The following is a 288,358-nucleotide window of genomic DNA, read 5'->3' as shown; positions in this document are numbered from 1 at the left end:
TTCAGGTTTGTTCAAAATAAAGGAGTCATCTCTTACAATAGCTCTGTCAAATCTTTAAAAGTACACAATTAAATCACCAATAGAAGACTTTTTTGCTGAATTTTATTTACAGAAATTCTTAGTTAGTACAGTCTCAAGTATTTGCTTTGTACTCGTTCATGAGGCACTTTTATTTACACCAAATAACTTTTTTTCTTAACTATACTATAGACGATTCTGTGCATATCAGAGTTGCCTGCCCACGTTAAAGTAAACAGGAAATAATATTGTCAAGGCTGCAAAGAATATCAATACCGAAATACAGAAATTAAGAATTTACTGTAAATTTTGTTTATGCATCAAACATGTCTTGTGGTTTTGTCATGAAAGTATCTACAATTGTTTGGTTTGGAAAGCAGCTTAGTCCCTTTGAGCAGGATATATATAATGATATTTTGTTACCCAGTGGCCTGCAAAACTTAGGCCATGTTTATACATAGCAGGGTATTCAGAGAAACAAATATTTCCCCCCCTCCATTTTCAAAAAAGTTGTCATTTACATCAACCCGCATACATGCGCCGTTGAGCGCCATTATAACTATGCCAAACCTTTTATATGGGCGGCAGTGTAGGGAGAAGGATAAAGCCATGCAAGCCAATCAGAATCCTCAGAATCAACAACAACGAATAACACGAGCGACTTCCTGTTCCTTTCAAAACAACTAATATGGCGCGAGGTTCTTTCGTGTGGACAGACAGCGGTGCGGTGTTTCTTCCAGTTGACACGACAACACATAACCGGAGTTTTCCAAATTCTCCACTTTCCCCGGAGCTTTTAGAAATAATCGTTCGTGTAAATGAGAGGCCAAACCTCATGGAAATATCTACGTTTTCCCTTCGTGTAAACGGGGCCTTTGCCAAACCAAACTAAACTGTCAATGCAATCTGTACACATCCTTATATAATATATGTAACGTACACTAATATAATAACATTGAAGCTAGAATTGCACATATTGTATTGAAACGTTTTACACTTTGCCTGAGCCTAAGGCCGGCTTTTGTAATCCTAATACAGTGATCACATGCTTCCTGAAAACTGACTTTTTACTAGTGCAGTGGAAAGCAGAGGAGGAAAAGTAGAAAATGATGGGATCAATACAGGTGTTGAAGGTGCTGAGCAGCAAGGTGTAGTACCTCCATTTTGGGCTCTCACCTTGGATATAACCCATCACATGAGAGAAGTTGTATGGAAACACACAAATGAGGAAGACAGCCAGAGTCCCCATGGCCATGCCGATGGCCTTCTGCTTCTGCATGCGGGATATCCTGGGGCGGCTGTACAGGATCAGAATGCAGCGCAAGTAGCAGTAAACACAAATTAGAAGAGGTATGAGGCAAAGCACGATGAAAAACTCCAAACGTAATGGGAGGAGGATCTGCAACTGCTTGTCAGTAAAGTTCTCGTAGCAGACTTTGGAGTCATTGCTGGACAGGGACGGGTGGTGTTGGGTGATGAAAGTAATGCTGCAGTGTGCTGTTGAGATCAGCCATATTACAGCACTGATAATGATCGCGTACACGGGTTTGAGCAGCAGATGGTAGGTGATGGGGTAAGCTACACCAATGTAGCGCACCACACTGACTGCCATCAGCAGCAAGGAGCTGGTGTAGATTGTGGAGAAGAAGGTGAAGGAGGTGATGGAGCACATGAAGCTGGGTAATTGCCATTCCATGCCTGAAGCTGCCTCGTGCATCTTGAGAGGAAGAACGATCAAGAAGAGCAGATCGGAGACGGTCAGGTTGAGAAGCAGGATGTCTGTTGGAAGTGGCTTGGAGTGGATCTTAACGCTGAAGGCGTAGAGAGACAGCAGGTTGGCTGGCAGGCCGATGAGGAAGGTAATGATGTAAACTGAGAGAATGACCTCGCTCTTCACTGGTGGCTCCATTATGGCCCTAAACCAAAGGAAGTAAACAAACACCAGTCAAAATGTAAAAAGTAAGAGAGACAGGTTGTTAAAATAATTATTTTCAAATTTGATGCTCAGAAAGCCTTTTCCAAAGAGAACTGAAGCCATTATCTATGCTCTCTTCAATACCAACAGATTCCTTTAACAAAACCAGTAATTTTACCTTGCAGAACATAGAACTTGCTGATTGACCATTGCCTCAATCGGTGAGTTTGGCTGTGTTTTTGCATAAATTTGATGTTTTAAAGAGATTTAAAGGTCTGGTGACTGTGCTGACGTGGTTTTACTAGACCTCAGTGCAACATTTGACACAGTAGATCATAACATCCTACTTGACCATCTCCAGTTTGGAGTGGGTGTTAGTGCCACTGCCCTAATCTGGATCACATCCTCACACAGCAATGGATGTTTCTCTGTTAACACAGCCAACCTTTCTCCCCTTAAGCTCTCTCCTGTGGGGTACCACAGGGTTCTATCCTAGGTCCCATTCTGTTCTCCATTGACATGCTTCCCCTTGGTCAAATCATCCAAAAGTACAACATCGCTGTCCACTGCTATGCAGATGATACTCAGCTCTATCTCTCCCAGAAACCTAATGACCAACGCAACCTAAATCATCTTATGGATTGCCTTAAGGACATTAAATGGTGGATGGCACAAAACTTCTTACAGCTGAATGAAACGAAGTTGTAGGCTCTCTTGTTTTGCCCCCCTAACTCCACTAAATCCATCTCCAACAGCTGAGGAAATACTCTTGTCAAACCCCATGTCAAAAATCTTGGTGTGATTTTCAATTCCTCTTTTACAAATTTGACAGACATGTAAATGCAAATGTTAAAGCCTGTGGAATAGTATCTCTCTCTCCATTAGATCTGCCCCCTCTATTGAAACTTATTCATTAGTGTTTCCTGATAGGGTTTGACATGTGACTGCTGAGACTGCGTTGTTTTAATGTTTGCTGACTAGTGTTTCTACTGTCACTCTAAATTTCCTGTGTTTGTACTGTCTTGATCATGATTATACACTTTTGTACAGCACTTTGGTCAACATGAGTGGTTTTGAAATGTGCTTTAGAAAAAAAGTTGACTTCACTAGTTTGGATGCACCAAAGTCACACAATACCACAAATAAACTGATTGAGACAGCGGTAGACCAGCAACTCCAGTGTTCTGCAAGGTTTAATTACTGTTTTTGTCGATGGAGTCTGGTGGCTTAAAAGAAAGCAGAGATGGATATAATGGGTTCCGCTCCCTGTTGGAAAAGGCTGCTGTTGCAAATATTCTAAATATAGTGTGCACTTAAACTAATATATATGTATATATATATTTCAGGTGGCTAAAAAAAGTTGTACTGCCACAACTTCAGCCTGCCTCTCCAAACTGAGGGCATCTCATAGAACTCCACTAAAAGTCCTAGTCACATAAATATGAAGCTCATTGTGGCCCCACCACCAAAGACACAACTGGATCCTGAATTAATCCCAAAGGGATTGAGAGCTATTATCTGACAGCTAATACTGTAGGTCAGGGGTCTCAAACTCAAATTACCCGGGGGCCGCTGTAGGCATTATCAAATGACCAAAAAAGACACAAAATGACCAAAAAAAGACACAAAATGGCCAAAAAAGACACAAAATTACTAAAGAAATACACAAAATTACCAAAAAAATACACAGAATTACCAAAAAAGACACACAACTATTTAAAAAAAAGACACAAAATGACCCAAAAAGACACAAAATGACCCAAAAAAAGACACAAAATTACTAAAAAAGACACACAATTACCAAAAAAGTGTTTGATTATATATATAAGCATATTTACTTACCTTAAAGTAGAACTTTTCAAAATGTTAACGCTTTAAAAAATCATTTAAAATGAAAGCTCCGTGCTGTTTACCCTGCCAACCTTTTCTGAACGACAACCAGTTTATAACCTGTTAGTTTCAAGATGAGCTGATATTAAAGTGTTGTAAGCAGGAAACAGTGAGTCATATTAATGCGTTCCATGTTCAGGTCCAACCTCTCATTTGCTGCTGGTATCCTGGGTTTTTTTTTTTTAATCTTCAGATGGGTCTAAATACAGTAATGAAGAGTTTCATTTTTTACAACACATCTACCACAAATCCTGTTTGTTTTTTATTGAATTTGCATGTCATGTAAATTTCAGATAAAGTTCAACAGGCCTGCCATAGAAACTCTGTAGCCATGCAGGTCAGCCTGGCGCCTTCCATCCAAGATGACTTTTACTCCTACATATGTTAGTTTTGATGTGTGTCACTCTGTGTAAACTTCCTGTGCAAGCTCCTTGGTGACTGTTGTCCAACATACTAGGCTGGGAGTTTCTTTCAGGTTTGTTCAAAATAAAGGAGTCATCTCTTACAACAGCTCTGTCAATCTTTAAAAGTACACAATTAAATCACCAATAGAAGACTTTTTTGCTGAATTTTATTTACAGAGATTCTTAGTTAGTACAGTCTCAAGTCTTAGCTTTGTACTCGTTCATGAGGCACTTTTATTTACACCAAATAACTTTTTTTCTTAACTATACAATAGACGATTCTGTGCATATCAGAGTTGTCTGCCCACGTTAAAGTAAACAGGAAATAATATTGTCAAGGCTGCAAAGAATATCAATACCGAAATACAGAAATTAAGAATTTACTGTAAATTTTGTTTATGCATCAAACATGTCTTGTAGTTTTGTCATGAAAGTATCTACAATTGTTTGGTTTGGAAAGCAGCTTAGTCCCTTTGAGCAGGATATATATAATGATATTTTGTTACCCAGTGGCCTGCAAAACTTAGGCCACATTTATACATAGCAGGGTATTTAGAGAAACGAATATTTCCCCCCCTCCATTTTCAAAAAAGTTGTCATTTACATCAACCCGCATAAATATGCCGTCCAGCGCCATTATAACTATGCCAAACCTATTATATGGGCGGCAGTGTAGGGAGAAGGATAAAGCCATGCAAGCCAATCAGAATCCTCAGAATCAACAACAACGAATAACACGAGCGACTTCCTGTTCCTTTCAAAACAACTAATATGGCGCGAGATTCTTTCGTGTGGACAGACAGCGGTGCATAGAATGAGCGTGAGAAACTAAAACCCCGTTTGTTTCTTCCAGTTGACACGACAACACATAACCGGAGTTTTCCAAATTCTCCACTTTGCCCGGAGTTTTTAGAAATAATCGTTTTCTGTGATAAAAACGGGGATTTTGTGTAAATGAGAGGCCAAACCTCATGGAAATATCTGTGTTTTCCCAAAACTAAACCAAACTAAACTGTCAAGGCAATCTGTACACATCCTGATATAATGTCCATAACATACAGTCGTATAATAACATTGAAGACATAATTGCACATATTGTATTGAAAGCACATGTTACACTCAGCCAGAGCTTGTGGCTGGCCTTTGTAATGCTGAAACAGTGATCACATGCTTCCTGAAAACTGACTTTTTACTAGTGCAGCGGAAAGCAGAGGAGGAAAAGTAGAAGATGATGGGATCAATACAGGTGTTGAAGGTGCTGAGCAGCAAGGTGTAGTACCTCCATTTTGGACTCTCACCTTGGATATAACCCATCACATGAGAGAAGTTATATGGAAACACACAAATGAGGAAGACAGCCAGAGTCCCCATGGCCATGCCGATGGCCTTCTGCTTCTGCATGCGGGATATCCTGGGGCGGCTGTACAGGATCAGAATGCAGCGCAAGTAGCAGTAAACACAAATTAGAAGAGGTATGAGGCAAAGCACGATGAAAAACTCCAAACGTAATGGGAGGAGGATCTGCAACTGCTTGTCAGTAAAGTTCTCGTAGCAGACGTTGGAGTCATTGCTGGACAGGGACGGGTGGTGTTGGGTGATGAAAGTAATGCTGCAGTGTGCTGTTGAGATCAGCCATATTACAGCACTGACAATGATCGCGTACACAGGTTTGAGCAGCTGATGATAGGTGACGGGGTAAGCTACACCAATGTAGCGCACCACACTGACTGCCATCAGCAGCAAGGAGCTGGTGTAGATTGTGGAGAAGAAGGTGAAGGAGGTGATGGAGCACATGAAGCCGGGTAAATGCCATTCCATGCCTGAAGCTGCCTCGTGCATCTTGAGAGGAAGAACGATCAAGAAGAGCAGGTCGGAGACGGTCAGGTTGAGGAGCAGGATGTCTGTTGGAAGTGGCTTGGAGTGGATCTTAACGCTGAAGGCGTAGAGAGACAGCAGGTTGGCTGGCAGGCCGATGAGGAAGGTAATGATGTAAACTGAGAGAATGACCTCGCTCTTCACTGGTGGCTCCATTATGGCCCTAAACCAAAGGAAGTAAACAAACACCAGTCAAAATGTAAAAACTAAGAGAGACAGGTTGTTAAAATAATAATTTACAAATTTGATGCTCAGAAAGCCTTTTCCAAAGAGAACTGAAGCCATTATCTATGCTCTCTTCAATACCAACAGACTCCTTTAACAAAACCAGTAATTTTACCTTGCAGAACATAGAACTTGCTGATTGACCATTGCCTCAATCGGTTAGTTAGTAAGTAAACAAACACCAGTCAAAATGTATCAAGTAACAAGTGGTTGAAACAATACATTTCAAATTCTATAACACTGACAATAGTGATTAATCAATTTCATGCATGATGTGGTCCAAATAGGAAAAACTCAGCTTGTTTCTGACACACAATGAAAGAATTAGGGAATACGTACGCCCCCGACTCCTTTAATAAAAACCTCCCAGAATATAGACTTTTTTTTTTCTTTTAAAACTTTTTTTTCAATGGTGTCTGGTGGCTTTCAGGAAAGCATAGATAACATATTTTCTTATGTTGCTGAGGTTATTTCCATTGTTTGTGTGTTTTTTGTACGTTTTGGACAGGTTGATGGCAAATTTCGTTTCACTACCCTGTGCAATGACAATTTCATGCATGATGTGGTCCAAATAGGAAAAACTCAGCTTGTTTCTGACACACAATGAATGAATTAGGGAGTATGTACGCCACCAGACTCCTTTGATAAAAACAGTAATTTTACCTCCCAGAACATAGAAGTTGCTTATTGACTGTTGCCTCAATCAGTTAGTCTGGCTGTGACAGTGTTTTAAAGGGTTAGTTTGGATTCATCAGAGTCACACAATAACACAAATACATTAACTGATTGAGGCTGTCGTAAAAGTAAAATACTGTCAATACTTGTCAATGGTGTCTGGTGGCTTTCAGGAAAGCATAGATAACATATATTCTTATGTTGCTGAGTTTTTTTCATTGTTTTTTCCTCCTTTCCTCTCCTCACGTTGTGCTGTATTTCTTTCTCTTGATCTCTGTCTTCCTGTCCTGTCCACCTCTATATTATTGTTTGTGTGTATTTTATACATTTTGGACGGGTTGATTTCTAAACATGGTCTAAGCTCACAAATTATTGTACAGATGCTGGTACCAAGAGTGAGAACTGAGTTAGGTCAGAAAGCTTTTAGTTACGCCCCTTTATCATGGAACAATCTGCAAAAAGGATTGAAATTGTCTGAGTTGATCACAATTTGTGAATTTAAATCAATTCTAAAGGATAAAGAAATAATTTCCCTTAGTCAGTGTGACTGCTTGAGGCTCCTCCACTGATGTTGTGATGGCTGTATTTGTATTTAATTGTTTATTATAACTGTGTTTAAATGTTGTAACTTGTCACTTTTTATGCTGCTTTCTTGGCCAGGTCTCTCTTGGAAAAGAGATTTTTTAATCTCTTTTTACCTTGTTAAATATCTCTTCCTCTCTGTCTTCCTGTCCTGTTCACCTCTGTCATATTGTTTGTGTGTTTTTTATACGTTTTGGACGGGTTGATGGCAAATTTGGTTGCACTACCCTGTGCAATGACAATAAAGGCTTCTGATTCTGATAACAAAACAGGTCCAGGTCTCGTTTTTGTCATGTGGCTAAAATAGTTTTACTGCTAGCCCCAACCACAGCAGGACATTGTTTAGCTTCCGTATCGGTACTGCTGCCTTCTTGTACAAACTGTGGGCGTGCCAACTATGTTAAACACTGGATAAACACGTCACACAAGCCCACTTCAATACATTTCAACAACTTTGACTTTTTATCTTATAATTTCAACTTTTTATCTCATAATTTTGACTTTTTATCTCGTAATTTGACTTTTTATTCTATAATTTTTTTTATCTCAAAATTATGACCTTGTAGCTCATAATTTCAACTTTTTATCATAATTATGACTTTTTATTTAATTTTTCAACTTTTTTATCTCAAAATTATGACCTTGTAGCTTATAATTTTGACTTTTTTATCTCATCCCATAATTTCCCTTTTTATCTAATAATTTCGACATAAATCTCATAATTATGACTTTAATCTCAAAATGTTAATATTACAAAAGACCAATTTTAAAAAGTATATTTAATATGGAAATGTTGGCCTCTGAAAATCTCAAAGTCCATCTTAAAACGACTCTTTATGTCAAAATTCTGACTTTTTATCTTATAATTTCAACTTTTTATCTCATAATTCTGACTTTTTATCTCGTAATTTGACTTTTTATCTGACAATTATGACTTTTTTATCTCGACATTATGACCTTTTATCATAATTTCCACTTTTTGTTTTTTCCTCCTTTCCTCCCCTCATGTTGTGCTGTATTTCTTTCTCTTCCTCTCTGTCTTCCTGTCCTGTCCACCTCTGTCATATTGTTTGTGTGTTTTTTATACGTTTTGGACGGGTTGATGGCAAATTTCATTGCACTACCCTGTGCAATGACAATAAAGGCTTCTGATTCTGATAACAAAACAGGTCCAGGTCTCGTTTTTGTCATGTGGCTAAAATAGTTTTACTGCTAGCCCCAACCACAGCAGGACATTGTTTAGCTTCCGTATCGGTACTGCTGCCTTCTTGTACAAACTGTGGGCGTGCCAACTATGTTAAACACTGGATAAGCACGTCACACAAGCCCACTTCAATACATTTCAACTATCCCTTTAACCTCCCAGTCACATAAAGCACATGGCAGCCCCACTACCAAAACACAACTGATATCTGAATTATTTCCTAAAGTGATAGAGCGTTATTATCTGACAGCTAATTCTGCAGGTTATAGTCACGAGTCACTTGCAGGTCAGCAATTTTTCAATGTCTGGAAACCAGCTTTTTTCTCTCAGCAACTTTCTGGATCACTTGAAAGTTTTTTTCATAACTCCGATCACAGAACAACTTCAAAACAAAGAAGGCATAGTCAACCCACGAGCTAAAGCTTAACAGAAACACTCTGCAATGTTTGATTAGACAAATAAGCATATTTACTTACCTACAAGTAGAAGTTCCCGACAAATGTAAATGCTTTAAAAAGTAAATAAAAAAGAACTAAAGCTCCGTGCTGTTTACCCCGCAGAGCCTTTCCCTCAAAGACAACCACTTTATAACTAGTGAGTTCAAAGATGAGCTGATATAAAATGTTGTAAGCAGGAAACAGCGAGTCATATTCAGCCCCAGTGTGACACGCTGCTCTACCCATTCCATACTGAGACATTAACACAAACAGATGGGTTAATATTTACTAAAATGCAAAACTAAAGCTCTTGTTGACTTTCATGTTGGGCCCATTAATAAAGGACCTCCTCCCACTAGATCTCTGCAGGAATAAACTATGACATGATAATGAGGTTAGGGTTTCATCAAGCAATGAGCCTGCATTTGTTCAAAGTTACGCCTACACCAAAAGCTCAGTGACCGAGGCATCATGTCGGATAAGTAAATTATTCCTCCACATGGACGTTTTAGTTCATCTGAGTTCAGGTCCAGAGTGGCACCAGGAGTAGTAGTATAGCTGTCGCACCCAGCAGTTTCTGTTGCTTGGGAACAGCTTTTATATATTATTTCCTTCCTGTCACTGTATTTACATTAGCTTTGGTTATCACTGCAGCAGGAAATAAACACGGACCCCTTTATGTTTAAAACTGTCACTGTGTGCATAAGTTCTTTTGCAAAAGCAAATGAATAATAGGTTCACACAACGATGCAGTTATCTACTGCACTTAGCATACTTTGTGAGACAGATTCTCATGAAGCCAGTCTAAGTTATGTCTGTGAAGATTATAAGGACATACTTTATTAAACTAAATATATTTCACTTTTATATGGAAGAACACTATAACCATAATGAGGCACAATTCATTGTTTTGTGCTAAAATAATATTTTAAACATATTTTTGACTCACAAATGAATTACCGTAATTCGTCCAGATAAAAATGTCATGTTTCCCCCACACTTATATACAATAAATATTTAATAAACTTTATAAAATAAATATACATTTGTTTAAAAATGTATAATTTAACTGAATATATATATCAAATATCATGTTTTTTTAACAATGTATAAAGAACAAAATCTGAATGAAAATTGATGAGAAAAAATTGTTAAATGTTACCGAAATTATAGAATTGTTTGCATTAAAATATGTGTATATTTTAATAAAATACATTGGTAACACTTTACAATAACCATCATTTATAGATTGTAAATAACCATTTATAAATGGTAAACAGATCATTTCAGATCATCATCATTTATAAACCGTATATAGGCCATTTAGAATGGTAAATAGAAAATGTATTAATGTTGAACTATAATTTATAAATGCCAAATAGATGGTATATTAATGTAAGTTGATAGTTACTTTACCATAAACAAACAATTACATTATAATTATTAGTTTATTAATAGTTTTGCACTCATTTGAACATTTTTAACACCATATTAAGTATGTTGATGATTACAAAATTATTCTTATACCTTTAAGAAATTGTTTGAAAACATTTAAAGATTAAAATATGTATAGAATTTTGTAATTGGTTAATAATTGGTTTATAAACCATCTATAAACATTACTTAGATGGTTATTGTAAAGTGTTACCGATACATTTTGGTGATACCAGCTACCCTCGACCATATTTAAGTGGTTGCCAGAAGAAAAAAAAGAAAAAAAAAACCCTTTCATTGTTTTTTATATCAATTTAAAAATGTGTTACGGTAAGGAATTTTGCTCGCAGTGTCTCTAAAAATGTCAGAAAATACCTTAAAATGTTTTAAATAGATGATAAATTCATATTAAACAGTGACTTTTGAGTGTATTTGTTATAAGGGTCAAATAAAATATGTATTCAATGCTCTTGGATTTTTACTGTGAGCTGTACCGTGTTGATGAGAATCAGCCAGAAGCAGATCTTCCTCTGATCAGCAGTTTAGATAGACGTCTGCGTGGCAATCCATGCTCTGTGGGAAGTTAAACAAAAGTATTATTTTAATTTTCCTCAGTGTTCGAGAGACAAAAGCAACAGCAGAGAAAATTATTCATATGCGTGACTTGAAAATGACTCTCAGTTAAAACAAAGCTGGACTGTGAATCTATTTTTATTTTTTATTTTAAGATCTACGCCAGTTCTGAATGTAATGTGTAAAGTGTTTTTACATGTTTAATATTTACAGGTGCATCTCAATAAATTTGAATATCATAGACAAGTTTATTTATGTCAGTAGTTCAATTCAAAAAGTGGAAACTACACATTATATAGATCCATTACACACACAATGAAACATTTCATGTCTTAATTTAATTATTTTTCTCTAATTATAATATTTTGCCTTTTTTTATCTCAAAATGATGATCTTTTATCTCATAATTTCAACTTTTTATCATAATTATGACTTTTTATCTAATTTTTCAACTTTTTTATCTCAAAATTATGACCTTTTATCTTATAATTTCCACTTTTTATCTCATAATTTCGACTTAAATCTCATAATTATGACTATTATCTCAAAATTTTAAAAGACCAATTTTAAAAAGTACGTTTAATATGGAAATGTTGGCCTCTGAACAGTATTTCAATCTTAAAATGACTGTTTATGTCAAAATGATGACTTTTTATCTTATAATTTCAACTTTTTATCTCAAAATTATGACCTTGTATCTTATAATTTCGACTTTTTTCATCTCATAATTTCCTATTTTTATCTCATAATTTCGACTTGAATCTCATAATTATGACTTTTATCTCATAATTTCCAATTTTTATCTCATAATTTCGACTTAAATGTCATAATTATGACTTTTATCTCATAATTTCCAATTTTTATCTCATAATTTCGACTTAAATCTCATAATTATGACTTTTATCTCATAATTTCCAGTTTTTATCTCATAATTTCAATTTAAATCTCATAATTATGACTTTTATCTCAAAATTTCAATATTACAAAAGACCAATTTTAAAAAGTATTTTTAATATGTAAATGTTGGCCTCTGAAAAGTATGTCATCTATATGACTCAATACTTGGTTGGGACTATTTGACTTGAACTATTGAAAATTGACTTTTCCATCATATTCTAATGTATTGAGATGCTCCTGTAATAGAAGTGATAAATGTCTGTTGTGAACCACTGAATACTCTTTTCATTAGTCACACTGATTGCACCTTTACCTGCGGCTGCATTCCCACTTCTACTGGGGGGGCTGTCGCCATGTTGTGGCGGCGTGGAGCGACGGGGGGTCTGATCATTTCTTCCAGAAAATCATTGTCATAAACACAGGACAGCCTGTCCTCCTCAGGGTCACAATCAGACCTGCATGATTGTTCATCCTCATCTTGTGATCTGATAGTCAGAGAGAGAGAGAAAGACGGTTAGATGATCAAAATATCCTTTAATTCAGCCACGTCATCATCTCGACATCTATATAGATTTTCTTTGACTTTGTTTATGTTTGAGGTCTTAACCCTCTATGGTACGTATTATGATGTCAGTTAGGAAAAAATGTTTGGAGGGGTTTGTTTAGTCTATTTTTAAGACAAAAATGTCTTAAAAAATAGACTAAACAAACATAATCTGAAAAAAAAAGATGCATGTGTGGAAATTATAAGCAAATAAGACATGTAAAGTTCACTATAATAGTAGACTATGGCCTACAGGGTATAATGATGGCCTGAACTTTACTTTACTGCAACCAACATCAAATATATCTTTATATTGTTAAGACAATATAACGTATTGTTATACGTTATATTGTAAAGATATAAACAAAATTATGATGGTATGCTTTTGAACATTATATAAATACATAAACACACACTACCAATATCTCATGCTGCCATGCTGATTCCATAATGGTTCATTTTTCATTTGCCTCAAGGCAACACAGCAATTTTCCATAATGGTACGTTGTTGCCTCCGGGCAACAGTTGCATTTTAAAAAGTTTTCATTATTTAATTAGAAAATAAATTGCATGAAACTATCGCTAATTAAGGTTAATTCACCTATTTGTAGGAATATTTTTTTCCAGATGGAAAAGGGCCACATAATGACGCTTGGGTGCTTTTTTATGGCGCAAAATGACAAAGCTGTTTACTTTGGAAAAGTCTGCAAAAAAGGGTTTCAATATGGCCGCCTGGAGGTCATGTGACAAGTTAAAGCATTGCTATTGGTTCCCTATACTCTTCCCTCTTTTTTAAAGCATTGCATCACTCAAAAAGATGCATTGTAGAAATTTGAAAGGCTAAAAATGGGGCAACACCGTTACCATAGAGGGTTAAAAGAGGCACATTTCCTCACTACATACTCAATATCATATTATATATAAAGACAACTATTATGTTAAGAATAAAGTTGCTATTTACCTTTGATGATTGATGTATCTTTGTTCTTGTGGGACATCACCTAATAAACTTTGTGGCCTTAAAAAATGTTTCCATTAAAATTATATATTATAGTATTACGACTACTACTACTAACAATAATAATAATAATAATAATAATAATAACAACAGTTATTGTTATTATTATTAGTAGTATTATTTGTAATAATAACAACAACATTATTATTATAAGAATTAATATTAAATTATAATAATTAATTATATTAATATCATAATAATGAGTGTTATTATATAATTATTATAAATACTAAAATAATAATAATAATAATAATAGTTTTTATTATTATTATTATTATTATTACTGTAAAAGATAGACAATAGTATCAATAAAATTAATAAAAAGTTAAAGAAAATAATAACATAAAAGAAGGAAACTAATTAGGGAAAAATAGTACATATATTATACACATATACAGTATGTAAACACCATATGAACTTTGTGGCCTTAAAAATGTTTCCATTACAATTTGAAATAAATCATTGTCAACTAAATTCCAGTTCCATACCTTAAAGGGATGTCAACGTTGCACACAAAGCCTTGAGGCAGTCTGTAGGTAATGTAATAACAAGAATAAAAATAATTAAAAAATAGATTATTTATAGTAGTACAGTCATTATGGGTGACAGAGTTTGAAGCTGACCAACCTGGATCTAGAATATTTTCTGTAGATGAACGTGGCACATCCACACAGCAAACCGAGGACCGTTGAAGCTGACAACCACACATATAGAGAGGCTGTAAAGGGAAAATAGCTTAATTAGTTAATAGGATACACATCCACAAATACACACTAATAGTAACTGTAACTTACATGTTTTTGACAGGATGACAGAGAGGCGTTTGGTGTTGCTGCCCAGGGAGTTTTCGGCTGTACAAGATATGTTAGACTGGCTTTCAGCTGGGCCGCTCATTTCCCCGGAGACTGCATTCTTCTTATAAGTGGAAAAAAGGCTGAAAGAGGACGGAAGAGTATAATTTCCATCAATGGCCCAGTGGATGAAGGCATTAGGGGACGCCTCTGCCCGACAGACACACTTCAGGAGTCCATTTGTCTGGTGGCAGGAGGACTCGGGTCGGATGACTGGGGCATCTAGAAAAATGGAAACAAAAATGTTATTTAAAAAGTATTCAAATTGCCCTGACATTTTGGATGTACTGCATGATTTTCAGAAGCCAAAGTTACATTTTCATCAAGCTTTTTTACTGCTGAAAATGTATATTTTAGATATGTTTCTATTAAATATTTTGACATTTCCCGTCTGGAACATTAATTTTAGACAATATGGTAATGTAGTAAAATTTTTAAAAATGGAGGCAACATGATGAAGTGCCCTCGAGGACACCCTTCAGAGGAAGAAGATGTGATAAAGGGTCTTTAAGGGAGTTAGAGTGAATAATTCTATTATTATTAACTCAAATAAAATTTCCTAATTTTATTTCCCTACATTGAGATCAGGCTTAATATTTATGACCTTGTATGGTATCTCTTTTTTAATCAGTCACTAGAGACACTGCTTGTCTTGAAATCCCTGTCCTAAAAAAATAAAACATTTTTACTCATGACGACTGAAAAGATAAGAAGATGACGTGGAAAAAAAAAGACACCAAATGATCAAGAAAAGATGTAAAATGACCAAAAAAGAACAAAAATAATAAGAGAAATGACCCAAAAAAGACACAAAACAATCTAAAAAGAAGTGAAATTACAAAAAAAAAAAAGATGAAAAAAGCTAGAAAATGTACCAAAAAAAATACTAGACCATTGTTTTCTTCGACTTCCTGTTCATTTTAATGCTTGGTACAACTAAAGGTACATTTGTTTGGACAAATAATATGATAACAACAAAACTTAGCTCAAAAGAGTTTAATTTAAGAGCTGATATCTAGACATTTTCCATGGTTTTCTTGATTATAACCAAAATGTCTATCAAGAAAACCATGGAAAATGTCTCTTAAATTAAACTAATCAGCTATTTCTGTTGTTATCATTATATTTGTACAAACAAATGTACCTTTAGTTGTTTCAGGCATTAAAATGAACAATAACATGTAGAAAACAGGGGTGGTTTAATATTTTTTTCCGTGACTGTTTATGTTTATGTTATTTATGTATATTTTTGTTAATGACCATCCTAACTGGTGACTTTCAACCGACTGTGTCACTGGTTTACTCGTTAGCTGACCGTTGGCTAAAAGAGCACTTAACCTTTTTGTGTTTAAAACGGCCGAATAGCTAATGAAAAAGGATGAAAAAAGCTAGAAAATGAACAAAAAATACTAGACCATTGTATTCTTCACCTTCCTGTTCATTTTAATGCCTGGCACATCATTTGTTTGGACAAATATGATGATAACAACAAAAAATAGCTCAAAAGAGTTTAATTTAAGAGCTGATATCTAGCCATTTTCCATGGTTTTCTTGATAATTATCCAAAATCATTATCAAGAAAACCATGGAAAATGTCTCTTAAATTAGAAATGGAAAATCAGCTCTTAAATTAAACTCTTATCAGCTATTTCTGTTTTTATCATTATATTTGCACAAACAAATGTACCAGGCATTAAAATGATGAATAAAATGTAGAAAACAGGGGTGGTTTAATATTTTTTTCCGTGACTGTATATGTTTAAAAAATGACGTTTGTTTTGTGCGTAAGGTTCTACTTTATGGGCGGGACGTTGGCGCGGCGGGAGGGCGGAAGGTTACACTACAATTAACTTCGTTGCTTCAGTCGCTACAGTCCGTTACCATGCCGACGGGCTACAGGTGAGTAACGGCGATTCCTCTTCCTCTTGGCTAAAAGAGCACTTAACCTTTTTGTGTTTAAAACTGTCGAATAGGTAATGAAAATGGATGAAAAAAGCTAGAAAATGAACAAAAAATTACTAGACCATTGTTTTCTTCACCTTCCTGTTCATTTTAATACCTGGCACAACATTTGTTTGGACAAATATGATGATAACAACAAAAATAGCTCGAAAGAGTTTAATTTAAGAGCTGATATCTAGCCATTTTCCATGGTTTTCTTGATAATTATCCAAAATCATTATCAAGAAAACCATGGAAAGTGGCTCTTAAATTAGAAATGGAAAATCAGCTCTTAAATTAAACTCTTATGAGTTATATTTGTCCAAACAAATGTACCTTTAGTTGTTTCAGGCATTAATAAAATGAACAATAAAATGAAGAAAACAAGGGTGGTCTAAAAAATTTTCCATGACTGTACAAACAATGAATTTGTTTTGTGCATAAGGTTCTACTTGGGCGGGACGTTGGCGCGGCGGAAAGTTACACAATGAACTTCGTTCGTCTCTTCAATTGCTACCGTTACCATGCCGACGGGCTACAAGCTGGTAACGGCGTTTCCTCTTCGCTCCTGATTTTTGGACTAGCTAAACCAAACAAGGTCCCTCCTGTCGTCCTCCCGGGTCAAATTGACCCAATCTGTTTTGACTATTCCTTCTTTCCTCCCTCCTCCTGCCTTCCTCTCTTCTTTCCTCCTTCCTTCCTTCTTTCCTTCCTCCTCTATCCTCCTTTCTTTCTTTCCTTCCTTTCCTCCCTCCTTCCCTTCTTTCCTCCTTCCACTATCTCCTTTACTTTCTCTCTTCTTTCCTTCCTCCTGATTTCCTCTCCTTTCCTCCTTCCTTCCTTCTTTCATCCCTCCCGCCTCCATTCCTTCCTCTATCCTCCTTTCCCCCCCCCTTTCCTTCCCTTCTTTCTTTCTTTCTTTCCTTCCTCCTTCCTTTCTGCCCTCTTTCCTTCCTGCCTCCCTCCTTCTTTATTTTTTCCTTTCTTTCTTCTCCTCCCCTTTCTTTCCTCCATCCTCCTTCCTTTCTCTCTCCTTTCCATTCTTTCTCCTTTTCCTCCTCTCTTCTTTCCTTCCTCCATCCTTATTTCTTTCCTTCCTTCTTTCCTCCATCCTTTTTTACTTCCCTTTGCGTCCTTCCCTCTTCTTCCTTCCTTGACCTGAGGACAACAGGAGGGTTAAAGTTTTATTTTGCTTTTTGTTCAGACAAAACTGTGTTACCGGTTACCCTTCGTCATTACTAAGCCATCTTAACTGGTGACTTTCAGCCAACTGCGTCACTGGTTTACTAGTAGGCTGACCATTGGCTAAAAGAGCACTTAACCTTTTGGTGTTTAAAACAGCTGAATAGCTAATTTACATGATCAATGTATGTTAAGACGAACCCCAAAAACCATAGACTATTTTTTTCATTGTAATAAAAAGTTAAACAAAGAGAGAAGCTATGTTTTTTCTGCCCGTTTTCAACAGTTGGCTGAAACTCGCAAGTTAACAGGGCCACCAGTTAACGTTACACTGTATATTATAAAAAAAAAAAAAAACGTTGCTTTAACGGTGAAAATCCGGTAGCTGTGGTTGCCAGAACTTTACCGTAATAAACACGGTAGAACTTTTAAAAATATTACAGTAAAAAGATATTGGCACTGTTGATTTCACGTTTAAGATTGCCAATTTATACTATTTTTTCCCATATAAATAAAAAGTTTTTCAATCAAAAGAAACGCTGTTCTGCCATATAATTGACAAGAAATACTTTATAAATGCCGCATAAATGAAAAGATTTTACCATTAAATATAACAGTATATTTTTGCTGGAGATATGGTGTTTAGTACATTTAACAGTTAGAAATAGTATTTTTTTAAAAGGTAAATGCAAAAATTACAGTGGTGGCTTGTATATATATAACAGTATATTTTTGTTTTTAAACACGGTGCCAGTGTATTTTACAGTGGAGTAATGTATAAAAAAAAAAAAAAAAAAAAACAACTGTAAAAAATACTGTTTTGGCTGATATATACATTTACGGTGTTTAATTGTTACTGAAACTGATTTAACCCATTTTTCATTGTACTGTCTTTTACTGTCGTGGTTTAGCAGTTTTTCACCGTAAAATCTACAGACATTTTTTGTACCACCTGTTAACGTTACACTGTATGACCAGGCGACCTCTAACAACCTTAAATTTTCTAGGGATGTTACTTCACTCCAAGACCTTGTTTAATGTATCTACATTTTTAACCAGTATTTTTTACTCATAAGTTCTTGTTTTTATGTTTTGCCAACAATGGAAAAGTCTGTGGTTGGGTACTCACAGACATGGGGTCTCTTGCTGTCTAGTTAGTGTTGGTGCTTTATTTTTGTTGTATATCGGAGATACTCAGCCTGTTTTTTTTTGACGGGGGTCACTTTTACAAAATGACAGTAGGCCAGGGGACAATTAATAACCCCCCTACCCCACCCCAAAACATTAATACTATTTATTAGATAAAATGTATACAAATTTAAAGGCCCATTATTGGTCTGATTGAGCTATTAACTTGCTAAATCAAGTAGTAGTATAAAGTATTTTGGTTTTATTTGAAAATGTTTATACAGCATTACACTTAGGAACCTCTTCCATCATGCAGACACGGAAATGTTGAAATTATTTATTACCAATTAAACCATAAACATAAACTGCTCGAACAAGGAACAGGATTAAGAGCATATTTAACCCGGACCTCCCATGGGAGTTTTAAAATACACAAGTTTGATGTGTGTTTATACGCTTTGGAAACATAATTACACTTATTTATACTTATTCACATTTATTGAGAATTCTTAAATGTTCAGCAGGCCACCCAGCCATAAGTTGAGTATCGCTGTTGTTTATTGTCTTTTGGTGTCAGTGCTTTTGATCGCCTAGCTATCAAGTTATTCCTGTTGTGTCAGCGCTATCTCAATTTAATAGCTTTTAATGCAATTAAGTAATTTTTTTTAGCAGATGTAGTTGCACAATTGTCATGCATATTTAGATGTCAATATATATAATTTTTTTAGGCTTTTTCTGTATGTTGGCATACACATTGAGATTTTCATCTGCAGTTGGAGTTTTGGATTACTTTGCAACTGCATCAATTACGAAAAATTGTGTGCTACAATTTAAAGCTCCCCCCAGAACACCTACTAAATGCGCCTTGTGTTGGGGTGAATGGATGAATAAAAAAAAGACATTTTTTATTCATCATTATGCATTATTTAATATATATTTCCCCGAACTTCAGCTTGACATATGCCGCTACTGCAAATTTATGTGTTGGTGTTGTTGTTCAGTAGCCAGTAGAGCAACTCCTTGGTGTGAATGTTTAGGACTGTATTCCTGAATAAATTAAGATTATTGTGTCAGTAAATTTTAGAGCAATAGAGGAAGTATAATGCAAACTCTTTTACACTGAACATCCAGATCCAACCAGTTCGACTTCCCTGTGCCAATGTCATTGGTAGCGATGCAGGAGAAAGAAGTATCTCGTGAGATGTTGTTGAAGAGCTTTTTTCTTGAATTTGAAGTTATTTCTTCGTTCTGACCCATCGGTCTTTTGAGCCATATGTACTTGTTTGGTTGTGGGTTACAGTTAGCAGCACAATCCAAGATGATGCTGCCACCCTCCATTACCGGTTCCTTTTCCACTCTCAGGGTCACATACACTGGTCCATCTGTAGACACAGGAGATTATAATATACAATTAATATAGTAAGACCTGGCAAGTAAATGTACTTCTGTCATTTACTGTATTTTGAATAGATACCACTGTATAACTTACATAAAATGTTGAGTGTTGTTTTTTGACTTTCTGTGGTGAAGGTTCTGAACCGTGCAGTGCACCCAATTTCGCTGTTATGCATTTCATACGTTGCGAGTCCATGAAGTGCCTGTGTGTACAACCACTGGCCCTGTCCTGCGTCCTTGCTGAAACTCCTGGTTGTGAAGTTTTTTAGAAATGGACTTTTGTTCCAGTGAAGTGATGGAGGTGAGAAAGGGCAGGAGTACTTTACGCTGCAGTTAGCCTGAAAAAAATCCCCGTCCACTATTTGCTTCTGAATGAAGACCATAGGGGCTTTTCTCTCTGGAAATCAGTGAAAATACAAACTTTTTCTTTCTAGATTTACAACTGTGTAAATGAGATGTACTACATTTTAGAAACATCATATGTGAATTTTGATACAATGATGGGTAAGGTACAGATAAACAGTAACTGTGTTGCTTTCAGGTGTAGTCAGCAGCTTTAAAATGTGGAATTCATGTTCAAATTTAGCTGACCCAAGACGGCAATATGTCAAACGCTCTTCTTAACATACTTTAGCTGCAGTTGTTAGGTGTGGTGAACTATGGTGCAGTGGTGTTTCCTGGATGCTGTCATAAATTGTTTAGTGAATGCAAATTGTGAAATTTTAAAAGCGTGCATTCAGGCTTGAATTTACTAAATTAGCATTTTACTTACCAACAATGATAGTGACAGTCTGCTGATGGAATTTCTGATTTGTTGTAGAGTCTGGGTTGATCCAAACATAAATGCGTAGGTTGTTATCTTCGACCTTCATGTTATTAATCATCAGGGTGCAGTTGCCCTTGGCAGCTTCACCCAGTACTGAAGTGCGTCCTTTGAACTGGTTTTCCACTCTAGTTGGGTTGTGCTGATCATACACAATGGGATAATGTATGTTATGATATTGATACCATACGACCCGAGAATGATGTTGTGTTTGACATGGCACCACAACACAGCTCCCCTCCACTGCAGAAATTGTTGTGGGTAGAGTGATGGTCCAGCTTTGCAGCTGCTGGAGCGCTGAGAGGGAGGAGGATGGAAGGGTGAGAGGTGTAGTATAGAAGACAATGCTAGTTGTGGTTTGTGTGTTTTGTGATGCTATTTTTTGTTAATGAATGAGAAAATAAAATACGTGACACACTACTGGAAATTCCTTCGTGCAGAGAGATGCTGCTGTGAGAGCCGGTTAACCACAAAAGCTGAGTTCGCTGCAGCATTTCGAGTCATTACTATTTAAAAGTTGCATCGAAAAACTTCTCAGAAACAAAGCTAAAAATTTTTGCTGTAGCATATTATGTTGAAGGATTACCAGGATATATCACTAAACATCTCATTTTTTCTCATATGCTACACTACATTGCACCAGTTTGGTGCATGTGTGGTTAAATATTTTTACATTATCAGAAAAGCCCCCCTGACAGTACAGCATAGGTTTTTTCATTTTATTTTTTTTAACATTTTCCCATTCTAGGCCAAACTTTTAGTATTATTCGGCATGGTATCGGATTGTGTTATCTATTTTTGTTATCCCAGCAACATAAACATAAATACAAATGGATAAAACATTACCAGTAAACAAGCTTAGCAGTCTAAGCAGATGAGCAGTCCCCATGAAGAAAGTAGTCGCTGTACACCACTCAGTAAGTCACCTTCTGACCTCTTAATTTCTGAAACACAGCAGCTCTAACAACGTTACTTAATCACATTATCATGATTTTGTGTTGCTTAATATCTGCACATTACAAGAAAAAACAAGAAAACCGAGCAGATGTTTACTGTTGAGTCATACATTGATCATAGATTATTTAGTGCCTATGCCACTGCAAATCATGTAGGAGTCATTTTTTAGCACTGAAAGGCCTGGCACACCTGCAGGTTGAATCAAAGTACAGTACAGGCCAAAAGTTTGGACACACCTTCTCTTTCAATGCGTTTCCTTTATTTTCATGACTATTTACATTGTAGATTCATCAAAACTATTAATGAACACATGTGGAATTATTTACTTAACAAAAAAGTGTGAAATAACTGAAAACATGTCTTATATTCTAGTAAGCAAAGGGTGGTTACTTTGAGGAATCTAAAATACAAGACATGTTTTCAGTTATTTCACACTTTTTTTGTTAAGTACATAATTCCATATGTGTTCATTCATAGTTTTGATGCCTTCAGTGAGAATCTACAATGTAAATAGTCATGAAAATAAAGAAAACGCATTGAATGAGAAGGTGTGTGTCCAAACTTTTGGCCTGTACTTTATAAAAATTGTTTACTTGATTTACAGTTAATACCAAACACAGACTATTATTCTGTAACATTAGTTTAGAAAGTAAGTGCTGCAAATTGAAAAATAGTCTCCAAATTCATGTCTTTCTTTGGATGATATGGACAAGAGCGCTTACCTTGCCAGATGAGCTGCTACATCATGTGTCTGTAATGGCCCACTGATGTGTTACTGCACTGAAGTCCCACCTTTTTACCACCACCTAATCCCCTCTACACCCCCTCTGTTCTATTCAGTCTCAAACAGGAAACTTGCTGAGTTCATTTAAAGCAGTCAGTCTGAACCACGAGAAAGCCTGAAAAAGAGTCTGTCTTTGCTGTTTCTAAAATCTGGCATACTAAACAATCCACTACTTGTTGTACAGTTCATATTTAAAACACTGAGGCAAGGAAATATGCATTAAAACATATATTGAATACAAAATTGCAGATTGATTAAAACATTCAGACTGAAAGAATAGATGCATCCAAATGAAGTTTGACCGTTACTTTTGCAACAACAGCAGAAATCCCAAACATATTGTCTATTTGCTTCTCTTCATGTTTATTTATTTATTTACAGCCAGTTTACTTTGAACAAAAAGTAAATGTTAAAAATAATACAATAAACACACTATGCTACAATGTCCAATAAATGTTAAACAGCAGGGCCTCTCTCTAACCCTTTACACCAGCAAACATCAATTTACAAGTAAAATATTAATGCTAATGTACAGTATTTTATATTGTTATGTAAATTAAATATCACAATAATCATAGCTTACAAATAAGAAAACATACTGGGAAGATATTCAGAATCTTTTTTCAAAACTTATCACAGAAATATAGACCAGATCACCATGAAAACAACAGTGATTTCCAGGTAGAAAACTGGTGGTTGATTTACATTTACATTAAAGATATTTACAGCATTTCCCTGACAACAGGAGTGATACCATCACATTTAATTAGTCATCCCCCTTCTGGCTGAGAGAGACCTAAGCTAGTTAACCACAGACAATCAACAAAAGCTACTATTTCACCTTTTATAATCAGGTCAGGGTTATCATACTAACTGTATAAAGAGCGAATATTGCGACCTTAAAGAAAAGGAGCACTGGAGGCTAAGGCCAAAGCGCTTAACTTGAAGTAAAGTTACCGACCCAAGCAGAGGTTGTGTTACACTTTTCTAATCATATATTTTCATTTTTGGATATAATTAATAATACATAATAACATATTTATTAGCTTTTAATTTCCTTCAAAAATAAAATAAACAACAACCTTCTAGGGGGTTTCACAGTACACACAGTACACGGGTATTTACAAAGCCAGACAAACTTTGTGACTGGTTCTACAGAGCTGTGCTCTATTGGTGATTAGGACTCTTATCTTTGAATTTAACCTGGGCATATGCACTTTCCTCTGCCATCTCCACATTCCTAGGCACCACTTTGTCATATACATTTCCCATCTCCAGTGCAGTGCTCATAAAGCTTTTGCACATGCCTCCCACTGCGTAACTCTCCTCCTCCAGATAGGAGCTACCAGGACGATTCATGTTCACAGAGTCTTCTCCCTTCTTATTGCTCTTGCTTTTCCAAATCACAGAGGAGTAAATCACATCACTGCCTTCCTCACCCTTCTTTTCTGAGCTTTTATTGGTTTCTTCTGCATTGTTCGGTCCAGAGCTTGGCAAGTCTGTACTGTTTGGCTCAGGGACGGCTGCATGTTGGTCAGCTTCTGCCTGTCTCAGATCATTGGTGTTGACATAAATGTCCTCTTGTGTTGTGTTGGGTACCTATACATTTAGAAAGAAAACATCAGTGGTACAGACACTCTGCTCATACAGTTTAATTAGATAAAGTAAAAAATTCCCTGGCTTTAATTCAAAGTACCTCATTTTCTTCTCCACTTGTTAGAAGTTGGGTCATAGGAAGTGTGCTGGTGTCACCTGTGCACTGATTCTTCGCAAGGTTACGTTGAGTCCTTTGAGCCCTGGAAAATACAGTAGAACATTTAACGTATATGTGTATATTTGATCCATCTTTATTTTTTATTAATTTATTAATCAACAAGATGGAGATGTTGATCGCAGAGAATGTGAAAAACCAAACAGAAGCAGCTCAAATTTAATGTTAGGGCATCACACTTAACACATGCGCCGCCACGATTAAATTAACCTGATCGTCGGCGATATTTCCATTTTAAAATGCGTCTCTCCTGCATATCTAATGAAGCACTTTCTACACCAGTAGTCCACCAACCACCAGGGGGCGGGGCCGTTTTTCTCCCCTGAAATAAAGCCTGGTTGCTGATTGGATAGAATGTGACGTCGCCACAACAACATGCGCCATTTGTAAACGCCGGCGACGCAGTGTTGCCAACTCAGCAACTTTGTTGCTATATTTAGACACTTTTCAGACCTCCTTAGCGACTATTTTTCAAAAAGCGACTGGCGACAAATCCAGAGGCTTTTTCTGGTGTTACTGGAGACTCCTTCTTACTATTCCTAACAAGCTGCGGGGGCCGGCGGCTTGTTAAGAAAAGTAAGAACGAGTCGAAGTGTCACAGTCCCACTGCAGCAGTCTTTCCCAGCTGCAGAGCCGGAGGGGATATTAACCCCTTAGCTTCAAGTCTGCAAATTGCTAATAGGCTAACAGTTAGCTCTGTAGCAGTACATTGTGTATGTGCTGCTGCTGCTGCAGGAGGTGTTCACTTAGCGAGTTTGTTTACAACAAGCACTGGACATTATGGACTGCACACATTAAAAACTGTTCCTATTGTTTGTTTAAATGTAGTGCAATAAAAATACAGATGTTTTCCCTAACATGATGAATAATCGTGATTACAATATTGATCAAAATAATCGTGATTATCATTTTGGCCATAACCGTGCAACCCTATCTAATGTGTTCATGAAATGCATTTAAAATCTGTAACTTTCATAACAAACCAACAAGGAAGGTAATGCAATGTAATGTACACCAAGTGGTGAGTGACAAGAACATTTTTTTTACACAACAGTGTTGGCAGTGGATTTACCAAATACAAAGGCAAACTTCATGTTATAGTCTGCATTGTTTTGTCTATATACAACAATTTATCAGTGTCAGGACCTGGTCCGACCGACTTAGCTTAATCTGTGATGTTAAATTTGCTCTCGTGGAACAGAAAACAATCAGAAACTGAATCGTGTCAGTAATTGCACTGAGAGTAAAAAAGGAGTCCAAGTAAAAGTTAGTGAAACAATAACTGTTATGTGTCATTTTCTGGTGTCTCTGTTAGCCTACCTGATAACAAACAGCAGAGCACATACTAATACTAGCAGAGCAGCAACTGTGGTGATGAAGACTGGAAACAGCAATGTGTGGCCTGAAACATGGTCTGAAACATACAAAGAACAATGTAAGATTAGAATACTGAACTAATTCAGACAAGACAATTTTTCTGGTAATTCTTTGGACATACTATATAAAGAATTCAGCATAGTGAGTTGTTACTTCAGGCCATATTACACACTAAAATGTAAACACACACTTATGCCACTTTGTTTTTCAAGCAAAAGTCATAGCCGTAAGTAAGTAATGTGTTTAAAAATAAATGAAGAAAGAAACATTTCAGTGGATTTATTTTTCTTCAGGAAATGTCTCTTTAAAATATGGTTTGAGTCATTTGAAAAGCAACACGGTAAATATGCTAGATAACAGGAAGTCGTGTGTTTAACACATCAAAAAGTTACACCAGATATTTCCAAACAGTCTCTCTCACACACAAATACACACTTGCACACAAATGTAAAATTTGGGTGTCAAATATCATAACTGCTTTCAAAAATGTGTAATTTCAAGTACATCTCTCTCATTCTCTCTCTCTCTCTCTCTCTCTCTCTCTCTTTGTCATTTATCGTAACTATATTTTTGTATGAGTGAGCGTCCCTATCCTACTAGCTCGCTGTGTTCCCCTAGCACATACCCACTTCAAGCCATCCAGTTCTTGAAAAAATGCAGAAATAGGTGGGACCACAAACCTCGCTACTAATTTTAGAAGGTGACATGAGCACTGATGGTAAAGCTGCAGTCAATAAAGAGAAGTAACATGTGGTAAACGCCTTAAACAAGACACCCTCGCCTTGTCTATCTGAAGCTAGAAACATCGTCATTTACAAAAACCTGCAACAGTATAGCGTTGTTAAAAATATACAATTTAGATGGATGATACAAATTCTGGGACTGAGGAAGACATTGAAAAAAACATTGAAAAAAAGCTGAATCTACTCCTGATTGGAGTAGATTCAACAGTGTTATAGTCATGTCTGGTCTCCACTACAGTATGTATATGGGTAGCTGAATAAATAAATAAAATACTGTACAATAAACTATTTAGAATCTTTCACCAGAATTTTAAGAAATCCTTCCAGTAAACAAATAACATTTACAATCAGTACACATAAGACAGACCTTGAGATTTTAGGCTGGCGACACAAAAACGTTGACTGGCAGATCCCAGAGAGTTGGAACTGAGGCAGAGCAAGTTGGAAAGATCCCTCTCCTGTGGTTGGTTCACAATAAGGATGCTCCTCAGACCTGTGTCATTTAGAGAGCTGATTCCAAACGTGTCAGACTGGTTGACAGGCAGCCCATCCAGATACCACTTCAAAGTGGGGGAAGGATTTCCCACAGTCCTGCAGGAACAGTTGAGCTGGGATGCAGCGTTGGTGCAGTTAGATGAGGGCAGGATTTGTGGAGCAACTGTGAAGCATTTAGAGAAAACAGATTTTAGAAGGTAAGAGTATAGTGAAGTTGCATTCAATCAAGTTTTGAAAGATTAATGACAAGATATATTGATATAATTGTTGAAAAGCTGAGTGAAAACCATAATGATGCAAAGAAAAAATTGCTGTTTTCTCGTATTGTGTCCCATAACCAAAGGAATTAATTGTTTGTCGCCAATTAAACCCAGGGTTCGTTTTACCTGTAGAATAACTTTTAACATATGTATTTAATCAATGATGTATTATATAATTATATATCATTTTATGACATGTTGTCTCAATGAGCAGATCATATTTAGAGCTTTATGACAAACTCAATAAAGCAGATAAACTAACTTCAGCAATTACTTCATCACATATGCATTACTTTATGAAACATGAACATTTTAAATCATGTTTTAAACTTACATTGAACATCTATTTGACTGATGTTTGATTGTCCAGTTCCAATTTCATTTTCAGCTTTGCAGAAAAACGGACTGTCTCCTTTCGATACTTTAATGTTTACAACTTGTCTGGTCCCAATAAGAGTCTCCTGGCCTCCGTCAGCTCTGTACCAGGTGTAGTTCCTGACTGGTGGGTTTGCAGAACTATTACATGTCAGAGTCACATTTCTGCCCTCTGGAACTGGACCAGAGGGACTGACTGACACTGTGGTGTCTTTGGGTGAATCTGAATGAGTAATGAAACAAATATTATTGGTGTTACATTGAAGTTTAGACGAGCAAGAGAAGAATGCTTACAGCTGTTTTTGTTTACAATTTTTTTTTAAATTCCAATATGGAGGCTAAAATTGAAGGCTGATGATTTTAATCCTTTAAATTTAGGGGACAATACTAATTAATATGGATCATTTTCAGGAATGTGGCACAAAAAGGAGAGAAATAGTTTGCAGCTCTTCCATTCCCAATGGATTTGCTTCATGTTACCTTTCTATTTTGTCCCAGTAAAGCATCAGTGGGAAGCCTCATTTAACCACCATATAAATTGAATGTTACAAAGTTGACAGCAAACATCATCAGCCAGCTGTCCTGTTACATTTCTGCACATCCAGACTCCTACTGTAGTGGCTAACTGAATCTTCAGGAGCTACTTTAAACATAGAGCCTTCAGCCATCTTGTACCTCTTTACCTCCTCATGTTTAAGAGACCAGAGTGGCTTTAAATGTCCAAATAAACCATTTAATGACTTACTATTATCTTAATGCTCTGCATAAAGCTAGGCCTATCAGAGTATCTGGACATGAAAGTTTGATACATACACTGAACATTTATTGTTATCTTGTTGGATCGTCCAGCCCCAATATCATTTTCTGTCTTGCAGAAAAACAGACTGTCTCCTTTCGATACTTTGATGTTTACAACTTGTCTGGTCCCAATAAGAGTCTCCTGGCCTCCGTCAGCTCTGTACCAGGTGTAGTTCCTGACTGGTGGGTTTGCAGTACTATTACATGTCAGAGTCACATTTCTGCCCTCTGGAACTGGACCAGAGGGACTGACTGACACTGTGGTGTTTTTGGGTGAATCTGAATGAGTAATGAAACAAATATTATTGGTGTTACATTGAAGTGTAGACGAGGAAGAGAAGAATCCATACAGCCTTTTTTTTTCTCACAGTTGATTTTAAATTTTGTCTTTTTAACCCTAACCCTAATTATTTTAAAATTCCAATATGGAGGCTAAAATTGGCGGCTGATGATTTTAATCCTTTAAATTTAGGGGACAATACTAATTAATATGGATCATTTTCAGGAATGTGGCACAAAAAGGAGAGAAATAGTTTGCAGCTCTTCCATTCCCAATGGATTTGCTTCATGTTGCCTTTCTATTTTGTCCCAGTAAAGCATCAGTGGGAAGCCTCATTTAACCACCATATAAATTGAATGTTACAAAGTTGACAGCAAACATCATCAGCCAGCTGTCCTGTTACATTTCTGCACATCCAGACTCCTACTGTAGTGGCTAACTGAATCTTCATGTTTAAGAGACCAGAGTGGCTTTAAATGTCCAAATAAACCATTTAATGACTTACTATTATCTAAATCAGTGCTCTGCATAAAGCTAGGCCTATCAGAGTATCTGGACATGAAAGTTTGATACATACACTGAACATTTATTGTCATCTTGTTGGATCGTCCAGCCCCAATATCATTTTCTGTCTTGCAGAAAAAAAATCTGTTATCATTGGCTGCATTAATGGTTAAAACAGGTCCGCTCCTTAGGAAAGTCTCCTGGCCTCCGTCAGCTCTGTACCAGGTGTAGATCCTTACTGGTGGATTGGCAGAACTATTACATGTCAGAGTCACATTTCTGCCCTCTGGAACTGGACCAGAGGGACTGACTGACACTGTGGTGTCTTTGGGTGAATCTGAAAAATGATCAATAAATAACTTATTATTTATAGGTGTTACCTGATGGTGTTACCTTGATGTTACCTGATATTTGTATTGAAATAATGGCAGATATTGTAAATCAAATTAGAGAGCTGATGACATATTCTTGTAAAATGCATTCCACTGAGAATGTATTTTTTTTCTTTTGTTCCTCCCACTTAGAGGAAGTGAACACAGGTCTGCCTTACGCCAACTGACTTGGTTTATCATGGAACAGCCCATTGAAGGCTACAGACAACTTTTCATATTACTTGGAGAATTAAATATTAACGCAAGATCCTATAGTTTAACATTGCAGTTGGACAGGATGACCAGTTAACTAACAGCATTACAATACTGATTAAACATCATGGTGTCAGTAATGAACCGATATAGAAATCTAGAGGGGACAGTTCTACGCAAGTCGGTTGTAATTCAGGTGCGTATTTGCATCAAAGTTCCCAAAGTAACAGATTTGTCATTTTGACTGGAGCTGCAACTAAAGATTATTTTCTATTGTCAATGAATCTTTCAATTGCTTTCACAATAGTCGATAATTTAATTAGGAAAAGGCTTTCGAATAAATCTTTTCTATCGATAATCACAAACATTAACGATCAATTATCGATTTAAGCATTAATATTTCATATTAAAAATGTCCATGACTGAAAATACCTGCTGCAGAGATTACCCAATGCATGTATAGAGAAATTCCGTCATTTATGGCTAATTGAAGTGTGTGTGCAAAGCAGGCAACGTAAACCCAGCTGACTCTGGTCGGACTGTTGGCAGCTGTGATGTTGGCCGCGTTGCCTTCAAATCCCCGCTGCTCTACCGCTTCATTCATCTTCTCAGCGAGAAGGTCGGCTGTGTGCCTGCTTGGAAGGCTTTCAGTGAGCAGACCACTGATTTCATTTGCCAGTTGTTGCAAATATAGTGGCAGGTGATTGTGATATAGCTGTAAGCTGTTAATGCAGTCTAACAGTGGTTCTAGCAACACGGTCTGCTGTGGCTAACTCTGTTAGCAGCTCCTGCTTTCGCTCCTCTTATTGAGTTTCTTTGAGCCTGGCGATGGTACGCCGTGACGGAATATGATGAGCTGGCTCCAGTAAATTAATCACAGCTCGAAAACCTTTTCCATCAACGACACTTATGGGCATCATATCCGTTTGAATCATTCTGCAAATGCCTTCTGTGATTTTCTCTGCCCGGTGTGCGTCACAGCTCCTCTGGGCTAACGCTGAGCTAATGGTGGTTTGATAGTAGGATTCATTGTTAACCACGGTCGGATGAACGTTGTTTAAGTGGTACATCATTGGAGTTGTTGTTGTGTTGTACAATCCCTCTCACTTCCTCCACAAAACACTGAACAAGCTAAAGAGCAGCTTCAGCAACAGACTCATTCAACCTGCTGCTCCAAGGAACGACACAGAAAGTCATTCCTTCCTTCTGCAATAAGACTTTATAACTTATCTACCTCTGCCAGAATCAACATTACTGAAATGCACAAAATCTACGCACGACACATTGCTATGTTATTAATATTATTACTACTACTATTATTATTATTATTATTATTATTATAGATACTGTTGCTGCCATTATTACTATTATTACTATATACTGTGATATACTACTATTATTATTATTATACCAGCCTTATTATTATTATTACTATTATTATGTATTATATATCATATTATTTTATGTATTATATTATTTTTTTTATATTTATTTTATATTGTTACTATTTATTATTACATATTCTATTATATATTATATACTGTACTATTATTATTATTATTATTATAATATACTGTCTAGTCACTATAGCATCCGATGACAGATGTACTTACATGAAATATCAGCTGTTAAACTTGTGCTAACAGCTGACTCAGTGCTGCCATCTTGTTTGTTGTAGGTGGCCTTACAGTAGATCTTCTTCCCATGATGGAGGTGAGAAGCAGTGAAGGTCAGAACAGAGAGCTTGACTTTAGTTTTGTCCTGATTCTCCTGCAGTTTCTCCTGAGCGTCCCCCAGGCCGGGGGTCCAGGTCAGAGCTGGAGGATGAGACAGACAGGGAGCTGGAGCAGAGCACGTCAAACCCACAGAGGTTCCCTCCTTCACCTTCAGTGTGGACGCAGTCAGAGTCGGTGTGGGAGGAGCAGCTGGTAGAAAGGTACATATCAACCAGTCACTGAAGAAACATTCATCCTCATTCAATCTTTACACTATTTGGACAAATGAAGTAAATGCAGAATAATATTGAAGCAGGTCTACAATTGAAAATAATTATGTGTGAGGAAATATGTCTAAAAACCTACCTTTGACTTTAATATCTAATGTCTTTTCCTTAAAGCTATATCTCAGGATGTTGCATTCCAGTCTGAAGATATATAGTTTGCTGTCAGCAGGTTGCATGTTGTTCAGGGTTGTGGTGCAGTCTTTTTTTGTCACGTCTCCTGTCAGTTCTCCCTTTATTGTAGACGTTTGTGGATCTCCACTGTCAAACACAGTCTTTTCATTATCATACTGCTTCCACAATACCCTACATGATTCATCAAAGAGTGATTTAAAGTTGTCTGGTATATCAAAGGAGCAGGGGATGGTCACACAGGATCCACTCAGAACCTCTATAGTCGGCGGCACAAATAACGGAAATGTTTGACACAGGGCACCTGAAACACAAGAGACAAATATTTGATGAAGATTAAGTGAATAATACTTGAAGAAAAATATTTGCTCTCTTTTTTTTATTTTGTAGATGTTTAGATTAAAATATCAGATTTTTCACTCATCAAACTAAAATTCTAATAAAAAGTCATCAGAACACTTTGTAGCTCGCTGCATTCTTCATCTGCTGCAGCATGTATTATAGATACTGTTGTACTGTGGTGTGAATGCTTGACTAACATTGTGTAGGTTTGGTTTTAAATAGTTTTTATAGTCTTTGATCCAAATATGAATGAAGTTCAACGTACCGTGCAGCAGACAGACACTGAGAAGGAGAGTCAGGACTACAGCCATCTGTGTTTGTCAGGAGAGGCAGAAACTGTGGAGATGTCATTTTAAAGCAGCTTTTATTGAATGCAGGTTTAGATTGCAGATGGAGAAATGTTTCCTGGTTGTGTATTTCTTCAGAGTTTTAGTGTCTCATGAGGGCAGGGTGATGCAGCACATCCATTCATCATTTATTGAGGAAAAGAGGATAATTACTGCTTTTAAATCAATCACTTTAAAAAACCTAATTGAGCAGTTAAATTAATCAATCGTCATTTTGTAAAATAATTTTCTTTTGCAAATGTTCCTATTATGAAGCGTCAGTGATGCAGGTATTCAACAGAAGGCAGGGCTCCAGACTAACTCATTTTACGAGCAGCATTGTTGCTCCTAACTTCAAATTTTTAGGGACACAAGCAGAGAATTTAGGGGCACACCTTAAATCGACCTGCAACGCAATTATTCACATTTACCCCATTTTAACTATGTACTAATAAATGCTTCAATGATAAACTACTGCTTTCAGAAAATGACAAATATTTAATTTCATTTTTAGGTGACAAATAAATAAAAATGAAATGAATTTCATTTTACATTCAGGATGCTTTTAGAAAAGGACAAATGAAATGTAAACAAAAGGGATGTGTGACCTTCCTGTCATCATTAATAAAAATACATAACAAATACATAAAGTGTTTAACATGAGCTACATTCAGACTAGTCAATAACTTAAGAGATAACAACAGAACAAGTAAACTGTTCTCCTTGCCAATATTACTTTTATTACTTTTATATTTACTTTTTATTATCTTTAGAGAATCTGCTATGTAGCCAATGAATTGCACACATGCCATGTCGTTGTTATACGTAGGGTTCATCTTCACGCCGTTCTCCCTTAACAGTTCAATATGCCCCTTAAATTTTGTGAAAGGAAGTTCTTCCTTAGCATAAAAAATATGCAGTATCACATTTTGCTATTATTTCTGCCTCATCTGCAGACTGAACCGTTGGCTGTGTGTAGGGCCCTGGTACAGGAGCAGCCGTATTTAGAAAAAAACCCATAAATTATTCTATTGCCATCGTCAAGGAAGAGCTGTGACTTAAAGACCCAAAGACAGCGAGAGAGATTAGGGGACGAATGTCTCATGACAGACAGAGACACACACACTCTTTCCTCCTCATTTTTTAACATAATATAAATAATATAATTAGGGCCGGGACTTTAACACGTTAATTAAGATTAATTAATTACGCAAAAATGAATGCGTTAAAAAAATTGACGCATTTTAATCGCACTTATTTTTGCACCGCGGAACGTTTCTCACTGGATGAGAAGAAGAAGATTACTTTATTAATCCCACAATGGGGAAATTAAACATCTGTATTTAACCCATCCTTTTTACACACAAGTGAACACACCATGCAAGGAGCAGTGGGCAGCACATTACTGCGCCCGGGGAGCTGTGCAGGGGGGGTAAGGTGCCTTGCTCAAGGGCACTTCAGTCCTAGACCTGTCAGTACTGGGAGTTTCAGGAGGACCGATTATACTGGAGCACCAACTAGCGTTGATGAGTTGAGACAACAACAAACCACAGTGAACATGAAGGAAGAAGCTGATGAGACCTTTGGTTGGCCCGTGGATGATGGGACATTTAGTTACTAAAAACCAACGCATGGAAGCGTCCATAAGTTATAATAATAATCAGTGTTTCCAATGTTCTGAATGTACTTGAAAATATTGTGTTTTACTTAAAAAACCAAAGTATTCTAGTTTACAGAAGGTCTACCTACCTATAGGCTACCTGGATTTATGAAATGTACTATATTTCTAAATATGCTATTGCTACACTTAATGGCAAAAATGTCACTGGTGTGTTGGACTTGAACAAAAATAAACAATATTTTTGTTGCTTAAGCTTATGTATTCAGTCATTATTCAATGGTATACTAAAAATCCATGTGAAAAAAATTACTTCTCACTGTTCTCAGGTCAAATATTTATATGCGATTAAAATGCGATTCATTTTGATTAATTAACTACAAAGCCTCTAATTAATTCGATTAATTTTTTAAATCGAGTCCCGGCTCTAAATATAATATAAGATATAATATAAAAAAAACATGAAAAAAAAAACCTAGTGCCCCTAGTTGTAAAAAATAACTCGCACTGTCTCAAAAACTGAGCATGTGGCAGCAGTGTGGAGCCCTGGAAGGGTAACACTGGTTTAGTGTTTCTACTTGACTTGAATTGTTTGTCACACACTTCGTAACATTCAGTCTAACATCACCATAACATGCTTCTTCTTCTTTTCTATTTTCTTTACATAGATTATTAAATGATGACATTAAAAACAGGAAGCTGTGTGCTGAAGGCAAAAGTGTGTCTTTCATTAAAGTATTTTCTATGTATTTACAAAGCTGTAATTCTTTGAGGCAGCTAAGACAATAACAACATGCAAATGACAGCTTAACACTTTAAACATTTACAATTGTCATTTTTCCCCACAAAATCTCTTTTTCTTTTTAACTTTAAAATTATTTCTCGATTTATTGTCAAGTGACTTAATGATAATGTTATTACAATTTTGAATTATATTTCAAAGTAATTATGATGGTTTGTAATATAAAATGATAAAGACTTACATTTTCTGCAGGTCTTTTGAGCAGGTAGATGAAAGATGAACAAAGAAGTGAAGCTCCGTCAGAGTTGTGCTGCTTTTTAAACATTCTGCAACACTTAAAAATGAGGAAGTCACAAGTTCACATGGCTGATGTGAATGGCTGTAGTGGAAACAGCCTTTATGCTACAGTCCACGGAGTGACCTGAAGGTACCGCTGCAAGGTGCGCTCGCTCGTTATTCGTTTAGGCAGCTACATGAAACCTTAACTATGCGTTTGTCCCCTGGTGGTTGGTGGACTACTGGTGTAGAAAGTGCTTGATTGGATAAGCAGGAGAGCCGCATTTAAAAATGGAAATACCGCCGACGATCAGGTTGATTTAATCGTGGCGGCTGAAATCGTGATCACGATTAAAATTTGATTGATTGTGCAGCCTTAGTTGGTACAGTATTCTTTGTCTTTACCTTCCTTCGGAATAACAGACATGATGTCTTCTTTCCATGAAGGGGGGATCTTACCTGTCCTGAGACTATAGTTAACCCTATAAAGCCAAGTGTATCATATTTGATACACAAGTTTTTGAGACCTAAACATCATCAGTGTGATATTTTTTTCCTGAAAAACCTGACGTATAAACAAAAAAACTGAGCACCAAATTGCACAAAAATACAAGATATAGCAAAAATGATATGCAGATTCCACAGGTGGATCAGTCATTGCTGCGTGAAAACTTCATATCAGCAGATATATGATGTTGTGTTATATGGAAAAAAATATTTTGCATGTTTGAGGAAAATGTTAAAAAAAAAAGTGAAGTCTTAAAAGGTTAAAAATGTTGGGTTTTATATGTTTTTGTTAGTTCAAGAAAAACAAACTGTGAGCAACAAATTGCACAAAAAGAACTGATGTATCAAATATGATACAAATTAAAATCATATACGCCTATTGTTTTTAGAATTTTTTTTAAATGATCTGTCAGCAGGTTAAAAAAACACTCCAGTTTAAAAAAAAAAAGAATTTTCTGGCAATTATTTAATGGTTCAGGCTTTATAGGGTTAAATGACCCATGTAGTAGTGGAACTAACTCCTCTTTAAAGGTTTTATAGATTGTAGCCCCAAGTCCATCAGCCCCCAGAGATTTCCCAGATTTAGCCCGACTAATTGCCTTTTCTATTTCTTCTACTGTGATTACTGAAGTCAGCATTGAATTTTGATTTGAACCTATTGCTGGTAAATCCAATTTGTCCAAAAAATGTCTCATAAGCTGTTCTCCCACTGAGAGAGGCTGTGTACAGTTTATGGTAACAGTCCTCAAATACCTTTTCTATCTCTTCTACTTAAAGCTTGTTGTTTCTTAATGTGTCTAGCCAAGGATTTGGTGGCTTTAGATCTTAGTAGGTCTGTTTAACAAATCTTGCTTTCCCTTCCACCTCTTTCAATAAGATTTAATCTATTTTTTCCCTAATTTTTTTAATTTGGTTGAACATTTCCTTGTCATTTATCTGTTTATGGTGTTGTTCCAATTCTTTTAGTTTTTCTGTTTGTTCTGGTATTTTTCTAATCTGACTTTTCCTATGAATGTTGTGTGTGAAATCAGCCTCCCTCTCATTACTGCTTTAAGGCGTCCCATAGAATGGTTGGATCTACTTCACCATTATCATTTTCCTCTATGTATTGAATTATTTCTCCTTTCAATACATTAACTAGTCCCTTATCGTTTAGTATACCTTCATTCAGTCTCCACACTGTATTCTTCCTTTTATTGTCCAGATTAATCTTTAGGTAGATTTCACTATGATCCAATATATCAGTTACTCTAATCCTGCACTCCTTCACTCTGTATACATCTCCCTTGTTCATTAAAAAGTAATCTATTCTGGAGTAAACAGCATGTGGGGCTGAGTAATGGGTATAGTCCTTATCAAGTGGGAGGAGTTCTCTCCATACATCCAGTATATCCATTTCTAACATAGCTGTATTCATATACCTATTAATTTGTTTTCTGCTTCCCTTCTTACCTGTGGTATCCAACCTATCGTCCAGTACAACATTAAAGTCCCCGCATATCAACGTTCCTTCTGATTCCAGATTTATGAGACCAAATATCTTCTCATAGAAAGTTTTTCCACTTTCTAGGGCCGCATATATATTTAACAGTGTCACAAGTTGATTTTCTAATTTCCCTTTTATCATAATGTACTTTCCTTCCTTATCACCAATTTCTTCTATCAGTTCAAATGATATCTTGTTAGATATCAAAATCATTACACCCCTCTTATGAGTTTGTCCAAAAGAATGAATCCCTGTCGCCAAACTTTTTTAACTTTGTTTGTTCCTCTTGAGTCAAATGTGTCTCCTGTAGGAAGATAATCTGCATCTTCTATTTTCTAAATGTAGTTAAAGCTTTATCTAACTTTTTAACATTATTTAGGCCATTTATATTCAACGACACCACCAATAAATCATTATGTTGCATTGTTTGCATCCTTTGACATGGTTCTTACCACCTCCACTGTAATGTTAACACCCAACATTTCCCCAAGAACAGAACATGAACGGACATAAAAACTGAACTCCCCAGCAAACAGAGGCCTGGTTCTCCCTCGGCCCGGTCTCCCTGTTGGTGGGAGTGAGGGCTAACCTTCTGTAAACAAAGGGCCCCCCCTAGTGGATTGGGGTAGAATAGGCCTCCCCATGCTGCTAGATAAGTCCAACAGTCACTAATCTAGTCTCCTTGTCAATCCTTATATAGATACTAATTTATATAGATATTATTTAGAGACGTCATCAGTTTGTAGGAAGAGAGGGGTGATTTTAAAATTCCCCATTCCCCAGATTTAGAAAAATACAATAAAATAAAAAACTCATCTATGAATAAAATAATCTCCTCACAAATAACTTATTTACTATAAATACAATTGTAGACTTATGAAGCAGTTTCTTTAGGTTTTAGCGACTCACATGAGCACTGTTTAGAGTCTTAAAACTTAAAAACAAGAAATATTTATTCTGTTAGGTTTCCGGAGTCTTGTCCTCCGTCTAGGGTGGAAAATTTTGTAAATTTCTAAGTAAAATGCATCAATCTCGTGCACTTTGAGAGCTAAATGAGAGCAAACACCTCCCAGCCAGCCAATTAATGGGAACCCCTGGACTAACATATCTCCTCCTCATTCAAAATATATTGTTTGTTGTAAATAAAAACATGTACTACTCTTGATCAGCAGAGCTTTAATACCAGCAAAAGTGTAAAAAACAAAGGATGACCAAACAGCATAATTAATACCTCTCTGATTAAGTTTAAACACAAGTTCAGCATTAGAGGTTCATAGAGAGTATTTATAGAACTCTGATTCTAAAAAAGTTGAGAAGCTGTGTGAAACATAACAGAAAACAATTACATCAAAATCAGAATTCAGATTGTATATGAACAGATAAACAAAAGTTTATCTGTTTGAACATTGATTATATTTCATTTGTACAGTTTTCAATTGAATATGTCCCAAAGGATTAGCAATGTATCACATTCAGTAGAGAATAGATTAATAAACACACCATTAAGTGGCGATTGAAGACATTGCAGGAAAGATGAGAGTGAAAAAGCACTTTGCCTCAATATAAAACATCTCAGTAAGCCTGCAGGAAAGTCGTCTGATAATTATCAAGATCATCATCAGTGGAAGTTGACATTGTTATCTTGGAGTTTGGGCGATGACATCATACTCTGGAGATTCGTCTTTACGATCCAATGACATGTAAACTCTGTCCTGTTCTGTTGGCTTCACCTTCTTTCTGGCTTTCCTTTGTGGGGAAAAAAAAGAAAAGGCCATTTATAAATTACATCCAGTGTATTATTTGTACAAACAGCACAGCTTTAATAACAAAAAGTATAGTCCAGTGTTGTAACATACCAAAGGAAGGCCATGCAGACTGTCAACAAGACGTTGACACTGAGAGACACACCAGCAACAGCCAAGAGAAGGACTCCACCGTACGGCCCACCAGGTTGATCAGGACCTGTTGTAAAAAATAGCATCATACTCAATATATCAGATCTCTGTTCAAGTGTCACATTTATGCAACAGTGGCAAATTAACCTTTTTATGAGCTGCTAATCCTGATTAATGCTGCGGGACAGCTGCTTCTACTGTAATTCAGTCAGGACTCTTTTCAAGGTTTGAATCATGTGTTACAACACAACGTCCATTTGAGTTTGGTGGTCCAGCTGGTGATGCTCTGAACAACATGTGATGACACAGACCTGTTTCTGCTTCATGGAATTTGAGCGCTTCAGAGAAAATCAGGCTGAACCACATGTAAGAGATTAAAGTAAAGACAAAGATGATGTCATTTGTGCTGTTAACACACGGTGGCAACAAGTGGAAAAATAATTAATCTTAATCATATAACTTGTTTATAACCTTACTAAAAAAAGCAAAAATAATGCTTTAAAGAACATAAAAGGTTTTGAAACATGATACATACACTGAACATCTGTGTGACTGATGTTGGATCGTCCAGTTCCAAAACCGTTTTCAGCCTTGCAGAGAAACCGACTGTGGTCTTTAGATACTTTGATGTTTAGAACAGCTCCGGTCCCAATAAGAGTCTCCTGGCCTCCGTCAGCTCTGTACCAGGTGTAGTTCCTTACTGGTGGATTGGCAGAACTACTGCATGTCAGAGTCACATTTCTGCCCTCTGGAACTGGACCAGAGGGACTGACTGACACTGTGGTGTTTTTGGGTGAATCTGAATGAGTAATGAAACAAATATTATTGGAGTTACATTGTAGTGTAGACGAGCAAGAGAAGATTGTTTACAGTTTTTTTTTTTTTTAAACCCAAACCCTAATTATTTTAAAATTCCAATATGGGGGCTAAAATTGTCGGTTGATTATTTTAATCCTTTAAATTTAGGGGACAATACTAATTAATATGGATCATCTTCAGGAATGTGGCACAAAAAGGAGAGAAATAGTTTGCAGCTCTTCCATTCCCAATGGATTTGCTTTATGTTGCCTTTCTATTTTGTCCCAGTAAAGCATCAGTGGGAAGCCTCATTTAACCACCATATAAATTGAATGTTACAAAGTTGACAGCAAACATCATCAGCCAGCTGTCCTGTTACATTTCTGCACATCCAGACTCCTACTGTAGTGGCTAACTGAATCTTCAGGAGCTTCTTTAAACATAGAGCCCTTCAAAAGAAATAGTAATACAAGATCCTATAGTTTAACATTGCAGTTGGACAGGATGACCAGTTAACTAACAGCATTACAGTACTGATTAAACATCATGGTGTCAGTAATGAACCGATATAGAAATCTAGAGGGGACAGTTCTACGCAAGTCGCTTGTAATTCACGTGCGTATTTGCATCGAAGTTCCCAAAGTAACAGATTTGTCATTTTGACTGGAGCTGCAACTAAAGATTATTTTCTATTGTCAATGAATCTTTCAATTGCTTTACCAATAATTGATAATTAAATGCACATTTCAATTCCCCAGAGGCTGACGTTATGTCTTTTAATGAGCAGTTTTTTACCATTTCAGTTATTTTTCCATCAATCAACTCATCTAATGAATCATCTAATTGTTGTTGTCGTAATTTAAATAATTCAAGAAAACTAAAAGACAAGTGATCAATTGAATTATAATAGCCTTCATGAGTAAATTTCATCCGATGACAGATGTACTTACATGAAATATCAGCTGTTAAACTTGTGCTAACAGCTGACTCAGTGCTGCCATCTTGTTTGTTGTAGGTGGCCTTACAGTAGATCTTCTTCCCATGATGGAGGTGAGAAGCAGTGAAGGTCAGAACAGAGAGCTTGACTTTAGTTTTGTCCTGATTCTCCTGCAGTTTCTCCTGAGCGTCCCCCAGGCCGGGGGTCCAGGTCAGAGCTGGAGGATGAGACAGACAGGGAGCTGGAGCAGAGCACGTCAAACCCACAGAGGTTCCCTCCTTCACCTTCAGTGTGGACGCAGTCAGAGTCGGTGTGGGAGGAGCAGCTGGTAGAAAGGTACATATCAACCAGTCACTGAAGAAACATTCATCCTCATTCAATCTTTACACTATTTGGACAAATGCAATAAATGCAGAATAATACTGAAGCAGGTCTACAATTGAAAATAATAATATGTGAGGAAATAGGTCTAAAAACCTACCTTTGACAGAAATATTTACTGTGTTCTTAAAGTTATATCTTAGGGGATTGTTGCATTCCAGTCTGAAGAAATATAGTTTGCTGTCAGCAGGTTGCATGTTGTTCAGGGTTGTGTTGCAGTCTTTTTTTGTCACGTCTCCTGTCAGTTCTCCCTTTATTGTAGACGTTTGTGGATTTCCACTGTCAAACACAGTCTTTTCATTATCATACTGCTTCCACATTACCCTACATGTGCTATCTAAGAATGATTCAAATCTGTCCTCTATTTCAAAGGAGCAGGGGATGGTCACACAGGATCCACTCAGAACCTCTATAGTCGGCGGCACAAATGACTGAAATGTTTGACACAGGGCACCTGAAACACAAGAGACAAATATTTGATGAAGAAAAAGTGAATAATACTTTACAATAATGAGGATTTTCTTACTGTTTGGTTGCAGTGGAAAAATATTTGCTCTATTTTTTTTAATTATTTTGTAGATGTTTAGATTAGAATAACAGATTTTTCACTCATCAAATTAAAATTCTAATAAAAAGTCATCAGAACACTTTGTAGCTCACTGCATTCTTCATCTGCTGCAGCATGTATTATAGATACTGTTGTACTGTGGTGTGAATGCTTGACTAACATTGTGTAGGTTTGGTTTTAAATAGTTTTTATAGTCTTTGATCCAAATATGAATGAAGTTCAACGTACCGTGCAGCAGACAGACACTGAGAAGGAGAGTCAGGACTACAGCCATCTGTGTTTGTCAGGAGAGGCAGAAACTGTGGAGATGTCATTTTAAAGCAGGTTTTATTGAATGCAGGTTTAGATTGCAGATGGAGAAATGTTTCCTGGTTCTGTATTTCTTCAGAGTTTTAGTGTCTCATGAGGGCAGGGTGATGCAGCACATCCATTCATCATTTATTGAGGAAAAGAGGATTATTACTGCTTTTAAATCAAGTCCCTTGAACTGCTTTCAGGAAATGACAAATATTTCATTTTATTTTCAGGTCACAAATAAATAAAAATGAAATGAATTTCATTTTACATTCAGGATGCTTTTAGAAAAGGACAAATGAAATGTAAACAAAAGGGATGTGTGACCTTCCTGTCATCATTAATAAAAATACATAACAAATACATAAAGTGTTTAACATGAGCTACATTCAGACTAGTCAATAACTTAAGAGATAACAACAGAACAAGTAAACTGTTCTCCTTGCCATCAATGATTGGTACCTCGCATCTTTCATTTTCTGATGCGTCTCATTTTTTTTTGAGAATCTGTTGAATTGCACACATGCCATGTCGTTGTTATACGTAGGGTTCATCTTCGCGCCGTTCTCCCTTAACAGTTCAATATGCCCCTTAAATTTTGTGAAAGGAAGTTCTTCCTTAGCATAAAAAATATGCAGTATCACATTTTGCTATTATTTCTGCCTCATCTGCAGACTGAACCGTTGGCTGTGTGTAGGGCCCTGGTACAGGAGCAGCCGTATTTAGAAAAAAACCCATAAATTATTTTATTGCCATCGTCAAGGAAGAGCTGTGACTTAAAGACCCAAAGACAGCGAGAGAGATTAGGGGACGAATGTAGGTGACGTCTCATGACTAGGGATGATCGATCGGCAACTGATCGGATCGGCCCGATATGATAAAAAAACGATCGATAGAAAAATCAGATCAAAGGTTAAAATCACCGATCCGATTGTATTATACGTACATGTGCTTTACAAGTAAATGGTAAGTGGACCTGCACTTATATAGCGCTTTTCGAGTCGCTTTTCGACCACTCAAAGCGCTTTACACTACACACTACTGCATTCACCCTTTCACACACACATTCATTCACCGATGAACGCAGTATCGGGAGCAATTTGGGGTTTCTTGCTCAAGGATATGGTGTGATATACATTCCGGATCCAACGGTGGCGGTAATGCGCCGAAACGCTGCCGCTTTAAAACGAAGAAGAGTTGTGTTGTGATCATGCAGCCTGCATGCACCGACACACACCGACAACATGTCTGCCATATGGAACTTTTTCGAAGTGAGTTAGTCCGATGTCACACACGCTAGCGGCAATTTATGCAAGAAGCGTTTAGATATTTAGATTAATGTTTGTGTGAGAGTGTGTCATAATAATATGTTACACTATACCGTGTAACAATGTGCAGTAATGCCACCAATGTTCAGACTGGCATTTTGAGTTTGTTTAGCCTGTTAAATAGGCTCAATTTTTATTTTTATTTTATTTTATACGATATATGCAACAATACAGCCATTTAAATGGATAGTATCAATAAATGAGTGAACTTTCAACATGAAGCTCTTGCCTGTTCTTGATGCCCTATAGAGGCCATGTTGGCATATTGTTTTCCACAGAGCCACTGCTGCCATGAAGAAATATTCAAGTTACTGCTATGCAATAAATAAAGGTCAATCTAGGTAATCTAGTAGTATCTAGTAAATAAATGATTACAAGGTGAACATAAATGAAAGACTATAGGCCTGTGCATGAGTGGATGAATTGATGGGGGGAAAACGAGTAAAATATGAATATTAATATCGTCCCACGTGATCGATCGGTTCTTATCGGTAATCGGATTGGTGAGGCTTTAGGTGATCGGTGATCTGTATCGGTCCCAAAAAACCTGATCGGACCATCTCTACTCCTGACAGAGAGAGACACACAAACTCCATCCTCCTCATTTTTTAACATAATATAAATAATATAACATGAGATATAATATAAAAAATAACATGAAAAAAAAACCTAGTGCCCCTAGTTGTAAAAAATAACTCGCACTGTCTCAAAAACTGAGCATGTGGCAGCAGTGTGGAGCCCTGGAAGGGTAACACTGGTTTAGTGTTTCTACTTGACTTGAATTGTTTGTCACACACTTCGTAACATTCAGTCTAACATCACCATAACATGCTTCTTCTTCTTTTTTTTTTATTGACATAGATTATTAAATGATGACATTAAAAACAGGAAGCTGTGTGCTGAAGACCATAGTGTGTCTTTCATTAAAGTATTTTCTATGTATTTACAAAGCTGTAATTCTTTGAGGTAGCTAAGACAATAACAACATGCAAATGACAGCTTAACAGTTTAAACATTTACAATTGTAATTTTTCCCCACAAAATCTCTATTTCTTTTTAAATTTAAAATGATTTCTCGATTTATTGTCAAGTGACTAAATGATAATGTTATTACAATTTTGAATTATATTTCAAACCAATTATGATGGTTTGTTATATAAAAATGATAAAGACTTACATTTTCTGCAGGTCTTTTGAGCAGGTAGATGAAAGATGAACAGAGAAGTGAAGCTCCGTCAGAGTTGTGCTGCTTTTTAAACATTCTGCAACACTTAAAAATGAGGAAGTCACAAGTTCACATGGCTGTAACAGTGCAATGCACTTTTCATTAGAAATTGGTTGAGACAGTCTCACATCTTTCCTAATCAAAAGCTTACTTTGTCCATCACATATATTGTTTTTTGATTCAGTGTGGTGATGCACCAAACAATACTTCGGATTCTGACTGAATATCTAGATGGGGATTCTGTAATAATGGGGCCATTCCTATAAGTTTTGACCAGTTTTCATAAAAATAAAAAATAAAAATCAGTAAAGAAATTCAGTAAAATGTATATCTCGACATGTAAAATAATTGATCCCAGTCACTTCCACACAGTGAGGCGTACATCTTATTTATGTAATGCTGGTATGAGATGATAATTAGTTTCATCTGATAAATCCTGGGTCCTGTCAGTCCTGTTACGTAGTCTGGAAACCACAATGATGTCAGGTCTTCTGATTACAAGACAGCAAGTTATGTAATGTGAAGAGTCCAGAGATAGGAAGACTTTTAAAGTCGTGTTGTGTGAACTAGCTATCACTTCCACCTAAACATATTTCTTTTAGGAGTTCTAGTCCAGTGTAAGGAATATTTCAGTTTAGTTATCAAATAATCATTATCGCATTAATCTCATCCTTTTAATTTGTCTTGACATTATTCCTTTTTTATTCATTTATTTATTTTTTTACTTATTTTTTATTAAAGTTTTCTTGAACAATTGTAGCGGGTGGGTGTAACACATTTTCTAATCTCTTGGTTATTATGGAGATATAAATCTCATCATCCACAGTTGGTACTAGGGCTGCACGATTATGGGCAAAATGATAATCCCGATTATTTTGATCAATATTTGTTGTAAACAAACAGAGATGGCTAAGTGAACACCTCCTGCAGCAGCAGCACATACACACTGTATTGCTACAGAGCTAACTGTTAGCCTATTAGCAATTTGCACTCTGGACGCTAAGGGGTTAACATCCCCTCCAGCTCTGTAGCTGGGAGAGACTGCTGCAGGAGGACTGTGTCGCTTCGACTCGTTCTTACGCCCCCTGCGGCTCGTTAAGAAGAGCCGCCTGCCCCCGCGGCTCATTAAGAACTAGTCTCCAATAACACCAGAAAAAGTTGCTGGATTTGACGCCATTCTTTTGAAAAATAGTCTTTCAGGGTCTGAAAAGTCGCTAAATATGGCAACAAAGTTGCTCAGTTGACATCATTTGTAGGGAGTGCCATAAAGAGGTTACAGCCAGGGGTGGAAGCACGACAAATATTTTTCACCACCTTAAACAGTGCCACAAACTGCAATATGAGGAGTGTGTGAAACTGCGTGCTGCAGAAGCCCGCAGGTGCTATAACTGAAGTGGTGTCCTATCACATTGCGAAAGATGTGGTCCCTGTTGCTACTGTGGAACAAGTCGGATTCAAAAAGCTAATGAAAACTATGGACCCGAGATAGGAGCTTCCTAGTCGCAGCTACTTTGCACGAGAAACACTGCCACAAATGTACACTGAAGTCAGACAGAGACTTGCTGACCGGCTCGCTAACGTGACCCATTTTGCGTTGACCAGCGATATGTGGTCGAGCAGAACATGTGAGCCGCACATTAGCTGTCACAGTCCACTTCATTCAAGACTGGGAGATAAAAACAGCTTGTCTCCAAACAAGTTATTCCCCCCAGGATCACACCGGTGAGCATATAGCTGAGGCCCTACAGGACGCAATTGCAAGCTGCAAGAAAAGCATCTGGTTGCTATAACAACCGATAACGGGAGCAACATTGTCAAAGCGGTTGAGCTGAAGCTGAAGGAGTGGCTGAGGATGCAGTGCTTCGGTCAAAGATTACACTTGGCTATTGGTGAGTGCAGTGTTGTAAGGAAAATTCAGATATTTTACTTTAAACAAAAATATATTCAAATGTTATTTTTTTTCTTATTTTCCTGTGTGTCTTTTTATTGTATTTTATGCTGCTGTCTTGGCCAGGTCTCTGATGAAAAATGGATTGTTTAATAGAGGTTAAGTACATTTATAAAACACAAAACTTAAAGTGATAAAAGTGAAATCACTTACAATACAGATTACAGATACAGATGTATTTTTTATCTTACGATACAGATTGTATTGTAAGATAAAAAATATTGTGATATATATCGTATATCGATATTCAGCCTAAATATATCGAGATATGATTTTTGGTCCATATCGCCCAGCCCTACCCTCTCCCCTCGGGGAGAATTACACCCCAGCGGCGTTCAGCCAGGGACTCCTGCCCGGCACCTCTCACCTGGGTATCTCCAGGACAGGTGAGTCAGTGCAGGTGGTGAGCCCACAGGCTGGCAGATCCATGTTGGTATCAACCGTTTGATTTAGGGATGTGCATTTCAAGCAAAAGTACTATTCGATAATCATGGGGTACTAATTGATTAATATTTGAATATTCGATAATAAATGCCCGCTCACTCTGCGTGTCTCCATTCCAAGTTAGCCCCCCAGAGGGATTTACGAGACTCCGGAGGTGACGTATGGTTTTCAAACGTCGCTAACTGTACACAACCCCAGCAGCTGAAAGCAGCATGGCTAGTTATGCACAGCGTCTCCTCTCATCATAAACATAATGATTGTGAATTAATCGGCATCGCTAACTGTGCACAGTGTCCGGTGCTTGTTGTAAGCCAACAGAGATCGCTAAGTGAACACCTCCTGCACATACACACTGTACTGCTACAGAGCTAACTGTAGCAAGCTAACAAGCTTCACAATAAGACAAGCATGACATGCTTTTTTCCCCTCATCAGATAATCTCCTGACCCTCTACCAAAGGAGTCTTTATGAACCTTTCTTTTTTTTTTTTTTTTTTTAAATGTGTTTATTCATTTTTCCTTTTCAACACAGACAAGCAAACACAAAACTTCAACACAACAACGCTTAAGCAACAAACAGTGACTCAGTTACACACAAACAGTATTCATATTGACAAAGTACATAAATAAGAAAATAAAAGGAAATCCCATTATTATGACCTTCCAGGGAATCCCTGTAACAAAATGGAAGATACATCGTATTCCAAATAATTCAAATAAGGTTCCCAAACTTTATAAAATTGGTTTGAGTTTGAATGTAATGCACAAGTCAAGTATTCCAAAGGCACTAAATCAAACAGCACTTTATGCCATCCCCTAACATTTGGATCCTTATTGCTAATCCACTGCAACAAAATATTCTTTCTAGCTGCAAATGTAAGAATACAGAACAGTCTTGGATTTGTTAACCTTACACCTCTAGCAGGTAAGCCTAATATAAGAGACACTGGGCTCATCTCCAACTTTAACCCCAGTATATTTTCAATTTCTGTTAAGACATTAGACCAGTATTTCTGCAGCTTACAGCATGACCAAAGACAATGTGTTAGAGTGCCAATTTCAGTTTTACATTTAAGACACATTGGAGACAAACTATGGTCGAACTTATGTCTGCGATTAGGGGATATATGCATTCTATGCAAAATCTTAACCTGTATTGATTTAGCACGATTACAAACTGAGATTGATTTAGCATGGGTCCATATATTTTCCCACTCAACAGCATTGATTGTGACAGATAGTTCTTTTTCCCACTTTTCTCTAAGCTCTTGTAAAGCCCTGGATGGAACAGCACACATAGCTCCATAAAGTAGACTAATAGACATCTTATTAACTGTTCCAAACAACACCTTCTCAAGTGGAGATATGCCAGGGTTATCAATTAAGGTTGTGCTGTGTACTATATAATGTCTTATCTGTAAATATCGAAAAAAGTCACGCCTGGGGATTTTGTATTTCTCAATGATCTGTTCAAATGACATTAATGTATTATCAGTAAATAAATCTTTTAACATTATAATACCACAATTACCCCAGTGTCTAAAGCCAGCATCAAGTAGTCCTGGCTGGAAATCAGGATTATTCCGAATAGGAGTAAAAGCTGACGTCAGTTTTGACCTCCCCTCAAGTCTACGCAATAATCGCCATGCCTTAATTGTGTTGAGTGTGACAGGATTATCACAGCACAGTTTTATAGTTTTAAAATTCTTAATAAACAGCATGTCTCTTAATGGAAATTTTGAAAGGGAGGATTCAATATCTAGCCAGACAGAGGTCGTCTTATTTAAGATCCAATCATAAATGCATCGTAAATGAGCACACAACTGGTACCTTCTAAAATCAGGCAAATCTAACCCTCCCTCAGAGCTTGGTAACTGCAGAGTAGCCATTTTTAGCTTTGGTTTGCGTTTGCTCCATATAAAAGAGCTGAGCCAACCATTTAGTTTTTTCACAACCTTATTTGAAAATAGTATCGGAATCATTTGAACAGGGTAAAGTAATCTAGGCAATATGTTCATTTTAATCAAAGCTATACGTCCTAGCCAGGATATCGGTAGAGAATTCCAACGCTCTAAATCCTGCCTCACTTTCTCAAACAAGGGAACAAAGTTAACCTTATACATTTGCTTAAATTTAGAGGTGATGTGTACACCTAAGTAAATAAAGCCCGTCGGAGACCACCTAAAGGGGAAGAAGGGCAATGTTTTAGGTATTGAATTTAGACTCCCTAGCGGCATGGCCTCTGATTTTGTCAAATTGATTTTGTATCCAGAAAATTTGCTAAATAAGTCAATAACATTAAGTAACGCAGGTACTGAAGTCTCTGGATCCGAAACAAAAATTAAAACATCATCCGCATAAAGACTTATTTTATGGTGGACTCTGTCTATCTGCAAGCCTTGTATAGTAGGTGCTCTCCTAATGGCTTCTGCCAATGGTTCAATAACCATGGCAAATAAAAGAGGGGATAAAGGGCATCCCTGCCTGGTTCCTCTATGTACAGGAAAATTGTCTGATCTGAACCCATTAGCTAGGATGGCTGCTTGAGGTTTATTATACAGGACCTCGACCCACTTGATAAAATTATCCCCTACACCAAATTTATTTAAACAATAAAATAAGTATGTCCATTCGACTCGGTCAAAGGCCTTCTCTGCATCCAAAGAGATCACTAGACCATCAATTTGCCGATGTTGAAAAACCTGAAGGACATTGAGCAGCCGCCTAACATTATTACTTGAATTTCGTCCCTTTATGAAACCAGTTTGGTCCTCCTTTATAATTTTAGGTAAAAGACCTTCAAGGCGTGTGGCCAGGATTTTTGCCAAGATTTTCCGATCCACATTAAGAAGGGATATGGGCCTATAAGAGGCACAAGATTCTGGACATTTCCCCTTTTTCAAAATGAGTGATATATTTGCTTCTCTCAAAGTTTGGGGTAACTCATTATTTGAGAATGCATTATTAAACATATTAACTAAAGGTTCCACTAATAGTCCAGAGAATTCTTTGTAAAACTCACAACTGAACCCATCAGGCCCAGGAGCTTTCCCATTCTGCAGAGTTCTTATAGCATTAACCACCTCTTGTCCCGAAATAGGGGAATTAAGAATGAGTTTATATTCTGATGATATGGTGGGCAAACTGAGCTGGGCAAAAAATGTATCCATTAAAACAAACACATCCCTTGGCTGTTCAGAAATATACAGATTGTGGTAGAATGATTTAAATGTGTCATTAATAAGCTTGTTATCGTATACACGGTTGCCTTGGGCGTCACAAAGGGCTGCAACAGTCTGTGACTCCGCTCTCTTTTTTGTAAGATATGCCAAGTATTTCCCAGGTTTATCCCCATGTTCATAAAATTTTTGCCTGGTAAATCTAATCTTGACTTCCTCATCTTGTGTTAACAGGTTTTCTAAAGTTGCTCTAACTGCAAAAATTTCTTTCAAAATAGTGGGAGATGGAGATTTGATATAAGCATTTTCTTTAACCTTAAGCTCAACCATTAACAAATTTTGCTTTTCTCTTTTCTCTGTTAATATTGAGATGGAATGATATTATAAATAGCTGATGTTGATTTTTGAGTACTGACACATTTTTGAGTACTTCAAAAGTTCAAAAAGTTTCTCTTTTCCTCTTTTTACTGGCTGAAAAGGAAATGATTAACCCTCTAGCATAAACTTTAGCGGTTTCCCACAGAATGGCCGGACTATCTGTAGATTGGGTATTTATGGAAAGAAAGTATCTGAATTCAGTGGCAAAGTAAGTAATAAAAGCTTGATCATTCAAGATAGATGTGTTCAACCTCCAGTATTTCACTCCACTGTTTATACCCTTAAGGGAGAGATCTAAAACCACCTCGGCATGGTCAGAAATCAAAATACTGCCAATAGAGCAGGACAAAACTCTGTGCAAAGAAAGCCCTGACAAAAAGAAGTAGTCGATTCTACTGTGACAACCATGAGGTGCAGAAAAAAAAGTGTATGCTTTATCCGTCATGCGGGTTGTTCTCCAAACATCAACAAAACCAAGATCCTCACATATAGAACTGAGTGCTTTAGCTTGTGACGAGAGAGGCATAGCTTTAGGAGGCAGTCTATCAATAAGAGGGTTTAGTATGCAATTAAAATCTCCACCCACAATAGCAATATCTGACTGAATCTGGGAGAAATCTAGGAGCACTTTAGTTATAAAGTCAGAAGGATGTGCAGGTGGGTAGTACACATTCAGTATAGAAATAATTGTACCTTGTAAGACACCCTTGACAATAACATATCGACCATTTTGATCTTTGATACAGTCCAATATTGAAAACTGCAAATGTTTTCTCATCAAAATTGCCACTCCTCTACTTCTTGAGGTGAATGAGGAAAAAAACACTTGGTTAAAACCTTCCCTCTGCAATTTGAGGTGTTCTTCGTCACTCAAGTGGGTTTCTTGTAAGAGGGCAATATCAATGTGTCCCTTCTTCAAAAAGGTTAGTACTTTTCTTCTCTTAACAGGATTATGAACCCCTTTAATATTCCATGTACACAGACGTAGCTGATCTCTTACCATATTACCTAATTCGACCCTTTATACAGAAAAAATATACTGGAAACATGAAAATAAGAGCATATGAGATCACATGTGCGTTCACTGAGTCAAGAAAAACAACAAACATTAAATTAGTAAATGAACAAGAACTGCTGTACAGAAAAACACAGCAAAAACGCGAACGTCCAAGGGGGTTGTCCCTGCCAATTAACCCGCAGGGATTACAAACCTTCCTCCACGGCAAGACTAGAAAACTTGCCATCCAATCCTCACTCAAAACAGTGTCAGTTTAAACGACACCACACTCGGCAGCGATGAAGAAGATAGAAAAAAATACAAAAACAAAAAAAAAAAACATCCAAGCACACTCACAGTGGCTATCATTTGCTGCCCAATAAACTATAAAGTGCATACATAAATCGAACAGGAGCGTACCCATACCCCGTGTTGTTACTGTAACATGTCCCAGAGTCCGCTTCGTATATTGTCAACCTGACATACCTTAGCGTCCTCCTTCCAATGACTGAGCCAGTAAAACGGCGTCCTTCGGAGAGTCAAACCGTCTCTGCTTTCCATCCACCGTCACCCTCAAGATAGCCGGATAGAGCAAAGCATAGTCCAAGTTCAATTTCTTCAATCGGGATTTCGCGTCGTCAAATGCTTTACGTCTCCGAACCACTTCAGCCGAGTAATCATTGAAGAAGGAGACTTTGGGCTCTCCGGGTGCGGAGTCGTCCCGGTCGCGACCGCGAGATCCGAGCCGGCGCGCAGCATCCATCACCCGCTGTTTATCTCGGAAGTTGTGGAGCTTTAGTATCAGCGGTCTTGGACGTTGATTTGGACCGGGTTTCGGTGCCGAGGATCTGTGAGCCCGGTCAAGCTTCAGTCGGTCGTCTTTTGTTGTCATTTGGAGTTATTCGGGGATCCACTTCTCCAAAAACTTTACCGGATCAGGTCCTTCAGTGCCCTCAGGTAATCCAACCACACGCAAATTGCATCTGCGGCCTCGGTTGTCAAGATCATCGATATGCTCCAGCATGTTGCGCACTTGTTTTTCGAGATCCGTTATCCTAGCCTCTGAGGATGTAGCCGTGTTTTCAACATCAGCAATTCGCTCTTCAGCCTCTGCAACACGCGTAGCAATTGCTTGCAACTGCGAGGTCTGCTCTCTAATGGCCTCTAAGACCGTGGTAACTTTGGTGTCAATGACTTTAGTGAGGTTGTCCGTTATCTTATCCAAAGCTTGAATAAGACATGGCTCCATAACTCTTGCGTTAGCATCGGTTAGCTCACCGCCATCGTCAGGGCTCGAGGGAGAGCTGGCCTTCGCCGTTTTTTTCGTTGCTTTCTTCATACTGTCTGAGGTTTGCAGAAAATAAGTGTCCAGGCTCATGATAGGGTACCTCCTGATCAAAATTTCGTGTTTTTATCGCACAGACATATAAAATTCACACATAACCTGTTGAATGCCACCGGAGCTGACCTATCGTGATGCTCACTTTACGCCGCCATCTTGCGCTCCCTTTATGAACCTTTCTAATGATCTTCATGCCAAACAGTCCCAGAACGCCAGAAACCTGCAGAGTGTATCTGCGGCAACACACCAGCTAACAAGCTTCATAATAAGACAAAAGCTAGTTGCATTGGCCGGGCCTCCCGCGTGGCAGGCGAGAATTCTACCACTGAACCACCAATGCTCACTTGAGCTCCAGAAATACCTCTGGGCTCAGAATGCTGACTCAGCTGAAGGTCACTGAAGGTCACAGATGGTCTTTACTTCATGGCCTGGGGGGGGACTGAACCCCATGAACAACTCCTCGTTAGTATAGTGGTGAGTATCCCCGCCTGTCACGCGGGAGACCGGGGTTCAATTCCCCGACGGGGAGGAAACACACTTTATGTCTCCACTCACACACATTGACCTGAACACCAGGTGCTGCTGGAGGAGGAGCAGATAAAGAAACAGAGTGCTGAGAGTATCAGCAGTATAAAACGAAAGTCTTACCTGACAGGATGAGCACCTCAGTTGTCTGAGAATAACAGTTAGCTCTGTAGCAGTACAGTGTGTATGTGCTGCTGCTGCAGGAGGTGTTCACTTAGCGATCTCTGTTTGTTTACAACAAGCACCGGACACTCTGTGCACACACTAAAAACTGTTCCTATTGTTTCTTTAAAAGTAGTGCAATAAAAATACAGATGTTTTCCCTAACATGATGAATAATCGTGATTACAATATTGACCAAAATAATCGTGATTATCATTTTGGCCATAATCGTGAAGCTGTGTACACCCCCTCTGTTCTATTCAGTCCCAAACAGGAAACTTGCTGAGTTCATTTAAAGCAGTCAGTCTGAACTACTAGAAAGCCTGAAAAAGAGTCTGTCTTTGCTGTTTCTAAAACGCTGAGGCAGATAAATATGCATTCAAACATATATTGAATATAAAATTGCAGATTGATTGAAACATCCAGACTTCAAGAATAGATGCATCCCAATGAAGTTTGACTGTTACTTTTGCAACAATGACAGCAAGAAAACATATTCTCAATTGGCTTCTCTTCATGTCTATTTATTTATTTACTTACAGCCAGTTTAGTTTGAACAAAAACTAAATGTTAAAAAGATTACAAGAAACAAACTATGCTACAATGTCCAATAAATGTTAAACAGCAGTGCCTCTCTCTAACCCTTTACACCAGCAAACAATGTCAATATACAAGTAAAAAATAAATGCTAAAAATGAAATATCACAACAATCATAGCTTACAAATAAGAAAATATACTGGGAAGATATTCAGAATCTGTTTTAAAAATTTATCACAGAAATATAGACCGGGCACCACAAAAACAACAGTGATTTCCAGGTAGAAAACTGGTGGTTGATTTACATTTACATTAAAGATATTTACAGCATTTCCCTGACAACAGGAGTGATACCATCACATTTAATTAGTCATCCCCCTTCTGGCTGAGAGAGACCTAAGCTAGTTAGCCACAGACAATCAACAAAAGCTACTATTTCACCTTTTATAATCAGGTCAGGGTTATCATACTAACTGTATAAAGAACGAATATTGCGACCTTAAAGAAAAGGAACACTGGAGGCTAAGGACAAAGTGCTTAACTTGAATTAAACTTACCCACCCAAGTAGAGGTTGTGTTACACTTTCCTAACAATATATTTTTATTTTTGGATGTAATTAGTAAAACATAATAACATATTTATTAGCATTTAATTTCCTTCAAAAATAAAATAAACAACAACCTTCTAGGGGGTTTCATGAGTATTTACAAATCTTTGTGACTTCTACAGAGCTGTGATCTACTGGTGATTAGGACTCTTATCTTTGAATTTAACCTGGGCATATGCACTTTCCTCTGCCATCTCCACATTCCTAGGCTCCACTTTGTCATATATATTTCCCATCTCCAGTGCAGTGCTCATAAAGCTTTTGCACATGCCTCCCACTGCGTAACTCTCCTCCTCCAGATAGGAGCTACCAGGACGATTCATGTTCACAGAGTCTTCTCCCTTCACCTTGCTTTTGCTTTTCCAAATCACAGAGGAGTAAATCATATCACTGCCTTCCTCACCCTTCTTTTCTGAGCTTTTATTGGTTTCTTCTGCATTGTTCGGTCCAGAGCTTGGCAAGTCTGTACTGTTTGGCTCAGGGACGGCTGCATGTTGGTCAGCTTCTGCCTGTCTCAGCTCATTGGTGTTGACATAAATGTCCTCTTGTGTGGTGTTGGGTACCTATACATTTAGAAAGAAAACATCAGTGGTACAGACACTCTGCTCATACAGTTTAATTAGATAAAGTAGAAAATTGCCTGCTTTAATTCAAAGTACCTCATTTTCTTCTCCACTTGTTAGAAGTTGGGTCATAGGAAGTGTGCTGGTGTCACCTGTGCACTGATTCTTCGCAAGGTTATGTTGAGTCCTTTGAGCCCTGGAAAATACAGTAGAACATTTAACGTATATGTGTATATTGATCCATCTTTATTTATTATTTATTAATCAACAAGATGGAGATGTTGATCGCAGATAACGTTAAAAAACAAACAGAAGCAGCTCACATTAAATGTATTCATGAACCGATTTAAAACCGGTAACTTTCATAACAAACCAACAAGGATGTAATGTAATGTAATGTACACCAAGTGCTCAGTGACAAGAACATTTTTTACACAACAGTGTTGGCAGTGGATTTACCAAATACAAAGGCAAACTTCATGTTATAGTCTGCATTGTTTTGTCAACGCCCGCAACACTGCCGACGCCGCACCAAACCGCCTGTCCATCTCACACTCTGTTCTACCCTCACTCGTGAACAAGACCCCGAGATACTTGAACTCCTTCGCGAGAGGGAGTACCTCTCTCCCCACCCAGAGGGGGCAGTCCACTGTTTTCCGGCAGAGAACCATGGCCTCAGACTTGCTGACTCTCATTCCTACCGCTTCGCACTCGGCTGCAAACCGCCCCATTGAGTGCTGGAGGTCCCGGCTTGATGAGGCCAAAAGAACCACATCATCTGCAAAAAGCAGAGATGCAATTCTAAGGCCACCAAACCAGATCCCTTCTTCCCCCCGGCTGCGCCTTGAGATCCTGTCCATGAACGCCACAAACAGAATCGGAGACAAGGGGCAACCCTGGCAAGGCCAACACACACTGGGAACGTATTTGACGTTGAGCTGAGTATGCGGACGCAGCTCTCACTTTTGTTATTTTGGGACCGGATAGCTCGTAGCAACGAGCCCGGTACCCCATATTCCCGCAGTACCCCCCACAAGACTCCCTGAGGGACACGGTCATAAGCCTTTTCAAAGTCCACAAAATACATGTAGCCTGGATGAGCAAACTTCCATGACGTGTTCCAGGCTGTTCCTCCCAATCACCCCCCTCCAGGTACCATCATCGTTACCCACATGAGCGTTGAAGTCTCCCAGAAGAACTATAGAGTCTCCAGGTGGTACCCCTTCCAGGACACCACCCAGAGACTCCAAGAAGGCCGGGTACTCCGAACTGCTGTTCCATGCATAAGCACAGACAACAGTCAGAGACTGCAGTCGCAAGGAGGCGACCCTCTCGTTCTTCGGGGAGAACTCCAACACAGCGGTGCTCAGCTGGGGGCTTGTGAGTATCCCCACACCCGCCCCGCACCTCTCAACCTGGGAAACTCCAGAAAAGGAGAGAGTCCAGCCAGAAACTGAATCGTGTCAGTAATTGCACTGAGAGTAAAAAAAGGAGTCCAAGTAAAAGTTAGTAAAACAATAACTATTATGTGTCATTTTCTGGTGTCTCTGTTAGCCTACCTGATAACAAACAGCAGAGCACATACTAATACTAGCAGAGCAGCAACTGTGGTGATGAAGACTGGCAACAGCAATTCGTGGCCTGAAACATGGTCTGAAACATACAAAGAACAATGTAAGATTAGAATACTGAACTAATTCAGACAAGACATAATTCTTCTGGTAACTCTTTGGACATACTGTATAAAGAATTCAGCATGGTGAGTTGTTACTTCAGGCCATATTACACACTAAAATATAATGACACCTCTTTGTTTTTCAAGCAAAAGTCATAGCCATAAGTAGTGTGTATAAAAATAAATGAAAAAAGAAACATTTCAGTGATTTTATTTTTCTTCAGGAAATAATGTCTCTTTAAAATTTGTTTTGAGTCATTTTAAAAGCAACACGGTAAAAATGCTAGATAACAGGAAGTGGTGTGTTTAGCACATCAAAAAGTTACACCAGATATTTCCAAACAGTCTCTCTCACACACAAATACACACTTGCACACAAACGTAAAATTTGTTTTTTTTTTAGCTCCTCAAACAAGACACCCTTGACTTGTCTATCTGAAGCTACAAACATCGTCATTTCCAAAAACCTGCAACAGAATAGCGTTGTTAAAAATGTATAATTTAGATGGAGGAAATTCTGGGACTGAGGTAGACATTGAAAAAAAAATCATCCTGTTTGGAGATTTATTATAATGATTTAGTGACCATGTTTATGATTATTAGTGTGGCAGTCAAAATAGTTTTTCTGGGATTTCTTATTGAGTATTTGAAACAAAAAATTAGGCAATACTTAAACGTAAAATAGATAAATAGAAATAGATTCAACAGTGTTACAGTCATGTCTGGTCTCCACTACAGTATGTATATGTGTAGCTGAATAAATAAATAAAATACTGTACAATAAACAATTTAGAATCTTTCATCAGAATTTTAAGAAATCCTTCCAGTAAACAAATAACTTTTACAATCAGTACACATAAGACAGACCTTGAGATTTTAGGCTGGCGACACAAAAACGTTGACTGGCAGATCCCAGAGAGTTGGAACTGAGGCAGAGCAAGTTGGAAAGATCCCTCTCCTGTGGTTGGTTCACAATAAGGATGCTCCTCAGACCTGTGTCATTTAGAGAGCTGATTCCAAACGTGTCAGACTGGTTGACAGGCAGCCCATCCAGATACCACTTCAAAGTGGGGGAAGGATTTCCCACAGTCCTGCAGGAACAGTTGAGCTGGGATGCAGCGTTGGTGCAGTTAGATGAGGGCAGGATTTGTGGAGCAACTGTGAAGCATTTAGAGAAAACAGATTTTAGAAGGTTAGAGTCAAGTGAAGTTGCATTCAATCAAGTTTTCTAAAATTAATGACAAGATATATTGATATACCGTACTTTCCACACTATAAGGCGCACCGGAGTATAAGCCGCAGCAGCTAAATTGAATGATGTGTACATATATAAGCCGCAGGTGTTTTAATGTTTAATTACCATATGTAAGGGTTGGTGCACAGAGGGGATTGTCGGGAAAGAGATGGCTGCTTGAGGAAGCTTCTTTTACAGCCAGGTTGAATGTCTTTAACTTAAAAGCTGCATCATATGCATTTCTACGTTTGTTTTCCATAATGACGGTTTGTGCATGAAAACTTCCTTTGCACAAACTATCTCGCTCTCGTAATGTCGGTCTGTCTCTCGTACCACTCTCGGTTTCACTTTTACTTTTGCGCGCTACCTGTTTCACTCTTTTCCGGCGCCCTGCCAGATTGGCTCGGGGTCCTTCGTCTGCCGCTGATTACGGCACGGCGACTCCGACGAACTAAGTAGCTTTCGACACAAATACACACAGACAAGTGAAAAATAGCTTAAAAGTATCTGAAGGACCCCGAGCCGATCTGGTACGTACACCTGCCTCCAGCTTCTCCTGCTGGAGCCCGCCGCTCCTCGCGGACCGGTCATAGAGCCCAGAGAGTTAAAGTTGGTGGGCTGTAACCTGTAACATCCATAGATTTAGGAGGTCACCTAGTGGCCGTTAGCTGTAAAAATCCATAGATTAGCCGCACCGTTATATAAGCCGCAGAATCGAAAAATGGGGAAAAAGGCGCGGCTTATAGTCCGAAAATTACGGTAATTGTTGAAAAGCTGAGGGAAAACCATAATGATGCAAAGAAAAAATTGCTGTTTTCTCGTATTATGTCCCATTACCAAAGGAATTAATTGTTTGTCGCCAATTAAACCCAGGGTTCGTTTTACCTGTGGAATAACTTTTAGCATATGTATTTAATCAATGATGTATTATATAATTATATATAATTTTATGACATGTTGATGATTATTTTAAAAAAGATAACAAAGATCAAGGTAGTCATTCACATTGGACACCAAAGAACATGGTAGACTTAATATTATAAACACCTCTTAGAGTAATAAGTGTATTTGTTGATAAATGTCACGTTTCCTTTTCAAGAGGAGATTGATTAATAAGATGTCTAAATGATTGTATTAATGAGCAGATCATATTTAGAGCTTTATGACAAACTCAATAAAGCAGATAAACTAACTTCAGCAAATACTTCATCACATATGCGTTACTTTATGAAAATTTTAAGTCATGTTTTAAACTTACATTGAACATCTATTTGACTGATGTTGGATCGTCCAGTTCCAATTTCATTTTCAGCTTTGCAGAAAAACAGATTGTCTCCTTTCGATACTTTGATGTTTACAACTTGTCTGGTCCCAATAAGAGTCTCCTGGCCTCCGTCAGCTCTGTACCAGGTGTAGTTCCCCACTGGTGGGTTTGCAGAACTATTACATGTCAGAGTCACATTTCTGCCCTCTGGAACTGGACCAGAGGGACTGACTGACACTGTGGTGTTTTTGGGTGAATCTGAATGAGTAATGAAACAAATATTATTGGTGTTACATTGAAGTTTAGACGAGGAAGAGAAGAATGCTTACAACTTTTTTTTTCACAGTTCATTTTAAATTTTGTCTTTTTAACCCTAACCCTAATTATTTTAAAATTCTAATATGGAGGCTAACATTGGCGGTTGATGATTTTAATACTTTAAATTTAGGGGACAATACTAATTAATATGGATAATTTTCAGGAATGTGGCACAAAAAGGAGAGAAATAGTTTGCAGCTCTTCCATTCCCAATGGATTTGCTTTATGTTGCCTTTCTATTTTGTCCCAGTAAAGCATCAGTGGGAAGCCTCATTTAACCACCATATAAATTGAATGTTACAAAGTTGACAGCAAACATCATCAGCCAGCTGTCCTGTTACATTTCTGCACATCCAGACTCCTACTGTAGTGGCTAACTGAATCTTCAGGAGCTACTTTAAACATAGAGCCTTCAGCCATCTTGTACCTCTTTACCTCCTCATGTTTAAGAGACCAGAGTGGCTTTAAATGTCCTAATAAACCATTTAATGACTTACTATTATCTAAATCAGTGCTCTGCATAAAGCTAGGCCTATCAGAGTATCTGGACATGAAAGTTTGATACATACACTGAACATTTATTGTTATCTTGTTGGATTGTCCAGCCCCAATATCATTTTCTGTCTTGCAGAAAAAAAATCTGTTATCATTGGCTGCATTAATGGTTAAAACAGGTCCGCTCCTTAGGAAAGTCTCCTGGCCTCCGTCAATATACTTATTCAATTTATGGACATGCTGCATGAGCATCATTTTGAGATCAATTTGAGGGAAATAATCTTTATCCACTCCATTTAGTAGAGCTGTTGTCACTTTGCAGATTAATATTACTTGGAGAATTAAATATTAATGCAAGATCCTATAGTTTAACATTGCAGTTGGACAGGATGACCAGTTAACTAACAGCATTACAATACTGATTAAACATCATGGTGTCAGTAATGAACCGATATAGAAATCTAGAGGGGACAGTTCTACGCAAGTCGGTTGTAATTCAGGTGTGTATTTGCATCGAAGTTCCCAAAGTAACAGATTTGTCAAAAACAGATGTTCTGTTGTCAATGAATCTTTCAATTGCTTTTACAATAATTGATAATTAAATGAACATTTCAATTCCCCAGAGGCTGATGTTATGTCTTTTAATTAGCTATTTTTACCATTTCAGTTATTTTTCAATCAATCAACTCATCTAATAAATCGTCTAATTGTTGAGGTCATAACTGAAATAATTCAAGAAAACTAAAAGACAAGTGATCAATTGAATTATAATAGCCTTCATGAGTAAATTTCATCCGATGACAGATGTACTTACATGAAATATCAGCTGTTAAACTTGTGCTAACAGCTGACTCAGTGCTGCCATCTTGTTTGTTGTAGGTGGCCTTACAGTCGATCTTCTTCCCATGATGGAGGTGAGAAGCAGTGAAGGTCAGAACAGAGAGCTTGACTTTAGTTTTGTCCTGATTCTCCTGCAGTTTCTCCTGAGCGTCCCCCAGGCCGGGGGTCCAGGTCAGAGCTGGAGGATGAGACAGACAGGGAGCTGGAGCAGAGCACGTCAAACCCACAGAGGTTCCCTCCTTCACCTTCAGTGTGGACGCAGTCAGAGTCGGTGTGGGAGGAGCAGCTGGTAGAAAGGTACATATCAACCAGTCACTGAAGAAACATTCATCCTCATTCAATCTTTACACTATTTGGACAAATGCAATAAATGCAGAATAATATTGAAGCAGGTCTACAATTGAAAATAATAACATGTGAGGAAATATGTCTAAAAACCTACCTTTGACTTTAATATCTATTTTGATGTCCTTAAAGCTTATTCTCAGGCCATTGTTGCATTCCAGTCTGAAGATATATAGTTTGCTGTGAGCAGGTTGCATGTTGTTCAGGGTTGTGGTGCAGTCTTTTTTTGTCACGTCTCCTGTCAGTTCTCCCTTTATTGTAGACGTTTGTGGATCTCCACTGTCAAACACAGTCTTGTCATCAGTCTGCTTCCACAATATCCTACATGATCTATCTAAGAATGAGTCATATTTTCTCTCTATATCAAAGGAGCAGGGGATGGTCACACAGGATCCACTCAGAACCTCTATAGTCGGCGGCACAAATAACTGAAATGTTCGACACAGGGCACCTGAAACACAAGAGACAAATATTTGATGACGAAAAAGAAGAAAATACTTTACAATAATGAGGATTTTCTTACTGTTTGGTTGCATTGGAAAAAACTTTGCTCTATTTTTTTTAAATTATTTTGTAGATGTTTAGATTAAAATAACAGATTTTTCACTCATCAAACTAAAATTGTAATAAAAAGTCATCAGAACACTTTGTAGCTCGCTGCATTCTTCATCTGCTGCAGCATGTATTATAGATACTGTTGTACTGTGGTGTGAATGCTTGACTAACATTGTGTAGGTTTGGTTTTAAATAGTTTTTATAGTCTTTGATCCAAATATGAATGAAGTTCAACGTACCGTGCAGCAGACAGACACTGAGAAGGAGAGTCAGGACTACAGCCATCTGTGTTTGTCAGGAGAGGCAGAAACTGTGGAGATGTCATTTTAAAGCAGCTTTTATTGAATGCAGGTTTAGATTGCAGATGGAGAAATGTTTCCTGGTTGTGTATTTCTTCAGAGTTTTAGTGTCTCATGAGGGCAGGGTGATGCAGCACATCCATTCATCATTTATTGAGGAAAAGAGGATTATTACTGCTTTTAAATCAATCACTTTAAAAACTGTAATTGAACAGTTAACTGAATCAATACTCATTTTATTTATATTTTTCTTTTGCAAATGTTCCCTTTATGAAGCGTCGGTGATGCAGATATTCAACAGAAGGGTAACACTGGTTTAGTGTTTCTACTTGACTTGAATTGTTTGTCACACACTTCGTAACATTCAGTCTAACATCGCAACAACAAGCTTCTTCTTCTTTTTTATTTACATAGGTTATTAAATGATGACATTAAAAACAGGAAGCTGTGTGCTAAAGGCAAAAGTGTGTCTTTCATTAAAGTATTTTCTATGTATTTACAAAGCTGTAATTCTTTGAGGCAGCTAAGACAATAACAACATGCAAATGACAGCTTAACACTTTAAACATTTACAATTGTAATTTTTTTTATACAAAATGTCTATTTCCTTTTTAACTTTAAAATTATTTCCAAAGAAATTTTGCCAAGCGACTTCATGATAATGTAATTACAATTTTGAATTACATTTAATGATGTTATCATGATGTTTTGTTCTATAAAATGATAAAGACTTACATTTTCTGCAGGTCTTTGGAGCAGGTAGATGAAAGATGAACAGAGAAGTGAAGCTCCGTCAGAGTTGTGCTGCTTTTTAAACATTCTGCAACACTTAAAAATGAGGAAGTCTCAAGTTCCCATGGTGTAACAGTGAAATGACAGTCTCATATCAGTCTCACATCTTTTCTCATCACAAACTTACTTTGTCCATCACATTTATTGTTTTTTGATTCAGTGTAGTGATGCACCAAACAATACTTTAGATTCTGACTGAATATCTGGATGGGGATTCTGTAATAATGGGGCCATTCCTGTAAGTTTTGACCAGTTTTCATTAAAAAAGAACAATTCAGTGAATTTATATCTTGACATATAAAATAATTGATCCCAGTCACTTCCACACAGTGAGGCGTACATCTTATTTATTTATTGCTGGTATGAGATGATAATTAGTTTCCTCTGATAAGCCCTGGTGCCTGTCAGTCCTGTCACGCAGTGTGGAAACCACAATGATATCAGGTCTTCTGATTACTAGACAGCAAGTTGTGTAATATTAAGAGTCCAGAGATAGGAAGACTTTTAAAGTCGTGTTGTGTGAACTAGCTATCACTTCCTCCATTTCTCCTGTTATAATTACTACAGCCCCTCCAGAGCTTTAACACTTCCACCTAAACATATTTCTGTTAGGGGTTCTAGTGAAGTGTAAGGAATATTTCAGTTTAGTTATCAAATAATCATTATCACTTTAATCTCATCCTTTTAATTTGTCTTGACATGATTCCTTTTTTATTTATTAATTTTTTTTAAATTATTTTTTAAAGTTTTCTTGAACAATTGCAGTGGTTTTTTTTATTTATTTATTTTTTTAAGGTCAGATGTGCAGCGTAGAAGTATTCTTTGAAGTTTGGTAAAGCCAGACCTCCTTTATCTTTAGAGAGTTGAAGAGTTTTGATCCTGGTCCTGGTTTTCTTTCCTATCCATATAAACCTTGATATCCACTTATCCCATTCTATAAATTGTTTTAGTGGGATCATCACCGGTAGAGATTGAAAAAGATATAAAAACCTATGTAAAACATTCATTTTTATTATTTCTATCCTCAAGCTGAAATCTAAACTAACTAACTGACCACCCCTCCAAGTCTTTCCTAATGTCTTGATTTATTTTTGTGTAATTTGCATCATATAATTTATTTATTCCTTTTTTAACATTAACTCCCAAATATTTGATTGATTTCTCATTCCACTTGAGCTTGTATGTTTCCCTTATCTCCTGTGATGTAGAGTAATTTATTGATAAAAGTTGTGTTTTTGCTATATTGATTTTATATCCTGAGTAGTTTCCGTAGTTCTCTAATAGCTTCATTGTTTTCGGAAAACTTATAATGTCTAATAACTTATGAAGTCAACATTAAAGTCCCCCCCATATCAACGTTCCTTCTGATTCCAGATTTATGAGACCAAATATCTTCTCAAAGAAAGTTTTTCCACTTTCTGGAGCGGCATTTACATTTAACAGTGTCACAAGTTGATTTTCTAATTTACCTTTCATCATAATTAGCATTTTTTTTGATCAGTTCAATTTATATCTTGTTCGTTATCAAAATCATTACACCCCTCTTATGAATTTGTCCAAAAGAACTAGAGAATGAATTCCTGTCGCCAAACTTTTTAAACTTTGTTTGTTCCTCTTGAGTCAAATGTGTCTCCTGTAGGAAGATAATCTGCATCTTCTCTTTTCTAAATTTAGTTAAAGCTTTATCTAACTTTTTAACATTATTTAGGCCATTTACAGTTGAAACCAGAAGTTTACATACACTATATAAAAAGACACAAAATTATTTCTATTTGCTAAATGCCAGAATAATGAGAGAAGGATTTTTTAAGACAATTTTTTATTACTTGCTTCAAAGTCAGAAGTTTACATACACTAACATTATTATGCCTTGAAACTATTTGGGAAAGCCCAGATGATGATGTCATGTCTTTGGAAGCTTCTGATTATTCTGTTTATTGACAACATTAGAGTTAATTGGAGACACACCTGTGGATGTATTTTAAGGCACACCTGAAACACACTGCTTCTTTGTGTCAAGTCATGGGAAAGTCAAAAGAAATCAACCAAAATATCAGGAAGAGAATTGTGGACTTGCACAATTCTGGTTCATCCTTGGGTGCAATTTCCAGATGCCTGAAGGTTCCACATTCATCTGGTTAAATAATTATACCCAAGTATAAACACCATGGGAATGTCCAGCCATCATAGCGCTCAGGAAGGAGACGGACTCTGTGTCTTTCGTGGGTGATGGTGCAGTCGGAGACAGAGAAGTCACTGAAGCCCATGTATGAGGGACTAGCACACCGCTACAGCACTGCAGGCATAGAGAAGGCCCAATACCAGTGGGTAGACAGGTGAGTGATGATCAATATTTTTTTGCTTTTTGACACAAACAGCTCATAATCACAACTTATATTATTTTTTCACATTTTATGTTTCCAGTTTGATGAACGAAAACTCCCTTTGTATTCATAGTTAATAAGAATACTTTTTATTGGACTACACACACAAGACTGCCTTTTCTTTCAGGGATTGCTGTGCAGCATTTAAAGTTTCAGAATCTGCTCCAGGAGAGCATCTGAACTGGAATGCTTGGAAGACAACTGATGCCATTGTTGCTCAGGCCACCTCTGGTAGCCTGTTAAACACATGTGCATCAAGGTCACACTACAACATCAACATCAAGCTGGATTTGTTCCATTGTATGAGGCGGTTCCTCCGTGAGTGTGTGTCGGAGCACCATCCCCTGTACAGCTCCTTTGCGCAGTTCCTGTCTGCAGCCTTTTCCGTGGTGGATCAGGAAGACCTACAGAGGCTTAACGACGCCTGTGCCTTCTGTGGAATTCAGCCTGCAAACCCAACTAAAGTGCACATTCGTGAGCACTGCAGGACCAGAATTCCAGGGCCGGAGGAGCTCATCAAGAGAGTCGAGGGAGTTTTCCAGCACTTCCATCTTGCGGCTGACCCCAATGGTGCTCCTCTTTTTAAGCCCTCTATGCTGAAGGCATGGCGGATACAGCGGGTACACATCCTGCGAGGCTGCCTCAGTGATCCAGAGGTGGAAGGTGGGATCCTGTACAGGCACGGAGGAACACTCCAGCTCAACCATGTGCAGGGTGAAGGAGCTAAAGTTCCTGTGTGGATCCCTATCAGAGGCACATCTCAGCAGGAGGGCTACCATTTCCACCAAGCCCAGTGGGTCACAGGAACCCGTGTTTCAACAGAGCTGTTCCAAGCTCAGGGGATGACTGGTGTGGCTCGGTGGAATTACCAGCGTCTGGTGGACTTGAAACAGCCAGGTGTTCAACTCCTTTGATCCAGTGTTGATGGCAAAACTGAATGCAGTCTCTGAACGTGTTTTGGGTCACGTGAAGTATCCTGCGTTTCATTTCACAAGTGGAGACACCGGAGAGAAGTTTGGCCTGGAATATGTTGAGCCTGGTTGCCGCCCAGTACCTCTAGACTGGGATAAACATAGGAGCAAAACCGACTCTGCCCACGCCCAAAATCCACCTCCTCAGAGCAGCCCACTCACTGCCCAGTCTGAGCTTCTCCAGTCATCTTCCATGGCTCCACCCAAGCTGTTTCAGTTCCCTGCATGCCCTCCTGCAGATTTTGCTGCTCAAGATGTGACTGCACGTACAACTACCGAGCCTCCGACAAAGCCAGGTAAGCATATCACAGACAGACAAAGTAGTGGACAAAACGTCAGCATTAGTAGCAGTGCCTTTGTTTTAAAAATCAGAGCTGTGACAATATTAGGGCCTTAATTAATTTGTCAATGATCAGACTTTACATAAACTAACCATGCAAGTGTATAAATTGTTTTTTTTTCCTTCCAGGGGCCAGTAACACTTATTTCAGTCTGTCTTTTGTTGTTTCAGAAACCATACATCCACCTTGTTTGCCCCTAGCCTGGCTAACACCAGACCAAATCTCATTTGAGATTTGGTCTGGACACCTACAATGCTTTTCTCCGTAGAGGAGATGTGGTTTACGATCCTCCAGAGCCGTTTATTGGGCGCTTAGAATGTCTATCAAAGCGTCTGTAGGTAGCTCTTAGCCAATCAGATCAGTTATACCAGATGACGTAGTAGAGCAACAGAAATGGATGTTTGTTGTGTGTGTGTGTCAGTGAGAGAGTGTTGCTGCTTTGCTTCTCCAGTTCTCGCTTTCTGCAAGATTATTTATTTTCACGCTTTATTCCCCCTCATGTCATTCAGCCACACACATCCACTGATTTTATGGGCAATAAACAAGCTGCTGTGGGTCTCTCGGCGGCTCCGCTGTCCCCCGGCTCGGAGCGTGATCACCGGCGGTGACCGGCAGTCTCGCCGGATTGGCGCAACGAGCCGCCGAGACTGCCGGTGCGGCGCTAATAGTCCCGCTACCGGTGATCTCGCTCCGAGCCGGGGGACAGCGGAGCCGCCGAGAGACCTTTCGCCTTTCAACTTTCGCTCTAAACTATTTAAAACACCATCTACAGCTATAGAGAGTTTCGCGTCTGCAGCAGCCATGTTGGATCCGGAAAACTACAAGCTTCCAAGTGCCGAGTAGTACGCGTCATCGTCTCACCGTCCCTCCCCGCTCTGTGATTGGATCCCTAAAACAGGGCTAAGAAACTGCCGTGGTTTCCAGACCGTCTGGAGGTTCGAAATTAAATTCGAGCGCGCAAGGCAGTCTGGGTATACCCAGGCTAGTTTGCCCCTGCGGTCCTCACCAACTGCTGCTCATACTGGACCTGTGAAGACTGGTGGGAGGGTGTTTGTGTTGGACCACAAGCGCTGGCCAGCCCCTATGACCAAGGCTATTGACGGCTTACTTCACAAACACCGTGGACAGAAGGACATGCTCAAGCTTGTCGACCAGGACTATGCAGCTCTCGTTCACGACTCCTGCACAGACACAAACAGCATGCTCCACCCGACAACAAAATTGCATATTTCCCAGTATCTTAAGCACCTCTGCAAGATGCTCAACACCAGCTCATCTATCAATACCAGCCCGGAAAAACTGCAGGAGAGGCAGGAACTCTGGCACTCTCTTACAGAGGGCAGTGACACCACCAGTGTGCCAGTAGTTACCATGCCTCTGACAGTAGTCAACCCAGCTCCACCCGCCACACCTCTATCTCAAGATGCAATTGAAAAAATAGTTAAAAGCATCCCGGAGAAGCAGCAGCAACAGCAGCAACAGCAGCAGCAACAACAGCCAGTACAGAAGAAGAAACTGACCAAAACGTGTCTTTCCTGTGGCCAGCCGAAGTCAAGGTATGAGAATGATGGCTCTCCCATCCACTTCTTTTACCAGCAAGGCCCTGTCAGATACTTTTACTGCTCCACTAAGGTGTTTAAAACCCATGGTGCTGAAGGTCTGACAAATGCAAAAATGCCTTTCCAAGACTTTGTGGAAACAGATTTCTTCCAGTGGAAACTGGAGGCCACAAGGAAAAGGGTGGAGGAGAAAGGGCAGCAGAAGAGGAAAAGGACTGAGCCCCAGCCTACAGGTCGCAAGTGTCGATTTTGTAAAATGGAACTGAAGCAGGGCCCTTACAGTCCCCATGTCCACACTGGGTTTCCTGGATTAGCAGGAAAGTACATTTACTGCCCTAGCAAAGTATTCTCCCTTTACAAAGACCAGGGCGAGAAATGGAAAAGGAAATGACCTGGAAAGAGTTCCAGGAGTCAGCCTTTTATGAAGCTGAAAAACAGAGATGGGAGGCCGAAAAGGGAAAATAACTGACAGAATTGTTTGTACAGTGGCTTGCAAAAGTTTTCATACACCTTGGATGTTTCACCCTTTTGTTGCTTATACACATGAAATCATGGTCAATATAATTTGGCCTTTTTGATAAGAATTTGCAAAAAAAAAAAAAAGAATCTTTAATATCAAAGTGAAAGCAGATTTTTACAAAATAATGTCAATGTGTTAAAGCAAAAAAAGGTTGAAACATCCAAGGGGTATGAATAATTTTTATAGGCATTGTATGTAGTTTTTTATTTTTATGTTTTTATGTGCTGTGTATGTATGACCTTGCACTGTGGGCTCTGTCTGTTAATAAATAACACATTCCATTCCATTAAGGTCTACATGTCTCATTAATAAGTCAATAATGTGTAGTGAGCAGTAAAAGTTGTTAAATTAAATAGACAAGTTTTAAGTCATTACAATTGCAATCCAATTGTAATCGAGTAACAAAACTGTAATACAGTAGGTTAAAAGCCATGAGTAAGTCAAGCACTTGATATAACATGTCATGACATTTGCTTTAGTATTTTTGTCTCTTTACACTGCCTTTAAGTTAAGAACCTTTTAGGTTATTTTTAAGGTCCTAAATTACTTTAAAAATCTAAAACATTACTACTGCCATTCATTTTAAAGATAATTTGAACAAAGAATGAAGAAGAAATTGATTTCTGTTTAATAATGCATTACAAGTTTTGCCCCGAGTGGGTTTCGAACCTGCGTCTAGATAGTCGTCAAAATGGAAGAAAACTGTCCATGGTGCTGATCATCACTGAAGTCCACCTATACGCGACTGGCCCCTGCGTGACAGGCGGGGATACTCACCACTATACTAACGAGGAGTTGTTCATGAGAATGAATAAATACCATCTGTGACCTTCAGTGACCTTCTACACCACTTCTACTATTGGACAACAAGGACATGTTGATTCATTGCAAGGTTGACTTATGTATATGTGTTAAACCCACCCACTGCAATTGTTCAAGAAAACTTAAGTTTAAAAAAATAAATAAATAAAAAAGGAATCATGTCAAGACAAATTAAAAGGATGAGATTAATGCGATAATGATTATTAAACTAAACTAAACTAAACTAAACTGAAATATTCCTTACACTGGACTAGAACCCCTAAAAGAAATATGTTTAGGTGGAAGTGATAAAGCTCTGGAGGGGCTGTAGTAATTATAACAGGAGAAATGGAGGAAGTGATAGCTAGTTCACACAACACGACTTTAAAAGTCTTCCTATCTCTGGACTCTTGATATTACACAACTTGCTGTCTTGTAATCAGAAGACCTGATATCATTGTGGTTTCCACACTGCGTGACAGGACTGACAGGCACCAGGGCTTATCAGAGGAAACTAATTATCATCTCATACCAGCATTACATAAATAAGATGTACGCCTCACTGTGTGGAAGTGACTGGGATCAATTATTTTATATGTCAAGATATAAATTTACTGAATTGTTCTTTTTTAATGAAAACTGGTCAAAACTTACAGGAATGGCCCCATTATTACAGAATCCCCATCCAGATATTCAGTCAGAATCTAAAGTATTGTTTGGTGCATCACTACACTGAATCAAAAAACAATAAATGTGATGGACAAAGTAAGCTTTTGATTAGAAAAGATGTGAGACTGATATGAGACTGTCATTTCACTGTTACACCATGGGAACTTGTGACTTCCTCATTTTTAAGTGTTGCAGAATGTTTAAAAAGCAGCACAACTCTGACGGAGCTTCACTTCTCTGTTCATCTTTCATCTACCTGCTCCAAAGACCTGCAGAAAATGTGAGTCTTTATCATTTTATATAACAAACCATCATGATAACATCATTAAATGTAATTCAAAATTGTAATTACATTATCGTTAAGTCACTTGACAGTTTTTTTAGAAATTATTTTAAAGTTAAAAGGAAATAGACATTTTGTATAAAAAAATTACAATTGTAAATGTTTAAAGTGTTAAGCTGTCATTTGCATGTTGTTATTGTCTTAGCTGCCTCAAAGAATTACAGCTTTGTAAATACATAGAAAATACTTTAATGAAAGACACACTTTTGCCTTTAGCACACAGCTTCCTGTTTTTAATGTCATCATTTCAATAATTTATGTAGATAAAAAAGAAAAGAAGAAGAAGGTTGTTGTTGCGATGTTAGACTGAATGTTACGAAGTGTGTGACAAACAATTCAAGTCAAGTAGAAACACTAAACCAGTGTTACCCTTCTGTTGAATATCTCCATCACCGACGCTTCATAAAGGGAACATTTGCAAAAGAAAAATATAAATAAAATGAGTATTGATTCAGTTATCTGTTCAATTACAGTTTTTAAAGTGATTGATTTAAAAGCAGTAATAATCCTCTTTTCCTCAATAAATGATGAATGGATGTGCTGCATCACCCTGCCCTCATGAGACACTAAAACTCTGAAGAAATACAGAACCAGGAAACATTTCTCCATCTGCAATCTAAACCTGCATTCAATAAAAGCTGCTTTAAAATGACATCTCCACAGTTTCTGCCTCTCCTGACAAACACAGATGGCTGTAGTCCTGACTCTCCTTCTCAGTGTCTGTCTGCTGCACGGTACGTTGAACTTCATTCATATTTGGATCAAAGACTATAAAAACTATTTAAAACCAAACCTACACAATGTTAGTCAAGCATTCACACCACAGTACAACAGTATCTATAATACATGCTGCAGCAGATGAAGAATGCAGTGAGCTACAAAGTGTTCTGATGACTTTTTATTAGAATTTTAGTTTTATTTATTTTAATCTACAAAATTATGTAAAAAAAAAATAGAGCGAAGATTTTTCCAATGCAACCAAACGGTAAGAAAATCCTCATTATGGTAAAATATTATTCACTTTTTCTTCATCAAATATTTGTCTCTTGTGTTTCAGGTGCCCTGTGTCAAGCATTTCAGTCATTTGTGCCGCCGACTATAGAGGTTCTGAGTGGATCCTGTGTGACCATCCCCTGCTCCTTTGAAATACCGGACAAATTTAAATCACGCTTAGATAAATCATGTAGGGTATTGTGGAATCAGTATGATAATGACAAGACTGTGTTGTTTGACAGTGGAAATCCACAAACGTCTACAATAAAGGGAGAGCTGACAGGAGACGTGACAAAAAAAGACTGCACCACAACCCTGAACAACATGCAACCTGCTGACAGCAAAATATATTTCCTCAGACTACAATGCGACAACCTGAAATATAATTTTCACAAAGACAATGAGAGAGTATATATTTCAGTCAAAGGTAGGTTTTAAGGCCTATTTACTCGCACATCATGCATTTCCATTTTAGACCTGCTTTGATATTATTATGTTTTTATTGCATTTGTCCAAATAGTGTAAAGATTGAATGAGGATGAATGTTTCTTCAGTGACTGGTTGATATGTACCTTTCTACCAGCTGCTCCTCCCACACCGACTCTGACTGCGTCCACACTGAAGGTGAAGGAGGGAACCTCTGTGGGTTTGACGTGCTCTGCTCCAGCTCCCTGTCTGTCTCATCCTCCAGCTCTGACCTGGACCCCCGGCCTGGGGGACGCTCAGGAGAAACTGCAGGAGAATCAGGACAAAACTAAAGTCAAGCTCTCTGTTCTGACCTTCACTGCTTCTCACCTCCATCATGGGAAGAAGATCGACTGTAAGGCCACCTACAACAAACAAGATGGCAGCACTGAGTCAGCTGTTAGCACAAGTTTAACAGCTGATATTTCATGTGAGTACATCTGTCATCTGATGAAATTTACTCATGAAGGCTATTATAATTCAATTGATCACTTGTCTTTTAGTTTTCTTGAATTATTTCAGTTATGACCTCAACAATTAGACAATTTATTAGATGAGTTGATTGATTGATTGATTAACGTCAACCTCTGGGGAATTGAAATGTTCATTTAATTATCGATTATTGTTAAAGCATTTGAAATATTCATTGACAACAGAACATCTGTTTTTTACAAATCTGTTACTTTGGGAACTTTGATGCAAATACGCACCTGAATTACAACCGACTTGCGTAGAACTGTCCCCTCTAGATTTCTATATCAGTTCATTACTGACACCATGATGTTTAATCAGTATTGTAATGCTGTTAGTTAACTGGTCATCCTGTCCAACTGCAATGTTAAACTATAGGATCTTGCATTAATATTTAATTCTCCAAGTTATATGAATCTGCAAAGTGACAACAGCTCTACTAAATGGAGTGGATAAAGATTATTTCCCTCAAAATGATGCTTATGCAGCATGTCCATAAATTGAATTAGTATATGACACACTGACAACAGTTAAACAGGTTTTCTTTTGCCAACATCATATGGTTTACACGCCTCTTCATTCATGTTTGTGCATTTCCATCAGCAAATGAATTAACAGCCAACCGGTAATGTTGATCAGAGTGAAATTCCAGTAAGAGAGCTTGAAACTGAGGCTTTAGCAGCACTAATGTTAAAGTTGTCTGTAGCCTTCAATGGGCTGTTCCATGATAAACCAAGTCAGTTGGCGTAAGGCAGACCTGTGTTCACTTCGTCTAAGTGGAAAGAACAAAAGAAAAATTTAAATGATGGTTAAATGAGGCTTCCCACTGATGCTTTACTGGGACAAAATGGAAAGGCAACATAAAGCAAATCCATTGGGAATGGAAGAGCTGCAAACTATTTCTCTCCTTTTTGTGCCACATTCCTGAAAATGATCCATATTAATTAGTATTGCCCCATAAATATAAAGGATTAAAATCATCAGCCACCAATTTTAGCCTCCATATTGGAATAAAAAAAAAAAAAAAAACTGTTAACAAAAAAAGCTGTAAGCATTCTTCTCTTGCTCGTCTAAACTTCAATGTAACACCAATAATATTTGTTTCATTACTCATTCAGATTCACCCAAAAACACCAAAGTGTCAGTCAGTCCCTCTGGTCCAGTTCCAGAGGGCAGAAATGTGACTCTGACATGCAGTAGTTCTGCAAACCCACCAGTGGGGAACTACACCTGGTACAGAGCTGACGGAGGCCAGGAGACTCTTATTGGGACCAGACAAGTTGTAAACATTAAAGTATCGAAAGGAGACAGTCCGTTTTTCTGCAAAGCTGAAAACGAAATTGGAACTGGACGATCCAACATCAGTCAAATAGATGTTCAATGTAAGTTTAAAACATGATTAGAATTTTTCATATAGTCACGCATATGTGATAAAGTATTTGCTGAAGTTAGTTTGTTTTATTGAGTTTGTCATAAAGCTCTAAATATGATCTGCTCATTAATACAGTCAATATTAATTAGTATTGTCCCCTAAATGTAAAGGATTAAAATCATCAGCCGCCAATTTTAGCCTCCATATTGGAATAAAAAAATAACAAAAAAAACTGTAAACAAAAAAAGGCTGTAAGCATTCTTCTCTTGCTCGTCTAAACTTCAATGTAACACCAATAATATTTGTTTCATTACTCATTCAGATTCACCCAAAAACACCACAGTGTCAGTCAGTCCCTCTGGTCCAGTTCCAGAGGGCAGAAATGTGACTCTGACATGTAATAGTACTGCAAACCCACCAGTGGGGAACTACACCTGGTACAGAGCTGACGGAGGCCAGGAGACTCTTATTGGGACCAGACAAGTTGTAAACATTAAAGTATCGAAAGACGACCGTCTGTTTTTCTGCAAAGCTGAAAATGGTTTTGGAACTGGACGATCCAACATCAGTCAAATAGATGTTCAATGTAAGTTTAAAACGTGATTTAAATGTTTCATAAAGTAACGCATATGTGATAAAGTATTTGCTGAATTTAGTTTGTTTTATTGAATTTGTTATAAAGCTCTAAATATGATCTGCTCATTAATACGGTCCAGTTGTTTAGTGGAAGGATTTCTTGAAATTCTGTTGAACTTGAAATATTCTGAATTGCTTATTGTACAGTGTTTTATTTATTTATTCAGCAACCCATATACATACTGTAGTGGAGACCAGACATGACTGTAACACTGTTGAATCTATTTCTATCTATCTAATTTACAAGTATTGCCTAATTTTTTGTTTTAAATACTTAATAAGAAATCCCCTAAAAACTATTTTGACTGCCACACAAATAATCCAATCAGGATGATTTTTTTCAATGTCTACCTCAGTCCCAGAATTTGCATCCTCCATCTAAATTCTATATTTTTAACAACGCTATACTGTTGCTGATTTTTGTAAATGAGGATGTTCCTAGCTTCAGATAGACAAGGCGAGGGTGTCTTGTTTAAGGCGTTTACCACATGTTACTTCTCTTTATTGACTGCAGCTTTACTATCAGTGCTCATGTCACTTTCTTCTTAAATTAGCAGCGAGGTTTGTGGTCCAATCTATATCTGCATTTTTTCAAGAAGTGGATGGATTGAAGTGGGTATGTGTGAGGGGAACACAGCGAGCTAAAAAAAGCCAAATTTTACATTTGTGTGCAAGTGTGTATTTGTGTATGAGAGAGACTGTTTGGAAATATCTGGTGTAACTCTTTGATGTGCTAAACACACCACTTCCTGTGATCTAGCATATTTACCATGTTACCTTTAAAATGACTCAAACCAAAATTTAAAGAGACAAAAGGTGGTGTCATTATATTTTAGTGTGTAATATGGCCTAAAGTAACAACTCACCATGCTGAATTCTTTATATAGTATGTCCAAATAGTTACCAGAAGAATTATGTCTTGTCTGAATTAGTTCAGTATTCTAATCTTACATTGTTCTTTGTATGTTTCAGACCATGTTTCAGGCCACGAATTGCTGTTGCCAGTCTCCATCACCACAGTTGCTGCTCTGCTAGTATTTGTATGTGCTCTGCTGTTTGTTATCAGGTAGGCTAACAGAGACACCAGAAAATGACACATAACAGTTGTTGTTTTACTAACTTTTACTTGGACTCCTCTTTTTACTCTCAGTGCAATTACTGACACAATTCAGTTTCTGATTGTTTTGTGTTCCACAAGAGCAAATTTAACATCACAGATTAAGATAACCTGACCCCGGGCGGGTGTGGGGATACTCACAAGACCCCAGCTGAGCACCGCTGTGTTGGAGTTCTCCCCGAGGAACGAGAGGGTCGCCTCCTTGCGACTGCAGTCTCTGACTGTTGTCTGTGCTTATGCACCGAACAGCAGTTTGGAGTACCCGGCCTTCTTGGAGTCTCTGGGTGGTGTCCTGGAAGGGGTACCACCTGGGGACTCTATAGTTCTTCTGGGAGACTTCAACGCTCACGTGGGTAACTATGATGGTACCTAGAGGGGGGTGATAGGGAGGAACAGCCTGCCAGATCTAAACCCGAGTGGTGTTTTGTTATTGGACTTCTGTGCTAGTCACGGATTGTCCATAACAAACACCATGTTCGAACATAGAGTTGCTCAGAAGTGTACCTGGTATCAGAGCACTCTAGATCAAAGATCGATGATCGATTTCATTATCGTATCGTCAGATTTCCGGCAGCATGTTCTGGACACTTGGGTAAAGAGAGGAGCAGAGCTGTCAACTGATCACCACCTGGTGGTGAGTTGGATCAGGTGGCGGGGGAGGCTGCTGGACAGACCTGGCAAACACACCTCCGGAAGAATTTCCCCAGCATCCCGAGTGAGGCTGGGGACATGGAGTCCAAATGGGCTATGTTCAAAGCCTCAATTGTTGATGCAGCTGGTAGGAGCTGTGGCCTGAAGGCCGTTGGTGCCTGTCGTGGCGGCAACCCAAGAACCCGCTGGTGGACACCAGCGGTGAGGGAGGTCATCAGGCTGAAGAAGGAGGCCTTTCGGTTGGCTAGCTGAGGGGTCTCGGGAAACAGCAGACAGGTACCTTTTGACCAGAAGGGCTGCAGCTGCGGCAGTCGCTGAAGCAAAGACTTGGGTATGGGAGGAATTCGGGGAGATCATGGAGGAGGACTTTCAGTCGTCCTCAAAGAGGTTCTGGAAAACCGTCAGGCGACTCAGGAAGGGAAAGCAGGGCTTGGCCCAAGCTGTGCTCAGCAACGGGGGGGAAAGACCTGCTGACCCGACCTGGGGATGTCGTCAGATGGTGGAAAGAGCACTTTGAGGAACTCCTTAATCCAGCCAACACGTCCTCTGTTGAAGAGGCAGAGTCTGAAGACTCAGGGGAAGACTCATCAGTATCCCTGGCAGAGGTCGCCGAGGTAGTCAAAAAGCTACCCGGTGGCAAGGCACCAGGGTTAGATGACATTCGCCCTGAGATACCAAAGGCTCTGGACACTGTTCGGCTGTCATGGCTGACACGCCTCTACAGTGTCGCGTGGAGGTCTGGGACAGTGCCAGTGGAGTGGCAGACCAGGGTGGTGGTTCCCATTTTTAAAAAGGGGGACTGGAGGGTGTGTTCCAATTACCGTGGAATTACACTGCTCAGCCTCCCCGGGAAAGTCTACTCCAGGGTGCTGGAAAGGAGGCTCCGGCCGATTGTCGTCCGCCAGATCCAGGAGGAACAACGCGGCTTTCGTCCTGGTCGTGGAACAACGGACCAGCTCTTTACCCTTGGGAGACTTCTGGAGGGGTCATGGGAGTTTGCTCATCCAGTCTACATGTGTTGTGGGGGGTACTGCGGGAATATGGGGTACCGGACTCGTTGCTCCTTCCCAAGCGAAGGAGTTCAAGTATCTCGGGGTCTTGTTCATGAGTGCGGGAAGAAAGGAGTGTAAAAAATGTTCTTGTCACTCAGCACTTGGTGTATATTACATTACATTACATCCTTGTAGGTTTGTTATGAAAGTTACAGATTTTAAATCGGTTCATGAATACATTTAATTTGAGCTGCTTCTGTTTGTTTTTTAACGTTCTCTGCGATCACCATCTCCATCTTGTTGATTAATAAATAATAAATAAAGATGGATCAAATATACACATATACGTTCAATGTTCTACTGTATTTTCCAGGGCTCAAAGGACTCAACGTAACCTTGCGAAGAATCAGTGCACAGGTGACACCAGCACACTTCCTATGACCCAACTTCCAACAAGTGGAGAAGAAAATGAGGTACTTTGAATTAAAGCCAGGGAATTTTCTACTTTATGTAATAAAACTATATGAGCAGAGTGTCTGTACCACTGATGTTTTCTTTCTAAATGTATAGGTACCCAACACAACACAAGAGGACATTTATGTCAACACCAATGATCTGAGACAGGCAGAAGCTGACCAACATGCAGCCGTCCCTGAGCCAAACAGTACAGACTTGCCAAGCTCTGGACTGAACAATGCAGAAGAAACCAATAAAAGCTCAGAAAAGAAGGGTGAGGAAGGCAGTGATGTGATTTACTCCTCTGTGATTTGGAAAAGCAAGAGCAATAAGAAGGGAGAAGACTCTGTGAACATGAATCGTCCTGGTAGCTCCTATCTGGAGGAGGAGAGTTACGCAGTGGGAGGCATGTGCAAAAGCTTTATGAGCACTGCACTGGAGATGGGAAATATATATGACAAAGTGGAGCCTAGGAATGTGGAGATGGCAGAGGAAAGTGCATATGCCCAGGTTAAATTCAAAGATAAGAGTCCTAATCACCAATAGATCACAGCTCTGTAGAACCAGTCACAAAGATTTGTAAATACTCATGAAACCCCCTAGAAGGTTGTTGTTAATTTTATTTTTGAAGGAAATTAAATGCTAAAAAATATGTTATTATGTATTGTTAATTACATCCAAAAATGAAAATATATGGATAAGAAAATGTGTCACAACAACTACTTGGGTGGGTAACTTTACTTCAAGTTAAGCACTTTGGCCTTAGCCTCCAGTGCTCCTTTTCGTTAAGGTCGCAATATTCGTTCTTTTTCCAGTTAGTATGACAACCCTGAACTTATTATAAAAGGTAGCTTTTCTTGATTGTCTGTGGTTAACTAGCTTAGGTCTCTCTTAGCCAGAAGGGGGATGACTAATTAAATGTGATGGTATCACTCCTGTTGTCAGGGAAATTCTGAAAATATCTTTAATGTAAATGTAAATCAACCACCAGTTTTCTACCTGGAAATCACTGTTGTTTTCATGGTGATCTGGTCTATATTTCTGTGATAAGTTTTGAAAACAGATTTTGAACATCTTCCCAGTATGTTTTCTTATTTGTAAGCTATGATTATTGTGATATTTCATTTGCATAACAATATAAAATACTGTACATTAGCATTAATTTTTTACTTGTAAATTGATGTTTGCTGGTGTAAAGGGTTAGAGAGAGGCCCTGCTGTTTAACATTTATTGGACATTGTAGCATAATGTGTTTATTGTATTATTTTTAACATTCACTTTTTGTTCAAACTAAACTGGCTGTAAATAAATAAATAAACATGAAGAGAAGCGAATACAGGATATGTTTTCTTGCTGTTATTGTTGCAAAAGTAACAGTCAAACTTCATTTGGATGCATCTATTCTTGAAGTCTGGATGTTTCAATCAATCTGCAATTTTGTATTCAATATATGTTTTAATGCATATTTCCTTGCCTCAGTGTTTTAAATATGAACTGTACAACAAGTAGTGGATTATTTAGTATGCCAGATTTTAGAAACAGCAAAGACAGACTCTTTTTTAGGCTTTCTCGTGGTTCAGACTGACTGCTTTCAATGAACTCAGCAAGTTTCTTGTTTGGGACTGAATAGAACAGAGGGGGTGTACACAGCTTCACGATTATGGCCAAAATGATAATCACGATTATTTTGATCAATATTTTAATCACGATTATTCATCATGTTAGAGAAAACATCCGTATTTTTATTGCACTTCTTTCCGGCATCCGCAGGATATTGTAAACAAACCGGAATCGCTTACTGTGCAGAGAGTGTCCGCGGCTTGTTGTAAACAAGCGGAGGTCGCTATGTGAACACCTCCTGCTGCAGCACATACACACTGTACTGCTACAGAGCTAACTGTTAGCCTATTAGCACTGTGCTACTGTGCAGCACTGCTGCTGCTCTGTGGCACGTCACCATCGTCTCCTCCCACCTCGTTCCGTAAAACCAGACTGCACTATGAAAGGAGCCGTGAAACTATGAAAGGGGTTATTGTCAAATAATGAATCAAATAAATAAATAACACATGAATTAATTATTTATAAATTAAAATATGTGCACTACATAAAGCTAAACTTAAAATGTATAAAATGATAAAATGAATGGGTATAAAATGAATATAATAATAATAAATTAAATATTAATTCATTATCCTTCACCACTTATCACAATTCGGGTTACGGGGGGCTACACCCTGGACAGGATAAGAAAGCAGAATAATGTTTACTGTTTGATCCTATAGTTTAACATAGCAGCTGGACAGGATGACTTCTTAACTCACAAAATTACAGTACTGATTGTATATCAAGACGTGTAACCTTTTCAGTCATAAAGAAATTATTCAAGAAAAAGAAGAGACAAGATCAACTGAATTATAATAGCCTTAATGCACATGTGTCAATCTCAAGGTTCGAGTGCTTTATTGGTCTTTAAAAAAAGGTTGTCTTAAAATAGGCCTATGTTGCTTTAAACATACGTGCATTTACCATAAACTACATTCCCCACAATGCATGGCGGTTATGTTACCCGCGAAGTGACGGCAACCCGCCATTAGATCGTAGTGTCCACATCAGTGTTTAATTAATGCAACAAGTGAGATTGAGCAGGTTGAGAAATATCCACAAATGATCCCAAAATGTCCAGGAAGCGAAAGATTGAAGATGGGAAGGCGAATATATGTTTGTGCTTCAAGGAGAAAAACCGGTTTGTATTGTGTGTTATGAGGCATTTTGACACCAAACACTGAGCTAAGTATGCTAAAGCTAGCCCTCAAGAAAAACAACAAATTGTCAAAGAACAGCAGAATGTGTTCACAAAAGCCTCTCGACTGTGTCAAAAATGTTCTAAACAAAGTTAATGTCATAACTTGTGTTTTGATGATATTTTTCTTTTATTTATGTGAATAGTTTGATCGTTGATCAATGGAGTAATGTGGGTTTCTTAACCTGACAAATTTAAATAATTATTGTCATAGTAACAGAGCAACAAGCAAACACATTTTTTTCCATCTATGCAAATGCAGATGTAATATTTGTAACTTCAATAAGTAGTTATTTAACAATATGTTAAGGAGTAGTGACATTTATTATACATTATATTTGGTTACATTTATACTGTTTTACAGTTACATCTGACCCTTTGAGGGCAACCATTATGCTGATGTGGCCCTCGGTGAAAATGAGTTTGACACCCCTGATTTAGAGAGAAACGGTTTATAAAACATGATTGTTTGTAAAATAGTTGAAATCCACCCTTTTTTATATTTGACATTTCATTTAATTTTAACACCAGAGGTGCTGTTTGTAGAGCTACAGCGCCCTCTGCTGGCGGTGGACTGGAACTGCAGGACAGGTCAAAAAATATTTATAGTTTATGTATGAGAAAGAAGCAGTTTACAGGTGCATCTCATAAAATTAGAATACAATAAAAAAGTTTATTTATGTCTGTAATTCAATTAAAAAAGTAGAAATATCACATTATATAGATCCATTACACAAAGAATGAAACATTTCATGTCTTCATTTATTTAATTTATTCTAATTATGATTATGGCTTACAATTAATGAAGACCTACAATTCAGTGTCTCAAAAAAATTAATATTACAAAAGCAAAAACTTGAAATTGGCCTCTGAGAATTGTGTCCTTCTATATGACTCAATGCTGTGTTGACTTGAACTACTGGAAATGGACTTTTCATCCTATTCTAATGGATTCAGATGATCCTGTATAAAATATGATTGTTCATTAATTAGTTGAAATCCACCCAATTTTTTTAAGACATTCGATTTAATTGAAAAAAAATCAGTGTGTTTTGACTATATAGTAAAAAATAAAAGAGATGAAATACAGGTAGCTTAAAGTTCAAACCTTTTTAATATTTTTTTTAGTTCAGGAAAGGTCTGAAGGGTTCAGTTACAATAGAAAAGAAAAAGTAAAATAATAATAATAGTAAACATTTCTTTCCTTTTATGGCCCAGACTATAATTTGTAGTTTCAGTTGTTTAACTACAACTAAAAAATACATAATTTAACTACCTGAATCTACTAGTAACTGCTAAGGTTAGACTCTGTTTCAGTGTGAAAATGACCATAACATCATATTGTTTCCATGTAAATAACTTTGATGAAAATATTAAAACTGCTGCAAATTAAACAGAACCCATCTTAATCCAGCAGACGTTGGTCAGACGGAGACATTAGGCCTCACACAAGAACATTTTTACATTCTTATCTTAACTTTACATCACTTTTATTCAGGATTTTTAAACTCAAAGTAATGAAATATAGAAAACGTCCAAAGAGCTGAAGCGGACTCCTACAGCAGGTCTGAAGTGTGTTTGTGTCTGAACAACAAAATTTGATTCTTACTTTATTTGATTGTTAGCTGATGGCTGGACTGTGATTTTGTGTACAAAGACTGGTGTTATTCTATAAATCAGATCAGTGTCTGTGTTTTCCAGCATGTAAAATATAATCCTGTTTTATTACTTAGTGCACATGTGTCAATCTCAAGGCCCGCGGGACAGATGTTGCCCGCCACATCATTTTATGTGGCCCGCGAGTGCTTAATTGGTCTGAAAAAAGGTTGTCTTAAAATAGGCCTATGTTGCTTTAAACATACGTGCATTTACCATAAACTACATTCCCCACAATGCATGGCGGTTATGTTACCCGCGAAGTAACGGCAACCCGCCATTCGATGTAGTCTCCACATCAGTGTTTAATTAATGCAACAATTGAGATTGAGTGTAACATAGTTAATCAGGTAATTAGTGATTCCACTTGCCATCTTTAAATAACCACAGGTATTGAACGCAGCACCCCTGGGGTTTAGTATCGTGCACCCCGGGGGCAGCTGCATTCGGACCTTGTGGTGTAACGGTAAGGTTACGGGCTATGAGCTCCGTCTTTTTTCTTTAATATATTAATTTAATTTCACTTTATTTTAGTAGAAACTTAACGTGTCTTTTAATTTTATATTTTTCAGAGGGATGCACCTGTTTTATGTCGTCAGTTTTCAGAATAAATGGCTGGATGCCAACTAGATGTCCTGGTCTCAATAACTAACACAACGCAGAAAGAGCTACATGAGCAGATTGAGAAATATCCACAAATGATCCCAAAATGTCCAGGGAGCGAAAGATTGAAGATGGGAAGGCGAATATATGTTTGTGCTTCAAGGAGAAAAACCGGTTTGTATTGTGTGTTATGAGGCGGTGTCGGTCGTCAAATAGTACAATCTACGTCGGCATTTTGACACCAAACACAGAGCTAAGTATGCTAAAGTTAGCCCTCAAGAAAAACAACAAATTGTCAAAGAATTTAAAGGAAAACTGTGATCGCAACAGAATGTATTCACAAAAGCCACCAGCACAAACGATGCGGCAGTGAAAGCTAGCTTTATTGTGGCTGAAGAATTCGCCCGCGCTTCAAAGTTTTTTTTCAGAGGGTGCCTTTTGAAGCAGTGCATGCTGAAGGTGTGTGAGCAGGTCTGCCCCGACCAGATACAGACTTTTAAAAATGTCAGTTTGTCAAGAAACACGACCGAGTCAAGGAGCTAGCGGGAAACCTGTCAACACAGCTGGCCGAAGAGTCACGCAGTTACACAGCTTTTTCATTAGCTGTTGATGAAAGCACAGACAACACGGACACGGCACAGCTATCTATTTTTATTAGAGGCGTGAAGTCGGACCTCTCTGTCACCGAGGAGCTCTTGGATGTAGCTGCCATGAATAGGACGGGACAACGGGACGGGATATTTATGAAGCGGTGGAGAAGTCCGTAAGTAAAACTGGATTGCTCTGTGAAAAGTTGTGTGTTATGCTGACCCTCTCGACTGTGTCAAAATGTTTTTAACAAAGTTAATGTCATAACTTGTGTTTTGATAATATTTTTCTTCATTTACGTGAATAGTTTGATCGTTGATCAATGGAGTAATGTGGGTTTCTTAACCTGACAAATTGAAAGAAGTATTGTGATAGTAACAGAGCAACAAGCAAACACATTTTTTTTCATCTATGCAAATGCAGATGTAATATTTGTAACTTCAATAAGTAATAAATAGAGAAAGTTATTTAACAATATGTTACGGAGTAGTTACATTTATTATACTGTTTTACAGTTACATCTGGCCCTTTGAGGGCAACCATTATGCTGATGTGGCCCTCGGTGAAAATGAGTTGGACACCCCTGATTTAGTGACATGTTGTCTTTATTCTCAGCCAACTGAGGTCAGGAAATCACAAGAGATCAGCAGGTCCTCTGTTAGCTGCTCATCCTGTCAGGTAAGACTTTTGTTTTATACTGCTGATACTCTCAGCACTCTGTTTCTTTATCTGCTCCTCCTCCAGTAGCACCTGGTGTTCAGGTCAGTGTGTGCGAGTGGAGACATAAAGTGTGTTTCCTCCCCGTCGGGGAATTGAACCCCGGTCTCCCGCGTGACAGGCGGGGATACTCACCACTATACTAACGAGGAGTTGCTTGTGGGTCTGAGACGCCCCTGTTTTCAGTGTTCTGAGCCCAGAGGTATTTCTGGAGGTCATGTGAGCATTGGTGGTTCAGCGGTAGAATTCTCAACACGTGAGGGAGGCCCGGGTTCGATTCCCGGCTAATGCAGCAAGCTTTTGTCTTATTGTGAAGCTTGTTAGCTGGTGTGTTGCAGCAGATAGAGTCTGCAGGTTTCTGGCATTCTGGGAATCTGTGACCGAAGCACTGCATCCTCAGCCACTCGTTCAGCTTCAGCTCAACCGCTTTGACTTTGACAATGTTGCTTCCGTTGTCGGTTGTTATAGCAACCATATGCTTCTCTTGGAGTTCCCTACAAATAATGTTGTTTTGTTGCTCATCTGATCATTTAAAACCGAACCATCTCCATAATACCAAGCCGCTGGTTTTTCTTGTACTTACTAATTCCTCCTCTGCACACTTCGCAGACGTCGTTTCTTCCTTCATGTTTGTTTATGAGTGCCGGACTGTCTGTTCCAGCCCCTCCCCTCTCCCCTCTCTCTGCATGAAAGAGGAGGGTTGGAAACACAGGGAACAGTGCAGAGAGCTCCGGGTCACCAGCTTGCCTGGAGCAAGGATCACAACGCAAATTTGAACTATATCGATATATGCAATATGGTCCAATTCCATTTCACATTTAAAAATATACCGATATATCTTTTGTAACGATATGTTACCCAGGCCTAGGAGAGGGTCACTGCAACTATGGTTTATGGTTTATGGTGGGTTTTCTGAGCCTCTGTGTCTTTGTAAATATGTTTTGCATTTGTAGCGAGACTCAGATCTGCTCTGTCTTGTTCTGTCTCCACCTTCAGCAGCAGCTGATCATTCTGTAGGTCAGAGTGAGGGAGGAGGACGTGACTGAAGAGGTATTTCTGGAGGTCATGTGAGCATTGGTGGTTCAGTGGTAGAATTCTCGCCTGCCACGCGGGAGGCCCGGGTTCGATTCCCGGCCAATGCAACAGACTTTTGTCTGATCATAAAGCTTGTTTCTTGCGTTTGGTTGCAAAAGGCGACTGTGTTGGCTGGGTGTTCTCATACAGGCTCACCTGTCTGTTGGCTGTCTGTCACACTGAGTGACATGTTTTGAAGAGAAGCTGCTTTTTAAGATCAGTTGGGAAGCATCCTGAAAAGGTGCAGACTGGGGTTTCTGTAGTATTGCAGACTCAGGGTGGTACAGGAGGATATTTTGTACCAGAACCCCACAGGACAGTTGAGAAAGGGGGACGAGGCAGGGTTGCTGTTTATCACCAAGACTTTTGCATTGTTTGTTGAACCCATAGACTGTATATAAATAATGGACGTAGTGACCGTGACGTCACCCATTGGTTTGTGGACTGCCCGTTGGAAGCCCCGAGTTCAGCGTTATACTCATCGCCATCTTGCATCGCCATATTGTTTCCGATACGCGGAGTGAATGAAACTATTAGAGAACTATGGAAACTATTCAGGATATAAAATCAATGTAGCAAAAACACAGCTTTTATCAATGAATTACTCTCCATCACAGGAGATAAGGGAAACATACAAGCTCAAGTGGAATGAGAAATCAATCAAATATTTTATTATATATTTGGGAGTTAATGTTACAAAAGAAATAAATAAACTGTATGATGCAAATTACACAAAAATAAATCAAGACATTAGGAAAGACTTGGAGAGGTGGTCAGTTGTCTGTTTAGATTTCAGCTCGAGGATAGAAATAATAAAAATGAATGTTTTACATAGGTTTTTGTATCTTTTTCAATCTCTACCAGTGATGATCCCACTAAAACAATTTATAGAATGGGATAAGTGGATATCAAGGTTTATATGGGTAGGAAAGAAAACCAGGACCAGGTTCAAAACTCTTCAACTCTCTAAAGATAAAGGAGGTCTGGCTTTACCAAATTTCAAAGAATACTTCTACGCTGCACAACTGACCTTAAAAAAAAACAGGATACGAGATACCCAAATCTTGTAAGGTACTGTACTTGGGACATTTGACAGGTGATGTTGTACAAAAAGAGGATCAGTATCTAATTCAAATATTGTTATCAGCAAGTAAAAAGTCAATCACAAGGCTATGGTATAGGCCAACACTCCGGTCTGTTGAGCAGTGGGCGTGCATTGTAGAAGGTATTTATGTGATGGAGAGACTTACACACAAACTGAGACTTCAAGAGTCACAACTTGATGACAAATGGGAAAATGGACAAATTTCAGAAGACAGGAAGAGGACGCCACCACTTCTAATATTGGACAACAAGGACATGTTGATTCATTGCAAGGTTGACTTATGTATATGTGTTACACCCACCCACTGCAATTGTTCAAGAAAACTTTAATAAAAAACAAGTTAAAAAAAAGAAATAAATAAAAAAGGAATCATGTCAAGACAAATTAAAAGGATGAGATTAAAGTGATAATAATTATTTGATAACTAAACTGAAATATTCCTTACACTTGAAGAACCCCTAAAAGAAATATGTTTAGGTGGAAGTGATAAAGCTCTGGAGGGGCTGTAGTAATTATAACAGGAGAAATGGAGGAAGTGATAGCTAGTTCACACAACACGACTTTAAAAGTCTTCCTATCTCTGGACTCTTAATATTACACAACTTGCTGTCTTGTAATCAGAAGACCTGATATCATTGTGGTTTCCACACTGCGTGACAGGACTGACAGGCACCAGGGCTTATCAGAGGAAACTAATTATCATCTCATACCAGCAATACATAAATAAGATGTACGCCTCACTGTGTGGAAGTGACTGGGATCAATTATTTTATATGTCAAGATATAAATTTACTGAATTGTTCTTTTTTAATGAAAACTGGACAAAACTTACAGGAATGGCCCAGACTGATGTGAGACTGTCATTTCACTGTTACACCATGGGAACTTGTGACTTCCTCATTTTTAAGTGTTGCAGAATGTTTAAAAAGCAGCACAACTCTGACGGAGCTTCACTTCTCTGTTCATCTTTCATCTACCTGCTCCAAAGACCTGCAGAAAATGTAAGTCCTTATCATTTTATATAACAAAACATCATTAAATATAATTCAAAATTGTAATTACATTATCGTTCAGTTACTTGACAGTTTTTTTAGAAATAATTTTAAAGTTAAAAGGAAATAGAAATTTTGTATAAAAAAATTACAATTGTAAATGTTTAAAGTGTTAAGCTGTCATTTGCATGTTGTTATTGTCTTAGCTGCCTCAAAGAATTACAGCTTTGTAAATACATAGAAAATACTTTAATGAAAAACACACTTTTGCCTTTAGCACACAGCTTCCTGTTTTTAATGTCATCATTTAATAATCTATGTCAATAAAAAAAAAAGAGAATAAGCTTGTTGTGGCGATGTTAGACTGAATGTTACGAAGTGTGTGACAAACAATTCAAGTCAAGTAGAAACACTAAACCAGTGTTACCCTTCTGTTGAATATCTGCATCACCGACGCTTCATAAAAGGAACATTTGCAAAAGAAAAATATGAATAAAATGAGTATTGATTCAGTTAACTGTTCAATTACAGTTTTTAAAGTGATTGATTTAAAAGCAGTAATAATCCTCTTTTCCTCAATAAATGATGAATGGATGTGCTGCATCACCCTGCCCTCATGAGACACTAAAACTCTGAAGAAATACACAACCAGGAAACATTTCTCCATCTGCAATCTAAACCTGCATTCAATAAAACCTGCTTTAAAATGACATCTCCACAGTTTCTGCCTCTCCTGACAAACACAGATGGCTGTAGTCCTGACTCTCCTTCTCAGTGTCTGTCTGCTGCACGGTACGTTGAACTTCATTCATATTTGGATCAAAGACTATAAAAACTATTTAAAACCAAACCTACACAATGTTAGTCAAGCATTCACACCACAGTACAACAGTATCTATAATACATGCTGCAGCAGATGAAGAATGCAGCGAGCTACAAAGTGTTCTGATGACTTTTTATTAGAATTTTAGTTTGATGAGTGAAAGATCAGTTAATTTAATCGAAACATCTATAAAATAATAAAAAAAAAAATAGAGCAAAGATTTTCCCAATGCAACCAAACAGTAAGAAAATCGTCATTATTGTAAAGTATTTTCTTCTTTTTCGTCATCAAATATTTGTCTCTTGTGTTTCAGGTGCCCTGTGTCAAAGACTGCAGTCATTTGTGCCGCCGACTATAGAGGTTCTGAGTGGATCCTGTGTGACCATCCCCTGCTCCTTTAATATACCGGACGAATATGAATCAAGCTTAAATAGATCATGTAGGGTATTATGGAAGCAGGATGATAATAACAACATTGTGTTTGACAGTGGAACTCCACAAACGTCATCAATAAAGGGAGAACTGACAGGAGACGTGACAAAAAAAAACTGCACCACAACCCTGAACAACATGCAACCTGCTGACAGCAGACGATATTTCTTCAGACTGGAATGCAATGACCTGAAATCTAATTTTGCCAAAAATAATGAGAGAGTAAATATTTCAGTCAAAGGTAGGTTTTTAGACCTATTTACTCGCACATCATGCATTTCCATTTCAGATCTGCTTTGATATTATTCTGCATTTATTGCATTTGTCCAAATAGTGTAAAGATTGAATGAGGATGAATGTTTCTTTAGTGACTGGTTGATATGTACCTTTCTACCAGCTGCTCCTCCCACACCGACTCTGACTGCGTCCACACTGAAGGTGAAGGAGGGAACCTCTGTGGGTTTGACGTGCTCTGCTCCAGCTCCCTGTCTGTCTCATCCTCCAGCTCTGACCTGGACCCCCGGCCTGGGGGACGCTCAGGAGAAACTGCAGGAGAATCAGGACAAAACTAAAGTCAAGCTCTCTGTTCTGACCTTCACTGCTTCTCACCTCCATCATGGGAAGAAGATCTACTGTAAGGCCACCTACAACAAACAAGATGGCAGCACTGAGTCAGCTGTTAGCACAAGTTTAACAGCTGATATTTCATGTGAGTACATCTGTCATCAGATGAAATTTACTCATGAAGGCTATTATAATTCAATTGATCACTTGTCTTTTAGTTTTCTTGAATTATTTCAGTTACGACTAAAACAATTAGACGATTCATCCATGAGTTGATTGAAAAATAATACTTGATTTTTATCATTAAATATTCATCATAAGATAAAAAAATCGACAACAGCTCATTAAAAGACAACATCAGCCTCTGGGAAATTGAAATGTGCATTTAATTATCAATTATTGTAAAAGCAATTGAAAGATTCATTGACGATAGAAAATAATCTTTAGTTGCAACAAGCACCGGACACTCTATGCACACACTAAAAACTGTTCCCATTGTTTGTTTAAAAGTAGTGCAATAAAAATACAGATGTTTTCCCTAACATGATGAATAATCGTGATTACAATATTGATCAAAATAATTGCGATTATCATTTTGGCAATATTCGTGCAGCCCAATATCAGGTAACATCAAGGTAACACCATCAGGTAACACCTATAAATAATACAAGTTATTTATTGATCATTTTTCAGATTCACCCAGAGACACCACAGTGTCAGTCAGTCCCTCTGGTCCAGTTCCAGAGGGCAGAAATGTGACTCTGACATGCAGTAGTTCTGCAAACCCACCAGTCAGGAGCTATACCTGGTACAGAGCTGACGGAGGCCAGGAGACTCTTATTGGGACCAGACAAGTTGTAAACATCAAAGTATCTAAAGACGACAGTCAGTTTTTCTGCAAGGCTGAAAATGATATTGGAGCTGGGCGATCCAACATCAGTCACACAGATATTCAGTGTATGTATCATGTTTCAGAACTTTTGTTGTTTAGAGCATTTTTCTTTCAGTAAGTTAAGAAACAAGTTATATGATTAAGATTAATTAATTTTCCACTTGGTGCCACCGTGTGTTAACAGCACGAATGACATCATATTTGTCTTTACTTTAATCACTTACATGTGGTTCAGCCTGATTTTCTCTGAAGCGCTCAAATTCCATGAAGCAGAAACAGGTCTGTGTCATCACATGTTGTTCAGAGCATCACAAGCTGGACCACCAAACTCAAATGGACGTTGTGTTGTAACACATGATTCAAACCTTGAAAAGAGTCCTGACTGAATTACAGTATAAGCAGCTGTCCCGCAGCATTAATCAGGATTAGCAGCTCATAAAAAGGTTAATGAGCCACTGTTGCATAAATGTTACACTTGAACAGAGATCTGATATATTGAGTATGATGCTATTTTTTACAACAGGTCCTGATCAACCTGGTGGGCCGTACGGTGGAGTCCTTCTCTTGGCTGTTGCTGGTGTGTCTCTCAGTGTCAACGTCTTGTTGACAGTCTGCATGGCCTTCCTTTGGTATGTTACAACACTGGACTATACTTTTTGTTATTAAAGCTGTGCTGTTTGTAGAACTAATACACTGGATCTAATTTATAAATGGCCTTTTCTTTTTTCCCCACAAAGGAAAGCCAGAAAGAAGGTGAAGCCAACAGAACAGGACAGAGTTTACATGTCATTGGATCGTAAAGACGAATCTCCAGAGTATGATGTCATCGCCCAGACTCCAAGATAACAATGTCAACTTCCACTGATGATGATTTTGATAATTATCAGACGACTTTACTGCAGGCTTACTGAGATGTTTTATATTGAGGCAAAGTGCTTTTTCACTCTGATATTTCCTGCAACGTCTTTTTTTTTTTTTTTAAGATAGTTTTTTGGGCATTTTGTAGCTTTTATTGACAGAGATAGTGAGAGTGAAAGGGGGAGACAGAGGGGAAGACATGCGGGAAAGGGCTCCGAGCCGGATTCGAACTTGGGCCGCCCGCTTACGAGGACTGGGTCTCTGTGGTATGCGCTCTACCAGGTGTGCCACCGGGAACGACTTTCTGCAATGTCTTCAATCGCCACTTAATGGTGTGTTTATAAACCTATTCTCTACAGAATGTGGTACACTGCTAATCCTTTTGGGGCATATTCAATTGAAAACAAATCAATTGTACAAATGAAATATAATCAATGTTCAAATATACAATTTGAATTCTGATTTTGATGTAATCTGTTTTCTGTTATGTTTCACCCAGCGCCTCAACTTTTTTAGAATCAGAGTTCTATAAATACTCTCTAAGAACCTTGAATGCTGAACTTGTGCTTAAACTTAATCAGAGAGGTATTAATTATGCTGTTTGGTCATCCTTTGTTTTTTACACTTTTGCTGGTATTAAAGCTCTGCTGATCAAGAGTAGTACATGTTTTTATTTACAACAAACAATATATTTTGAATGATGAGGAGATATGTAAGTCCAGGGGTTCCCATTAATGACCTAGACTCTGGCAGCCCACCAGACTCTATTCTGTCCCACCAGACTCTAGTCTGTCCTGTCAGACTCTAGTCTGTCCCGCCAGACTCTAGTCTGTCCAACCAGACTCTAGTCTGTCCCGCCAGACTCTAGTCTGTCTCACCAGAATAGAGTCCGTCTCACCAGACTCTAGTCTGTCTCACCAGACTCGAGACTGTCCCGCCAGACTCTAGTCTGTCTCACCAGAATAGAGTCTGTCTCACCAGACTCTAGTCTGTCCCGCCAGACTCTAGTCTGCCTCACCAGAATAGAGTCTGTCTCACCAGACTCGAGTCTGTCCCACCAGACTCTAGTCTGTCTCACCAGAATAGAGTCTGTCCCGCCAGACTCTAGTCTGACTCACCAGACTCTAGTCTGTCCCACCAGAATCTCATGTGCTGCGCTAACATCACATTTCAAGTTTCTGAAAGTATTTTTTCACGATTCATAATATGAAGTTATATATAAAGCTAAAATATGTAATCATTAAGATCAGTGTATTTTATAGAATAGTGGCCTTAAAATGTGTGAGAGGATGACATCTGATGACGTCTCTAAATAATATCTATATAAATTAGTATCTATTTAAGGATTGACAAGGAAACTAGATTAGTGACTGTTGGACTTATCTAGCAGCATGGGGAGGCCTATTCTACCCCAATCCACTAGGGGGGGCCCTTTGTTTACAGAAGGTTAGCCCTCACTCCCACCAACAGGGAGACCGGGCCGAGGGAGAACCAGGCCTCTGTTTGCTGGGGAGTTCAGTTTTTATGTCCGTTCATGTTCTGTTCTTGGGGAAATGTTGGGTGTTAACATTACAGTGGAGGTGGTAAGAACCATGTCAAAGGATGCAAACAATGCAACATAATGATTTATTGGTGGTGTCGTTGAATATAAATGGCCTAAATAATGTTAAAAAGATAGATAAAGCTTTAACTAAATTTAGAAAATAGAAGATGCGGATTATCTTCCTACAGGAGACACATTTGACTCAAGAGGAACAAACAAAGTTTAAAAAGTTTGGCGACAGGGATTCATTCTTTTGGACAAACTCATAAGAGGGGTGTAATGATTTTTATATCTAACAAGATATCATTTGAACTGATAGAAGAAATTGGTGATAAGGAGGGAAGATACATTATGATGAAAGGGAAATTAGAAAATCAACTTGTGACACTGTATATGCGGCCCTAGAAAGTAGAAAAACTTTCTATGAGAAGATATTTGGTCTCATAAATCTGGAATCAGAAGGAACGTTGATATGCGGGGACTTTAATGTTGTACTGGACGATAGGTTGGATACCACAGGTAAGAAGGGAAGCAGAAAACAAATTAATAGGTATATGAATACAGCTATGTTAGAAATGGATATAGTGGATGTATGGAGAGAACTCCTCCCACTTGATAAGGACTATACCCATTACTCAGCCCCACATGCTGTTTACTCCAGAATAGATTACTTTTTAATGAACAAGGGAGATGTATGCAGAGTGAAGGAGTGCAGGATTAGAGTAACTGATATATTGGATCATAGTGAAATCTACCTAAAGATTAATCTGGACAATAAAAGGAAGAATACAGTGTGGAGACTGAATGAAGGTATACTAAACGATAAGGGACTAGTTAATGTATTGAAAGGAGGAATAATTCAATACATAGAGGGAAATGATAATGGTGAAGTAGATCCAACCATTCTATGGGACACCTTAAAAGCAGTAATGAGAGGGAGGCTGATTTCACACACAACATTCATAAGAAAAGTCAGATTGGAAAAATACCAGAACCAAACAGAAAAACTAAAAGAATTGGAACAACACCATAAACAGATAAATGACTCGGAAATGTTCAACCTAACTAAAGAAGTTAGGTAGCCTGGCTAACACCAGACAAATCTCAAATGAGATTTGGTCTGGGAACCAGCCGTTCATTTCTCCGTAGAGGAGGTGTGGTTTACGATCCTCCAGAGCCGTTTATTGGGCGCTTGGAATGTCTATCAAAAGCGTCTGTAGGTAGCTCTTAGCCAATCAGATCAGATATACCAGATGACGTAGTAGAGCAACAGAAATGGATGTTTGTTGTGTGTGTGTCTGTGAGAGAGTGTAGCTTGCTGCGTTGCTTCTCCAGTTCTCGCTTTCTGCAAGATTTATTTTCACGCTTTATTCACCCTCATGTCCTTCAGCCACACACATCCACTGATTTTATGGCCAATAAACAAGCTGCTGCGGGTCTCTCGGTGGCTCCGCTGTCCCCCGGCTTGTAGCGAGATCACTGCCGTTACGCTAGCGCCGGTGATTAGCGCCGCTAGCGGTGCTAATAGTCCCGCTACCAGTAATCTCGCTACGAGCCGGGGGACAGCGGAGCCGCCGAGATACCTTTCGCCTTTCAACTTTTGCTCTAAACTATTTAAAACACCATCTACAGCTAAAGAGAATTTCGTGTCTGCAGCAGCCATGTTGGATCCGTAAGAAAACTACAAGCTTCCAAGTGCCGAGTAGTACGTGTCATCGTCTTGCCGTCCCTCCCCGCTCTGTGATTGGATCCCTAAAACAGGGCTAAGAAAGCTCTCTGGTTTCCAGACCGCCTGGAGGTTCGAAATTGAATTTGAGCGCGCAAGGCAGTATGGGTATACCCAGGCTAGAAGTTAGGCAGAAAATAGATGAAATCTTATTGGAAGAGGTGGAAAGAAAAGAAATATTTGTTAAACAGACCTACTATGATCTAAAGCCACCAAATCCTTGGCTAGATGCATTAAGAAACTACAAGCTTTAAGTAATTTCCATAAAATAAGAGAACCAATAACCAATAAAACTCTTTATGAACCAGAAGAGATAGAAAAGCTATTTGAGAACTATTACCGCAAACTGTACACACGGCCTCCCTCAGTGGGAGAACAGCTTATGAGACATTTTTTGGATAAATTGGATTTACCAGCAATAGGTTAAAATCAAAATGCTGACTTCAACTGACTTCAGTAATCACAGTAGAAGAAATAGAAAAGACAATTAGTTGGGCTAAATCTGGGAAATCACCGGGCACTGATGGACTTGGGGCTAGAATCTATAAAACCTTTAAAGAGGAGTTAGTTCCACTACTACATGGGTCATTTAACTATAGTCTCAGGACAGGTAAGATCCCCCCTTCATGGAAAGAAGACATCATATCTGTTATTCCGAAGGAAGCTAAAGACAAAGAATACTGTACCAACTAAGGCTGCACAATTAATCAAATTTTAATCGTGATCACGATTTCAGCCGCCACGATTGAATTAACCTGATCGTCGGCAATATTTCCATTTTAAAATGCGGCTCTACTGCTTATCCAATCAAGCACTTTCTACACCAGTAGTCCACCAAACCACCAGGGGACAAACGCATAGTTAAGGTTTCATGTAGCTGTCTAAATAAATAATGTGCGAGTGCACCTTGCAGGGTGTTTCCACTACAGCCAAATACCCAGAATGAGGCGGGTCTCACTCGCTGAAACGCCCCTAATTTGAATACGAGCCGTCCTGAGCGGCTTTTGACAGGACTTTTTTTGGCCCTGTTGAAGGCCAGGGCCGTTTTTCTCCCCTGAAAAAAGCCTGGTTGCTGATTGGATAAGCAGGATGTGACGTGGTACTCGACGCCACAACAACACGCGCCATTTGTAAAAGCCGGCGAAGCAGTGTTGGCAACTTAGCAACTTTGTTGCTATATGTAGCAACTTTTTAGACCCCCTTAGACTATTTTTCAAAAGAATGGCGTCAAATCCAGCGACTTTTTCTGGTGTTATTGGAGACTCGTTCTTACTCTTCTTAATGAGCCACAGGTGCCGGTGGCTCTAATTAAGGAGCTGCGGAGTGCGGATGCAGGCGGCTCTTCTTAACGAGCCGCGGGTCCGGTGGCTCTAATTAATGAGCCGCGGATGCAGGCGGCTCTTCTTAACGAGCCACGGGGGCCGGGGACTCTTCTTAACGAGCTGCAGGGCCTCGGGGGCAGGTGGCTCTTCTTAATGAGCCGTGGGGCTGGGGAGGCAGGCGGCATTTCTTAACGAGCCGAAGGGCCGCGGGAGCTGGCAGCTCTTCTTAACGAGCCACGGGGCCGCGGAGGCTCTTCTTAACGAGCCGCGGAGGCAGGCAGCTCTTCTTAACGAGCCGCGCGGCCGCAGGGGCCATAAGAAGAGTCGAAGTGCCACAGTCTGCAAATTGCTAACAGTTAGCTCTGTAGCAGTACAGTGTGTATGTGCGGCTGCTGCAGGAGGTGTTCACTTAGCCATCTCTGTTTGTTTACAACAAATATTGATCAAAATAATCAGGATTATCATTTTGGCCATTATCGTGCCGCCCTAGTACCAACTATAGGCCAATATCGATACTGAATGTGAATTATAAGATTTATAGCTCCATAATAACCAAGAGATTAGAAAATGTATGCAGGACTTGATTGATGAAGATCAAACTGGATTTATTAAAGAAAGAAGAACACAAGATAACATAAGAAGGAGTTTACATATCATAGAACATATACAAAGTAAGGGACCAAGTGCAATTTTAGTAAGTATAGATGCAGAAAAAGCCTTTGATACTGACAAATTACAGAAAACATGACGAGGACGCCACCACTTCTACTATTGGACAACAAGGACATGTTGATTCATTGCAAGGTTGACTTATGTATATGTGTTAAACCCACCCACTGCAATTGTTCAAGAAGACTTTAATAAAAAATAAGAAATAAATACTGACAGGCACCAGGGCTTATCAGATGAAACTAATTATCATCTGATACCAGCATTACATAAATAAGATGTACGCCTCACTGTGTGGAAGTGACTGGGATCAATTATGTTATATGTCAAGATATAAATTTACTGAATTGTTCTTTTTTAATGAAAACTGGTCAAAACTTACAGGAATGGCCCCATTATTACAGAATCCCCATCCAGATATTCAGTCAGAATCTAAAGTATTGTTTGGTGCATCACTACACTGAATCAAAAACAATAAATGTGATGGACAAAGTAAGCTTGTGATGAGAAAAGATGTGAGACTGATGTGAGACTGTCATTTCACTGTTACCACAATGGGAACTTGTGACTTCCTCATTTTTAAGTGTTGCAGAATGTTTAAAAAGCAGCACAACTCTGACGGAGCTTCACTTCTCTGTTCATCTTTCATCTACCTGCTCCAAAGACCTGCAGAAAATGTAAGTCTTTATCATTTTATATAACAAAACATAATTCAAAATAGTTCAAAATTGTAATTACATTATCGTTAAGTTACTTGACAGTTTTTTTAGAAATCATTTTAAAGTTAAAAGGAAAGGAATTTTGTGGGAAAAAATTACAATTGTAAATGTTTAAACTATTAAGCTGTCATTTGCATGTTGTTATTGTCTTAGCTGCCTCAAAGAATTACAGCTTTGTAAATACATAGAAAATACTTTAATGAAAGACACACTATGGCCTTTAGCACACAGCTTCCTGTTTTTAATTTAATGATTTAATAATCTACATAAAAAAAAGAGAATAAGCTTGTTGTGGCAATGTTAGACTGAATGTTACGAAGTGTGTGACAAACAATTCAAGTCAAGTAGAAACACTAAACCAGTGTTACCCTTCTGTTGAATATCTGCATCACCGACGCTTCATAAAAGGAACATTTGCAAAAGAAAAATATAAATAAAATGAGTATTGATTCAGTTAACTGTTCAATTACAGTTTTTAAAGTGCTTGATTTAAAAGCAGTAATAATCCTCTTTTCCTCAATAAATGATGAATGGATGTGCTGCATCACCCTGCCCTCATGAGACACTAAAACTCTGAAGAAATACACAACCAGGAAACATTTCTCCATCTGCAATCTAAACCTGCATTCAATAAAACCTGCTTTAAAATGACATCTCCACAGTTTCTGCCTCTCCTGACAAACACAGATGGCTGTAGTCCTGACTCTCCTTCTCAGTGTCTGTCTGCTGCACGGTACGTTGAACTTCATTCATATTTGGATCAAAGACTATAAAAACTATTTAAAACCAAACCTACACAATGTTAGTCAAGCATTCACACCACAGTACAACAGTATCTATAATACATGCTGCAGCAGATGAAGAATGCAGTGAGCTACAAAGTGTTCTGATGACTTTTTATTAGAATTTTAGTTTGATGAGTGAAAAATATGTTATTTTAATCTAAACATCTACAAAATAAATTTTAAAAAAATAGAGCAAAGTTTTTTCCAATGCAACCAAACAGTAAGAAAATCCTCATTATTGTAAATTAGTTTCTTCTTTTTCTTCATCAAATATTTGTCTCTTGTGTTTCAGGTGCCCTGTGTCAAACATTTCAGTCATTTGTGCCGCCGACTATAGAGGTTCTGAGTGGATCCTGTGTGACCATCCCCTGCTCCTTTGATATACCGGACAACTTTAAATCACTCTTAGATAGATCATGTAGGATATTGTGGAAGCGGTATAATGAAAAGATTGTGTTTGACAGTGGAACTCCACAAACGTCTACAATAAAGGGAGAACTGACAGGAGACGTGACAAAAAAAGACTGCACCACAACCCTGAACAACATGCAACCTGCTGACAGCAAACGATATATCTTCAAACTGGAATGCAACAATGGCCTGAAATATAGTTTTCACAAATATAATGAGAGAGTAAATATTTCAGTCAAAGGTAGGTTTTAAGGCCTATTGACTTGCACATCATGCATTTCCATTTTAGATCTGCTTTGATATTATTCAGCATTTATTGCATTTGTCCAAATAGTCTAAAGATTGAATGAGGATGAATGTTTCTTCAGTGACCGGTTGATATGTACCTTTCTACCAGCTGCTCCTCCCACACCGACTCTGACTGCGTCCACACTGAAGGTGAAGGAGGGAACCTCTGTGGGTTTGACGTGCTCTGCTCCAGCTCCCTGTCTGTCTCATCCTCCAGCTCTGACCTGGACCCCCGGCCTGGGGGACGCTCAGGAGAAACTGCAGGAGAATCAGGACCAAACTAAAGTCAAGCTCTCTGTTCTGACCTTCACTGCTTCTCACCTCCATCATGGGAAGAAGATCTACTGTAAGGCCACCTACAACAAACAAGATGGCAGCACTGAGTCAGCTGTTAGCACAAGTTTAACAGCTGATATTTCATGTAAGTACATCTGTCATCGGATGAAATTTACTCATGAAGGCTATTATAATTCAATTCTTCTTGTCTTTTCTTTTTCTTGAATTATTTCAATTACAACTACAACAATCAGACGATACATCCATGAGTTGACGTGCATTTAATTATCAATTATTGTAAAAGCAATTGAAAGATTCATTGACAGTAGAAAATAATCTTTAGTTGCAGCTCCAGTCAAAATGATAAATCTGTTACTTTGGGAACTTCGATGCAAATACGCACCTGAATTACAAGCGACTTGCGTAGAACTGTCCCCTCTAGATTTCTATATCGGTTCATTACTGACACCATGATGTTTAATCAGTATTGTAATGCTGTTAGTTAACTGGTCATCCTGTCCAACTGCAATGTTAAACTATAGGATCTTGCATTAATATTTAATTCTCCAAGTAATATTAATCTGCAAAGTGACAACAGCTCTACTAAATGGAGTGGATGAAGATTATTTCCTTCAAATTTACCTCAAAATTACGCTTATGCAGCATGTCCATAAATTGAATAAGTATACTGACGGAGGCCAGGAGACTTTCCTAAGGAGCGGACCTGTTTTAACCATTAATGCAGCCAATGATGACAGATTTCTTTTCTGCAAGACAGAAAATGATATTGGGGCTGGACAATCCAACAAGATGACAATAAATGTTCAGTGTATGTATCAAACTTTCATGTCCAGATACTCTGATAGGCCTAGCTTTATGCAGAGCACTGATTTAAATAATAGTAAGTCATTAAATGGTTTATTTGGACATTTAAAGCCACTCTGGTCTCTTAAACATGAGGAGGTAAAGAGGTACAAGATGGCTGAAGGCTCTATGTTTAAAGTAGCTCCTGAGGATTCAGTTAGCCACTACAGTAGGAGTCTGGATGTGCAGAAATGTAACAGGACAGCTGGCTGATGATGTTTGCTGTCAACTTTGTAACATTCAATTTATATGGTGGTTAAATGAGGCTTCCCACTGATGCTTTACTGGGACAAAATAGAAAGGCAACATGAAGCAAGTCCATTGGGAATGGAAGAGCTGCAAACTATTTCTCTGCTTTTTGTGCCACATTCCTGAAAATGATCCATATTAATTAGTATTGCCCCATAAATTTAAAGGATTAAAATCATCAGCCGTCAATTTTAGCCTCCATATTGGAATTTTAAAATAATTAGGGTTAGGGTGAAAAAAAAAACTGGAAACAAAAAAAGCTGTAAGCATTCTTCTCTTGCTCGTCTACACTTCAATTTAACACCAATAATATTTGTTTCATTACTCATTCAGATTCACCCAAAGACACCACAGTGTCAGTCAGTCCCTCTGGTCCAGTTCCAGAGGGCAGAAATGTGACTCTGACATGCAGTAGTTCTGCAAACCCACCAGTCAGGAACTACACCTGGTACAGAGCTGACGGAGGCCAGGAGACTCTTATTGGGACCAGACAAGTTGTAAACATCAAAGTATCGAAAGGAGACAGTCTGTTTTTCTGCAAAGCTGAAAATGAAATTGGAACTGGACGATCCAACATCAGTCAAATAGATGTTCAATGTAAGTTTAAAACGTGTTTTAACATTTTCATGTTACATAAAGTAACGCATATGTGATGAAGTATTTGCTGAAGTTAGTTTATCTGCTTTATTGAGTTTGTCATAAAGCTCTAAATATGATCTGCTCATTAATACAATCATTTAGACATCTTATTAATCAATCTCCTCTTGAAAAGGAAACGTGACATTTTATCAACAAATACACTTATTACTCTAAGAGGTGTTTATAATATTAAGTCTACCATGTTCTTTGGTGTCCAATGTGAATGACTACCTTGATCTTTTTTTTTATCTTTTTAGAATTTTTTTATCTTTTCATTAATGATAGATATAATTTGTTTTTGGGGTTGTTGTTTTTTTTTTTTTTACAATTTATTGATTTTTTTTTACTGTTTCCACAGGCCATCAACACTATACAAGACATGTCATAAAATTATATATAATTATATAATACATCATTGATTAAATACATATGTTAAGAGTTATTCTACAGGTAAAACGAACCCTGGGTTTAATTGGCGACAAACAATTAATTCCTTTGGTAATGGGACACACTTGGAGAAAACAGCAATTTTTTCTTTGCATCATTATGGTTTTCACTCAGCTTTTCAACAATTATATCAATATATCTTGTCATTAATCTTTTAAAACTTGATTGAATGCAACTTCACTTGACTCTAACCTTCTAAAATCTGTTTTCTCTAAATGCTTCACAGTTGCTCCACAAATCCTGCCCTCATCTAACTGCACCAACGCTGCATCCCAGCTCAACTGTTCCTGCAGGACTGTGGGAAATCCTTCCCCCACTTTGAAGTGGTATCTGGATGGGCTGCCTGTCAACCAGTCTGACACGTTTGGAATCAGCTCTCTAAATGACACAGGTCTGAGGAGCATCCTTATTGTGAACCAACCACAGGAGAGGGATCTTTCCAACTTGCTCTGCCTCAGTTCCAACTCTCTGGGATCTGCCAGTCAACGTTTTTGTGTCGCCAGCCTAAAATCTCAAGGTCTGTCTTATGTGTACTGATTGTAAAAGTTATTTGTTTACTGGAAGGATTTCTTAAAATTCTGATGAAAGATTCAAAATTGTTTATTTTACAGTATTTTATTCATTTATTTAACTACACATATACATACTGTAGTGGAGACCAGACATGACTGTAACACTGTTGAATCTATTTCTATTTATCTATTTTACAAGTATTGCCTACATTTTTGTTAATAAGAAGTCCCCTAAAACTATTTTGACTTCCACACTAATAATCATAAACATGGTCACTAAATCATTTTAATAAATCTCCAATCAGGATGATTTTTTTTTCAATGTCTACCTCAGTCCCAGAATTTGTATCATCCATCTAAATTCTATATTTTTAACAACACTATACTGTTGCAGGTTTTTGTAAATGACGATGTTTCTAGCTTCAGACAGACAAGGCGAGGGTGTCTTGTTTAAGGCGTTTACCACATGTTACTTCTCTTTATTTACTGCAGCTTTACCATCAGTGCTCATGTCACCTTCTAAAATTAGTAGCAAGGTTTTTTTCAAGAAGTAGATGGCTTGAAGTGGGTATGTGTTGGTGGAACACAGCGAGCTAGTAGGATAGGGACGCTCACTCATACAAAAATAAAGTTACAGAGAGAGAGAGAGAGATACTGAAAATGACACATTTTTTTAAAACAGTTTTGATATTTGACAGACTACCCAAATTTTACATGTGTGTGCTTATGTTTTGCTATTTTTTTAGTAAGGTAATAAACAGGTTACATGATTAAGATTTTAATTTCGCAGTAAAATTACATTTTCCACTTGGTGCCACCGTGTGTTAACAGCACAAATGACATCATCTTTGTCTTTACTTTAATCACTTACATGTGGTTCAGCCTGATTTTCTCTGAAGCGCTCAAATTCCATGAAGCAGAAACAGGTCTGTGTCATCACATGTTGTTCAGAGCATCACAAGCTGGACCACCAAACTCAAATGGACGTTGTGTTGTAACACATGATTCAAACCTTGAAAAGAGTCCTGACTGAATTACAGTAGAAGCAGCTGTCCCGCAGCATTAATCAGGATTAGCAGCTCATAAAAAGGTTAATGAGCTACTGTTGCATAAATGTGACACTTGAACAGAGATCTGATATATTGAGTATGATGCTATTTTTTACAACAGGTCCTGATCAACCTGGTGGGCCGTACGGTGGAGTCCTTCTCTTGGCTGTTGCTGGTGTGTCTCTCAGTGTCAACGTCTTGTTGACAGTCTGCATGGCCTTCCTTTGGTATGTTACAACACTGGACTATACTTTTTGTTATTAAAGCTGTGCTGTTTGTAGAAATAATACACTGGATCTAATTTATAAATGGCCTTTTCTTTTTTCCCCACAAAGGAAAGCCAGAAAGAAGGTGAAGCCAACAGAACAGGACAGAGTTTACATGTCATTGGATCGTAAAGACGAATCTCCAGAGTATGATGTCATCGCCCAAACTCCAAGATAACAATGTCAACTTCCACTGATGATGATCTTGATAATTATCAGACGACTTTACTGCAGGCTTACTGAGATGTTTTATATTGAGGCAAAGTGCTTTTTCACTCTGATCTTTCCTGCAATGTCTTTTTTTTTTTTTTTTTTTTTTTAAAGATATTTTTTTGGGCATTTTGTAGCTTTTATTGACAGAGATAGTGAGAGTGAAAGGGGGAGACAGAGGGGAAGACATGCGGGAAAGGGCTCCGAGCCGGATTCGAACTTGGGCCGCCCGCTTACGAGGACTGGGTCTCTGTGGTATGCGCTCTACCAGGTGTGCCACCGGGAACGACTTTCTGCAATGTCTTCAATCGCCACTTAATGGTGTGTTTATAAACCTATTCTCTACAGACTGTGGTACACTGCTAATCCTTTTGGGGCATATTCAATTGAAAACAAATCAATTGTACAAATGAAATATAATCAATGTTCAAATATACAATCTGAATTCTGATTTTGATGTAATCTGTTTTCTGTTATGTTTCACACAGCGCCTCAACTTTTTTAGAATCAGAGTTCTATAAATACTCTCTATGAACCTCTAATGCTGAACTTGTGCTTAAACTTAATCAGAGAGGTATTAATTATGCTGTTTGGTCATCCTTTGTTTTTTACACTTTTGCTGGTATTAAAGCTCTGCTGATCAAGAGTAGTACATGTTTTTATTTACAACAAACAATATATTTTGAATGAGGAGGAGATATGTAAGTCCAGGGGTTCCCATTAATGACCTAGACTCTGGCAGCCCACCAGACTCTAGTCTGTCCCGCCAGACTCTAGTCATTCCCGCCAGACTCTAGTCTGTCCCGCCAGACTCTAGCCTGTCTCGCCAGACTCTAGTCTGTCCCGTCAGACTCTAGTCTGTCCCGCCAGACTCTAGTCTGTCCCGCCAGACTAGAGTCTGTCCCGCCAGAGTCTCATGTGCTGCGCTAATGTCACATTTCAAGTTTCTGAAAGTATTTTTTCACGATTATATATAAAGCTAAAATATGCAATCATTAAGATCAGTGTATTGGATAGAATAGTGGCCTTAAAATGTGTGAGAGGGTCCAAATTTGGGCTTTTATGGAAAAAAAAATTATCCCGGGGGGGCATGCCCCCAGACCCCCCTTGATGGAGGACAAGACTCCGGGAACCAAACAGAATAAATATCTCCTGTTTTTAAGTTTTAAGACTCTAAAAGGTGCTCGAGTGATTCATAAAAAACCTGAAGAAACTGCTTTATAAGTCTCCAATTTAATTTTTAGTAAATAAGTTATTTGTGAGATTTTTTTATTCATAGTTTACCATGAGTTTTTTATTTTATTTTAAAACCACCCCCCTCTTCCTATAAACGTATGACTTCTCTTAATATCTATATAAATTAGTATCTATATAAGGATTGACAAGGAGACTAGATTAGTGACTGTTGGACTTATCTAGCAGCATGGGGAGGCCTATTCTACCCCAATCCACTAGGGGGGGCCCTTTGTTTACAGAAGGTTAGCCCTCACTCCCACCAACAGGGAGACCGGGCCGAGGGAGAACCAGGCCTATGTTTGCTGGGGAGTTCAGTTTTTATGTCCGTTCATGTTCTGTTCTTGGGGAAATGTTGGGTGTTAACATTACAGTGGAGGTGGTAAGAACCATGTCAAAGGATGCAAACAATGCAACATAATGATTTATTGGTGGTGTCGTTGAATATAAATGGCCTAAATAATGTTAAAAAGTTAGGTATAGCTTTAACTAAATTTAGAAAATAGAAGATGCAGATTATCTTCCTACAGGAGACACATTTGACTCAAGAGGAACAAACAAAGTTAAAAAAGTTTGGCGACAGGAATTCATTCTTTAGTTCTTTTGGACAACTCATAAGAGGGGTGTAATGATTTTGATATCTAACAAGATATCATTTGAACTGATAGAAGAAATTGGTGATAAGGAAGGAAGATACAATATGATGAAAGGGAAATTAGAAAATCAACTTGTGACACTGTTAAATGTATATGCTGCTCCAGAAAGTGGAGAAAAAAAAACTTTCTATGAGAAGATATTTGGTCTCATAAATCTGGAATCAGAAGGAACGTTGATATGCGGGGACTTTAATGTTGTACTGGACGATAGGTTGGATACCACAGGTAAGAAGGGAAGCAGAAAACAAATTAATAGGTATATGAATACATCTATGTTAGAAATGGATATAGTGGATGTATGGAGAGAACTCCTCCCACTTGATAAGGACTATACCCATTACTCAGCCCCACATGCTGTTTACTCCAGAATAGATTACTTTTTAATGAACAAGGGAGATGTATACAGAGTGAAGGAGTGCAGGATTAGAGTAACTGATATATTGGATCATAGTGAAATCTACCTAAAGATTAATCTGGACAATAAAAGGAAGAATACAGTGTGGAGACTGAATGAAGGTATACAAAACGATAAAGGACTAGTTAATGTATTGAAAGGAGAAATAATTCAATACATAGAGGGAAATGATAATGGTAAAGTAGATCCAACCATTCTATGGGACGACTTAAAGCAGTAATGAAATGGAGGCTGATTTCACACACAACATTCATAAGAAAAGTCAGATTAGAAAAATACCAGAACCAAACAGAAAAACTAAAAGAATTGGAACAACACCATAAACAGATGAATGACTCGGAAATTTTAAACCTAATTAAAGAAGTTAGGTAGCCTGGCTAACACCAGACAAATCTCAAATGAGATTTGGTCTGGGAACCAGCCGTTCATTTCTCCGTAGAGGAGGTGTGGTTTACGATCCTCCAGAGCCGTTTATTGGGCGCTTAGAATGTCTATCAAAAGCGTCTGTAGGTAGCTCTTAGCCAATCAGATCAGATATACCAGATGACGTAGTAGAGCAACAGAAATGGATGTTTGTTGTGTGTGTGTCTGTGAGAGAGTGTTGCTGCTTTGCTTCTCCAGTTCTCGCTTTCTGCAAGATTATTTATTTTCACGCTTTATTCCCCCTCATGTCATTCAGCCACACACATCCACTGATTTTATGGGCAGTAAACAAGCTGCTGCGGGTCTCTGGCGGCTCCGCTGTCCCCCGGCTCGTAGCCAGATCACCGCCGTTATGCTAGCGCCGGTGATTAGCGGCGCTAATAGTCCCGCTACCGGTGATCTCGCTACGAGCCGGGGGACAGCGGAGCCGCAGAGAGACCTTTCGCCTTTCAACTTACGCTCTAAACTATTTAAAACACCATCTACAGCTAAAGAGAGTTTCGTGTCTGCAGCAGCCATGTTGGATCCGTAAGAAAACTACAAGCTTCCAAGTGCCGAGTAGTACACGTCATCGTCTTGCCGTCCCTCCCCGCTCTGTGATTGGATCCCTAAAACAGGGCTAAGAAAGCTCTCTGGTTTCCAGACCGCCTGGAGGTTCGAAATTAAATTTGAGCGCGCAAGGCAGTATGGGTATACCCAGGCTAGAAGTTAGGCAGAAAATAGATGAAATCTTATTGGAAGAGGTGGAAAGAAAAGAAATATTTGTTAAACAGACCTACTATGATCTAAAGCCACCAAATCCTTGGCTAGATGCATTAAGAAACTACAAGCTTTAAGTAATATACATAAAATAAGAGAACCAACAACCAATAAAACTCTTTATGAACCAGAAGAGATAGAAAAGGTATTTGAGAACTATTACCGCAAACTGTACACACGGCCTCCCTCAGTGGGAGAACAGCTTATGAGACATTTTTTGGATAAATTGGATTTACCAGCAATAGGTTAAAATCAAAATGCAATGCTGACTTCAGAGTAGAAGTAGAAGAAATGGAAAAGGCAATTAGTCGGGCTAAATCTGGGAAATCACCGGGCACTGATGGACTTGGGGCTACAATCTAGAAAACCTTTAAAGAGGATTTAGTTCCCCCTTCATGGAAAGAAGACACCATATCTGTTATTCCGAAGGAAGGTAAAGACAAAGAATACTGTACCAACTAAGGCTGCACAATTAATCAAATTTTTATCGTGATCACGATTTCAGCCGCCACGGTTGAATTAACCTGATCGTCGGCAATATTTCCATTTTAAAATGCGGCTCTCCTGCTTATGCAATCAAGCAATTTCTACACCAGTAGTCCACCAAACCACTAGGGGACAAACGCATAGTTAAGGTTTCATGTAACTGTCTAAATGAATAATGTGCGAGTGCACCTTGCAGGGTGTTTCCACTACAGCCAAATACCCAGAATGAGGCGGGTCTCACTCGCTGAAACGCCCCTAATTTGAATATGAGCCGCCCTGAGTGGCTTTTGACGGGACTTTTTTTGGCCCTGTCGAAGAACAGGGCCTTTTTTCTCCCCTGAAAAAAGCCTGGTTGCTGATTGGATAAGCAGGATGTGACGTGGTACTCGACGCCACAACAACACGCGCCATTTGTAAAAGCCGGCGAAGCAGTGTTAACAACTTTTTAGACCCCCTTAGACTATTTTTCAAAAGAATGGCGTCAAATCCAGCGACTTTTTCTGGTGTTATTGGAGACTCGTTCTTACTCTTCTTAATGAGCAACAGGGGCCGGTGGCTCTAATTAAGGAGCCGCGGAGTGCGGATGCAGGCGGCTCTTCTTAACGAGCCGCGGGGGCCGGTGGCTCTAATTAAGGAGCCGCGGAGTGCGGATGCAGGCGGCTCTTCTTAACGAGCCGCGGGGGGCGGCGACTCTTCTTAACGAGCTGCAGGGCCTCGGGGGCAGGTGGCTCTTCTTAATGAGCCGTGGGGCTGGGGAGGCAGGCGGCATTTCTTAACGAGCCGAAGGGCCGCGGGAGCTGGCAGCTCTTCTTAACGAGCCACGGGGCCGCAGGGGCCATAAGAAGAGTCGAAGCGCCACAGTCTGCAAATTGCTAACAGGCTAACAGTTAGCTCTGTAGCAGTACAGTGTGTATGTGCGGCTGCTGCAGGAGGTGTTCACTTAGCCATCTCTGTTTGTTTACAACAAATATTGATCAAAATTATCAGGATTATCATTTTGGCCATTATCGTGCCGCCCTAGTACCAACTATAGGCCAATATCGATACTGAATGTGAATTATAAGATTTATAGCTCCATAATAACCAAGAGATTAGAAAATGTATGCAGGACTTGATTGATGAAGATCAAACTGGATTTATTAAAGAAAGAAGAACACAAGATAACATAAGAAGGAGTTTACATATCATAGAACATATACAAAGTAAGGGAGAAAGTGCAATTTTAGTAAGTATAGATGCAGACAAAGCCTTTGATACTGACAAATTACAGAAAACATGACAAGGGCGCCACCACTTCTACTATTGGACAACAAGGACATGTTGATTCATTGCAAGGTTGACTTATGTATATGTGTTAAACCCACCCACTGCAATTGTTCAAGAAAACTTTAATAAAAAATAAGTTTTAAAAAAAGAAATAAATACTGACAGGCACCAGGGCTTATCAGAAGAAACTAATTATCTCATACCAGCATTACATAAATAAGATGTACGCCTCACTGTGTGTAAGTGACTGGGATCAATTATTTTACATGTCAAGATATAAATTTACTGAATTGTTCTTTTTTTAATGAAAACGGGTCAAAACTTACAGGAATGGCCCCATTATTACAGAATCCCCATCCAGATATTCAGTCAGAATCTAAAGTATTGTTTGGTGCATCACTACACTGAATCAAAAAACAATAAATGTGATGGACAAAGTAAGCTTGTGATGAGAAAAGATGTGAGACTGATATGAGACTGTCATTTCACTGTTACACCATGGGAACTTGTGATTTCCTCATTTTTAAGTGTTGCAGAATGTTTAAAAAGCAGCACAACTCTGACGGAGCTTCACTTCTCTGTTCATCTTTCATCTACCTGCTCCAAAGACCTGCAGAAAATGTAAGTCCTTATCATTTTATATAACAAAACATAATTAAAAATAATTAAAAATTGCAATTACATTATCGTTAAGTTACTTGACAGTTTTTTTAGAAATCATTTTAAAGTTAAAAGGAAATAGAAATTTTACAATTGTAAATGTTTAAACTATTAAGCTGTCATTTGCATGTTGTTATTGTCTTAGCTGCCTCAAAGAATTACAGCTTTGTAAATACATAGAAAATACTTTAATGAAAGACACACTTTTGCCTTTAGCACACAGCTTCCTGTTTTTAATTTAATCATTTAATAATCTACATTAAAAAAAAAAAGAAGAAGCATGTTGTTGCGATGTTAGACTGAATGTTACGAAGTGTGTGACAAACAATTCAAGTCAAGTAGAAACACTAAACCAGTGTTACCCTTCTGTTGAATATCTGCATCACCGACGCTTCATAAAAGGAACATTTGCAAAAGAAAAATATGAATAAAATGAGTATTGATTCATTTAACTGCTCAATTACAGTTTTTAAAGTGATTGATTTAAAAGCAGTAATAATCCTCTTTTCCTCAATAAATGATGAATGGATGTGCTGCATCACCCTGCCCTCATGAGACACTAAAACTCTGAAGAAATACACAACCAGGAAACATTTCTCCATCTGCAATCTAAACCTGCATTCAATAAAACCTGCTTTAAAATGACATCTCCACAGTTTCTGCCTCTCCTGACAAACACAGATGGCTGTAGTCCTGACTCTCCTTCTCAGTGTCTGTCTGCTGCACGGTACGTTGAACTTCATTCATATTTGGATCAAAGACTATAAAAACTATTTAAAACCAAACCTACACAATGTTAGTCAAGCATTCACACCACAGTACAACAGTATCTATAATACATGCTGCAGCAGATGAAGAATGCAGCGAGCTACAAAGTGTTCTGATGACTTTTTATTAGAATTTTAGTTTGATGAGTGAAAGATCAGTTAATTTAATCGAAACATCTATAAAATAATTTTTTTAAAATAGAGCAAAGATTTTCCCAATGCAACCAAACAGTAAGAAAATCGTCATTATTGTAAAGTATTTTCTTCTTTTTCTTCATCAAATATTTGTCTCTTGTGTTTCAGGTGCCCTGTGTCGAACATTTCAGGCATTTGTGCCGCAGACTATAGAGGTTCTGAGTGGATCCTGTGTGACCATCCCCTGCTCCTTTAATATACCGGACACATATAATTCACGCTTAGATAAATCATGTAGGGTATTGTGGAAGCAAGATGGCAATAACAACATTGTGTTTGACAGTGGATATCCACAAACGTCATCAATAAAGGGAGAACTGACAGGAGACGTGACAAAAAAAGACTGCACCACAACCCTGAACAACATGAAACCTGCTCACAGCAAACGATATTACTTCAGACTGGAATGCAATGGCCTGAAATCTAATTTTGCCAAAAATAATGAAAGAGTAAATATTTCAGTCAAAGGTAGGTTTTAAGGCCTATTTACTCGCACATCATGCATTTCCATTTCAGATCTGCTTTGATATTATTCTGCATTTATTGCATTTGTCCAAATAGTGTAAAGATTGAATGAGGATGAATGTTTCTTCAGTGACTGGTTGATATGTACCTTTCTACCAGCTGCTCCTCCCACACCGACTCTGACTGCGTCCACACTGAAGGTGAAGGAGGGAACCTCTGTGGGTTTGACGTGCTCTGCTCCAGCTCCCTGTCTGTCTCATCCTCCAGCTCTGACCTGGACCCCCGGCCTGGGGGACGCTCAGGAGAAACTGCAGGAGAATCAGGACAAAACTAAAGTCAAGCTCTCTGTTCTGACCTTCACTGCTTCTCACCTCCATCATGGGAAGAAGATCTACTGTAAGGCCACCTACAACAAACAAGATGGCAGCACAAGTTTAACAGCTGATATTTCATGTAAGTACATCTGTCATCGGATGAAATTTACTCATGAAGGCTATTATAATTCAATTGATCACTTGTCTTTTAGTTTTCTTGAATTATTAAATTACGGCTACAATTAGATGATTAATTAGATGAGTTGATTTAATTGAAAAATAACTGAAATGGTAAAATTTAAAAAATATATAGTATTTATTTATATATAGTTAATTTAAAAATAAACAAACTCAGCGAAAGTTACATTTGACTGAATAAAAAAATCCTATGCATAATACTAATACATGCCCATTAGCAAGATGCAAACATGATATGACCACTGGAAGAACAAGACATAGTTCTCATTAGCCTACTGTAATGAAAAAAAAAAAATCATAATAATAAATAATAATAATAATATAATTTATCTATATTGCACTTTTCAGGGTACTCAACAACGCATAAAGTAATTTAAGACATAAACAGTCATGATTTCTTATATCATCATCACAATCAATTATTATTATTATTATTATTATTAATAATAATAATAATAATAATAATAATAATAATAATAATATATTATTAATATTATTATTATTATTATCTCCAGATGGCCACAAATCTTTCTCTTCTTCTGTGAAAATATGTCGTCTAAAAACATATTCCTCATCCATAAATCCCGGTCGATTGGAAGTCCGGATCAGCAATAAATTCATCGGTGCTGTTTTCATCGGATCTCTTCCATCACTTCCTGCTGAGCTCCTCTGCTATAGTCGTCTTCCACCATGATTTATAAGTTCTGGATAAGTCCAATGTTGCATTGCGACACTCCCGCATGTATTCTGATCATGATTCTGATGCATTTCATTGGCCAAGAGACCGAAAATAGGTGGAAAAAATACAAATACTACAAAATGACATATCCGCTGTCCCGGCCTTAATGGTAGAGTGACGCAACAGCGCTCCCGGCTTTAATGGTAGAAATGCGATAATGCTTTCCCGGCTTAAATGGGTTAAAAGACATAACGTCAGCCTCTGGGGAATTGAAATGTGCATTTAATTATCAATTATTATTAAAACTATAGGATCTTGCATTAATATTTAATTCTCCAAGTAATATTAATCTGCAAAGTGACAACAGCTCTACTAAATGGAATTGGATGAAGAAGATTATTTACCTCAAATTGACCTCAAAATGATGCTTATGCAGCATGTCCATGAATTTAATAAGTATATTGACGGAGGCCGGGAGACTGTCCTGGGGAGCGGACCTGTTTTAACCATTAATGCAGCCAATGATGACAGATTTTTTTTCTGGAAGACAGAAAATGATATTGGGGCTGGACAATCCAACAGCTGGCTGATGATGTTTGCTTTAAAGGATTAAAATCACCAACCGCCAATTTTAGCCTCCATATTGAAATTTTAAAATAATTAGGGTTTGGGTAAAAAAAAAAAAAAAAACTGTAAACAAAAAAAGCTGTAAGCATTCTTCTCTTGCTCGTCTACACTTCAATGTAACACCAATAATATTTGTTTCATTACTCATTCAGATTCACCCAAAAACACCACAGTGTCAGTCAGTCCCTCTGGTCCAGTTCCAGAGGGCAGAAATGTGACTCTGACATGTAATAGTACTGCAAACCCACCAGTCAGGAACTACACCTGGTACAGAGCTGACGGAGGCCAGGAGACTCTTATTGGGACCAGACAAGTTGTAAACATTAAAGTATCGAAAGGAGACAGTCCGTTTTTCTGCAAAGCTGAAAACGAAATTGGAACTGGACGATCCAACATCAGTCAAATAGATGTTCAATGTAAGTTTAAAACGTGATTTAAATTTTTCATAGTCACGCATATGTGATAAACTATTTGCTGAAGTTAGTTTATCTGCTTTATTGAGTTTGTCATAAAGCTCTAAATATGATCTGCTCATTAATACAATCATTTAGACATCTTATTCATCAATCTCCTCTTGAAAAGGAAACGTGACATTTTATCAACAAATACACTTATTACTCTAAGAGGTGTTTATAATATTAAGTCTACCATGTTCTTTGGTGTCCAATGTGAATGACTACCTTGATCTTTGTTATCTTTTTTAATCATCATCAACATGTCACAAAATTATATATAATTATTTAATACATCATTGATTAAATACATATGTTAAAAGTTATTCTACGGGTAAAACGAACCCTGGGTTTAATTGGCGACAAACAATTAATTCCTTTGGTAATGGGACACACTTGGAGAAAACAGCCTTTTTTTCTTTGCATCATTATGGTTTTCACTCAGCTTTTCAACAATTATATCAATATATCTTTTCATTAATCTTTTAAAACTTGATTGAATGCAACTTCACTTGACTCTAACCTTCTAAAATCTGTTTTCTCTAAATGCTTCACAGTTGCTCCACAAATCCTGCCCTCATCTAACTGCACCAACGCTGCATCCCAGCTCAACTGTTCCTGCAGGACTGTGGGAAATCCTTCCCCCACTTTGAAGTGGTATCTGGATGGGCTGCCTGTCAACCAGTCTGACACGTTTGGAATCAGCTCTCTAAATGACACAGGTCTGAGGAGCATCCTTATTGTGAACCAACCACAGGAGAGGGATCTTTCCAACTTGCTCTGCCTCAGTTCCAACTCTCTGGGATCTGCCAGTCAACGTTTTTGTGTCGCCAGCCGAAAATCTCAAGGTCTGTCTTATGTGTACTGATTGTAAAAGTTATTTGTTTACTGGAAGGATTTCTTAAAATTCTGATGAAAGATTCTAAATTGTTTATTGTACAGTATTTTATTTATTTATTCAGCTACACATATACATAGTGTAGTGGAGACCAGACATGACTGTAACACTGTTGAATCTATTTCTATTTATCTATTTTACGTTTAAGTATTGCCTAATTTTTTGTTTCAAATACTCAATAAGAAATCCCAGAAAAACTATTTTGACTTCCACACTAATAATCATAAACATGGTCACTAAATCATTATCATAAATCTCCAATCAGGATGATTTTTTTTTCAATGTCTTCCTCAGTCCCAGAATTTGTATCATCCATCTAAATTGTATATTTTTAACAACACTATACTGTTGCAGGTTTTTGTAAATGACGATGTTTCTAGCTTCAGATAGACAAGGCGAGGGTGTCTTGTTTAAGGCGTTTACTACATGTTACTTCTCTTTATTGACTGCAGCTTATCAGTAACCATCAGTGCTCATGTCACCTTCTAAAATTAGTAGCGAGGTTTGTGGTCCCACCTATTTCTGCATTTTTTCAAGAAGAACTCACCATGCTGAATTCTTTATATAGTATGTCCAAAGAGTTTCCAGAAGAATTATGTCTTGTCTGAATTAGTTCAGTATTCTAATCTTACATTGTCTTTTGTATGTTTCAGGCCACACATTGCTGTTTCCAGTCTTCATCACCACAGTTGCTGCTCTGCTAGTATTAGTATGTGCTCTGCTGTTTGTTATCAGGTAGGCTAACAGAGACACCAGAAAATGACACATAACAGTTATTGTTTTACTAACTTTTACTTGGACTCCTTTTTTTACGCTCAGTGCAATAACTGACACGATTCAGTTTCAGTTTCAAATTTAACATCACAGATTAAGCTAAGTCGGTCGGACCAGGTCCTGACACTGATAAATTGTTGTGTATAGACAAAAAAATGCAGACTATAACATGAAGTTTGCCTTTGCATTTGGTAATCCACTGCCAAAAAATGTCCTTGTCACTCACCACTTGGTGTACATTACATTACATTACATCCTTGTTGGTTTGTTATGAAAGTTACAGATTTTAAATCAGTTCATGAATACATTTAATTTTATTTCCTGTTAGTTTTTTAAACCTTTTTGTGATCAGCATCTCCATCTTGTTGTTTAATAAATAAAAAATAAAGATGGATCAATATACATATATACGTTAAATGTTCTACTGTATTTTCCAGGGCTCAAAGGACTCAACATAACCTTGCGAAGAATCAGTGCACAGGTGACACCAGCACACTTCCTATGACCCAACTTCTAACAAGTGGAGAAGGAAATGAGGTAGTTTGAATTAAAGCCGGGGAATTCTCTACTTTATGTCATTAAACTGTATGAGCAGAGTGTCTGTACCACTGATGTTTTCTTTCTAAATGTATAGGTACCCAACACAACACAAGAGGACATTTATGTCAACACCAATGAGCTGAGACAAGAAGAAGCTGACCAACATGCAGCCGTCCCTGAGCCAAACAGTACAGACTTGCCAAGCTCTGGACCGAACAATGCAGAAGAAACCAATAAAAGCTCAGAAAAGAAGGGTGAGGAAGGCAGTGATGTGATTTACTCCTCTGTGATTAAATTAAAAGATAAGCGTCCTAATCACCAATAGATCACAGCTCTGTAGAAAAAGTCACAAAGTTTGTCTGGCTTTGTAAATACCCATGAAACCCCCTAGACCAGTGGTTCCCAACCTTTTTCTTGAGGGACTCACATTTTTACCATTATAAACTTTGGCGACCCCCCCATTGTCCATTGTTTCTATGAAGCCGAACTCAATGTGACTTTCATGGTACCCTCTCTTTTTCTTTTTGAGATATTCAGCATTTACATCTCCCTGACGCGTCGCCATTTTTCCATTAGCTCTGTGTTACTGTTGTTAGGTGAGGTTACCTTTAGGTGAGGTTACTGCTAGGTGAGGTTACCACTAGGTGAGGTTACCACTAGGTGAGGTTACCTTTAGGTGAGGTTACCACTAGGTGAGGTTACCTCTAGGTGAGATTACCTCTAGGTGAGGTTACCACTAGGTGAGATTACCTCTAGGTGAGGTTACCTTTAGGTGAGGTTACCACTAGGTGAGGTTACCACTAGGTGAGATTACCTCTAGGTGAGGTTACCACCAGGTGAGGTTACCACTAGGTGAGGTTACCACTAGGTGAGATTACCTCTAGGTGAGGTTACATCTAGGTGAGATTACCTCTAGGTGAGGTTACCACTAGGTGAGGTTACCACTAGGTGAGGTTACCTCTAGGTGAGATTACCTCTAGGTGAGGTTACCACTAGGTGAGGTTACCTCTAGGTGAGGTTACCTCTAGGTGAGATTACCTCTAGGTGAGATTACCTCTAGGTGAGGTTAACTCTAGGTGAGGTTACCACTAGGTGAGATTACCACTATGTGAGGTTACCACTAGGTGAGATTACCTCTAGGTGAGGTTACCACCAGGTGAGGTTACCACTAGGTGAGGTTACCACTAGGTGAGATTACCTCTAGGTGAGGTTACATCTAGGTGAGATTACCACTAGGTGAGGTTACCTCTAGGTGAGGTTACCGCTAGGTGAGGTTACCTGTGTATACTGCAGGAGGGATGTTACACATGTCCTTATTCTCGCGATATAGCCTTTATTTTTAAACTGTTCTATAGTGATTTTTCTATTTAAATAAATGAATAAACATTTCATGTAGCCCTTATTTAGTTGTTTTTGTTGTTTTCATGGTGATCTGGTCTGGTCTATATTTCTGTGATAAGTTTTGAAAACAGATTCTGAATATCTTCCCAGTATGTTTTTCTTATTTGTAAGCTATGATTATTGTGATATTTTCATTTGCATAACAATATAAAATACTGTACATTAGCATTAATTTTTTACGTGTAAATTGATGTTTGCTGGTGTAAAGGGTTAGAGAGAGGCCCTGCTGTTTAACATTTATTGGACATTGTAGCATAGTTTGTTTATTGTATTCTTTTTAACATTTACTATTTGTTCAAACTAAACTGGCTGTAAATAAATAAACATGAAGAGAAGCCAATAGAGAATATGTTTTCTTGCTTTTATTGTTGCAAAAGTAACAGTCAAACTTAATTTGAATGCATCTATTCTTGAAGTCTGAATGCTTTAATCAGCTGGGAAAGACTTCTGTAGGAGGACTGCGCTGCTTTGACTTGCTCTTAACGAGCCGCCGGCCCCGCGGCTCGTTAAGAAGAGTAAGAAGGAGTCTCCAATAACACCAGAAAAAGTCGCTGGATTTGTAGCCAGTCACTTTTTTTGAAAAATAGTCCCTAAGAGGGTCTGAAAAGTCGCTTAATATCTTTGTTGCTAAGTTGGCAACACTGCTTTGCCGGCTTTAACAAATGGCGCGTGTTGTTGTGGCGTCTAGAACTGCGTCACATCCTGCTTCATTTTCTATCCAATCAGCAACCAGTCTTTTTTCAGGGGAGAAAAACGTCCCAGCCCCCTGGTGGTTGAGAGCCCGCTTTTAATCTCTGATTAAGTTCAAACACAAGTTCAGCATTTGAGGTTTGTAGAGAGTATTTATAGAAGAAAAGTTGAGGTGCTGTGTGAAACAACAGAAAACAGATTACATCAAAATCAGAATTCAGATTGTATATGAACAGATAGGCTAAACAAAAGTTTATCTGTTTGAACATAAAATATATTTCATTTGTACATTTTTCAATTGAATATATGTCCCAAAGGATTAGCAATTTATCACATTCTATAGAGAATAGATTAATAAACACACCATTAAGTGGCGATTGAAGACATTGCAGGAAAGATCAGAGTGAAAAAGCACTTTGCCTCAATATAAAACATCTCAGTAAGCCTGCAGTAAAGTTGTCTGATAATTATCAAGATCATCATCAGTGGAAGTTGACATTGTTATCTTGGAGTTTGGGCAATGACATCATACTCTGGAGATCTGTCTTTACGATCCAATGACATGTAGATTATCTCCTGTTCTGTTGGCTTCACCTTCTTTCTGGCTTTCCTTTGTGGGGGTAAAAAAAGGCCATTTATAAATTAGATCCAGTGTATTATTTCTACAAACAGCACAGCTTTAATAACAAAAAGTATAGTCCAGTGTTGTAACATACCAAAGGAAGGCCATGCAGACTGTCAACAAGACGTTGACACTGAGAGACACACCAGCAACAGCCAAGAGAAGGACTCCACCGTACGGCCCACCAGGTTGATCAGGACCTGTTGGAAAAAATAGCATCATACTCAATATATCAGATCTCTGTTCAAGTGTCACATTTATGCAACAGTAGCTCATTAACCTTTTTATGAGCTGCTAATCCTGATTAATGCTGCGGGACAGCTGCTTATACTGTAATTCAGTCAGGACTCTTTTCAAGGTTTGAATCATGTGTTACAACACAACGTCCATTTGAGTTTGGTGGTCCAGCTGGTGATGCTCTGAACAACATGTGATGACACAGACCTGTTTCTGCTTCATGGAATTTGAGCGCTTCAGAGAAAATCAGGCTGAACCACATGTAAGAGATTAAAGTAAAGACAAAGATGATGTCATTTGTGCTGTTAACACACGGTGGCACCAAGTGGAAAATTAATTAATTAATCCTAATCATATAACTTGTTTATTAACTTACTGAAACAAAATCCTCTAAAGAACATACAACCAAAGAAACTAAGTAAATTCTAAGATAAACCCAACTAAAAATAAAATACAGCAACCCAAGAGCAAACAGAAAAGCAAAATCAAAGTATTAACTATACCAGAAACAAGTAGCCAGGTGAGTTCCTCAAAGTTAAAAAACGCACTGAGGTTGGATCGTCCAGCTCCTATGTCATTTTCGGCCTTGCAGAAAAACCGACTGTCGTCTTTCGATACAATAATGTTTAAAACAGCTCCGGTCCCAATAAGAGTCTCCTGGCCTCCGTCAGCTCTGTACCAGGTGTAGTTCCTGACTGGTGGGTTGGCAGAACTACTGCATGTCAGAGTCACACCTGGTTCTGGACCAAAGGGACTGATTGACACTGTGGTGTTTTTGGGGAAATCTAAAAAAAGAGCAATTAAACATTAATATTTTTTTTCATGGGTGTTCATGAAAACCAACAAATCTTTCCAAAGACTTCTAAATTTCTCAGGTAGTGCTGTTTTATCAATTGATAAATAGCACCATTCATAAGCCCCTTTCATATTGTGGCCCCCCAAATGTCCCGCTATATTGCCGGAAAGATCTGTGCCTGCTTTTCACCTTAGGGCGTCCATAGTGATCCCCGTAGGCGTGATGGGCATCGTGGAACGAGGTGGGAGGAGACGATAGTGACGTGCCACAGAGCAGCAACAGTGCTGCACAGAAGCACAGTGCTAATAGGCTAACAGTTAGCTCTGTAGCAGTACAGTATGCATGTGCTGCAGCAGTATGTGTTCACTTAGCGACCTCTGTTTGTTGACAACAAACACCGGACACTCAGTGAACAATTAGCGATGCTGGTGTAAGAACATGGGCTTTTAAAGCCTCCAACGCTCACCCGGGCTCTTTTTCCTAAACTTGGTCTTACAAAACACTCGGAACAAATGAATAAGGTTAACCATTTATTGAAAGAATAATAGCCAAATGCAATGCTCAGCGCTGGACTCTGCAATGTGATCTCGATGGCACCACAAGACAGAGTGATTACAAACTTCCTTAATTGTACATATATCTTCTTGGTTTGGGCCCACCCCGTACGGTTGCCACCCTTAACCGTGCATCTGGGGATTTGACATCTCCTTGACCTTTCAAAATGTATGTGTGTGTTTGTTGTCTGCTGAGGCCTTCACATCCTGTCTCCCCTCCTTATTCTGCTTCTCACCCCAGGTCTGAGCTGAACCCCTACACATACCTTTCCTGACCTTAAGTAACCCGGTCATAATTTAGAAACTCAGCCAATCCGAATATATTCTTTATTCCTACACTGGTTTGTTTACGATCAACCGCAGACACTGTGCACAGTTGAAGATGTTGGCCACCAGTTTTCTGCCTCTGTAGCCGCTTTCATAGGGCCGTTTCCTGCCGGGACATTTACGGCTCTGAAACGTCTCACCTGCACTATGAACGCGCCCAAAGCAGGATGCCGGGATCAAAGGATCACTCCAATTTTCCGCCTCCAGAGGCAGTAACAGAGGCGGAAAATTGGTGGGATTGTTGGAAGAGGGACCACTATGACTACTCCACTAACTGTGCATGGCGTCCGCCGGTTATTGTAAACAAACCGAGATCGCTTACTGTGCAGAGAGTGTCCGGGGCTTGTTGTAAACAAGCGGATGTCGCTATGTGAACATCTTCTGCTGCAGCACATACACACTGTACTGCTACAGAGCTAACTGTTAGCCTATTAGCACATACACACTATACTGCTACAGAGCTAACTGTTAGCCTATTAGCACATACACACTGTACTGCTACAGAGCTAACTGTTAGCCTATTAGCACATACACACTGTACTGCTACAGAGCTAACTGTTAGCCTATTAGCACATACACACTGTACTGCTACAGAGCTAACTGTTAGCCTATTAGCACATACACACTGTACTGCTACAGAGGTAACTGTTAGCCTATTAGCACATACACACTGTACTGCTACAGAGCTAACTGTTAGCCTATTAGCACTGTGCTACTGTGCAGCACTGCTGCTGCTCTGTGGCACGTCACCATCGTCTCCTCCCACCTCGCTCCGTAAAACCAGACTGCACTATGAAGGGACCCCAATATCACGCCTTCACAGGATCACTATAAACGCCCTAAGGCGAAAAGTTGTGAAACTATGAAAGGGGCTATTGTAATAATAATAAATAAGTAAAACATTCATTCATTATCCTTTACCACTTCTCGCAATTCGGGTTACGGGGGGCTACACCCTGGACAGGATAATAAAGCAGGATAATGTTTACTGTTTGATCCTATAGTTTAACATAGCAGCTGGACAGGATGACTTCTTAACCTACAAAATGACAATACTGATTGTCAAGATGTCTAACTTTTTCAGTCATCATGAAATTATTTAAGAAAAGACAAGATCAACTGAATTATAAAAGCCTTCATGAGTAAATTTCATCCGATGACAGATGTACTTACATGAAATATCAGCTGTTAAACTTGTGCTAACAGCTGACTCAGTGCTGCCATCTTGTTTGTTGTAGGTGGCCTTACAGTAGATCTTCTTCCCATGATGGAGGTGAGAAGCAGTGAAGGTCAGAACAGAGAGCTTGACTTTAGTTTTGTCCTGATTCTCCTGCAGTTTCTCCTGAGCGTCCCCCAGGCCGGGGGTCCAGGTCAGAGCTGGAGGATGAGACAGACAGGGAGCTGGAGCAGAGCACGTCAAACCCACAGAGGTTCCCTCCTTCACCTTCAGTGTGGACGCAGTCAGAGTCGGTGTGGGAGGAGCAGCTGGTAGAAAGGTACATATCAACCAGTCACTGAAGAAACATTCATCCTCATTCAATCTTTACACTATTTGGACAAATGCAATAAATGCTGAATAATATTGAAGCAGATCTATAATGGAAATGGGCAATTTGTAAATTAAACATACCTTTGACTGAAATAAAGAATGGCTGTAAAGTAAAACTATATTTTATGGTGTTGTTGCATTCCATTCCGAAGTAATATAGTTTGCTGTCAGCAAGTTTCATGTTGTTCAGGGTTGTGGTGCAGTCTTTTTTTGTCACGTCTCCTGTCAGTTCTCCATTTAATGTAGACGTTTGTGGATTTCCACTGTCAAACAGAATCTTGTTATTACCATACTGCTTCCACAATACCCTACATGATCTATCTAAGTGTGGTTTATATTCTTCCTCTATATCAAAGGAGCAGGGGATGGTCACACAGGATCCACTCAGAACCTCTATGGTCCGCGGTATAGATAACACAAACACTCCACAATGGGCACCTGAAACACAAGACAATTGGATATTCATTCAGTAAATACAATTTGTACTGTTTGGTTGTCCTTGCTGAAAACTAAGCAGCACTATTACTTTTACTTTTAATCCAAATATTATGACTGTAAAGCTCTGGTTTGTTTTTAACAGGTTTTTCTTTTCTAGATGTTTAAATAAAATAACACTTTTTCAACCACCACATTAAAGTTCTAAGAAAAAGGCAGCAGAACATTTTGCAGATAACTTCGTGCTTCATTTGCTGCAGCATGTACAGGTACATCTCAATAAATTAGAATATCATAGAAAATATTATTTACAGCAGTAATTCAATTCAAAAAGTGGAAATAACACATTATATAGATCCATTACACACACAATGAAACATTTCATGTCTTAGTTTATTTAATTTCTTCTATTTATAATGATTATGGCTTACATTTAATGAAGACCTAAAATTCAGTGTCTCAAAAAAATGTTTAATATTACAAAAGACCAATTTTAAAAAGTATGTTTAATATGGAAAAGAATGTCTATATGACTCAATACTTGGTTGGGGCTGTTTGACTTGAACTACTGGAAATGGACTTTTCATCATATTCTAATGTATTGAGATGCTCCTGTATTATAGAGATTGTTGTACTGTGGTGTGAATACCTGACTAGTGATACTGATAGTATGTGATTATAGTTTTTGATAGTTTTCACCGTCACTGACTCACCTTGCAGCAGGCAACCAAGGAGAGTCAGCACTGAAACCATCCTTGTTTTGTCAGGAGGAGCTGAAAATCTGAGATTACACATGGAACAATTCACATGTTTAGTGCATTTCATCCCTCATTAACTCTCAGTGCACATTGACTATAACTTCACAACTTTGCTGCTAATTTCCCCTCTACTCTGATTGCCACCAGCTGTCAGCACCGAGAACATCCACTTCGCATTAGCTTGTTGCACCTTAAAGTGTCGCATTAGCCAGTCGCACCTTATAAGGTCGCATTAGCTAGTCGCACCTTAAACGGTCGCATTAGCCGGTCGCACCTTAAACGGTGGCACCTTAAACGGTCACATTAGCCGGTGGCACCTTAAGCGGTCGCATTAGCCGGTGGCACCTTAAACGGTCGCATTAGCCAGTGGCACCTTCAACGGTCGCACCTTAAACGGTCGCATTTGCCGGTCGCACCTTAAACAGTCGCACCTTAAACGGTCGCATTAGCCAGTGGAACCATCCTTGTTTTGTCAGGAGGAGCTGAAAATCTGAGATTACACATGGAACAATTCACATGTTTAGTGCATTTCATCCCTCATTAACTCTCAGTGCACATTGACTATAACTTCACAACTTTGCTGCTAATTTCCCCTCTACTCTGATTGCCACCAGCTGTCAGCACCGAGAACATCCACTTCCACTCTCTCTACCTCTCTCACTACACCCACACTGCACACTGAGCCACTCCTGAAAGCAGCTTTGCTACTTAAGTATCGACTGATATTAGTCAGTATGTTTATATGACAATTGAAAAAAACTAATTATTGCCTTATTCTGACTATAACTGGACAACTGAAGTGCATGTAAACGTGTTAGTCCGACTGATGTTGGAGTTCTCCAACTGCAATTAGGACATCCAGATAATGCCATTGGAATAGGATTTTTGCCGGTGACAAGACAACACATGTGCACATGCTCCACCCCCACGCTGGTGTATGACCCCGGAACAAAAACATCCATGAAAGCTGGTTTAGCCGGTGGCACCTTAAACGGTCGCATTAGCCAGTCGCACCTTAAATGGTGGCATTAGCCGGTCGCACCTTAAATGGTGGCACCTTAAACGGTCGCATAAGCCGGTCGCACCTTAAACGGTCGCATTAGCCAGTCGCACCTTAAATGGTGGCACCTTAAACGGTCGCATTAGCCAGTCGCACCTTTAATGGTGCCACCTTAAACGGTCGCATTAGCCAGTCGCACCTTAAATGGTGGCATTAGCCGGTCGCACCTTAAATGGTGGCACCTTAAACGGTCGCACCTTAAATGGTGGCACCTTAAACGGTCGCATTAGCCGGTCGCACCTTAAACGGTCGCATTAGCCAGTCGCACCTTAAATGGTGGCACCTTAAACGGTCGCATTAGCCAGTCGCACCTTAAATGGTCGCATTACCCGGTGGCACCTTAAACGGTGGCACCTTAAATGGTCGCATTAGCCTGTGGCACCTTAAACGGTGGCACCTTAAATGGTCGCATTAGCCGGTGGCACGTTAAACGGTCGCATTAGCCGGTGGCACCTTAAACGGTTGCATTAGCCGGTGGCACCTTAAATGGTCGCATTAGCCGGTCGCACCTTAAACGGTGGCACCTTAAACGGTGGCACCTTAAACGGTCGCATTAGCCGGTGGCACCTTAAATGGTCGCATTAGCCTGTGGCACCTTAAACGGTCGCATTAGCTTGTTGCACCTTAAAGTGTCGCATTAGCCAGTCGCACCTTATAAGGTCGCATTAGCTAGTCGCACCTTAAACGGTCGCATTAGCCGGTCGCACCTTAAACGGTGGCACCTTAAACGGTCACATTAGCCGGTGGCACCTTAAGCGGTCGCATTAGCCGGTGGCACCTTAAACGGTCGCATTAGCCAGTGGCACCTTCAACGGTCGCACCTTAAACGGTCGCATTTGCCGGTCGCACCTTAAACAGTCGCACCTTAAACGGTCGCATTAGCCAGTGGAACCATCCTTGTTTTGTCAGGAGGAGCTGAAAATCTGAGATTACACATGGAACAATTCACATGTTTAGTGCATTTCATCCCTCATTAACTCTCAGTGCACATTGACTATAACTTCACAACTTTGCTGCTAATTTCCCCTCTACTCTGATTGCCACCAGCTGTCAGCACCGAGAACATCCACTTCCACTCTCTCTACCTCTCTCACTACACCCACACTGCACACTGAGCCACTCCTGAAAGCAGCTTTGCTACTTAAGTATCGACTGATATTAGTCAGTATGTTTATATGACAATTGAAAAAAACTAATTATTGCCTTATTCTGACTATAACTGGACAACTGAAGTGCATGTAAACGTGTTAGTCCGACTGATGTTGGAGTTCTCCAACTGCAATTAGGACATCCAGATAATGCCATTGGAATAGGATTTTTGCCGGTGACAAGACAACACATGTGCACATGCTCCACCCCCACGCTGGTGTATGACCCCGGAACAAAAACATCCATGAAAGCTGGTTTAGCCGGTGGCACCTTAAACGGTCGCATTAGCCAGTCGCACCTTAAATGGTGGCATTAGCCGGTCGCACCTTAAATGGTGGCACCTTAAACGGTCGCATAAGCCGGTCGCACCTTAAACGGTCGCATTAGCCAGTCGCACCTTAAATGGTGGCACCTTAAACGGTCGCATTAGCCAGTCGCACCTTTAATGGTGCCACCTTAAACGGTCGCATTAGCCAGTCGCACCTTAAATGGTGGCATTAGCCGGTCGCACCTTAAATGGTGGCACCTTAAACGGTCGCACCTTAAATGGTGGCACCTTAAACAGTCGCATTAGCCGGTCGCACCTTAAACGGTCGCATTAGCCAGTCGCACCTTAAATGGTGGCACCTTAAACGGTCGCATTAGCCAGTCGCACCTTAAATGGTCGCATTACCCGGTGGCACCTTAAACGGTGGCACCTTAAATGGTCGCATTAGCCTGTGGCACCTTAAACGGTGGCACCTTAAATGGTCGCATTAGCCGGTGGCACGTTAAACGGTCGCATTAGCCGGTGGCACCTTAAACGGTTGCATTAGCCGGTGGCACCTTAAATGGTCGCATTAGCCGGTCGCACCTTAAACGGTGGCACCTTAAACGGTGGCACCTTAAACGGTCGCATTAGCCGGTGGCACCTTAAATGGTCGCATTAGCCTGTGGCACCTTAAACGGTCGCATTAGCTTGTTGCACCTTAAAGTGTCGCATTAGCCAGTCGCACCTTATAAGGTCGCATTAGCTAGTCGCACCTTAAACGGTCGCATTAGCCGGTCGCACCTTAAACGGTGGCACCTTAAACGGTCACATTAGCCGGTGGCACCTTAAGCGGTCGCATTAGCCGGTGGCACCTTAAACGGTCGCATTAGCCAGTGGCACCTTCAACGGTCGCACCTTAAACGGTCGCATTTGCCGGTCGCACCTTAAACAGTCGCACCTTAAACGGTCGCATTAGCCAGTGGAACCTTCAACGGTCGCACCTTAAACGGTCGCATTAGCCTGTCGCACCTTAAAAGGTGGCACCTTAAACGGTCGCATTAGCCGGTCGCACCTTAAACGGTCGCATTAGCCGGTGGCACCTTAAACGGTCGCATTAGCCCACAAGGGTGGTCTACTATTTTTCGATTACTGTAGCTAGTAGTACATCCACCTTATCAGTAACACTACACCACTGGCCGTGCCCATAGCTGCACTCAGAAAACAAGATAAACTGTTATCCCGCAACACTATCCCGAATTATTTCAGAATACTCCAGCTAGCGTATTCAGGTTTCTCCTATAATAATAAGGGATTATCCCGGTGTCACAACTCAGAATATGGTGTTATTTTATATTCTTCAATAACCCAGTCAGAACCAGAAAGCTCATGTCCCTGTAATGCATTCAAAAGATTCCCCTAAAGCCACTAAAACGTCTCTGAATCCCAACAAAATTAAATAGTTTCAGGTGTTTCAGCTTTTATGACCACAGGGGGGTGCAGAACAGCTGTTATCATTCATCTGTAAAAAGAGGGATATTCATGCTACCTTTAAATCAAGTTTGAATAAAAAGCATAATAAAGCAAATTAACATCGTGAATCATTGCTACGTTAAATACATTTGTTCACCAGGCTTTTATTAAACGTTGGTGATAATCAACAGCATGATAATTCTGGTTTTGAGTTTCTACTTAGTGTGAAAAACAAATGAATGTTTGTCACATTCAGTTAATCATTGCTATAAACAAGCAAAATGAGAAGGTGAAATGAAGATGAAATTATGAAAAGCAGGTTATAATAGGCGAACATACAGTGTTATTATTATTTAGTTTAATATATTCACAAAGCTGTAATTAGTCTTATGGAATAAATACATTTAATAGTAACAATGTTAAAAGTTTTTCTTCTTTCCTTGGTTTCTTTCTTACTTAAAAAAAAAGTGTGTCCGACTAAAATCAAGTGACTTAATGTTAAGTTTTTCAAATATGATATTTAAAATGTTAATGCTTTCATATATTTCATATAAAAATGTATGTTGACTTACGTTCTCTTCAGTAGTTTCGAGCAGATGATGACATGAAATGATGAGGCGTGGTGCTTTTTCAAACAGCCTGCGAGATGAAAATGAGGAAGCCACTCAAGTGCACATGCGTGTGATGATGAAATATACTTTATTATCAGAAAATTATTTTTTTAACAGTACCTATTGGGTCCTGATTTACACAGTTACTAAAAAAAACAATATTATTGTCAAGCTTAATACTCAAATCTGACCAATTTAACCGAAATGTTGCAATTTTAAACTGACCTTAAATTTAGATTCTGAAGATGACAATTTAAACCCAATTAACTTAATTAAAAATGAATAAAGTAATTAAACAATAGACATTGTAGGCAACTGTGGAAATAGCACTTCAATCCTATATAAGATTCAGTTCAGTACCTAATGTGACACTGAATTAAAGCATGTAAACTTGATCCATGAAAACTCATTTTTGCACAGGAGTTAACCCTCTGGAGTCTCCAAAAGCTCCAAATCCAGACTTGTTGACTCCATCCAGACTAGAAAACAAAGCAGCGTGGCCAAATGACCAAAAAAATACACAAAATGATTTAAAAAAAGACACACAATTACTAAAAAAAGACACAAAATGACCAAAAAAGACACAAAATGACAAGACAAAATGACCACAAAAAAAAAAACCACAGAAGAAGACACAAAAAAACAAAACAGAAAATGACCAAAACCACACAAAATGGCAAAAAAAAGACACAAAATGACTTACAAATACACAAAATGACCAAAATTGTTACGCTAAACACACAAGACACAATTAAAATCGAGTCCCACTTGAATAAAAAACAGAGTTGATGACAGGATCACACACAATCACAAAAAAAGTCGCTGAAAAAACCAATGAGCAAAAAATGACTAAAAAAAATGAACAAAAAGACACAAAATGAGAAGACAAAATGACCAAAAAAAGACTAAAAAAATGACACAAAACGACCAAAAAGACACAAAATGAGAAGACAAAATGACCAAAAAAAGACTAATAAAAGACACAAAATAACTAAAAAAGACACAACAAATGGTGTTTAAGTGGTGTATACAGGCAGGATGAAAATGATTAAAAAATGGACAAAACAGCCCATAAAGACTCCATAGAGTTATTTATTACCATGGTGACATACAGGAGGCTGAAACACTACATGTACACATACATTTTGTAATATTATAAGTCTGGAGGACATCACCTTTTATTTCAAACGTATGAGACATCATGTAAACTGCAGACTGGACCTTTATGCTTCTTTTTGCCACAGACTCAGAAAACGTGAGGACAAACGTTTGATCAGGCGCCCTGGGTCACGAATATGACAGGAAATATTCTAATAGTTGATGATATTAATCTATAGTTCCTGTTAGCAGATAATAAAATGGTCAAAGCACGTTTCAAACGGATGTGACTAAGTAACACCCAGATATATCAGAGCCACAGGAAGCTGGAATCAGACTCTGAGATACCAAAGATAGAGATGGTATTTAAAATAGATTAGAAAATAAGATAACAGCTGAAAGCAACTCCAGAAAATTAACTTATAATTGAATTTCACTTTGAATCAAATAAATCAGGCAACATTACAGAACATTAGGACTGATATAAAATACACTTTTATAGATTGAATTCAGAATGTGAGATGACTCATAGTGGATGCTTTGAGAATATCTGCCAACTCTGATTGAGAACCTTAACCTGTACAACATGGATGTCAAACACGCAGCCCGCGGGCCAATTGCGGCCCTCATGATGATATTTTGTGGCCCCCACCTTGATATGAAAGTTTAATGTGAGTTTTATATGAATGGCACTTTACTGTGTTGTGTGTAGAAGGTCCCTTTAATTACTTTTTTTGGTAATTCTGTGTCTTTTTTTAAATAATTTTGTGTCTTTTTTTTAAATAATTGTGTATCTTTTTAAATAATTTTGTATCTTTTTTAATAATTTTGGGTCTTTTAATAATGTTGTGTCTTTTTTAAAAATAATTGTGTATCTTTTTTTAATAATTTTGTGTCTTTTTTAAAAATAATTTTGTGTCTTTTTTGGTAATTTTGTGTCTTTTTTAGTAATTTTGTGTCTTTTTTAATAATTTTGTGTCTTTTTAAAAAATAATTTTGTATCTTTTTTAATAATTTTGTGTCTTTTTTTAAAAATAATTTTGTATTTTTTTAATAATTTTGTGTCTTTTTTAAAAATAATTTTGTGTCTTTTAATAATTTTGTGTCTTTTTAAAATAATTTTGTGTCTTTTTTAAAAATAATTTTGTGTCTTTTTTGGTAAATCTGTCTCTTATTTTGGTAATTTTGTGTCTTTTTAATAATTTTGTGTCTTTTTTTTGGGTCATTTTTTTTTTAAAGTATTTTTTTGGTAATTTTATATCTTTTTTTGTCATTTTGTTTCTTTTTTAAGTAATTTTTTTTTTTCACTCATTTTGTTTCTTTTTTTTAAAGTCATTTAGTGTTTTTTCTGTCATTTTGTTACTGCCTCCAGCGGCCCCCAGGTAGTCTGAGTTTGAGACCCCTGCCGTACACACATTTATTTCTATTATTTTTTTACATAACTTGTCTTCCTCCCATCAGGTTTGTTGAAGACTTCAGCAGCTCCACAATGTTTGTCTGGAGCTCCTTGGCTTTCTCTGCCTTCTCTCCTTTCTCCACCTTTCCTCCGGCCACCTGGAGCCCCTTCAGCACCGACTGCAGGGCGTCGGCGTTCTTCACCGACTCCATCTGGTCTCTGTCCGCCTGGATCTCCTCCACCCAGTCCAGGTACGCCTGAAGGAGTCCCAGGTCCTCCACAAAGTTTGCAATGATCCGGAGTCCTGGTCGACGCTGCTCCAGCTCCTTCAGCCTCCTCCTCCCCACCTCCCCGATGTCGTTCCCAACAATGCTGATGGAGGAGAAAATCACCAGGTAAGAGGTTTCACCACCAAACTCACACTAGATAGCAGCGTTTTCATGCATTTTCACACTGAGAACAACGAGCAGAAGTTTAAAGCTCCAAATAATCCAGACTTGTTGCCTCCATCCAGACTAGAAAACAAAGCAGCGTGGAGCCCTACTGTAAATTTACCTCTAAAGTTCTGGCTGTAAACTCCATGAGGCCAGTTTCAGTTTGATGATGATATACCAAGTAAAACTGGAGACAAGCTCAAATATATTTAGTATCAAATGATAGAACTGGATGGAACCCTCTTATATGTTAGATTTGACACCTTTGATCACATTTGCAACATTTTGAATTCTTTATTGAGCATGATAGTGTTTTGAAAGTTAAAAAAAAGATTCAAAATCACATTTTATGTTGGACTAAAGGACTAAAAAAGACACAAAATGACCAAAAAAGGCACAAAATGACCAAAAAACACAAAATTACCAAAAAAGACAAAATTACCAAAAAAAGACACAAAATTACCAAAAAAAACACAGAAGACACAAAATGACCAACAACAGACACAAAAAGACACAAAATGACTAAAAAAGACACAAAATGACCAAAAAAAACCCACAGAAGAAGACGCAAAATTACTAAAGAAAGACAAAATGACTAAAAAAAAAGACATAAAATGACCAAAAAAAGACACAAAATGATTTAAAAAAGACACAAAATGACCAAAAAAACACACAAAATGACCAACAAAAACAAACACAGAAGACACAAAATGACCAAAATTGTTCCACTAAACACACAAGACACAAATAAAATAGAGTCCCACTAGAATAAAAACCAGAGTTGATGACAGGATCACACACAATCACAAGATCACATTTATGTTCTTTGTTTCTTTTTGGTTCAAAATGTTGATCCAGTAAATCAGAATAAAAAATAAATTATTATCAGGTCATATAGGTGAAAAAAAAAATATACCAACATGGCATTTAAACATTTGTTAGGTGTTGTATAGAGGCAGGATGTAAAGGATTCAAGTCTTACGTCAGCGTCCTCAGAGAGGAGTTTCTGCTGAGGCAGGTGACGATGTTTTCTGTTCCTCTCTCTGTGATGCCGGTGATGTCCAGGTAGAGTTCCTCCACGCTGGTGTTGTGCTCCAGAGCGTTCCACAGCTCCAGAACCCCCTCAGGGCCCAGATTATTACCACACATACTGGAAACACAAGAAGAAGATGGTGTTGCTGTTAACAACATAAGTGTCTAATGACTCAAATATTCAGCATGGAGCCAGAGGGGTCGGGTCTGAAACTCTGAAAAAGTGGATAGTTATATTAGTTACAATTATTCTTTTTACAAGTGAGACCAGTGGAACAGTTTATTGTGCAGGCATGAAGCTTTTCAGCAGCGTCAGACACAGTCATCACTTGTTATTTTCACCCTTGTGTTCGTCCTCCCGTCCACTATACAACCATGGTCCTCAGGTAAAGACTGGTTTTAGGACATGTAGAAAAAAAATATTACCAACTTTTTTTTTCACCTTTTAAGGCAACTCATGACCAAAAAAATGGATGTATAATTTTCATATTTTCTCATTATAATTGGTCAATTTTAGTCAAATATACAAAATTAAGGCCTCATTTCAAGAGAAAAAAGTAATGAAACCTGAATATTTTGTTAAAATAGTTATAGTGAAATAATAATTTCTTGATGGGAATGCACAGAGAAGGTTATGTCAACTTTTAGTGAAACTTATGTTTTGAAAGCATTGTTATGTTTGGATGTCAGCAAAAATTTTAAAAAAGAATCACACCCATGGTCCTCAGGGGTCAAAAAGGACCCCATGACATCAGACTGGTTTAAGGACATGTAGAAAAAAATTATTAACAACTTTTTTTTCACCTTTTACAGCAACTCATGGGGTCCTTTTTGACCCCTGAGGACCATAGGTGCTATAAAAATGTATAAAACACGTAAAATGTATGAAGAAAGATGAAATTATGTTATCTATAAAGGATACAGATGGGCACATGTGAATTTCAATCAATTTCAAGCAGTTTTATGAAAGTTATATATGAATCGTATATGGTTGAAAATGATTTGGGATCAAAAAGGACCACAGCAGGGTTAAACACAAATGTTAATTATTATTTTATAGGTTAATCCATCCATTAACTTTCTGTCACTTATCTGGGTCCAGGTCGTGTTTATGGTTATTAAATGACTTGGTATTACTGTTGATAATACTTTTAATGATATAGTGCAGTCTGTAGATTGCTTGGTGTGCAACTTGATGAGTCTCAACAGATTAGCATTGTTACATCTTAACTGGAAAATACTGTTTGTATTTTTGAGACCTACTTTTTCCTACTTATGGACATGTGGACATTATGGACTTATGGAGGTTGCCACTGTTCTATTCTATTGTTTGGTTCATCCATTAAATATTAGTGTAACTAACAAGCATTAGTAAACATTTCTTAGGTACATCTGCCAATTATCAGTTATTCCTCTAGTCAGGCAACATCAGTGTTTGTCAAATCAACCAACTATTGATTATGTTATTTGGACATAGTTCTTTAAACGGGGCCACTAACCTCATATTATTTCTCACAGTATTACTAAAGTCTCATCATGATACATTATCTATGCAATCTGCTGAATACTTCATTTCATCTTAATTTATTTCTTGCTGTACTTATGGATATCTACTGCAATCTTAGATTTTTACTTTCTCTTTCTTTCTTTCTTTCTTTCTTTCTTGTGTACACACATATCTTCATCAAATTGTTGGTTGTTTCATTCATAAAAGTAAAAGTTAAAAAAAACAACTGTTAAAGTAAAAAGTTACGTAAACTTGGGGGGGAGTCCTATCAAAAATCTGATATAAATGTTCATAAATTCAGACATTTTATTAATAATTGTAGGCCTCCTTTCCATCACTCTTTATGTTATGAATGGTAGAACTTTAAATTGCATTTTACGTGATATTAAAAATGTGTTATAGAGTTGTAATAAAAATTCTGTAATGACTTACAAGAGCTTCTTCACTTGGCACTCATTCGACTTTAGAACCGCAGATTCTAAAATAGCTGCTTTCCTGTCCAGGCAGTTGTATCTCAAACTGAAAAAGAATAGAGAAACATGAGGTCAACATTGGTTTTGGTGGTCCATTCATCCCTCTTAAAGAATGCATATTGGGGCTGAGACTTCCAGCAGGCATAAACCTTCTGGATATATATATATATTGTATAAAAATATAGAACTGGATGTAACCCTCTTATTGTTTGTTCACATTTGCCACATTTAAAATTCTTCATTGAGCATGATAGTGTTTTGGAAGTGAAAAATAATTCAGATTTCATGTTTTTTTGTGTGTTTTTGTGCTCAAATTGTTGATCCAGTAAGTCAAAGTGAAAAAAAATCATTATGAGATGGTGCTGAAAAAATTCTCTCAACCTGGCATGGAAAACATTATTTGAAGGGGGAGTTACAGGCAGAATTAGGGTTCAAAAACGACTAAAAATAGCCCCAAACACCAAAAGGTCAATAGGAAAAAACCTGATTCAAAATCACATTTTATGTTCGTTTTTCTTTGTTTCTTTTGGGTTCAAACAGTCGATCCAGTAAGTCAGGATGAAATAATTATTATTAGATCATATAGGTGAGGTTGTGCTAAAAAAAACCCAACAACAACATTGCATTAAAATTTTTTTTTCAAATTTCATCAAAGGATGAAAAGGAAACAAAAATGGACAAAATAGCCCAAAACTCCATAGAGTTAAACAGGTACACCCAGGTTACCATTCAGGTAGGTCCCCACAGAACGGCATAGGGCAGCCAGGAAATTTTCATTTTCCAGTTGTCAAATTGTAATTCTTATCTATTTGACAAGTTAACAGGAAGTCAGTTACTCACTAGAGAGATTCACAGCGGTGCAGGATTGGCCCCAGTCTGTTCAGTCCCCTGTTCCCAATGTTGGAGTATCCTAAGTTGAGCTCCTGCAGCTTGTGTGGAGAGAACTGCAGCACGTAGTGCATGGCTGCACAGTCCACAACACTCAGCTTCATTTTAAACAGGTTGAGCGTCTTGATCTCTGCCGCTGCCATGCTGGTGGTTTCCTTCGCGTGGAACTCCATCAGGCAGTGAAGAAGATTCAGGGCTGTCTGGTTATTGAGCTTCCTGCCTTTGAACTGGTCTTGGAACCACAAACCCAGCCGGGTGGGGACGCCATCCCACTGCTGCTCCACGTTGGAGGAAACAAGGCCGTCCAACTGACCGGCCAGCCGAGCTCGGAGCATCCCCATGAAGAAGCGAGTGAACATCTGGAGGCTTTCCAGCGTGTCCGTGTTCAGGTCCGTGTTTTGCAACGGTGCAGCTGTGGAGGATGGTGGATGTTGTCCAAAGCACCACAAGTCCAGAGCTTGGGTTATGTCCTCCTGGCTGAGGAAGTTGATGGCGCAGTACAGAGCAGCCAGATGTTCTTGAACTGTCAAGTGGAAGAAAGAAAACATCTCCACCGTTTCCTCTTTGAGAGGCTGCAGGATGTGACGGAGGAAGGTGCTCTGAAGATCAGCAGGTGTGACACCGTAGCCCTCCAGATCTGCTCTGTTGAACATGATCTTTTTCTGGAGAAGGGTTTCATAAGCCAGTCTTCCCAGGTTGGTCAGTTGTTGCTTTGCCAGTGAGAGAACCTCAGACCTCGGGGTGGTTCTCTCTGCGCTCCCCCTCAGCGCATGGTGCTTGACCGCGGTGAACAGGTAGCAGAAGTAAACCTCGCTGACTGTTCTCGGCGGGTTTAGCTCCAGAGACTTTGAGCCGTCGACGTCTTGATCTCCGGAAGAGAAGAACTCGGCCATGGCGGTGCAGATGATGTAGCAATACAGAGGGATGAACGACAGCACGAAGAGGTTGTCGTTGTTCAAGATGTAATCGTAGACTTTTTCAGCCACTTTGCCGTCTTTGTAGAACTTTGAGGTATATTGCTTCACCTGGTCTTCCTCGAAGCCCAGCACCACGCAGCATCTCTGGAAGAATCGCTTGGGAGCTTCAGTGGACGGTCTCGTCGTGAGGATGACTGAAGCCTCTGGGAGAAGACTTCCCTTGATCAAAGCCACCATCAGCTCCGACACCGGCACTTTGGAACGAACGTCGATGTTTTTGTCGGGACTGTTCCAGTCCAAGAGGAATTTAAACTCGTCCAACCCGTCTAAGATGAAGAGCAAGGAGCTGGGCGAGGTGAAAAGATCAGGTAGGACTGCCTTCAGGTACCGGAACCGTTCTCCGAGAAGTTCCAGTAAGCTCAGCGGGGCCTCGATCAGATTGAGCTCTCTAAAGCGGAGGTCAAAAATGCAGGTGAACTCACGCATGTTCTTGCCAATCGCCCACTCGTAGACGAGTCTCTGCACTGCCACGCTCTTTCCAATCCCGGCAATACCTTTCATTTTAACCCTTTTGGGGCGCCGTCCTGATGTTCCTTGGGGGTCCAGGAGATGGCTTGGCCGGATGCGCTGGCAAGCCTGATGGACGTAGATGCGAGCTCGTCTACTCGCCAGATCAAAGTACTCATGTTGGCTGCTGTCGACTACGTCGTCATCTTCTGTCACGAAGAGGTCGGTGTAGCGGATCTCGATGTGAGAAGCCGAGTTTGAAGCCACTCTCTCGCCCTCTGAGTAACATTTTAGCTGTTCTGTGCGTTTCAGTAGGGTTGTTTTATGAGCAGAAATGGGAACTACAATGGAACAGCAAGTAAAATAATATATTATCAACAAACTCAGTTTTCTCTAAAGAGAATTTTTTTAGCTTATGTTCTTTGGTTCATCGAAGATTACATACCTCGGATGTTGGCCACCTTTACACTCCTGCTAGGTTTGAGTTCTTCTTTAGCTGCATAATGAAGATAATAAAATATGGGAACAAGTCAGCTATTTTCTACCTCTAGAAAGAAAAACATTACAAATAATCTATATGATATTCAAAAATATATTTTTTGAGAAAGTAATCCATACCTTTAACCTCTGTAGTGACGGTAAATCCTTTGCTCTTTCCCTTGAACAATTTAGCAATGGGGCCTTTAGGCTTCTTCTCTGTGGAGATCACAGGAGTCAGATGGTAAATAACACATTTCACTGAGTTGCCTGAGCCGTCTTTTAATATTTTATACCAAACCAAGATTAAGAGTCCACAGCCATGCTACCGACTCTGTCAGACTGTACTCAGTCAGTAGCTGGTCACTGGATCACCAAAGTCAATAGAAGTTATCTGCACTGTGAATTTCTAAACATCCTTTAGTTGTTGGAATAATTCTCAGTCTGGACTGATTAAAAGTGGTGAAACAACCAGCAAACATTGCCATCTCTCTGCTGTATCACTAACATGATGGTTAAAAATTTAACTTGTCCTTGCTGAGTCAAATATTCTTTATGAATTTACACTTTATTGTCGACATCAGTAAACTTGGCACGACATCAAAGTTGATTGTATTCTGTTAATAATCTTCTCACACCTCTGTTACTCATGCAGTAAAACTTGATAGTCTCATGTTACAGTCTGTCAGTTTGACACCTTTCCCCTTAAACCAGTGGTTCTCAAACTTTTTCGTCATTCCCCACTTTGGACAAGGGGGAATTTTAAAGCCCCACCTGCCCCCATTGCCCCAACACAATGCTAATGAAATACGCCAAGCATAACATTTTCAAGTAACGTCATATTGTATCTAAATTTATGTAAACTCAATAACATAAAATTAAACCAAAGTTCACTTACACTTGATGATCGATCACCCACGGGGTGATCGGTCTAATAACAACACACAGCTATAAGGAGGCTTTGCTCTCATACGCATTCTATTTATAGTCACACAAACACACACACACACACACAAACAGTCAATCTCTAGTCTAGTGCATGGTCTAGCTCCAGATTCCGGGAGATTGGATCTCATTTTTTTCAGAGAGCCGTATCAATATGCGGAAGACTCCCGGAACTGTTGGGATGTTTGGATATAGATGGGTATAAAAAGGAAAATTTCCTCCCGTTTGGTGCGCGCCCACCTGTCACGTCTCTATTTCCCACTAGTGGGGTGCGCCCCACACTTTGAGAACCGCGGCCCTTACCAAACCAAAATGCAGTTTTTAATTAATAGAATAGAATAAAGTAATCATCACAATGGGTCACTTGTTAGAGTGGTCACCTATTGATCGGAAGGTTGGTGGTTCGATCCCTGACCATGGCAGCCTACATGTCGAAGTGTCCTTGAGCAAGATACTGAACCCCAAATTGCTCCTGATGCTGCGTTCAACGGTGTGAGAATGAATTCCCAATGGTGGCAGGTGGCACCGTTTAGGGTAGCCTCTGCCACCAGTATGAATGTGTGTGTGAACGGGTGAATGAGCGCAGTCTGTAGTGTAAAGCGCTTTGAGTGGTCACAAAGCGACTAAAAAATCGCTATATACAGTAAGTGCACGTCCATTTACCATTTACAAGTAAATCAAAGCATCCTCACCTTCAACTTTCACAGGTGTAGGCGTCTGTTTACTGACGGTGTCGTCCCTGCAGTGTTTCTCCACCCAGACCTGCAGATCTGTGCAGTAATAGTCCTGTACCTCCCTCAGCACCTGCAGGAACACTTGGCTGCTCGCCTCAGTGGCACAAACAATCTCTAGCGCCTGGGCCACGGCGTTGGAAGGAGACCTCTCCAGCAGCGACAGGTAGTGGGCAGGAGTCAGCACCTCAGCATCACGCAGCCAGCGCAGCATCGGAGCTGGGTGGTCCAGAGTCCACTTCAGCAGCAGGTCTCTCTGAGACCGCAGCAAATGCTGAGCTGAGGTCATGGCTTCAGAAAATACTGTATGAGGGGGATAAAATAAATACATGATAAGAACTTGTGTAGCGGCACTCCGTTTGGTCTTCCTTTTTCCTTTGTTGTGTGTCTTTTTTAAGGTAATTTACTGTTTTTTCAGTAATTTTGTGTCTTTTTTGGTCATTTTATGTCTTTTTTTTGTAATTTTGTGTCTTTTTTTGGTAATTATGTGTCTTTTTAAAATAAATTTGTGTCTTTTTTCAATCATTTTGTGTATATTTTGGTCATTTTGTGAGTCAATCGACAAAAACACTCTTTTTCCACGCGAGCGACGAGACATGACAACTTCTTTGTCTTTTAAAATGTTTACCTAAAAGCAACAAAGTAAATTACAAGCCTGACGCATGCTCAAAAGACTGTGTTGCTTCCACCATGTTAAGATACACAGTTAGTTACCATAGTTACCACTATATAGTGACATCACAATGTGAAATTTAAAGCATAGACACATTTTTAACCCTTTAAACATTAATCATTGTATATTTTAAACTAACATAGATCAATCAAACTGTATTTATATAGCGCTTTTCATACATTAAAATGCGACAACAAGTGCTTTACAAAAAAAAGAAAAAACAAACAATAAAAATGACAAAACCCACCCCTCCCTCCCCCACATACACATCTGTAAGTATACATACACAAACATGCACACACGCATTTAGTCATGCACGCACACAAACAAACACACTCAGACTCACACACAGCACATATTGATTGACAGTGTAGTACAGTGTACATACTCTAAGCATTGCATGAATTACAATGAAATTATCATAATTTTTAACTGTTTTTAACTTAAATTATTATTGCTGAACTGGCCCTTATTGGCTCTTACAACTTGCATTCTGAAAACTGCAATATGAAAAGTACAGTAGTAAGAATAAGGAGTTCTGCAGAAACTCCACCATGCTCATTGATTAAAACTCTTACCTTAAAGAGATATTTTGTTATGTTCTGTCTCCCTCTCGTCTAGTTTTGCCATTGCACTCATGAGTTTGTGCAGGACAGCTAATGTGTTGTGACTTAAGGTGCAGGGAGGTGTAGTGCACTGACTTGGGCAGCTTTTCAAACAACCTTTCAAAGGGTCCATAGTTCAAAGTGTTCAAGTCTTTGTCCCAGCCGCTGATAAATCACTTTGTTTGATCTTGCAGAAACATGCCAATCCCTTCAAGAGACTTGGAAGCAACATATCAAACTGGCATTCATTTCCATAACATATTGTGACTTCAAAATCAAATCCAAATGTTTTATATGCAGTAAACAAATTGACCAACAGTCAAGTTTTAGCTTGACACTCTTCTTTTTTAGTTCCAACTTCTTATACAATTGCAATGACCTACTTTCACTGGTGGTAAAGTTAATTATTAGCCAACTTTATTCAACTTTGCATGAAACTTTTAATCGTTATCACATTTAGCACACCTTAAGAGGTTTGTTTGAGACGGCCCGTGTAGACAGAGGGAATCAGAAATGAACACATTTAGTTGTTTAACCCTCTGGAGTCCACGAAAGCGTAGCAACATGATTTTACTTTCTTCTTTTTTTTGCAGAGATTTTTCTGCAAAGAGATTTTGCAGTGTGCATTCAGCATTTTTAATGTAATCTTTTTGTTTACTGTTTTTTGTCATTTCTTTGTGTGTTTTATGTGTTTTTTTGTGTTTTTTTATGCATGTTTTTGTACTTTTTTTGTTTTTGTGTGTTTTGAGTGTGTTTTGTAATTTTGTGGGGTGGTTTTGTGTGTGATTTTTTTATTTTTTGTGTGTTTTTATGTGTGTTTTTTGTCATTTTCTAGTGGGGTTTTTTGTGTTCAAAATGTTGATCCAGTAATTGAAAATTAAATGTAATTTCTGTGTGTGTTTTTGTGTGTTTTCTGTAAAAAAAAAATTAAAAAAAAGTTAAATATTTTTGGTGTGTTTGTGTGTGTGTTTTTTTTAATTTTTTTTATTTTGTGTTTTTTTTAATGTGTTTTATGTGTGTTTTTTGTGTTCAAAATGTTGATCCAGTCAGTAAGTCAAAATGAAATAATAATCATATCATATAGGTGAGGTTGTGCTGAAAACACGTCATGGTAAATATTTTTAAGTGGTTTATAAACAGGCAGAATGAAAAGGAGTCAAAAACCGACAAAATCACCCAAAACTCCAAAGTGTTTTGGAGCCTTTGAGGAAATGAAGAACAGCGTGAGGATGACTCACACATTGTCATGTGTCGTCTCACAGATACTTGCTGAGCTCTTTCTTTCCAAACAATTCCAACTTCCACCGCTTGAATGATCATTTCATTCTTTCATTTCATGTTTAAAGAATTTATAAACCTATCAAAATTGTTTGTAAAAGTACATTTCCAGCCGTCAGATCAGTTGCATGTAATGAATTAAAGAATGCAATATGCATCGATGGTTTAGAAAATATTGGAGGAATAAGAGGAAGAATCAGAGTGAAGTCATAGTAGCAGGATCACAATGAAACACTCCAACTTCCCCTCTTAGCTCCTCTCTTCAGCCTTTCCTCTGTCTGTCTGCAGTCATGCATGTGGACACAGTCTCCCTTGTGTGTCCTCTGATTTTTGGTGAGTAATTAAATTCTTTATGATTTTTTTGTAATGTATTACTTCAAAATGTCTTTATATACACTCAAAAAAACATTACTGCATATTACTTAATTCAATAAGAAATGAACACATTTAGTTGTTTAACCCTCTGGAGTCCACGAAAGCGTAGCAACATGATTTTACTTTTTTTTTTTTGCAGTGTGCATTCAGCATTTTTAATCCTGTAATCCTTGTGTTTACTGTTTTTTCGTGTGTTTTTTGTCATTTCTTTGTGTGTTTTTATGTGGTTTATGTGTTTTTTTTGTGTTTTTTATGTGTGTTTTTGTCCATTTTTTGTTTTTGTGTGTTTTGAGTGTGTTGTGTGTGATTTTTGTATTTTTTGTGTGTTTTTGTGGTTTTTGTGTGTCTGTCATTTTCCAGTAATTGAAAATGAAATGTAGAAATGCAAAATGTGCAACATTTTTACACTTAAAAATATTGAGTTGATTTGAAAGCTCTCAAATCGGTTAAACAAATCATGAGTAATGAGTAAATTTAAGTAATATTTTCAAGTACGTCTGACTGAATTGACTTATTGACTAAATTACCACATAAATTGAGTGAATGTAACTAAATTATAATGTTAATTATATAAAATATTTAAACCATGTAATTTGTGAGTCAAATATTAGTTAATTTTCTTGATTTAAATATGGATATTTCACACAAAGATTCCTGTTGGAGTTCTATTAATGAATTTTGATGGAGTCAACTTAAATACTCATCATGATGATATTCAGCATTTTTATTTAGTATGCATATCTTTATATTACTGTCACATTTACAGGCTCCTTGAGTAATTTCTTAGAGTGTAGATGTTATTCAGTCACATTGATCTCATTAAAATATCTTCTGATATCTCTATTATTATTAAAATCATTCCCTCAAGAGGCGGAAAAATTATGTTTTTGTCTGTGATTGTCTCCTGCAAATAACACTGCAGTGATTACATTATATTCACAGATGAGGATAATTCCTGTTGCTTTAATAACTTCATGCTCATTTATTTTCTCCATGATGTTAATGAACATGTGAAAATACTATGCACATATTTACTGAAATGATCAAAATAATTCTTAGTTTAAAGTTTAAGTTTTAAAGTGTTTACTGCATTGTATCCACTGATTATAAAACGTCAGTGTAGTAGATTTTCCAGAGCCAAAAGTGCAGTTGCCCTCTTCCCTTTTCTAAATATAAATCTGTTGCGAAATTGTTCTGGGTCATATTGTGCACACAGACAGTGGAGCAGTTCTAACCTTGTTAGTTACAGTGTTTCAAGGGATTCATTTAGTTATTCCTGTGGCTTGGAACAAAACTGTTTTAACCCTCTGGAGTCCATGAAAACACCGGCACGCAACTTCTTCGTGACGTTGCAACGTAAAAACGAAGCAGCATAGAGCCCTGCTGTCAGCTTTTTCACAAGTTTCCATGTCCAATTTAGTGCATCAACCCCTTTTCAGCAAAGGTTAAAAAAAAAACACCTTGACCAAGTGTACATTTTTGCAGAGGTTTTTCAAATTTTGCAGTTTGCATTGAGCATTTTTAGTGCAATATTTTGTCTTTAATGTTTTTTTTGTATGGTATTTGTCAATTTTTGTGTCTTTTTCTGTGTGTTTTTTTGTAATTTTGTGTGTGTTTTCTGTGTTTTTTGTATTTTTTTGTAATTCTTGTGGGTTTTTCTGTGGTTTTTTTGTATTTTTTGTGTGTTTTTTGTAATTTTTTGGGTGGTTTTTGTATATGGGGTTTTTTTTTTAAAGTGTTTTTTATGTGTGTTTTTGTAATTTAGTGTGTGTTTTTAGTGTGTTTTTGTGTGTTTTTTTTGTGGTGAAAATGTTGATCCAGTAAGTCAAAATGAAAAAAATAATAATCAGGTCATATAGATGAGGTTGTGCTGAAAACAATGATATGATTGAGTTTATAGTTGGTAGGTGCATGAGTGGATTTAAGCCATGATTTTATTTTAGATTTAAAACTAACGAATGCGCTGATGTCTCTGATCTCATTTGGTATTGCAGCGATTCCCAACTGCTGTTCTGCGGCACACAAGTGTGCCGTGAGAAATCATCAGGTGTGCTGTGCAAGATTATTCAATTCATCGTTACTCTTCTTATCGAGCCGCGGGTGCTGCCTTGGGCCCCTAACCCGTCCCAAAGCACTCAAAAGCGGCACAGTCCATCGGCAGCAGTCTCTCCCAGCTGCAGTCAGAGCAGGAGATGTTAACCCCTCAGCGTCCAGTCTGCTAATTAATCGTGCATGCACAAAGTCGCCGCCAGTTGGCTTACAGTCAGAGTGTCTGTTTGGGATAAAGGAGGAGGATTGGAATTGTGACAGATGACATTTGCAGTTCTAAAAATATTTAGGGTCTTTTTACTCTCTTTGGCAATTTTGACAACTGCACTAAGTTAATGGGTGAGCTGGCCAAACATGAAGCACACAATACTCTGTTCAGCAAGTTTTATTAGCACATTCGCATTCCATACACCGCACAATCCCGAATGGCTATTTTACAGTACAACATAGCCCCATACACCGCACGACTTATGACTGTTGCACTTTTCAGCATTGGCTTTTCAGCAAGACTCAATGCGGCCCTATCTTCCTGCCCTATACATCACATCAGGACAGACACCACTCATTTACACAAACTCGAACTGTGAACACGTTATGTTCACAGTTCGAGTTCCCACAAGGCCTAGCGTCTCGAATATCAAGTAGGTCGCCGCCTACTTCATGTCCCACCATGCAGGAAACACCAAATTTCCTTCACAGTGGTATGCCGTGTGATTTTTCTAACATAAAATATGTGCCATGGCTCAAAAAAGGTTGGGAAACACTGTGGCACTGAGTTCTAGGGTTGTCAAAAGTATCAATACTAAAACGTTGTATCTGAATACGATACTCATTTTCAAAAGTATCGATACCGCCATGATGCCAAGTCACCAGAAGCTATGAAAATAAAGCTGTGGCAGAGTACATATGTATGGATCAGGTTCCCATTTACACCGTGGAGAAACCTGGGTCCCAACAACTTATTAAGCAGCTCTTTCCTAATATTGTGCACAGCATACAACCTCAAAATATTGTTCTAATTGTTATTATTTTTTGTATTTATTTATTTTTTGCACTACCTCAGACCTGAAGCTTGTTAACATAGTTGCAGTTTCTTTTTGCACAACTGTTTTTTATTAACCTGTGGTTCTGTTAATTTTTACATGTTGCATTTTTCTTGTTAATAAAAATATTTCTGTAAAATTTTTGGGTCTATCGAAAATGGTATCGAGTATTGAATATTTTCCTGAGTATCGGTATCGAGTTGAATATTTTAGTATCGTGACAACCCTACTGAGTTCCAATAATTAGTGGCTCTTATAGAAACAGCTGATCTGCCAAAGTGGCCTCTACTGGTCGTCCTCGTTGTTCTCCTGTTGTCTGGGCGCAGTGATATAAACTCCTTTGTGTTCTGTATGACAGCAGCAGCCCTGTGGAGGAGGGTCCAGGCTGTCTCTCCTGTGCCTTCAGTCCCGGACCGAGTCCAGGCTCTGGTGGGCTCCTGTGTGGTGATTCCCTGCTCCTTCACTCCTCCAGCTCCTCATCCTCCTCATCCTCCCAGGGCGAGGAAGGAGAGGGTGGACGTGCGGCTGAGGTTCAGAGGTGGAGGCCGGTTCTTCCCTCTCCGCAGCACCGCCTACAACAGCGAAGACAGAGATCAAGTGAGCCGCGATTTCCAAGGCCGGACGTCTCTGTTTGGGCGAATCGCTGATGGAGACTGCTCGATGAAGATTGAAAGGATCAGCCAGGATGACTCCCGGGTGTTTGAGATCGCTCTGAAGAGAGCGGAGGACTTACTGTGGGGGCGACCCACCAGCTTCAACCTGGATGTTGAGGGTAAATCTGTACTTTAGTCTGTATAACGTTTTCAATTATAAATGAAGGCAAGTTTATTATATAGCAGCTTTCAACAACAGGCCAATTCAAAGAGCTTTACACAAAACATTGAAAGCATTTAAAAGACACATATATTAAAGTACATTCAAATGTAAAAATTTAAGACTAAAAAACGAGCAGATAAAATATTTAGGAAAAAATGTAGAAGTACGTTCTAATATACAAATTTTAAAATTGAAAGCGAGCTGATTATACATATTTGTGACCTGCTCCATAAAAATGAGTCACATTGACCCGGAAACACATTTTGAGATTTTGATATGTCTGTAAAGATACCAGCATTATGTTTCTACGCCAAATATTCCATGAGATATGCTCATCCAAAGTTCGACTGTTATCAAAAGTTAGTTTTGAGAAAAAGGCCTTTATAGAAAATGATACAGATTACGCCATGTTTCACAGGGATTAAAACACATTTATTAAGACTAGACTAATGTTAACATTGTCTTAAAGCTGAGACTTTATTTATTCAGAAACACATAAAACCCCAAAACAGCCCGAAATCACTTTTTTCATGTTTAAACGTGTTTTTACAAGAACGGGCGGTTGCGACTTCCGACTCATTTTGATGGAGCGCGTCACACACACACACACACACACACACACACACACACACACACACATATATATATATATATATATATATATTTACTTATAATATCAAATTCTCTACTCACATCACTAAACGAGAGGAGTCCCTTAATCTATTCTCTACTCATATCACTAAAATTCCATTTCAAACAAATGTACTTTTAGTTGTACCAGGCATTAAAATGAACAAGAAATTGAAGAAAACAAGGTTGGTCTTATAACTTTTGCCATGACTGCACATAAGGGACAAATTTATCACAATAATGTGCTTTTGTTTGATATCCTGCAGTTTGTTTTTGTGTAATTATCATTTGTGTCTAATAAAGAAACCCATCCCTATTAAACACAGTAATGATGTGTATATATTTTTATATATTTCCCCTCTGACAGACAGCCCTGAGGCTCCTGTCATCAGTGGCATGTTGTCGGCCACAGAGGGACAGCAGGTCACCCTGAACTGCTCCGTCCGCTACCACTGCCCCTCCTCACCCCCCACCCTCGGGTGGAGCTGGGAGAGAGGAGCCCAGCTGAACAGCACCAGGCCTGGGGAGCCTCAGACCGTCTACCCAGAGCCCCACAGACCGGTCCTCCTGTCCTCTCTGTCCTTCACCGTGTCCCACCAGGTGAAACCCAGACTCAGGTGTGAGGTCGGTTACCCAGGAGCCAAAATAATGGCCGTGTCCAAGGATGTGCATGTGACATGTAAGCATACTTTTTAAAATAATTTTGTGTCTTTTTTAAATAATTCTGTGTCTTTTTTAATAACTTTGTCTTTTTAAAAAATAATTTTGTGTCTTTTTTAATTACTTTTGTCTTTTTTTGTAATTTTGTGCCTTTTTTGGTCATGTTGTGTCTTTTTGGGGTCATTTTGTGTCTTTTTTAAATAATTTTGTGCGTTTTTGGTCATTTTGTGTCTTTTTTGCTCATTTTGTGTCTTTTTTTAGTAATTTTGTGTCTTTTTTGGTCATTTTGTGTCGTTTTTAGTAATTTTGTGTCTTTTTTGGTCATTTTGTGTCTTTTTTTAGTCATTTTGTGTCTTTCTTTGGTCATTTTGTGTCTTTTTTTAGTCATTTTGTGTCTTTTTTTGATCATTTTGTGTCTTTTTTAAGTAATTTTGTTATACTTCTACTCGTATCTGTGTGTTTCTTGCCTGGATTTACACTAAAACCAGTTTTTTTATTCTCTATAGTTGCACCAAAAGATGTAATGGTTCAAGTCCAGTCGTTGGTAGTGCACGAGGGGGGCAGCGCCTTGTTGATGTGCTCGTGTAAAGCCGACCCCCCGGTGTCTGAGTACCGCTGGTCCTACAGCCAACATGGCCGTTCGGTGGCCCTCCACCAGCGCACGCACACAGTCCGGCTGGTCAACGTGACCCGAGACATGAGGGTCCGCTGCTCCGCACAGAACCTGATCGGTCGAGGAGAGTCCCGGCCCACGCCACTGAACATACAATGTAAGAGAGAAGTCGCTGCTAATTCATGTTAGCATTAACTGGAGCATTAACTGGGATGTTAGTTTTGGCTAGCAAAAAAACTTGAAAATGTTCGTTAATGACCTCAGAAAACTGAACAGCGACTCCTTGGAGTGTCTGTTAGTCCAACCAAATGCTGAACAAGACATTTTTACTGAACAAAACGTCATTAAGTGAAAATACAGTGAAAGGGTCAAAGTTATGAGACCAAACCGCTAAACGTCCTCTTTTCTTTTTCGTTTTATAACCTTATTGACACGTTGCCGTGGATACGCATTGCTTTTTTAAAAATCTCCTGATGACGGCTCGCCTTGTTAGTGACCTGTCAATCAAAGGTAGCCACGCCCCAAATCATACGATTCTTTATCTTCTATTTTCTTCTAAATGGGGCCATTATTAGAACTATTAACATCAGATTGTCTTTTTTACTATTGATTGAGACTATAGTGTCCTGAAAAAAAATTCTGAGGTAATAAATCAAGTGAGAAGTTTCTTTCTTTCTGGGGCGTTCCTGGTGGCACACCTGGTAGTGCATACCATAGAGGCTCAGTCCTTGCAAGTGGGCAGCCCAGGTTCAGATCCCACTCGGAGCCCTTTCCCACATGTCTTTCACTCTGAATATCTCCCTTATCAATAAAGCTAAAAAATGCCAAAAAAAGAGAGAAATTTCTCATTTTGTATTAAAATGAATGGACCCAAATGCTTCTGCAGCCGCCGTCAGCGCCCCCTGCTGGAATTTTCGGTAGAATTCAGCTTAAGGAACTCCCTGGTTTGCCTCCCTGCTCAGACCAGGAGGTTGCCACCTGCTTTGGTGTGAAAAAATCTGAGATTTTATTTTTAAGCCATATCGCCCAGCCCTAATTGAAACCATAGTGTTGTCCTGAAAACAATTCTGAGGTTATAAATAAAGGGAGAAGTTTTCAAATTTTGCACTGAAATGAATGCACCCAAATGCTTCTGCAGCCAAACTTAGCGCCCTGCTGGAATTTTCAGTAGAATGCAGCTTAAGGCACTTCCTGGTTTGCCTCCCTGCTCAGACCAGGAGGTTGCCGCCTGGCTCAAACTGGTCAGATGTGGTTAGAGTTGTTCTCTCTTGCACCTGTAACAGTGATGTCACAGATCACTGGATACATTGTGGCATCTGCAGGAAGTTGCCTAATCCTTGGGCCCTGTTTTGTATCGTAAAAAGCTCCACACACAACTGAAATGGTTCCATATGTACGGAGCAAAACTCAAGTTTAAATGTCTTCTCCTCCTTCAGATAAACCAGCCATCCTCCGGCTCTCCTCCACCTGTGTTTTGGAGGATGGGGAGGTGTTGTGTCGCTGTTCAGTCGACTCCAACCCTAAAGCAGCAGTCACCTGGAGCGTGAACGGGACCGTTCCACCTCGTGATTACAACGTTTCTGTAACATCTGAGCCCGGCGCGCTGAGGGCCACTCTGAGGGGCCACATGGACGTTCATCAGACTGTGATCTGCTTCGCTTTCAACGCGCTGGGAAATGATTCCCTGCTGCTGCTGCAGGGAGGAGAAGGTGTGTTCAAAGCAATGTTTTATTTTCTCTACACTACCAAAAACACACCAGCTCTGCCTCTTGTTTATTCACTCTGATGTAGAGATCGTACTGGAGCATCTGTGCTACATGCCTGCAGCCTAGAAACATAAATAGAAGAGAATAAGACGAACAATGCTGCAAAGAAAACCTTATGTTGATGCTCCATTATTGAGCTGTGAGAACAGAATATCACTTGCTGCAGTCCATTTTATACTTCTTTGTTTTGCAGTGCTTGGTTTGCATTTTAAAACACTTTTCAAGATCTTATAATAGAATATTTAACCCTCTGGGATCATAAATTTACTACCCTTCAGACCCTGCGGGTTGAAAATGTCCACTTCCAAAAAAACGTAGTAAAAACTTTACAGATGAAAATTTTTTCTTCTTTTTTTCCTGGATAAACCTCTTAAACAACTTCCACCCTTCTCAAAACTACCAAACATTCAAAGATTTTGAGGATTTTAACCCTTTAAATGCCAGTTTGATTACATGATGTCACCTTTTTCAAAGAAAAAACACAAAAATTTAGTTATTTTCCACATAATGAATTTTTTTTTGGCTGGGGCATTTGTTTTTATTTGTTAGTTGAAAGATTTAACCCAAAAAAATTGAAAAAATATATATCAGTAATATTTTTATAGCGTTTTTTGGAAGTGGACATGTCTACCATCAAGTTGCCATAAAGAGGTTTTTTTGGCTGTGATACTGCAAATGGCATGATTTTTGGAAGAAGGCTTTTGTTCTTGATATATTTTCAAATTCATTTTTTTATTCTAATTTTTCTAATGGGTCTATAATACACTGTGTACTGATTTACTACCCTTCAGACCCTTCGGGCGTAAAATTTCCACCTCCAAAAAAATGCTATGAAAACTTATTGCCAAAACAAAATTGAAAAATGACAAATATGGCTGGCATTTTCACCAATAACTGGTTGTAGTTGTGTCCAATTGCTGCTCTTCAGCTCTTAAATGGATGGATGGATGATGGATGGATGGATGGATGATAGATGGATGGATGGATGGATGGATGGATGATGGATGGATGAATGGATGGATGGATGATGGATGGATGGATGAATGGATGGATGATGGATGGATGGATGGATGATGGATGGATGATAGATGGATGGATGGATGGATGGATGATGGATGGATGAATGGATGGATGGATGGATGGATGATGGATGGATGGAAGGATGGTGGATGGATGGATGGATGATGGATGGATGATGGATGGATGGATGATAGATGGATGGATGGATGATGGATGATGGATGGATGATAGATGGATGATAGATGGATGGATGGATGATGGATGGATGATAGATGGATGGATGGATGGATGGATGGATGATGGATGGATGAATGGATGGATGGATGGATGGATGGATGGATGGATGGATGGATGGATGGATGGATGATGGATGGATGGATGATGGATGATGGATGGATGGATGGATGATGGATGGATGGATGATGGATGGATAGATGGATGGATGGATAGTGGATGGATGGATGGATGGATGAATGGACGAAGGGATGAAGGGATGGATGGATGAAGGGATGGATGGATGGATGGATGGATGGATGGATGAAGGGATGGATGGATGGATGGATGGATGGGAACTTTATTAATCCCTTGGGAAAAGTTCCCTCAGGATATTGGACAAATAACCCTGATCAACTATTTTTGTTGTTATCATTATATTTGCCCAAACAAATGTACCTTTAGTTGTACCAGGCATTAAAATGAACAAGGAATTGAATAAAACAAGGGTTTAATATTTTTTCCATGACTGTATATATATATATATATATATATATATATATATATATATATATATATATATATATATGACTGTTGTATTTGTCCATTAACAGAGTTATTACCTCTACTGTGGTTGGTGTTACCTGCTGTCTCCATCTGCCTGGTCATATTCCTTCTGTCGCTTCTTTTCTTCTGCTGCCGGAGGAGAGCTGGAAAGTATGTGAAGAAAATCAACCCTTTAAATGTTTTATTTATATTTGTAATACTTTGTGAGGTTTCATGTAGCCGTTCTGCTCCTCAGACGAGTCCTGAGCAGACGTCCAGCGGTGTACCCTGAAGGTCTGGGGATCTATCAGGACCAGATGCCTCTCTACATCAACTGCACTGAAGTGACTCATATCTACACCAACGGCAGCTACCAGCTGGTCTACCAGAACTGCACACCTCTTTTTGTCCACACAAAGCAGGTGGGTTTTGTCCTCGGCAACATAACATTACATAAATCAGGGGTCTCAAACTCAAATTACCTGGGGGCCGCTGGAGGCAGTATGAAGATGACGAAAAAAAGACACAAAATTACTAAAGAAGAGATACAAAATGACAGAAAAAAACTAAATTACTTAAAAAAGACACAAAATTACTAAAGAAGAGATACAAAATGACAGAAAAAAACTAAATTACTTAAAAAAGACACAAAATTACTAAAGAAGAGATACAAAATGACAGAAAAAAACTAAATTACTAAAAAAAGATACAAAATGACAGAAAAAAAACCCCCAAATTACTTAAAAAAGACACAAAATGATAAAAAAGACACAAAATGATTAAAAAAAGACACAAAATTACTTAAAAAAGACACAAAATGATAAAAAAGACACAAAATGATTAAAAAAAGACACAAAATTACAAAAAAAATAGAGACAAAGTGACAGAAAAAAACGAAATTACTTAAAAAAGACACAAAATGACTTAAAAAAGACACAAAATGATAAAAAAAGACACAAAATGACTTAAAAAAGGCACAAAATGATAAAAAAAGACACAAAATGATAAAAAAGACACAAAATGATTAAAAAAGACACAAAATTACTAAAAAAAATAGACACAAAATGACAGAAAAAAACTAAATTACTTAAAAAAGACACAAAATGATAAAAAAGGCACAAAATTACTAAAAAAAAAGACACAAAATGACAGAAAAAAACTAAATTACTTAAAAAAGACACAAAATTACAAAAAAGACACAAAATCACCAAAAAAAGACACAACATTACTAAAAAAAGACAGAAAATTACCAAAAAAAGACAGAAAATTACTGAAAAAAACTAAATAACTTAAAAAAGACACAACATTACTAAAAAAAGACACAAAATCACCCAAAAAATACACAAAATTACTAAAAAAGACACAAAATTACCATAAAAAGAAACAAAATGACCAAAAAAGTAATTAAAGGGACCTTCCACACACAACACGGTAAAGTGCCATTCATATAAAACTCACATTAAACTTTCATATCAAGGTGGGGGCCACAAAATATCATCACGAGGGCCACAATTGAGTTTGAGACCCATAACGTAAACAAAAAATCACCCAATCCCCAAAATCTGGATTAGCAACTCAGCATCTGTCCATTTCTGTTTTATTTTTTGTAGATCCGTCCCATGGGCAGAAGAGGAGGAGAGAGGAGAAGAGGAGGAGAAGGAGGAGGGATGGAGAGGAGAGTCCGAGGCCTGAGGGAGGTGCAGGGTCCTGGTGTAGCAGACCCAGAGACCGCCATCTACCTGGAGATCCTCTGAGAAATCCTCTGGAGATGATTCACACTCTTCATTAAACTCACATTTCATCCATTCTCACATATAGTTTATGTAACTTTCAGTAAATGTATATATTGTACATCGAATGTGTGAACTCCTGTCTCTCTCTCTTAATCTCCATATTGAACTATTTCAGTCTCTTTGACCCTGTTTCCATCTAGCAGTAACATGTGGTCCGAGTGATCTGAACCCTCTAGAGCAGCGGTTCCCAAACTTTTTTAGCCGTGCACCCCCTTCTACGGCCCAACCGTGTTGATGCACCCCCAATCCCCCACACCTTAAAAAAAAAATGCAATAAGCTTTTTTATAGCCATATTAAAGGCGACATGTTTAATCATGCTCAAATCTTTTTTGTTTCTGTCTTGTTGTTTTTTATTTTATTTTTTTATCATTGTGTTTTATTCTATTGTTATATGGACCGCCCCTGTGTCCGAAATAAAGTGTTGATTGATTGATTGATTGACACATATAATTAAATAATCACGATCACAACAATGCGGTCTCGCATTTGAATTAATCTGAAACACTGAAACACAGTTTCAATATAATGCAACAAAGTTATGCTTCCACTTTTAAGAGCAAAGAGGATGATGACAGGCTCAGGATCAGAGGCAGAAAGCACATAAGTTGGGAAAATGTTATAATATTCTGAGCCGCGTTGAACAAAAATTGCAGCAAGTTTAAACAACCCCGTCATCATAACACAGGCTGGAAACATGGAAGAAGATAACTTCTTCTACGCTTCATTTTAAGATGAAGTGCATTTTGAATAGCCTGCATTTATTTATTAATTAATATTACAGTTTTTGATTTTACATTTTACAAAGGAAATGTTTATTTACACGTCTTTATTGTGTGTGGGGAACATTTTTTAATTGTTAGACCGCCATTACATTTTTCATCTCGTGCACCCCCTAGCAGCAGCTCTTCCACAAACCACACTTTGGGAATCCCTGCTCTAGAGTCCATGAAAGCATTGGCAAATTACTTCTTCCTGACGTGAAGATGTAAAAATTAAACAACATGGAGTTTCTCCATCAGCTTCCCTCTAAACTTCTGGCTTGAAACTCCACGCCAGATTTTTTTTTTAATGATATTCGGTCAAGTAAAACCAGAGATAATGTCAAATATATTTAGTATAAAATACAGAACAAGATATTATCCTCATTTTACCTGTTATATGTTATATTTGCAACCTGTGTTCATATTGCAACATTTAAAATTCTGTGTATTGAAATATAATTTTCCAGATCAGATTTTATGTTTTCCTTTGTTTCTTTTGGGTTCAACATTTTTATCAGGTAGATCACAGTAAAAAATTAATTATCAGGACATATAGGTGAAGTAACGCTGAAAAAACTGATACCAACATGGCATGGTGAAGATTTTTAACTGATTTTTTAAAGGACATAATAGCCGAAGATTTCAGAGGGTTAACACAAGTGGACATCTTTATTTTTTTTGTCTCTCGTGCTGCTTTAACCCTCTGAAATCTTCTGCTATTATGTCTGTTAAAAAATCAGTTAAAAAACTTCACCATGCCATGTTGGTATCAGTTTTTTCAGCGTTACCTCACCTATATGTCCTGATAATTCATTTTTAACTTTGACTTACTTGATCAAAATTTTGAGCCCCCCCAAAAAACAAAGGAAAACATAAAATCTGATCTGAAAATTATGTTTCACACACAGAAATGTACATGTTGCAAATATGAATACAGGTTGCAAATATAACATATAACAGGTAAAATGAGGATAATATCTAATTCTATATTTTATACTAAATATATTTGACACTATCTCTGGTTTTACTTGGCGGAATATAATTAAAATATGTCTTCATGTCATGAAGAAGTTATGTGCAGGTTATTTCATGGACTCCAGCGGGATTTGTACAGCAAAATGATTTGTACTTGCCATGTTTAACCCTTGTGCATCCCTTAAAAAAAATAAAAGTACAAAATTGTAGAAATATATATAATTATTTTCCACTTTCACCGAGTTAACTCTATGGAGTCTTAAAGGGCTATTTTGTCCATTTTTGAATCCTTTTCATGTCATTTTGTGTCTTTGTAAGTCATTTTGGTCTTTTTTTTTTGTCATTTTCTTCTTCTGTGGGTTTTTTTGGTCATTCTGTCTTTTAATTTTTTGTCTTTTTTGGTAATGTGTCTTTTTCTGTAATTTTGTGTCTTTTTTATGTTGTTTTTTTTTTGTTTTTTATGTGATTTTGAATCTTTTATTTACTTTCAAAACACTATCATGCTCAATAAAGAATTTTAAATGTTGCAAATGTGAACAAAGGTGTCAAATCTAACATATAAGAGGGTTCCATCCAGTTCTATCATTTGATACTAAATCTATTTGAGCTTGTCTCCAGTTTTACTTGGTATATCATCATCAAACTGAAACTGGCCTCATGGAGTTTACAGCCAGAACTTTAGAGGTAAATTTACAGTAGGGCTCCACGCTGCTTTGTTTTCTAGTCTGATGGAGGCAACAAGTCTGGATTATTTGGAGCTTTTGGAGACTCCAGAGATAAAAAGCTGAAATTATGAGATAAAACAGTCGAAATTATAAGATTAAAAGTCGTTATAAGATGGACATACTTTTCAGAGGCCAAGATTTTCATATTAAACATACTTTTTAAAATTGCTTTTTTTTTTTTTTAAATATTCATGTAATATTCATTGAATTAATTAAGACATGGAATGTTTCATTCTGTGTGTAATGGATCTATATAATATGTTATTTCCATTTTATGAATTGAATTACTGACATAAACAAACTTTTCTATCATATTCTAACTTATTGAGATGCACCTGTATATATATATATGTATATATGTATATATATATATATATATATATATATATATACACTCTGGTTATATATATACAGATTGGAGGTTCATGTTCTGGCCGGTTGGGGGCGGTAACTCCCCGTCGGTTCGGTTATTAAACTGCAGAAGAAGAACACAAAGCTCTCTGATTGGACGCATTCGCCGGAAATTGCGTCACAGCACGAAACACATCAGCCTTTTGGTGGGAATATGAGTTCTCCTCCACGCACATTTAACTTCAAATCAAAAGCGTCTTTTTACGCCGTGTGGTGGTTAATGTGACGCCAAAGTTTGCGGATATGTGTCAAGTGTGTAACAGCTCCAAAGGTCGGTGCGTAACAGCCGTTAAAGTGTGTTAAAATCACCCGGACAGCCGGGGAAAGTTCACTCTGCCTATTGTTTGCTAGCATGCTAACACGTTAGCCAACAAAGCAACAAAGTGAATTTACTTCAGGTGTCGAGGAGACATTTAGACACACTCTGAGGACACTGTGTGTTTTTTAGGTGTCGATAATTAGTGACGACATCGCTCAGTGTCCTAGTCGGTTTATTCTCCTTTACACTGGATCATTAATCAGTCAACAACAACAACAACAACAACATGCCAGAAATCAAACTCAAACACGTCGTGTCCTGCAGCACTGAGGACACTGTAAGTTCATGCATTATCTGCACTATTTGTACATGTTTTACTATAATATATATATATATATACACACTGATTGTACTTCTTGTTATGATACAAAACAGACTCACAAGGCAGACAACCTGCTGAGCTCTGACACCTACAGGAAGTGGAAAGCAGCGAGACCCGGAGAGAAGCAGACCTCAGTCATCCTGCAGGTAACATGACCTCTGTAGTGATGGGTAGATGAAGCCTCATGAAGCCTTGAACCTTTCCAGCCAACTGGTTGGAGAAAAGGTTCATATCTTGAGGCTTCATGTGCTCACAGACCCCCTGCTGGTCCAAATCGTCATTGACCTTTGAGCTGTTTGTGAGGCCTCTTGGTGCATGGCAATAATCACTGCCAACAGAAATAAAAACACCTTCATTTGATTTAGTGTGGATTTTATTTATCTGTTGTTTTGATTAATATGTGGGTAATGCTAATAGCAGTGTATTAGTAATTATTAATAATAATATATAATAATCATTATTATTTACTTTACCAGCATCATTTCAGTCAATGATAAAATAAATCCAATAGGACATGAGGTGTTTGTTAAAAATGTTACAGTGTTTTCAAAGCATGGGGCAGAGATGGGACATCAATTGTGCTTGTGACTTTATTGATTGCAGTTTAAAAACAACAATTTCTCCACTGTGCTTGGACTCAGTCGGTTTCTATTTTGGAGACAACCTCTCCAGCTTTCGAAAAAACTCGTTCGCATGGGACTGAGGAGGCAGGGGTGCACAAGTCGAACCATTTCCTCAACCACCGAGGCTTCGAACGTCATCAATGACGTCACTCGCCCTAAACAACACAAGCGTCAATACGCGCTCCACCAAAGACTTCCGGGATTTCTCGACACACGCTCCGAAGCATCGGCACGATCCGACCCATCACTAGACCTCTGACCTAGGGCTACACGATTATGGCCAAAATGATAATCACAATTATTTTGACCAATATTGTATTAATCACAATTATTCATCATGTTAGCGAAAACATCTGTATTTTTATCGCACTAATTTTAAACAAACAGCAGGAACAGTTTTTAGTGTCCGGTGCTTGTTGTAAACAAACAGAGATCGCTAAGTGAACACCTCCTGCAGCAGCAGCACATACACACTGTACTGCTACAGAGCTAACTGTTAGCCTGTTAGCACATACACACTGTACTGCTACAGAGCTAACTGTTAGCCTGTTAGCTATTTGCAGGCTGCAGAGCCGGAGGGGTTAACATCCCCTCCGGCTCTGCAGCTGGGAAAGACTGCTGCAGGAGGACTGCGCCGATTCGACTCGTTCTTACTCTTCTTAGCGAGCCGCCGGCCCCCGCGGCTCGCTAAGAAGAGTAAGAATAAGTCTCCAATAAAACCAGAAAGAGTCACTGGATTTGTCGCCAGTCGCTTTTTTGAGCAATAGTCGCTAAGGGGGTCTGAAAAGTCGCTAAATATAGCAACAAAATTGCTAAGTTAGCAACACTGCTTCACCAGCTTTTACAAATGGCGCGTGTTGTTGTGGCGTCGAGTACTGCATCACACCCTGCTGAGCTATCTATCCAATCAGCAATCAGGGTTAAAATATTCAAAAATCAATTAGTGTTTATCAAAAATTAGGTCAGATGTAGGTGAAAAATATCAGTCCAAAGAAAGTAAAATATCATAATGTATAATATTTTTATAGCTTGACTTTAAAAAGCAGATTTTATGCATTAAGCAGTACAAGTGCTATTCAATAAAATGAATTGTAAGTGTGCATAAAATTAAAAAAACAGGCTGTGAGGGTTAAAGTAGTGTCATGAACCGCCTCATAGCTCATTCTGCAGACTGGATCAGTGTCTCTGTTTGACTGTATAGGATCTGTTAACATGTTAACATTTTTTTTTCTTTTCTCTCAGTTCGAGAAAGAGGACCAGGTTCACAGCATCGATATCGGCAATGAAGGTTCAGCTTTCATCGAGGTTCTGGTGGGGAACTCTTCAGCTGTCAGAGACCAGGACTACGAGGTAACCGTGGAAACAAAGTTCATCATCTCTTAATTACTCTAGTTATTATGATATGATAATATATTGTCTCTTCTAGGTCCTCCTGGTCATGTCTTCCTTCATGTCCCCCACTGAGAGCCGTAACGGCTCCAACATGAACCGGGTTCGTTTCTTCGGTCCCAACCAGCTGCAGAAGACCGCCGCACAGGAGAAGTGGGACCGGGTCAAAATAGTGTGTAGCCAGCCGTACAGCAAGGTAAGAAACCAGTCAGCAAGCAGACTCAGTCAACAGGTTACAAACTAAAACGGCTTTATGTATTTTTTTTTTTTAAACTCTTTATTTATAGATCATTTTCATTTTTCAGTACAGGAAAGTAAAACAAAAGACAAATACAAAACACTGAACAAAACCCATATTCAAGGTCCGGGGGTGATCAGTAAAATCCAGAAGACAGTAGTATAAAACCCAATACACGCATACAGTCTCACTCGTTAGCCATTTCTGCCATCGTTTTTCCCCTAAATCTTTTTGAAGTCTGACTGAGTAAGTCATTTGCTCTAATACATGTAATTGATTTACAATATTAACGAAGGAATCTATAGTGGGGGCATTTTTCTGGAGCCAACATTTTGTGATGGCCTTTTTTCTTGCAGCCAGCAAGACCTTAAGTAGGTGCCTTAATATCAGCTTTGCTCACGGCTTTAGTCTTTAATACAAAAAAAAAGCCCATTAAGGATTTACTTTGTAGAGGAAGATGTTGTTCTAGATCAGTTCTAGAGACTGAATTAAAAGTATTATTATATTAATAAGTGTTCATTAAGAAGCAATTGCTGTTTATATTAACTCTAAGATGAATTTGTTATTTGTTTATTATTTATTTATTATTTATTTATTTGTTTATTTCCTCTGTAGAACATAGCGTACGGCCTGGCGTTTGTCAAGTTTCACTCACCGCCGGACAAAAACGATCCTCCTCCAGCAACGTCCCCGGTAAGTTCTCAAAACTCCTGTAGGTGTTTGTTTTTTCCTTCTGATGTTTTCACTTGAGACAATGAAAAAAATGTTGATGAAAGCTGGATATTGATAGCAGGGTTTCCCATGAATCACCCAGACTCTAATCTGTCCCACCAGACCATCGTGTGCTGCGCTAACGTCACATTTTAAGCTACTGAAAGTATTTTTACACGATTCTCTGGTTCTAACAACTCTTTTAAAGTTAACCCTTCAAAATAAGACAAACATAGTTACACATATACTCAAATCGTTAATTCAGTGAATCACTTTTTGTATCACTACGCTTCTAATGCACAAGGTCATTTTTGACCCATGTGTGTAAACTTGATGTAATAATACAAAAACTATTTTTCTTCATAAAAGTATGAAAGGAAAAATGGATATAATGATCTGTTGTAATAATTTAAAAAAACATATTCAAACACACAGCCAGCATGAAATAACATGGGGAATGAATGTGGGTAATTTTTGACCCATGTTGCATTAGAAGGTGTTTATTTACTCTAGTTACAAAATTTGTAGAAAAGAAGAGTAGCTTTTATGTCTTTCATCTCTATTCTCAGAACATTGGGCTTAGATCTGTTTCTTGAAATATTAATAGTTGTTAGTCCATAAAAAAAAAGATATTCAAACACACAGCAGCATGAAATAACATGGGAAATGAATGCGGGTCATTTTTGACCCATGCTGTGGATCAAAGGGTTAAGTTGAAACCTGTCTGCTACACTAAGAGAACATTCACTCAGTCCTTCATGTCTTTTGAAACTTCTCCTTGTCGTCTGCTGTCAGAAAGTGACCAAGCTGGGCGTGTTCAGGGTGAAGGAGGAGTCTCCATCAACTCCTCCCAGCCTCCAGCCTGGAAGTCTCTTCTTCAGCCGGGACAACGCTGCTAAGGCCACTTCTTCACTCAAAGGTAAACCCATTTATTTAAACCACCAGCTGCTGAAGCCCAGTTAGACTATTTTCATGTCCTAAAGAGCTAATTACCAGGGCAATTAGAAAAACCTCCAGAGAGCACTAATGAGGCTTTATATCGAGTCTGCCAGGCGATAAAAAGGAGGAAAAAGGTATTTCAAAGGCATTCTTTATCATCACACTACTTTCCTGTCTGCAGTGTCTCCTCAGAACGAGAGGCTGAGTTACGCTGCTGCAGCGCTGCAGGCTGGAGGCAGCACCACCTCATCAGGCCAAGCTTCTTCCTCCAGCTCCACCTCTCCACAGGTACTAAACACCACCTTCTCCTCTGAAGGACGGGCAGCAAACACCTGCTGCCTTTAGCTTTCATTTAGCTTTCATTTAGCTTTATTAGGACAACAGAACGCTGCCAGGTATGCAGAGGAATCAAATCAAGGACAGGGAAGCTTGTTGGATGGCTTCTACAGTCGTAGTGTTAGTAGTTAGTAGTGCTATAGTATATGCATCATTTGCTTACAGCTAGATGTTTGGGATCAGGCTATTTCCCAGAACAAAAGTGTTCATTCTAAAAGTTAAAATTTCTGCAATCTGCCGTCTTTCTTTCTTCATCTCGAGCTACGGTCGGACACTAAGCTGTACCCAGAGACCAGCCTTCTTTTCTTCAGTTTATTGTTCATTTTAATGTCTGGTACAACTAAAGGTACATTTGTTTGGACAAATATAATGATAACAACAAAAATAGCTGATAGGAGTTTGATTTAATCCTCTGGGGTCTGAGCCTATTTGCTCTTTATTTACCACATAATATTCACTATACTCATGTTTGGTATTTTCTCAGCACTTCAACATGATCTGACTATTATCTTTTCACTTTCACTTTATTTTATCCCCCGTTTTTTTCAAGGTATATATTCACAAAGTAAATAACAAAACATAGGGTAAACAGACAAACTGGTATTGCCCCAAATGAGGATCTCAAAGAAAAGGAATAAACAACAAACAACAACAACAAAAAGTAGAAAAAAACAAAAACAAAACCAAAAAAAAAACACAAAAATCATGGAATCTGAAATTAAATTTGACTATTTATGGCAATAAAACCACAAATATGCTCAATGAACTGATTAAGACCTGAAAAATGTAAAACATAGTTTGCAAATATGAACATATAAAGGTAAAATTCAAATATAATAAAACTATACACAAAAAATTAACATAAAAACATGTTTATTTATAGGAACAGTGTTGATGAGACGCCTGCATCGTCCCATCATACTTTTACATTTGAATAAGTATTTTTTTACTATCAAGTTAAAACGATCATATCTTTGGTTTTACATGAACGTCAAAAAAAACTTTGAAAAAAGCCACGTTATCATAGAGCCCAGAGGATTATGAGCTGATATCTAGACATTTTCGATGGTTTTCTTGATAATGATTTTGGTTATTAAGAAAACCATGGAAAATGTCTAGATATCGGCTTTTCAAAAACATAAGTTTCACTAAAAGTTGACATAACCTACTCTGTGCATTACTATTGAAAAAAGAAATCAGGTTTTTTTACTCTTTGTTTTCTCTTGAAGTGAGGCTCTTAAATTTTACAGTAGATATTTCACGTTACATGTGAGAGCTCTGCTCATTATGTCCCATTCCTCTTGTTGGTAAAAATCCAATTTATTGAATAAAATTGTAACGTGTGCAGCAGCTGAAGTTTCAGCTTCCATCAACTTAAAAAAACCAACATTTAATTGCCTCACTCTGGTAAAAATGCATGAGTGTAACTCTGCCTGAGCTGCTCTGAGAAGGAAACCAGTAAAACAGACTCTGTCATTAACGGCTGCTTGTCACTTTGACTTTTGAAAATGAAAAAATAACCACTGGAAGATCCAGAGCTGCACAAATACTTCTCTTGATACTGATTGTGGTTATTATCAATAAAACCATGTTAAATGTCTAGATATCAGCTCTTAAATTAAACTCTTATCAGCTATTTTTGTTGTTATCATTATATTTGTCCAAACAAATGAACCTTTAGTTGTACCAGGCATTAAAATGAACAAGAAATTGAAGAAAACAATGGTGGTCTAATCATTTTTTTCATGACTGTATATAGTTATAATAGCCAATCTTCTTGCTGATGATCTTGTTTGCTTATGTGGGTCATAGAGAGACATTAGTATTAAATTAACCCTCTGGAGTCCATCTCTTTATTGAAAATACATGTTTTATTTAGAGTAATAACTTTATTTATATATGATATGTAGACAAGCTGAGAAAACCAGTTGAAAGTTCAATCATAGGAGCTTTCACAGTGTGACATTTATGTTTCTAGACCATTTTTAAAATGTGAATTTTCTTCCTACAATGAAAACTATTACTATTTTTAATTTACATGCATAGAGACTGTTTTGTAGTTTTATTATTTATTATTATTTCTGCTGTTTTTGTGTGTATAAATGGTAAAAAAAGAAGGTACATTTCCATAGAAACCTTTGTCTTTTGTTTGTATTTTGGGTTCCTGGCAGCTTTATACTTTGTTAATTAAAATAAAATGAAAAATCTGACTGATAGCCAAGTTTGTGTGGAGAAAAAGGAACCATGCATGTGATGTAAGGACAGACTGAAAGATGCTAAACAGAGACAGAAATTAATGCAGAGGAAGTTGACAAATTTGAACCAAAATCTCCTGGACTTCAGAGGTTTAAGACGGTTTCTTTACCAGTTAAAATCTTCCTGTAGTTGCTTTAAACTTACAGGTACAAATTGTTATTCTCTGTGACCTGCGTTAATCTTTTCCTCATAGCCACCAGCAAAAAGGAAATTTGAGTTCAGCAAAGAGCGCCAGTCTGCCTCCGGCCCCCCGCCCTCAAAGAAAATGAGCCCCGCTGGTTCACCGGAGGGAAAAGCTGCGACCCCCAAACTGAAGCCGAGCCCGGCCAGCACGCCGAGCCCCAGCACCGCCAAAGGTAACACAAAAAACAATCTAAATCTCAACATTCAGATCATTCCTTCACCTGGAAAAACCTCCGTGACTCTTCACACTTGTGTCTCCAGCTGGCCCGGCCCAGAAGTCGGCCGAGAAGAAGCGGGAGAGCCAGTCCAAGCCCGAACCTAAACCCAAACCACAGAAAGCAGGCGGGCAGCAGGTGCCTTTCAAACGGATGTTGGAGGGGGTCGTGTTTGTGCTCAGCGGCTTCCAAAACCCGTTCAGAGGCGAGCTGAGGGAAAAGGCTCTGGACATGGGAGCCAAGTACCGACCCGACTGGACCCCCGACTCCACACACCTCATGTAAGTGTCAACCAGGAGGAAGTGTGTGGAAACCTCACTTCACCATTTATGAATCCATCTCTTGTAGGGCTGCAACTAACGACTATTTTAATAGTCGACTAGTCACCGACTATTGAAACGATTTGTCGACTAATCGGATAATTATTCATTTTTTCTTAAATTTAGCATGAAGTTGCTTTAAATATGTGGAAAATGATAATAAACACAAGAAAGATGGGTACTTAAATGAAAAATGCATCTTTTATTCAACAATCCAGCTGCTGATTCATACAAAAAATAAATAAACCTCTGTCCATTTTTTCTGGACAGGAAAATGTGTTTTATAAAACTGTATTTCTGCTCCATCAAGTGGGTGGAACTGGTTCTGGGTTCTGGATGTAGTCTGGGTTGAACTGGGCTCACCTGTTGGAACCTCATATTACAGACCAGCACCAGTACTGACTCAGTGACGAGCCTGTTGCTGCTGCACATCTGCTTCTTCTGCAGAAAGGCTCCATGCTGCTCTCTGCTTCAGACTGCATGCATTTAATTTAAAATACGTTCGTCAGACATAACGTTAAAGCTCTCTTTTAAAGCGAAAAAAACGCTTATAAACAAAACGTATCGGCTGAATGTTACTTGAATCTTACCGAGGCGAGTCAGACTCCGTTTGGTTCAACTGCCCGACGTGCTTTCTATTTAAATGCTCGTGAATCACCGAGGTGCTGCCGTGATACGCAGGTCTGCTTTGCAAACCTTGCAAGTCAATTTTTTATTGGCCGTATCCAGGCTGAAATGCTCCCAAACTTTCTAAGTTTTGGTACGTGTAGCTGTGTTGGACGCCGCAAGCGCGTACGTTACCGCTCGCGCTGGGCAGAGATTGTAATGAAGTGAGATGCCTCACTCTGTTGGAAAAACACGTCTGGCGACAATAGTCGACAATGGAATTCATTGTCGACTATTTCTATTATCGATTTTTGTCGACAACATCAACGAATCGTTGCAGCCCCACTCTCTTGTCTTTTTTACCTTATTGAACAGTTTAGAATTGTGATATTTTGCATGAAGTGCAAGTGAAGTTTGTTCTGTTACGTATATTTGAGTGTCGGCCATGACGAGTGTGCTATGACTTTTCTAAGATGTTGGCAGACAATAAGATTATAACACAATGAACAGAATGAAGACTTTATTATAGTCCATGAAACAGATTTTTGACAGGCTTCTTTCGATCCAAAATTATTAGAGCTGTGACAAATTGCAGAAAATAATTCAAATGTTGATTGAATTTGAATGTCAACAGCTTTAAACAATAATGAGCAGACCTCATAATAATATAATAATTCATGTTGAAGTGCCAAAATGTTTCACATAATGGTCCCGTAATGTTCTCTCATGAGAGACTTTTATCTGTAGTTAATTTTTACCATTGAAACAGATTGCAGGATTGTGTAACGGCCCTGTTGGCACTCGCTGTGATTCAGTTTGATTGCATCTTGATCTCTGCTGTCAGAGCAGATTATTGCCCTTGTCAACTGCTCTTTAGTGATGTAACCATATGTGTGTCTATGTGTGTGTGTGTGTGTGTGTGTGTTTCGGCCCATTAATCTCCAGCTGTGCCTTCGCTAACACCCCCAAGTACAGCCAGGTGAAATCAGCAGGGGGCATCATCGTACGGAAGGAGTGGGTAATGGACTGCCATAAGAGGAAACAGCAGATCTCCTATAAAAGGTAAGAGAGGCTGAAATCTAACACAAACTACTGGAAAAGGATGTTTTCTTGTGTGATAATAGCAAGGTAAAACTGTGACAATAGACCCTGTAGAACCTGATAATGTAATAACTTCCTGATAATGTAATAACCCCGATAATGTAATAAAAATCTGCACTTGAGTCCATTGAAAATGTAATAAAACCTGATAATGTAATAACTTCCCAATAACGTAATAAAGTGCATTTCCCAATAATGTAATACACTTTTTTACCAATAATATAATAAAGTATAACATTAATGAGAGGTTATTACATTATCGGGTTAGCCTTCATTTAGCAAGTCCTGATAATGTAATAATTCCCCAATATTGTAATAATTTACCAGCAGACCACCCATTACTTGGGTTCAAGTGGTGATACTGTGTATCAACTCTAGCTCCAGAGCTCTAGCGCCACCAACAGGTCAAAGTTGAATGTTTGTTAACTTTTGACCCGTTCATCCATTTTTCACCAACGAGGTATCCATGACGACACACGAATGCATTCAACAGCTTCTTGAAATCTAAAGGTGCTTGGTGTTATACTTTATTACATTATTGGTAAAAAGTGTATTACAATGGACTCAAGTGCAGATTTTTATTACATTATCGGGAATTTATTACATTATCAGGTTCTACAGACCCTTTTCAGCCGTCGTCACAAAATGTTGCGCGTGCATTTTGGTAACAGAAGTGCTGTTGTTCTCCAGCTGTTCTGACTGACCAAGAAGCATTTATAAGCATTTACAGGCAAAGATGGACAGATAAGATTAGAGTTGCCCTCCTCTGTCGTTTTTTGTTTGCATAGGCGTTGGTGCCTCCAGCTGCTGTTCTGAGATATGGAGACTCTAATCTTACCTGTCCATCTTTGCATCTGGGTTCTGGCTTTGTTTTGTGTACATAAACACAGAAGGCATAAAAATCAGGACTACTAGAGTCCAATGACGGCTCAAATAAAACACAAGCATGTGTGTTTAGCTTAGCAGGCTACTAGCCAAATCTAACACCAGCTTATCAAACTCTAGCTGCATTTGATTAGTATTCTACATATTACAGACAATCACTAATGTAAACAAGGCTTTCCCTTTAAATCAAAGAGTAGAAAGATAACCTTACCTGATATAAAGTGCTGCTGATGCCAGCATTTCTGATTATGTGCTCATTCCAGTACACACATTTAGTCGCCTGCAGCCACAGACGCCGCCTGTTGCTCTGAAACGGTCGTGATCCTGTCGGAATCCTATACAACTTTAGTCCACCGGTGGAATAGTTATTCATACAACCATATACGCAACAACCAGACATGTTGATGCTGGGAACAGTTTGTAAATGCTTATAAATGCTTCTTTGTCAGAAAGGGTGTTTCCACTACAACCCAGAATGAGGCGGGTCTCACTCGACGAAACACCCCTAATCTGAATATGAGCCGTCCTGAGCGTTTTTTGTCTGGACTTTTTTTCGTCCCTGTGGAAGAGCAGGGTCGTTTTTCTCCCCTGAAAAAAGCCTGGTCACTGATTGGATAGATCGCTAAGCAGGATGTGACGTAGTACTCGGTACCACAACAACTCGCGCCATTTGTAAAAGCCGGCGAAGCAGTGTTGCAAACTTAGCGACTTTGTTGCTATATTTAGCGACTTTTTAGACCCCCTTAGCAACTGGAGACAAATCCAGCGACTTTTTCTGGTGTTATTGGAGACTTTTGACTTTTTCAAAGCTGCACAGTCCTCCTGCAGCAGTCTCTCCCAGCTGCAGAGCCGGAGGGGATGTCAACCCCTTAGCGTCCAGTCTGCAAATTGCTAACAGGCTAACAGTTAGCTCTGTAGCAGTACAGTGTGTATGTGCTGCTGCTGCTGCAGGAGGTGTTCACTTAGCGATCTCTGTTTGTGTACAACAAGCACCGGACACTCTGTGCACAGTTAGCGATGCCGGTTAATTCACAATCAATATTTTTATGATCAGCAGAGACGATGTGCATGCTGCTTTGTTTATGATCATCTGCTAACGTTGTGCACGTTAGCGACCATACGTCACCTCCAGAGTCTCATAAATCCCTCTGGAGGCCTTTTTGTAATGGCGTGGCCTGAGACTTTCCCGGTGGCCACTCTTCCACCTAAAGGAAACACGGCTAGTCAGAACGGCTGCACAACAACACCACTATGCTTGTATATATAAAGTGTACAAATGGCCTCAGCTCAGGCTGAGCCCCAGGGACAGCTGGATGGGAGGTTTTAGCCTGGTACATGATGTGTCCAACATATGAATCCACATCTGATTAAGACTTTGTCTTAAGCCACGTCTGTACCTTCGACATCATACAATCTGTGCACAGCACTCACGCTGATTGAAGCGTCCAAAAATACACCTCTGACAGCAGCGATGCCCACTTTCTACCGAGAACACTGTAACCTTGAGCAGCTGATGCCTGCTGTGATCACAAAATCAACCCAGCCAGCTCCAGCAGCTCTCTAATTATATGCCTCATTACAGGGGGAGCTTTTGCAACGTCCTCTGTCATTGCCCCACATGGGTCTGTGTCTACTAAATAATGTAGAGCAGAATACTTATCTTGGGCAGCTGAAGGTCCAAATTAATTGGAATGGTTCTGTACTTGTGTTGAGCTGTATGCAGGGCTCCAGACTCACTTTCTGCATTGGTTGCACTGGGGCGCTTAACTTTTTCAAAAAATGTTTTAGGTGCACCCAAGTTTTCATTGCGTGGCCTTCAACACCACAAGGTCACCTTTTTATTGATCTCCATAACTTTCTATAGTGTGAATGATTTTTAAACAAGAATAAGGTGTAGAGAAATGCTTGTCTTGATTTCATTGAACTGCTCTCACTAAAATCACAATTAGATGGACAGATAGATAGATAGATAGATATGGCCTCAAACTCAACCCTTTACTTGTTCATTTTTTGTCAGACTGAGGGCATGTATTCGTCTTTATCAAGCAAAAATGTCAAATATTCACTGATTCTAGCCTCTGAAATGTGAAGATTTTCTGTTATTCTGTGTCTCATTCAATCGTTAAAGAATTTTTTTTTGGTTTTTGGATGGTTGGATGACAAAACAAGGAATTTGAAATTGTCAGATGTCATTTTTGTTTTTTGTTTTTCATTTCAAAAGGACAAAAGGAATCAAATCATCAGATGAAATATTGACAATAAAAAGACGGTTGTCAGGTTGGAGCCACATCGGGAGCTTTCACAGACTTGTTAGTGTGGCTTCATTTGGCTGGAGCTAGTTATTTTAATAACGACACATATTATAACATATTATAATAAGACCACATATTTTCCAATGTGCATGCCCACCCGGGAAAACATTTTGTACATTTTTCACAGTCGGGCGATGCCGTGACGTAGAATCTTTGTTATTCTACTGTTGTGTTTAGTGACAGGACGTAATTCAGACCGTTATTCACAGTTTAGTGATTTTGTGATTGAAACAACTTCAATTGTTAGCTAATGTTAGCTCGCAGCTACCGAACGGCGTATGAAACCTTGTGTTTGGTTCGGATTTCTGACGGCCCGGTTAACTTGATAGTATTTATTTTTTAACATTCACTGATTCCAGCAGGATAAGACGGGTGATAAGACACAGCAATCAATTTTTACCAAGGTTTGTAAGTGGTTGTGATGGGATTGTGTTTTGCACAGCAACAGTGTACATATGAGGCATAGAAAAAGAGTCTGATTTCATTATAAGATCTTCAAAAGTGCATCCTCCCCCCGGGAGAACACTATGTACATGTTAGCTATAGTTAGCTCGCGGCTACCGAACGGCGCATGCAACCGTGTGTTTGGTTCGGATTTCTGACGGCCCGGATAACTTGAAAGTATTTATTTTTTAACATTCACTGATTCCAGCTTCTGAAATGTGAAGATTATCTGTTTTTCTTTGTCAATAGAATATTTTGTTTTTTCTTATGGTTGGTTGGTTGACAAAAAAACAAACTTGAAAGTTGTCAGATGTCATCTTTGTTGTTGTTGTTGTTGTTTTCATTTCCAAAGGACAAAAGGAATCAAATCATCAGATGAAATATTGACAATAAAAAGACAGTTGTCAGGTTGCAGTCACATCGGGAGCTTTCACAGACTTGTTAGTGTGGCTTCATTTGGCTGGAACTAGTTATTTTAATGTGACTGTCATTTCAATGGCTATTCAGTTCCAGCAGGATAAGACGGGTGATAAGACACAGCAATCAATTTTTACCGATGTTTGAAAAGTGGTTGTGATGGGATTGTGTTTTGCACAGCAACAGTGTACATATGAAGCATACAAAAAGAGTCTGATGCACACGGACCTTGTGGTTTTATGAAATCTGATCATTTTAAGATCTTCAAAAGTCCATTCAATAGAATAATAGTTTTTTGTATGTTTTATTTAAGGCATGTTATTTTAACAGTCTTCTTGTCAATTCTGTGGTGGATTCTGTTAACACACTGTGCTCTTATTTTGAAAGCTGCATGTGTTTAGTGACAGGACGTAAATCAGATTGTTAGTCACAGTTTAGCTGTTTGTGATTAAAACAAACTTAAATTGTTAGCTAATGTTAGCTTGCGGCTACCAAACGGCGTATGCAACCGTGTCTTTGGTTCGGATTTTTACCAATTTTTACCGATGTTTGAAAAGTGGTTGTGATGGGATTGTGTTTTGCACAGCAACAGTGTACATATGAGGCATAGAAAAAGAGTCTGATGCACATGGACCTTGTGGTTTTATGAAATCTGATCATTACAAGATCTTCAAAAGTGCATTGAAATGAGAAGTTCACTGTCTTCCTTCTCCCTCGTGCTCGCCTTTAGCAGAATATTTCTGATTGTGTTGGAGATCCCTCCCCCCCATCTCTTTTCTCTTGTCGCTCTAATAATCCATTCCCCTGTCCAGCACTGCTATTGTGCAGTGGAGTGTGCAGCTTTGATGATGTATCCTTTATTTAAAAGCTGCATCTGCTATGGGTAATTAAAGGGACCACTTACTTTGATGATGACAAGTGCCCAAACAAACACGCACACTCTCAAACTGTTCCTCCATCATGGACGCAGACACTTTGTCACCGAGCATCTGGAGGCAAACACGCAGCTCCCGCTCCTCCTGCCACGCATACGTACCGTCTAGTGTTTTTATTAAAGAGCTTGTGACATCAGCTAAGCGCCCCCAGAAATGCATTCTCCATAATAATTATCCAATCGGTGAGGATCCAGAGATGGACAGAGAGAGAGAGAGAGAGAGAGAGAGGAGAGCAGAAAACACTCGACATCCCATCACAATAGAGGTGAATTATTAAAGACATTTCTCATTAAAACCAAGGCTCTGTTGCAACATCTTTGGAAATTGGAAAATTGTATTGCATGTTGGAGCCGAGTCATCAGCCGTGATTAATCTACAACAAACAAACTGTCACCTATAAGTTCTAGTCTGAGGCATCCAGTGTCAGGCTGCAGCTCATTATTAATATTCATGATTGAATAGAATAATAAAGATTATTTCCTGATAAAATTGATAAATGGTTTAGTTCAGAATTGTCAGTAAATTGGTTTCCAAAGCCCAATGTGACACTTTCAGATATCTTGTTTTATTAGACTGATTTGGGGTTTCTGAGACCAATGTCGATACTGATTTTAGATGGGGGAATTCATCGATAACCGATACGGTGGCAGATATACTAAATTTTTTTTAGCTTGAATGAAAATAGACCTTTTTTATGTGGATTCTGCACCAATTTTTCTCGACTGTGAAAATGTACCCAGAGAGCTACTTTCTCAAACATAAGACTTTTTTTAATTCCTATTTATTTTTATAAGGCGTGTTCCGACGAGTACTTTCTGAGTACTTTTTGGAAAGCGGCTGAGTCTTTTGGCTCCGCCCACTAGTTAGTTCCCCTCGACCTCTGTTCCCATACAGGTAGTAGTTTGTAGCGGCTAACCAACGGGGTTTGAATGTTGCCAACTTAGCAACTTTGTTTCTATATTTAGCAACTATTCAGACCCTTTTAGTGACTCTTTTTCAAAAAAGCAACTCGCGACAAATCCAGCGACTTTTTCTGGTGTTATTGGAGACTTTTGGAGACTCGTTCCTACTCTTCTTAACGAGTAGCAGGTGCCGTCCCAAAGCACTCACAAGCGGCCCAGTCCTCCTGCAGCAGTCTCTCCCAGCTGCAGTCAGAGCAGGAGGTGTTAACCCCTCAGAGTCCAGTCTGCACCAGTCTGACAATGAATCATCACCGCTCAGTACCTACCTGAGGCAGGAACTTTTTGAGCCGCTAACCAGTGAAGTTGGGCGGATCCTCTCTCCCAAGCCACACCCGTAGTGGCTCACTGGAGGGAAAAGTACCTCATGGAAACCAGCCTATAATGTACACCAATGTTAAATATTATTAAAGTAATAGCTCAATAATCATCATTACTGTTCAGTGTCAGTCAATTGCTATAAAAATATTTAAAAAATGAATACCTAACACCATTTCTAGATGACGCCAAGCAACATTTTCTGCATTATATATATAAAAAAAAGGTTTTCATCATGGCACATATCAGACCACCAATATCGATCATTTCTGTCAACTGATATACATGGAAAAAATTATTAGACCACTGTAGTCTTCAGTTTCTTGTTCATTTTAATGCCTGTTACAACTAAAGGTACATTTGTTTGGACAAATATAATGATAACAACAAAAATAGCTGATAAGAGTTTAATTTAAGAACTGATATCTAGACCTTTAACATGGTTTTCTTGATAATGATTTTGGTTATTATCAATAAAACCATGGAAAATGGCTAGATATCGGGCTCTAGTTTTACTCAACCAACAGTCACAAACCTACAGTCATATAAAACAGAGAAAAGCAGCAAATACTCCCATAGGAGAAGCTAGAACCAACATATTTTTGGAGTTTTTACAACCTGCATTTCTGTCCATTATTAAATCTATTGAGCTCCAGATAAGTGCATTTGACTCATCAGTAGTGAAAAAGAGCTTCCAAACAAACACCATTTTTATATTTGAGCAGAGAGACCCAAGGCAGTTATTTTTCTTATCATCTTCACATTATAAAACAAATTACCAAAGTGTTTTTAGCTCGAGTATGACTTGTTTGTTACCCACTCTTACAAACAACCTTTCTCTCCAGTTCTCTGTGAAAAGAGCATCATTTTCTGCTTTGGAGGCAACAACACTTATTACCAACAGATTCTGCATTTCACCCATTGACCACAGTCTCCTTTTTCATTTTCCAATTTCCTGGGAGCTGAGTTTTATGAAACAAGTAAGCATAGGTCAGTAAAATGTCTCCCAACCGTGTGAACGGAAATAATTAGAACCTTAGTACACTCTGAAGCTGATAATGTCCAGGTGGCTTCATGGTGGCTTGAGGGGAAATATGAAGAGGGTGCAGAGAAATGTCACATCCTCACTGGAAGCCTTTCTCACATTTGGAGCATTTGGTTTTTTATTTCTCCCCGCGCACTCTTAACCTTTGCAGAGATCATTACAGATGGCGCCATTATCCCTCTGCTAACAGCATCCTCTCCGTGACTCTTTTGTGAAATTCGTTTTTGTCTTCTTTCAGATTTTATTCAGTTGTTTAATTATCTTCAGAGGAGGCTGATGTTTGCACTCCAGTTGTTGTTTGTTTGTTGGTATTTCTCACAAAAACCTCAATAGATTCAGCTATTGCTGCAGCTGCAGGACAAAGAAGTCAATCCGTTCTATTGTCACTCTGTTTATTTGGATGCAGGTCTGGAGTTTCTGATTGTTTTAATTATGATTAAATTGGCAACTTTGAAGGATTGGATTGTGTCCCCAAGGTGCTTCTTCTTACATCTAAATGCGTTCTAGTTTAAAGTCCCACAGTGTTTCCCACTGGATATTATCAATTTTTTTCCATTAAAGCCCAAATTTGGTGCCTCTCACACATTCTAATGCCACTATTCCATCATATAGTCGTAGTTGGAAAACTGTGAAGAGGTACGTTTAGGGAAGAGTTACCTGGTGTCTCCAGTGCTGCTCAGAAGCTTATCTGAGCTGGAATCCGATCAGTCATAGATAAAGTTAAAATAGATTAAAAAAACCACAGATCGATTAAAAATTCCACGAGAAAAGACACAAAATGACCAAAAAAGACACAAAATTACAAAAAATGACACAAAATGACTGAAAAAACACTAAACAAAGACACTAAATTACTTAAAAAAGAAACAAAATGACCAAAAAAAGACACATAATCACCAAAAAAGACACAAAATAATAAAAAACAACACAAAATGACCCAAGAAAAGACACAGAATTACCAAAAAAGACACAAAATGACGAAAAAAGACACAAATTATTTAAAAAGGACACAAAATTACCAAAAAAAGTAAATAAAGCGACCTTCCACGCACAACACGGTAAAGTGCCATTCATGAACTAGACACACACACACACACACACACACAGAGGCTTCTTGCTTTTATAGATAGATAGATAAGTGTTTATTCATGCCGCTCCATGGTACGTTGGAAGGTTGCGGGCTCTTCACTCCTCCCTCCCTAAACACCTGTCGGTGCAAAGTTTGTCCTGTTTTTATTAATTTTACTCCCAAACACATCGATGATTAATGAGGAGACTAAATAAAACCCTTTTGCCCCGTGAGCTCAGATTTTGTGCTATTTTAACCAGGAAAAGTAGAGTTCAACACACCCTAAATGCCCCTGCACCAAGCATGCTGCCTCCTGTATTTGAGTTTGTTTTCCTCTTCCTGCAGTTAATTAGACTTGTCTTCCAGCTGGCCAACTTCAAAGTATATTATATATACAGCCAATGGTGATGTTTTAAACATCAGGACACTTGACATCCTGTGAAAAATGTTACCTTCACTCTGAACCTTGCTGTCGTTTCACAATTGCCCGACAATGGCCCGCTGCCATTTAAATCGTTGTACAAGTAAAGCTGATTGCTAGCGAGATATATTGTGCAGGCGTTCCTTTCCCTCTGGCCTTTAATCATCCTGACACATTTTGTTCACCCGCTCTTTGTCTTCCTGCAGGTATTTGATGGATGGAGCCGAGTCGAGCTCGGAGAGTGAAATGGAAGTGGACGAGCAGAGTGAAGAGGAAATGAACACAAAGGTGGATTTGTTTTTTAAAAGGAGTCTATACAAAACTGTCAAATGAGTAATCCTTTATCAGTTTCTACCTGTCAGTCAGTCATAAGACCTGTTTGTTTTTTTGCAGACGCCACAGAAGCAGCAGAGACAAGTGACGCCCAAAAAGACGCCAGAGAAGCGGACTGAAGACGACGAGTACGGTGGCTCCACTGATGTGGACGAACCAGGTTTGAGTCAAACTACTTTAACCCTTTGATGCACAACATGGTCTAAAGTGACCCGACTGAGTTTTCACGAGGACGCTCGTGGGTAAAAACGACAAAATATTTTATCGGAAGTGCCTTTCGTTTAGACGGTGACGGCGTTTTTGGGGCTTAAAGATGCAAAAATCTGAAACCACCCTCCAAAGTGGAAAAGTTAAATCCTCTCCTCCGTAGCGTGTCGTCTACACTGACAAGACACAAAACTCTGATCTGATCTGCTCACGTCACGTATGTGTTTACGTCACATACGTGTTTACGTCACATACATGCTCCAGTACAGGAAAATAAACAAACGTGGGATTATTTCCATGGTGGGACCTTCAAGCTGCTCTGGCAGCTCTAATAAACTTACAGGAGTCTTTCCACCAAATGTACAGGATATGTAGAGATAGTATTAGTGAACAGAGAAGGATCTGGAATTACCTCCATCACATTCTGGATGCAGCAATTCGTCGGAGGAGCCAGACGGCTGTGAACGAGACCTGGGAGATCTAGTGATGGAGGAGAACTTTGTGGAAGGAGTAGCTGATGAAAATGTGTGGCGTGAAAACTTCTGCATGCCCAAAGATGCTCTTATCGCTTTAAGTGATGCCGCCTGGCTGCATACAATCACATTTCACACACTTTTGCGTCACCGTATGCAGCAGATTTCCTCCCGAAAGCGCTCGTCTAAACGAGGAATAAAAAGTGAAGACGCAACGCCACTTTTGCGTCTTCTGTTCAGACCGTCCTCGTGTAAACGTAGCCTATATCTTTGCAATAAATTAATCATTCAGTATTGCAGGTTTTCCTCAAATAAATTGTTTTTGATCGTCATATACATCCTATTTTTTTATTTTCATTTCTTATTTTTTCAATAAAACCCCTTTTTTTATCACTACGTTTCTAATGCACAAGGTGATTTTTGACCCATGTTGTGCATTAGAAGGTGTTTATATGTTGTCACCAATTTAAAACCTGACAAAGAAGACACAAATATTAACTATCCTGTTTTGTTAAATTGGTGTTTTTCCAATGGAAATTATCATTTGGTGGCTCTAATAAGTCTCAAAAGTTAAAATATGTGATTTTCCAATGTAATCTGGTGGTTCTAACAACTCTTTTAAAGTTAAACCTTCAAAATAAGACAAACATAGTTACACAGATACTCAAATGGTTAATTCAGTGTATCACTTTTTGTATCACTACGCTTCTAATGCACACGGTCATTTTTGACCCATGTGTGTGAACTTGATGTAATAATACAAAAATTCTTAAAAAAGATATTCAAACACACAGCAGCATTAAATAACATGGGGAATGAATGTGGGTCATTTTTGACCCATGTTGTGCATTAGAAGGTGTTTATATGTTGTGTTAATAATGTCCCACTGTGATGTAATGTAATTGGACTGGCTAATGTTTGGTTCAGTCAACATCAATGACCTCAAACAGATAAAAGAAAAAGCACATTATAGTTCTGAAAAGTGGCTATAAGCCTTACAAAGTTGTTTTTTCAATTGACTTGTAGCCAAAGTTAATCTGAGAGAGGCGCACAAACGGAAAGTAAAGCAAGTCGAAAAGAGTTTGGCATTGGGCCTCGATGAACAGGCGAGACACAGGAAATAGAAGAATGATTGCCAAGATCAAAGGGGCACTACAAGTTTGGATGCATTTCAAATTGAAAGGGGCAAACAAAGAAAGATAAAGTACACAAACTTAAATGGTCCTGTCTGTTAAAAGTAAAAACGAACTATTTTCTTGTAACTCACGTAGGTCAGCTTATTTGCTTTGGTGCATTTTTTCAAACTAAAAGTGAACTTCAAAGTACAACTTTAGTCTCTATTCTGTAAACACTCAAATGAAAGCAGGTATAGAAATAATATATCTCAAGTGCAGTCAGTACGAACAAATAAGATCCAGACACAAAAGGACTCGGTACAGGGGGCGAAGGAAAAAAAGTGCTATTTTTCCTCAGATGTTCCACTTATTAATATAATACTTAAGCCTTGCCATACTCACTGAACCACTAAAGGTTTTTATAATATGTTAACTGAGACACATATTGCATGGATTCATATAAACGTTTGAGCAGAAATGTATTTTTCCACACAATTTTGGTGATCTCGACACACACACACACACACACACACACACACAAAGCCCCGCCCTCGGTGAAACTCCGTAAATGAAACCAAAACGCAGTCAATATTAGGGTTGTGCCAATTTTTGTATTTTTTTTTTTTTTTTAATAATACATTAAAAGCTTTTATTGAGGATTTTGAATTAAGTTTAAAATGTTTTATTAATGACGTTGTCACCCTAAAAAAATCAGTTGATCTAAAGTGATGCAGACAGTTTCACAGATGTAAACATTAACCTTCCAAATATGTTTTAAAAGTGTATTTCCTTTATTATTTCCTTTAGTTTATAGTGGAGTTTTTGGTATTGTGGTTGTATAAATTGCATTTATGATTGTTGCAAAAACAAACTATTGGCATTTTAATAAATAAGTCAAGCAATCTTGTGCACTTTAAGAGCTAAATGAGAGCAAACACCTCACATAACATTTTTCACATTCAGAGATACTGTATAATAGAATCTTTATCCTACTGTGACAGTGTAACAGTTAGTTAGTTTCACTTTGATATTAAAGAGGGTTTTTTAAGAATAGGTAGAATAGGTCTTTATTTGTCATTGTCACATGTACAACGAAATTCAAAGTGCTCTCCAGTAAGTGCAACATTTAAGAGTCTATAACAATATAAATATAAAAAGAAAAATATGTACAATTCAAAATACCCAGTTTAGACAAACACATAAACACACCCAGACAAACATGCATAGTCACACAGGAAAAAAACAAACAAACAGCATGAACACACAGTCGAGACAACAACAGTACAGAACATATCTCAAGTGTGTTGAGCCATCAATGTGAATGCAGTGCCAATATTATCGTTTTTTTTCAGTATTGAGGGTTATTGCAGTTGGATAAAAGCTGTGTTTGAGTCTGTTAGTCCTTGTGTTGAGTGATCTGTACCTTCTGCCTGAGGGCAACAATTCAAACAGGATGGTGTGTGTCCTTAATAATGTTCTGAGCTTTAAATGATTGCAAATTCTTCAAAAGGGTGAAAATTCCAAGGGGGATAAATACTTTTGCAAGCCACTGTAACTGAAAGCTGCCTCACCTCGCTTAGTTCTTGTTCTTGGGACGAGCAACAAGCCGGTTCCAGGTGACTTAAGGGGTCTGGATGCTTCATAGAGACGGAGCAGATCAAGCATGTCATTTGGTCCGAGACCATGCATAGTTTGAGTTCCCCCATTGTGGGACCAATAAGGGAATCTTAATCTTAGTATGAATCTTTGTGTCACCCAATACATACATACATATATATTTAACAGGCTGAATTGTAAGTGGCTGTGAGTCATGATGCTGTGATTCATTGTAACTAAGGAGGCGGAGAGGGTAGCACTGGAGCTGAAGAGGTTTGAACAAATGAAGAGGGGCAGGGGGACAATGTGAGGGCCCAGGGATTAGACAAAGGGATCACCTCCATGGAGCTCTTGGAGGAACACACGCTGTACATCCAGTTTGAGGGCGAAGCAGCAACGTACGCAGGATGCAATCTCTGTGAAGGGACTTGTGCATGATTCTCATTTCTATGTTAATGCGAGGCCAGAAGTAAAGTGGCCGAGTGCATCAGTGAGGCGACACAACAAACAATGACCCACCAGACACACACACACACACACACACTGGGAGGCGGCATTTCAATTAGACAAGCTTCTCTCTTCCTCCTCAACGGGACACGTTGTATGGTAATGGAAAGTGTTGTCAATAAGGTTACGTCCTTCGAACTGCTGATATGTGAGTGTGTGTGATTCTGGGTTTTTTTTCTTTCTGCTGGTCACAATGGAAATTACAGATTGTCTTTTTGTTAGAAAACATGTACAGTACAGGCCAAAAGTTTGTACACACCCATCTCATTCAATGCGTTTTCTTTATTTTCATGACTATTTACATTGTAGATTCTCACTGAAGTCATCAAAACTATGAATGAACACATGTGGAATTATGTACTTAACAAAAAAAGTGTGAAATAACTGAAAACATGTCTTGTATTTTAGATTCCTCAAAGTAACCACCCTTTGCTTACTAGAATATAAGACATGTTTTCAGTGATTTCACACTTTTTTGTTAAGTACATAATTCCATATGTGTTCATTAATAGTTTTGATGAATTTACAATGTAAATAGTCATGAAAATAAAGGAAAAACATTGAATGAGAAGGTGTGTCCAAACTTTTGGCCTGTACTGTATACAAGACTGAACTCTTTCAAAAGGGAACAGATCTATTGCTTTCTCAAGAAGCGCTCTATGAAACGAAACCACTTCACCCTCGGCACTCTGCTTGCTTGGGTTCAGAGCAATGCACCTACCATGACATAGCTGCATCCATTAGTAGTGCTATAGTATATGCATCATTTGCTTACAGCTAGATGTTTGGGATCAGGCTATTTCCCAGAGCAAAAGTGTTCATTCTAAAAGTTAAAATTTCTACAATCTCCCGTCTTTCTTTCTTTATCTCGAGCTACGGTCGGACACTGAGCCGTACCCAGCGACCACCATTGTTTTCTTTAATTTCTTGTTCATTTTAATGCCTGGTACAACTGAAGGTTTGATTTGTTTGGACAAATATAATGATAACAACAAAAATAGCTCATAAGAGTTTATTTTAAGAGCTGATGTCTGGACATTTTATATGGTTTTATTAATAATAACCAAAATCATTATCAAGAAAACCATGGAAAATGTCTAGATATCAGCTCTTAAATTAAACTCTCAAGAGCTTGTCATTATATTTGTCCAAACAAATGTACCTTCAGTTGTACCAGGCATTAAAATGAACAATAAATTGAAGAAAACAATGGTGGTCTATTATTTTTTTCCCATGGCTGTAGATCTCAAGGGCTCACACTTGACACTGAATGCTGAAAAAATTAAAAAGACAATTGATAGTCAACAAACTCCTTTCATTTTAGTCGGATAGATAATTGGTGTTAAGATTGGGGGCCAGAGTGCAGTGATGGTAGTTGAAAGTACAAGAAAATATGCTGCAACAACCTTGTGTTGTCAGTGAACTTAGTAAAACTATAAATATAATTATCACACAGTTAATTTTCTGTAAGGCATTTCTCTACCATTAGATTTGGCGGCTTTTAAGGTTAATTGTACCGTATTAAGAAATAAACACTTTTTATTTCACAGGAGGTGGTGGTGATGATGAGTCTGCGGTGGACACGGAGGACGAGCTGCAGAGGTAAACAACTCAAATGATTGACGTGGACGAGTATGCTCTGTGGTGTAATTAAATTTGTTGACTTGATATTTGCGCTCTTGTTGCTGCACTAGTAAAAACAAAACCTCACTTCATTTGAAAATCAGTAATCCACTTTGACTTTAGTTGACCTTTTGTTTCAAAAGTACGGTGGCCCTGAGAGCTCACAGCGCTGCAACTTAAGAAAACACATACAAATACACAAAACACAAGCAAATTGAGAAAACATCTTCGTCAATTTGACAACACAAATGCAGCATTTAGAAAACGAGCTGCAAAGACCACAACACAACAGAAGTGTTTCCAGAGGACACTTAAAAGTGATGCACACGTCTGGACACGCTTGTGATATTATCACGTTATTTCACGACGATGATATTTTCATGTTATAACATATAGCGTTAGCCCACTAGCTCATATCAATCACATTGCAGTTAAACAAATCAAATAAATGAATGATACACATTTTAGTTGGTCTTGGTCTTGCTAGCCAGCTAAAGCTAGCACGCTACAGATTGCTGGCTAACGTTTGCAAGGTATGATCGGCCGCTAACGTTAGCATGCTGTCAATCGGCTGCTAACGTTAGCACGCTATTGATCGGCCGCTAACGTTAGCACGCTGTCAATCGGCCGCTAACGTTAGCACGCTATCGATCGGCCGCTAACGTTAGCATGCTATCGATCGGCCGCTAACATCAGCACGCTATCGATCGGCCGCTAACGTTAGCATGCTATCGATCGGCCGCTAATGTTAGCACGCTATGATCGGCCGCTTACATTAGCATGCTATCAATTGTTACAACATTATAATGTGAAATCTCTATTGTCTCTCTATCATTTTCTTGAAATAACGTGATAATATATCAAAAGTGTCCAGACGTGTGCATCACTTTTAAGTGTCCTCTGGAAACACTTCTGTTGTGTTGTCAAATTGACTTAGATGTTTTCTCAATTTGCTTGTGTTTTCTTAAGTTGCAGCGCTGTGAGCTTTGAGTAGCGTTTTTTTCTAGCAAGGAAACCCTTTAAAGTCTCCTTGTATGCTACAACACAGAGTTTTAGACAGGCTGATAAACAAAGTGGAGCATTTAGCTGTAAAAGAGCCAGATTATTCCCTCAGTAGTTGATGGAGACTAAAATAAAACCAAAATGAGAATGCAAAAATTGAACTTACATTTGTCAAATGGGCAGAAACAAAACTGTGTTGAATGCTAATGTTGCTCTGTCACGGTTCGAATAGTAAATAAGTAATATTTTATGTCAGTATTTGTTTGCAAATTGTTCCGATTCCTCCCATTGACAAAAAAAATCTATTAACACGGCTTAGTTTGTTTTCAATTGATTTTCCCTTTTTATAATCTCCAAAAAATAAAAGCTCACTGAGACAAAGACAAACAACACTTTTATGGATTGCCTGGGAACCAGACAAAATGTTTTAATATTTTATGCCGGGCCATCACAGCGTTTATCTAAAATAGAGCACGTTTAATATGAAGACCATAAAGAAGAGCACTGTGAGCCAATTTTCCAAAACAACCTAAATGGCTGCAGATGATGTGGGAACTTGTGTTGAAGCCGTTATGAGTCATTTTCACTAAACGAAGAGCAATCAAGTGCACTTAAAGCTTTTCTTGCGTAGAAAGAGGTTAGCTTGACCTACAGTCATGGAAAACATTATTAGACCACCCTCGTTTTCTTAAATTTCTTGTTCATATTAATGCCTGGTACGGCTAAAGGTACATTTGTTTGGAAAAAATATAATGATAACAACAAAACTAGCTCATAAACGTTTAATTTAAGAGCTGATATCTAGACATTTTCCATGGTTTTCTTGATAATGATTGTAGTTTTTATCATAAAAAAACAATATAATTGGATTATAGCTATTGATGCATTAATGGCAAAACATATTTCACATGTCAGATACTTTGTGCATCATATTATATAAGCATCATATGTTTTTTTTAACGTAATATGGTAAGTATTAGACAGATATAGTGGATCAGGGGTGGGCAACTTTTACCACTAAAGAGCCACTGTTGGCCAAAAAAAAGAGAGAAAATCGCGGAATGGAGCTGCAAACCTTATATTGAGCCTAAAATGAAAATTAAACAGCCTAATAACTCTAAATTAGCCTACCAACATTATTAATAGACATATTGAGCATTTATTAATATGATTTTGAAAACTAGTCTATCTCGGGGAACTCAAAACTAAACTCAAAGTTGGCAAAACTTAAAAGTTAAGGCGCCGGCCCGAGACTTTCTTAAGCTATGAAACACATTTTAGTTGACTTAAATGTCTTTTTTTATATGCTGTAAAAAGGCTATACAGTTTTACGATTGAAGAATACAAATAGCTTTTGGTCTACACCATTGATAAATTAACATTTTAACCCATTGAAGCCTGGAAAGCGGATACGTTGTTTTGTAGTATTTGTATAAGCTCTCAAATACTTTTTGAATTTAATTTCTATCTGCTACAGAGGCTGAAAAATCTATTATTTAGTAGAAGCGTTGACACTTCTGTTGAATTTCCAGAAAAACTTCAGGTTTTAGGGGCTTATTTTAAAATCGCCCAGAGGTTTTACAGGCATTTTAGGCCTCAATGGGTTAATGTAAAAATATGTATATCATTTTTTTTTGACTCAGCCACGGGGAGCCCCTGCAGGTGGCCTAAAGAGCCACATGAGGCTCTGGAGCCACAGGTTGACCACCCCTGTAGTGGATGATGATGATGATGATGATGGATATAGTGGTGATATCAAGACTTTTTCCATGGTTTTCTTGATAATAACCAAAATGATTATCAAGAAAACCCATGAAATAAGTGTAGATATCATGACTGTAGCACTAGTGTCTTTAAAAGAGCTACTTTTGTACTTTTCTTCTTGCCATTTTCTCCATTAAAGTGAGTTCTGTATGTCCCTGAGAATGTAACTGTCACCGCCATTAGAATAAGTGCTCGGTCAAGACCAGAAATAAAAAGGCGAGTCGACGTGTTCCTTCTTTTGGGAACCATGTAGCTCAAAAATGATCCTGTCCTGGTAACAGGGTGGAGAATGAGAGCAGACAGAAGAAAGCGGCAGCAGCAGGAGGGAAGCCGGTGAAACAGGAGGATCCATACGGCGGGTCGACAGATGAAAACACAGACGCCGAGGCGGAAGAGGACCACCCCATCCCTGATCTACCAGGTCTGTCTCTCTCTGTTCTTATCTCCATGTCCTCCTGTCTCTTCTGCCTCTTCAGCTTCCTGCAGCACCTGTCGAACGCTGCAAACACAGACAGAAAGTAATTGGATGGTTTCAGGAACTCTTTGCTCCTTTCTCACCTTTATCAAAGAGCACCTGTAATTACTCCTCCTACATGTTGTGTAGTGATCAGTTGCACTCTTTGCTCCTTTCTCTTAACCGTTTTCTCATTCCTGCCAGACTACCTGAAAGGAAAGCACTTTTTCCTCTACGGTAAATTCCCCAACAACGAGAGACGCCTCCTGCTGAGATACATCGTTGCCTTTAACGGGTGAGAAAGTCTTCTAGAAGTACATGATAACTTTACAACACCGTGGGAATTCACTGTCAAAATCTCTGCAGTTAAGTGTTTGTATAAAAACAGAATTTTGTCTTTTTGCTTCAGACTGATTGAGGACTACATGACGGAGAAGGTGCAGTTTGTGGTGACCAGTGAAGGCTGGCACGACTCCTTTGAAGACGTGAGTTGAGGCCTTACTTCTTTCTCTCTGAAAAACTCTTCTCAAGGTTCCAAGTTTGCTTCGATGCCTTTTATTTGATCATACCTAAGCAAATGTGTGTTTAAAGTTTGCCAAGGTTTGATGCTGCATAATAGAAAATGGCTAAGAAGTGTGAAGAAATGTGTTTGTTCTTTTCCTCTGTGGCTTTGAGAACATTTTCCTGCTGTGCACATTCAGTTTCCTGTATGAAATGAATGGATTGAGAGAGAGAATTTCTCTCTGTTCAGATGTTCTTTAGCTTCTGTTCAACACAGGCGGCAACCTCCTGGAGGTGCCTTAAGCTGCATTCCTTCGAAAAATTCTAACAGGGGTCACTAATGGAGGTCGCCAAAGCACTCTTATCTCATAATTCTTAATATTTTCGCATTGGAGTCTTTGTAACAAAGGCAATTTCCCTCTAGGGAATATTAAAATGATTCTGATCTGATTCTCTCCGGTCCTATCTATCTCAATGCAAAATGAGACGACTTCTCACCTGATTTGTTACCTCAGAAAAAATTCTTGTGGCAACATTCTGATATCAGTCAGTACGTTTACATAACACTTAAAAAATTAAATTATTGCCTTAATCTGACTATAACTGGACAACTGAAGTGCATGTAAACGTGTTAGTCCGACTGATTTTCGCCGGCAAGTATGACAACGCTGGCATATGACCCTGGAACAAAAACATCCAAGAAACATTAGCAGGTGGCATTAGCAGGTCACATTAGCCGGTCGCATTAGCAGGTCGAATTAGTCGGTCGCATTAGCAGGTCGAATTAACCGGTCGCATTAGCAGGTCACATTAGCAGGTCGAATTAGCCGGTCGCATTAGCAGGTCGAATTAACCGGCCGCATTAGCAGGTCGCATTAGCAGGTCGCATTAGCCGGTCGAATTAGTCGGTCGCATTAGCAGGTCGCATTAGCAGGTCGAATTAACCGGTCGCATTAGCAGGTCGCATTAGCCGGTCGCGTTAGCAGGTCGAATTAGTCGGTCGCATTAGCAGGTCGCATTAGCAGGTCACATTAGCAGGTCGAATTAGTCGGTCGCATTAGCAGGTCGCATTAGCAGGTCGAATTAGCCGGTCGCATTAGCAGGTCGAATTAGCCGGTCGCATTAGCAGGTCAAATTAGTGTCAAACTGAGGTCAACAGAAAGGGCGCCATTTTAACCTGCTGAAATGATGCATATCGCCACACAGTGTTGAGGAGGAGGACACGTTCTCGTCAGTTATTCAGTTTGCTCAGTTGGACAGAAGTCCGATTAGACGCCATAATCGATTTTTAAGCATAGCTCGATTAAACTGTGCATGTAAAAGCACTGAATGGCTTGGAGTTTTTTTCTGCTTTTGTTCCTGTGCTACACTCGATGACTCGCCTGCTCTTCTCTCCCTCTGATCTCAGGCGCTGATGGACAACAGCAATCTGAACTTTGTCAAACCTGCATGGATTTATGCAATCAACGATCGCCAGAAGCTGCTGCCCTACCAGCCCTACTCTGTCGTCCCCTGAACACTCTGTATGCTGTATGTACACACCGAGGTGTGCACAGACACACTCACACTTCACATCCCGACCAATGGGGGAAAGCCATAGACACATTCTTTTTCTTTTCCAGATCAAATTACATAAAAGCAATAAATCGAATACAGTTCATTAATGCCTTTATACTTCCCTTTCATGAAATGTTTCTTCAGTCCTCAGGTGTTTTTCAACACAGCCAAGGTGGGAAAATGTCTTTTTTATATGGTGTCTGTTAAAGGTTTATAGTAGGATAAGGTTTAGCTTTTTTATTAGCTTTTTATTTGGACAGAAAAAGTGTTATCTTCATCATCGCCGGCCGCTCCGTCACAAAGCTCGATCTCTCTGATTCAGGATTGTTTGGATTCTTCTCTTCCTCCTCGGCTACCTCAGGCTCCGTCTGGATATTAGTTATCACTCTGCCCTGACAGCCAGCGGCTCTGATAAAACTCTGACTTATGTAAGCGGGCAGACCATTAAGAGACCAGCCCAAAGTCAGGTGGAATGTGCCATTTATTTCAGAAAAATGCAAAAAAAAAAACACGTAAATTTTACAGATCAAAATGTGTTGGATTGTTTGTCTTTTCTCCTTTTTATTCTATGAAACAAATTGGAAAGTGATGCTTTTTTGTGTGTTGATGTTAAAGTGTGATAAATCTGAGTTTGTGGTTTGGTTTTTATTCATGAGTTAATATGACAAGAGACGGACAGATCGCCTGACAGACTCAAAACGATGCAAAAACAGTGATTTGTCTCTCCAGATTTACAAAAAAGAAGAAGAAAAGAATGCTTAAGACACGAGAAGATGTCGGGCTTTACCGTCTGCTTGCTTAATAATTTTGTTTAAATAAAAAATAGGTTTTTAATTAAAGGTTTTGTGGTTCTCATTTTTATTCACCCGACTGTCTTGGCTCTTAGCTGCTCTCATCTTCTTTCTGCCGTCCTTTCTGTGTTTGCAGCTCAAGTGGCACTCTCTTCCTTTTCATTCCTTCTCTCATCTCGAGCACCTTTTTCCTCCTCTCTAATATACTTCTTGTCCTTTTTTTTTGTTTGTTTCGCCCCGCGGAGCCACCGGGTCCTCTGCTCGTCAGTCAAGGGGATTAGAAAGCTGGAATGTGGATGTTGGAGAGGGGCGGGGTGGAGAAACTGCAGGCAAGATGGAAAGGTTCAGATGTGTTTTTAATGTAGAACCAATCAGAACGTTTACAGCAGGGGTTTCAAACTCGCGGCCCGCGGGCCACTTGTGGCCCTCGTGATGATATTTTGTGGCCCCCACCTTGATATGAAAGTTTAATGTGAGTTTTATATGAATGGCACTTTACCGTGTTGTGTGTGGAAGGTCCCTTTAATTACTTTTTTTTGTAATTTTGTGTCTTTTTTTAAATTTATTTTTGTCTTTTTTAAAAATGTTGTGCCTTTTGTGTTAATTCTGTCTTTTTTCTGTCATTTTGTGTCTTTTTTAAAATAATTTTGTGTATTTTGGTAATTATGTGTATTTTTTTGTAATTTTGTGTCTTTTTTTGTCATTTTGTGGATTTTTTTTTTGTCATTTTGTCTTTTTGGTCATTTTATGTCTTTTTTGGTCATTTTGTGTCTTTTTAAAGTAATTTTGTGCCTTTTGTGGTAATTCTGTGTCTTTTTTCTGTCAGTTTGTGTCTTTTTAAAAAAAATAATTTTGTGTCTTTTGGTAATTTTGTGTATTTTCTTTGTCATTTTGTGTATTTTTTTGTAATTTTGTATTTTTTTTGGTAATTTTGTGTCTTTATAAAGTAATTTAGTGTTTTTTCTGTCATTTTGTGTCTTTTTTAAGTAATTTTGTGTCTTTTTTTGGTCATTTTGATACTGCCTCCAGCGGCCCCCAGGTAGTTTGAGTTTGAGACCCCTGGTTTACAGGATCATCTCAATAAATTAGAATATGATGAAAAATTTCCGATTTCCAATTTCCAGTAGCTCAAGTCAAACAGCCCCAGCCAAGTATTGAGTCATATACAGGTACATCTCAAAAAATTAGAATATCATGAAAAGGTTCAATATGTTTTGTCAATTATTTCAGAAAGTGAAACTCATACATTATACAGAGTCATTACACGTAGAGTGAAATATTTCAAGCCTGTTTTTCTTGTAATTTTGATGATTCTGGCTTAGAGATAATGAAAACACAAAACTCAGTGTCTCATTATAAAATGAGAATATTGATCAGAAGTTGAATATGTGAGTCCACAGTTGGTATTTTGTGTCTCTTTCGGTAAGTTTATGTCTTTTTTTAGTCATTTTGTGTCTTTTTTTGGTCATTTTTGCATCCATTTTGGTCATTTTGTGTCTTTTTGGTCATTTTGTGTCGTTTTTTTACACAGGTACATCTCAGAAAAATTAGAATATCATGAAAAGGTTCAATATGTTTTGTCAATTATTTCAGAAAGTGAAACTCATACATTATACAGAGTCATTACGCATAGAGTGAAATATTTCAAGCCTGTTTTTCTTGTAATTTTGATGATTCTGGCGTAGAGATAATGAAAACATGAGATGCACCTGTAAGTGTTCTTCTTCGTGTGTGATTTAAATTCACACAGCAACTAACTGCATGTTAGCACCACTTCTTGTAACCTCGTACCAGGCACTGATTTGCTTTTCATAAAAAGGGAGAGAGCAAGGTGAAATCCATTTAGGTCTTCCAGAAGCAGTAAAATCTCCCAGCAGCTAACGGCATCATCCTGACACGACGGTGTCATATTTCATTTAAATGCATATCTGTCGTCAGGAGGGCAGAGAGGATGGGGCTGCTTTCAAATCGTCCCGTTTGACAAGTCGACTTTGTTCAAACAGCCCAGTTTCCACCTTATTCTTGTCACCTTGATGGCTTCCAGTCAGATTTACTCTTCGCTCTTTGCATTTTTATGTCTCCTGTGAATCTCACTGTGACCTTGGCCGACTGCTAAGATAGCCAAACATTGTTCCACTCTGTGGTTGTAATCTTCAAAGACGCTGATGATGAGATTTCACTTCTTTATTCTTGATTTCTCCCTGCAGTTCTGACTCGCAGGGGGTGAATATTAATGCAAAAAATATTTCTAATTCAATAAATGGTTTTGTAAGTACCTGTACTTTGTTGCTCATTAAATCTGATTCGATTCAATGTTGAAAGACAATACAGCCCTACCAATAAATGCAGTAACTACGTTTTTAGGGCAAAATTGAGTTATAATTAAAAATGTTTAATTAAAGTCCAAAGATTTCAATTTTGCTTTAAAAATTACTTTATAAATACACAAAATGACCAAAAAAAAAGGACACAAAATGACCGAACAAACACTAAATTACTTTAAAAATGACACAAAATTACAAAAAAATACACAGAATTATTTTAAAAAGACACAAAATTACCAAAAAACACTCAAAATTACTAAAAAAAAGACACAAAATGACTGAAAAAACACTAAATTACTTTAATAAAGACACAAATTACAAAAAAGACAATTACAAAAAATACACAGAATTATTTTAAAAAGACACAAAATTACCAAGAAAGACTCAGAATTACAAAAAAAAGACTCAAAATGACAAAAAAGACTAAAAATTACTAAAAAAAAAAAAAAGACACAAAAGTATTTAAAAAGACACAAAATTACAAAAAAAAAGACAAAAGTTATTTTAAAAAGACACAAAATTACCAAAAAAAGTAATTAAAGGAACCTTCCACACAACACGGTAAAGTGCCATTCATATAAAACTCACATAAAACTTTCATATCAAGGTGGGGGCCACAAAATATCGTCAAGAGGGCCACAATTGGCCCGCGGGCCGCGAGTTTGAGACCCATGCTTTACGTAGTTACTGCAGTCAGACTTTGTAGGGCAGAATAAAACAGGAATGTTTCTAAAGATGTTGAATACTGAACATTTGTCCTTGACTCAACCACCTCCAATCAGAACCACAGAGGTTTGCATGAGCTTCTCACTATATTGACATATTTAGTTTTGTGCTACAGTAATTTTTTTCTAAGCTACTGCGGTTTCTTTCAGTCAAAGGCATAATGCCAAAAAAATGGTTCCTTCCTCACTCAGCCAACATTATCATGCAGGTACCGTGTGGTTGGAATAAGACCGTGAAAGGTTATTCACACTGAATTTGAATTTCAGGGGAGTATTGAGGAGAAGTCTGACCTCATGTCTAACCTCGATTACTAAATTGGTTCAATCACAGGTTCAATTGATGTATTGTGCCTCCGGGAGCTGAAAGGTTCACATGCTCCCGCAAAATTATAAAGAGGGAAACCAGCCGGAGGGCTTTCAGGAGTGTTTTAAGTTATGTGTGATAGGTTGGTGGAGTGGAGAATAGAGGGTTTGGTGGGAATTTGGTGCAGTAGACCTGGAAAAAAAAAGCATTTTCAAGAATGTACTTAAGATAGAAGAACTCATTATAACAAAAGGGCCACTTCAGTGTAAAATACAGTCATGGAAAAAATGATTAAACCACCCTTGTTTTCTTCAGTTTCTTGTTAATTTTAATTTTAAAGGTACATTTGTATGGACAAATATAATGATAACAACAAAAATAGCTGTAGTAGTAGATGGAACATTTAAAACATTTGGGTTTACATTCCTAAAAGGCAGTAAAGGGTTAAAATTATTTCAGCAATGCATGTTAATTTTATAGTTATGGTCAGGACTGAAGTTGGTCAGAAGATTTAATGCATTGAAAGTGAAAAAAATATTCATATATAATAATTTTATAGCACTTTTTAAAAAGTGAACATTTTTTGCAGCAAGGGTAATATATTAACATTTTCTGAAGGGGTTAATGCAGTGGTGTCAAAGTTCAGTTCAGAGGCCAAATTCAGTGCAATTTGATCTCCAATGGGCCAGACCAGTAAATTCAAAGCATAACAAGCTATAAAAAAACAAAACCACCAAATGTTTCCCTTCCCATTACTGTTTTTCCACATTTAGAGTTTTTCCACTACCTCCGGGTGCCCCGCCAATGCCCAGTTGTGAACTGTTTTTGTGTTTTCCACCGCCAAATAACCTGCTCCTGGTCGGGAAAACGGGTTCCACACAGGTTCCACAGCAGCACCAACTCTTTGCTGGTGTTGAACCACGAACGTTACGTCAGGGGGCTGGGGGCGGGGCTACCTGACCAACAAGACCAACTCTGTGCCGTTGAGAGAGACCGACTAAAACGTGTATCATTCATTTATTTGACTTGTTTAACTGCAATGTGGTTGATACAGGCTATCGCTAGTGTGCTAACGTTAGCAGCCGATCGATAGTGTGCTAACGTTAGCGGCCGATAGATAGCGCGCTAAAGTTAGCGGCCGAGCGATACCATGCTAGCGTTAGCGGGCTAGCAAGACCGAGACCAACTCAGTGCCATTGAGAGAGACCAACTAAAACGTGTATCATTCATTTATTTTACTTGTTTAAGTGCAATGGGGTCGATACAGGCTATCGCTAGTGTGCTACAATTAGCGGCCGATCGATAGCCTGGAAGCGTTAGCGGGTTAGCAAGACCAATACCAACTCAGTGCCGTTGAGAGGGACCAACTAAAACGTGTGTCATTCATTTATTTGATTTTTTTTTAACTGCAATGTGATTGTTACGCGCTAGTGGGCTATCGGGCCAGTGCTAGCCCACTAGCATTAGCTTACAGCAAAGTCCAACATTAACATCTTACATTCAGTGATAATAAGAATGTATTGGGCGCCCATAGTGATGAAGATGAGCAGCACAGATGTGTTGAAGAGACATGTAGTCTGCTGTTATTATACTGGCTGAGAGGGCGGAGACATATACAGATGTTAGCAGTCACTGCTAACATCTGTATATGCTAAGCAGTGATGTAATGACGTGGCTCTCTGTGGAAAAGCAAACCGGTTCGGAGCTGGTTCACAAGTTGAACTAACTACGAACCATACGAGCACCGGCCCCTGGTGGAGAACCAGTTATTGAGACTCACTGTCATTACATGAATATATTTTCAAACCAAACATATGGTATTATACTTTATTATTTCAGCAACTTGTCAATATCTAGAAATGATTTTAATGTTCCATCTCCACTCCTGTGTAGTAACACAGCATCACCACACCAACTGACGTAGAAAATTGTTGAAGTTATTCACTGAAACCATTTTACAAAATGCACAAAGTTCTGGAAGCGTCTGATCAGGAAATTATATGTAATTATTTTGTTCTAAAGCTGCAGATTGACATCATTCAGCACAATGTTCATCTTTAAATATAACCACAGTTCAGAGAGCTGTGTTCTGGTCAGGGTGGAAATGACTCTGAAGCAGAACTTTACTTAAATTCTCTCTTTCTGACACTTTTCTCTTGACAAGGACATTTTCCACTGGCAGCTCCGCGGCTGACAGTGATGTGTCACGTAGCTGCTCCGAACCACATGAGCTCTATAATAATAATAATAATAATAGTGTATCCAGCACAGGAGCTGTTATCAGGACAGCTCGAATATTGAATTTTATCGAATAATTAGAATCAATTACTTTTCTGCAGTTTTCACACTTTGCATTAGACTGGATAAGACCCTTAATTTGTATGTTTTATGTGCTTCTCTTTAATGTCCAAGCGGCTATATTTATATTTCCGCGCTGTAATTTAACCTATAATAAAACATTATTAGTCATTTGTTGATTATATTTTGTGTGAAACTAATGTAGAAGGCTTTGAAATAAGTGGAGTAAGAGTGATATTTTCTTCAGAGTTTGCTCGCGTTAAGCCTGTCACGATCACTTTATTTATTCAACGATATTTTGTCCTTGAAATTATTGTGATAAACAATATTATTGTAACATTAAGACCATTTTTTGCCACTGATATAATGATAATTGAGTAGGATTGTAATGCAAGTACACCCTTTTTAAGAACAATGAACTTTTAGTTCTTAAGAATATTCATACAGTCATGGAAAAAATGATTATACCACCCTTGTTTTCCTTAATTCTTGTTCATTTTAATGTCTGGTACAACTAAAGGTACATTTGTTTGGACAAATATAATGATAAAAACAAAAATAGCTCATAAGAGTTTGATTTAAGAGCTGATATCTAGACATTTAACATGGTTTCAATCATCAAGAAAACCAAACAAATGTTCCTTTAGTTGTACCAGGCATTAAAATGAACAATAAAGTGAAGAAAAAGGGTGGTCTAATAATTTTTTCCATGACTGTTTATGGGGAACTAAATATTAAAATGAAACCATAAACCAGCTGGGCCCAGGTCTTATAGTAGTCTGTAAAACCTGCTGTTTGTTGAGCATCATGTTGGTGACATTAAATAAACAAACCCAGATGGTATCTAACAGCCGGTGTCAGGCTCAGACAAAATGATGGTGATATCAAACCATAAATCCATATTGTTATTATCACCTAAGTAGGATAAGGGTTGCAAATTTCCTGGAATTTTCAGAGTTGGAAACTTTCTACTGGAATTAACGGGAATTTATGGGAATAAACTACATTTACAAAAATAAAGGTTGGCCCTTGCTAATATATATTTTGCCCAACTTAAATATACAGTCATGGAAAAAAGTATTAGACGACCCTTGTTTTCTTCAATTTCTTGTTAATTTTAATGCCTGATACAGCTAAAATTATATTTGTTTGGACAAATATAATGATAACAACAAAAATAGCTGATAAGAGTTTAATTTAAGAGCTGATATCTAGACATTTAACATGTTTTTATTGATTATGATTTTGGTTATTTTCAAGAGCATTATTGATTCTTTGTGTTTGAAAAATGTGTTCTTAGCTAATGTAATTGTTTTTTTTTAGAATGTGGGAGCTATAGAAACAACAGAGAAGCATTTTAAAGTTTAAAAATACACACAAAAAATAGGGAATACATGCAATTTATAGGCTATTTTACATGGTTTTCCTGATAATTATTTTGGTTATTATCAAGAAAACCATGTTAAATGTCTAGATATCAGCTCTTAAATTAAACTCATGAGCTATTTTTGTTGTTATCATTATATTTGTCCAAACAAATTCCACTGGAATTAATGGGAATTTATGGTAATAAACTAGATTTACAAAAATGAAGGTTGGCCCTTGCTAAGATATATAAAAACCACCCTTGTTTTCTTCAGTTTCTTGTTCATTTTAATGCCTGGTACAACTAAAGGTTCATTTGTTTGGACAAATATAATGATAACAAAAATAGCTGATAAGAGTTTAATTTAAGAGCTGATATCTAGACATTTAACAAGGTTTTCTTGATAATAACCAAAATCATTATGAATAAAACCATGTTAAATGTCTAGATATCAGCTCTTAAATTAAACTCTCATCAGCTCTTTTTGTTGTTATCATTATATTTATTACATTTAGTTGTACCAGGCATTAAAATGAACAAGAAACTGAAGAAAACAATGGTCTAATATTTTTTTTCCATGACTGTAGTTGGGCAAAATCATGTTTTTGTAGCTCAATGAAAGAATTGATTGTTCAATAAAATAAATAAAACTTGACAAAGTTCTGCTCGCAAATCTATCAGTCAAAATGTTTTTTTTATTGTATAATTGTCCATGGATGTCTGCTTATAACAAAACTAAATGTTCAGATTTATCATTTGGATATGGTACCGTTCCTTTAAATTAACCCCAATTTCCAGTTTATTCCCATTAAGTTCCATAAATTTCCATAATTATGATTTGGAATATTTCCCAAATTCCCCAGCTTAACTTCCCATGGGAAGTTTCTGGAAATGTACTGGGAATTAGTACAATAACCTCAAAATGATGGTCAACTACAGGACTTGAGTAAATGTACTTTAATATTTTCCACCATGTCGTTATTTATTTTCTCCTAATTGTTTTTTATCAGGACAAATCCATCAAAGCGACATTAATCACATTATTTTTCATCTGTAAATGTGTTGATCTGCAGTCCAGCCGACGTTCCTGCTCCTGTTAAACTCTATTGTTGAAGATCATTTATTTTATATCAGAGTTTGTTCTTCTTCTCTTTCCCTCTGGCTCCAGCTATCAGTGATTGTAAGCTCTGCCAGTGCCACTGAGACTTTTTATGATTTATTGCAAGTTATAATAGCTGTGACAGTTCTCCTGTGTGATGTCTTGAAATCAGTTTTGCCATATGGACTCATTTACTCCTGTAAAAACCCCAAACGGTGTAACATCTCTGTTTTCTCTTTGTGCAAAGATTTCATCATTAAAGGTCATCCATCACAGTTAATGAAAAGCTGACAACACACGTAACAAAATTGCATCAGGGCATTAGAAACAGGCAGGAATTTTCACTTTCTGAGTTTGATTTCTTTTGAGGTACTGACTAAAAAAGAAAAAGTTGTGCCATTAAATCCCCATGCACTTTTTAACTGGAAGATAGTAATTGAACTCTGTTTTATATGGATATTTAAATGGATCTTTCCTGGAAAAGAACCACTTCATATCACAGGAAGTCCTGTAATATTTACTGTTCCTCTGTTCTGTTGTGTATAATTTTTTGAAGGTGGCAGTAGAATAATTGATGTCTGTTAAAGGAATAGTGAGACATTTTAAGAAGTTGGCTTATTCGCTTACTGGCAGAGATTTAGAGTCTCTGATTTGTTCTCTTTGGCGGCACCTGTGGTGATAAGCAGTAACTGCAGGTGTGTTTTTTTTTAGTTTAAGTGTTCCTTTGGTTATATTTTCTTTATTTGTACTGACGTGTTACAACCCGGCTCTTTGTGCCATGACAAAACCAGAATTGCACTGTTTTAGGAGGTTAATATGTTTCTTTATTTAACGGAAAATAGAACTAATAGCCGTGTTTCCTTTAGGGGAAAGAGTGGCCACCGGGAAAGTCTCAGGCCACACCCTCTCAAAAGTCCACTCACTCTGCATTAAGGGGTTAACATCCCCTCCGGCTCTGTGACTGCAGCTGGGAGAGACTGCTGCAGGAGGACTGTGCCGCTTCGACTCGTTCTTACTCTTCTTAACGAGCCGCTGACCCCGTGGCTCGTTAAGAAGAGTAAGAACAAGTCTCCAAAAGTCTCCGATAACATCAGAAAAAGTCGCTGGATTTGTCTCCAGTCACTTTCTAGAAAAATAGTCTACAGGGGTCTGAAAAGTCGCTAAATATAGCAACAAAGCTATTGCTAAGTTGACAACACTGCTTCTCTGACTTTACCAAATGGTGTGTGTTGTTGTGGCGTCGAGTACTACGTCACATCCTGCTTAGCGTTCTATCCAATCAGTAACCAGGCTTTTTTCAGGGGAGAAAAAAGACCCTGCTCTTCGACAGGGACAAAAAAAGTCCCCACAAAAGTCCGCTCCGGGCGGCTCATATTCAAATTAGGGGCATTTCGGCGAGTGAGACCCGCCTCATTCCGGGTATTGGGCGGTAGTGGAAACAGCCCTAATGTCACAAATAGGATGTGGATGTCAGTATTATCAGTGGTGTAGGAGGTGCCCCAATCAACAAACCCAGCCCACAGACTGAAATCCCACCGGAAGGCCACTGCCTCAACAGCAGGGGTCGCCAAAAACCCAAACAAAAACAAAACTATTGCCTTACCGCCCTCCCCATTGAACTACACCCGACCCTCTGCAACCAGGTACATAAAGAAGCAGCATTTGAAGAGGGAGACAAGAACAAAGGGAAGGATGACAGGAGTTGCAATATTTCATAATCACAATATTAATCCTCACAACTTTTGTTCAGACGATTTAGCCCACATGGGCACGAGAAAAAACATCTGCCACTACCTTGTCCTTGCCTTTAATGTGTCTGACATCTAAATGATGGCTTTGCAAGAACGAAGTTCACCGCATCAGTAATGAAAGGCTCAAAATCACTCTGAATCGACACGTTCAGGACTTGGAACAGGACCGAGCTGGAGCAGGTGGGTATGATTTACGTTTATTCCTATTACGTAATTAAGGACACTGGCTGACTGTAACTCAAAATTGATTTGAACCAACAGAGAATGGGACAAAAATGGAGCACCGCTTTACATATTAACGAGTTGTTGCATTAGCTCCGCCCACACTCCTTTAACCACTAGGGGGCACTGTTGGCAGCAGTCAATGAGTCTGGGATTATTATTATTAGCCTGCGAACGTTAACACGCTATTGATCGCCTGCTAAAGTTAGCACCAGCACGCTAACGATAGCATACTAGCTCGCCCGTATTGTTGTGTATTAATTTGAAGATGTATTGAAATATCTGACATATAGCAGTTTAAATATGCATCAAACATGTTTTGATAAACACACAGAACTCTGACCAACAGTCACAGTCTCTTTACAGGAAACTTCTGCTTGATTAAGATATGAGCAGCTCTGATTTAGGAAATCCCACTGCACCATTTGGAACAAGCAAGAGACCTGACACACGAACATTAGGTATAATAATGAGAGATATTAGGATTATGGGGACTTGCTGTTTGAACAAAGAATCTGTTTTTGTGTATCCTGCATATTGTATCTGTTTTGTGATACTTGTCAATAAATTCGGCACAGGGCTGTCTCTCTAAAAACGTTTGCTGTCTCCTAACATTTTCCACCACAATATTAATCACATTGCAGTTAAACAAATGAATAAAACACATTTTAGTTGGTCTCTCAACGGCACCGAGTTGGTCTCGTTGGTCACCCGACGTAGCGGGTTTCAGTTCAAGACCAGCAGAGACTCGGTGCCGCTGTGGAACCAGTTTTCCCGGCCGGGAGCCGGTTCTTTGGCGGTGGAAAAACCAAAGAGACGTTTGCAATTGGGCACCAACCTGAAAATCCCTGGTAAATCCAACCGCGTTTTTCAGTTAGCTCTTTACATTTCTTTTTCGTTTCAACAATTTTTGTGGATTTTTAACAGTGAATTAACAAACAGACACACAAACAATACTAATAATTACAAAATAATAATAATATATATATAAAAAAATGCACTTAAATTAAAAAAAAAAACTTGGGTTTATTACGTATGCACATATATTTACATATAGCCTGGGTATACCCATACTGCCTTGCGTGCTCAAATTTAATTTTGAACCTCCAGGCGGTCTGGAAACCAGAGAGCTCTCTTAGCCCTGTTTTAGGGATCCAATCACAGAGCGGGGAGGGACGGCAAGACGATGACGCGTACTACTCGGCACTTGGAAGCTTGTAGTTTTCTTACGGATCCAACATGGCTGCTGCAGACGCAAAACTCTCTTTAGCTGTAGATGGTGTTTTAAATAGTTTAGAGCGAAAGTTGAAAGGCGAAAGGTCTCTCGGCGGCTCCGCTGTCCCCCGGCTCGTAGCCAGATCACCGGTAGCGCCGGTGATTAGTGCCGCTAGCGGCGCTACGAGCCGGGGGACAGCGGAGCCCCCAGAGACCCGCAGCAGCTTGTTTATTGCCCATAAAATCAGTGGATGTGTGTGGCTGAATGACATGAGGGGGAATAAAGCGTGAAAATAAATAATCTTGCAGAAAGCGAGAACTGGAGAAGCAAAGCAGCAGCAACACTCTCTCTCACACACACACACACAACAAACATCCATTTCTGTTGCTCTACATACGTCATCTGGTATAACTGATCTGATTGGCTAAGAGCTACCTACAGACGCTTTGATAGACATTCTAAGCGTCCAATAAACGGCTCTGGAGGATCGTAAACCACACCTCCTCTACGGAGAAATGAATAGCTGGTTGCCAAACCACATCTCATTTGAGATTTGTCTGGTGTTAGCCAGGCTAATTTACATACATATATGTAAACAAAAAATAAAATAAAGTTTACACAACAAAATAATGGCTGCATTATACAAACAATGATGAAAACCAGCCCAGCCTCCTCCCACACCTTCCCAGACCCTCTAAGCTCTTTACATTTCTAACCTTTATGGACTACAAACTGTGGTATTGTAACAAAACGATTGGAGCAGCCAGTTCACTTCCTGCCCTCCATCTGAACCTCCACACAGCAAAAAGACGTATTTTTCTAAACTATTTGACTCTTTTTGAGGATCTGACTAACAAGGTCATGTCTATTTAACTGGAAGTGTACTTATTGAACTCTATTTGACCTGCAGTAATGTAATAAGTGCTCAATTGCATGTCTCTTTCCTGGACACAGAACCACTTCAACGGCTATTACAGGACTTCCTCTAATAAAACCTTTTGTTATTTGCTTTCAAAGATAAGATAAGACAGAACTTTATTAATCCCAAAGGAAATTGCTCCAATTTAAAAAAAAAACTACCACAATATAGGATAATCTAAGAAAAAAAATGAACAAAATGGATAACAATAACAGTATATAATATGAATATGACTATAAATTTACCAATATAAAAATACAAAATAAAGTCTCAGAGGAGTAAAGTGGGTAGAGTGCTGATGACATGGCAGCATGTACAGATACATCTAAAAAAATATAGAAAGAATATCATAGAAAAGTTTATTTATGTCAGTAATAATTCAAAAGAAATAACACATTATATAGATCCATTACACACAGAATGAAACATTCCATGTCTTCATTTATCTAATTTATTCTATTTATAATGATTATGGCTTACATTTAATGAAGACCTTAAATTCAGTGTCTCAAAAAAGTGTTAATATTACAAAAGACCAATTTTAAAATGTATGTTTATGTAAATGTTGGCCTGAACAGTAATTTTACCTCACTGAACACAGGATCGCTTTCTCAGTCCCAACACTGAAATTTCACACAACTAACGTGTTAAAACACCAAAGTGACACAATAACACAAACAAACTACCCAAACGAGGCACCAATAGACCAGCAACTCTTATTATTATTTCTGTCAATGGAGTCTGGTGGCTTTGAAGCAAACAGTCATAGAAAAAATTCTTTCTTTCTTCAATTTCTTGTTCATTTTAATGCCTGGTACAACTAAAGGTACATTTGTTTGGACAATGATAACAACAGAAATAGCTGATAAGAGTTTAATTTAAGAGCTGATATCTAGACATTTAACATGGTTTTATTGATATAATAACCAAAATCATTAGCAAAAAAACATGTTAAATGTCTAGATATCAGCTCTTACATTAAACTCTATATGTTGTGCATGGTAGATATTCAAAGTTTAATTTGCCTGATATTTGACACACAAATAAGACTTTTTGCAATTGATTTTATCATGCAACTCTCATGTGCAAAAGCAAAAAGGCGTTTTCCCCCCAAACTATTCCTTTTATGCAGAAAGTGTTTTTGGCTCCATCTCAGCCAATCGCGTTGCAGCATTTCTGCAGCGAGAGCAGCTCCGCCTCTTATAAACAAGAAAATTGGTAGTGTATTTATGCTTATTCAGAGATTGTATTTAGTGAAAAAAAAATGCCTAAAAATAGTGAAAAAAAATGTCTAAAAATTGTGAAATAAGTCTTAAAATATTGAAAAATGTCTAAAAATAGTGAAAGAAATGTCTTAAAAAAGTGAAGAAATGTCTAAAAATAGTGAAAAAATACCCAAAAAATGGCTAAAAATTGTGAAAAAATGTCTTAAAAAAGAAAAAATAAGACTTTTTGTAATTGACCTTATCATGCAACTCTCATGTGCAAAAGCAAAAAAGGCTTATTTTTCCCCAAACTATTCCTTTTATGCAGAAAGTGTTTTTGGCTCCATCTCAGCCAATCGCGTTGCAGCATTTCTGCAGCGAGAGCAGCTCCGCCTCTTATAAACAAAAGTGAAAATTGGTAGTGTATTTATGATTATTCAGAGATTTATTTAATGAAAAAATGCCTAAAAATTGTGAAAAAAATGTCTAAAAATAGTGAAAAAATGCCTAAAAAATGTTAAAATAGGTCTTAAAATATTGAAAAATGTCTTGACGTGAAAAAATGCCTAAAAAATGTCTTAAAGTGAAAAAAATGCCTAAACATTGTGAAAAAATGTCTTAAAAAAGAAAAAATAAGACGTTTCGTAATGGATTTTATCATGCAACTCTCATGTGCAAAAACCCCAAACTATTCCTTTTATGCAGAAAGTGTTTTTGGCTCCATCTCAGCCAATCACGTTGCAGCATTTCTGCAGCGAGAGCAGCTCCGCCTCGTATAAACAAAAGTGAAAATTGGTAGTGTATTTATGATTATTCAGAGATTGTATTTAGTGAAAAAAATGCCTAAAAATTGTGAACATTGGTAGTGTATTTATGATTATTCAGAGATTTATTTAATGGAAAAATGCCTAAAAATTGTGAAAAAAATGTCTAAAAAATGTGAAAAAATGCCTAAAAATTGTGAAATAAGTCTTAAAATATTGAAAAATGTCTTGACGTGAAAAAATGCCTAAAAATTGTGAAAAAATGTCTTAAAAAAGAAAAAATAAGACTTTTCGTAATTGATTTTGTCACGCAACTCTCATGTGCAAAAACCCCAAACTATTCCTTTTATGCAGAAAGTGTTTTTGGCTCCATCTCAGCCAATCACGTTGCAGCATTTCTGAAGCGAGAGCAGCTCCGCCTCTTATAAACAAGAGAAACTCTGCGTGGAAACCTCCTCTCCTCCTCCTCCTCCTCCTCTCCTCCTCCTCCTCCTCCTCTCCTACTACCATCCTCCTCCTGCTGCAGCTCGCTCCGCTGACCCCCACCACCCCGGGTCCTCCGACCGCCGGCACGACGGAGGCGGGAACTATATCACCGAGGTTTATCTGTGTGAGTGTGTGAGTGTGAGTGTGAGGACCGAGCGCGCACGGAGCGGCTGAGTCCGGGCTGAAGGTGTGAGGTTCGGCTGTAGATTGTTGGATGGGACGCTGTTTGTCCTCCTGTGGAGCTCCAGAGAGACAGAAGACCTGCAGGAGAGCAGCTGGAGGAGGTGAGAGATGAACCCTCTGGAGTCCATCTATTTATTAAAATACACCTTTTATTTACAGTAATAACTTTATTTATATATGATATGTAGACAAGCTGAGAAAGCCAGTTAAAGTTCAATCATAGGAGCTTTCACAGTGTGACATTTATGTTTCTAGACCATTTTAAAATTGTGAATTTTCTTTCTACAATGAAAACTATTGGGCTACTATTTTTAATTTACATGCAAATAGACGGTTTTGTAGTTTTATTATTTATTGTTTTTCCTGCTGTCTTTTGTGTATAAATGGTAAAAAAAAAAAAAAAAGACAAGGTACATTTCCATAGAAACCTGTGTCTTGTGTTTGTATTTTGGGTTCCTGGCAGCTTTATACTTTGTTAATTAAAATAAAATGAAAAATCTGACTGAAGTTGACAAATGTGAAGGTTTAATTTAAAGAAAAGGTTTGAAACATTGCTTTGTGCCACCTGTGTCGATTTAGATTAAAGTAATTTATTCTCTGAGGGGAGCTCTGCTTGTTGCTGTGACTTTTAAACGCTTTATTGAGGGAATTTGTTCGGCTGTTATTGTTCCTGGTGGTTTTGTGGGAGAGAAATATTGATTCTTTGTGTTTGAAAAATGACTCTTTGTGTTGTAAAGTATGTGGGAGCTATAGAAACAACAGAGAAACACTTTGAAGTTTAAAAATACACACAAGAAATGGGGAATATATGCAATTTATAGGCTGGTTTATAAAAGATGTCACTCACAAATTGTATAGACCGATCTAAAAAAGATACCATTTATATTAAAATAGTAAACCAGAAAAATATATAAATGTCTATGAAATTAAACCATACAGTCATGGAAAAATTATTAGACCAGCTTTGTTTTCTTCAGTTTCTTGTTCATTTTAATGTGGCACAATTAAAGGCACATTTGTTTGGACAAATATAATGATAACAACAAAAAGTAGCTCAAAAACTTTAAAAATGTATAAATGACACATGAAAAACTGAATATAAGTAGTGATCCTTATTTTATTATTTTTTACTGCTACGCCAAATGATGAAGCCCTCAGTATTTAAATGTTTTCACCTGTTTTCTGCCCATTTGCAAAATTGTTTGTTGCTGTATGTTTCATTGCGGTAAAGCGTATTGGTAGTGTATTTATTTATTACTTATGTGTATTTATGTATTTTCGGAGATTGTATTTAGTGAAAAAATGCCTAAAAATAGTGAAAAAATGTCCAAAACAAGTGAAAAAATGTCTAAAAAGAATGAAAAATGTCTTAAAAAATAGTAAAAAAAAAAAAATAGTGAAAAAAATGTCTTTAAAAGTGTGAAAAAATGTCTGAAAATAGCGAAAAATGCCAAAAAATTGCGAAAAAAATGTCTAAAAATATTGAAAAAATGTCTTAGAGTGAAAAATGTCTAAAAATAGTGAAAGAAATGTCTTTAAAAGGGTGAAAAAATGTCTGAAAATAGTGAAAAATGCCAAAAAATTGTGAAAAAGTCTAAAAATATTGAAAAAATGTCTTAGAGTGAAAAATGTCTAAAAATAGTGAAAGAAATGTCTTTAAAAAGGTGACAAAATGTCTAAAAATAGTGAAAAAATGTCTTAAAGTGAAAAAAATGTCTAGAAATTGAGAAAAATATCCTTAGAAAAGTGAAAAAATGTCTTAAAATAGTGAAAACATTTGTAAAAATATTGAAAAAATATCTAAAAATAGTGAAAAAATGCCTAGAAATTGTGAAAAAATGTCTAAAAATTGTGAAAAATGCCTAAAAAGTGTGAAAAAATGTATCTTATATTTTGGGGAAGCCAAAGACATATTTCCACCATGGTGGACAATAAAGTCTAATCTAATCTAATCTAATCTAAATATGAGCATAAGTATTTATTATTAGAACCATTATAACAATGGTAAACTCATTTCACCTCTGTTCCTTAAATCCCTCAAAAAAGTTTGAATTTGACTGATTTTCCCCTTGATCTGACAATGTTCCTCTAGAGAAATACATCTCTGTATTATATTCTTATTTTGGGGATTTCTGTACATTTCATGGCTAGTTGTCCACTGAGGCACAAAGATAATGAAATGAAGCAACTCCCTCCATTTGGATGGTAGAAACTGTTAATATAAAACCTTTTTTTCTCTTCTTTTTCTACAAAGTTGTCGTTTATGATCCCCTCTGGTGGCTGAAAGGCTGCAGAGTGTCTTTATGTTTGGTTCGGAGGCATTCTGTCCACATAATGAAGCTCAGTTGAAGGAAACATAATAAAACTCCCTGAGCAGATGGAAGTGTGAGATTTAAAAGGGTGAAATCAACTTATCTGGCCATGAGACATATGGTGAAGTGTTAATAGCAGCCGCCACTAATTCTACTCACTTCTGCATCATTTTCTGTGTTTTGTGCTATTTTCTAAAAAGTCCTCCTTCAGTTATGAACCTCCATGAAACCCTCCAACAGAATCACAGCGTCTCTGCTGCTGCTGTTAGTTTAAATCATGAGGTGGGTTAACTCTATGGAGTCTCTTTTCATCCTGCCTGGATACACCACTTGTGTCTTTTTTTAGTTATTATTGTTATTTTCTGTCTCTTTTTTTGGTCTTTTTGTGTCTTGTTCATTCATTTTGTGTCTTCTGTGTTTTTTTTGTATATTTGTGTCTTTCTTTGGTCATTTTGTGTCTTTTTTTAGTCATTGTGGCTTTTTGCGTCATTTTTAGTTATTTTGTGTCTTCTGTGTTTTTTTTTAGTGATTTTGTGTCTTTTTGTGTCTCTTTTTTTAGTAATTTTGTGCCTTCTGTGTTGTTTTTTGTAATTTTGTGTCTTTTTTGTAATTTTGTGTCTTTTTGGGTCTTTTGGTCATTTTGTGTCTTTTTTTAGTCATTGTGTCTTTTTGCGTCATTTTTAGTAATTTTGTGTCTTCTGTGGGTTTTTTTGGTAATTTTGTGTCTTTTTGTGGGTTTTTTTTGTAATTTTGTGTCTTTTTTTGTGATTTTGTGTCTTTTTGTTTCTTTTTTGTAATTTTGTGTCTCTTTGCATCTTTTTAGTCATTTTGTGTCTTTTTTGGTCTTTTTGTGTCTTTTTGAATCTTTCTGTGTCTTTTTTTTGTCATTTTGTGTCTTTTGGTCATTTTGTGTCTTTTTTTTGTCATTTTGTGTCTTTTTTTAGTCCTTTAGTCCAACATAAAATGTGATTTTGAATCTTTTTTTAACTTTCAAAACACTATCATGCTCAATAAAGAATCTTAAATGTGTCAAATGTGAACAAAGGTGTCAAATCTAACATATAAGAGGGTTCCATCCAGTTCTATCATTTTATACTAAATATATTTGAGCTTGTCTCCAGTTTTGCTTGGTATATCACCATACAAATATATATCATCACGCCGCTTTGTTTTCTAGTCTGGATGTGATGAAGAAGTCATGATTTGACGCTTTCGGAGACTCCAGAGGGTTAATCTCAAGTCTGCACACACACATCACTTGGATCTGACTCCCCAAAAGCAGCAGCAGTCTCTCCGTCTAAATAAAAGATGGAGACGATGCAAAAATTGCTTCTTGAATTAAAGATGTGCGTGGTTGGTTTGGAGCTTGGCCCCCGGGCGGAGGTCTCCCCGTGTGGGTCTGCACTGAAAGGGTTCCCTCTTTCTTTCTTTCTGTTCATCAAGTAATAAGTGTTATTATGCAATAAGTTATTAAAGGAGAAACCATTTATCCTGTCAGAGAGAAGGTCCTCCGTGTCTAATATCATTTCTTTGATCATATTTCTGGCAGCTCACAAATTGCAGGAGAGGTTGAGACGGAGCTAATGTTTTATTGATTATTGCCAGTCTCAATATCATGCCTGCACTGTGCATTAAAGGAATGGTTTGGATTATTTGAAGTGGGGTTGTGTGAGGTGCTTCTCCACACTCAGTGTACTAAATACAGTAGATAGCTGTCTGCAGGGCCTCCACTGTGGAGAAACACAGGCAGGAGTGAAGCGCTCTACTGCTGTAAAACAAAGTTTAGCCATTTAAAAATATCAATATTCATTCAGCTGTCCACTATTGTCACCTTTTTAGCCCTTTCTGATGGGTAACTGAAGCTGTTTCCTATATGCTCTTCTTTAAAGCCACCAGTCTACAGTGGTCCTGAAGTACAAACAAAGTGTGTTGTGATGAGTTGCTGGTGTGTTGTGATGAATTGCTGGTGTGTCGTTATGAATTGCTGGTGTGTTGTGATGAATTGCTAGTGTGTTGCGATGAATTGCTGGTGTGTTGTGATGAATTGCTGGTGTGTTGTGGTGAATTGCTGGTGTGTTGTGTGAATCTATGGTTTTTTGTGATAAATTGCTGGTGTGTTCTGGTGAATTGTTGGTGTGTTGTGGTGAATTGCTGGTGTGTTGTGGTGAATTGCTGGTGTGTTGTGGTGAATTGCTGGTGTGTTGTGGTGAATTGCTGGTGTGTTGTGATGAGTTGCTGGTGTGTTGTGATGAATTGCTGGTGTGTTGTTATGAATTGCTGGTGTGTTGTGATGAATTGCTGGTGTGTTGTGATGAATTGCTGGTGTGTTGTGATGAATTGCTGGTGTGTTGTGGTGAATTGCTGGTGTGTTGTGTGAATCTATGGTGTTTTGTGATAAATTGCTGGTGTGTTGTGGTGAATTGTTGGTGTGTTGTGGTGAATTGCTGGTGAGTTGTGGTGAATTGCTGGTGTGTTGTGATGAATTGCTGGTGTGTTGCAGTGAATTGCTGGTGTGCTGTGGTGAATTGCTGGTGTGTTGTGGTGAATTGTTGGTGTGTTGTTATGAATTGCTGGTGTGTTGTGATGAATTGCTAGTGTGTTGCGATGAATTGCTGATGTGTTGTGGTGAATTGCTGGTTTGTTGTGATGAATTGCTGGTGTGTTGTGATGAATTGCTGGTGTGTTGTGGTGAATTGCTGGTGTGTTGAGGTGAATTACTGGTGTGTTGTGGTGAATTGCTGGTGTGTTGTGATGAATTGCTGGTGTGTTGTGGTGAATTGCTGGTGTGTTGTGTGAATCTCTGGTGTTTTGTGATAAATTGCTGGTGTGTTGTGATGAATGCTGGTGTGTTGTGGTGAATTGCTGGTGATTTGCTGGTGTGTTGTGATAAATTGCTGGTGTGTTGTGGTGAATTGCTGGTGATTTGCTGGTGTGTTGTGATAAATTGCTGGTGTGTTGTGTGAATCTCTGGTGTGTTGTGATGAATTGCTGGTGTGTTGTGGTGAATCGCTGGTGTGTTGTGATGAATTGCTGGTGTGTTGTGATGAATTGCTGGTGTGTTGTGGTGAATTGCTGGTGTGTTGTGGTGAATCGCTGGTGTGTTGTGGTGAATTGCTGGTTTGTTGTGATGAATTGCTGGTGTGTTGTGATGAATTGCTGGTGTGTTGTGGTGAATTGCTGGTGTGTTGTGGTGAATTACTGGTGTGTTGTGGTGAATTGCTGGTGTGTTGTGATGAATTGCTGGTGTGTTGTGGTGAATTGCTGGTGTGTTGTGTGAATCTCTGGTGTTTTGTGATAAATTGCTGGTGTGTTGTGATGAATTGCTGGTGTGTTGTGGTGAATTGCTGGTGATTTGCTGGTGTGTTGTGATAAATTGCTGGTGTGTTGTGGTGAATTGCTGGTGATTTGCTGGTGTGTTGTGATAAATTGCTGGTGTGTTGTGTGAATCTCTGGTGTGTTGTGATGAATTGCTGGTGTGTTGTGGTGAATCGCTGGTGTGTTGTGATGAATTGCTGGTGTGTTGTGGTGAATTGCTGGTGTGTTGTGTGAATCTCTGGTGTTTTGTGATAAATTGCTGGTGTGTTGTGGTGAATTGTTGGTGTGTTGTGGTGAATTGCTGGTGTGTTGTGATGAATTGCTGGTGTGTTGTGGTGAATTGCTGGTGTGTTGTTGGAATGTTTGCATATCTGTGTATGTGTGGGAGTTCGAGTGTGTTAGCCTGAGACCCTTTGTCTAGTAACTAATCAGTACCGTCTCAGCTCACTGGTATGTCAAAAAGCGATAACATAGCGATTGCTATGGAGACAACCTTGCCTAGGCCCCAGACAGCAGCAGACAGTCAACAGGTGTCTGTAGGAGGTTGAGCTGGCAGGGGAAGTAGAGTCTCCAGGGGAATTTATTATCCAGTAACAGCCTTGAAGCCAGGGCTGTTTAGAGGAGGCCAGATAAGATTGGAATCTGGACTGTAGGCTAAAGTGGCAGCATGCAATTTCCCGCTAGCCACATTGTCAGTATTGTCCATACTGGTCTGTGGATCGATCCAGTCAATTTTCCAGGGCCGTCAGGCTCTCCATGATGTTATCCAAAGTGCGGTTTGTGACCACAGTCTGAGTGCCGGCAGCCTTATGGGGCTTTGGACAGCTGTCACCGTTTCCTGTGTATCTCGATAAACCAGAGCAATTCCTAATCCAATCAGCAAAAGACCTGTTATCAAGGCTCCGAATGGATAGAGATCTTCAATATCCTCCACGGAAAGAGCGGCTAGGTGGGCTCCCCCGAGCCCAGGCTTCTTGTCGAGAAGATGGTGTCAATTGCGTTGAGAGACCAGTTGATCAAATCCATGTTTTTTAGTTTAGAGAGCAGTGCAGAGAGAGTCTTCCAAAGTATAAGACAGAAGAGAACGAGACAAGAGGAGCGAAGCAGGAAAAACAGGGCAGGGAGAGAGGAAAGAATAGTGCGACCTCCTCCGTTGAGAGCAAGAGAAGAAAGAGGTTTTGGTTTTTTTTCTTTCAGAAAAATGTGATGAATTGCTGGTTTTGCACTTCAGGGCCACCGTAGCAGACTCCATTGAAAAAACTGTAGTTTTACCACACTGAACACAGGATCCAACGCTTTCTCAGTTCTAACACTGAAATTTCACACAACTAATGTGTTAAAACACCAAAGTGACACAATAACACAAACAAACTACCCAAACAAGGTACCAATAGACCAGCAACTCTTATTATAATTTCTTCAATGGAGTCTGGTGGCTTTGAAGCGAGTTTACAGTCATGGAAATAATTATTAGACCACCCTTGTAATACTCTCATTGTGCCTCTTAAAAAATCTTTACCATGCCATGTTTTTCAGCACAACCTCACCTATATGACCTGATAATTATTTTTTTCACTTAACTAACATTTTGAACCCAAAGGAAACAAAAAAAAACTAAAATCGGTATTAAATCTGCGACTTTTTTCTTGCAAATTTGCCACTTTAATCTCATAAATTTGCGAGTCTTTTCTCGTAAATTTGTCACCTTAATCACGTAAATTTGCGCGTCTTTTCTCGTAAATTTGCCACTTTAATCACGTAAATTTGTGAGTTTTTTCTTGTAGATTTGCCACTTTAATCATGTAAATTTGCAAGTTTAACATCTAATTTTTGTCTTTATATCAAATATATAGTTTCAAACCAATACTTTGAAGGGTTTTTATGTCCGGACAAGGTGAAGCAGTTTCATGGACTCCAGAGGTTTAATAAATAAATACAGATTTTAAAAGCATCCATGATCCCTGTAAATATTATTACTCTGTTGTTAAAAGGACTTGAAAGTCCAACTGTAGGACTTGACGGGACATGAGGGCAAAGACTTGAGATTTATTTATAACTTGCAAAACAATGACTCTGTCCCACCTCTGTTGTCAGTGGTGCCCAGGCTGCTGATTGAGTGTCTATTACCATATGGGAGTGTGCAGTTTTAAAGCAGCACAGGGAGAAAAAACAACAACATAATTAAGCAGATGTAGTTGTGAACAGCTGTTTGTGATCCAAATGTCCTACAAGAGGAAATAATTCGGCCATAAGGAGACTTTGTTGTCTGTCTTTGGTTGCTTGATGGATTTGTTGCAAAAAAAAAACACACAGATGCATTGTGATTTTTGGGGACAGAAAAACTTTTTATAACTGCCTCGTATGGCTCAATTTACAGCCCTGTGTTTTTATTTTATTCCTTTTGCAAAAGAAGTCGCCGGCTGCTCGTTAAAAAGTGCTGAGAAGGGGAACATGAGGAGTTCTGGGGGTGATTGAGAACAGAGATGGGGGGATGAGAAGTGCGAGACAACAGTGAATAATTTCTGCCCCAAACTCTGCAGAGAGCTGATTATACTACATCTGAACATCCACTTCTTTCCCAGTGGCCGCGACTCACTGACAGGAATGAAAGATTTATTGCAGGCCGGCTCACAGCCTTAGCGGAGCCTTAGCAGAAATATAAAGGAGTCTTGTGCTGTTCTTTTTTTTTCCCGGCGGTAGTGTTGGGGGCAGACAAGGCCGAGGATGTAATAGACCTGTCAAGTGTCTCTGCAGAAGAGGAGAGGCAGGAGATTAGACGGAGGGGAGCGGAGATGAGAGGAAAAGATGGAGGTGGATGTTATTGAAGGGAGAGTTCGGGCAGAGAGGGCATCAGACAACACAGGATTGAAGCAATGCGAGGTCAAATGAGACAGAAAGCTGCTTTGAAATGACAGAAAAACATGTATAAAGTTTGTCCCTTGCAGGCGAAATAAGACTCTTTTAACCCTTGATAGGGCACTCATTGAAATACTTGCAAATTCCAAATTTCAACCCGAGAGAATATTGGAGGATATTACATACAGTGATGTGTAAAAGAAAAACATATGGACCCGGGGGAGGGGTAGGGATGGGTACCGAATTCGGTACTTTTATAGGTACCGACCGAATTCCGTCGGTACTACCGAGTACCGATTCATGTAAAATCAAACGGTACCATGTTTCGGTACCTAAACTGCGTTACCTTTAAACTGATCATTGATTTCAACCTGTTTTCATTTGACGTCTTTGATTAACAAGCGTGCTGACGACCGCACTATTTTTTATTTTTTTATTTACCTCCTCGTCTGGTCCTGTCTGCTCACCGCGGCCGCTAGCCACTAGCTGCTGCCCTCTTCCAACCCGGCGCAGAGACGAACAGCCGGCTCTAGGCCTGCTAGCCGCCAGCTGCTATCTCTCCAATGTCTCTACCCGGGCTTGGCCTTCGTCTGCCTCCAGATTGGACCTTCCTTGCTCCGTTTGCTCTCTCCATTCTTCTGTGAACCAGTCATTAACAGCTAGCAGCTAGCTGCTGCATCTCTGGTCCTCCGCTAATACTCCGCTCTTCAACTCAGGAATATTACCTGCCAATTTACTCCAAACTCCCTCGGACTCCTGCGTCATCCTCGATATGTGCACAGAGCAGCCCAACTCAACTTTGTTTATTCCAACCATGCCCACAATACTGTCTGACCGGTGCTGCGCCGCACAGCTACGACGTCATCACAACAAATCACACGTGCATTTGCAACCTTTTTTTTTTTTCTCCTCCGTGCACTTGCAACCTGAGAGCGCTCCTCTGCATTCTTTGCTAGCACTGCAACCTTCATGTTACAAAATGCACGTTCACTCAACAATAAAGCACTGCTCATCCTGGATTTTATATTGTTTTGATATATTTTTTAAAGTTTATATTTTGAGAATTAAATATGTTGAATTGAAAAAAATAGATTTTATTATTAAACAAATTAACATTTATTACCACATAAACAAACGCGAAAGTACCGAAAATTGGTACCGTTGAGTACCGGTACCGATTCCCAGGTACCGGGTATCGGTACCGTATCGGTTCAAATGTGAAAGGTACCCATCCCTAGGGAGGGGGGTAATATTTTGAGAAATAAATTTACCAGATTAAAGTGGCAAATCTATGAGAAAAAATGTGCAGATTTATGAGATTTAAAGTGGTGAATCTGCGAGAAAAAAGTTGCTTTTTTACCACTTTAAATCTCTTAAATCTGCAACCTTTTTCTTGTAGATTTGCCACTTTAAATCTCTTAAACCTGCAACTTTTTTTCTTGTAGATTTGCCACTTTAAATCTCTTAAATCTGCAACTTTTTTTCTTGTAGATTTGCCACTTTAAATCTCTTAAATCTGCAACTTTTTTCTTGTAGATTTGCCACTTTAAATCTCTTAAATCTGCAACTTTTTTCTTGTAGATTTGCCACTTTAAATCTCTTAAATCTGCAACTTTTTTTCTTGTAGATTTGCCACTTTAAATCTCTTAAATCTGCAACTTTTTTTCTTGTAGATTTACCACTTTAAATCTCTTAAATCTGCAACTTTTTTTTTGTAGATTTGCCACTTTTTTCTCGTAAATCTGCAACTTTTTTCGAGCAGATTTGCCACTTTAAATCTCTTAAATCTGCAACTTTTTTCTTGTAGATTTGACACTTTAAATCTCTTAAATCTGCACCTTTTTTTCTTGTAGATTTGCCACTTTAAATCTCTTAAATCTGCAACTTTTTTTCTTGTAGATTTGCCACTTTTTTCTCGTAAATCTGAAACTTTTTTCGAGCAGATTTGCCACTTTAAATCTCTTAAATCTGCAACTTTTTTTCTTGTGGATTTGACACTTTAATCTAGTAAATTTGAAACTTTTTTCTTGAAATATTTTTATTTTTTATTTTGGATATCTGCTGAAGTTACCAAATACAGTTCTTCGCCCGATAAAGGGTTAACCCTCAGGGCAGGTTGTGAGCTCATTTTACGCGTTTTTCATTCTTCATGTGTTAATAGTTTTGTCTGTGTTCATGCATTTGGTATGCATTTTGTCCAGATTGTGTATTTTTATTGTCTCTTGTTATTTCCAGCTCAGCTCTTGAAGTAGAGTTGGTGCTTTCATTTAAGTAAAGTGATTCTTATTCGTCTTTCTCAAACCTCAGCTTGACACTTTTCTCCTGCTCTCGGTTTTCAATGAAACAGTTGAAAAGAGCAGCGAGAAAATTCATCTGCAACTATTTAATTGTATAATATATTTAATTGTAATATTTAATTGTTTTTCAAGGTTTTCTGCAGTTTTTTGTGTAATGATTTCAGTACTTTGGGTTTCTCGGGTTAAATGAGTCATCTTGTATGTGATACCAAAAGCATTATGCACCATTTTCTGATATAATATGTTGGAAAAAAAGTGAAAAAATATTCGCACCGCTGACGGAGATGAATTCAAATTTCCCTTTTCAGTCAGCCAACACTCTAGTGTCGTGTAAAACAAGCAAATATTCACATTTGTGAAGGTGAAACCAGAAAGTTTGGCTTTTTTTTCTTGAAAAAGTACTAAAATTATTATTGAATAGGTCAAAATAGGTGCCAGTTAATTTTCTGTGCATTGACTAATTCTTTATTGACTAGTTGTTGCAGCCTAATAACCATCTATAATCATGCTTTGACTAGAAAACTGAAAAATGAACAGAAAATGATAACCTCAGGGCAGGTTGAGAGCATTTTACACGCTTTTCAGTCTTCATGTGTTAATATTTTTGTCTGTGTTCATGCATTTGTCATGAATTTAGTCCAGATTGTGTATTTTTATTGTCTCTTGTTATTTCCAGCTCAGCTCCTGCAGTAAGGCTAAAATACACTGAGGACAAACAATAGTTACTCTTCAGGTTGAGACATTGAAACACATTCAAAATGACATTTTTGATCTCACTTACGTTAAAGCATAATACATTATAGTAAATAATAATACATGCATTTTATTAAATCTTGGAGTCAATCTGGGCTTTGGCCTTGGAATTGATCATTTTTACTACTTTCCACCAGATTGACTCATTTTGACCATATTCAGCATAAAGAGAAAAAACATGAGATTTATACACACAATCCATACACACAAGCATGAACTGCTTCAGATAAATCTGAACATGGATCATCTGAATCACATCAAAGATGAATCCATCTAGAGAGACATGACAAACTCAGAACTAAAACAGATTATTTACAGCTGTGACTGCAGCAGCTCTAGAAAAATGGAGACATCATGACACAAGCCTGCATATAAAGGGTTAAAATATTCATAAATCAGTTAGTGTTTGATAGCAATTATTAAGTCAGATGTAGGTGGAAAAAATCAGTACAATGAAAGTAGAATATATTAATGTATAATATTTTTTTATAGCTTGAAACGGCCCTGAGAGTTAATATTTCAACAACATGATATTAATGTCAAATCCAGGCATTACAGCCAGTCTGCACTGTTCTTTTTTCAATATAAAGACTTATTATTTCCATTTGAAGACAATTATTGTGTCCCGGAGTGCACAATATAGAAAAATAAAGTCAATGCTTGCTTCATTATGCATTTTCCCCCATGCATTTTTAAATTGTTGGTGCAGAATAACAAATGAAAGCCTGTAGATGAAGTGAAGATTTTACATTGACGTTAATTGGCCATAATGTAAAGCACAAAATGACTTATTAAAACACAAGTAGCTGTGTTTGTTCCCCACATAAAGGCAGGAGTATTAACTGCTGCAGCAAGGCCAAATATTTATATACACAAAAGGAGATTTGTCACTTTAAGGGATTAATTTAAAATGAGTAAAAGTCTATTTTGTATCCTCACAACTTTCTATCTGCAAAATACAACCTCAGTTCTGCAGACGGCTTTATTTTCTCACTCTATTTTTTATTTCCCTCCGTGAATGCCTGAGTGATGTTATGAATCTCAGACTCAAATTAGACTTCTCATAATGAATGTGAATGTGTGCAGAGTAAATTAGGCTCTGTAATGAGCACCAGCAGCAGAGGAGATGCATCAGAAAAACAGCACAACTGGCTGTGTCACTTTATAACCTGTTGCTCTAACAAAACTCTTTGATGAATGAGCTCGAACTCTAAAACAAAAAAAATTAAGATGAAATATTGTGGACACGATCCTGGAACACAAAAGGATATTTCACTCTTTGGAACCTTGTAATTGGATTAAGGTTAGTCAAGTAAAAAAAAACTTTAATTAGCACAATGCTTCAAAGTTGTCAGCCCTTTTTATTACCTCGCTGAGAAAGTTTTGTCTTTTTCTACTTTACCATTATAGCTGTTTCCACTATAGTCGAATACCTGGAATTAGTCGCCGAAAAGCCCCTAATTTGAAAATCAGCCATCCCTAGCAGCCGTTTGACCGACTGTTTTTTGTCCCTGTAGAAGAGCAGGGCCGTTTTTCTCCCCTGAAAAAAGCCTGATTGCTGATTGGATAGAAGGCTAAGCAGGAAGTGACGTAGTACTGGACGCCACAACAACACGCGACATTTGTAAAAGCCGAAGCAGCGAGAAGTCACAAGCGACAAGAAACACAAGCCCCTTTCATAGTGCGGTCCCGCAAATATCCCGCTATATTGATGCAAAGTGATATTCTGCCCTTTCACAGCGCTAACAGGCTAACAGTTAGCTCTGTAGCAGTACAGTGTGTATGTGCTAACAGGCTAACAGTTAGCTCTGTAGCAGTACAGCGTGTATGTGCTAACAGGCTAACAGTTAGCTCTGTAGCAGTACAGTGTGTATGTGCTAACAGGCTAACAGTTAGCTCTGTAGCAGTACAGCGTGTATGTGCTAACAGGCTAACAGTTAGCTCTGTAGCAGTACAGTGTGTATGTGCTAACAGGCTAACAGTTAGCTCTGTAGCAGTACAGTGTGTATGTGCTGCTGCTGCAGGAGGTGTTCACTTAGCGATCTCTGTTTGTTTACAACAAGCACCTGACACATGTGCACAGTTAGCCATGCCGGTTTGTTTACAATAAGCGGTGGACGCTGTGCAGTTAGCGACAGCGGCTGCGGTTGTTGTTCTCTGCTCCTTCCATCTCTGCGTCTCCTTCCTTATTGATTATGTTTGCCGTGTTTAATCCGTTGCGTATGTGACATGACGGTCATAACTGTTGCTAAACGATTAAGCTACGATCTAAAACCAAACCACCTTCAGAGTCTCGTAAATCCCTCTGGGGGCTTTTTTTGGTAATGGAGACGCGCTGAGTGAGCGGACATTTGAGAGGGCGTGGCCTGACGCTTTCCCAGCACCCACCTTTTTTTTTGAGTCTGTTTGGGCCCCTCGAAGTTGTGTTCATCACCATATTAGTTTTCCTCCAATTCAAGTTTTGAATGTTCTTCTTGGGCATAGTTTTCACTCATGATAGTTTATTATTTACATTGTATTTGACAGTGACAAGGTAGACTAAACTGTATAGTATTGTTATATGAGTTAGCTGAGAGGTAAGAGGTAAAATTGTGAATGTGAGATGGAAGAATGGATTAAGACCCATACGGCCTCTCATAGTATTTCAGCCATTTATCCATTACTTTGAGCGATTTTTGCGATTTTGCGTTTTTCTTTATTTTCATGACTATTTACATTGTAGATTCTCACTGAAGGCATCAAAACTATGAATGAACACATATGGAATTATGTACTTAACAAAAAAAGTGTGAAATAACTGAAAACATGTCTTGTATTTTAGATTCCTCAAAGTAACCACCCTTTGCTTACTAGAATATAAGACATGTTTTCAGTTATTTCACACTTTTTTGTTAAGTACATAATTCCACATGTGTTCATTCATAGTTTTGATGAATCTACAATGTCAATAGTCATGAAAATAAAGGAAACGCATTGAATGAGAAGGTGTGTCCAAACTTTTGGCCTGTACTGTAGATATGAATCTAAACATTCAATTCAATTCAATTTTGTGTATTTAGCCCAAAATTACTAAGTACAAATTTGCCTCAAAGGCCTCTCCAGCCAGTAGCAGCAGATCTGTCCCTTGACCCTTCACATGGAGCAGAGAAATACTGGTGATGATTCAGACTTGTAGCCCTGAACCTGGAGGACAGGTCAGGACGTGTTGGTTCAGTTATGCGGCTGTACTTCAGCAGCCTTGTGGTAAATTAGATTGACTTCTGGGAGCAGGGATCATCGCTCTCTGCTTTGAAAGGAAACCAATAAAGTGATGTTAATGAAGGCCTTCCCCTCACAATCAATAATACAAATAAAAAAACGGTGTCACTGTGGTTGTGAAGCATGACGAAACAAGTCAGAGGACAATTTTTAATTCTGACTTTTCCATCCTGCTTGCATGTTTCTTTCAGTAGAGGCTATTTGTCTAAATTCTGTGTGTAACATTTTATAATCTCTTATGTCATTATATCACAGAGAAGCTGCTGTGTTTCTGTGGTATTTGAAGGTGAAGTGAAGCTTTAATGTTCTTTGTTGCGCACACGAAGAAAGCTTTTATTGATTCTAATCTATTTTATTGCATTTAGATGCTATAAAGTGGACGCCAAACCTTTTCTTATTTTATAAAATCGACCATTTGTCTCATACCAGACAGAGCAGAAACAGTGGTGAACTATGGTAAAGGTTTGATTTATTCCAGGGAACTAAAACTAGTTAAAGTTTGATACGTTCTGGACAATTTACTGCTGCCATCGGGTCAAATTTAACCTGTTTTTATATCAGAAATAAGGTTTTCTTCTATCTAATTGCCTCAAAATAACACAGATGGCTCTTTACCGTGCTAAAGAAGTTAATGATCACTATTTAAATCAAATTTTGGATGTTTTATTCAAATTTATAGCACCTGTGATCTTCCCGACGGTGAAATGCTGCAAAGTTAAAAGTGTGTAAATCTAGTTTCATGACTGATTTTTTCTTAAATGGAGAGCAGAGCTTCCAGACAGCAGCAGCAGCAGCAGAGACTGACCTGGTGGTTCAAGGGAACTCATCATTTCTGTTAATTTACTCAAAAGCAGGAGGTAGAATTTTAACTAGGTGTTATTTCATGGAAATTAAGTCTGTTGACCACAGGTATCAAGTAGAGGGGAAACAGAAATGGCTGGTGGTTTTTACTTTATGCTTTTATTATTTCAACAAGTTTTTTAATGGCACAAAAACAGAACGAAATAGTGTCAGAGGCACGTTTGCGCCCCTTTTTTCCCCCTTTCCCCCCCACATTTTCCCAAAGTGACTGACAATCCCCCAAACAGGGCTCAAGTTAAACCCACCAAATTATTATTATACAAAAAAAAAAAAAAAAAAACATTAAATAATAATAAATAAATAATATATAAAAATTGACAAAATATAAGAAATAAAAATGAATAAAGAAATAAAATATAAAAATTAATAAATGAATAAAATATTAAACATAATAAAAATAAAATATAAAAAATAGATAATGAAACAAAATATAAAAAATAAATATATGAATAAAATATGAAAAAGGAAAAATGTATAAAGAAATAAAAAATATAAAAAATAAATAAATGAATAAAATATAAAACATAATAAAGAAATCAAAATTGACACAGAAATAAAATATGAAAATAAATAAATGAATACAATATGAAACATAGTAAAGAAATAAAATAAAAAAATATATTAATTAATTAACAAAATAAATAAATAAAAAATTAATAAGAAATAAAATATAAAAATAATTACATTAATAAAATATGAAAAAATTTGTAAATAAAAATGAATAAATAAATAAATAAAATATGAAACATAGTAAAGAAATAAAATATAAGAAATAAATATAGAAATAAATATATTAATAAAATATGAAACAAAATAAATAAATAAAAATGAATAAGAAATAAAATATAAAAATAAATAAATGAATTAAATATGAAAAATAATAAAGAAATAAAACTTAAAAAATAATAAGGAAATAAAGAGGAGAAGAAGTGAGAAAAGAAAAAAACAGATATAGACAAGCAAAAAGGGGTGAAGGTGTTGCATACATTGAGACGGCGACTAACCCTCATACGGGACTACAGCGAGCACAGAGCAGATCATTACTGTGGACACAATATACTTTATAAACCAGACCGGGTCACTGTTGACCTGGGAGGTCAAAGGTTCATGGTCTAGGGGCAGATAATGAGGAAAAAGTATTCTATCATTCTGCAACAGCTAAGGTCAAAAACCGAAGTAAAGTAACAATAAGCAGGAGAAGTTGTTGGAGTGGACCGAGGTTTCAAGGTTGGGGGAATATAATCTTAGTGAAAAGAAGTCAAAGTTGAAGTGGTCAGAGGCAGGAAAGAAATAACTGAATAGGAGCCTTGTCTTTTCAAATTCAAATTTAAAATGACTTTATTTATCCTGGAGGGGAGATTCAGTGAGTCTGTTAGATTGAGACTGATGTCTGATGTCTGTAGGAGAGAAGGATCTTTTGAATCTCCGTCCTTCTTTGAATCTCCAACTGTTTTTACTAATTGCTTTGCATTTATAATTCAACAACAGCCTTCTTTAAGCAAAATTTTCACTCAGGGCATTTAAGCTCAACCCTCCTCTAATCTACAGCTCATACACGTTGTGTCCATTGATGCTGAATAATTGGTTTAAATCAATCTGAAGAAACAGTTTTATGACAGATAGAAAAGCAGTGGGAAAGGGGAAAAGTCATTTTGTGTCTTTTTGTCATTTTGTGTCTTTTTTTGGTCATTTTGTGTCTTTTTTGGTCATTTTGTGTCTTTTTGTCATTTTGTGTCTTTTTGTCATTTTGTGTCTTTTTGTCATTTTGTGTCTTTTTTTGTCATTTTGTGTCTTTTTGTCATTTTGTGTCTTTTTTGGTCATTTTGTGTCTTTTTTGGTCATATTGTGTCTTTTTTAAGTAATTTAGTTTTTTCTGTCATTTTGTGTCTTTTTTTTAAGCAATTTTGTGTCTTTTTTTGGGTCATTGTGATACTGCCTCCAGCCATAGACGGATTATCATGACCACGGGCCCCTGCCTACACACGCAAACAGCGTGCGCGCAAAGGCGCTCTTCCCATTACGCACATAACAACACTGGGCAACACACAACAACACAAAATAACTGTCATTTTAGGTCTGTTTTGTTTGGCACCTGCCACGTACATGACGATATACACATAGACGGATTATCATGACCACGAGGCTGTCTACACACGCATTATGTGCGCGTGCAACGGCGCTCTTTCCATTTACGCACGTAACAACACCGGCACACACAACCACACAACATTACTGTCAGTTTAGGTCTGTTTTGTTTGGCACCTGACATGTACAGGACGATACATATATTATGGCAGAGACAGAAAGCTCAAATAGCCAGCCCTTGCTGTATTAATTGAAATATAGGTAACCACCTATTTTTAAAAATGAAACTATCAACCAGCGCATCCAGAGTCCCATTAATACTCTCCCTCGCACTGGCCGGCGCACACAGACGCACTTACACACACAAATACAGGCACACGCCATGGAGGAGTCATGTTGCCATGGTAATAAACAAATGCACTAAATCGCGCTAATATGTTCAGACCGACCGGGGGCTCGAACGCGGCACTCAGATGCCGAGTACTCAGATACCGGCTACAGTCCTAGAAACCACTTACCTAAACCACCGGCTCTTTCCTGGCCTTCTTCGAGGAAAAGTCCCTGATAAAGTAATCACAGTCCAACTCTCTGACCAGTTTGGCCTCTACGGCCAGTTACATATTGTGGTTTCAGCCGTTTCACCTTTTTCTTTCCACTGTTTTCGTTTAGCTGATCCACTGAGCGCCCACGTCTCCATTTTTTTCAACTTTGACCCCAGCGACCAGCGTATTGTGTCATCACTAAACCCAAACGGAATCTGCGGACTTTTTTCTGGTTTTCTGTGGTGATTCAGGAGGAAAATCTGCGGGATTCTGCGGAGTAGTTTCTTCTCCTTTTGAGGTTTTAAACAATTATCTAGTACAATAATCCATGTGTTTAGAGCAAAAATAGCAACTTAAACAAAATCTATTCTGTATTAAAATTGCCTAATGTCAAAGGGGAGTTTTTCCTTACCACCCTCGCCAAGAGCTTGCTCATGTGGGATTGTTGGGTCTCTGTTAAATATAGAGAGTCTGGTCTTAAACCGGCTCTACTTGTAAAGTGCCTTGAGATGACTTTTGCTTTGATTTGGTGCCTTATAAATAAAAGTTGATCTCTTCCGATGATTAAAAAGGTTAAAGTTAAAGTCCCACTGACTGTCACACACCTGAGTGTGTGAAATTTGTCCTCGGCATTTAACTCATCCCCGGGGGGGGGGGGAGCGGTAAGCAGCAGCGATGCTGCCCTCTGGTATCAATCTAACCCCCAAGTCCAACCCTTAGATGCTGAGTGCCAAAAGGGAAGCAATAGATCCACCGATTTATTTGTGCAAAAAAGGTCACAACGTTTCTACCAACGTTGTGACCTTTTTTGCCGAATAAATCGGTGGAGCATAAAAACTGTTTGTGCAGACTTCCCTCTTTTTAATCATTGGAAAAGTTTTTTGTCCTGCACCAGCACTTAAACGGATGTGCATAGTGCTACTTTAAATAAAATCCATATAAGGAGCTGCCACGCTGACGTCATGGAACCCATATGTGAGATTCCATATGGATGTAGTGTATCTGACTCACTGTGACCTCACTGGAATGACAACAGCATTGTAGCTGACAATATAAAGATAACTGCAGTCTCAGAGACCTCAGATTCAATCACTGCTCAAATCTCCTGCAGATAGAAAGAAAGCTTTAAGGGCCACTGAGAACAGGAGAGACCAGGCAAGTGTCACTGAAGAAATGTGCATGTGTCCCCTGGGTACCTCTGATATGCCTATAGGGGTCGGATTGGCAGGGCAACATAGGCGTGAGTGCCACGTAGCAGCCTGAACTCTGGATGTGAGACTCTAGTAAACCTAAAAGTACCATAAAGTCAAAAATATAGTCACCATATTGACACCATAAAGTCAAAAATTAGATTTTGACATTTTTATTCAATAGAAAACAATTTACTCTCTTAAGAACATTTCATAGAACTCATTCAAATTAGGCAACATAAATTTGTAAAAAAAAAAAAGTACAGAGATGTACAGGGAATGGATAGTATTAATCTACAAAAAAGAATAATTGCATTCACTCTGAGCATATGTACAAATTAGGATATTTCCATAAATAATGTTCTAAAGACATAAATAAATAAATAGGTAGTGCAAATTCTTATTCATATTCAATAGATATCTGAAACAAAAACAACTTTAAAAGGTTTTAAATAACCTAAATATATAATTAAATTGAACCATAGAGAACCATACATAACTTTAAATAGTCAATGAACCCCCCCTGCAATTCTACTAATTTAAAAAAGACTTACTTTAACAATCAATAAAAAAGAAAGAAACAGAGTTAACGAGCAAGTCAGGTAGTCAGTCGGTCATTCAGACTGTCAGTCTGTCAGACAGAGACAGTCAGTCAGTTAAAAGGATATTCCGGTGTAAATTTAACCCATGGTCTAACACACCTTGACACCGAGTAAGACTCCCCCTCGAGAGGTCAAGTTTGCTGACCGCTAGCTTAGCTAGTTTTAGCAACCTCAGAAAAGACTGCACGATAACAATACACTGCACCTTATGTCTCCAACTAGAAACCGCCATCAAAAAGCCACACAACTCACCCTCTCCTCCAGCAGCCTGCCTGTGTGGGGAAGCCCTGACGAGTCGATTACCGAGTGCAGTAGATTTCTGCAGCTCAAGGATGAAAATGTATGATTATTACTCCATTGAATGCTCAGTTCTCGTAATTGACTCGTCAGGGCTTCCCCACACAGGCAGGCTGCTGGAGGAGAGGGTGAGTTGTGCTGTGTTTTTAATACAAATCCAGCAAAGCGAGCAGATGTTTGATGCTTCGTACTGTGTGCTGGGACTGTACATGTACTGTTACTGAAGTTTGGTGCTGTTCTCACCATTAATTGTGGCTATGAGTGGCTTTTTGATGGAGGTTTCTAGTTGGAGACATAAGCTGCAGTGTATTGTTATCGTGCAGTCTTTTCTCAGTGCTGTGCTCAACGATGAAGATCGCATGGGCCTTTAGAGTAGCTTCTTTCTCTTCCAGCAGCACTCTCAGGTCCCGAACAGCCTTGGAGGACAGTGGCAAAGTGGGTATGAAGTCGCATAAAATGTCCAGGTTATCTGCAAGGTACTGGACAGCTTCAATCCAGGAACCCCATCTGGTCATCACAGCAAAGACTGGCATAACAGGAGCCAAGTCCAATGCCTGCATATAAGCCCGCAGCTCTTGGCGACGTTGAGGTGCCTTGCAGAACACTCTTTTCACAAGTGCACACACCCTGTTGAGGTCCTCAAAGGTATCTGGGAAGACCTGCAGCACCAAGTTGAGGAGATGTGCCAGACATGTGACATGTATGGAGTTGGGGAACAGGCCATGAAGCATGGTGTTGAAGGCTTTCTTCATGTAGCTTGCCGAGTCGGTGACAAAAGCCCACACATCACTAAAATTAATGCTGAAGCTGTTGAGGCAAGAAATGACTGCCTGGGACACCGTGTTGAAGTTCACTCTGTCGATGAACACTATATCTGCTGCCAGAGGTGGCCTGCCAACAGGTTGCAGAAGAATTGCAAGGACACAGCGGCCACAGGCGTCTGTCGTCTCATCTAATATAATGTAGATGGGCTTTCCTTCCACCGCACTCTTTATGTCCTCCACATACTGAGGGAACAGCTCTGGTAGGTAGTCGGAGCGGAGGTGGGACGGAGCTGGAAGGGATCCGCCCTGCTTGCAGTATTTCTGCAGAAAACAAGCCAGCTTGGGGGCCTTCTCAAGTGGAATATCGGCTTCAACAAGAGCCTTAGTAAAATCTAGGACAAACTCCTTCCTCTCAGCAGTTGATGGGGTCTTGGAGAGGCAGGCAGCCAGGGTTTGAGTCCTAGATCGCACTAGAAGACGGAGAGAAAAAAAAAAGAATAATTGAAACATGGTATTATTATTACACAGAATAAAGTAAACATAGGCTTGTACTTTTACTTTGTTGATTTAGACGGGACTGTGCATATTAAGGAGCAATACATATCTGATGGAATGTAAATATACTGAATTAAGCAAAGATGCCAACTTTAGTCCATAGTAAAAAAACAAAAAAACAACAACAAGTAAAATAAAAGGAGCTGGTTTTAATGGAGAGAGTATGAGCCATACAAAAAAAAAGAAGAGATCACAGCCTGTAGCAACACTGTTGCTGCAAATAAGAGAGGAGGCTGCTTTTAATTTCTGACAGCTCAGCATTGTGTTACTTTTAAATATGAAGGTTTATTAATTTGAACAAAATAAAATAGAGCAACAGCAACTGATATTTTAAAATCATGTTTTATATTGTTTTCGTATATTTTATTGAGCGCAATTATGCGAGTGTGTTTTCCTAGAAAACAAGGCTCGATGTGCGTATAAAAATATGCTACAGTGGGGTTTATTAGTACAAATCTCATAGGCTATTCTCTCTGTACAAAGACAACAAAGACCTTTTTAACTGTGAAAACAAAGTAGACATTTAATATTTGCATTTGGGCAGCATATAACGTGTTATATGGCATATAACAGGCGAAACACTAACACTAAAATAGTTCATTCATGGCCACATCAAAGTGAAATTATTAACTCTACCGATTATCCATCTGATTATCTGTCCTGCTGCCAGCGCACAACTTCTTTCAGTGTCTCCATAGACTAGCCTTTATAAAAGTAAAATATAAATGTATGAGCTGCGTTTTCCCTCAGCTGAACACCTGTCAGCGGAGACGCTCAGAGAGAAAGTAAACAGCAGCGGATCCGGTCGATCTCTCCCTCCGTACAAATGCTGGCTCTGATCCAGCTCCGCCGGACTTTCAAAATAAAGGTGACGCAGCTCTAGATGAGTTAAATAGTGAAACAGCGGCGCATTCATAGCCGATTTTAGGATGAAACTCTGAATAGAACCTGGTCGGGACGATGGTGATCTAGCCGGATAAAAGAGAGCCACCTTCGTATTACAGTTAAGCCCGGCTTTAGGCTCAACATAGCTCGCTAACCCACTAAACTCGCTTCCAAGTACAGCCCTCTGTGGTGACAACCGGCGGTCGTCTAAACACGGTGACAACACATTTAAATGAATTTAACATGTTAACCAGCTAGTAAGTACTTACCCAATCCACTCCTCTTTCTGTTGTTGTGCCTTTGGGACTTAAGATGCTCCAGGATGGTCTGCTTCCTCAGGTAATCCACCGAGTGCTGACATACTTTACAAAATAATACGCCCCCGTCCGCATAAAAATCATTAGCAAATTCATTTGCCCTGTCTGCCGCGGTGATCCGTGTCGATAAATGCCGACGCCTCAGCTCTTCTGCTGTAAATCGCACTTTCGACATCATTTACCGGTAGATTAAAACTACGTTGTTTTGTTGTTCCACCTGACACAATATTGACAGCGGCGGGGGGCGGGGAGAGGGGCGGGAAAATGTAAATTCACAGACAAAGGGGGAGGGTCGAGAGGCGTTCAAGGTGTTCAAAATTCCGCGGAATTACCGCGGAGTTTTCGTCGGAGCACCGCGGCCGCAGATTCCGTGCGGGCCTGGTCATCACACATTACTGATTTAATATTATAATTTCTAAAGCATTTAATTGATTTTATTACCATACTACATTTTCAAAGCCACATTCATTCCAATATATTTTTAAATTGTACCAAAAAAAAATCTGAAGGCCAAGGGCCCCTATTGGCTCTAGGGCCCTGGGCACACGCCCACTTTGCCCATGCGGTAATCCGTCTATGCCTCCAGCGGCCCCCAGGTAATTTGAGTTTGAGACCCCTGCTCTAGAAACTCTTTTTCAAAAAAGCGACTAGCGACAAATCTAGTGTCTTTTTCTGGTGTTATTGGAGACTTTTGGAGACTCGTTCCTCTTCTTAACGAGTAGCAGGCGACGTCCCAAAGCAATCACAAGCGGCCCAGTCCTCCCGCAGCAGTCTCTCCCAGCTGCAGTCAGAGCAGGAGATGTTAACCCCTCAGCGTCCAGTCTGTAAATGAATCACGCATGTGTGAAATCACCGCTCAGTAGAGGCTCAGAAAGTATCGAAGTTGGGTGGATCCTCTCTTCCACGTCACACCCGTAGCGGCTCACTGGAGGGAAAAATACCTGATGGAAACGCGCCTAATGTCCCAGAAACACAGTCCCCCAACCTGACATACACTGTAAAAAACCTTTGTAGAAATGACAGTAAAACACTGTCAAATTGCATCAGAAATAGGTTGTCAAATTAAACATTGTTCCATCACCGTAGTGAATACTTTTAATTACTGTAAATCAAAGAATATCATAAAACTTTAAATTCAACTGCCATAAACTGCAGAAAACACACAGTTTTAGTGTAAAAATATAACATTTTGATGTAAAATTAATGGAGAAAAACCATGATGACACAATTATCCTAAAAGTAATGGGATTATTCAGTATAAATTACAGTTTTTGCTGATATTTACATTTACATACGCTCACTGTATTTTTTACAGTGAAGTTCTGGCAACCAAAGCTGCCGGTATTTTACCGTAAATTAAACAGATTTTTTTTTACAGTGTACTGTGTTCTTCCTGTCAGGTAATCTGTGATCCAGGAGATGAAGCAAAGATCCACTCCCATCTCTGTCAGCTTGTTTTCCTGCAGCTGGTCTGTAGTTTGACCTTCCACTGAATGAATGTATTTTCGAGGACATGTTGCAATAGAATTAAAATACAGTAATAGCTTTCCCCTTAAAAATAACCCCTATTTTCTTCTTCTGAATAGATGCTTTTTTTTTTTTTCAAGGATGTAAACTTAAATTTGTTTTGGACAATAAACCCAATTAAAAGACATTTTTATAAAATATCTGTTTTTTGTCCTCAGCAATCCAGCATTTCAAAGTAGACATTCAATCTAAATATGCAACCTAAATGTGTCGCTTCAGCTCTGTTTCTTCTTCAGTCTTTGGACTTTTAAATCTTTTTGGTTGTCGTGTAAGAAGGAAAGACGTCACTTTAATAGCAAATAAAGGTTCACTCAGCCACCGGAGATTATTTTGTTTTGTTCTGCTTATAAATAGAAAATCTGTGGTCAAATTTGATGATTTTTGTCTGCCGGTTTTATGTCAGAGCTTCTTTATTCTAACAGGGATAAAAACAAACATGAACTTTATCTGCTCCTCTGCTGATTACTTTGACCCTCAGGTTCATTGAAGCACAACATAGCACTCTGTTTTTCCTTTGGGGCATTTCTCTCTCTCTCTCTCTCTCTCTCTCTCTCTCTCTCTCTCTCTCTCTCTCTCTCTCTCTCTCTCTCTCTTTGATCTCTTTTAACCTTTGTATAAAGGAAACTGAGCTCCACAAACACAGCTGGAAGAAGGCAGTTTAGGTTGATTTTTTTCACTTGTTTCTAATACTTTTGTGTCCTCTTTTTGGTCATTTTGTGTCTTTTTTTTTAGTAATTTTGTGTATTTTTTTTGTAATTTTGTGTCTTTTTTTAGTAATTTTGTGTCTTTTTTTAGTAATTTTGTGTCCTTTTTCTAATAATTTTGTGTCTTTTTTAGTAAATTTGTGTCTTTCTAATAATTTTGTGTCTCTTTTTGGTCATTTTGTGTCTTTCTAATAATTTTGTGTCTCTTTTTGGTCATTTTGTGTCTTTTTTTTTGGTAATTTTGTGTCTTTTTTTTTGGTAATTTTGTGTCTTTTTTTTATTAATTTTGTGTCTTTTTTAGTAATTTTTTGTCTTTTTTTTAGTAATTTTGTGTCCTTTTTCTAATAATTTGTGTCTTTTTTAGTAAATTTGTGTCTTTCTAATAATTTTGTGTCTTTTTTTGGTCATTTTGTGTCTTTTTTAAGTAATTTATTGTTTTTGCAGTCATTTTGTGTCTTTTTTTAGTAATTTTGTGTCTTTTTGGTCATTTTGTGTCTTTTTTATATTTTTGGTGGTAAATGTTTGTATGTTTGTCTTAATTAGGGTAGATTAAAAATGGTTAAAGTTTTAATTACATTTAGTTGAGGTTTGGCTAAAAAACACAGGATTTTAGTTTAGGGCTGCAACTAATCTAATTTATCAATTAATCTGCTATTTCAATTATATAATTTCGTCTGTAAATATTGTGTATATTTTAGTTATTTTTTTAGTTATTTGTCTGGCTAAAAGTGCAAAATCCAAAGATGTGTTGTTGTTTTTTACTTTTTAAAAAAACTTTTTTTTATGTCTTTTCATATCTACAATATCAAATATGCAAGCTAGAATTTGCATATCATTAAATAGAATGTAAACAGATAATAATAAAAGAAATCTACAGATTTACGAGATTTTAAAGTTTAAAGTTTTAATTAAATTTAGTTGAGGTTTGGCTAAAAAAAACACAGGATTTAAGTTTAGGGCTGCAACTAATCTAATTTATCAATTAATCTGCTGTTTCAATTCTATAATTTTGTCTGTAAATATTGTGTATATTTTATTTATTTTTTAGTTATTTGTCTGGCGAAAAGTGCAAAGTCTTTTTTTTGTCTTTTAATATCTACAGTATCAAATATGCAAGCCATAATTTACATATCATTAAATAAAATACAAACAGATAATAATAAAAGAGATCTAGATTTACGAGATTAAAAGTGACAAATCTGCGAGAAAAAAGTCGCAGATTAATGAAAAAAGTCGGCTAGTTTGTTGTTTTTCAAGGTGCTACATCATCACATTTCAGTAATAAAGAAATCTACAGAAAAGTTAAAAAGAAATTAAATAAAGGAAATTTCAAATGAAAAAAATAATACTACATTTTTACTCAATATAAAGCCTACAAGTATGAAAATAAATAAATAAACCAAATCCTTTTTAAGTGAAAAAACTATGCTATACATACCATTTGTTTATTAGATATATTGTATGTTAATTATCCTATAAGACAACCAAAAGCTGCTTGAACAATGAGTCAAACAACTAATCTAATATTAAATGGATTCTATCAATCTGATTCAGATTCAGTGCAGACTTTTTTAAACGCACTTTTGCAACATTTTTGCTATTTTCTCATGAATGTAAAAGATCTTTGCATCCTGAGATTGTCTGTAGATTCAATCACATCCAGATTCAAGTTTTCTCATCGTTTTCTGTTTGATAAAAGAACACATTAACAAGATGGTGCAGCTCAACAGTTTACTTCTCTGCAGTAATTGGTCTGACTCAGTCGCTATAATAACGTCTGTATTAGTGCTCCACTGAATTAAATCAATATCTAATTCTAAAAATCGATACATGTACCGAGAGGTATTAATGTCAGGTGCTTCGGCCAGCGGAGCAGCTCAGCTGGTGGGATGATTATTGATTGGTTGAGCTCTACCAACCTTCAAAACGTGTTTATTAGTGATGCAGATCACAGGTCAGAGTCACAGGAAGTGACACGTGACTGTGTTACACACAGGATTTTATGAGAAATTCTTGTACATTAAACAGTAAAATGCATCAATCTTGTGCACTTTGAGAGCTAAATGAGAGCAAACACCTCACATAACTTTTTTCAGTTGGGAGATACTGTATCATAGAATCTTTGTTATCCTACTGTGACATTTTTTTTGGTCATTTTGTGTCTTTTTAAAGTAATTTTGTGTCTTTTTTTTAGTAATTTTGTCTTTTTTGTAATGTTGTGTCTTTTTTGTCTTTTTTTGGTCATTTTTTGTCTTTTTTTAAAGTAATTTAGTTTTATTTCAGTAATTTTGTGTCTTTTTGTAATTTTGTGTCTTTTTCTAATAATTTTGTGTCTTTTTTAGTAATTGTGTGTATTTTTGGGGTCATTTTTTGTCTTTTTTGGTCATTTTGTGTCTTTTTTTGTCATTTTGTGTCTTTTTTTAAGTAATTTAGTGTTTTTTCAGTCATTTTGTGTCTTTTTTTTTAGTCATTTTGTGTCTTTTTGGTCATTTTGTGTCTTTTTTAGTAATTTTGTGTCTTTTTCTAATAATTTCGTGTCTGTTTTGGTCATTTTGTGTCTTTTTTAAGTAATTTAGTTTCGTTTCTGTCATTTTGTGTCTTTTTTTTTTAGTAATTTTGTGTCTTTTTTTGCTCATTTTGATACAGCCTCTAGCGGCCTCCAGGTAATTTGACTTTGAGAGCCCTGATTAATGGGAACCCCTGCGTGATGGTTTGACGTGACTGGTGCTGTAAACATTCCCCCTGGATTTATTCCTGACCTTGGGACTGACGGGGAAGTTCATCCAGGAAAGATACTGCATGTCTCAACTTCCTGTCGCTGATGAATATTGTATGCAGCTTTTTGCCTGCTATTATACAGCCTGATGGTTGGAGAGGGATGGAGAGATAAGAGAGAGGAGGAACTGTTTAAATACACTACCGGTCAAAAGTTTTAGAACACCCCAATTTTTCCAGTTTTTTATTGAAATTCAAGCAGTTCAAGTCAAATGAACAGCTTGAAAGGGTCCAAAGGTAAGTGGTGAACTGCCAGAGGTAAATAAAAAAAGGTAAGCTTAACCAAAACTGAAAAATAATGTACATTTCAGAATTATACAAGTAGGCCTTTTTCAGGGAACAAGAAATGGGTTAACAACTTAACTCTATGGAGTCTTGGGCTATTTTGTCCATTTTTTAATTATTTTCATGTCTTTGTAAGTCAAATTGTGTCTTTTTTTGGTCATTTTGTGTCTTTTTTTTGTCATTTTGTGTCTTTTGGTGTCTTTTTTTTGTCATTTTTTGTCTTTTTTTGGTCATTTTGTGTCTTTTTGTCTCTTTTTTTTTTGTCATTTTGTGTCTTTTTTTTAGTCCTTTAGTCCAACATAAAATGTGATTTTGAATCTTTTTTTTACTTTCAAAACACTATCATGCTCAATAAAGAATTTTAATGTTGCAAATGTGCATTAATTTCAGAGTACACTGAGACATTAAACTGCATCATTTTCAATTAAATTCTGGAAAAGTTGGTGTGTTCTAAAACTTTTGACCAGTAGTGTATATCCTCGTCATGTCTCTTTAAAGGAACACATGAACCTTCAGCTGCTGGTAACTAATGGTCAGTTTTCTGCAGATCTATAAATGATGTATTCTGGCATTAAAGCTGTTTATCCTCCCTGTCTTCTCCTGCTCTCAGCTGCTTCTTTACCTTACTGTGAAAGCCTCTGATATCAGGTAAATGCTGCATGAAAAAGTAAGCTAAATGTCAACACGTATACGCTTGGGAGCGGATCAGATTGAACGACAGATCTCTAAATCTTTAACTGACAGTTTCCTCCTGAATCATCCACAGAAATCTGTTTGTGAGTTAATCTAAAATTCTTCTTCACTCGAACTTTTGAGTTTCATGCACCAGCATCAGAATGCTGCTGGAAAAATGTTTGTAGTTTGCTCCTTCATGCGGAACGGAGGCCGTGGACGGCTTGGGTTTGAAGGTTGTGATGGAATTAAATCGTTTTCATGGTGAAGAAATGAAGGTTTCAATATCTGGTCTGAAAAACTCATAGCTCCTGCAGGATATCTGATTGGTCAAAAGCTGCCATTTCCTCTTAAAATAATCTTCCCACTGCTTTTCTATCTGTCATAAAACTGTTTCTTCAGATTGCATTAAACCAGTTATTCAGCATCAATGGCCACAAAGTGTATGAGCTGCAAATTTATGAGATTAAAGTGGCAAATCTGCGAGAAAAAAGTCGCAAAGTTACGAGATTAAAAGTGGCGTCTGTGTTGTGTTGAGGTTCCATGACAAAGACAAAACACTATTTTCTATCTTTTTTTCTCATAAATCTGCTACTTTTTTCTTGTAGATTTGCCACTTTTAATCTTGTAAATCTGCTACTTTTTTTCTTGCAGATTTGCCACTTTTAATATCGTAAATTTGTGACTTTTTTCTCGTAGATCTGCTACTTTAAATCTTGTGAATTTGCATATTTTTTCTCGTAGATTTGCCACTAAAAATCTCGTAAATCTGCAACTTTTTTCACACAGATTTGCCACTTTTAATATCATAAATCTGTGACTTTTTTTGCTGCAGATTTGCCACTTTAAATCTCGTAAATCTGCAACTTTTTCTTCAGATTGCATTCAACCAATTATTCAGCATCAATGGTTCTCAAAGTCTTGGTCTTGTCTGGATCTCTGCACTCTCTGGTCTCTGCAATGTCTTGGTCTCGGTTGGTGCGGTCTTGACTATAACACGACTAGACACTGTTAAAAACATTACATTCTGCGCTTCTCAGCGACACTGGGAAGCCATGATTGAAGAAAAAAAATCTGAGAAATCTAACTTTTCTGAGTTCTTCCCACTTCTAGCCATGATTGTGCTGTTTCCATTGATCTGCAGGACTTATATACTGCGGTGAAAAACAAGGACACATTCAATAAAATGTAGATATGTTCTGAATTCCTTTCAGTGGACCTTACAGAACCCCAGAGGCCAAACAGACGCTGTATAGATCTGAGAGATCTTTTATTTCTGCATCAGTCAGAGGTTTAGACAGGAACAGCTGACCTTGGCTGTGGACGTACGTGTGCGTTGTCTCTCTCTCTGAGGTGAGACTCATTTTCCACTCTGGTGTCACAATAACCTTTTCTTTGAAGGGGGGTTATATTTGGAGAAAAAGTTGCAAATTTATGAGATTAAAGTGGCAAATCTACGAGAAAAGAAGTTACAGATTCATGAGATTAAAAATGGCAAATATACAAGAAAAAAATAGCAGATTTATTTTTGAAAAAAAGTCTGCACCCAAATACAAAAAATACCCAACACCCTGTGTTGGGTGTTTTATCAGTGATTGTTTATGAGTGGTTCGACTGTGCGCTCCCCTCCAGCCTGTCGGCACATGGGGCGTTGCCTTTTTGACCCTACTCTGCTCCTTGCTTGACAGTTACTGTGTGTATTGACACAAATCTGCGACTTTTTTCTCGTAGATTTGCCACTTTAAATCTTGTAAATCTGTGACTTTTTTTCTCGTAGATTTGCCACTTTAAGTCTCGTAAATCTGCGACCTTTTCTTGCAGATTTGCCACTTTAAATCTTGTAAATTTGCTAATTACTTTCTTGTAGATTTGCTACTGTAATCTTGTAAATGTGCGTCTCTTGTCTCGTAGATTTGCCACTTTAAATCTCCTAAATTTGTGACTTTTTGTCTCTTAGATTTGCCACTTTAAGTCTCGTAAATCTGCGACTTTTTCTTGCAGATTTGCCACTTTAAATCTTGTAAATTTGCAACTTTTTTCTCATACACTTCTAATCTCCTAAATCTGCAACTTCTTTCTCGTAGATTTGCAGCTTTAAATCTCGTAAATCTGTGACTTTTTTTTTTGTAGATTTGCCACTTTAAATATTTTCTCATAGATTTTCTCCTTTAAATCTTGCAAATTTGCGTACTTTTTCTCGTAGATTTGTCGCTTTTATCTCGTAAAATTGCGGCTTCTCTCATAGATTTGCAACTTTAAATCTTGTAAATCTGCAACTTTTTTCTCGCAGATTTACCGCTTTTAATCTCGTAAATCTGTGACTTTTTAGTAGATTTGCCACTTTAAATCTCCTAATTTTTTTACTTTTTTCTCGTAGATTTGCTACTTTAAATCTTGTAAATTTGTGTATTTTTTCTTGTAGATTTGCCACTTTAAATCTCGTAAATCTGCAACTTCTTTCTCGTAGATTTGCCACTTTTATCTCGTAAAATCGCGGCTTCTCTCATAGATTTGCAACTTCAAATCTCGTAAATCTGCAACTTTTGTCTTGTAGATTTGCAACTTTTTTCTTGCAGATTTGCCACTTTTAACCTGATAAATCTGTGACTTTCTTTTCACAAATTTACGAGATTTAATGTGTCAAATTTGTGGGGAAAAAAATTGCAGAGAGATGCTACTTTTTTTTCAAAATATTACCCCCCTCCCCCGGGTCTGTTTAAAAAATTTTTTAAAAAAATGCAGTTGTCAGACTGAATTCTAAACATTGTTGGATCCAATATGAAACGCTGAATCAATCCACAGTCGGCCATGACGGTGATGTTTTCTCCTCTGTGTCGTTATCTCCAGCCTGACCATGAACACTGGAGCAACATCATGACGACGCTCAACCAGTCCGACCAGACCTCCCCTCCCCCCTCCCCTCTCTCCTCCTTTCAGCACAATTTCTCCCTGTTTGTCACCCATGACCCCTCGCTGTCCCCCTCCTCCTCTTCCTCCTCCTCCTCCTCCTCCTCCTCTTCCTCGCTGACCCCCTCCAACTGCACCAGCTCTCCGTCAGACGCGTCTCCTCCGTACAACTTCTACGCCGTGCTGCTGGTGCTGCTGATCTTCTGCGTGGTGTTCGGGAACGTGCTGGTGTGCGTGGCCGTGTCGCGTGAGCGCGCGCTGCAGACGACCACCAACTACCTCATCGTCTCGCTGGCCGTGTCCGACCTGCTGCTGGCGACGCTGGTCATGCCCTGGGGAGTCTACCTGGAGGTGTGTGTGTACTTCTATTAATTCATGAACCTGGTCTCATAGGAATCTGTGGAATAGCCACGGAATCACTCAAATTTTTCCGTTAAACTGACACGGAATTCGCTACAATGCAAGTTAATGACAGTCATATCCCGTGGCTATTCCATGGATATTTGTTCCTATTGGTTTGTTCCAAGTCACGTGACTTTCAAGGTCCCGGCGGTCAGAACAAAAAACATGGCGGACAGTTAAAGTGTTCATGTGTTAATGTGTTTTAGTCTTTTTGGTCATTTTGTGTCTTTTTTGGTCATTTTGTGTCCCTTTTTAGTCATTTGGTGTCTTTTTTTTGTCATTTTGTTTCTTCTTTAGTCATTTTGTGTCTTTTTCTGTCATTTTGTGGGTTTTTTTTGTCATTTTGTGGGTTTTTTTTTGTCATTTTGTGTCTTTTTGGGCCATTTTGTGTCTTTACTATATAAATGCACAGACAGAGAGATGTTTTAGTTGTTGTCTGCTTGATTATTTGTCCAAAAGTCGTCATATCAACTGAGTTTGTATGATCTGAACTGTGTGTGTGAGATTCGCTTAACTTAAAATCCGTGGAATAGCCACGGAATCACTCAAATTTCCGTGAAACTGACACGGATTTCGCTACAATGCGAGTTAATGTTAGTCTTTTTGGTCATTTTGTGTCTTTTTTGATCATTTTGTGTCCCTTTTTAGTCATTTGGTGTCTTTTTTTTGTCATTTTGTTTCTTCTTTAGTCATTTTGTGTCTTTTTCTGTCATTTTGTGGGGTTTTTTGTCAACTGACACGGATTTCGCTACAATGCAAGTTAGTGACAGTCATATTCCAGAAATTTTATTGACGAGGATAAACCCCTTGAGAGGAATCCTCTCGTTTTCGAGGGGGTCCTAAAGTACATTACAAAACAAAACACTCAACAATTCACAGACATACAACCACAAAGACAACAGGCATCAACACAAACATAGAAATGAACAGAAGAATGAACACAACCTCTCAATGGCCACAAGTTGGCCATAACATTCGCCTAGTAAAACTGAAAGAAGTAACATTGTAAATTGAAATTGCAGTGTTACAAAATAAATGACATAATATTATCTGAAACATGTGCAGTTTAACTCAAAATAAGAAGGGCATATTTAAAACTATGAAAAGATGTCAATGATTGTATGTTTATATATACATATCCCGTGGCTATTCCATGGATATTTGTTCCGATTGGTTTGTTCCAAGTCACGTGACTTTCAAGGTCCCGGCGGTCAGAACAAAAAACATGGCGGACAGTTCTCTCATTTTTTGTGAAAAAATCAATATTTTGACTTAGTTTCTGCATAAAAATGGATTTTGATCCCATTTCTAGCGAGAAATATATGTTTTATTTTCTAAATATTCACTCAGTGAATGTACATAATCACTTTGTATGTTGGAATAGCCACGGGATATGACTGTCATTAACTTGCATTGTAGAGAAATCCGTGTCAGTTTCACGGAAATTTGAGTGATTCCGTGGCTATTCCACGGATTCCTGTGAGACCATGTTGTAATTCATGATGTGTCTGTATAATAAGCACATAAACAAAAGCTCAGCTTGATTCAGTTGGAACTAAACGTGGATAAACAAATGTTGTGGATCATGTGCTTGTTTCTCTTCAATCCAATCCACTTTATTTATTTATATTATAGCACAATTTTAGCAAACACAAGGTTTCCAAAGTGCTGCACAAACAATAAATAGATAACACAATACAAAGAGATGTAGAAAACAATAGAACAGTAAAATGCAATAAGATAAAATAGATTAAAAATAGGATAAAAATAAATAAAATAAATTAAAAATAGGATCAAAATAAATAAAATAAAATGTAAAATGTACTGCCTGTACAAAAGAAAATATGCATGTATACAAATAAAAACAAAAAAATCATAAAATCATAAAAAAATTGCACTTTACTTTATTAAAAAAGACACAATTATAAAAAAGACACAAAATTATTAATCCAATCCACTTCATTTATATAGCATAATTTTAGCAAACACAAGGTTTCCAAAGTGCTGCACAAACAATAAATAGATAACACAATACAAAGAGATGTAGAAAACAATAGAACAGTAACATGCAATAAGATAAAATAGATTAAAAATAGGATAAAAATAAATAAAATGTAAAATGTACTGCCTGCACAAAATAAAATATGCATGTATACAAATAAAAAATTAATAAAAAATCATAAAAAAATGGCACTTTATTTTATTAAAAAAGACACACAATATTAATCCAATCCACTTCATTTATATAGCACAATTTTAGCAAACACAAGGTTTCCAAAGTGCTGCACAAACAATAAATAGATAACACAATACAAAGAGATGTAGTAAACAATAGAACAGTAAAATGCAATGAGATAAAATAGATAAAAATAAATAAACCCTTTTGGGTAGGTTCAAATTTTATGCACACTTGTACTGCTTAGGACATAAAATCCAACATATTTTCCAACATATTATGTCATTATGTGGATAATGCTTCTGGTATCAGACAGAAGATGACTCATTTAACCCAAGCAACCCAAAGTACTGAAAAGATTACACAAAAAAACTGCAGAAAACCTTGAAAACAATTATTAAAAAAGTTGCAGATGAATTTTCTCCTACTCTCTACGTGACCGAGAGCAGGAGAAAAGTGTCAAGCTGAGGTTTGAGAAGGACAAAACAAATAATCTCTTTACTTGAATGCAATAAAAGCACCAACTCATCACCTTTTAGAAGATGGGATCAGCAAATCTTTGCACAGGAAGTGACTCATACAAGTTACTGACTATCATAATGTTGCAGATTAATTTCTATCTGCAACAATTAAATCCAAATGAATTATTACTATTGCTATTAATGCTGACAGTCATTTAGGCAGTTTTAGTTCAGGCACAAGAAACTTAATAAATAAATAAAATGGGACCCCAATTGGGGTCGCCAGATGATTTCTGGGGGTCGCCAAATCATTTTGGAAGTCAGCTCTGTCTCCACTGTGTTAAAGTGTTTTAGTCTTTTTGGTCATTTTGTGTCTTTTTTGGGCCATTTTGTGTCTTTTTTTTAAAATCAGTTTGTGTCCCTTTTTAGTCATTTGGTGTCTTTTTTTTGGGTCATTTTGTTTCTTCTTTAGTCATTTGGTGTCTTTTTTGTCATTTTGTGGGTTTTTTTTGTCATTTTGTGTCTTTTTTGGTAATTTTGTGTATTTTTTTGTCATTTTGTTTCTTTTTTGGTCGTTTTGTGTCTTTTTGGGCCATTTTGTGTCTTTTTTGATCATTTTGTGTCCCTTTTTTGTCATTTTGTGTCTTTTTTGGTAATTTTGTGGGGGTTTTTTTGGTAATTTTGTGTATTTTTTTGTCATTTTGTTTCTTTTTTGGTCGTTTTGTGTCTTTTTGGGCCATTTTGTGTCTTTTTTGATCATTTTGTGTCCCTTTTTTGTCATTTTGTGTATTTTTTGATAATTTTGTGTCCCTTTTTAGTCATTTGGTGTCTTTTTTTGGTCTATTTGTGTCTTTACTATATAAATGCACAGACAGAGAGATGTTTTAGTTGTTGTCTGCTTGATTATTTCTTCCAAAAGTCGTCATATCAACTGAGTTTGTCTGATCTGAACTGTGAGATTCTGTTCAGTGAGACAACATGCATGTTAGATTTGGGGGTCGCCACTCAAAAAGGTTGAGAACTTAATATTATATATATTTAATTTGTTAAAATTCTTTGTACAATTTAAAACACATGATTTAAAAAAAAATATTATTATTATTATGAAACTGGACATTAAATCAACCTTTAGAAATATTTGTCGGTAATTTGGGTCACTTCAGAAACAAATCATTATGACCTGCAATAGAGCAAAAAAAAATGTAATTACATAAATATTAAGTCCAGCCTGGTTCATATTAAAGCTGCTCCACCAGTGTTACAGCATTCTGTTTAGAGATTGGAATGATTAAAATAGATTTATTGATTAAATTATTGATTCCTGAGCTAATTACTTTGTGGGGGAAAAAGTCTGTCAGTCTGTCTGTCAGGAAACCCTCACTTGGGATTATTTCTTCATTCCGCCATGAATCCTTTATGTTGCAACTTTTTTCCGCAGCGTAGACGCAGGAGTTTCACGTCATTCTTTTGCAATATGCAACATTTGATAAGCTGATAAGCACAGATGTATTCTAGCGTTCAAAAGTTTGAGGCCACCCAGAAAATGTCTGTGTTGTTTTCCATGAAAACAAACAGTTTTATTCATGAAATTAGTTACAAAATGAATCTAAAGTATAGTAAAGACATTGACAAGGGTAGAAATAATTATTTTAAACTGTACAAATCTCAAACTTCACCTCTAGACTCAGGTAGCCCGAGGAAGCATCATTTTATTGCTTCTCAAATCAGCACAAAACTTTGGGTTACTTAACGTAACCCCGGTTCTTTGATAACAGAGTGAGGGGTTTCACTACGAGAAAAAGAACATGTTTTCAGTTGTGTTAACATAATGCTCAGGTGATTTAATGATCAATGAGCCTTTCAACACTGTAAACATGGATTAACACAATGTTCCACTGGAACACATGACAATATATAATAGATGTTTCATAAGAAAATCAGCCGTTTGCAGCTTTAATCTTCATTTACCACATTAACCCTCTGGGGTCTCAGACGTTTTTGGCCGTTTTTGAATACTTTTGATTTTGCCCTTCATGCACCACATGAAAAATGTTTACTATACCCATATTTGGTATCCATTTTTTTCTTCAACTAAATGATCGGAGAATTATTTTTTCAATTTAACCTACTTTATCAACATATTGAGCCCAAAAATACACAAAAATCATGAAATCCGAGTTGAAAAATTATATTATTTACCACAATAAAAAACACAAATATGCTCAATGAACTGTTTTGGAACTTGAAAATGTAAACATAGGATGCATATAAGAACATATAAAAAGGTAAACATTTAAATATAATAAAACTATACACAAAAAAGTCCCATAAAAACATGTATATTTTTAGGTGTTTTTTTTTTCTTGTTAGCTGCAACTCTTCAAAAACAAACTATGTGCCAAATTACATATTATCATTATTATCTTATCTTATCTTATCTTATCTTATCTTATCTTATCTTATTATCATATATTGGGTTTTACATGACCTGGGAATGTAAATGTTGAATGTTTTTTAACTTGTTAAACTTCACGTGATCTGATCAGGACGGCACGATCATAGACCCCAGAGGGTTAATAATGTCTAGACTAGATGTCTGATCAATTTAATGTTAATTTAATTTTTAAAAAATGTGCTTTTCTTTCGAAAATAAGGACATTTCTAAGTGGTAGTGTTTAAAATCTCAATGGATCTGACAATTTGGAACCATTTCTTGATGATTCACATGGCTGAAATCCTATCAGAGTGAATAAATTAAAGCTGTAGAAAGCTGCAGAAGTTAAAAATGAAAGTGAAGGAAAAGTGTATTAATGTGTGTTTGTGTGTGTGTGGCTGCAGGTGGTGGGAGAGTGGCACTTCAGCCTCATCCACTGTGACATCCTGCTCACCCTCGACGTCATGATGTGCACCGCCAGCATCCTCAACCTCTGCGCCATCAGCATCGACAGGTGGCGTCTTCCTCCAACTTCACTTAGTTTACTCTATTCGCCCGCCCAACATATTTCTCTTTTCTTTCATCCTCTCTTTCCTACGGTGGCCCTGAGAGCTCACAGAGCTTCAACTTAAGAAAACACATGCAAATACACAAAACACAAGCAAATTGAGAAAACATCTTCATCAATTTGACAACACAAGCGCAGCATTTAGAAAACGTGCTGCAAAGACCACAACACAACAGAATAAGAAAAAGCTCTGCAAATACAGTCATGGAAAAAAAATATTAGACCACCCTTGTTTTCTTCAATTTCTTGTTCATTTAATGCCTTTTCCATGATGTTCTTGATACTGATACTGGTTATTGTCAAGAAACCATGTTAAATGTCTAGATATCAGCTCTTAAATTAAACTTTTATCAGCTATTTTTGTTGTTATCATTATATTTGTCCAAACAAATGTACCTTTAGTTGTACCAGCCATTAAAATTAACAAGAAATTGAAGAAAACATGGTGGTGGAATATTTTTTTCCATGACTGTAGACCACAACACAACAGAAGTGTTTCCAGAAGACTTAAAAGTGATTTACTCATCAGGACACGCTTTTGTGATATTACCACGTTATTTCAAGATAATGATAATTTCATGTTATAACGTGATATATAGTGTTAGCCTGCTAACCAGTATCAATCAAATTAGAGTTAAACAAATCAAATAAATTAATGATTCACGTTTTAGTTGGTCTCTCTCAACGGCACCGACTTGGCCTTGGTCTTGCTAGCATGCTAACGCTAGCACGATATCGATCGGCAGCTAACGTTAGCATGCTATCGATCGCCAGCTAACGTTAGCATGCTATCGATCGGCCGCTAACGTAAGCACGATATGATCGGCCGCTAACGTTAGCATGCTATCGATCGTTATAACGTTATAACATGAAATTATCATTATCTTGAAAAGAGCATATTATATAAACCTTTATGTTGAGCTTACAGTTTTTTTTCATTCTTTTAGAGATGCTGTAGATTTTATTCATGATTTATTCAAGGAATATACAAGTCATACAATGTAGCTATAGTAAGGCAATATTATATAAATTTTCTCCTCCCTTGCCTAAAGAAGAGGAGCAAAAAATGGTAACGTTATAACATGAAATTATCATTATCTTGAAATAACGTGATAATATCAAGCGTGTCCAGACGTGTGCATCACTTTTAAGTGTCCTTTGGATATACATAATATGTACTTTTCAAGATAATGTTAATTTCATTTCATAGCGTTATAAAGTCATAGCATGCTAACGTTAGCAGCCGATCATAGCGTGCTAGCGTTAGCGGGCTAGCAAGACCAAGAGCTCGGTGCCATTGAGAGAGACCAACTAAAACATGTGATTGATGTGGGCTAATGCTAGCGGGCTAACGATATATATCACGTTATAACACGAAAATATCATTATCATGTTATAACATGATAAGTTCATGTTATAAAGTTAAAATGTGAAATTATCATTATATTGAAATAACATGATAATATCAAGCGTGTCCAGACGTGTGCGTCACTTTTAAGTGTCCTCTGGAAACACTTCTGTTGTGTTGTGGTCTTTGCAGCGTTTTCTAAATGCTTCGCTTGTGTTGTCAAATTGATGAAGATGTTTTCTCAATTTGCTTGTGTTTTGTGTATTTGCATACATGTCTTTTCTTAAGTTGCAGCGCTGTGAGCTCTCAGGGCCACCGTACTTTTCATTTATTGAGCGCACGCACTCTCATCACTCCTCTTTTCTTACGAGAAGAAGTTATCGTGAGGATGAATAACTTTGCTGTGAGTCTTATCCTAAACGAAGGCCAAAATAACAAAGATGACAGTGAATCAATATTGAATTCCTTTACTCTACGCGCTCCTCGTGCCTTGACCTTGATTGGTGCAGGTTGGGTTTTCAGAAAGCGTGCCTGCAAAACAACAAAACCCACAAATCCACTAAAAACATTAGAGAAGCATCCATCATTCAGCCGTCACGGAGCAGCAGCTTTGTTTGACAGGCTTCCTCTGCGTCTTTCACAACGTCCTCTGCAGTCATTAAAGTTTGCTCCTCGTGGATGAAGGGGACTGTGTTTGATGGTTTGGCGTTCCACCTGATGCCCTCCTCACAGGGCCAGGGGAGGTGACCAGACGCCCGGCGGGCAGGTCGTCTGCAGCTGTGCCCTAATTACTCTGACAAAGTGACACATTGAGGCTGGACCGGTTTAGCCTTGTGTAATTTGGTGCAATAAGTAAGGATAAAGTCTTAATTGCTTTGTCAGAGCTGTAGACGATAAAATACACACTCCAGTTGGAAAAGTTGTCTTGGCGTCACGCCCGAGCAATTTAAAATGGGACGGTGACTTCGAGGTTAAAGTGTTGACATCGTTAATGTGAGGGAGCTTAACGTCCACATCAGAGGAACAAGTGCAGAAGTCGGAGCCATTTTTATTCGTTGTCCTCCAACAGCGCGTGATGGAAAGTAATTGGATGAATTAGCATCAGCCCCAATAAAATTGTCATATTTAGTGTTTCTGCTCGGTAATTACTCTCCATTATTTCTCAGTGATTGTGCTGTCAGGTGGTTGTGACACAAACAAAACTCTAACAATCTGTGACTGTGTGTACCCAACTAATAATCACTGCTCCCTACTGATTGTCTGGGGAGAATGTTCTCCTGTTTTTCTTCTGAAATGTTATCTTTATCTTAATATTCCTTCTCCTTAACTGCTTATCTGATTTCGGGTTGTGGGCTGATATTATATCATAAGCCCCTTTCATAGTGCCGTTTCATGCCGGGACATTTACGGCTCTGTAATGTCTCGCCTTTCCCAAAGTGCTTAAATTTAAATAAGTAAAGTTTAATCTTGTCAAAATACACAAAGTTTATAAGTGTATCTCAATGTCTGGAACCTTTCTTCTCATGACACTTTAGTTCCACAGTCTGGGCAAGAGGTTTAAAATTAGATGTAGATTTAGATGCTCAGGACCTGGGGAACAAATTCTGCTTCATACTTGTATTTTGGGTTTTTTCTAGAACATGTTTACATGCTTTAAAGTTGAAAAAAACATAATTTTCTCAAACTATCCGTCTAAATATCCCTGTATTTAATTCTCTTTCTCAAACATATGTCTCTTTAAGCCCCATTCCCCAAAATAAGATGTTTTCTGATTCATTATTTTTCAGTGTTATGGCGTCTCTGCACCCTGCTGATGGGGCTGAAATGCTGATGGCTCATTTAAATGCTCCGTTTCTGAATACTGATTGGGTGCATTTGTCCGTGGATAGATTGTCCTGATACTTTCACAGTATTTATTCAGCGCCCAGACCTGCCGGCAGTTACACTCCAACAGAGTTGATTTAAAACGTTATTTAATTGCCTAAAAGCACTTTGGGATCTGGAGGATGAAAACCTGGTCTGACTTGTTCCCTGCTGAGGAGGTTTTTATAGCTGCACTGTTACAAGATGGTGTAGCCAAGCAGTAAATATGGAAAATAATAAGTGGTAAAATCACTGATCGACTCAATTATATTACAAAGTCTTAAATAGTAACCATTTAAAACTAAAATTATATTTAATTACCCTGCAAGAGGCCTGTGTTACATCTCACCCACGCTAAATACAAGCATATAATTGACATATAAACCTTTCTGTTGAGCTTATTTACAGTTTTTTTTCATTCTTTCATTAAAAAACAGTCTTGTTTAGCAGCAGCAGCATTCCCACAAATGTCACTATTGTACAAAACAGAACAGCCTCTCAGAGAAGCTGTAGATTTAATAGTTTATATATGATTTATTCAAGGAATATACAAGTCATACAAGGCAATATTATACCAATTTTCTCCTCCCATGCCTAAAGAACAAATGGGGACGGGCCTCTAAATAAACTACATTATGCCTTCACCACCTTCTGAATAATGTTTTTAAAAATGGATTCATGCATAAGAATTAAATGACATTGACAAAATTAAAAAGGACAGAAGAGATAACGAGTGATATCTTCACTATAATATTGCGATAGTATTGTTTGTAATACGGGAGCACAATAAATAGCAACAATTTACAGGACAAACTAACAAAAGAACTGCAACCATAAATAAAGTGTCCTGAGTTTTTGGTTTCGTTATAGTACAACATACATACAACTAGGGATGAGCATCAATTTTCAAATATTCAAATAGTTATTAAATCATAAAAAATCTAATAGTTCATCATATCTGGAAGAAAAAAAAGTTGTGTTACTGGTGCCTTCCACACGGGGGCAGCGTAGCATTTGATGATACAGTGTGGCGGCGAGATGCCAAACTGTAGAAGAAGAAACAAACTGTAGAAGAAGAAACAAACGAGGGTTTTCCACGGAGGGACAAGTTAGTTAGTCCCCAGAGGGATTTAGAGACTCCGAAGGTGACGTTTGGTTTTCGCCGTCGCTAACTGTGCAGCTGATCAAAACAAAGCAGCATGGCTAATTATGCACAGAGTCTCCGCTGATCGTAAACATAGTGATGGTGAATTAATGGCATGCTAACTGTGCACAGAGTGTCTGGTGCTTGTTGTAAACAAACAGAGATCGCTAAGTGAACACCTCCTGCAGCAGCAGCACATACACACTGTACTGCTACAGAGCTAACTGTTAGCCTGTTAGCACATACACACTGTACTGCTACAGAGCTAACTGTTAGCCTGTTAGCACATACACACTGTACTGCTACAGAGCTAACTGTTAGCCTGTTAGCACATACACACTGTACTGCTACAGAGCTAACTGTAGCTAACTGCCGCTAACGGCGACTCTTCTTAACGAGCTTGTTAGCGGCTCGCTAAGAAGAGTAAGAAGGAGTCACTGGATTTGTCTCCAGTCGCTTTCTTGAATAATAGTTGCTAAGAGGGTCTGAAAAGTTGCTAAATTTAGCAACAAAGTTGGAAGCACTGCTTCGCCGGTGGGGGGTTATTATCGAGGTAGATAAAATGCTAGATAAGATCGGATTGATGTAAAAGAATCGGCCAATCCCGCAAAATTAAGGAAATCGGTATTGATTGGTGCACCGCTATTTGTAACTGTATACCGCTGCAAAAAGAAATGTTTACCTTTAAACCATTAAGTCCCCAGACAGGTTTTGCTTTGCACAATATCTGCACAATTCCACCTCAAACATCCTCAGACTGCAGATTGGGACTTAGATCAGCAGTAGAGTCACTGTGTGTTGGTGTTTGTGAGTCCCTGCTGGATTAGAGACTGCACACACCTGCTCTCAATGCAGACGACTCTAATTGGTTTTGACGTGCTGACAGGTTGGTGCTTTGTGTCCTTGCGGGCTGTGAAACAGGCAGTGACAGCTTCTGTCTGTTTTAAAGGAGAACACTGAGGATTCTGTTTTCTGTCCGTTTTAAGTATCAAGTTTCCTCAGTTTAATATGTGTGAACTTGTCGATAGTGGAGTCTGAAGAAGCACAGATAGTTATTTGACACCTTGAGTGAATGTGGGTTAATGTATGTTCTGTGTGTGTGTGTGTGTGTGTACTGTTGCAGGTACACAGCGGTTGCCATGCCGATGCTCTACAACACCAGGTACAGTTCGAGGAGGAGGGTGGCGGTGATGATCGCGGTGGTCTGGTTCCTCTCTTTCGCCATCTCCTGCCCTTTGCTGTTTGGACTCAACAACACTGGTAACAGCTAGATTTGAGCCCTCACCTCAACTTTAAGGAGCATTTAGGAATAACAGCAGTCAGGTGAGGCAGGGTAGGCACTGCCTCACCTGGGCTAATGAGAAAAAAATAAAAATCATATAAATTTTTATATATACAGTCAGAAAAAAATATTAGAACACCCGTTTTTCTTCAATTTCTTGTTCATTTTAATGCCTGGTACAACTAAAGGTACATTTGTTTGGAGAAATATAATGATAACAACAAAAATAGCTGATAAGAGTTTAATTTAAGAGCTGATATCTAGACATTTAACATGGTTTTCTTAATCATGATTTTGGTTATTTTCATAATGGGGGCCACTGGAGGCAGTATCAAAATGACCAAAAAAAGACAGAAAATTACTAAAAAAATAAATTAAAAAAAGACACAAAATGACAGAAAAAAAACAAATTATTTAAAAAAGACACAAAGTTACCAAAAAAAATACACAGAATTACCAAAAAAGACACACAATTATTAAAAACGACACAAAATTACCAAAAAAGACAAAAAATGACAAAAAAAACTAAATTACTTAAAAAAGACACACAATTGTCTTAAAAAGACACACAATTACCAAAAAAAACACAAAATGATTTAAAAAGACACACAATTATTTAAAAAAGACACACAATTATTTAAAAAAGACACAAAATTACCCAAAAAAGTAATAAAGGGACCTTCCACACACAACACAGTAAAGTGCCATTCATATAAAACTCACATTAAACTTTCATATCAAGGTGCGGGCCACAAAATATCGTCGAGTTTGAGACCCCTGCTGTTAATCCTGTAGAAATGCAGGTGAATGTATGTCTCCCAAAATTAATTGGCAGTAATTGTGTGTGCAGTGGTCTATTTGCAGAGTTTTTTCTTATTGTGTTGTGGTCTTTGCAGCACGTTTTCTCAATGCTGCGCTTGTCTTGTCAAATTGATGAAGATGTGTTTTGTGTATTTGCATGTGTTTTCTTAAGTTGCAGCACTGTGAGCTCTCAGGGCCACCGTAGAGGGTTAAGATAATGAATGAATGAATAAAAGAAGAGACTTTTTGTGCACTGACCATGTTAATCCTCTGGAGTCCATTAAAGCACTAGCGGATTACTTCTTCATGATGTCACAACGTAAAAACAAAGCAACGTTGAGCTGTCGTCAACTTCCCTCTAAAGTTCTGGCTTGTAACTCTGTGCTAGTTTTGTTTGATGATGATAGACCAAGTTCAACCAGAAATAGTCAATTATAATTAGTCTAAAAATATAGAACTAGCAGGTGTCATCATTTTACCTCTCTTATGTAATATTTTCAACCTGTGTTCACATTTGCAACACTCTTCATCGAGCATGATTGTGTTTTCAAGTTTAAAAAAAACAACATAATTTTGTAAATCAGACTTTAATTTCTTTTGGGGCTAAAATGTTAATCCAGGACGTCAAAATTAATAAATAATTATCAGGTCATATAGGTGAGGTTGTGCTGAAAAAAATGCTACCAAGACTGCATGGTAAACGTTTTTTTAAGTGGAAAAATGATTTTAAATTTGTATTAAAAAACTGAGAAAATAACCCAAAACTCCAAAGGGTTAAATACATGCTAAAGCCAGGGATTGTCGTCTTCCTGTGACATTTACAGTAAGTGTTCCATCTGCAGCACGGCTCCTTGATGAAAGGGACATTCTCCTTGAAATACCAAATCACTTTTCCCAGAAACTGTATTCAGAAACTGCTTGTTTAAACGATGTTTCACTCTGTGCACGCAAGGCATGATGTCCTTAATGCAGCGTAGACACATGATTACCTCGACATGTCGTCAAACGTGTAGAGCAAATTTCCAAACTAAAATGAAGACCTAGAAAAGAACTGAGATGCTGCTTTTCAGAGACTGTTGCAGTAAATATACCTGCAGTATTATTTCTTATTGGTTGGAAGGTTTGTGGTGGAAAATGTGAACGTGGAAACAAGAAACAACATGGAGCCAAACACACCATGAAATGTTGCTATTGTTATTTTTCTATCATGAGCACATTAGCTCTTAAAGTTGTTTCCATCACACTAAAATGTGACTAACTGTTTTGAATGACTTCCTGCCGTTAAACGCATGCAGCTTTCAAAATAAGAGCACAGTGTCGACCACAGAATTTACAAGAAGACTGTCAAAATAAGATGCCTTAAATCATGGGTGTCAAACTCGCGGCCCGTGGGCCAATTGCGGCCCTCGTGATGATATTTTGTGGCCCCCACCTTGATATGAAAGTTTAATGTGAGTTTTATATGAATGGCACTTTACCGTGTTGTGTGTGGAAGGTCCCTTTAATTACTTTTTTTGGTAATTTTGTGTATTTTTTTTTGTTGGTAATTTTGTGTCTTTTTTAATAAATCTGTGTCTTTTTTTAAATAATTTTGTGTCTTTTTTGGTCATTTTGTGTCTTTTTTAATAATCCAGTGTCTTTTTTTGGTAATTTTGTGTCGTTTTTAATAATTCTGTGTCTTTTTAAAAATAATTTTGTGTCTTTTTTGGTAATTTTGTGTCTTTTTTTAATAATCCAGTGTCTTTTTTTGGTAATTTTGTGTCTTTTTTGGTAATTTTGTGTCTTTTTTGGTAATTTTGTGTCATTTTTAATAATTCTGTGTCTTTTTTTAAATAATTTTGTGTCTTTTTTGGTCATTTTGTGTCTTTTTAAAATAATTTTATGTCTTTTTTGGTATTTCTATGTCTCTTTTTTGCTCATTTTGTGTCTTTTTTTTGTAATTTTGTGTCTTTTTTGTGGCTCCAGTTGCCCATCCCTGTTCTAGTGGAAAGCATGTTGAGAGCAATTAAAATGTCACAGTGAGATAACAAAGATTCTATAATACAGTATCTCCCGACTGTGAAAAATGTTATGTGAGGTGTTTGCTCTCATTTAGCTCTAAAAGTGCACAAGATTGATGCATTTTACTTCTAAATGTTTGGAAATGGACGATGGAGTCGTTCAGGTCGATCCACAGCTGTTCGGGGAAGTTTTCTTAACTTCAGTCTCTGAGGTGTGATTTAACTCACTAATAGAGCAGACTCTGTTAATGTCCTCATCCGTCTGTCCCTGGGTTTAATTATTACATCTGTGATGAGATAGTAAACACATCCCATGTGTCTGCTCAGTCAACAGACCTCAACATGCACTAAGTCAGCAGATTTTATACTTATATATCCATTAGCGCAGATAAACACACCAGTCAGTTAGAAATAATAATTGCATATGTTCTTTTCATTGAGAAAACGACAGGTGACGTGTTCCCTGCAAACAAGTGGGAACACATAATCCTTGGTTGGTTTGTCGCCTCACAGAAGGAGCAGCTGACCTCCGACCTTAATGAAGGAGCGACGTAATGCGCTCACATCCAACTGAAAACAAACCACTTGAGAATTACTGGAAAGTTATGTGAGAATTGACAGCCTCAGTCGTGGGTCCAAACACGACAAGATACTGAATAATTTAAAAAAAAATATGTCAGCCGTAACAAGCTGCTCTTGTGTAGAATAATGAACCTCTATCGCTGCTTGTTGTTGACTTTTTGTCCATTCAGTTCCTGTGGCAGTTTGTTTTTAAATGATTGATTGCATCGGCATGGAAAAAATTATTAGACCACCATTGTTTTCTCTAATTTCTTGTTCATTTTAATGCCTGGTACAACTAAAGGTGCATTTGTTTGGACTAATATAATGATAACAACAAGACATTTTCCATGGTTTTCTTGTTATTAACCAAAGTCATTATCAACAAAATCAGGATATCGTGAAAAAGACACATAATGACTTGAAAAAGACACAAACTGACCAAAAAAAGACACAAAATAACCCCCAAAAACCCTAGAATTACCCCCCAAAAAGACTTTAAAAATACAAATAAAATACCTGAAATGACACAAAATGACCTAAAAAACACACACAAAATGACCAAAACATACACAAAATATAACCCCAAAACCCCCAAAATGTCCAAAAAGAAGACGTTACAAATACAAAAAAGACGTGAAATTATGTTTGTCAGGATATCGTGTCGGGAAGTTGTCGAAATAATGCTGCAAAGTTCAGCTTTTTTTTTTAATGTTTCATTAAAAAAAAAATTCAAAGCAGTGAAGCTTGTTGTTTTTTGAAAGTTTGATAAAATGCTGCAGTTGTTGTCGTCCAACACGTTTGATATCAGTTCAGTTTGACTGAATACTTTGTTGGTCAGTCTGTGGGTTCGACTCTCATTGTGGTGGTCTCTAAAAGTTTCTATACAATATTAATTCTTTTGCATGTTTCTCTCCTGCACCAGTCGGCCGGGAGGGCACCACCTGCAGCTTTGCCGACCCGGCCTTCGTGGTGTACTCGTCTGTTGCCTCCTTCTACGTTCCCTTCATCGTGACGCTGCTGGTGTACGCTCAGATCTGCTTGGTGCTGCGCAAACGAGGCAGACGCACCGCGCCGCCGCGCAGACACGGCCTGCAGACGCAGAGCGCCGCCGAGGCGGGAGAAGGTCACCGACACAGGAAGGTAGAGTCACAAATAGAAAAACAAGTTGTTAAGCCATTTATTCCACAGACTGTTTGTCTGTTTGTCTCTCAGCAGAGTTTGTCTTTGATAGATGTTTATCCACTGATCTCAACTAACATTGATTGTCCCGCAGCAAAAAGTTGTGATGAAGCAGTTCTAAAGTTTCCAAATCTGCTTTTTAATTAGTTTTTTTTGCTTTTCCATCATCCATATTTTAAAACGTCTCGCACTCACCATCAAATATTCTGTATCGGCGTGTTCCAGCTCTTCTTTGAAGCTATAGCATGTTTACACTGAAGGAAAACATTCAAACCAGATTGAGATTCTTTGAAACAAGAAATAATAAGTAATTTTAGAATAAATAAAATAACCTTTGATAGACATAGAGGGTGTTTTTGGAAACTTTGGGTTGTCCTTGAGCATTTAAAATAGAGTGCTGTGTTGTCGAACGTGTGCACAATGCGTGCAAAAATCAGTTTTACGCATTCGTTTGTAAGCCACACTTTGTCTGGACCTTGTTGTCCCAGTTAATGATCACATACGTCCCCGGAGGGTAATTCGGTATATATTTATATAAAAATAGTGAGATAGCAAAATATATAGACTTTAAAAATATACAATCTTGAAAAATATAAAGACGTCAACATACTATTATTGCACAAATAAGCAGCAGTACGCAGGTGAAATCTAAAATATAATAATAGATGATAAAAATCATCTATCTCCTCATATTTAGAACGGGTTATTGAGGGTGGAAAACGGCATTTTCCTCCATTGTCAGAGAGCGATAAACTGTAAACACAATGCCAGTTGGTGTAGTTTGAGTTTAGATATGAAACACAAGCATTTAAACAGAGCATAAAAGACAGTAGTTTCTACCAGAAATTCTCATGGCAAGTTCACTTTTCATACATGTGGAGTGTGCGGGAAAAACAGCGTACGCAATGTTTTTGTGCATACGCAGCGTTGATACATGAGGCCCCTGGTGACTATGTCCACTTCTGTTCTACAGTTTATGGCTCTTTCAAGATTTTTCTTTACACTGCCTCCTTCCCTTTCAGAATAAGTGTACACAACCAGAGGATGTGAAGTTGTGCACCCTGATCCTGAGGCCTGCCACTGCAGGCCCACAGCGCAAGAAAGTGGTGAGTCTCTTTGCGTCACAAATGTCTCTCTTCACTAGGCGTGTTTCCATTAGGTACTTTTCCCTCTATTGAGCCGCTATGGGCGTGGCTTGGGAGAGAGGATCAGCCCAACTTTGGCGATTTCATGCATGCATGATTCATTTGCAGACTGGTGCAAACTGGACACTGAGGGGTTAACATCTCCTGCTCTGCTGACTGCAGCTGGGAGAGACTGCAGCGGGAGGACTGGGCCGCTTGTGAGTGCTTTGGGACGGCACTACTCATTAAGAAGAGTAGGAACAAGTCTCCAAAAGTTTTCAATAACACCAGAAAAAGTTCCTAGATTTGTCGCTAGTCGCTTTTTTGAAAAATAGTCTCTAGAGGGGTCTGAATAGTCGGTAAATATAGAGACAAAGCTGATAAGTTGCTGCTTGCCGCATCAGTCTGTTGTCACATTCGGACTCCGTTGGTTACAAAAGTACCTGTATGGGAACAGAGGCCGAGGGGAACTAACTAGTGGGCGGAGCCAAAACACTCAGCCACTTTGCAAAAAATACTCAGAAAGTACTCAATGGAAACACGCCTACTGCCACCTTCCTGTCTCTCTGCAGCCTGTTGCCTCTGCACTGATGCTCTGCCTGCGTCCTGTCGTCCCCTCTCCGTCTCACATTCATAAATGTCGCCCATTCTTTACCTTCGTTTCATCGTATTTAAAATCAAGCATCCACATTTTTGTTTGTCCCCCAACGATTACCTCCCTCACCCTCCTCCTCCTCCCTCCCTCTCTGTGTGTCAGACCCTGGTGAAGGAGGCGGTGGTTCACCCTCTGGAAGTGGAGCCGGGTCAGTTCCTGCCGCAGACCGAGCAGAGCCTGGCTCCTCCTCCTCCTCCCCCGGCTCCCCAGACCTCCTCCTCCTCCTCCCATGCCGGACGGGCCAGGATCTCCCTCGCCATCTCGGTTGGCCCCGCCCCCGTCCTCCCCTCCACGGTGACGAGGTCGGCCCTGATGCCCCGCCCGCCCACCCTGGTGGATGGCATGAGGGGCCGTGAGGGGTGGAGGGAGCGCAGCGGGGGGAGGGAGAAGTGGGGGATCACCAAGGAGCGCGTGAGAGGGAGGCTGTCGCAGCAGAAGGAGCGCAAGGCCACAAAGATGCTCGCTATTGTGCTGGGTGAGTGTAGCGTGGCACCGACTCATGTTGAGGTCGTCATCTTTATGTCATGGACTCCTCTACCCTAGAGGAGACCTCTGTCCTAGGGTCAGCAGACCTCTGCCCAAAAGTCAGCAGACCTCTACCCTAGAGTTAGGAGACCTCTGCCCAAAAGTCAGGAGACCTCTACCCTAGAGTCAGGAGTCCTCTACCCTAGACTCAGGAGACCTCTGCCCTAGAGTCTGGAGACCTCTGCCCTGGTCAGGAGACCTCTGCCCAAGAGTCAGGAGACCCGTGCCCTGAGAGTCACGAGACCTCCGCCAAAGTCAGGAGATTTCTGCCCTAGAGTCAGGAGACCTCTGCCCATGAGTCAGAAGGCCTCTGCCCTAGAGTCAGGAGACTTCTGCCCAATAGTCAGGAGACCTCCGCCCAAGAGTCAGGATAACACTGCCCTAGAGTCAGGAGACCTCTGCCCGAGGATCTCAAAGTATGGACTGCTGTGTAGGGTGTTTAGAGGTCAGAAATGTACCAGGGAGTGAGGCCATGAAGGGCCTTAAAAGTAATCAGTAAAATCTTAATCAATTGTAAAACATACTGGGAGCCAGTGTAAGGACACTGAAACAGTAGTGATGTGATCATGACAGCTAAATTCTGGACAACCTGGAGTCTATGAATGGATTTTTGGTTCAGGCAGGTAAAAATGCTGTTGCAGTAATCCAAGTGTGATGAGATAAAAGCATGTAAAATGATCTCTGTGTCTTTAAAAGTTAGCATAGATTCTATTTTAGAAATATTTCGAAGGTGATAAAAACAGCATTGCACAAGCTTTGTGGTGTGTTGTTCAAATCATAACTTATCATTAAACCAGACTCAAAGATTCTTTGCGACAGGAGTAATTTTATGAATTAGGATATCAGCAGATGGCAGGATTTGTTTCGCCATCTGCTGAGAACCAATAACAAGGATCTCTGTTTTATTTGTGTTCAGTTGGAGGAAATTCTGTGACATCCAGTTTGCACTTCCTGTCCATGTTTCCAAGGTGTGTTCATCATCTGCTGGCTGCCTTTCTTCCTGACCCACGTGCTGAAGGCCCACTGCAGGAGCTGCTGCATCTCGCCCTCGCTATACAGCGCTGTCACCTGGCTGGGATACCTCAACAGCGCCGTCAACCCCGTCATCTACACCACTTTCAACATCGAGTTTCGCAAAGCCTTCATCAAGATCCTGCACTGCTGAGAGAGCCGGAGAGACGAGAAGCGTCAACTGTCAAGAAGCAGAAAGCGTCTGATGTTGGTTTGAGGTGAGAGAGACAAGAACGAAAGAAGTAGCTGTCGGTTTTGATACACAGAAAAAAAGAGGATGAGACACGAGATTTGGACTGACGAGGTAAGTGGTACAATCTTTTCTGGCAAACAGAAGTCAGGAGAAATGTAACCAGCAGCACAGATGAGACTGAAGGAAGACAGGAACACGCATACAGAGGGGATGAAAACAGGCAGACGACCATAAAAAAGAAGGAGTGTGACAAGTAAAAGACAAGAACACAAACCAGACTGGAGATATTTATAGAGAAGAAGACATGCACTGTGTTGTGTACATACAGTCCGTAAGGGGAATATGTGAGGACTGATCTCTCCAGACTGAAAGACTCCCTGAGACGTGACTGTTTTTCCAACGCTTGTTGACTTTCCCTGTTGTATTCTTGTAATCTTGACACGAGGCATCTTGTTATTTGTTTGCATGTGTTTGTGTTTCTCAGAGGACTGGAACAAGTCAAAGAGGCAAAGAGAAAAAACTTTGACCAACGAGCCCTTTACACAAGTTTTTTGTGTGTTTTTATGTGTATTTTTTCTCTCTACTTTCATGCCCAGGGCTCAATCATTTTTAACAATTTTTGAAAACCCACTGAAGATACATCAAGGCAGAATTATTAAATTGATGATTGGGCAGACAGAAGAAGAAAGCTCTCATCTCAGTTAATGCATACTTTTTTTTTTTCGTCTTTAATGAGTGTGCAAACGTAACATTTCGTCTTGTAAATTATCATTTCACTGGTTCAGATCGAGGGCTTACAAGTGTTGTACAAAGAATTGTTAATAATAATAACAATAAACATTCATTGCTTATTTTGTTGACTTTGCTAACTTCATTTGTCCCCAAGAGCTTTTTTTTTACCCAAGATGTTCTGTATACATTGTATGTCTTCTAGGGAAATAAATTGAAAGAAGCGGAATTGAATGAAGGAATATGCAAAGACAAATGAGTGCAATGCATGAAGGAAAGTTCTAAAATACAATCAATTTAACAATGCCTTATTTATAGAACTGTAAGGTGCCCCTTTTACCCCTCTGCAGTTAATAATAAATAATAATACATTTTATTTCGAAGGCGCCTTTCTTGGCACTCAAAGACACTGTATAAAAAAGATAGAAAAAAGAAACAACAATAAAATACACAAAATTAAGAGCAATACAATAGATTATACAGGGCAATTGTCATCAGAGGGAATAGGCACCTGCAGTTACGCAGGTATTGCGGTTAGTATTCAGACAGGAGTCCCTGTGCACACTGAGGATTTCAGATGAGCACTGTTTTATTTAGAGCCTCCATTCCCAATATCAATGTGGTCTTTTATGCTGCTTTGTAATAGTGAGATTGGAAGATGACGTGTGTGTGCGATCATTTTTTGAGGTACAAGAAGTCCAAACTGATGGGGAAAGTTTGGACTTCCTGCCCTGATTCAGAGGGATTACTTTTGCATGAATCTATACATGTGCTTGGCTCAACATAGCTCAGTTTTGCTTTGCATAAAGACTTTAACTCTCTGAACCCAAAAAAGTTATTCCAAAGTTAGTTCACTGTGGACTTGTATTTCAATGCAATGTATTAAAGTCCTGCAGCTATAGAATCAGCACAAGGTTTGATGTAGGAACCACTCAAAAATGTCTTTTGTGAAGAAAAACACAGTTATAATGGCATACAAAAGAAAAACAAAACAAAACCGCAAGTTGAATTTCTCTGGAAGTTAAATGTACAGCAAGTACAGTTCCAAGTGCCCATAAGTGTCATGAATATTTGTGAAAAAGGGGTCTTCACATGCTATACATATTGAACTTTTTGCATTTGTACAACCTCTCCTGTCATTCCTCTCTGTTGTTCTAAACCAAACAAGACATGTAGAATAAAGTGATTTTGACAGAAATATATATAACATTTTTAAGCTTCCTTTTGGTTACCTTTTCTAACAAACACTTTAGTGATCCATTCAAGTTAAAATTTTCGATGATAATGCCCATTTTTACAGTTTCTTTCTACGATAAAAGGTTCAGAGGGTTAAATAGGGGAAACAGCGCTGCAACTTAAGAAAATCGCAAATACACAGAACACAAGCAAATTGAGAAAACATCTTCATCAATTTGACAACACAAGCGCAGCATTTAGAAAACGCTGCAAAGACCACAACACAACAAAGTGTTTCCAGAGGACACTTTAAAGTGATGCACACATCTGGACACGCTTGTGATATTATCACGTTATTTCATGATGATATTTTCATGTTGTAATGTGATATATAGCGTTATGTTTTAGTTGGTCTCTCTCAACGGCACCGAGTCAGTCTTGGTCTTGCTATCCCGCTATCACTAGCATGCTATCGATGGCCAGCTAATTTTAGCATGCAATGATCGTCTGTTAATGTTAGCACGCTATCGATCGGCCACTAACGTTAGCGCGCTATCGATCGGCCACTAATGTTAGCACGCTATCGATCGGTCGCTAACGTTAGCACACTATCGATCGGCCACTAACGTTAGCGCGCTATCGATCGGCCACTAACGTTAGCACACTATCGATCGGCCACTAACGTTAGCACGCTATCGATCGGCCGCTAACGTTAGCACACTATCGATCAGCCACTAACGTTAGCACGCTATCGATCGGCCACTAACGTTAGCACGATATCGATCGGCCACTAACGTTAACGCGCTATCGATCGGCCACTAACGTTAGCACACTATCGATTGGCCACTAAAGTTAGCGCGATATCGATCGGCCACTAACGTTAGCGCGGTATCGATAGGTCGCTAACGTTAGCACACTATCGATCGGCCACTAAAGTTAGCGCGCTATCGATCGGCCACTAACGTTAGCACACTATCGATTGGCCACATCGCTCTTTCTTATTTTGTTGTGTTGTTGTCTTTGCAGCGTTTTCTAAATGCTGCGCTTGTGTTGTCAAATTGATGAAGATGTTTTCTCAATGTGCTTGTCTTTTGCGTATTTGCATGAGTTTTCTTAAGTTGCAGCGCTGTGAGCTCTCAGGGCCACCGTAGAGAAACAACTAGCCTGGCTCCCTCTTAAGGCAGCATCTTCCATTTACATCTAAGGAATATAGGGATATTTCTGGGTACCAGACATGAAAACCTTTTAAACTTTTATCATTGCAACAATTCATCATCACCAGGACAGGATTTAAAAGTTTGGTTTGCTGTCTGCAACTGGCAGCTTGCTGACAGTAAACCCCACTGATGCGTCTCTGCAGAGGATAAAACAAACGCTATTAGGTTGCAAATGCTGCTGCACCTCGAATAAGTTGAACTAGAAAAGTCTTCTCTGCTTAATAACTGATAGCTAAGGGAGGAGAAGCTGGCAGCGCTGTGTGCATCTGAGGAGTTCAGATTCATGCGAGTTGCCAGTCAGCCTGATTGGAGTAAACAAGGACTCTGACACCAATATGGGACCAAATCCAGCCTAGCCTTTATTTATTTATTCATTCCTTCAGCCAGTGTAAGGGTTGGGTGCAACTCGACCTCATGTTACAAACAAATAGCAAGCAGTAGCCGGCAACTTCAGCATAGAAATGTTTGTTATAGATAATTTATGTAGGGCATGCAAAGACAAAGGCATTTTGCAGAGTAAATATTACACAACAGCAACTCGGGAACCAGTTAAGCTGCAAGACAATAGAAAGCTAGTGACATTTTACACCACAAGTAAAAGCAAAAACTGAATATTTTCCAAAACAAGGTTTCATAAGAGAAGTTCCCGCATATTTTTCCAGTTTGTGTTTGTTTGCTGTTATTGTTTCTGTTTTTTACGCCTGCAGCCTACCACTCTGCTTCTGAAAATCTAAAAAAACAACTTCTGGCTGCCATGAAATTATGTACTTCGATTCATGTCTCTACTAACTGTGGTGATCCTCTCAAAAATCTCTTTCGTGCAGAAAAACACAGTTATAATGGCATACAGCAGAAAAACAGAACAAAACCGCAAGTTGAATTTCTCTGGAAATTATATGTACAGCACTTTTCCAAATGCCCACAAGTGTCATGAATAATGGGAAAACATGCTATACTTATTGAACTATTTGCATTTTTACAACCTCTCCTGTCATCCCTGTCTGTCGTTCCAAACCGTTTTAAATGAGACGTGTAGAATAAAGTGATTTTAAGAGAAATACAGTTATTGAAAAAATTGTTAGACCATTGTTTTTTTCAATTCCTTGTTCATTTTAATGCCTGGTTCAACTAAAGGTACATTTGTTTGGACAAATATAATGATAACAACAAAAATAGCTGATAAGAGTTTAATTTAAGAGCTGATATCTAGACATTTAACATAGTTTTATTGATAATGGTTTTGGTTATTTTTGGTCAAGAAAACAATGGTCTAATATTTGTTTCCATGACTGTATATGTGTTGTTGCTTCAAGAAATGTTTTTTTTTTTTGGCTTATTAATTTTAGAAGAAGCTTCCCATTCTTTTTTGTTTGTTTGTTTATCTTTTGGGGTGAAGTTTTCTGAGTTTGTAGAGTAAAAGCTGTGTTGCAGCATGTTTCCCTGGTGCCTCATGTCTCCTCCACCATGTTTGATCTTTGCAGTGAACTCAGCAGTGAAACCAGAAGATGCTGAGTAACGCCGTGACTGGCTCCATGCTGCAGCCAGCAGCTCACGCTGTCTGAGGCCGTAACGTGATAGGGCCAACTAAATACCCTTGAGAAGACTGGACACACACACACACACACACACAAACACACACTCTCATACACACATTAGGCCATGGGTGTCAAACCAGCCAATTGCGGCCCTCTTGACGATATTTTGTGGCCCCCACCTTGATATGAAAGTTTAATGTTTTATATGAATGTCTCTTTACCGTGTTGTGTGTTGAAGGTCCCTTTATTGCTCCAGCTGGAGCTTTGTTTCACTTGTTTCTTATCGTTTATTATCTGACGTGTTGTTGTTACCGGAAGAAGTGGAAATGTTATGTAATTTTGTGTCTTTTTTGGTAATTTAGTCTTTTTTTAATAATTTTGTGTCTTTTTTTAGTAATTTAGTCTTTCATAAATAATTTTGTGTCTTTTTTTTTAGTATATTGTGTCTTTTTCTAATAATTTTGTGCATTTTTGGATCATTTTGTGTCTTTTTTTTGGTCATTTTGCATCTTTTTTAAGTAATTTTGTGTCTTTTTGGTAATTTTGTGTCTTTTTTAGTAATTTTGTTTCTTTTTAAGGTAATTTTGTGTCTTTTTTTAAGTAATTTAGTGTTTTTTCAGTCATTTTGTGTATGTTTTGGTCATTTAGTGTCTTTTTTTAGTAATTTTGTGCCTTTTTCTGGTCATTTTGTGTCTTTTTTTGGTCATTTTGTGTCTTTTTAAAGTAATTCAGTGTACTTTTTTTGGTCATTTTGTGTCTTTTTAAAGTAACTTAGTGTCTTTTTTTGGTCATTTTGTGTCTTTTTTTGGTCATTTTGATACTGCCTCCAGCGGCCCCCAGGTAACTTGAGTTTGAGACCCGTGCATTAGGGCCTTTTTCAGATCCATAATAGGGCCAGCCTATGATTATTGGACACATATCCTCCAACTATGAGAAATCCAACTCCTGCACTGTGTGAATGTGTGTCTGTCCGTGCTGCCATTATGTCCCTCAGTACTTGTGAGTGGAAGCAACTCATTGGCTGGTGTACATTACCCTCTGTTGTTAAACTCTGACCCAAGATCACAATTATCTCCATGCATATTTCATAGACGCCCGATGACAAGAGTGCACGTATCCGTTACTGACCCGCCTGCCTCCGCCTCGCCGCTCGGACCAGAGGAGGAAGATTAAGTTGAAGAGGGAAGAAGAGTCGAGCTGAAGGAGAAGGAGGGAGATGATGAAGGGGGTGACACAAGGAAGGGATTAAGTGGTAACTGAAGAGAGGAGGAGGACGAGGAGGAGGAGGAGAAGAGGTGACAAACAGCAGAAAGCTGTGCTCCTTTAGAAGATGATGGAGCACATGTCTGTGGATTAAAGATGCACCAGAGCAGGCAGGACATTTTTTTTTTCTTTTCCGTGTCTCGTCAGTGATGCATTTATTTTCTCCTCTGTGCTACAAAGCGGGTTTAATAAGTGGAGGAGACACACTCGGATGAATAATCTCACGCATACCAATGAGGCTGACAGGTGCTAAATCTGTACGGCTGACATTCAGGTGAGAGCTTCTTCTCCACAGCTTGTTTGGAGCTCACTGATGAGATGTGAAGATGTGATGAAGAGTGTGCAGTAGGCCGATATATCGGACAAACACACGTTCTTCCTGCCAGTTATTAGTCATTGATGGAGGTAAAAACAGCTTCAGTATTCTGCCCTACCAAGCCTATAACTGCTGGAACTACAATTATTGGTCGAAATTGAGTTAGAACTAAAAATGAACTCCTTAATGTCTGTTCTGTCTTGTGGGAAAGTTTTAGATTTCAATTGTGCTTTATGTCAGGGAAATAATGATATAAAATCTAATCAAATAGCCTTTATTGTCATTATATAGGCAACTATGAAACAAAATTTAAAGTGCCACTGCATAAGACAATCATAACACATAACAATATGAATAAAAACATTTAAAAATACCAACCTAAACAAGGACAAGAACAAGAACAAGGACATGTGATGTAATAAATAAGTATAAAAATAAATAAATAGCTAGTGAAAATGCTATCATTTATAAATTAGGTAGATTGTATGTTTCCCACATATCAATTGTATTGCACATGTCTGTTTTATTGCACTTTTTAATTATTTGTCCTGTGTGGGTGTTGAGAGTTAAAAATTGCAGTAACTACAAAATCCAACTGAAAACCAAAGCAGACACAGTAAGTCCACTTACTGCATCAAAAATATCTCATAAGAGTTTAATTTAAGAATTGCTATCTAGACACTTTCCATTGTTTTCCATTGATAATGATTTTGGTTATTAACAATAAAACCATTTTAAATGTCTAGATATCAGCTCTTAAATTAAACTCTTATCAGCTATTTTTGTTGTTATCATTATATTTGTCCAAACAAATGTACCTTTAGTTGTATTTTGTATCTTACTGGCACTGCCATGTTTCTACAGTAGCACAAAAAAGACAAACCAAAGACTCTAGAATGTCTCAATGTCTCTAAAAAAAGGCATTTTGTGTTTTTACGTTGAAGTGGCAGCTTGATTTGGTAAAACAAAAGGCACTTCAAGGCTTCTGTAGATTCTCACAAGCCTGTAAAACTGCTAGATGCCACTGAATCTTACACACTGGTCCTGTAAAGAAACTCACAGACAAATTCAACCCGGTCTCACAGAAATCCGTGAAATAGCCACGGATTTCGCTTAACTCAAAATCCGTGGAATAGCCACGGAATCGCTCAAATTTCTGTGAAACTGACACGGATTTCGCTACAATGCAAGTTAAAGACAGTCATATCCCGTGGCTATTCCATGGATATTTGTTCCTATTGGTTTGTTCCAAGTCACGTGACTTTCAAGGTCCCGGCGGTCAGAACCAAAAACATAGCGGACAGTTCTCTCATTTTTAGTGAAAAAATCAATATTTTGACTTAGTTTCTGCATAAAAATGGATTTTGATCACATTTCTAGCGAGAAATATATGTTTTATTTTCTAAATATTCACTCAGTGAATGTACATAATCACTTTGTATGTTGGAAAAGCCACGGGATATGACTGTCATTAACTTGCATTGTAGCGAAATCCGTGTCAGTTTCACGGAAATTTGAGCGAATCCGTGGCTATTCCACGGATTTCTGTGAGATCATGTTGGACAAATTATTACAAGATGGTGATTTTTTGTGTCTTTTGTTTCTTTTACAGGACTGAGCTGAGTTTCTCTCCCTGCCTGTGTCTCTCCTCTTGACTCAGCCATGTCTGACATCCAGCAGATCTTATCCAGACGATCTTAATCAGACACCACGGACTGTCAAGCCAAAGAACAAGAATCCTTTAGAAATACATTCCACTTAATGACAGCTATCAGTCACCTTACCAGTATGGATTTCCAGGTTCCCACAGGTGGAACCAGCACTTGTGATGTGCAGCAGCCAGTCGTTGCATCAATCTACCCCATCCTCGAGCAATCGACATCTTTTCAGAGTCCGTCCAGTCATGAAGTATTGAGCGTCTCGTCTCTGGTCCCTTCCACCGTCCTCACTCTGCTGCCTCCCTATGAACCCCCGCCTCATGGAAAGTTATACCCAGAGCTTCCTTCTTCCTATGAAGTAACATCAGAGCCTCAACATCCAGGAACCTCCGGTTCCTCAGAGGCCCCAGATCAAAACAGCCTGCCTCCACCGCTGCCTTGTAGTGGTAATCCCCAGGACGGTCAGCAGAGGAAGCCGTCAGATGGAGGCCCACTGGAGGAGGGATCAGTCGGCCTCATACTACCCAAAGACCCCCCTCATGAAGATCCAGGTACAGTAATAATTAAAGCTGTTTGTTGAATGTGGAGATTTGATGAGGCCCGACAAACCAACACAGTCCAGGACAATGTGATTAAAATACTCTGAGTGACACTTATCATGAATGCATTTTTACAACCTCTCCTGTCATGAGTGTTGTTCCAAACCGTTTTAAATGACACGTGTAGAATGAAGTGATTTTAAGAGAAATACAGTTATTGAAAAAATTGTTAGACCATTGTTTTCTTCAGTTTCTTGTTCATTTTAATGCCTGGTTCAACTAAAGGTCCATTTGTTTGGACAAATATAATGATAACAACAAAAATGGCTCATAAGAGTTTAATTTAAGAGCTGATATCTAGACATTTAACATGGTTTTATTGATAATGATTTTGTCAAGAAAACAATGGTTTAACCCATTGAGGCCTGAAAAACCGCTGGGCGATTTTAAAATAAGCCTGTAATTTTCTGGAAATTCTGGAAAAATTCTGGGAAAAAAAGTGTCAACTCTTCTACTAAATAATAGATTTTTCAGCCTCTGTAGCAGATAGAAATGAAATTCAAAAAGTATTTGAGAGCTTATACAAATACTACAAAACGACGTAAACGCTTTCCAGGCTTCAATGGTCTAATATTTGTTTCCATGACTGTATACGTGTTGTTGCTTCAAGAAATGTTTTTTTTTTTTGGCTTATTAATTTTAGAAGAAGCTTCCCATTCTTTTTTGTTTGTTTGTTTATTTTTTGGGGTAAAGAGTGACACCATGACATGGCCAAAGGGTTTTTGACACCAGGCCTGTTATGATAACAAATTTTTTAGGACGATATATTTTCCCAGAAGCTATGACGATAATTAATTAAACCACCCTTTTTTTCTTCAATTTCTTGTTCATTTTAATGTCTGGTACAACTAAAGGTATGAAGGGGGAAATTGGATGTTTCTGGGTGAGCCAAATAAATATCACCGTTATCAACACACCCGGACCGTACTTCTGTCCTTCACAATAAAATACAGTACAGTAAAAATACAGATGGACTTTTAAGATCGTCGCCCAAATGTTCTTACTGCTTCTCTCATCAGAGTTACTTTCGTATTGTAATCAGACATGTAAATCTCCATGTACATAAATCAAATTTCATATGTAGATTGTTTGATATGTATAAATCAATTGTACCTACACTGGTGGTGGCGATCTTATTCAAAATGACCGTGAAAACACCGGAAAGTGCGGCATTGCAGATGTGTCCGATTTGGTATCCAGTCTCTATAATCCAACCTGGTCTCACAGGAATCCGTGAAATAGCCACGGATTCGCTTAACTCAAAATCTGTGGAATAGCCACGGAATCACTCAAATTTCCGTGAAACTGACATGGATTTCGCAACAATGTAAGTTAATGACAGTCATATCCCGTGGCTATTGGTTTGTTCCAAGTCACGTGACTTTCAAGGTCCCGGCGGTCAGAACAAAAAACATGGCGGACAGTTCTCTCATTTTTAGTGAAAAAAAACAATATTTTGACTTAGCTTCTGCATAAAAATGGATTTTGATCACATTTCTAGCGAGAAATATATGTTTTATTTTCTAAATATTCACTCAGTGAATGTACATAATCACTTTGTATGTTGGAATAGCCACGGGATATGACTGGCATTAACTTGAATTGTAGCGAAATCCGTGTCAGTTTCACGGAAATTTTAGTGATTCCGTGGCTATTCCACAGATTTTGAGTTAAGCAAATCCGTGGCTATTTCACGGATTCCTGTGAGACAATGTTGCTATAATCAGTTATCTGCTGGCTCCACAGCCACATTATTGATCTACACTCAGTCTTGCACCACTGAACATTCGATCTTTGCATACAAATAATGAATCCCAATGGATAAATCAATGTGTATCTCAAAACAAAAATGTGTAGCAAAAGCCTAAAAAGATCATAAAGCATCAGCTGTGAAGGGAACATTAAACCCAATAATACACAGCAAAGATCTGGACCAAGATTTCACCTCCGACTGTATAATACTGTGATTATGTGCTGGCTGATAGAGTGTCCCCTATACTAGCTTTGTATAGCACACCAGGTATCGGAGCAGCATTTTCCCCTCAAAGATAAATTGCTGCTTCTGTTCCAATAGGGTTGTTTTCCATTGTTCATTGTTCTCTGGAAAGATCTGCAATTTCTTCATGTCGGCTGTTTTTTCAGCCTCTCTTTGGAGCTCAGACTTGACCCGTCGCCTCCACAAAATAACTCCTGACTCCTGCTCCACCTTCTCTCAGAGGGGTTTCTTATCAGCTCCCAGACACAATAACATAGGAACCAGCTCTTCACAGCCTCGGTTAATAACATCATAATGTGGCAGAGTGCTGCTGTGCAATCTGTTTTATTGCTGTTCGACCTCAGAACGGCCTTTGATGCTATCGGTCACGGTGTCTTTTTTTTTTTTAAAGCACTCACAGCGACAGATTTCTTGCACCTCTCTAGATTGGATTGCATCACATCTAAAAAGAAAATTGATTATTTACTGGTGAAAATGATGAAACATTTCCCAGAGGTCCTTACCGCCCTAAGGTGTACCATAAGTCGTGTTAATTGTGATTTTTTTTTTACCAATGCCATGTCAACCACGTGGACAGTTTGATCCATCTGATGATAACTTGCTTCTGGCAAGGTTGTGGAAAGATGGAACACCGTCTTGAAATTTTATCTTCAAATTGGAGATTAGCACAAAGCATTTAAGCAAATAAACCAAAGTGCCACGCTGCATGTTAAGCAGGTCTTAGCGCCTTTTTTCTCTCTTCAGGATTTGGAGAAGAATTATAAAGAATTAAATTGTTTTATCTCATTGTCTGTCATTTGTCTCAGGTTCACTCTGGAAGGATAAACCCAGCTTATCTGCTTATCCTCCATTTTTTAATTAAGGAATAGTGTTTTTTAGTCTTTTTGTTTGTTTGGTATATATTGTTGAAGTGCAAAGTTTACAATAGAGTCATGGAAAAAAAATGTTAGACCATCCATTTTCTTCAATTTCTTGTTCATTTTAATGCCTGGTACAACTAAAGGTACATTTGTTTGGACAAATATAATGATAACAACAAAAATAGCTGATAAGAGTTTAATTTAAGAGCTGATATCTAGACATTTAACATGGTTTTATTGATAATCACCAAAATCATGATCAAGAAAACCATGGAAAATGTCTAGATATCAGCTCTTAAATTAAATAGTCGGGTGGCTTAGGACCAGATTTATAAAGAATGGGGACATGCCGGACAAAAGAACCACATTTTTTCCACATGCCCGACTTCTCATATAGGTTTAAATTTTTGATGGGAGCCAATTCATCAATATTGCGGATCTTACCTCTGAGGTAATAAATCAAGTGAGAAGTTTTCTCATTTTGTATTGAAATGAATGGACCCAAATGCTTCTGCAGCCGCCGTCAGCGCCCCCTGCTGGAATTTATGGTTGAATGCAGCTTAACTATATGGAGTCTTGGGCATTTTTGTCCATTTTTGAATCCTTTTCATGTCTTTTCGTGTCTTTGTACGTTTCTTAGTGTCTTTTTTGGGCATTTTGTGCCTTTTTTTGGTCATTTTGTGGGTTATTTTGTGTCTTTTTTAGTCATTTTGTCTCTTTTTTAAGTAATTTTTATGTCTTTTATTGGTCATTTTGTGTCTTTTTTGGTCATTTTGTGTCTTTTTTAGTCCTTTAGTCCAACATAAAATGTGATTTTAAATCTTTTTTTTTCTTTCAAAACACTATCATGCTCAATAAAAAAATTTAGGTTGCAAATATAACACATAAGAGGGTTCCATCCAGTTCTATCATTTGATACTAAATCTATTTGAGCTTGTCTCCAGTTTTACTTGGTATATCATCATCAAACTGAAACTGGCCTCATGGAGTTTACAGCCAGAACTTTAGAGGTAAATTTACAGTAGGGCTCCACGCTGCTTTGTTTTCTAGTCTGATGGAGGCAACAAGTCTGGATTATTTGGAGCTTTTGGAGACTCCAGAGGGTTAAGGGACTTCCTGGTTTGCCTCCCTGCTCAGATTCGGAGGTTGCCGCCTCAGATTTGGCAAATGTTCCTTTAGTTGTACCAGGCATTAAAATGAACAATAAAGTGAAGAAAACAAGGGTGGTTTAATCATATTTTCCATGACTGTATGTCAGATAAAGGGGAAATGAGGCGAAGAATCACAAGTTTCAGCCCAGAGTTGATGAGTTGTCTAAACACTGTCAGTCCTCCTGCTGCTGCACAAAGCTGCCATGAGGCTTTTATCAAAAACTAGTGAGAGATTCTACATTTACACCAGCGATCATGCGCCTCAGGTGGCTGTCAGTCAAGCATGAAATTGATTTCCACTTTTTTTTTCTTACCTACAAGGCACTGCATGCAGCTCATGCTTTAGCTCATATTATGGATGAGCTGTGTCCTCAGCTCACTCAGGTCCTCCAACGGAGCCTTTTGATGATCAAGCTTTAAGCTTTATTTCTGTCAGTTTCTCTTCTGTGTTGTTAATATATTATATGCTGTGTATTTGATGCTGTTTTATAGAGAAATTGAGTCAATATCACCATCAGGGGCCTTTGAGACTTCCCCATTTCCCCCCAAAAAGTTGAGATTTTCTATTGAACTTCATATTTATTGTATTAAGTCGATGTTTTGCTGTTAGAAATGGATGTTGGTCAAGCTTCCACACTTTGTTTATAAATTAACTATAGGTAGACAATGTACATCCAAACAGCAAAATATGTCAAATATGACATTTTGGGCTAATTCTAGCATTTAATTTAGCATGGATGGAGCTTCAGTTAGCAACACACTGCAAAAAAAGGTGTTTAGTCTAAAAACAAGATAAAAACACTAAATCTGAGGGAAATGATCTTGCTGCATGGACAGATAATTTACCTTGACAAGATTTATTAAATTAAGATTATTAAATCTAGAAATAAGCATGTTGAACACTTAAAATAAGAAATTAACTCTTAAAACAAAATCAATTATCCAACACTTTTAAATCTCAGGTTTTTTTTTTATCTTGGTAAGAAACAAATAATTTGCAGTATGTGGTTCTGTCTCTTTTGTAGCTTTAGAACAGGGGCCTCAAACTCAAATTGCCCTGGGGCCGCTGGAGGCAGTATCAAAATGAACAAAAAAAGACACAAAATGACAGAAAAAAACTAAATTACTTTAAAAAAGACACAAAATGACCATAAAAATACACAAAATTACTTAAAAAAAGACACAAAATGACCAAAAAGAGACACGAAATTATTTTAAAAAAACACAAAATTACAAAAAAAGGCACAGCATTACCAAAAAAACCCCACAAAATTAAAAATAACACAAAAAATGACTGAAAAAAAAACAAAATTACTTAAAAAAAGACACAAAATGACCAAAAATAATACACAAAATTACTAAAAAAAAAAAGACACAAAATGACAAAAAAGAGACACAAAATTATTTTTAAAAAGACACAAAATTTCAAAAAAGACACAGAATTACCAAAAAAACCCACAAAATTACAAAAAACACAAAAAATGACTGAAAAAACACTAATTACTTAAAAAAGACACAAAATTATTTAAAAAAGACACAAAATTACTAAAAAAGACACAAAATGACACAAAAAGACACAAAATGACAGAAAAAAACAAATTACTTAAAAAAGACACAAAATTCCAAAAAAGACACAGAATGACCCAAAAAAAGACACAGAATAATCAAAAAAGATACAAAATTCCTAAAAAAAAAGACAAAATTATCAAGGTGGGGGCCACAAAACATCGTCACGAGGGCCTCAATTGACCCGCAGGCCGCAAGTTTGAGACCCCTGCTTTAGAGGAACAGTGATGCAGGTATTGCAAACTTGTATTTAGAAAATGCTGATGCAGCCATGCAGGCCTGGACCTAAACATGAGGAAATTTGCCTTTTTTCCCTCCTGGTTTGTGAAATGAATTTGTTCCTGTTTCTGTGTAGACTCCCAGCTCAGCGCCTGTTCCTACTTTGAGCTGCTCTGTATTGTGAGCGCTATCGTCCTCCAGCTGGTCATCGTCTGTGCTCTCCTTGGTAACCCACTCCTCCTCCTTTTCAAGTTAAATAAGCAGAATAACTACTTATGTGCTCCTATTTTTAAATTAAAACTAAATTATTCATTGGGGAAATGATTTCTGTCCTTTTTGTTTTAGAGGCAGGGCTCATTTTAAAATGGTCATTCTGAGTTTTGATTATTTTAATTTTGCAAGGATATTTGAGGTGGTTTAAGTGCGGTGAGGTTAACTGTTGTAGTGTCTCTGTGCCAGTCCGGTTCCTGGTGTTCCCCTCTGAGTCGTCGGGACCGACTCCTCCTCTCTGTGGTGTTAAAGTGAACTGCAGCGTCCCAACACAGCTGCCTTTTCTCTCCAAGAACCCAGACAACCAGACAGAAAACATCAATGCAGGTAAAAAAAATAAAAAAATTAACAAATAATACAGCCCGCATTAAGTGTATTATAATATAATATATTTCTGTATATATATATATCACCCATAAAGTTGGAATGAAAGAGGATTGTGATAGATAGATTAGTGTAATGAATATATTCATATATATGTATATGTTTATATATATGTGTATATATGTATATATATACACATATATATAAACATATATATATATACATATACATATATGTGTATATGTATATATATAATTGTAATGAGTATATATATATATATATATAAATTGTGTAATTTAAGTACAGTACTGTACAAAAGATTTAGGCAGGTGTAAAGAAAATGCTGTAAATTAAGAATGCTTTCAAAAATAGAAATGCCAATGAAGTATTTCAATAATTTATTTTTATCAATAAACAAAATGCAGGCATTTTTTACAGCTGCCTGTGAGACTTTTGCACATTACTGTAGATATAAATGACACTTATTAAAGGTTGTAGGGGTTGAAATGTTATTCTAGTTCACTGCTGAATGATCTTAAACATGCCGGCTATGGACATCAGTACAGCATCATCATTATTTACTATATTAAACTAGTGTTAACAGACAGAATTTATCTACTTTCCCACCTTGTGTATCTCCTGTCTCTCTCTTCCAGACTGTCCAGACCTGATCAGTGACGGCCGGCGGATCGTTGGGGGGACGCTGGCGGCCGAAGACCAGTGGGGCTGGCAGGTCAGCATGCACTGGAGAGGGAGGCACGTCTGTGGAGGAGCCATCGTCTCCTCTCGCTGGGTCATCACCGCCGCACACTGCTTCATCGTGTAAGAGACGCAAACACAGAGTCACAGTAGAGTTACTACCTGAGAATATATACTGAAGGTTTTAACCAAAGGTTTTAATATACATTCTCAGACTTTTAATATATATATTCTTCTGTTTATATATATGTTCTCAGGTTACTATATATATATATTCTCAGGTTTATATATATATATGTTTATATATATATACTTTTAATAGACTTTTAATATATATTCTCAGGTTTATATATATATATATATTTTTATTTTGTTATTTTTTTTAATAGACTTTTAATTTATATTCTCAGGTTTCTATATATATTCTCAGTTTTCTATATATATTCCCAGACTTTTAATATATATATTCTTCTGTTTATATACATGGTCTCAGGTTACTATATATATATATATATTCTATATATATATTCTCAGGTTTTCAATCCATATATATAATAATTTCCTGAATGGCTTGCAACTATATATATAGCTCTTCTAAATCAAAACTGAACAAACTATTTTGTTAAAAATATGTATTTCCATTTTATGTAATTTTATACCTCAACTTCTCTACAATTTGGGGCAATTATTGTACTTTTTATTCCACTACATTTAGCTGACAGCTTTAGTTACTTTTCAGGTCGAGATTCAACATAAAACATGATACATTTAAAATAATAAGACATTTTTTTTTTTACCAGCTGATTTTTATTTTATTTTATTAAACCTCATAACAGTATATTAAGTTGTTAAAATGAGCCCTATATGTACAAAATTAAAAACGCTGCTTACATAAATGCATAAAAAATAATAATAATATTTCAGCGTACTTTTACTTTTGATACTTTAAGTACATTTTGATGCTGATACTTTTGTACTTTTACTTCAGTAAGTTCTGAATACAGGACTTTTACTTGTAGTGGAGTAATTTTGTAGTACTTTTACTTAAATAAAGGATCTGAATATTTTCTTCTTCTGCATATCTAACCTCCTCAGCAGGAAGCTGCTCACTCAGGTTAATTCTCTGTTGTGATCTAATCAAGTGAAGAGCAGGAACAAGAGAAATTGAGGGTAATCGAGTTCTCCATCAGAGCATTTTGAAGATCTCACACAGAGAAAAACAGTTTCTTGAACCTGTCAGATCTGCATGCAGGAGCTCTTCACTCCTCTTCAACATTTATTTTGAATTTTTTGGGCTATTTTTGGCCATTTTGAGCACCACTACAAGCTGTAAGCTGCTCAATTAAATTGTTTGTTTAAGAAAAATCATTGTTGACCAAAAAAGCAAGTGCAGTTTGAATACGACTGAACAGGAAATAAGATTAACTTGCGCTTATTAAGGAGTTATATAAAGTATTTGCAATCACTTCATATTATTGTAATAATATGTTTTAGTGATGTGATAGTGATAAGTGGCACATTAAAGGGTTAGCGGTTTCTTTTTCTAACTCACAACAACCTCTAAAAAAAGGATGCAGGTAAAATATCAGTATTGTTTAATAATGCATCCACCTCTTTCCCCCTTTTTGCTCTCTTGGGGCATTTTTATATATTTTTCTCTCTTTTTTTCATTTTGTGTTCATTTTGGCTGTGTTACAGCTTGAGGCATGAATTTTTGCAGGGACTTTTCTTTTTAGTAAAATTCTAAAATCCATCCATCCATTTTAGTCCGCTTATCCGGGGCCGGGTCGCGGGGGCAGCAGCCTAAGCAGGGCATTCCAGGTGTCCCTCTCCCCAGCCACAACGTCCAGCTCCTCCTGGGGGACCCCGAGGCGTTCCCAGGCCAGGAGAGAGATATAATCCCTCCACCGTGTTCTGGGTCTTCCCCGGGGCCTCCTACCAGTTGGACGTGCCCGGAACACCTCTAACGGGAGGCGCCCGGGAGGATCCTTACCAGATGCCCAAACCACCTCAACTGGCTCCTTTCAACGCGAAGGAGCAGCTGCTCTACTCCGAGCTCCCTCCGGATGTCTGAGCTCCTCCCCCTATCTCTAAGGCTGAGCCCAGCCACCCTACGGAGAAAGCTCATTTCAGCCGCTTGTATCCGCGATCTTGTTCTTTCGGTCACTACCCAAAGTTCATGACCATAGGTGAGGGTTGGAACATAGATGGACCAGTAAATCGAGAGCTTTGCCTTCCGGCTTAGCTCCTTCTTCACCACAACGATCCGGTACAACGCCTTCATCACTGCCGACGCTGCACCAAACCGCCTGTCAATCTCTGTTCTACCCTCACTCGTGAACAAGACCCCGAGATACTTGAACTCCTTCGCTAGAGGCAGTACCTCTCTCCCCACCCAGAGGGGGCAGTCCACCGTTTTCCGGCAGAGAACCATGGCCTCAGACTTGGAGGTGCTGACTCTCATCCCAACCGATTCGCACTCGGCTGCAAACCGCCCCAACGAGTGCTGGAGGTCCCGGTCTGATGAGGCCAAAAGAACCACATCATCTGCAAACAGCAGAGATGCAATTCTAAGGTCACCAAACCGGGTCCCTTCCTCCCCCCGGCTGCGCCTTGAGATCCTGTCCATGAAAACCACAAACAGAATCGGAGACAAGGGGCAACCCTGGCGGAGGCCAACACCCACCGGAAACGTGTTTGATCTTGTGCACTGTTGCCAAATAATGCTTCCACTCCTTAGTTTTGTTTTTATTATGTATCTTTCTTTTACCAGCTGGTGTTTTTAGGCTGTTTTGACTTAGTATTTTTCATACATGTAATATTTATCTTGGCTTGGGGAGCAAAGACTGGCAGGTTAAAATCTGAGTATTGCTGAATAATGAATAATGCATCCAGCCCTGAACTTTGTCCTCTGGAGGTCTTTGACTCCTCTTGGAGTCAAATAATTCTACCAGCACATATTTTGTGCTGTTTTAACTGGGAAGTGTGAATCCTACACATGTAATATTAATAACAGCTGAACCATGAAAAACAGCTCATTTGGCAACAACGTACTGTTACTATATATATATATATATATATATATATATATATATATATGTATACAACTAACTACAACTAAAGGTACATTTATAGCTCATAATAGTTTAATTTTTTTGCATTGAGATGCATATATGTGTACATATATATTTATATATATATATATATATATATATATATATATATATGTACACATGTACACATTCTGTGTTCCTTTTGTGTACAAGGAGATATTGTCTGAGCAAAAAGTAGGCAAAAATTGTTCCGTCCTTCATCGATAAATTGATCATTTTATTATTAATTTGACACAGGGGCCACAGCAGGGGCCAAGGGCTTCTTCCTCTAGTGATTAGTGACCACTGTGTGTGTGTGTGTGTGTGTGTGTGTGTGTGTGTGTGTAGGGGGGACATGCTGGAGGCTGCTGATTGGCTGGTGGTGGCCGACACTCTGAGTATCTCTGACAGTTCTGTGGGGAAACGTTACCGAGCGCTGCAGGTTCTCTCTCACCCGAGATTCAACAAGTACAGCAACGACTACGACGTGGGGCTGCTGAGGACCGTCACCGACATGGAGCTGACAGGTGAGAGGAGGAGGAGCTCCACCTGCTGGTAGAAACACACCATCAACCTGTTACACCTCATCAGTACTGAAGATTATCACCTTTTCATCAAACAGATTCCAGCTACTGAACAATGTACTCACCCTAAAATAGATTGAGAATTAGGAAAAATCATGTTCTACCACTAAATCTCCATATTATTACTTCTCAACACACTAATTCCAGACATTTGTTTTAGAGGATTTATATATATATATATATATACATAAACAGAACAAAAATTATTTATCAAATATTTTTGCTCTGTCTTTAACTTTTTAACTTAGCCTTGTCCCTGTCAAGAACTTCAAACCATTAAAAAAATAGTTTAAATTAGTCACAATCTTAAACTAACAATACCTGCTGATAACATAGGCGTAAACATTTAACATTATAATCATTTTGTTTTAAAATATATGTTTTTATGAAAATGTTGGCCCATTGAAGTTGTGTCCCAGATTTTAACTCATTTATTACATTTTAAAAATGTAATTAAATCATTAGTTAAATTAAATTACAAAAAATAAAATTACAAAAAAATACTAATAAAAAATAAAATTATATTATCAAGAAAACCATGGAAATGTCTAGATATCAGCTCTTAAATCAAACTCTTTTTTAAAGCTATTTTTGTTGTTATCATTATATTTGTCCAAACAAATGTTCCTTTAGTTGTACCAGGCATTAAAATGAACAAGAAATCGAAGAAAACAGTACATACACTCCAATTTGCAATATTCATCTCTTTGTATGACAGTTTTAAAAGTCTAGTCAAAAAGACTTCACAAAGGAGAAAACAAAAAAACTAAAATAAGCTGTAAAATGTTACATGCTTGTAATAAAAGCAAGCACATCTACCCACATTTGACCGTGTACGTAGATGAAAACTGAGATTACGAGGTGTCATAACCATAATACCTGAGATAACCTTTATATCTTCACTGCTGTGGTTATTATCTGATAAGTGTGTTGTTTGTAGGTGGGGTGCGGCCCGTCTGTTTACCCCGTCCCACCGAGTTATTTCCTCCTGGTGCGGCCTGTTGGATCACAGGCTGGGGATACCTGCAGGAAGGAGGTGAGTTACACTCTGACTGTGATTAACTTACGGTGGTCGGTGGTACTTAAGAAAACTCATGCAAATACACAAAACACAAGCAAATTGAGAAACATCTTCATCAATTTGACAACACAAGCGCAGCATTTAGAAAACAAGCTGCAAAGACCACAACACAACAGAAGTGTTTCCAGAGGACACTTAAAAGTGATGCACACGTCTGGACACTCTTGATATTATCAAGTTATTTCAAGATAATGATAATTTCATGTTATAACGTAATATATATTGTTAGCCCGCTAGCCCGTATCAATCACATTGCAGTTAAACAAATCAAATAAATGAATGATTCACGTTTTAGTTGGTCTCTCTCAACGGCACTGAGTTGGTCTTGGTCTTGCTAGCATGCTAACGCTAGCATGCTATCAATCTACCGCTAACGTAAGCGTGCTATTTTATTATCTTGAAATAACGTGATAGTATCACAAGTGTGTCGAGGCGTCACTTTTAAGTGTCCTCTGGAAAAACTTCTGTTTTCTCAACTTGCTTGTGTTTTGTGTATTGTGTATTTGCATGTGTTTTCTTAAGTTGCAGCGCTGTGAGCTCTCCGTATTAACTGATCCTCCATCTGGTGTTCCCCATGGCTCGCCCAAACCCTTTAAGGATCAAAAGATAATTTGACTCCACCAGCAACCCTTAACAATTCAAACTGGAACTCTAAATCACTTCCCATTCACGTAACTCATTAATTTTACCCCAAGAAACTGGGGGTAATAATGTAATAACGCCTGAAAATGTAATGAAATTTGCACTTAACTTGATCGAAAATGTAATAAAACCCAATAATGTAACAACTTCACCAATAATGTAATAAAAAATATCCTGACTGATATTGTAATCACATTTTTATTACATTTTCAGGAGTTTGTAATTAACTAATTAGTGGCATTTATTCGCTGCAGTCTGTCTGAATGATTTTACACAAAATAAAAGCTATTTTCATCACCTCCCTATGATTTATACACTAACATTACAGGTACTTGTCTACTCTTGTTTCTCCTCTTTCTCCTTCCCGTCAGGCTTTGTGACGGATGAGCTCCAGCAGGCTCAGGTCCAGGTGATAGCTCAACCCATCTGCTCCCAGCCGGCCGTCTACGGCCCATTCTTAACTCCTCGAATGATTTGTGCCGGCACCATGGAGGGAGGAGTGGACTCCTGCCAGGTACACACCCAGCCATATAAAAACCTCCATATAAATCTACCTGAAACGGGTTTATGAAGAATATCTTTTAACTGTAAGCCAAAGCTGCATCACTTCAGCTGCAATTAAGTGAAGCAAATGCTCGTTTAAAAACTATAATGTTTGATGAATGATCTGCTCCTGTTTTTAAGGGCGACAGTGGCGGACCCCTGGTGTGTGAGACGGACGGGGGGGAGTGGAGGCTGGCGGGGGTGGTGAGCTGGGGGGAGGGCTGTGGACGGCGCAATAAACCAGGCGTCTACAGCAGAGTCACCCAACTCATCCACTGGGTCAACAGATATGTAGAGGTGATGTATACAGTCCTTCTCTGTCCTCCATCCAGCCATATACAGTCATGGAAAAAACATATTAGATCATTGTTTTCTTCAATTTCTTGTTCATTTTAATGCCTGGTACAAATATAATGATAACAAATGGATGGACCTGCACTTATATAGCGCTTTGTGACCGCTTTACACTACAGACAGATTCACCCGTTCAAACATTCATACTGGTGGCAGAGGCTATCCTAAACTGTGCCACCTGCCACCATGGGGAATTCATTCACACACCGATGAACGGAGGGTTGGGATTCAGAATCTTGCTAAAGGATACTTCGACATGTAGGCTGCCATGGTCAGGGATCGAACCACCAACCCTCCGATCAGTGGGCAATCCGCTCTACCAACCGAGCCACAGCCAAAATACACAACAAAAATAGCTAATAAGTTTCATTTAAGAGCTGATATCTAGACATTTAACATGATTTTTTACATGAAAACATGCAAGATATACAATCTCTCCAGCATATTCTGGATCTTCCTCGGGGCTTCATACTGTTGGACGTGCTGTTGTGGAAATTTTGTGGATTGCACTAAGTTAATGGGTGAGCTGGCCAAACACAAAGCACTCAATACTCTGGTCAGCAAGTTTTATTAGCACATTCGTATTCCATACACCGCACAATCCCGAATGGCTTTTTTACAGTATAACATAGCCCCATACACCGCTCGACTTATGACTGTTGCACTTTTCAGCAAGACTCAATGCGGCCCTATCTTCCTGCCCTGTACATCACATCATTATGCTCGTACAGAGTTGGGTAAAAGGGCATTTGTTTACTCTGCACCTTATGCATGGAATATGCACCAGAAAGAATGGAAATTAACTGAAATTGTTTCTTTGAGCACTTTTAAATCCAAACTAAGAGTTATTGAGGCCAATTCCACAACATGCACTTGTTTCTCATGATGTGTTTAAGGTCTGTATGTTATGTAAATATGTAACTGTATTCTGTGTTTGCTGCCTCTTGGCCAGGGCTCCCTTGAAAAAGAGGTTCTTAATCTCAATAGGATATTCCCTGGTTAAATAAAGGTTAAATAAAAAAAAAAAAATCAGGACAGACACCACTCATTTACACGTTCCCCTCTCACCTGGTGTTATCAGAGTTAAGTTCACAATTTGAGTTCCCACAAGGTCTTGTGTCTTGAATATCAAGTAGTTCGCCGCCTACTTCATGTCCAACCATGACCGGAAACACCAAATTTCCTTCACAGTGCCCAGAAAATCTTCATGCCCATGAGGCATCCTGATCAGATGCCCGAACCACCTCAACTGGCCTTGTTTGACACAAAGGAGTAGCAGCTCTACTCCGAGTTCCCTCCGGATGTCTGAGCTCCTCACCATTTCTCTAAGGTTGAGTCCACTGAGCCTCATTTCACCCACTTGTATCTCATTTTTGGTCTCTACCCGTAGCTCATGACCATGAAGAGGTGAAGGTCGGTACGTAGACCGACCGGTAAACTGAGAGCTTCACCTTCTGGCTCAGCTCCCTCTTCCCCATACTTATAGTCATACTCATAAAAAAACCCTGAGTTTTACTTACTTAAATACTTGAACTCCTTCACCTGGGGCTGTAACTCACTCCGACCCCGAGGGAGCAATCCACTGTTTTCCGACTCTTGTCTTTCACCGTATAAATGTCAAGTCAAAGTCAAGTCAAGTCAAACTTTATTCATAAAGCACATTTAAAACAACTGGGGTTGACCAAAGTGCTGTACAGATTTCACAGTTGCAGGAAATAAGGTAAAACTAAAATACTAAAATACATAAACACAATGCAACAATAGAATAAATAAATAAATAAAAATGTGAGAAAAAGTGTGTTTTTAGGGAGGATTTTGTGTCACGAGCACAATCAGTCAAGCTTTGTTTAGTGATTCTCTAGTTTAGTTACAGCTGTGTGAGTTATGTGCTGCTCTAAAATTTTTGATGGAAATTATAGCAGCGTAGAAAACGATGATTAACAAGCTGTGCCCGAAATTTATTGTTTTTATTTTGAACTATGAACTCTGGATGGAGAGCAGTTTGACTTGCTGTGTTTGAATGCCTCCCATAAAGCAGATTATACGGATAAAGCTGGATCATAACTCCTGGGATTTCCATGTAAACAAAGAAAGTGCCATGTTTTATTTGCTCGTCCTTCCCAATAACTACTGTTCAACCCAGGTCAAATTTTACTAACTTATGCGCTCAAGTGGGATCGAAAACAGTTTAATGGGGATACGAAGGAACAATTAACACACTTATTGGCTTAGTAGGACATCATTAAATGACATGTGTTAGACAGACAGACGGCTATAACTTTTTATACTGTGCTGGGGTTTTATTGGCAGAAGGCACACAATACATGAACATTTTATATTTTTCCTTCATGGAAATATGTAAAACTATATTTTATGTTGCTGCAGGACAAACCAGAGGAAGTGGAGGAGACCTCGACAGCCACGACCGACGCCTCTCCAGATCCTCACACCTAATAAACAATAAAATATCAAACAAAATCACCTGTTTCTGTTTGTTTGTTATGTAATACAACAGGCTTAGAACGTGTCTAACTCTCTATTCACCTTTTGTCTTTTGAAATAACTAACACATTTAAGGGATCCTTTATAAAAATATATGTTTATGTCATATGTTTATGACAAAACAATATCACGCCTGGTACATGGTGATCTGTTTAGGTTATCAGCTCTCAAATATCAGTATTGGGATTGAAAACCCAGTATCAGTCGACCCTTATGATGAGAAGAGACCTCACCAAAAGAATTTTGTTCTTTGATCTGATTTACAATTGACAAATTCTCAATTAAGATATTTTTGTGTGGTGGTGTGCACAGTGTACAATTAGTATATTAACCAAAGTATTGTACTTAAAATAAATTTAAATACTTCTACTTCACTGCATTTCAGAGGTAAAAATATTCAACTTTTTACTCAGTGGTTTAATGTAATTAAGACTTAAAAAAAGGTATTTGTACTTTACACAGGTCGATATTTAACATGGAAAACTTCATTGTCAATTGAAAATGATTGTTTTTTTTGTTGTTTTTTTTACTACATAACAGTATATTAAGTAGCCACAATGCTGCTTCCATAAATACATTGAAAATAATAATCCAGAAATATATTTGGAATATTTATAACAATCTAAGTGGGTTCATTCTGCATAACGATCACTTTAACTTTTGACACTTTAAAGTACATTTTGATGCTGATACTTTTTGTTTAATGCAGAACTTTTACTTGTAGTGGAGTAATATCACAATGTGGTATTAATACTTTTACATAAGTCAACATTTTACAATGCAGGATTTTTTATTTAAGTACCTTTACTTAACTAAATAAATGAATCTGAGATGGGTGGATGGATGGATGGATGGATGGATGGATGGATGGATAGATAGATAGATAGATAGATAGATAGATAGATAGATAGATAGATAGATAGATAGATAGATAGATAGATAGATTGACATAAAAACATACAATCACACACATAAAAACATAAAATATCTGAATATACATAAATACACATAAGTAATAAATAAATACTCTAGCAATACAATATACCCCAATAATAAAAACATACAGCAACAAACAATTGTGCAAATGGGCAGAAAACAGCAGCAGGTGAACACTGCATTATTACTGTCAGCACTTTTTAATGCAGTTAAAACCTGTTTTATTTTGGCTGGTATGAGTCTTGCTGATAATAAAAGTAGACCAACAGTCACGTAGGCCACCAGGCTGCTGCAGCCCAGTTGTGTACGTGTTCATGAGCGCGCATGCATGGCTGATGCTCGTGCACGACAACAGACAGTAAAGAGTGAGGACTGTGCAGGAGGAAGTTGACCTGCTGGACTGTGTTCTGGTGGATTAAGTCTCCATTGAGTTGCTCAATAAAACAAACACTGGTTATGGCAGTTACACCCGCTGTTGTAAACGTGAGACACACTGTAACACCACTAGTGTCTCCGGGTTCATCCGAGGGGAGAGCTGAGCTTTAAACCGCTCTGATCTGGGACTTTTCCTGGAAGAAATCTTGCACAAAGTGGATAAAAACCTTCTGGCTGCAGAGAGAGAAGCTCCCAGCCGGCTGCAGCCTCTCTGGAGCCTCCGATACTACACATCTGTCACATTTAACATCATTATCCGGCCGTGCACTCTAAAAATTAACCATCTAACGACAATGTGCTCGGTGATGAGCAGAGTGAAACCAGTCCAGCGGGCTCTGGCTGCCACGCGCCGCCTCAGAACAAACACCGAGGGCTCGCGGTGCGCTGCAGCCGACAACAGGCGCTTCTCCCCCGGCGTGACTTCTGGCTCCGACCCGCGGAGGTCGTACTGCTCCAGAATGGCGCAGAGCGGCGGACTTCTCTTCAGACAAGTAGGTTTATAGTTATATATGTTGTTTAACTTCAGTTCAGGTTATAATAATATATATATAATCAGGGCGGAAAATAGTTTTTAGTGTGTTTGTTTTTAGCTAACGTTAGCTAGGTGGAGCTAACTAGCCGTTAGCTTCATTATTTTGCTGTTTAGTTGCATTTAAAAGTTTTATGTGATTAATTAGACAAACTAAGTTATTGTATTAATATCTATGGGTTGTGATGGCTTACCTTAGAGTGTATAATCTTCTCAAAGTGTGTGTAAAGCTCTACTGTACTGTACTGTAATAATGTCTGTGGTAGGAGTTGTTTATTCTTATTGACCTTGAACGCAACAGCTGACTGAATAAACCTGCACTAGCTCACTTACTCATTCATGCAGCTTATAACTGCACCAAGCAGACTTAAAGTGAAGGTTGCCATATTAAAAGCAACAGAAAAAACGAATAAAAGAGGTTTAGGTTATAATAGCAAAGTTCAAATAAATAAACCTAAGGTGACAAAGATAACATATAGTGCTCAAATTACCTGGGGGCCATTGGAGGCAGTATCAAAATGACCAAAAAAAGATACAAAGTGACAGAAAAAAAACGAAATTATTTTAAAAAGACACAAAATTACCAAAAAAGACACAGAAATTAAGTTAAAAAATACGTTAAATTATTGAAAAAGACACAAAATTATTTAAAAAAAGACACAGAATTAATTAAAAAAATACACAATTATTTAAAAAAGACAAAAAATTACCAAAAAAGATACAGAATTAATTTTAAAAAAGACGCAAAATTATTAAAAAAGACACAAAATAGTTTTAAAAAGACACAAAATTACCAAAAAAAGACACTAAATTCATTTTAAAAAAAGATGCAAAATTATTAAAAAAGACACAAAATTATTTTAAAAAGACACAAAATTACCAAAAAAAGACACAAAATTACCAAAAAAGACACAGAATTAATTAAAAAAAAAGACGCAAAATTATTTTAAAAAGACACAAAATTACCAAAAAAAGACACAAAATTACCAAAAAAGACACAGAATTCATTTTAAAAAAAGACGCAAAATTATTAAAAAAAAATATATATTTTAAAAAGACACTAAATTACCAAAAAAAAGACACTAAATTACCCAAAAAAGACACTAAATTACCAAAAAAAGTAATTAAAGGGACCTTCCACACACAACACGGTAAAGTGCCATTCATATAAAACTCACATTAAACTTTCATATCAAGGTGGGGGCCACAAAATATCGTCACGAGGGCCACAATTGGCCCGCGGGCCGTGAGTTTGAGACCCATGACGTAGTGTAAAGTACAGGGAGAGACAGAAAACCCAGATGGGTTTATTTAAAGCCTCCACCTAAAATGTCATAGTTATAAGAAAGTAATAACAATCTGATAATAGAAAAACATGTATAACATCAACAACAAGTTACAATGACAATAACACAAATAAGAATATAAAAAACAAAAATATGAACATGATACAAGCTGTGGAAAGTTTTCATGATCTGAATATACCTTATAAATAAAAAACACATATTTGATATCATGAACAGTAATATCCCTTATAATAATATCACAAAGCCTTTTTTAACACTTATATTGCCATAGTTATGTGAAAGACCAATACAAAAGAAATGTGTTGGACAAAAATATTTGCAAAAGTATTGCAAGAGATTATTTTTTTATTTTAATGTAATCTATGAATTATTATATATTGGAAAATTAAAAAATGTAATTGATGAATTATTAATATAATAAATAAATAAAAAATATTTTTTGTAAGCATACACTGGGGACCCCCCCTTTGTAACCTTTGCATTAATATCACATAGTTTAAAAAAAAAAAAAAAAAAAACGTATGTAGTCTGTAGAGCAATATTAAATAAAATATTGTATTTAAATATAAGAGTTATAGTTTTATTAGATTTAAACACAATCCTTAAATTGTTATAGATTATAGAACTTTTGAGCCTTTAACTAAAAAAAATCAAGAAATATTCTTCATATATTATAATAACTTAATGAATAAATCTGAAAACTTTTCAGGGACCCTCCTTTAAGAATCATTTGTTTATTCAACTATATATATATTTTTAAATAAAGGTTTCCTCTTTGGTTATAAACACTTAATATATGTAATTATCACTTACAGCACAAACTTTCCAACTGAAACACACATAAACACAAACTGAAAACAAGTAAATCTAGTTTTTAATGTGTATTATCTCTTTCATGTTTTCATTCTTTCTATTTCTATCTCAGCTCATATTTACAAACATGAATCATGAATCATTTCCACCCGTTGGCTTCCTTTTATCATTTTTTGCTGACTCACTCCTGGTCCCTCTCACTGGTTACTTCCTGTTCAGCTGTTTGAGGCTGAGAGCAGCACGTACACCTACCTGCTGGCAGACTCAGAGAGCCGGGAGGCGGTCCTCATCGATCCGGTCCTGGAGACCATCGACAGGGACCTGAAGCTCCTCCAGGAGCTGGGCCTCCATCTCAAAGTGGCAGGTACCCTGACCTCCTGTGGTGGGGCTATGTGCAAAATAGTAAATGCATACAAGATTACATATCGTTAGCCTCATAGCATATTTGCCTAAGTCATATTTGAACGTTTTCGGGAAACAAGAAAAAACAAAATGTTTAGTAAGCCCATTGGTATTCTTAATTGATATTGTAACAGTAAGTTCAAATAGAAGTGTGAACAAGTTTGCATAAAAAATTAAACACATCGATTTCATAACAGATAAAAGTGACTTAGGCAGAATATGCCCTGTCTAAGGCAATTTTTCTCTTACATATAAATAATGTAGTTTGGTTTGTATGTAGCGGCAAAAATGCCTAAGTCAAAGAGATGACTAAGGCAGAAAGTGATTTTGGACTCTAACAAGTGTTCTGATAGGCTGAGAACATAGGCAATAAGGCAGAAAGATGCAGCAGAGGTAGGAGAGTAAAGTTAGGCAGATATCACAATTTGGCCAAAAAATTACTTAGGCAATTATGCTACGAGGCTAACGATATGCAATAATGAAAAGGATGTTCAATACAGTACCCTGCATGTCATCACAAAACTATTCCACTCAGCTTTTACACCGGATATTATTGATTTTCTGCCAAACCCTTTGATAGTGTGTAACGCTCGCAAAACGCAATAATCCCACAAACGCAATAGCAGTTGAAGATTTACACTTCCCCACAAACGTAATAAGTCCCTGCAAACGTAATGGTTATTACATTTGTGGGAAATCTCGTGTTTGTAGTAGGCAGCTGCTATTACGTTTGTGGGATTATTAAATTAAAAGCTGCAGATTTTGATTACATTTATGGTTTATTACATTCGCGGGCGTTACAGTAGTATTCCCCCTGTTATAGTTTAGTAGTCACTGCCCCATCATGAACCCTCCTGTTGTCTCCTTGCTGCTAGTGAACACTCACTGCCATGCGGACCACATCACCAGCACGGGGCTGATGAAGAAGAGGCTGGTGGGGCTGAAGAGCGCCATCTCTAAGTTCAGCGGAGCGTCTGCAGACATCCAGCTGGCGGAGGGAGACCACATCGCTTTTGGAAAACATGTAAGAAAAACATAAAGGAGTCAATATCACCATAACGAGCCTCTCAGACTTCCCATTAACAAAAAAAAGCTGAAGAACACAAGCGTGGTCTAATAATTTTTTTCATGACTATGATCAAATCAACTCATTTTATCAAATAACTTGTTGTGGACAATATAACCATGTCTTTTTTCTGAATAAGTATCATTTAACCACTAATAACACACACTGTAGGAGTGTATGGGACATGCTGCCAGAATCACATACATCCACATGAAAACAGAATAAAATGAAGCAAACACATTTTAGGAGAATTATCATTGAACTGATATGTGTTTAAATGTTTGGCCTTTTATAAAAAGACCTCAGAGTTTCATTATTTTGCTACATTTTAATGACTGAGTGATTCTGACGAGGACACCAAAAGGCACTTTATAGTGAAATTAACTCAACTTAATGCATAAGTACAAACGTCTTTTCAGTATCTTGCATCTTGATTTAACTCTCTTTCTTCTAAATAATGCATAAGGACACAACTATATATATCAGGGGTCTCAAACTCAAATCACGCTGGAGGCAGTATCAAAATGACCAAAAAAAGACTCAAAATTACCAAAAAAGACACAAAATTATTTTAAGAAGCCAAAAAATGACAAAAAGACACAAAATGACCAAAAAAGGACAAATTAACTAAAAAAGACACTTTAAAAAAAAAAAAAGACACAAAATGACCCAAAAAAGTAAATAAAGGGACCTTCCACACACAACACGGTAAAGTGCCATTCATATAAAACTCACATTAAACTTTCATAACAAGGTGGGGGCCACAAAATATCATCACGAGGGCCACAATTGGCCCGCGGGCCGCGAGTTTGAGACCCATGATCCATAATATTCATTCTGGATCTTCGTCAGCTGTTGCTCAGACACTTTTCAGTTGAAGTTTAACTGCTAACATCATCATATGTGTCTTTGTTTCTTGGTCCCTGCAGCGTCTGACAGTGAGAGAGACTCCTGGTCACACTGACGGCTGTGTGTCTCTGGTTTCTGAGGACCTCAGCATGGTGTTTACTGGGGACGCTCTGCTCATCAGAGGCTGCGGCAGGACAGACTTCCAGCAGGGTGACACACACTTTAACTCTCTCACCATCATCAGAATCTCTGAGTTCATTCTGAATGCATATGGGCTTAAATCTGTCTCATTATTACCTGTTAACACACAGAAGGTGAATCTGTGTGTTTCTTGTCTTTGAGGAAAGAGATGCGTGCGTGTGATACATGATTCACAAATGCAGAGTCACACTTCACAAACAGAATTTTCAGGCTTTTTCGTTTTGACAAATGGAAAATTGTGTATTTACAAATACACAATATATTTACAAATATACACTTATTTGTAAAAACCAAGATACAAGTTACAAATTAGAAATTTGTATTTTTGGATAGCAAAACACTTGTGCAAATCAAGGACTATTTGTTAATCACCCTCTATGCCAGGGGTCTCAAACTCTAATTACCTGGGGGCGGCCTAAGGCAGTATCAAAATGACCAAAAAAAGACACAAAATGACCAAAAAAAAGACACAAAATGACCAAAAAATACACAAAATGAAAGAAAGAAAAAACTAAATTACCACAAAAAAGACACAGAATTACAAAGAGACACATTACTTTAAAAAAGACACAAAATTATTTAAAAAAGACACAAAATCACCAAAAAAGTAGTAATTAAAGGGACCTTCCACACACAACACAGTAAAGTGCCATTCATATAAAACTCACATTAAACTTTCATATCAAGGTGGGGGCCACAAAATATCGTCACAGGGGCCACAATTGGCCCGCGGGCCGCGAGTTTGAGACCCCTGGTCTATGCGTTTACAGGTATTAATGAGACAAATTTAAGCCCATAAATGCAAATGTTTTTTCTGACACGTTTGCTGAGAGAGAAAGCATTTATTCTTGTCATGCTGGGAGACAAACACCAGAGGGCAGTGTTGCATATTAATCTACTGAGATGTCTAATTGTTTCTAAATGTCTCTGTGTGTATTAACTGTGTCAGGTTCTGCTAAGAAGCTGTACGAGTCGATCCACGAGAAGATCTTCTCTCTGCCCGACCACTGCCTGGTCTACCCAGCACACGACTACCTCGGTCAGTTAATCACATTTATGTTGTTGGGTCACTGGTTCATAAACCAGTTATGCAAATAAACACATTTCATGCACCAACTCATAGTTAAAGAGCCGTCGCTCATATAAACTGCCACCACAGCAGCCCTTACTGAGATTATACACACGTTACACAAGAGATGCTCGTCTGAACAGGTCAAACTTTTTTAGACTGAATTATCTCATAATAACACTAAACATTTAACAATGTTGGAGGAAGCATTTGGATCTTTCACATGAGTAAAAGTAGTAATACTACAGTGTATAAATACTCAGTTACAAGTAAAACTCTTGCATTTAAAACCTCACCGTAAGGAAAAGTGTGTAGGATTTATGGGGATCTGTTTTGCAGGAATGGAGTATAATAATCAATAAATTATGTTTTCATTAGGGGTGTCACAATTTAAATTCTAAATGGAAAACCAATTGAAACAAGACAACCCTTTTAATTACTTTTTTTTGGTAATTTTGTGTCTTTTTAAAATAATTTTGTGTCTTTTTTTTAAATAATTTTGTGGCCTTTTTTAATAATTTTGTGTCTTTTTTAAAATAATTTTGTGTCTTTTTCAAAATAATTTTGTCTTTTTAAAATAATTTTGTGTCTTTTTTGGTAATTCTGTGTATTTTTTTGTCATTTTGTGTCTTTTTTTGGTCATTTTGTGTCTTTTTTTGTCATTTTGTGTCTTTTTTAAAATAATTTTGTGTCCTTTTTAAATAATTTCGTGCCTTTTTTAAAATAATTTTGTGTCTTTTTTAAAATAATTTTGTGTCTTTAAAATAATTTTGTGTCTTTTTTGGTAATTCTGTGTATTTTTTGGTCATTTTGTGTATTTTTTGTCATTTTGTGTCTTTTTTAAGTAATTTAGTTTTTTTCTGTCATTTGGTCATTCTGTCTTCTCATTTTGTGTCTTTTTTTAAAAACTAATTGTGTGTCTTTTTTTTTTGTCTTTTTGTGTCTTTTTTAAGTAATTAAGTTTTTTTCTGTCATTTTGTGTCTTTTTTTGGTCATTTTGATACTGCCTCCAGCGGCCCCCAGGTAATTTGAGTTTAAGACCCCTGATATAGAGAAAAAACATGAGATTCATACACACAATCCATACACACAAGCATGAACTACTTCAAATAAATCTGAACATGGATCATCTGAATCACATCAAAGATGAATCCATCTAGAGAGACATGACAAACTCAGAACTAAAACAGATTATTTACAGCTGTGACTGCAGCAGCTCTAGAAAAATGGAGACATCATGACACAAGCCTGCATATAAAGGGTTAAAATATTCAAAAATCAATTAGTGTTTGATAGCAATTATTAGGTCAGATGTAGGGGAAAAATCAGTACAATGAAAGTAGAATATATTAATGTATAATATTTTTTTATAGCTTGCTTTTAAGGAGCACGTTATGCACTAAGCAGTACCAGTGTGAATATTTGACACTGCACAAAAAATAATAATGCAACAAAATCAGAGTTGCTGCTAATCACTGACAAGTTGTTCAACATTGTTTTTTACTTTGCATATAGTATATTGAAAATAATTCACATTTTCTGTTTTTTTTTTTCATCTATAAACATGGTGGTATTATGACAAAACATGGCATTTAAAGGGTTAAACTATTTAAAAATCAATTAGTGTTTGATATCAATAATTAGGTGAAAAAAACTGTACAATGAAAGTAGAATATCATAATGTATAATGTTGTTTTTAATTTATTTATTCATTTTTTTTTTTTTGCTCAGCTGGCTGTAATGTGCATCTCTCACCACTAGATGTCACTAACTTCCACACAAAGCACCACAAATAAAAGCACTCATGATGTAAAACGGCCCATTTCAACAGAATATATATAATTTGTACACTGCAAATTATTTGTTTCTTACCAAGATAAAGAAGAAGCGTTGGATAATTTATCTTGTTTTAAGAGTTAATTTCTTATTTTAAGTGTTCAACATGCTTATTTCTAGATTTAATAATTTTAATTTAAGAAATCTTGTCAAGGTAAATTATCTGTCCATGCAGCAAGATCATTTCCCTCAGATTTAGTGTTTTATCTGGTTTTTAGACTAAACACCTTTTTTGCAGTGTATAAAATATTGATGCATTAATATGTGATAATATGTGATTAATATGTAATTGAGGTAGCATTAACCCTCCTGGGGTCCTTTTTGACCCTAAATCATTTTCAACATACGATTCATATAGTTTAACTTTCATAGAATTGCTTGAAATGTTCAGCATACGTGCCCCTCTGCATCCTTTATAGATAAAATAAATGTCATCTTTCTTCATACATTTTTACTTGTTTTATACATTTTTATAGCTCCCATGGTCCTTTGGGGGTCCAAACCCCATGACATCAGACTGGTTTTAGGACATGTAGAAAAAAATTATGAACTTTTTTTTTTCTCTCCTTTTACGGCAACTCAAGACCAACACATTTTATTGTTCTACAGCGAGGAGATCCAAGTGTCTGATTTAGGATACAGTTAGCATACGGCTAATTCACGGCGTTAGCGTCCTTTAGCTAACTCTGGTAAACCCGAGGCTAACGTACACGGTTAAAACAATATACAGTCTCAAAGATAAGAAGTTAGACTTTAGAATCAAACCATTTAATTAATTGGAAGCATAACATGATCATGTATATTAGCAGTTAATGTGAAATTTTGATAGAATCTTATTCGAACGGTGTCCGGTTTGGATACAGTTACACTAGCTACTTCCACCACTGACTTTTAATAGTTTTGTTTCTGTTGACCGCCATCCCACAATCTGTGAAATATCAGTCAGAAATTATGTTTGATACATGATGATTTTTAAGCTGATTTCTGATAGGGTTGTCATGATACGAAGATTTTCAACTGGATACCGATACTCAGGAAATATTCGATACTAGATACCATTTTCGATACCACAAGGATAAAAACAAAGAGCCCAAAATTTAACAGACATATTTTTATAAAACAAGAAAAATGCAACATGTAAAAATGAACAGAACCACAGGTTAAATATTTATAATAAACAGTTGTCCAAAAAGAAACGGCAACTATGATAACAAGCTTCAGGTCTGAGGTAGTGCAGAAAATAAATAAATACAATAAACAATAACAATTAGAACAATATTTTGTATGCTGTGCACGATGTTCTCTGCTTCATTCTGGGACTTCAAGAGAGAAAAAAACACTTTTCATCGATACTTTTGAAAATGATTATCGTATCCGGATACAACGTTTTAGTGTCGATACTTTTTTGAGTATTGATACTTTTGACGACCCTGATACCTGACACAGTGTGCTGGTGTATTAGTGCACCATGTATCTGTATTTATAATGTGTCAGTAGTTTCATATCTGCCAGCACCATGTGATTTCTCAGCACTCACCAAATGTTATATTTTCTGCTAAGTGAGCTTCACTGTCTTGCTAAGCTTCAGACCACAGCGTCCTCACATGACATGTTGCTGTGTTTCTATCTTTGTGTTCCAGGTCAGACGGTTTCTACCGTCGGAGAGGAGCGACAGTTTAACCCTCGCTTGACTAAAAGCCTGCAGGAGTTTGTGAAGATCATGAACAACCTGAATCTCCCCAAACCGCACAAAATAGGTAAAGAACTCTATTTCTATAGTCCAATATTCACCTGTGCTCTGTTAGTAGATATATAAGTCCTACAACATTGTGGAAACAAAAACAACAACTAATGATAATATATACAGTGGTGTGGAAGAGGGCTTATATTTCTAGGAAAAAAAATCAGAGATTAAAGTTCACCAGAAAATGTAATTATTCTCTGAAATTTAATGGGAAATTTATGAGCGAAAAAATACACAAATCCTTGCTTGTATCAGTGTTGCAGTTTACATATATATAATATACAGTGAAGTCGTAAATTTAGGAGAAAAATACACAAATATCCGAGAAAATAAATCCTATATATTAGAGATTACTAATATATTTAGAGATATAAAATCATATACTTTATTCATAATATATATATGTGTGTGTGTGTGTGTGTGTTTTACATATTTTTTCTTACAAATACATGACTTTATAATCTCCTAATTTACGACTTCATTCTTGGAGAATAACCAAAATTTTGTCGTTATTTTCCGAAAATCACTAATTCTTGCTTGTATCAGTGTTGCAGTTTATATATATTATACAGTAAAGTCGTAAATTTAGGAGAAAACTTATTCTGAGACTATAAAGTCATATACTTTAGTCATAAAATATATACACACATATATATTACATATTTTTGTCTTTACAAATATAGTTGCAGTTTATATATATTATACAGTAAAGTCGTAAATTTAGGAGAAAAACTCAAAAAATTTCCGAGAAGAAATAAATTGAATATTCTGAGATTATAAAGTCATATACTTTAGCCATAAAAATATATATATTTTACATATTTTTTCTCACAAATATCCGACTTTACAATCTCAGATTATTTAAATTTTTTTCTTCTCGGAATTTTGTGAGTTTTTCTCCTAAATTTACGACTTTACTGTAAATTATATATATAAACTGCAACACTGATACAAGTAAGGATTTGTGATTTTTTTTTTCCCGCTCATAAATTTCCCATTAAATTTCATAGAATAATTAAATTTTCTTGTGAATTTACAACTTTAATCTCTAAAAAACATTTTTCTCGATATATAAGCCCCTAACCACACCACTAAATTTACGACTTTATTTTCAGAGAATAACCAAGTTTTTGTCTCGTTATTTTCCGACTCAAAGCTATAAAATTGAGTATTTTTCTCAGAATCAGACACTGTTATTTGACCCAACAATGACTCTTATACACTGTTGTTCTCGTGCACACTCACATAAATAAACTAAATATCTTGCTTGTTATCTTACTTCTATTTTGTTGTTTCCTTCTTCTTCCTCTGCAGATATTTCAGTGCCTGCTAATCTGGTTTGTGGCGTGCATGAAGTCTAAACGACCTGCAGACGAGATTTTAATCAAATCAGCTTCATCATAGAACCTGAATCAGCTTTTTATTGGCCAAGTACGTTAACACATGCAAAGAATGAACGTCGGTTATTGCACATAGATAGCAAAGTGATTAACATTTACATGTTTGTATCTGAGCAGCAGGATTAATCAAAAACTGGTTCCCATAAAGTGCTTTACTGTGTTTATTTGTATAAATCAAAGATGTGTATTTGAACAGCTGTGAGTGCAGCTGTTTGTGCTTAAAATAATAAAAAAAATGTAATCTGTTTTATTTTAGTTATTAGAAATCAAGTGCTAAAGATCTCTACATGAGGAAAAACCACTATGAATATATATTTTTTTGTTATTTTGATTAAATTAAAATGTGACTAACTGTGTTCGGCTGTGTTGTTATGAATCTGGGAGGAAAAAGCTCAGAGAGAAATGTTCCATTCAAGGTTCGGTTTAGTATTCATGAATGCTGAACGGGGACAATTGAGTTCTTCCACTGGTTCCTTTAGCCAAGGCCTCACTCACACACACACACACACACACACACACACATTCTCGTACTTCTATCTTTGTGAGGACCCTCATTGTAACAGTGAATTCC

The 288,358-nt window shown here is 38.0% G+C and overlaps 12 protein-coding genes, 1 long non-coding RNA gene and 3 other non-coding genes across 18 annotated transcripts; 9 read left to right on the top strand and 7 right to left on the bottom strand.

Moving 5' to 3' along the window:
• Positions 1 to 1,009: 1,009 nt before the first annotated feature.
• LOC131976167 (free fatty acid receptor 2-like) lies at positions 1,010 to 3,852 on the bottom strand. The gene is made up of 2 exons (XM_059339087.1): positions 3,847 to 3,852; positions 1,010 to 1,934 (listed from the first exon to the last, which is right to left on the bottom strand). Exon 2 carries the CDS (start codon positions 1,925 to 1,927, stop codon positions 1,010 to 1,012), a length of 918 nt encoding a protein of 305 aa, XP_059195070.1. The 5' UTR covers positions 1,928 to 1,934; positions 3,847 to 3,852.
• A 395-nt stretch (positions 3,853 to 4,247) lies between these two features.
• On the bottom strand, positions 4,248 to 6,288 carry LOC131976597 (free fatty acid receptor 2-like). The gene has a single exon (XM_059339697.1). The coding sequence runs from the start codon at positions 6,256 to 6,258 to the stop codon at positions 5,347 to 5,349; it is 912 nt and encodes a 303-aa protein (XP_059195680.1). The 5' UTR covers positions 6,259 to 6,288; the 3' UTR covers positions 4,248 to 5,346.
• A 6,133-nt stretch (positions 6,289 to 12,421) lies between these two features.
• LOC131976166 (myelin-associated glycoprotein-like) lies at positions 12,422 to 21,900 on the bottom strand. Its single transcript, XM_059339086.1, has 10 exons — positions 21,858 to 21,900; positions 21,433 to 21,441; positions 20,961 to 21,308; positions 20,283 to 20,585; positions 19,912 to 20,175; positions 14,486 to 14,764; positions 14,319 to 14,409; positions 14,180 to 14,221; positions 13,635 to 13,691; positions 12,422 to 12,614 (listed from the first exon to the last, which is right to left on the bottom strand). Exons 1-10 carry the CDS (start codon positions 21,898 to 21,900, stop codon positions 12,422 to 12,424), a joined length of 1,629 nt encoding a protein of 542 aa, XP_059195069.1.
• Positions 21,901 to 23,104: 1,204 nt separating this feature from the next.
• LOC131975636 (sialic acid-binding Ig-like lectin 5) lies at positions 23,105 to 41,599 on the bottom strand. Its single transcript, XM_059338328.1, has 11 exons — positions 41,479 to 41,599; positions 41,011 to 41,322; positions 32,021 to 32,374; positions 31,553 to 31,864; positions 29,429 to 29,692; positions 28,587 to 28,850; positions 27,733 to 27,996; positions 27,011 to 27,301; positions 25,844 to 25,937; positions 24,449 to 24,548; positions 23,105 to 24,351 (listed from the first exon to the last, which is right to left on the bottom strand). Exons 1-11 carry the CDS (start codon positions 41,573 to 41,575, stop codon positions 23,920 to 23,922), a joined length of 2,784 nt encoding a protein of 927 aa, XP_059194311.1. The 5' UTR covers positions 41,576 to 41,599; the 3' UTR covers positions 23,105 to 23,919.
• An 11,938-nt stretch (positions 41,600 to 53,537) lies between these two features.
• On the top strand, positions 53,538 to 53,609 carry trnad-guc (transfer RNA aspartic acid (anticodon GUC)). Its single transcript has one exon. It is a non-coding gene; the product is annotated as a tRNA-Asp (tRNA).
• A 1,435-nt stretch (positions 53,610 to 55,044) lies between these two features.
• On the bottom strand, positions 55,045 to 122,284 carry LOC131976164 (B-cell receptor CD22-like). Its single transcript, XM_059339084.1, has 11 exons — positions 122,245 to 122,284; positions 121,390 to 121,534; positions 120,721 to 121,088; positions 61,745 to 62,098; positions 61,277 to 61,588; positions 60,537 to 60,668; positions 59,644 to 59,907; positions 58,019 to 58,309; positions 57,036 to 57,129; positions 55,573 to 55,672; positions 55,045 to 55,476 (listed from the first exon to the last, which is right to left on the bottom strand). The coding sequence occupies exons 1-11, from the start codon at positions 122,282 to 122,284 to the stop codon at positions 55,045 to 55,047; spliced, it is 2,532 nt and encodes an 843-aa protein (XP_059195067.1).
• On the top strand, positions 70,140 to 115,564 carry LOC131976108 (sialic acid-binding Ig-like lectin 10). Its single transcript, XM_059339024.1, has 13 exons — positions 70,140 to 70,818; positions 71,545 to 71,615; positions 71,939 to 72,301; positions 72,458 to 72,769; positions 88,706 to 89,065; positions 89,222 to 89,533; positions 90,082 to 90,345; positions 100,324 to 100,587; positions 112,409 to 112,672; positions 113,266 to 113,556; positions 114,260 to 114,341; positions 114,818 to 114,917; positions 115,015 to 115,564. The coding sequence occupies exons 2-13, from the start codon at positions 71,570 to 71,572 to the stop codon at positions 115,243 to 115,245; spliced, it is 2,889 nt and encodes a 962-aa protein (XP_059195007.1). The 5' UTR covers positions 70,140 to 70,818; positions 71,545 to 71,569; the 3' UTR covers positions 115,246 to 115,564.
• trnad-guc (transfer RNA aspartic acid (anticodon GUC)) lies at positions 84,479 to 84,550 on the bottom strand. Its single transcript has one exon. It is a non-coding gene; the product is annotated as a tRNA-Asp (tRNA).
• Positions 85,470 to 85,540, top strand: trnag-gcc (transfer RNA glycine (anticodon GCC)). Its single transcript has one exon. It is a non-coding gene; the product is annotated as a tRNA-Gly (tRNA).
• LOC131976109 (uncharacterized) lies at positions 96,700 to 98,337 on the top strand. The gene is made up of 3 exons (XR_009394778.1): positions 96,700 to 97,075; positions 97,780 to 97,850; positions 98,195 to 98,337. It is a non-coding gene; the product is annotated as an uncharacterized LOC131976109 (long non-coding RNA).
• Positions 122,285 to 129,264: 6,980 nt separating the features above from the next.
• LOC131976601 (NLR family CARD domain-containing protein 3-like) lies at positions 129,265 to 137,558 on the bottom strand. Its single transcript, XM_059339703.1, has 7 exons — positions 137,196 to 137,558; positions 135,700 to 135,777; positions 135,527 to 135,577; positions 133,610 to 135,422; positions 132,729 to 132,815; positions 130,740 to 130,907; positions 129,265 to 129,695 (listed from the first exon to the last, which is right to left on the bottom strand). Exons 1-7 carry the CDS (start codon positions 137,521 to 137,523, stop codon positions 129,362 to 129,364), a joined length of 2,859 nt encoding a protein of 952 aa, XP_059195686.1. The 5' UTR covers positions 137,524 to 137,558; the 3' UTR covers positions 129,265 to 129,361.
• A 2,522-nt stretch (positions 137,559 to 140,080) lies between these two features.
• LOC131976163 (sialoadhesin) lies at positions 140,081 to 152,522 on the top strand. The gene is made up of 8 exons (XM_059339083.1): positions 140,081 to 140,123; positions 143,616 to 144,029; positions 145,071 to 145,382; positions 145,870 to 146,133; positions 147,413 to 147,685; positions 149,590 to 149,692; positions 149,778 to 149,943; positions 151,132 to 152,522. Exons 1-8 carry the CDS (start codon positions 140,081 to 140,083, stop codon positions 151,273 to 151,275), a joined length of 1,719 nt encoding a protein of 572 aa, XP_059195066.1. The 3' UTR covers positions 151,276 to 152,522.
• A 1,748-nt stretch (positions 152,523 to 154,270) lies between these two features.
• On the top strand, positions 154,271 to 184,521 carry xrcc1 (X-ray repair complementing defective repair in Chinese hamster cells 1). Of its 3 annotated transcripts, XM_059339986.1 has the most exons (18): positions 154,271 to 154,783; positions 154,882 to 154,974; positions 156,694 to 156,801; positions 156,878 to 157,036; positions 157,694 to 157,771; positions 158,585 to 158,708; positions 158,910 to 159,016; positions 161,514 to 161,676; positions 161,765 to 161,999; positions 163,590 to 163,706; positions 172,757 to 172,838; positions 172,944 to 173,043; positions 178,332 to 178,383; positions 181,452 to 181,591; positions 181,829 to 181,919; positions 182,034 to 182,109; positions 183,534 to 183,655; positions 184,412 to 184,521. In XM_059339986.1, the coding sequence occupies exons 1-17, from the start codon at positions 154,733 to 154,735 to the stop codon at positions 183,639 to 183,641; spliced, it is 1,884 nt and encodes a 627-aa protein (XP_059195969.1). In that variant the 5' UTR covers positions 154,271 to 154,732; the 3' UTR covers positions 183,642 to 183,655; positions 184,412 to 184,521. The 3 variants fall into 3 exon arrangements, with proteins under 3 accessions (XP_059195969.1, XP_059195971.1, XP_059195968.1); XM_059339988.1 differs by having other exon boundaries at positions 154,274 to 154,783; positions 178,335 to 178,383; positions 183,534 to 184,521; XM_059339985.1 differs by having other exon boundaries at positions 154,274 to 154,783; positions 183,534 to 184,521.
• A 46,519-nt stretch (positions 184,522 to 231,040) lies between these two features.
• On the top strand, positions 231,041 to 251,680 carry drd2l (dopamine receptor D2 like). The gene is made up of 7 exons (XM_059339366.1): positions 231,041 to 231,445; positions 236,972 to 237,081; positions 242,614 to 242,750; positions 247,060 to 247,277; positions 248,339 to 248,422; positions 249,198 to 249,570; positions 250,589 to 251,680. Exons 1-7 carry the CDS (start codon positions 231,062 to 231,064, stop codon positions 250,783 to 250,785), a joined length of 1,503 nt encoding a protein of 500 aa, XP_059195349.1. The 5' UTR covers positions 231,041 to 231,061; the 3' UTR covers positions 250,786 to 251,680.
• Positions 251,681 to 269,848: 18,168 nt separating this feature from the next.
• LOC131976161 (transmembrane protease serine 9-like) lies at positions 269,849 to 275,152 on the top strand. The gene is made up of 5 exons (XM_059339082.1): positions 269,849 to 270,021; positions 271,019 to 271,114; positions 272,173 to 272,315; positions 272,486 to 272,635; positions 275,084 to 275,152. The coding sequence occupies exons 1-5, from the start codon at positions 269,850 to 269,852 to the stop codon at positions 275,150 to 275,152; spliced, it is 630 nt and encodes a 209-aa protein (XP_059195065.1). The 5' UTR covers position 269,849.
• Positions 275,153 to 276,481: 1,329 nt separating this feature from the next.
• ethe1 (ETHE1 persulfide dioxygenase) lies at positions 276,482 to 288,128 on the top strand. Its single transcript, XM_059340264.1, has 7 exons — positions 276,482 to 277,062; positions 279,440 to 279,584; positions 280,498 to 280,646; positions 281,618 to 281,747; positions 282,688 to 282,777; positions 286,284 to 286,400; positions 287,702 to 288,128. Exons 1-7 carry the CDS (start codon positions 276,865 to 276,867, stop codon positions 287,746 to 287,748), a joined length of 876 nt encoding a protein of 291 aa, XP_059196247.1. The 5' UTR covers positions 276,482 to 276,864; the 3' UTR covers positions 287,749 to 288,128.
• The last annotated feature ends 230 nt before the right edge of the window (positions 288,129 to 288,358 follow it).

Source organism: Centropristis striata, chromosome 8 (assembly GCF_030273125.1).
Source record: "Centropristis striata isolate RG_2023a ecotype Rhode Island chromosome 8, C.striata_1.0, whole genome shotgun sequence".
Lineage (NCBI taxonomy): Eukaryota > Metazoa > Chordata > Actinopteri > Perciformes > Serranidae > Centropristis > Centropristis striata.
This window is presented reverse-complemented; position numbering and strand designations above follow the sequence as displayed.

What these genes read in the sequence shown, in the direction of transcription:
- LOC131976167 (XM_059339087.1), bottom strand. Translation starts at nt 1,927, where the DNA reads ATGGAGCCACCAGTGAAGAGCGAGGTCATTCTCTCAGTTTACATCATT.
- LOC131976597 (XM_059339697.1), bottom strand. Translation starts at nt 6,258, where the DNA reads ATGGAGCCACCAGTGAAGAGCGAGGTCATTCTCTCAGTTTACATCATT.
- LOC131976166 (XM_059339086.1), bottom strand. Translation starts at nt 21,900, where the DNA reads ATGGGGACTGCTCATCTGCTTAGACTGCTAAGCTTGTTTACTG. An exon ending in GACTGTCACTATCATTGTTG is followed by an intron (nt 20,586 to 20,960) that starts GTAAGTAAAATG and finishes ACTGATTTCCAG; the next exon opens with AGAGAAAAGCCCCTATGGTC. An exon ending in GTTGGATCTGGATGTTCAGT is followed by an intron (nt 14,765 to 19,911) that starts GTAAAAGAGTTT and finishes CCATTTTTCTAG; the next exon opens with ATGCCCCAGTCATCCGACCC.
- LOC131975636 (XM_059338328.1), bottom strand. Translation starts at nt 41,575, where the DNA reads ATGCAACCTGCTGACAGCAAACTATATTTCTTCAGACTGGAATGCAAC. An exon ending in AGTAAATATTTCTGTCAAAG is followed by an intron (nt 41,323 to 41,478) that starts GTAGGTTTTTAG and finishes CCTTTCTACCAG; the next exon opens with CTGCTCCTCCCACACCGACT. An exon ending in ATTAGATATTAAAGTCAAAG is followed by an intron (nt 31,865 to 32,020) that starts GTAGGTTTTTAG and finishes CCTTTCTACCAG; the next exon opens with CTGCTCCTCCCACACCGACT.
- LOC131976108 (XM_059339024.1), top strand. Translation starts at nt 71,570, where the DNA reads ATGGCTGTAGTCCTGACTCTCCTTCTCAGTGTCTGTCTGCTGCACG. An exon ending in AGTATATATTTCAGTCAAAG is followed by an intron (nt 72,302 to 72,457) that starts GTAGGTTTTAAG and finishes CCTTTCTACCAG; the next exon opens with CTGCTCCTCCCACACCGACT. An exon ending in CAGTCAAATAGATGTTCAAT is followed by an intron (nt 112,673 to 113,265) that starts GTAAGTTTAAAA and finishes AATGCTTCACAG; the next exon opens with TTGCTCCACAAATCCTGCCC.
- LOC131976164 (XM_059339084.1), bottom strand. Translation starts at nt 122,284, where the DNA reads ATGGTTTCAGTGCTGACTCTCCTTGGTTGCCTGCTGCAAG. An exon ending in CCTTGGTTGCCTGCTGCAAG is followed by an intron (nt 121,535 to 122,244) that starts GTGAGTCAGTGA and finishes CTTGTGTTTCAG; the next exon opens with GTGCCCATTGTGGAGTGTTT. An exon ending in TTTAACAGCTGATATTTCAT is followed by an intron (nt 62,099 to 120,720) that starts GTAAGTACATCT and finishes CTTGTGTTTCAG; the next exon opens with GTGCCCTGTGTCGAACATTT.
- LOC131976601 (XM_059339703.1), bottom strand. Translation starts at nt 137,523, where the DNA reads ATGACCTCAGCTCAGCATTTGCTGCGGTCTCAGAGAGACCTGCTGCTG. An exon ending in TACACCTGTGAAAGTTGAAG is followed by an intron (nt 135,778 to 137,195) that starts GTGAGGATGCTT and finishes TGATCTCCACAG; the next exon opens with AGAAGAAGCCTAAAGGCCCC. An exon ending in CGTCACTACAGAGGTTAAAG is followed by an intron (nt 135,578 to 135,699) that starts GTATGGATTACT and finishes TTCATTATGCAG; the next exon opens with CTAAAGAAGAACTCAAACCT.
- LOC131976163 (XM_059339083.1), top strand. Translation starts at nt 140,081, where the DNA reads ATGCATGTGGACACAGTCTCCCTTGTGTGTCCTCTGATTTTTG. An exon ending in CAAGGATGTGCATGTGACAT is followed by an intron (nt 145,383 to 145,869) that starts GTAAGCATACTT and finishes TATTCTCTATAG; the next exon opens with TTGCACCAAAAGATGTAATG. An exon ending in TGCCGGAGGAGAGCTGGAAA is followed by an intron (nt 149,693 to 149,777) that starts GTATGTGAAGAA and finishes TCTGCTCCTCAG; the next exon opens with ACGAGTCCTGAGCAGACGTC.
- xrcc1 (XM_059339986.1), top strand. Translation starts at nt 154,733, where the DNA reads ATGCCAGAAATCAAACTCAAACACGTCGTGTCCTGCAGCACTGAGGAC. An exon ending in AGACCTCAGTCATCCTGCAG is followed by an intron (nt 154,975 to 156,693) that starts GTAACATGACCT and finishes CTTTTCTCTCAG; the next exon opens with TTCGAGAAAGAGGACCAGGT. An exon ending in ACGGAGGACGAGCTGCAGAG is followed by an intron (nt 178,384 to 181,451) that starts GTAAACAACTCA and finishes TCCTGGTAACAG; the next exon opens with GGTGGAGAATGAGAGCAGAC.
- drd2l (XM_059339366.1), top strand. Translation starts at nt 231,062, where the DNA reads ATGACGACGCTCAACCAGTCCGACCAGACCTCCCCTCCCCCCTCCCCT. An exon ending in GTTTGGACTCAACAACACTG is followed by an intron (nt 242,751 to 247,059) that starts GTAACAGCTAGA and finishes CTCCTGCACCAG; the next exon opens with TCGGCCGGGAGGGCACCACC. An exon ending in AAGGTCACCGACACAGGAAG is followed by an intron (nt 247,278 to 248,338) that starts GTAGAGTCACAA and finishes CTTCCCTTTCAG; the next exon opens with AATAAGTGTACACAACCAGA.
- LOC131976161 (XM_059339082.1), top strand. Translation starts at nt 269,850, where the DNA reads ATGCTGGAGGCTGCTGATTGGCTGGTGGTGGCCGACACTCTGAGTATC. An exon ending in CACCGACATGGAGCTGACAG is followed by an intron (nt 270,022 to 271,018) that starts GTGAGAGGAGGA and finishes TGTTGTTTGTAG; the next exon opens with GTGGGGTGCGGCCCGTCTGT. An exon ending in TCCACTGGGTCAACAGATAT is followed by an intron (nt 272,636 to 275,083) that starts GTAGAGGTGATG and finishes ATGTTGCTGCAG; the next exon opens with GACAAACCAGAGGAAGTGGA.
- ethe1 (XM_059340264.1), top strand. Translation starts at nt 276,865, where the DNA reads ATGTGCTCGGTGATGAGCAGAGTGAAACCAGTCCAGCGGGCTCTGGCT. An exon ending in GCGGACTTCTCTTCAGACAA is followed by an intron (nt 277,063 to 279,439) that starts GTAGGTTTATAG and finishes CTTCCTGTTCAG; the next exon opens with CTGTTTGAGGCTGAGAGCAG. An exon ending in ACATCGCTTTTGGAAAACAT is followed by an intron (nt 280,647 to 281,617) that starts GTAAGAAAAACA and finishes TGGTCCCTGCAG; the next exon opens with CGTCTGACAGTGAGAGAGAC.